Raw genomic sequence first — 252,827 nt, forward strand, 5'->3', positions numbered from 1 at the left:
GACAACTTGGTTACCATATAAACTGTTTAAGGGCTAAGATCGTTGTCTGTTTTTTTCAGGGATGTATCCTAAGTAGCCAGTACTTAGGAAATTCCAAGCCTTAAGTAAATATGTGTTGAATATATAAATGACCTTGTTTAAGACCATTATAGCATCCTGTGATGCACAAAGGAAACTGTAAGTAACTTAAGAAGAAAGGAATTTAATATAAGGGAATAGGTGTTTATAAAACGTTTTAAGATTCTAGAGGAGGGAATTCCATCCTGGATCTCCAGAATGGCACCAACCACTGCTCTACCTGGAAGGTGCGGAGATTTCAGGAGAGGTTGGAACGGAAAGTCAGGACCTAAAGAAATTGGCCACAGTTTCAATGGCCCTTCACATCCCACAGTACTGGGCCTACAATGAAACACCAGCTCAGCCCACCGCTGTTCCTGCCCAGCAAGCTTGTCTGCCCACCCCCAGCAACCGGAAAGCAGGACGGTCTATGGCTTCTGCATTCCTTTGGCCTCCCCAATCTCAGAAACGTGTAGAACCTCACTAACGTCCAGAACTCGTGCTGTGTGGGATCTCAGAACGTGACGTTTCGGCTTTTCGCCTCTACAATAAAGGAAAGCGCTGGAAAAGAGCAATCTGTCGCATCTACCACAAGCCATTCCGCCCGCTTGTTTTTCAGTTAATACAAGTATGTTTCCATGGAAGTGAACGCATAAGACTTTTCACTGTCTTTTTGAAAATGGCATGACAGTTCACCCTACATCTGAACCAGTTGCCCTTCCCCTGCTGAAGGAAATTGCGTTTTACTTGGTCTTCATTTTCTACATTGAACCGTATCCAGCATTCTCCCTAAAAAGAAATCTAGTAAATATTATTTTCTTCACCACCACCCCCGAACTTCAGGGATCCTTTAGTTCCCCATAAAGCTGGGCTAAAAGCAGTAGCTTGAGTGTTTTTTTTTTTTTTAATTCTTTTCCCCCTATCTTTGGCTTTAGGTTTACATTATTAAATGAACTAGAGAGCATTTCATTTTTTTCTGGAGTCCACATTTCTCTGAAAATGTGAGACTAAAGAGAAAGAATACTCTTAAGAAAAATAATACTTTTTAAGTCTATACATTATATATATATTATATATATTTGTATATATTGCTACAATTTTTCTCTTCAAAATATACCAGTTTGCATGACTATCTCACTGGACGATCACCACTACTGCAATGAATCTTGAACATATTCTAAGCTATTTCGAATTATTTAGAACACATAACTTATATAGGATGCAGTGCACAGACTGGTTATACTGTTGGATAAACTTTTCAGAAGGGAACATGCCTGAGCCCACCCCCCAGCTCAAGATATATGATGTTGTCAATGGGACGGAAGCCACCTGCATTTTTCTCTCTGTCCCATCAGTGGCTGGTGTGCCTCCTATCCTTATATTCTCTAAATGAAATCACACGGTCTATATTCTTTTATATCTGCTTCTTTCATTCAGCATTGTCTGCAAGTGTGTCTTGCGGCATTTCTACTGCAAGCATCTTTGCCACAAACATTTTCACCGCAAACATTTTCTGCTAATTGGCCACAAGGCAAATCTGCCATAAAAGATTAAAAAATAACTGGTTGACTATTTGGTTTAATTTTCCATTGACACAGTTCTTCTATTTTTTATGTTATATAAATTTAGCCCTCATAGTGGTCTACACAGTGACATAGAGTTTTAAACCCATACATCCCAAAGAACTTTTGAATGTCTATCAGTGGACATTCTGAGGCATCACGGCCTATCTGATTTCTCATTAGAAAAGTTTTGAGATTTTATTGCATGGAGCACTGGGTGCGGTGCATAAACAATGAGTCTTGGAACACTGAAAAAAAAAATTAAAAAAAAGAAAAATTTGAGATTTTTAGTAAGTATGTTTATGATTGTTTCCTTTTATACACAAAGGCTTCATTCTTAGTTTGAAATTATAAACACTTTGAAAGGTGAAATCAATTTTAAACATAAATCATATGAACAGACACTTCTCCAATGAAGACATACAAATGGCTATAAGACACATGAAAAAATGTTCATCATCACTAGCCATCAGGAAGATTCAAATTAAAACCACATTGAGATACCACCTTATACCAGTTAGAATGGCCAAAATTAGCAAGACAGGAAACAACGTGTGTTGGAGAGGATGTGGAGAAAGGGGAACCCTCTTACACTGTTGGTGGGAATGCAAAAATAGAACTTCCCTAAGACCCTGCAATGGCACTACTGGGTATTTACCCCAAAGATACAGATGTAGTGAAAAAGGCCATCTGTACCCCAATGTTTATAGCAGCAATGGCCACGGTCGCCAAACTGTGGAAAGAACCAAGATGCCCTTCAATGGACGAATGGATAAGGAAGATGTGGTCCATATACACTATGGAGTATGATGCCTCCATCAGAAAGGATGAATATGCAACTTTTGTAGCAACATGGACGGGACTGGAAGAGATTATGTTGAGTGAAATAAGTCAAGCAGAGAGAGCCAATTATCATATGGTTTCACTTACTTGTGGAGCATAACAAATAACATGGAGGACATGGGGAGATGGAGAGAAGGGAGTTGAGGGAAATTGGAGGGGGAGATGAACCATGAGAGACTATGGACTCTAAAAAACAATCTGAGGGTTTTGAAGGGGCGGGGGGTGGGAGATTGGGGGAGCCTGGTGGTGGGTATTAGGGAGGGCACGCATTGCATGGAGCACTGGGTGTGGTGCAAAAACAATGAATTCTGTTACGCTGAAAATAAAAAAAAAATCAATATTTTTAACACATTAAAGACATAGCCCATTTTTCTGCACCATTCTTTCATCTCTGTGTCTCTAACTTTCATGAACTTAATCTAGGATTAGCTCTAAGTCATATTAGTTTTTATAAAATAGTTGAGAATTTAGCTTTTGCTTTTGTTTCAATGTTTAGCATATTTTATCCCTTGTTGAAAACAGCATAATTATTTTTACAGACAATATGGAGACAAGATATTAGTAAGTATTGTCATATTAAAATCAGTTGCAAAGAGAATTTACTAACCACCAGAAAACCTTAGCACCTCCCTGACAGTTCATAAGGCTACCTGGTGCTCAGGGCTCATGGGAAAAGTAGTTTAATAACAAAAGTATTATTACCAACAAAGGCTTATTAAGTGTTGAATCACATGGTTGTGTGCTTTACAGCTTGACTTCAAGGCCTGGGTTGCTAACTCCTCATTATGCTGTTGAAAGTGAATAATTAAGAGATTTCTACAGATAGAAAATGGACTCAACAGCTCATATTTGCATATGTCTGTGCCTGCAGTTTAATTGATGGCTTTCATTGTTTCCATGTGAGCTGATCTAGACAAAACAAGGATGGACAGACTGCAAGACACTGCTTTCTCCAGATACACAAATGACAAGACCCCCTCAATCCCCATGTTGAATTTACATTATTTAAAAGAGTACAACTGCATCTGTATTTTCATCCAAATTGATTGTGAGTTCCAAAGACCTGTCACTAATCATAATAGAGTCTAAAGAAAGCTGTATTACATTAATTCAATAACTTATATAACATGAAATCCTAATTCCTTTTCAAAAAGTCATCAAGTACATTAAGGGGTTAGTATAAATAGTGTCCAATATACTCCCACATTCAGATAGGTTTGGCTGCCACTGTGATGATGAATACATTTTCTAAGCTATTCAACAAATATTTCAAATAAAAATAAGCTTTTAAAGCTGTATATGAAAGCAAATTTAAGCATAAATTGATAAATTCTATCTATATAAAATAGTAGCAAATTGAATTTGGCAGTAAATTAAAATGAATAATAAAACATGAAGGAAGTGTTTATTCCAGACTGGAAGAAATATATCATTACTATTAGAAGGTTATATATATAACTCACTTTATATAATACTAAATGGAAGAAAAAAAATCCCAAATCTTGTCAATATAAGCCCAAAGAGTATTTGAATAAAATTTAAAAATATTTCTAAAAAACTAAAATTTGTAAGTTAGAATTAGATGATACATTCATACAGTCTCTATATTTCATAACCATCATATTTAATGTTAAAATATCATGCATGTTTATAAAATCAGGAAAAAGCCCACGATGCTTGTTTCTAACCCTATTTTTAGTGTTGCTCTTTAAATTATGGCCAAGCCAATGTTATAAAATATTTTTATAAGTTACAAATATTAAAAATATGGGAATAAAAAAATCACCATTCTTTGTAGGAGTATACACAAGCAAATCCCAAGATCGTACGTAAATCGACTAATATGAAACACATTGGGGTCAATCTGGTTATATTCTACAAAATACATACAAAACATGACATTTCTTATAGTCCAGAATTGACGTAAGAAGAACTATAATGAAAAGGAAAGCCAATTAATATTATCCAAAAACTATAAAATATCTAAGAATAAACTGAATAGGAAATTCATAAAAAGAATATGAAGAAGATAAAGAATCTTTTTTGAAGGGAAAGAAAAACCAGACTGCTGTAAAGATTTATCAATGATGTAAGAGCCAAGCTCTAATTCACATAATTTGATGACATCTATATTGATGGGATCATACTGGACTTTCTTTAGGAACACAGAACAATAATCTGGAAAGTTATCTACCTGTATGGGTATAAGAAAAGAGCCAATCGAACTTGAACAAGAAATGTACTGATATCTTCACTCAATGAATTAAAATACAGGAAAGTTACAATATTTAAAACCAAGCAGTATTAGGACAGAAATAACAGAGGAGTTTAAAGAAGGAAAGAAACTCAGAAACATGTCTAAAGAGTCACAGGAATTATAAGTTAGTTGTCCATTGCTAATGAAAATAAACTGATAACACTTTTGTAGAGACAACCTTTGCAGGGCAAATTTATCAGTTAAAAATGTCCGACTTTTGGGGCACCTGGGTGGCTCAGTGGGTTAAAGCCTCTGCCTTCGGCTCAGGTCATGATCCCAGGGTCCTGGGATCATCGAGCCCCGCATGAGGCTCTCTGCTCAGCAGGGAGCCTGCTTCCTCCTCTCTCTCTGCCTGCCTCTGTCTACTTGTGATCTCTGTCTGTCAAATAAATAAATAAAATCTTAAAAAAAAAAAGTCCGACTTTTGACCCAGTATTGCAAAATAAGTAATAATTGAGTACCTGCTAATGTGGACATAGATATCCCCTACTGGTCTTCAGTTAAATGCATTATTCTGTATACATTATAATGTACCCATTAAGAATTATTTTGCAAAAGGAAATTTAATGATTTTATAAAATATCCCCAATGTTTGTGATATTTTCTCTATTTTCCAAAATTTCTACATGAATTCACATCATTCTTATTATCAAACTAAGACTACTAAGCATTGTTTTTAAAAAAAATTAATTACTATTCTTGGCATGCTTTAATTATTTTTTTTAATTGACAATTTTAAGATTTGTGAAAATACATTAGATCTTTTAGGGAATTTTAAGTTTTGTCAGTCGAATAGTTTGGTTGTCTTTGTACAGATTATGTACTAACAAATAGAAATCTAAATATCATATACTTGAAACCAAAACCAAACCTAAGAGAATATTTTATACTTTTTAAGCTTTGTATAATTTAAGCAATGAAGAGAAAAATGTCATTTAACTGAGAAAAGGGAATTTTCTATGGGAACTGTCTCTTCAGAGCAAAATTCTCTGAAAGGCATCGGGATTTCTATTGACTCCTATGAACATAAAACTTCAAATAGCACTGTATGTATGAATAACAGTAAATATTCCAGAGGAGCGAGGGAAAAAATAATGATTATGGTGGAGTGGGAAGAACCTAAAGTCCCATGGGGCTGATCTATACAAATTTCATATAGGGAAATTTTTTTACATGAGCCACTGTAGGAGATGGAATGTGCTTTTCCTCTGTACATAAAAGGTTAAGTTGTTTGTTTAGAGAATTAATAAATGAAAGAATTCACTTGCAGAATGGCCAAGACATGAGAGTGCAAAGTCTCTAGGCAACTGCTTATGAAATCACATTACTAGGCAGCAAAAATGGTACACAGCAGGCAGATCGACCTCGGAAAATATTCCCAAACCACACACTTCAACTTGGAAATAGACCTGGAGTTCATAGGCTTAACTCATCATTTGTTAGTGTACTCCCAATAAAGCCAACATCCAAAAGGATTTCCTCAAAGGACTCAGAATCCGTTTGATTATATGCATGATAGCAACTGTTGGAGGTAACATTAGAAAAGTTAATTCACACAGAATCCTCGAACGTTATAACAGACTGCACAAATATGGATCAAACTCCTTCCTCAGGTATTTGGTGAGAGTTTATTTTTTTTTTAAAGATTTTATTTATTTCTTTGAAAGAGAGGTCACAAGTAGGCAGAGAGGTAGGGAGAGAGAGAGGGGGAAGCAGGCTCCCTGCTGAGCAGAGAGCCCGATGCGGGGCTGGATCCCAGGACCCTGAGATCATGACCTGAGCCGAAGGCACAGGCTTAACCCACTGAGCCACCCAGGTGCCCCTTTGGTGAGTTTAAATATACAATGGATTGCTCTATAATCTCATTGCTTTCTTAAGTCAAAAATAATGAGTTAAATATTTAATACTTCTGCTTTCTCTTGACCTATGGAAGCTCATGAGAAAATAATGATTAGAAATTTTATCCATAAGGAGAAGAAAGGGGTATACAATATTCCCAGAATAATCAATCCTGAAGAACCAATTTCACATATTTTATAAGTGCAGAGAGAGTTGGCAGTGGTGCCTAAGATAGAAGCCTATACCTCTCGTTTGACTTCTGGCCCTGCTTCCTTCCCTGATGACATGTTTAGAATTCTCAGCTAATTTGTACATTGCTTGAGGGATATGGTGTCTTACTATCCTTTACATTTCTCATAGCAGTTAGCACAATGGTTCTCAATATTGCGTAGGACCAAAAGACACAATTTTCATAGATCATTATACTTTTCATCTATAAAAAATCCTATCTAAATGTTTTAAATGGTTTTTGGTCAATTTTACTTTTAATAATTTCAGGGGAAAATAGCCACATAGGTAAAGATGTCATGTCAGCTTTCTTATAAATCATAGAATCTTTTTTCCTATACTCCCAGATCATAATTCCACTTCTCTTTTTACTAATAGACTCAGAAAAATTTTTAGGATGTATTTGAATGTATATCCTTATAGTTATAAGGGGAAATTATGGCATACCGCAGTTAAAAAGCATTCAAGAAAGTGAAGTAGTGCATGTGTAAGGGTTCTACCATATACAAATTAATTCTATCCCGCAAACATAATCTTTTGCCAATAAAATAAATGGGAAAATGCCATAGGAAAAAAATGGCCTCAAACAGCTGGAGTATAACATAACCCCTCCCCCAAAGTATTCCGTATTCAGCATCTGAATTTTATTTTAAATCTTATTCATACAATGCTAAATATACATCAAATCATTGAGATAGCTGACAAAAGTTTGCAAAATCACCAAGGATTCATAGTTGGTTCCTTTATAATGAATATTTTTTAATATCATTTGTACAGAGAGCGTCTTGGCCCTTGTTTTTTTTTTTTTAAGATTTTATGTATTTATTTGATAGACAGAGATCACAAGAAGGCAGAGAGACAGGCAGAGAGGGGGGGGGAAAAGCAGGCTCCCGCTGAGCAAGGAGCCCGATGCGGGGCTCGATCCCAGGACCCTGAGATCATGACCTGAGCGGAAGGCAGAGGCTTAACCCACTGAGCCACCAAGGTGTCCCACATCTTGGCCCTTGTAAAAATTTGATGCTGCAGCAGTTAAAGATACAGGGGATCCAATGTTTGTGGATCTTGCAAAACAGTGAAAAGCACACTTGTGACTATGTTGTGTGAGAAAAGAGAATTAGTCAGCATTTAAGAACCTAGTTCTCAAACAATAAGCATTTTGCCATAATTTTGAAGGGTTTTTTTTTCTAAAAGTGGTTTTTTTTTTCTGAAAATGTTCTTCCTGAAAATATGCTATATATGCAAAAAGGGATGAATCCTAAATCTTGTGTACTTGTGGGAGCTGGCAACTTAAGTTCTTTCTAAATAATAGTAAATAGGCTTGTAAATGATGCCATATATTAAAAATTATATCCAGTTCTAAGAATCCTAGACAGACATCAGATATAATGCCTTTGGTTGCTAAGGTTTATGTGATTTTCCTCTTAGGTCTAAACCAGAGACACTTTGAATACACAGATATGTTAGCTTTGAGAATGGCATGGGTTACCCCCAGTCAGCAACATCCTACAGTATCATAATTACTGCAAAGAAAACAAAAGTGATTTACTGTCCTGTGATTGGGTAACCATTTATATGTTTTCCTGGATCATATCTTTATCTTTTAGTTTGCTTCATATCCAGAAATCGACATGGTCTCAATAAGGGATAGTTTTGTTTTCATTATATGCCCATTTTATTTTTTTTATTTTAATTTTTTAAAGATTTTATTCATTCAATAAGGGATAGTTTTGCTTCATTATATGCCCATTTTATTTTTTTATTTTAATTTTTTAAAGATTTTATTTATTCATTTGATGGAGAGAGACACAGTGAGAGAGGGAACACAGCAGGAGTGGGAAGTGGGAGAGGGAGAAGCAGGCTTTCTGCTAAGCAGGGAGCCTGATGCGGGGCTTGATCCCAGAACCCTGGGATCGTGACCTGAGCCGAAGGCAGACGCTTAATGACTCAGTCATCCAGGCACTCCTATATGCCCATTTTATAGAAAATAGTAGGAGAGATCTGTCAATCAAAGAACTAAACAAAACACAATACTTAAATTACTAAGACATTCCGTATTTATGTGACCAGGCTATTTATGGATTAGGAACTCCTTGTACACAGCAACAATATGTAAGTCTGTAAGTAGACTCAATGAATTGTGTGTATTACCATTAGACTACCTAACTGTCCAAATTTCACCAAAAGAGTATTAGAAATTCACTGCCTGTATATGCTATACTTTCTAAATGAAAGTATCACATGACTAAAAAACTCATAAATATCCTATATGAAATTGCAAATGTATGTTCATTTTCCTTTACTATTGTAGATCTTAGAAGTCACACATAAACTTTAAACAAATATCTTTGCTCAAAGAGCTAAGAAAACTACAAAGTAGAAAAATATTGCTTTAAAAAAGAGCAAAATTCACCATGTCATTGCTTTTTAATTAAATTTTAATATAACCATTAAAGAATCTCTAAAATTTTCATTAACATTCAGTTAAACTTATAGTAATATGTATGATATTAATATCTAATATGTTTTCACACATATTTCTGAAGCCAAAGGTCAACATTCTGAAATTGATTAATTTAAACATATATACTGGGTGCCTGGCTGACTCGGTCAGGTAAGCATCTGACTCTTGATTTCAGCTTGGGTCTTGATCACAGTGTTATGAGTTTGGGCCCTGCATTGGGCACCACACTGGGTGTGGAGCCTACTTACAAAACAAACAAACAAACAAACAACTTGTAAAAATAGATACCGAGCATCTGTCATGTGAACTTCCTGTTGCAATTTTAAGGGGACTAACAATTTTTTTCCCAGTAGTTCAGAGCAGTTGAAGTAGCCAAACAGAAACAGACAGAAATCAACATGTTAGAGAAGGCTCTGAGAGGCTCTGGTTCAGTTTCAGGACAACAGAATTCCTAGTTAGCGTGGAAACACAGAAGCACAGGTGTCCCTTGCACTCAGTGTGTGGGCATGCCCCGTTAGCAGCACCACTGAGAGCCCAGCAGATGGGTGTCCTGCAGGCAGATCAGAGGGGACCGGCAGGCAGGGACTGTGTAAGTCTGCTTCCTGCTGCCAACAATACCCATCAGGTAACTCCCTCCTCTTCTGCAGAAGAAGACACTTAGAAGGAAACATGAAGCAAGGCTAACAAGTTAGTCTAGACCCCGAATTCCAATGTTGCCTTTGAAGGAAAGAATTCAGAATGCAATTCCAAAATCTAGCACTTGGGGGTTTTTAAAAATATCTACCTAACTACTATTCTAATATTTTTAGTGACTTTCTTCTTGCTACTAAAGACATGCTTTACACCATGTTGCCTTGCCTTGGCTTCCGGTGCCAGGCATTAACTTTACGAGGTATTTACAGGAGACAATGAGGAGACTTTGATGGGGTTAGAAAAAGGGGAGTGAGAAACTCTGTTTTACAGCAGGTGATCATATCTTTTAATAACTGGAGCAAATTTCAAACTATTGACTTTTTTCTGTAGAACTATTTGTGTACATGTATCTCTGATTGTAATTTCACTAGATAATTGCTGGGGGGGTGTGGATGAATATGTGTAAAAGAGAAATTGGACAGAAGTAGAACTGAACATATCATTGGCAAATTAACAATGAGAGATAATCAGGTCCATGAAACCACAGTAAGAAAGAGAAGTGATTTTAATTATATATAATTAGAAAATATTTTGCAAACATACTCTTAGGTCTACATACAAGTAACAAAAAGTATGAAAAAATCTGACCTAATCGAAATGAATGATTAAAATCCCATGAAGAATAAATTTTGATAAGAGATATTTTAAATATGACTTGTTACTATTCCTATGGACAGCATTCCTTTTCAAAGTTTTTGCTTCTACATACTTATTTCACATTGTTCTTCTTGAATATTGCTCCATTGACTATAACCAAATATTTGCTTGTTTTTAATGTGTATATCTCACATACACATTACTACACAATAAATCACCTTGAGTTCACTTATCCTTTGAATCAAATTATGAGACTCATGTTCATAGCAAAGCATTTTTCAATATAGCATCATAATCTAGGATGTAAGCGTTACCCTAGTTGCTACTATCAAAATTATTACAGATTCCACACATGTTGTATGTAACTTATTGAAGTGTTTCTGGTTAGGCAATTTTATTTAAAAATTTTTAAAATTTATTTATTTGACAGAGAGAGAGAGCATACGTAGGCAGAGAGGCAGGCAGAGAGAGAGGGGGAAGCAGGCTCCATGTTGAGCAGAGAGCCCGATGTGGCTCTCGATCCCAGGACCCTGAGACCATGACCTGAGCTGAAGGCAGCGGCTTAACCCACTGAGCCACCCAGGTACCCCTAGACAATTTTATTTTAAAAAGAATGATAAAGCTTGTTGCATTCAGAAAATATCATCAATATATTAATTCCTTATGTGCTAAAGGCTGATCTATATTATTAACAAATGTGAAACCATCCAATTCTCTAAAAATCCTGGTACTATTATATCACCAATTAACAGATGAAGACACGGAGGTGAAAATAAGCTACATGTTCCCAAGGGCAAACTGCAAGTATGTGTGGTAAAGAAGGAACTGGAAACCAGGCAGAAAAAATAAAAGTAAACAATACAATCATAAAGATGAAGTTCATACATAGATATTTTTAAAGAATCACACAAGAATAATAATTCTCTCAGCATATCATTTCTCCAAGTTTGGCATGAAATAGTGTTAGTCATTTTTTCCAACAAGATACGGACAAACATTTTTAAAAGAAGAATTATGTTAGATAAAAATATCATGAATATTTATGCTACTTCTAATTTATAGTAGAGTTCTTGTTCCTTATATTTTGATTTATTTCATCTAAAAACAAAGTCCTAGCTATATTCTTCCCGTAGGCAATAAGGGTTATCCAAAGAACTTGATAGATAAAGAAATAAGTGCTCTTTAAAGATTTACTACTAATATTGTATCTCTGTTTACTATTGAAATACAGTCAGACTATGATTACCATAGCCATAAATATGCTAAATATTTCTCATTTGCTAATATATTTTATGAAACTCTCTCATTCTGACAGTTTAAAAGGGACTTAAATTTCTCATTCTCAAATTCAATAAGGAAAATAGCCATGGCTGATGGATTTACATGATGTAAGATTTGCTGAAAAGTAATGAAATTGTATTTCAAGGCTATATAATTTGCTCTTACCAGAATAAATATGCATATGTGAGTTACAAAAGTCTTGGTCAATTAAATAATTTTATAAACACTGATAATGGGGGCTTTAATATTTTTCATGATCATGTACTTCTTACATTGACAGGTAAAAAAGGAAATGTCATTCATCAAAAAACTCTTAACAGACACAAATTAATAATGCAACAAAAAATTGTTATGGTTTACTAATAATAGTTTTTGTCAAACTCTAAGTTGGAGGAAAAAATAAGACCCTGAAATATAACACTAAAAAAGTGAATTTTGTGACACATATTTTATCACTGTATATATTATGGTAATTACAATATTTATTGGTTCAACAAATAGCATTTGGGTATTGTGTACTTAACATTATATCGTTATAAACAAATACAGGAATTGACCTCATAGTGCTAACAGTTGTCAATAGGAAATCAGGGGGGAAGGGGAGACAAGGAACCCAAAACTCTACTCTTACGGAAGAGGAAGAAATACATGGTCTGTCCAGCACTCTATGTGGAGAACAGTCAAGGACACCTGAGCAGGATACTTTCCCAATACCCAGTTCACAGTGCCTGCACAAGACTGGGGCTCAATCAGAACATCAGGTAATAGTTTACTCTCCCATCCCCTCAATGCCACACTAACAAAATACTGGTCAAGCACAGCTGGGACAGCTATAAGGCAAGGTCCCCTTGGGGGCAATGTAAAGGGATCAGCCAAAGTCAAAGATATTGGAGTCAATATCTCCAAGTCAAAGATATTGAGATGAACCTGACATATTAACCACCACCCAAAACACTCAAAATGGGGTTAGATGAACACTAGCTCATCCTCTAAAGGCCTAACAGGAGGAAACCTTGTTCATCTACAGATGTGAAAAACTACTTATGTATTTATTGTGATATATAATTTGCCCAGCTCTCAGCAAAGAATTGGGAGGTATGTAAAAGGGCAAGAAAACAGCCTGGAGAGATAAAGCAATTAACAGGAGGAGGCTGAGTGAGGATGTAGTTGTTGGAACTACCAGAGATCTCCAGTAGACTCAACGTGCATTCACAGAATGAATCATGAACTGTAGGTTATTAGAAACTAACCAAACTGAAATAGAAAAATGGAAAGAAAAGTGAGAAAACAGAACAGAGTATACAAGTGCTGTGGGAAAGTATAAAACAGTGTGAAGCCACACCAGAGCATCAATGGAGACCACGTGATAGCAGTAACAACAAACCCCTCCACCTCTCAGTGGGATGATTCCAGAAGACGCTTAGTGGGGAGCGTGAATTCTGACAGTGATAAGGAGCTTCTCACCCATGTCTGATGACAGAGGCTAATCAGGGAAACTGGACTTTCACCAAAACCTGGAAGTACCAGGTGTTTGTACTCCTTCATCTACTGGGGTGGTGTCAGAGAAAGCCAGATAAAACAAAAGCTTTAAATGAGATCCAGAGTCTCATGGTAACCCAAATGTTCAGAGTTCAGTAGAAAAATCACATATCATACCCAGGACCAGGAAAAGCTCAACCTGAAGGAGAAAAGATAAACTGACTTCAGTACTGGGATGACATAGGTGTTGGAATGATCTGAAAGGATTTTAAAGACACCATCATAAAAATACTTCAACAAGCAATTACAAATGGACTAGAAACATAAAAGAATAGAAACTCTCAGTAAGAAGTACAAGTTCCAAATAAAGAAAAAATATATAAAGAAGAATCCAATAGAAATTTTAGAAGTGAAAAGTACAATAACCAAATTTTTTAAAAAAATGAATGGGGTTGATTAACATAACAGAGGGAACAAAAGGGAATAATTTTACTTGAATACAGGAAATAGAAAGTTTCCAATGAACAAAAGAGAAAATGGAATGAGAAGAAATGAATGGAGTCTCTGGGACTTGCAGGGATGGTACAAAAGTCTAACAGTAACATCATTGGAGGCCTGGAAAGAAGGGGACACAGACATCAGAACTGAAAAAGCACTAGTAGGAACAATGACAACAGTTATAAGCCTACAGATTCAAGAAGGTGAGCAAACAGCAAACAAGATAAATTCAAAGCAATTCAAACAAAGACACATCTTAGTGAATCTTCTGAAAGTTCAAGACAAAGAGAAAATCTTAAAAGCAGCCAGAGTAAATGAGCCCCTACCTATAGGGGAAAAACAATTCAAATGGTAGATTTCATAAGAAACCATCAAAGCTGATAGAATATTGCTTAACATTTTTTAAGTGCTGAAAAAAAAAGAATCATCAACCAGATTATCAAGGAAAAATATCCTTTAGGAATGGAGAATTTATGAAGACATTCTCAGGTAAAAGGAAACCACAAGTCTGTCATCAGGAAACCTATGCTAAATCTTAGAACATCAAGAAAGAAGAAAGCAAAGAAGATGGAAAAGTATGGGTAAATAGCATAGAAGTCCCTTTTTTGAGATTTTTAAAATTGTTTATTAAAGTAAAAATTTTAACACCATCTGAGACTCTCACAATCTACAGAGAAAATATTTACTATGGCTCTCTAAGGGATGTAAAGGGAGAACTCTATACCACTTAAACTGGTTATATGGTGATACCAGGAGACTGATGAACAATGTGATTTTACCATACAGTACCAAATTGTTCTCTAAATGAAGTTGTTCTCATTTTTCTACATTGTCATCATGCTTGTACAATGAGACTTTAAATCTCTCCTGATCTAGTAAATCTGCAAGAGTACTGAATAATTAAGAGGTGCATCTCAATTGACCACTAAGGCTAGGCATCTTTTCCCATGTTGATTATAGAGTTTACTCTCATGAAGATGCCTTTTTAATCATTACACTTTCCAAAACCCAGTATTTCTTACCTGGGTGATAGGCATGATCTGGTTGCTCTAGGATACTAACAGGTAAGTGTGGAATTTCTAAGAATTTGTATAAAGTTCATGTATTTCTGAACACCAGATTATTGTACCTCAAAGCTGCAGTTCCCAGCAGCATCAAAACTTTCCAGATGAAACCAATGCTTATCTCAGGTTACATGCTTTTCTATTGGTTAATGGGCTATTTTTAGTTCTGTGGAAATTATATTACAACCTGTGATTAATGATCCTGAAGAAAATGAATTAATGATCCTGGAGCCCTGAATTGTAGCCACCACTTAAGAACAGGCATGACAAATTTTTTAAGCTTACCAATGAAGAGACAAAGATGGTTATAAAAGCATGCCTCAAACACATGCTGTCTACAAGAAATTTACTTTAAATAGGTTCAAGAAAAGAGGATGGAGAAAGAATGCCATGAAAAAAACTGAGTGAAAGAAAACTAGGGTTAGCTATATTAATTTCATCCACATATGATTGCTATGGACTGAATGTTTCTGCCTCTCTTTTCACACCAAGTTTATATGTTGATGCTCTAATGCCCAATGTCATGGTATTTGGAGGTGAGGCCCTAGGGAAGTGATTAGTGTTAGCTACGGTCATGCCAGGGAAGCCCTTTGTGGTGGAATTAGTAGCTTTATAATAAGAGAAAGAGATCTCTCTCGGGCCACCTAGGTGGCTCAGTGGGTTAAGCGTCTGCCTTTTGCTCAGGTCATGATCTCAGGGTCCTGGGATCGAGTCCTGCATTGGGCTTCTTGCTCAGCAGGGAACCTGCTTCTCCGTTTGCCTGCTGCTCCCCCTGCTTGTGCTCTCTCTCTATCTTCCTCTAACAAATAAAATCTTAGAAAGAGAGAGAGAGAGAGAGATGGATCTTTCTCTCTTTCTCTTTTCTCCTCTTTTTTCTCTGTCTCACTTTCCCACCATCCCTCTATGCCTCTTCACACAAGAACAGAGGAAAAGCTTTGTGGGTCTATGGGATTTTGCTATGACAGCCTGAACTGATTAAGACAATCCTGTAACCACAAATCTTAAATACTAAATTCACAGCCAAGATTCAATGAACAATTGAGAAAAGGCAAACTATATAGAAGCACCAAATTGAAGTATTCAATTGAAAGAAACAAAGCTTAAAAGAACAATGCACAAAACTTTAGATATTATTAATAACCTCAGAGAGATGTAAGAGAAATTTAAACTGAGCTGTTAGAAATTAGGAATTGGTCACTGAGATTAAAATGGTACAATGGTTCAGGAGAATAAGAAAATGGTTATAACTGAAGAGTAAATTTCTTAGCTCAAAAATAAAGTCAAGGAATTACCCAAGAGTGTACTGCAAATAACTATGGAAAGCACAAAGTAAAAAAAAAAAAAAAAAAAAAAAAAAAGGAATTTTAAAAAGGAGAGAGCATATCAAGAACTTTAAGTTTTGCCTGAATGGATTTTTCTAAAGAAGAAACATTCATAGTCATATAATACACAAAGCAATACAGATGGACATTTTCCAGAACTGCAGACATCATTGGTTCTGAAAGAACCCCTCCCCCACCAGATACCAAACTTGATATCTCTGTCACATCACAATATATTTGAAGAAAATAGTCCTCAATGTCTGAAAATCATTAGTAATACCTAAAAGTTCTGGAAGCTATCATCTAGTTTTGAAGTAGGAAAGAGAAGACCTTTCTAGATATACACATTTTATGACTCAGGATGTGAACCCATGTAGTTTATCCAGAAAAAGTAACAAGATTTATTAAAATTAGCACATGCATACATATCCAGCTGGCTTTTGAATAGCCTGGGTTTGAACTGCTCAACCCTACTTACATGTCTGTGTGTTTTCAGTAAGGACTATAAATGTATTTTCTCTTCCTTAATGACACTTCCTTTTCTCTACCTTGTTTTTTGTAAGAATAAAATATGCAAATCCTAGAGAAGAGCATAGACAGTAATCTCTTAGACATCGGCCAGAGCAACTTCTTTCAAGACATGTCTCCAAAGGCAAAGGAAACAAAAGCGAAAATGAACTTTTAGGACTTCATCAAGATCAAATCTTCTGCACAGCAAGGGAAACAGTCAACAAAACAAACAGGCAACCCACGGAATGGGAGAAGATATTCGCAAATGATACTATAGATAAGGGGTTGATATCCAAGATCTATAAAGGACTCCTCAAACTCAACACACACAAAACAGATAATTATGTCCAAAAATGGGCAGAAGACATTAGCAGACACTTCTCCAAAGAAGACAGACAAATAACTAACAGACACGTGAAAAAATGTTCATCATCATTAGCTGTCAGGGAGATTCAAATCAAAACCACATTGAGATACCACCTTATTCCAGTTAGAATGGCCAAAATTAACAAGATAGTAAACAACATGTGTTGGAGAAAGGGGAACCCTCTTACACTGTTGGTGGGAATGCAAGTTGGTGCAGCCACTTTGGAAAACCGTGTGGAGAATCCTTAAGAAGTTAAAAATACTGAGGGTGGCCGAGGAGAGGGGGGTAGGGAGAGGGTAGTTGGGTTATGGACATAGGGGAAGGTATGTGCTATGGTGAGTGCTGTGAAGTGTGTAAACCTGGCAATTCACAGACCTGTACCCCTGGGGCTAATAATACATTATATGTTAATGAAAATAAAAAATTTTAAAAAAAGAAATTAAAAATAGAGCTTCCCTATGACTCTGTAATTGCACTACTGGGTATTTACCCCAAAGATCCAGATGTAGTGAAAAGAAGGGCCATATGTACCCCAATGTTCATAGCAGCAATGGCCACAGTCGCCAAACTGTAGAAAGAACCAAGATGCCCTTCAACAGATGAAGGGATAAAGAAAATACGGTCTATATGTACAGTGGAATATTATGCTTCCATCAGAAAGGATGAATACCCAACTTTTGTATCAACATGGACGGGACTGGAAGAGATTATGCTGAGTGAAATAAGTCAAGCAGAGAGAGTCAATTATCATACGGTTTCACTTACTTGTGGAGCATAAGGAATAACAAGGAGGACATGGGAGATGGAGAGGGGAAGTGAGTTGGGGGAAAACGGAGGGGGAGATAACCCATGAGGGACCGTGGACTCTGAGAAACAAACTGAGGGTTTTCGAGGGGAGGAGAGTAGGGGGATGGGTGAGCCTGGTGGTGGGTATTAAGGAGGGCACAGACTGCATGGAGCACTGGCTGTGGTGCATAAACAATGAATCTTGGAACACTGAAAAAAAAAATTAAGAAAAAAGTATATTGATCTTACAGAGTAAAAACAAAAATTTAATCATACTAGCAGATTAATAACAAATATAATACAAATTTTTTAAAAAGATACAATATGTAATACAATTAACACACAAAATATGTGTTCATTGACTCTCATATTGGTAAGGCTTCTTCTCATATTGGTAGCTTACTGGTGGTTCTTGGGGAGTCAAAAGTTATACACAGATTTTTGATTATGTGGGGGGGTGTTGGTACTCCTAATTCCCATGTTATTTAAGGGCCGACTGTATACATACATATCACAAAGAATTTAAGAGTAAACCTCTGGATACAAAACTGTAGGCAATAGCAAGGAGCCCATGAAAACTTGCAGGTAATATCTTAAGTTGTTAATTACTGAAACATCTGCCAGTTGTTGATTACAAAAATAATCATATTCTCCAAGGAGAATCCCAGATTATCTGAATATGGGAAGTAGCCCAGAACAGATGAGGACAGGGGAGAGGTGGAAGTGAAAGCTATCTTGACAGGCAAGGAATACACTTATTAACATGGGCTAAAATCTATACTTTTAATGTTAATACTTAAAAGTAATCTTTGGTAGAATAGATATAGGATATATAATTTGCCCTTTTGTGGATGGTGTATTTTTCTTACCTTTTTATCTAGGCAATTTACAGGAGCACTCTATATAGCCTATAGGATCTTTTCCCTTATTGACTTTAAAGTTGTCAATACTTTCTCCTAATCTCTGATTTGCCTTTTAAATCTCACTGATGTATTCTTCATTCAACAGAAATCTTTCACTTTTATTCAGAAAAATAGGCCATTTATTTTCTTTTGATTTTTGGTTTTAAGAAGTTCTTCCTTACTGTAAAATCATGAACATATTTTCCTCCTAGATTTTTATAAAACTGTGGTCCTACTATTCATAATAGGTCCATGATAAATTTAAATTTTACCTTTATATATTGTGTGACTTATATTTTTCTCTAAAACACCTCCTACGAATCCTTTCTTCCCCTATGTGAATTACCATCTTTATAATGTATCAAACTTCACATCCGCATGCTCTCTCTCTCTCTCTCTGCTCTTACCTACACTGGTCTTTTTCTCCAGTCATGGCCAGTACCACACTATATGTCAAAGGACAAAAAGCCAATCTCAAAGAAGAGAAACAATAAAGGTTAACACATACTTGGAAAAAAACTCAAATTTACAAGTGATCAGAGATGAAAACTTATATACTAGCTAGAGACATCCAAGGAAGCAATGAGTTGCAAATTCTATTCAGATCTGAAAAGATGCAGAAAAAACTGAAAACAGTGATCAATACTGAAAATGAGAATAGACTGGAAGGTATTATCAACAGTAACTTTTGTTTAGTCTATGTTATTTTTCTTACCACAAGACATGCGTTGTTTGACTTATTTGAATGTAATGAGATTATATTGGTGTCTCCTCCCACCCTCTCCACAATCCTTCTTTCTCTAAACCTCTCAGTCTCTGAGGCCCACACTTATTTTCTCTATATTTACAACAACCTGTCTCCCTGGAGACTCTCCGTAACCTCCTGACTTTGTAAGTGATAAATCACATTCTTCAGATCTTCCAAAGATGGCCAATCTCACAGTAGACTGGGACAATGGGTTTACAGATCCTTTCCCAGCTAGGCTGCAAACTCCCTGAGGATAAGACAAAGTCCCATCCATTGCCAATCCCCACAATGCTAAAGTAGAAAGCCTGATTATATTTATACTCAAAAATGCCACAAGTAGGGGCGCCTGGGTGGCTCAGTTGGTTGGGCGGCTGCCTTCGGCTCAGGTCATGGTCCCAGCGTCCTGGGATCCAGTCCCGCATCGGGCTCCTTGCTCGGCAGGGAGCCTGCTTCTCCCTCTGCCTCTGCCTGCCACTCTGTCTGCCTGTGCTCGCTCGCTCTCTCTCTCTCTCTCTCTCTCTCTGACAAATGAATAGATAAAATCTTTAAAAAAAAAAAAATGCCACAAGTATACCAAGACACAAATGAAAGAGTGAATCAATGAAACAATGCTTTAAAAGACAGTAAAAAAAATTTAGATTCTTCCATGTAACATGAAACAGGGAGTCACAGAAAAAGTCTTCGACTGGGGGAAAAACAAAATTGCTGAGGCCAGTATGGAGGAATCACTGGAAGAAAGCCTAGAGATGGTACCATACAGGGGTTTAAATTACTGATAGGAAAACAATAGAAATTCATTAAGGTGATAGATATCAGTTAAGACATATTCATAAGGAAAATAAACAGGATTTGAACTGTATTTCCCTATTACTTGAACTTAACTCAAGCTCCATGAATGCAATGAGTTCATTAGACTTACTACTATATATACAGTGCCTAGCCTAGGACCAAAACACAAGAGGTCAATATGGACTATCGAACATTGGCAAGAAGAGTGGAGGATGTATGAAATAATTATTGTCAATAAAAATTCAATCAGTTTCTGAAGATAGGCTATATGATATATAGCCTATCTTCAGTAGTAACTAAAATGTTTTAAGTGTAAAGGAAAATATTATTGCAACTGAAAAGCATGATTAGCCTGGAAACAGAATTAAAGAGTGGATGTCATATTGAGGTGTTAGTGAGTCATCCAAGGATAATTCTTGGATAATTGGAGGTAAAGGGTTGTAGCGAGCATGGGAGAACTAGACCAAATACACAGATTTGTAAGTTGCTCAGTAGAATGAAGAACTCAACCCAAGGAGACTCCAGGGAGTAAATGGAGCAAAGCTTTATTTGCTTTTCAAAACTGCATCACAAAACTAATGCAACATGTTGCCTCAACATAATTAAAAGAAACCAAAACAAATAAGAGGATAGACTATATTCTAGAATATATTAGAAAACAACACGATTCTTAGGATGACATTTCTAAATACCAATTTGGCTGCTCTTTGGAAAAGCAAGAATTAGTTCTCCAGGATACATTAGCAAAAACATCTAGTGAAAGAAATGATTATTTTATAAGACATATACTCGATATACAAAAATAATATCTGCAGTAAAATGTTCAGAGACTCTATATCTTATGAAATTTAAAAATAAATTTACAGAGTCCCACAGAGAATGAACATATAAAAGCAGGTAAAATTCTATTAAAATCCATAGAGTAGTATGTTAGCTGGTGTTAAATTATACCCTTTTGGAGAATTCAAATTACCATAATATTCCTATAGAAATGTTATTTTTATATGCACATACACACAACACCACAGGCACAGAATATTCAATATGAAAAAAGCTACTATGTAATTTGTAGAATGAAAAAGTAGAAGATAAATTTCAAAGCCTCCTTATTCATTCTGAGTAACAATTTTGTTGGCAGAAAACCTGGTTATTTTATAGGCACATTCTAACTTTTTATAATAAATGATATCCTAAAATTTCTTATAAATTTAATCACATACTAGGAAAGTACTACTACATAAAATAATATTATTGTACATTTATTTTAGGGAAATGTAATGTTTGTCTTATTACCAAGGAAAAGTGTGAAAATTTTGTAATATCTAAGCTAGAAAATCCTCATGATCTCACATCTAATTTTTTGAAAATGTAAGATCAAATGATACAAATTTTTGTCACCTTTGTTTCCATGTTAATGTGAGTGATTTTTTTATGGAAAACAATTCTGTATAAAAAATAATCCCTTCTTTTATTCTTCAAAATTTGAGAAAATGCCAATTTGCATTTATCATATATATCTATGTGTAGCAATTTAACACATCCCTTTAGTTAACATTAAAATACATTTCTTTTAAAACATTAATAAAGTAGTGATACATGTTTTCTAACATTTCAAACCCAGATTGAAACTTACACATCTTCAAAGACAGTGGGATATTGGTGCTATTGAGGTTTAATTCAGTGAAATGAAATTTGCAAAAGCAAAATGGTTTGTCATCACGTTTTCCTGTATTAATGGAAAATATATCCTTGTGTTCCTATGAAAAGAGAGCAGGTAAGGGTCAGTGTTGAGAAAAATCCAAAGTCAGATAATTCTGTCAAGATCCACGGAGGTCACAATATTCATTACTAAAGGACACAGTATCTTAATATTTCACTCCAAAGAGGTTTCAGGGATTCAATGAAATCCATGAAATTACCCCCCAAACCCTTAAATAATTGAATAATATTTCTATTTTTTACTATATTTAAATATAAAATGTTGGAGTTGGAGACCTAGAAGGAGGTGGAGACCTAGCAACTGAGATCCATATATCCTCTATGGGAAATTCATACATAGAACCTCTTATTTAAAATGATTTGGTAATGGACAATATGTAACACAAAGATACACAGAGATTTCATTATTTTAGTATATGGGAGGCTCATTATACTGGGTCCAAACTTTCAAAATATTTTTCATTGAGTTTAAACATATTTCCCTCATTACTCTTCACATGTACACATCTTCTCAAGTAGTTATGAAAGCATTACAAATCTAGAATTTACACCTCTGGAATACTATCATGGTATAGGAAATGCTAACTATACTTAACTCCATGACATAATAACTAAAATTTACAAAATATTATCTTTTCCAAAGAAATATATGGAAATACCCTTCACTGACTTTCTGTTTTCTGATTTAGAATGGAAATTAACCACTTCTCTGGCACCTTATGCATTTTTCTGAATGTATACAGATTTTACGTATTATGTTTTCCTAAATTGAGGTGTATCTGTGTGGCTATCTTTCCACAGTACCCCAGTTAATTAAATTCATTTAAAAATAATCTTGCCATTTGCAACGACGTGGATGGGACTAGAGGGTATCATGCTTAGTGAAACGTTAATTTTTTTATCAAGTGTTTTAATTCCAGTCTTGTTGACATACAGTGTCATATTAGTTTTGGGTGTATAATACAGTGATCCAACAACTGTGTACATTGCTCAGTGCTCATCATTAATAAGTATATGCTTAATCCCTTTTACCTATCTCACCCAACCCTCTAACTCGCCTCCACTCTGGTAACAAGGGACTTTCCTAATTCTGAATTCAAAGTCTTCTATTATAGACACTGCTTTTCTGATGAAAAAGAAGGGAGAGATATATCGGATGCATTTAAAATTTGTTCTTTCAGGAGGAGTCTTGTCTTATGGGAACAAAAAATTGATCTCAGGTAGAGATTGTGAAAGGCATTCTATGGGGCAACAGAGATATTTTCACAATATTTAAGAAAATATAAAAATTGGAGTCACAAATATTGAAATCCTCATAGATAAGTTATAAAAGCATTCTTTCATCAACATTTGGAAATGCCGAGCTTTAACAAATGGTTAAATGGTAAGGGCAGATGGTAACTGAAGCAAAAAAAAAAAAAAAAAAATGAAGATGTTTAAATTTGAATTCCTTAATTAGAAATGAATTCCAACAACATACATGTATACTTATGAAGATAGCCCAGAGTGTTATCTGCACCCAATGTCTCTTCACAGTGGCATGATGAGTAGAATCCTAACTAGTTTCAGTAGAAAAGATTTAATTCAAATTATTATTTTCCCACTGTGTGAATGTTGTTGGTATAGATCACTTGATATGTCTAACGTCATGTTTTCCTTTTGTAAATCAGGCTGTTAATCATAGTGCTACAGGGTTGCTGCAGATTCATAAATATTAAATTACATAATATGTACAAAATGTTTTGCCACAAAATGTAAAAATTAATAGATGTCTGAAAATGTAATTTTAAGTTTTCCTTCTTCCATGTAAATATTATTTCTGTATTATTGAAATACAAATTAGACTTTTTTTATAGTCCTCATGCCTACAAAAAGAAAATTTGTATTTTAATAATTTTTAAACTGAATAAATGTGAGTGCATATTCCACTGAGAAGTAATTATATTTGATGTTTAGTGCTATAAATATCTAGTGCATTTTCATTACAGAGTTTTCAGACAAGTGAAAAAAGTGAAATAAAGCTTTTAGGGAAGTTCTAGCTTTGTCTGAACAGGTAGTAAGATATTTCCGGAGATGAGCATTTCTTGTTCGTGTTGTGCCATTCCTGTGAAGCAGTGCATTCTGTCAACGCCGTCACTGATGTGGTTGTACTTCAGGGTTATGATGTTTTCGTTTTGAAAATGTACATGAGTAACACTGCAGATATTCAAGAATGCCAGTGATAATGTAATCACAAGTCAGACATTAAAAGTAGCATTTTAATGCCACAAACAGATTCAAATAACACTCCAGAAGTTATGAAATTATTCCAGAAGTCTAAAAATTATCCTAAAATAAAAATTATTCTAAAAAATATTCTAAAAGTTCTAAAAGCCTATTGCTATTTAAAGCTTCATGAACTCTCCGAGGACAACGGTGAGACATAGTCACATGAAAGGAAGATTTCTTCAGGGGTCATCTGCTATTTTTATACTTTATGTGTAAATAATTTTTTTCCTGAGGGAACATTTTTATTTTCACTTAACATATTCCATAACAGCAAATAAATGAATACAAAATAATATGTTTAGACAAAAATAATGGATCCTCTTGGCCTAAGTAGAGCATGTGGAAGATCCAAGAATAAGCTTCCTAATTCGTTCTTTCTTGGGACAGTAACATTGGTCATTTAAATAGGAATCAATTCCTGAATTTAAACATGATCCCCTTTAGCAAAGGCTATTACCCAGTAAATGTAATTCTCCTTCTCCCATATAAAATGATACCCAACTATAACATAGTTTCTCCCATGACATTTATTGGGGATACTAAACTCACATGATTTTACATTTAAATTTGTTAATGTAATGTTAGATTCATTCAAAAGATATGAAGGATACGAAGCATATAATGAAATGATTACCAATGCAAGCAACAACAGATGTAAGAAGTAGAACATTACCAATTCTCTTATGGCTACCTGTATGTCTGCCCCGTATCCCATCTGTCTGCCTCCTACCCAGTGTAAACAATCCTGACTTGTATATTTGTCATCCTTAAGCTTTTCAAAAATGTATTCCATGTATAAATTACACGTTACTAACAACATATTGTTTTGATATTTGTCTTTGATATTTACAAAAATAGAATTATCCTGGATGTGGTACTTTGAGGCATGTTTTTTCACACAGTATTATATTTCTAAGATTCATCAATGTTGCCACATGCAGCTAAAATATACCATTGTGTGTCTGTATCATTATTTTTTCCATTTTATTTAAGTATTTAGGTTGTTTTTATATTTTGCCACTTCACACAATACTTCTGTGCCTTTTTTTTAAAAGATTTTATTTATTTATTTGACAGAGATCACAAGTAGGTGGAAAGGTAGGCAGAGACAGAGAGCGGGAAGCAGGCTCCCTGCTGAGCAGAGATCCCAATGTGGGGCTCCATCCCAGGACCCTGGGATCATGACCTGAGCCGAATGCAGAGGCTTTAACCCACTGAGCCACCCAGGCACCCCAGTACTTCTATGTCTTAAGTCTACATGAACAGGAGTTTTGGTATGGCTTGATGCCTAATGCCCTAATTGTTAATTCATGAGCAATGCACGCTGAAACATAATAATGCAAATTTCTTCCAAAGTGCTTGCTCCACATTAGCCTCCCAACAAAAAATGTCTAACAGTTTTGTTAACACAAATCCCTGATAGCAATTGGAATTACCAAGTTTTATAATTTTTGCCAATGATACTGCATTTCAGTGGGGTTGACCAAGGTTTTACAATTGCCCATTAATTATCTACTGAACTTTGGCTTGAGAAAACTTTATTTCCGCTTCTCTCTAGAATACAGGCCCTAAACTGTGGTTTGTCACCAAGTTTGACCAAGCACTAAAGCCCATCATCCTCCATTTAACAGCTCATTCTGAGAATTTTACTTCTCTCTTGGTTCATTTATTCCAGATATTCACTCAATAATATACTTCTGCTCATTCTTGTCAATGTTTTAACTGGTAACTAATACAATGATAAATGTTTAGAAGGACATTGATGTATAGATCTTAAACTCCACCAAAGAGTTGTAGAGAGGAAAAAACACATCAAAACCACCAAGAAATGACTTTGAAAAAAGCATGTTTTAATCTAAAGAGTGATGGTTGACATTTCTTGACTATAAAGTCAAGCTGTTAAGATGACTGGTAATCGGTAGGTTATGTGTTGATGCACTTAAGATGAATTGGGTGAACTAAATTGCTATTAAGTAGGAAGACACCGATTTCCTATTTTTCTTAACAAACGTGGTTAATTTCCACAGTTAGGGAGAAAAATGCACATTTAATGTCCTCTGTATAAGAGAAGTTCGGGGCAAGCTTATTTTTCAGGGCAAGCTCATTGGTGAGGAGAGGAGGGCTTACAAAAGAATATTTTTTCTTAATACTCTTGCAATTTAAAATTAAAAATTGGATACTTTAAATTGCTGCAAATGACAGGATTAAATATTTGCTTTCCATCTCTATTAAATGATCTCTTCATTCTATAACTAAACTTCAGATTTAGAAGTAAAAATTGGTCCAAGACGCTTAAAGAGAATATTAAAAGCTATTAGGTAACGTGGATCCAACATCTTTATAAAATCTAAATTAAATTATAAAGTACTTTATTTTTTAGAAATTACAATTTAACATGTTCTAAGTATTTATTAGATTGTCACCATTTTGAAGAGTCAAAGTTAGTTGTGATTAATCCCACTTTAAAGAGGGACATAAAAATTGACATCTTTAAATTTATATTATTTGTAAAAATCCTTTCATGACTCAGTGAAAGAGCAGGACTTAAAGCTAAGTTGTTTGCCTCCTAATCTAGTTGATCTATGGTACAGTAATATAACAAAGAAGAATTTTTTAAAGTTTACATACATCTTTGGATACTGGAGGAAAAATTAAAAGGTAAGAATTAGGATCTTCCTCTGGAGAAGAACTAGAATTCCAGTACATTTGTAAAGAAATTTTATGTCCATGTATGCAATGTTGTTCTAAATGAGTAGAAAAATATGTCCATATTGTACACTTGAAACTAATAAGACACTGTATGTTAACTATACTGGAATTAAAAAAAAAAAGGGATGTACCAACCAAAAAGAGAGAGAGAGAAAGGAACAAGTAATATTAGATTAATTTAATCATTTACTAATTGAATTAATTTAAAATAATTAAAAAGTGAATGTAATAGAAAATACCTGTCCATTTTATGGGGGGAAAAAAGAGAAAACAAATATTTAGTTTTAGAATTAGATTGTTGTATAGTCGTCCCTATTTTAAAATATTTTACCCTGTATCAGTGAAATATAGATTTTTGGGTGATGTATTCATTAAGTGGATAAATGAAAATCGGATATTTTTACCAAATTTCATTTCCAAAAATGGACTTTGAGAATCCTCAACTATGACCAAAATCCTTAGTCACCTGATTCCAAACACTCTATCTGAATTCTTGTTTTTGCTTCTTTTCTAATAATGGTTTTTTTTTTCCCCCCCTGGGAGTCCCCTCCCATCATTTTTGTTTATTTAAATTCTATCCATCCCCTAGTCATAGCTAAAAGGGCCTCCTGAACAAATTCTTTCAGCTAATACTCTAGTTGTCTACTCCTTTCCAACTACATTTGAATTCTACAGAATCAGTCTGTCTGGTTAATAATTCCTTGAAAACATTATCACTGTTCCACATTTACTTACATTTCCAGTACTACAAAGAGCATCTCTACATGGCTGAAGAGGATGTTTTTTTTTTCATAATACATTTTATTATGTGAAAGTATAAATAACATGAATTAGCTTATGTCTTATGTCTATAATTTATCATTAGCATGTTTAATTTTCACATAAAAACATGATTAAAAATGACTGTTCTTTTAAGTTTTTAACACATCAGTTCTACAATAAATTGATTCAGAATTTGTTGCTATATTTATAAATACATAAGGTTCATGCAGAACATTCTTAAGAAATTGAAAAGGCTGCAAATTGGGGAATATTTCTTCCTTCACTTCTCCCAACTTAGAAAAAAGAAGTATTTATTAAAAAAAGAGAAGTCTCAATAAAAAAACACAAAGAAGAAATAATAACTGACACCACAGAAATACAAACAATTATAAGAATATTATGAAACATCATATGCTAACAAATTGGACAGCTTAGAAGAAATGGATAAATTCCTAGAAACATAACCCACCAAAACTGAAGAAAAAATAGAAAATTTGAACAGACTTACTATCAGCAAAGAAATCAAATCAATAATCAAAAAACTACCCCAAAACCCAGGACCGGATAGCTTCTGGTGAATTCTACCAAACATTGAAAGAAGAATACCTATTCTTCTCAAACTTTTCCAAAAAAAATAGAAGTAAAACTTCCAAATTTATTCTATAAGGCCAGCATTATCCTGATATCAAAATCAGATAAAAATGCTACGAAAAATAAAACTACAGGCTAATATCTCTGATGAACATAGATGCAAAAATCTTCAACAAAATATTAGTAAACCAAATTCAATGACACATTTTTAAAAATCACTCACCATGATCAAGTATTTATTTCTAGGATGCAACTGTGGTTTAATATTTGCAAATCAATCAATATGTATCACATCAATGAGTATAAAAATGATATGATCATTTCAATAGATGCAGAAAAAGCATTTGGCAAAGTATAACATTGATTCAGATAAAAACCACTGAAAAAGTAGATCTAGAAGGAACATACCACAACATAATAAAGATCTTATATGGAAAACCCATAGCTAACATCATAGCAGTGGGGAGAAATTGAGCACATTTTCTCTAAGATCAGGAAAAAGACAAAGATGTTCACTCTCAGCACTTTTATTCCACATAGTACTGGAATTCCTAGCCATAGCAATCAGAAAACAAAAAGAAATAATAGGCATCCTAATTGGTAAGGAAGCAATAAAACTTTCACTGTTGGCAGATGACATGATACTATATGTAGAAAACCCTAAAGATGCCACCAAAAAACATGAATGAATTCAGTAAAGTTTCAGGATACAAAAGCAATGTACAGAAATCCACTGCTTTTTATACACTATTAATGAATTAGCAGAAAGGGAAATCAAGAAAACAATCCAATTTACAATTGCACTAGACATAAGAAAATACTTAGAAATAAAGTAAACCAGAGGTGAAAGACCTGTATTCTGAAAATTAGAAAACACTGATAAAAGAAACTGAAGATACAAACAAATGGAGAGACATTCCATGGTCATGGATTAGAAGAACAAATAGTGCCAAAATGTCTATACTACCCATGGCATTCTACAGATTTAATGCAATTCTTATCAAAATACTAAAAACATTTTTCACAGAACTAGAACAGATAATCCTCAAAATTTGTAGGGAAGCACAAAAGACCCTGAATAGCCAAAACAGTTTTGAAAAAGAAAACCAACCTGGAGGTATCACAATTCTAGACTTAAAGTTATACAACAAAGCTGTAGTAATCAAAGCAGTATACAGCACTAGCACAAAAATAACCATGTGTATCAACAGAACAGAATAGAAAGCCCAGAAAAGAAACCTACAATTTTATTTTGTCCACAGCAACTTCTTTCAAGATATGTCTCCAAAGGCAAAGGAAACAAAAGCGAAAATGAACTTTTGGGACTTCATCAAGATCAAAAGCTTCTGCACAGCAAAGGAAACAGTCAACAAAACAAAGAGGCAACCCACAGAATGGGAGAAGATACTCATAAATGATACTACAGACAAAGGGCTGATATCCAAGATCTATAAAGAACTCCTCAAACTCAACACACACAAAACAGATAATCATGTCAAAAAATGAGCAGAAGACATGAACAGACACTTCTCCAAAGAAGACAAATGGCTAACAGACACATGAAAAAGTGTTCATCGCCATTAGCCATCAGGGAGATTCAAATCAAAGCCACATTGAGATACCATCTTATAGCAGTTAGAATGGCCAAAATTAACAAGACAGAAAACACCAAGTGTTGGAGAGGATGTGGAGAAAGGGGAACCCTCTTACACTGTTGGTGGGAATGCAAGTTGGTGCAGCCACTTTGGAAAACAGTGTGAAGATTCCTTAAGAAATTAAAAATAGAACTACCCTATGACCTTGCAATTGCACTCTTGGGTATTTAGCCCAAAGATCCAGATGTAGTGAAAAGAAGGGCCATCTGTACCCCAATGTTCATGGTAGCAATGGCCACAGTTGCCAAACTGTGGAAAGAATCAAGATGCCCTTCAACGGACAAATGGATAAAGAAGATATGGTCCATATATACAATGGAGTATTATGCCTTCATCAGAAAGGATTAATACCCAACTTTTGTATCAACATGGACAGGACTGGAGGAGATTGTGCTGAGTGAAATAAGTCAAGCAAAGAGAGTCAATTATCATATGGTTTCACTTATTTGTGGGGCATAAGGAATAACACGAAGGACATTGGGAGATGGAGAGGAGAACTGAGTTGGGGTAAATTGGAGGGGAGACAAACCATAAGAGACTATGGACTTGGAGAAACAAACTTAGGTTTTTGGGGGGTTGGGTGAGCCTGGTGGTGGGTATTATGGAGGGCACATATTGCATGAAGCACTGGGTGTGGTACATCAACAATGAATCTTGGAACACCGAAAAGAAATAAAGTGAAAAAAAAAAGAGACCTACCTTTATATGGTCAATTAATCTTCAACATAAAGGACAAGAATATATGCAATGTGAAAAAAAAATCTCTTCAGCAAATGATGTTAGGGAAACTGGACAGCTACATGCAAAAAAATGAAACCGGACCACTTTCTTACACCATACCTCAAAATAAACTCAAAATGTTTTAAAGACCTATCTGTGAGACCTGAAACCATAAAAATCCTAGAATAGAGCACGGGTAGTAATTTCTCTAACACTGTAGTAAATTCTTTCTAGATATGTCTCCCAAGGCAAGGGAAACAAATGCAAAAATAAACTTTTGGAACTACATCAAAATAAAAAGTTTCTGTACAGTGAAGGCAATGATCAACTAAACTAAAAAACAACCTATTGAATGGGAGAAGGTGTTTGTAAATATTTGCCAATGACATATCTGATAAAGGGTTAGTATCCAAAATATATAAAGAAATCCTACAACTCAAGCTTCCAAAACAAATAATCCAATTAAAAAATGGTTAGAAGACACAAATACATTTCTCTAAAAAAGACACAGAGATGGCCAACAGACACATAAAAAATGTTCAACATCACTCATCGCGAGGGAAATGCAAATCAAAACCACAATGAGCTATCACCTCACACCTCTCAAAATGGCTAAAATCAAAACCTCAAGAAAAAACAAGTGTTGGCAAGAATGTGGAAAACAAGAAACCCCCATGCACTGTTAGTGGGAAAGTGAGCTGGTGCAGCCACCGTGGAAGACAGTACGAGCTTCCTCAAAAACTTAAAAACAGAATTACTCTATGATCCAGTAGTTGCACTACTGGGTATTTACCCAAATATGAAAACACTAATTTGTAAAGATACATACAGCATTATTTATAATAGCCAAATTATGGAAATAGTCCAAGTGTCCATCAATAGATGAGTGGGTAAAGTGGAAGTAAACATATACACTGGAATACTATTCAGTCCTAAAAAAGAATTAATTCTTACCATTTGCAGTAACAGGGATGGATCTACAGAAATAATGCTAAGCAAAGTAAGCCAGTCAGAGAAAGGAAATACTGTAGGATCTGACTTACATGGTGAATTTTAGAAACAAAACAAATGAATTTCAAAAAGAGAGACAAACCAAAAAGCAGACTCTTACCTATAGAGAACAAACAGAGGGTTAACAGAGCAGGGAGGTGGGGGTGGAGGGGGAAATGGGTGAAATAGGTGAGCAGAATTAAGTTAACACTTATAGTAATAAGCACTGAGTAACATATAGAATTGCTGAAGTACTATATTGTACACCTAAAACTAATAAACACTGTATGTTAACTACTGGAATTAAAATTGGGAAAATATTAAAAAATAAAGTCATATTATAAACTTATTAACATATGCATTATATTATATATTTTGTATTTTGTAATTATATATTAATATATAATGTTTTATATTATTATAGTATGAATATTTATATTTCCATTATCATGAATGTCCCCATAGCCTAATAAGCCAACAGGACACAATCTTAGAATAAATAGTAAAAATACCATTTATAGAAAGATAACAGATATTCCAGAAAAGATAAAATTAAAGAGCAAAAGTTTACACAATGTTCTATTATTTCAAATACACTTTTTAAAATCTGACTTACCTAATAGCATATATAATATATATATATAGATAAATATAATATCTAATAGGATATATATAATTTCTTTCACCTATATTTTAAATATTTATGTAAGTTATACCACTCAGTCTCCTGGGTATAATGTAGAAGTTTTGCAGCTTTTCAAATGCTATGAAAATACACAGAAGCCCAGTATAAAAGCCTTGTAGACTAAAGCTTTTAGCACTCGATATTTTGCAATTTACTATTGCTCACCTATTAACATTTCTGCAGACTCAGATGTGTGTACATTTTGAAATACTTGGGTTTGTAAAACTTTCTGTCTACTTCAGATAAAAATATTTTAGAATAAAAATACTGCTAAAGAGTATTCACCAAGTTCTAGTCAACTCAGCCCCCAAAACTAAGGATTATAAGACTATCTCCTATCTCTTGAATAGAAATCAAATAGTTTAAGTAAGCCATATGTAGGTTGTATACTTCTTAGATATATTAATGTAATTATAAATTGATAGAAAAAATAAAAACATTTAAACAATGGGGGAAAAAAACCAATATTCTGGTTAATAGCATTTCTTAGTTTTTGCAACCAGAAATCCTTCCTCTACTTAAACCAAGACTTGGAGTTGGTGTTTAATATAAAACATATGGCTATGCAAATGATGTATTATTTATTAGCCAGGATTTCATACTGGATGCTCTCTCAGAAGTGCAATAGCTATAAGTGGGTATAAACTTGACATTTTGTTTAACATTTAACATTTTGTTTTATTTTATCTTATTTTTAGAACAAGAACATGTTATAATGGGAAATATAGAGCAGACACAGAATAACACGAGGCAAGATTTCTCAGTAGATGGAGATTATATTCTGGAAGGGGAGACTGGCTTCCAGTAGAAGGGTATTGTCACTGTGACAGGAGGTAAAGAAGAGAGAATGGAAGGAATCACATGATAAACTTACGGTGGGGGGGGATGATTAATACATAAGGGATTCTGTTTCTCCTATGAAACCTTAAACAATATTTTGTGCTTGTTGCTCAAATAAATTAAGCATGATCCCACCTTAAATGTTACTATTTGCTACTTCTTCCATGTGAAACCTCCCCTACCTGGGTTTCTGGAAGGACCACTCCCACTCCTCCTCAACCATCAGTGCTTCCCCTAACCATCCTGTCCAAAAGGCCTAATAGTCATTTTCTACTTCTCATAAAGCATTTTTCAATTTCATTGACTTGTTACCACCTAGCATAGTGAATACTCCTTTATTTATGGATCAAAATCTGTATGACAGAACGAATTCTGCCTGTTTTGTTCTCAGTTATACCTAGCACCAAGAGCCATCAGTACCTGGCCAATAAGTGCTCAATAAATATGGATGAAAAGAAAGACATTGATTCTGCTGGTGGCAGTGGGAAGGTAGAGAAGGGACGAGAGGGTAGGCATAGTGGAACTTTCTATGTGTTGAAGAGGTCTGAAGTGGAAAGCTGTACAGAATGCAAACATAACTGGACAAGAGAGGCAGACTCAGTTTTCCAGGCAACTTAAGAACCCATCTGAGGCCACCTGGTGATGCAGCGATCATAGATTTATGGTAGTGCCATATTCCATGTTTCATTAATTTCTTCAGCTATACTTTAATTATTTGGCCCAGCATGGAAAAAGCGATAAATTGAAGAAAGTAACATAAAAACGATAATACAAAAAAGAATATGTTAGATAGTAAGTAAAAGAAAAAGGCAATACCATTGGGCAATAAGCCTTCAGTAAAGCCAGAAGATTGGGTACAATTTCAGCAGTGCCTGGAAGTGCATTTTAGTTATTAGAGAAAAGAGACTGGTATCCTGGGCTTAAGAGGAAAAAATAAAATAAAATAAACTAGTGCAAGACAATTACCTGCATAACAATAATATGCTCTTATTGTAATTTCTAATTTATTTTCATTGTTGCTACCATGAAAACAAATATGCTAACTTCTTGCATATTGTCATGTAGCATTTAAAAAGATAAATTTCTAATTAGTGCATACACACACATACAACTCTAATTAATCAAAAAATAAGTTAAAATGTATCAAGTTCTCCTTCTTTCAGAATGAGAAGTATTTATGGAACTGTAGAATGGAGCTGGGGGGGGGGGGCGGTGCACCAAGGAAATTCATCCATCTTATCTATCTTATCTATTTAAGAAATTTATCTATTTAAGAACAACTAAGACATTAAACCAAAAATTCAATGAAATACTTCAGAAAAGGACAAAAGAATAAATACACACAATGTATGCTAGAGAAGGAGAAAACAAAGTGATTATTTTAGGAAAGCCTGGATTTTAAAAATGCTTTTCCCAGAGCAATCTATACTTTTAATGCCATTCCAATCAAAATTCCACCAGTATTTTTCAAAGAGCTGGAGCAAATAATACTAAAATTTGTATGGAATCAGAAGAGACCCCCGAATTGCTAAGGAAATGTTGAAAAACAAAAATAAAACTGGTGGCATCACGTTACCTGATTTCAAGCTTTACTACAAAGCTGTGATCACCAAGACAGCATGGTACTGGCATAAAAACAGACACATGGACCAGTGGAACAGAGTAGAGAGCCCAGATATGGACCCTCAACTCTATGGTCAAATAATCTTTGACAAAACAGGAAAAAATATCCAGTGGAAAAAAGACAGTCTCTTCAATAAATGGTGCTGGGAAAACTGGACAGCTATATGTAGAAGAATGAAACTTGACCATTCTCTTACACCGTACACAAAGATAAACTCGAAATGGATAAAAGACCTCAACGTGAGACAGGAATCCATCAGAATCCTCGAGGAGAACATAGGGAGTAACCTCTTTGATATCAGCCACAGCAACTTCTTTCAAGATATGTCTCCAAAGGCGAAGGAAACAAAGGCAAAGATGAACTTCTGGGACTTCATCAAGATAAAAAGCTTCTGCACAACAAAAGAAACAGTCATCAAAACAAAGAGGCAACCCACGGAATGGGAGAAGATATTTGCAAATGACAGTACAGATAAAAGGTTGATATCCAGGATCTATAAAGAACTCCTCAAACTCAACACACACAGAACAGATAATCATATTAAAAAATGGGCAGAAGATATGAACAGACACTTCTCCAATGAAGACATACAAATGGCTACCAGACACATGAAAAAATGTTCATCATCACTAGCCATCAGGGAGATTCAAATCAAAACCACATTGAGATACCACCTTACACCAGTTAGAATGGCCAAAATTAGCAAGACAGGAAACAACGTGTGTTGGAGAGGATGTGGAGAAAGGGGAACCCTCTTACACTGTTGGTGGGAATGCAAACTGGTGCAGCCACTTTGGAGAACAGTGTGGAGATTCCTCAGGAAATTAAAAATAGATCTTCCCTATGACCCTGCAATTGCACTGCTGGGTATTTACCCCAAAGATACAGATGTAGTGAAAAGAAGGGCCATCTGTACCCCAATGTTTATAGCAGCAATGGCCACGGTCGCCAAACTGTGGAAAGAACCAAGATGCCCTTCAACGGATGAATGGATAAGGAAGATGTGGTCCATATACACTATGGAGTATTATGCCTCCATCAGAAAGGACGAATACCCAACTTTTGTAGCAACATGGACGGGACTGGAAGAGATTATGCTGAGTGAAATAAGTCAAACAGAGAGAGTCAAGTATCATATGGTTTCACTTATTGGTGGAGCATAACAAATAATATAGAGGACAAGGGTAGATGGAGAGGAGAAGGGAGTTGAGGGAAATTGGAAGGGGAGGTGAACCATGAGAGACTATGGACTCTGAAAAACAACCTGAGGGTTTTGAAGGGGCGGGGTGGGAGGGTGGGGGAACCAGGTGGTGGGTATTAGGGAGGGCAGAGATTGCATGGAGCACTGGGTGTGGTGAAAAAACAATGAATACTGTTACGCTGAAAATAAATAAAAAATTAAAAAAAAAATGCTTTTCCCAGGAGCCAATAGTGACCAAGGTCAACTGTTTTAATATCTATGAATTAGATCAGAAAATGTAGTGGTTTCAGCAATAAAAGGCCATAACAATATCAACATGATAAAGGACAATTCTTAAGGATCCTATCATAGGAACAAAGTGGATGGATAGACTCTCCTGGGAATAAACAAGGACAAATTACTTTACTGCTGTCCTACAGGAGATTTTTCCACAACATTTATGAGGGATACCTTGAGGTTACATTGTAACAGCATGCTTCAGTAACCAACACTATTAAAAGCAGTTTCAATCTATTATCTACTGGAAATCAACAAACTATAAAATCCTGTGCCAACCAGTAAAAACAAAGTCAGGTCAAGTAAACTACTGTTTGTATCAGCGTTTGTTAATTGTGGGATTAAAATTGTTAAGAAACTATCTGTTTTAAATCACAGATATGGGTAGATAAATGAAGATAGTTTTGAAATTTTTTGTTTGCTTATGATAGGCAAATCATATGTACTACATGACCTTGAAAATATTAATTTTGCAATTTGGTTATTTAAATTGATCATTAGATTTATATTAAAATAAACTAGAGCTTACAGTGCAAACTATCCACTGAGTAACTTTTTTTCAAAAAGAAAAGTAAATTTTTTCCCATGGTAAATAAAAAAAAGTGATCATCACTTATTTGTCTATTTATCTAAATCATGTAAACAAATGAACAAACAAGTAAACTTACTTGAGTATCAGGGTTAACGGGGGTAGCTGGGCAAGTGAGTAAGTGTGCATATGTGCGTGTGTGTGCGTGTGGGGGGGTGGGGGGAGAAAGAGAGAGAGAGGGAAAGGGAGAGACGGAGGGGAGAGAAAAAGAAGGAAGTGAGGAGTAGAAGAAAAGGGACGAAAGGAGTAAGAGGAAAAAGAGAAGAGGGAAGGGGAACAGTAGTGCCTAAGGCATGTTTAAAACCAAGGCTTTCTGTACCCAGGCAAATGTCTCTAGCTCTATCAGACATTTGGTGAAACTCGAATCACCAGCAATTACTGGTAATGACTTTTATATATCAGGATGGAGGAGAAAAGGAGAATTCTATTCTCTTTGAGGGCAGTATCATGGGGAAATGTCAGGACCACATGATTTGGAGTCAGAATGGGTGTAAATCTCAATCTGGAACTTGCCTGGTCTGTGACAACGGGCAATTTAGCTGATCTTGCTGGTAATAACATTTCAGATCTGTGAAGTGTGATACAAATACTGATCTCCTAGTTATTATTAATATGACAAATATAGATGATTAGATCTATATAATATATGAATTCAATGACTAGTAATCAGTAAAATCATAGATGAATGGCAACTTTCATTATTGTTTATGACTCAAAATGTCGATTTTCTTCAAATTTTTAAACAAATCTATGTCATGATGTTACAAAAGAAACATCTGTCAATATTATAATTATTTATGTGCAACTGCTCTAGAGGTAGCACGAAAATGAACTCTGACAGTGTAGAAAAAGCCTAGGGCCTAGAAAACTGCCATAATAGGTATTCAATTAAAAAATGTGAAGTGAAAAGTTGAAGGAAAAAAGAACCATAAAATGAGAAAACATTAACAAAATGGCAACAATTACCTATTGATAACTGCTTTAAATGTAATTGGGCTAAATGTTCCAACCAAAACTGGATAGGATGACCGGATAAAAAAAATGAGCCCTCTATATGCTGTGTACAAGAGACTCACATCAGACCTAATACTTATAACAAAGGCTGATATCAAAAGCTATTTCAGATGCCAATATTCAATAAAACAAGATTAAATATACTTAAAACATTATGCCTCTTTGTGCAATTCTTATTTCCTAATTTAAAAGTATTTCCAAGGACGCCTGGGTGGCTCAGTTAAGCATCTGCCTTCTGTTCAGGTGATGATCCCAGTGTCCTGGGATCTAGTTCCACACTGAGCTCCCTGCTTGGTGGGGAGCCTGCTTCTCCCTCTGCCTGCTGTTACCCCTACTTGTACTCTGTGTCTGACAAAATCTTAAAAAAATTTTCTAGATCTCCTTACTTCATATAATATTTCTTGTATTTCTATTTTCCAGAAAGATCATAATTTCCAAAAAATGGAATACTAAAAAATGGTGTTAGAATTTTGATCTGGGAAAAATGGAAACCAAACTATATTATGTTAGAAAGAATGTTGTTGATATGATGACTGAAAAAATATATTTAGTAGGCAAAAAAATGCATTGAAATTGGCAAGCCCACATGTTCAAGTGATTCATTATTTCTCATGGGTTTATGTACATTAATGAAGTGAATCATCTAATACTGCCACTTAATCATAGAATATTAGAAGCCTGCATGTTGAGAGCATTGGGTTAATTTCATTAGAGTTTAATCTGTTGAAAGGAAACATAAAAAATAAGATGAGACATTTCACTTAAATGCAAAAGGAAAATAAAATGAAAAAAATTCATCATTTGTGACCTCTCGTATCTATTCTAAACTTCTAAAATTTATTTTAATCTAGCAGTACCTTCCAGCATTTGATATGTATCTTCTATAGTAAAAACAATGTTTCTCTCCATTAAAAAAACTAAAAAAAACCTTTATTTCACCCATCAACCAGGAACTATGAGTAAAGATGGCAAATTCTTTGGGTTATAAAGCTTCACATTTAGATCTAGCAGGATCAACAAGGTATTACCATCAAGAACAGTGTTTAGCAGAATAGAAACATTGTTTCCCCCTAAATTTATGATAAACTATATGTAAAAAGTCCACTTGAAAAAGTAAAAGAGTATAAATTGCATTTTAAAATCTCTAGAAAGATGCCTAATATGTAACCTTTCCCTTTTTAAAAAAGAACTTAATGGAAATAAAACCCCTGAGATGAGAATAACCAAAGGCAACAACATTCGTTAGGCAGAAACATTTATTTCCTATCTCAGAACTATAATCACAGATGTATCTATATTTACTGGGATGACTTACATTGGTTAATATCCATATATAATAAGCTGACTCAAGTCATTTAAAAAAATGTGAGATATAAATGCAAAAATTTCACTAGTAGATTCTTTCTTTTTGTAATTCCCACATATCACATTATCATGAGAAAGTTTTATTGAAAACTAAAATGAAAGTTTTTAAACAGAAAATATACTTATTTATTTCATATATTTCCTGTAAAATAAAGAATTTAATCTATAACCAGTTACTTCTGGAGAAATGAAGGAAAATATAAAATCTTCAATTACTATTTTATTGAATTCAATAGCCTCTTTAAACGTTTTTAATTCCAGGGGTGCCTGGTTGGCTCAGTGGGTTAAGCCTTTACCTTTGGCTTGGGTCACGACCTCCGGGTCCTGGGATCAAGCCCCGCATCAGGCTCTCTGCTCAGCGGGGAGCCTGCTTGCTTCCCCCTTTCTCTCTGCCAGCCTCTCTGCCTACTTGTGATCTCTGTCTGTCAAATAAATAAATAAAATCTTAAAAAAAAAGTTTTAAATTCCAGTTAACAGTGTTATAGTAGTTTCTGGTGTACAAAATGGTAATTCAACACTTTCATATTTCACCCTGTGCTCATCATGACAAGTGTACTCCTTAATCCCTATTACAGATTAAACTCATCCTCCCATCCACCTCTCCTCTGGTAATCATCAGTTTGCTCTCTATAATTAAGAGTCTGTTCCCTTGATTTGTCTATCATTTTTTGCTCTTTGCTTGTTTCTTAAATGCTACATATAGAGTGAAATTATGTGGTACTCTTTCTCTTACTTACTTTGCCTAGGATTATACTCCCTAGCTCCATCCATGTCCTTGCAAATGGCAAGGTTTCATTCTTTTTTATGGTAGAATAATGGTCCATTGTCTATACACCACATCCTTATCTATTCATCAATCAATGGACAATGGGGCTGCTTCCACATCTGGGCTATTGTAAATAATGATGCAATAAACACAGGGGTGTCTGGATCCCTTTGAGTTAGTGTTCTTGTATTCTTTGGGTAAATACCTAGTAGTGTTGGATCATAAGGTAGTTCTATTTTTAACTTTTTAAGGAACCTCCATACAATTTTCCACAGTGGCTACACCAGTTTGCAATCCCACCAAAAGTACACAAGTGTTCGTTTTTCTCCACAACCTCACCAACACCTGTTGTTTCTTGTGTTTTTGTTTTTAACCATGCTGATAGATGTTAGGTGATATCTCTCCCTTGATTTGCATTTCCCTATTTTCACGTGTTTGTTGTCCATCTGTAGGTCTCCTTTGTAGAAATGTCTGTTCATGTCTTCTGCCCATTTTTTAATTGAATTGGTTTTGGGTGTTGAGTTTTATAAGTTCTTTATAGATTTTGGAGACTAACCCTTTATCAGATATGTCATTTTACAAATATCTTCTCCGTATAGGTTGTTTTTTAGTTTTGTTGATTGTTTCCTTTGTTGTGCAGAAGCTTTTTATTTTGACGTAGTTCCAATTGTTTATTTTTGCTTTTGTTTCTCTTCCCTCAAGAGATATATCTAGAAAGAATTTGCTACAGCTGATGTGAAATTATTGCCTGTGTTCTTTTCTAGAATTTTTATGGTTTCAGGTCTAACAGTTAGATTTTTAATCAATTTTGAGTGTATTGTTGTATATAAGAAAGTAGTCCAGTTTCATTATTTTGCATATTGTTGTTCAATTTTCCCAATACCATTTTTTGAAGAGACTATCTTTTTCCCATTGGATATTCTTTTCTGCTTTGTCAGAGATAACTGACCGTATAATTGTGGGTTTATTTCTGGATTGTCTATTTTGTTCTACTGATCTTCAACAGACTTTAGGAGTATGCTTTATTAGTGTGATATGCATTAAGTATGTGTTATATAAACATATATAATGCTTTTGGCAGTTAAAGTGGTATAAAGTGACTGTATTCTGAATATATTTTGAAGGTAAAGTTGACAAAGTATGGTAATGGATTGGATATATGTATGAGAGAAACCAAGGAGTGAAAGACTGACCTCAAAGACTAGAGAAAAGTTATTTCCATTAACTGAGGTAGGGAATACATACTTTGGTCTATTTTTGGCCATTTCCCACCATATGTTGTACCTAGATCTTAAGACAGTTTAGCATAAAGAGACAATAAATACTGGTTGAATGAACCAAATATGAGACATTTAAAACTTTACATGAGGGGCGACTGGGTGGCTCGGTGGGTTAAGCCTCTGCCTTCGGCTCAGGTCATGATCCCCGGGTCCTGGGATCAAGCCCCGCATTGGGCTCTCTGCTCAGCCCGAAGCCTGCTTCCCCCCTCTCTCTCTGCCTGCTTCTCTGCCTACGTGTGATCTCTGTCTGTCAAATAAATAAAATCTTTAACAAATAAATAAAACTTTACATGAAAATCATCAGTAGACTATGAAATCTATTTGGATAAAGTATTTGCTGGGGGGGAAAAGCACTGCCATTTTCTTATTAATTGCCATCTGACTTCTAGTTACTGAACATTTTATATGTTTTTCATACATGTATAAAAATTATTACCGTCTAGGACAGATATAGGGTAAGATTTTTCCTCAATTAAATGCCGATGTCAAATAAATCTATTTTCTTCAAAGCTGAAAATATGGAGGGTCCCAGAAACCAGAAGTAGGATTGTTAATTTGTGATAATCCATTTTTTTAAAGATTTTATTTGTCAGAGAGAGAGGGAGCACAATCAAGGGGAGTGGCAGACAGAACAGGCAGAGGGAGAAGCAGGCTCCCCACTGAGCAGGAAACCCAATGCAGGACTGGATTCCAGGACCCTGGGATCATGACCTGAGCCGGGGGCAGCCACTTAACTGACTGAGCCACTCAGGGGTCGCTGTGATAATCCATTTTAAATAGCTTCCTGATATAAAGTGATCATATCCATGCTACAATAAAGTTCAAAAAATTGCTGAAGATTTGTATTCCTTATTTAGGAGAGCTATCCAGTTAGTTCAAAGAATTCAAGAAACCTGAATTTATCAATTTTCTAATGATCAAAAAAACAACTGAAATAAAACCTCATTTTCTTAAAGAGAATTTGCCAACGATACTTAATAGGTAAGTCATCTTAATTTAAAACTTACAAATTAAAGTGTCTTCCAAAGTATTTTTCACTACAATAAAACATTTAAATTACTTCTCTACTCTAAGGATAGGTCCTATACAGTTTTTTGCCTGCTGATGAGAATGTGGGCACAGTAGAAATCAGCTGCTTTAGTGACATTATTTTTCTTCAGTAATAACTAATCATAGGTGAAAGGACATTTAGCTAGTGACATCTGAGAAGGATTACTGCCTCACTTAAAAAGAATGCAATTCAGTTATTGTAATACATAAATAGTTCTCTCTGGCTGTCAAATATTCCTTAGAATACATTGATAGTAGGTAGAAATCATATTTTTTTGGATTTTTGCTTGGCTTGTTTCTACTTTTGTTCTCTGGTTAATTTTTTAAAATTCAAATTAAGAAGGTTATGAGTTTCAGTTAGTGGCAATTATCCTAATTACATTATCATATTATAAGAATTACAACACATGAACTTCTACAATTTGATTGCAATAAAGCCTGACACTATTATACAACAAGTCCCCCCCCCCCCCAAAGATTTTATGAGAGAGCGAGCGAGCGAGTGAGCATGAGCTGGGGAAGGGGCAGAAGGGGAAGGACAAGCAGACTCCCTGTTGAGTGGGGGAGTCCATTCAGGGCTTGATCTCAGGACCCTGAGATCATGACCTGAGCCAAAGTCAGATGCTCAAACAACTGAGCCACCCAGGCACCCCTACAACAAGTTTTTAAACTGATACTCAGCTCCACTAATCCATCACTTAATATTCTTCAACAGTCTAAGGAAATTAGAGCTCCACAGTTAACAACTACATACATACTCATCAAGTATTTTGCCCAGACTTTTTTAAATTCATGACTGACTCTCCCAGTATCAGTCCCTGTGGTTTGGTTACATATCCCATCAAGATTATTATCTAAATTTCCAAGAAAGTCAAATGTTACCAAAATGATGTTAAGGTATCTAGAAATGTTTTATAGAGAAAATGAAAATTACAATTATGCTTAAAATTGAGATCATCTGGCCTCCAAAAACCTTGGAAAAAATTATAAAAGGTAAAAATAAATTTATTTCCCTAAATTCAGCTTCAAATTGTAGACAAATTAGCAAGAAACATGAGCTTTTTCTTTGTTAAATACAAGTGGTCAGGTTATGGAGAACAATTCCCAGTGTGGTGAGGTGACCCTTGGAGTCAGCCAGCCTTGGATCCAAATCGGGCTCTCTACTGACAAGCTTTGGGTCATTTATTCTTCCACCTCAATTTTCTCCTTTATAAAATGTAAACAGTAAAAGAATCTCTTCCTCAGATTTTTGGATTAAGTAATACTTTAAAAATTCTTCACATAGAGTGGAGGAGATTATAATCACTCAACATATATCAGAAAAATACAAAATAGAAAGTGAATGTGCACCATAATTACAGCTGAAAATACTGAGATGAATGCTTGTTCAACAAATAAGACTGACTGCTCTCAAAATGCCTAGTGGACATTAAACTAAATTGTGTTATCACTCAGGAGCAGAAAGCAGATTTAGAAAGAGAGGCACCTTTCCGTATCATTGCCAATAAAGTTGAAGAAATTATGTTTTACCCAAGAAGACTCTTCATTTTTATTTTTTTACCAGAAAATTAAGATAGATTTAATAATCTGTGTGTTTCATGGTGAGGTCCAGAACCAAAGTTTCTTCTTTATCATAACAGTATTATTATTTTTTTCCTCCCCAAGCCCCATTACATCAAATTTAATCCTGAACTAAATATTTTTTGAAATGGATAGTTTAGTCTCTAGGAATTTTTTCAGAAGATTGTGTTATGTAAAATGGAATAAACGAGAAAGAAATTCTAATGCAAAGAATCCATTTAAATTGTAAGGATCCAGTTTGCATTGTGAGGTAGTTTTTATCTACAGTTTTCTCCAACATAAGCCATCCCAGCTATATTGTGGTATAAACAATATTGTCACTTGGTGATTGTAAAGAAAAGTACTGCATCTCCATTCAAGATGACTTATCATATGTTTATGCAAATAATCACTCAAAAAGCATTTCTTTAGGGGCACCTGGGTGGCTCAGTTGGTTAAGTGTCCACCTCTTAATTTTAGCTCAGGTCATGATCTCAGGGCCCTGGAACTGAGCCCTGTGTGGGGCTCCACACTCAGAGGGGGAGTCTGCTTGAGGATTTCCTCTCCTTGTGTTACCCCCAACCACACTCTCATGCTCTCTAAAATAAATATTTTTTTAAAAAGGCATTTCGAAAAAAGATATTTATAGATTAATAATATGAGCCACTGTATGTAAGAAATTCATATTTAAATGTCAAATATTGCACAAAAAAGACACAGCAAAAATCCTAGACTAAATTCACAGAAATACTGGTTAATTACATAGTATTAACTCTGAATAAGGAAGAATCCCATAAAAGTGAAATGGACTCACAATTCTCCGTAACTGGCCAGCAATCAACCAACAAGATCTACAGAGCTGGAATCCGAGTTATGTCAGAAGAAGCTGACATGGAGATCCATACATCAAGTCAGCAAACAGTTCAGGAAACACTCACTGAACATACACTCTGATAGGTACACACGTATGAATCAGAATTTAAAGATCACTAGCTGTTCACTAAAACTCGCTTGTGTTCCTGGACACATAGCCAGACTACATTTCCCAGTTTCCCTTGAAGTCAGCTGCAGTCATGTGACTCTATTTTAGCCAACCACTATGGGCAGGAATGTTTCCAACCACTGCCATACTTGGTCATAAAGCCTTTCTATACACACTCTTTGGCTATCATCTTTTGTCAAATGGAAGCAAAAAACAAGAGCAAGTCTCTAGAATAATTTCTCAGCCCTCTTTTCTGTTATTACCTTAGCCAAGACATGGTTTTGGACTTTTTCATAATCCTGAACATAAAATTGTAATACCATGAATACTCTGTGCTATATCTGTTTACATAATGTGGCCCTTGGGAGGACCACAGACTGTTGTAATACTAAAATTGTTGTCACCCCTACCCATTTCACCCTCTCCTTCCCCCACCCCTCAAAAAAACCACCCGACTAATTTTTACCCCTCTTGGATGATATGGTCCATTTTGAGAATACATGCTCTGAGAAATCATGAAATGACAAATGGAAAGTGTCAGGGTCTAATTTAGACAGCTTTATGAACACAATGTAAATTCTAATATGCTGAGCCATTGTATATTTGGGGTCCAATATAACAAATTAGTCTATCCTAAATAATATGAAGGTCTTAAAATGATTCCTACAAAATGCAATAATATACTTTGTCCACTTAGTTAAAGAATCCAACCACTGGCAAAAATTTATAGCAAACAGTAAAATCCCTGCTATACAAAACAAAAAAATAAAGAATTCCACTAGATAATAGTGACCTACTGGTCATTCTAAATACTTAGAATTAACCAGTATTTCTGTGAATTTAGTCTAGGCTTTTGCTGTGTCTTTCTTTGTCCATTATTTTTTGACATTTAAATATGAATTTCTCATATAAAATGGCTCTTATTACTAATCTATAAATATCTTGATATTTCCCTTTGAAAGAGAAGTCTGACCCCAATATCAGACTATTAGTACATCCATTCATTCACAGAACGGCCTTCAAAACAAACATAAGAGGGGCTCAATTACTGCCCCAAACCCTCACTGTCCTCAGAGCTCTCTCTCTAGAAAGCCATTCATTCACAGGATATGCACAGACTAGGTATTCCTTACTTTATACATATCGTACAAAAGGTAGTAGTGAGAACATGCGGCAGTCTGAATAATTCCCTTTGTGTTTCCACAAAAAAGAAAATAATACAGAAACCTATCAATAGGAGATTAATTTAGAATCCTTCAAGTTCACAGTTATTTTGGTTTGGGAATTAAAATTTTTATGTAGATTATATAAATGCAAAATAACAACTATTTTAAAAGTTTAAATTAAGTTGTATGTTATTAGCACAACAAATGCTGCCTGAATACAAATTACCTTCTGACATAATTATGTAATGAAATATTACACAATTCTTATTACTTCCGACAATTAAGTTTTTGTTATTAATGTTTTCCTGCAATTGTTTTACTTTTTCAAACATATAGGCACCTGAAGGCTCAGCTGAAATTCTTTCAACTAATGATAATGTATGGTGTTTTTTTAATCGGAAGAGAGGGTGGCAGATTTCCCAATTCATCCATTATGGCTTCTGAGTGTGAAAAATATTCAGCTTAATAGGATGCCTCACTTAAGGGACCAAATTTATTGTATACAAGTGATCCTTTGATTTCCTGAGTATGCAAAAGTGGCCGCTAAAATAAGCATAAGAAAAATCTGTACCAAAAATTTACATTACGTCTAAGAAAATGGATACTCTTGAAAACAAATTGTAAAACCTACTTTAAATTTTAAGGTGGCTGGATTATTGAAATGTAAAACAAAACAAAACCCTAAATTTATTGATCATGCCTTTGAATGAAAGATGTGGTATAAAGTAAAAATCAGAATAATTGAAAAACTCTCTAACAGTTTCAATAAGCTTTCCAAATAAATCATTAGTTCATTGGGAAAAATGTATGTATCTAATGCGTGTATATAGTTGCTATTGTGATGTTGTGTTTTCTATAGATTTCTTGACATTGTGCCTTATTAATATTTGTTTTTTTAGCCAGACTTTACTAATAGAATGTCCCTAAATTTAACCAAAGAGCCATTTGTGAGGTGGAGAAAATTAAGGTAACCATCCAAAACTGACATTCTGGCAATTTGCAAAGAAAATCCCTCCATCGGTGCTTACACATTTGACCCTTACATTTATAAGATTTGCCAGTTTTGGCAGGTAGCTCACATGCTGCCTTCACATTGATTTAAAAACTTATTCCCCAGTAGATACTGAGCAGACCAGAACCCATGACGTGAAGAACTCAGCACATCTTTAAAATTTCAACCCTACTGTGCCTGGTTTTAGGTGTCCAATCTGCACGCATAACCACATCACTGAATTATTTTCTTGCCATTCATTGAATTATTTTTGTGATATCTACTGTTAATAATATTAAACTATAAGGAGAATGAGATTTGCTTTTACTAGTATCCCGAGAACATCTGTAATAAAGAATAGTCTATAAAAATATCTACATGCACCTTGCATACTTATATACATACAGATGTTAAAGTATGGGTCCTTTATAGATTTCATTGCCTTATCTTTGCTCAAGATCTTTCCCACAAGGTCTGTGCGATTATCAAATTCATCCTAGGAAATTTGGGATGTTAGAGGAGAAATGAAAGAAGAATAAAATGAAAAACCCAAACCCAAACAAAAAACTTCATTTCTAGAAAGCAGCACATTACTGTTTTGATTTGAAGGGCTGTATGGTAATTAGAGTAATAAATTTCATCATAAAAACATTAAATATAGGGTAGATATGGTAATTTTAGGAATGTCTCTCTCTCTCTCTCACACACACACACACACACACACAATTTGTTCATTTTTAGTAGCTACATTATGTCCCATATACTCTACTTGTACTTGGTCTAAAAAAGGCAGGACTCCCCCCCCCAATTTTTTCAAATTATCAGAAATTCATTCTCTGAAATTTTAAATCAAATTAAGTCACTGAGATAAGCCCATTCACTTCTAGAAATATCTAAGGCAGATGGAAAGTAGAATTTAACGCTGAAACACCAACTCTGTTTTTAATGCTTAACAAGCTCAGGTCCCCTGGTGCTTTTCCCTCAGAGGAAAACTGAAGCTTTGGCCAGCCCACCAGCAGGGACTTCAATAAAAGCCACTTTCTTTCCTCAGTAAAACCAATGCAAAGGCAGTCTGTTGGAAAACCGACGCTTTTGTAAAGTGGAAAACTCAGCAGAAGGATGAAATTGTTCCATTTCAGGTAGAAAACTCTTTACACAGCCTTTCCATCCATTTCGTCAAAATTGAAGTTTTTAGTCTTACGAGACACTGAAGGGTGAAATTAAGGCTTTACTAGCTATGAAACCCCTGCTGTGTGGAATTCGAGAGAAAAGGCCTCTATTAGGTCACATTTTCTACTCAAATTATTAGACTTCTGCTCCAATCCCACAAAACTGACAATGAATTTTCAAGGTCTTTCATGTCCTTTATAGGTATGGAAAAATACAAAACCTTTAACTACTCATCTCTAGTTGGGATGATTTAAAATAGATTTGATTAAACCCAAAGAAATCATTGAGCACAAATTTCCTATCTTTAAGCTGAGTTGCTTCTGGCTCCCATGCCACTCCCTACACATAGACCTGTTGGTCACTTGATCATGACCTCCGGCCCATCACCGGAAAATCCCTGCCACTTCTCTTACTATTGAGCTTAAATACCAACAACCATCCTTTCACCTTCTTGCCCTACAATAATCCATAGTTCCTTTCTATCCAAAATCCACCCGCCCAGAATAACATCAGTGTTACTCTCGACAGAAAGAGTCCCTCCAGCATACACGTTATCCTCCTCTCATCTCACTGCCATAGAAGAGGTGACCTATCCCACTGTAGCTAATTCAATCATCTATTCAGAAAAACTGAATCACTGGTAGTCTCCTTTCCAACTCTGCCTCTCTACTCATCTGCATTAAAAAGGCTCAGGTTTTAAAAAAAAATTACTTCACTACCTAATATAACTCTTATTCTACTTGTTTTTTTTTTTAATTTCACAATCAAATATCTCAAAATAGTAATCTAGAATACTTTCATTCATTTCTTCACTTTCCACTCTAATTCTTATTCCAGTCCAATCTAACCCCCCCTTCTCCAATAGATTTTTACAAACCATTAGGGCATTTTCTGTCTTGGTCACTATTGTATCCCCAGAGGCAGAGGGCATACTTAGCATTTCACGTTCAAAAAAAATTTAGTTAACTGATGGATTAACTGTATTAACTACTGAGGTTAAATCATGTGGAATTGAGACACAGAACTACACCATCTCTTGTTGTCAATGTCATTTCTGAGAACCACTAGATCACTTCTGGGCAGGGAAATTGTTTGTGTTCTCATAAACAAGATAAAATAGACCGGTTGTATGAAGACAGGAAACAGGGGAGGTAAAAACTATTAAGCATGAGCATCTAAACTCCATTAGGCAAAGACTACGTCTCTATTACTAACACAGTATCTTTGGTGCCTACCAGAGCGCTGTTGCATTACAGGTGGTTACAGATATTTGTTGAATAAATAAGTAAATGCTTAAATGGAATGGAACTTTCATGAATCACATGTTATCAATTTGTTACATAAATTATTTTAATGCTCTAAATATTTCTAGAAGGACTTTTAATCTGGAATCTGGGACTCGATGAGGTTTAAAAAATCTTATCCAGATTCTGGAACCAATATATGCTCGACTCTGGAGTTCATACTTTTTTTTTTTTTTCTCCTGCACTGTACTGTTATCCATTACACATGCTGACTTCGTTTATCTTAGGCTCAAACAGTTCCAGGTAGTACAAACAATTGAAGTTTCATTCAAACTCTAACCTTTGACTCCTTCATTGTATGAGTTTTGTATAAGCCATTGGCAGAATATTGTTTGACATGTGAAAAGCTTAAAGAACAAGCTGAAATTTAATATTGTCCTGATCCACTTATACTTGATTTTTCAAATTTTGCTTAAGGTAATGATTTGTATTTTTTAATTTAGAAAGAATTGACCGTGCTGCACTTTAATTAATAAATACACTCCATAAAGAAAAGTAATGAACACAAATTAAACTTGAGTAAACCTTGGAAGGAAAATCATCTCAAAAGAGAATTGCATTTTAAAAGAGATATGTAAAAAAGGCAGTGCCACAAAATTAGTCACTACATAATGAAGTTTAATAATAATAATAGTCATTTATGGAAATTACGACAATCATAGTCATTATGGAAATATTTTAATAATACCCTTGGTATTCATGACTTCATGTACATGAAATAACACTCAATTACTAGCTTTAAATCAATTGAACAATTATGTCTATCGGAGTTGTTCTAAAAGAATTATATTATTTCTAGGGGCACCTGGGTGGCTCAGTGGTTTAAGCCTCTGCCTTCGGCTCAGGTCATGGTCTCAGGGTCCTGGGATCGAGCCCCGCATCGGGCTCTCTGCTCAGCAGGAGCCTGCTTCCCCCTCTCTCTGTCTGCCTCTCTGCCTAGCTCTGATTTCTCTCTGTCAAATAAATAAAAATAAAAAAAAAAAAAAAAAAAAAAAAAAAAAAAGAATTATATTATTTCTAGCTCCTATCTCCTTTAAAATTATACTGCTTTATTTATGTTACTAGATATGAAGAGCAAGTCAAAGAAATAATAGAGAATTTCAAATCTATTTTGCCTTCATGCATGTTTTATAAATAATTATAGGTATTTGATCTCATAATCTGATTCATCATGGCTGGTCTAAAGAAATAACAGACACTTTAAAAGCCAGAAGTCCCAATTAACATAAAATTATAAATATTGGTGTCATATTTGATTAAACAGTTTAAAAATTAAAAAAAAGTTTATATTTTCTCTTAGTTTCCTTTCCCAGGTTACATTTTGAAAATTTCACAGTTCTTCCAGATTTAAAAGATAATCTGTATTGTTATAGCCATTATTATAATATCCGATATTCAAGAGAAGATCATGAGGTATTTGTGCATTACCTTTCTCATCAAATGTTAGCAAAGGCCATGATACATGCCCTTGGCTTTCTTTTCATCCTGATTTTTTAAAATCCAGTTTTAACAATATTTTGCTGAATTTTTATTCCCGTCAGAGGAAACTCTACCGTTAATTTATAAATGTAATATCGCTCAGAATATTTCATCTTAAATGGTTTATAGAAAGCAAAGAAATGTTAAGAGGTTGGTATTTTATGCACCGAGTCTCACAGCTTTTGTATTGATAACACGCTACCAAAAAGTGAATTATTAGAACGACATATGCCCACTATAATGCGCGCCCCGATGTAACTGTTCACCCGGGGGCTTCGTGATAGGGGGATGATAACTGGTAGATAAGCTCATGGACCACCGTGCTGTCTTCCAAACATACAGTGGCTCAGAGGGCTAGCCTCCTTCCACTTGTTGAAAAGTCAGCGACCCTCATCTGAATTAGTAACCAAATATCCATAGACATACAAGATGCAATCGTTGAAGCCACGGCCCTGGAACAGGTCCGGAGCTCGCGAAACAAGAAGAGAGCAACGTCCTCACCATCGTCCAACCGAGCAGGCCTCGTGGTCAGAAACCTCAGGACTAAACCCGGAGGAGGCGGCGGCTTCCCTGCTGCCGCATTTCCTGCCGAGCTGCGGTTCCCAGCCCCCAGGGACGGGGGTTCCTCGGGGGGGGGGGGGGGGTGGGAAGGAACTGGAACGAGGGAAAAGCAGCCAGAAGCAGCTCCCCCGAAAAGACGGCTGGACGGAGGAGGAGCCGGGAGCCGGGCTTCCCGGGCTCGGCCGCGCGCCCGCCTGCACGTGCTTCCGGCGCGACCTCCGGGCGTCCCGCGGGCCGCGGCGCTGCGACTGTCGGACTCCAGAACGGCTGAGGGTTGGCCTGGGCAATTCCCGCAGCTAACGAAACCAGTGTAGTCTCAAATACGCAGCGTCGTTTCGCTTCTTTGGCAAGACTGAGTCATCTCACGCTTACGCCTCGTAAGCAAGACTTAAGCGGGTTCCCAAGATGGATGAGAGAACCCCCCCCCCCCCCCGCAATGCCCAGGCACCGAAGGAAACTCTAAGATGGTAACTAATCACCGCGAGGAGCAAACAGTCGCTGCCTCCTCCCCGCGGAAGCTGCTTTACAAAGACAGGCCTCTGACCCTCCGAGCCTCACCCCGGGTTTGCTCTGGGCGCTCCTGGGTCGCCGACGCTGGGTCCGCCGTGCGCCACGAACTCCTACTAACGACCGTGCGGGGGCGTCCCTGGTTTTTCTCCGGCTGTTTCCGAACTTTTGACCTAACGTAGGGTTCCGTCTTCTCCGAGTAGCTATGCACTGAGCAGAGGGGCCCGGTCTCATCCCGAAGTCATTCAGTTGTCATCGTTTAGGGAAACAGCATCTCTAGAAGGTCCATCCCAATGGAATGAACCTCGCCTTGGGAAACCGTGCACGTGTGAGCCAACGTGCTGGGAGGGGGGTGGGGGGGACCGGGAAAGTGCTGGGTGCTTGCAGACTTGGCCCCCTTTTCTCCTTGCGGCTTTACCCCACCCTGGCTGCACATGAGAAGCGTTTCAGGTGGGGGTGAGTTAAACAATATAGCACTGCAACAGGTCAGATGATGCCACTGCGTCTGAGGATCTCCTTTTCCTTTACATTGGCTTCAGGTGTGCACGAGGATTCCAATGCTACACACCAGCCAGTGCTCATCATGGTAAGTGTACTTTTCATCCCTATCACCTGCTTTACCCATCCCCCTACCCACCTCCTCTCTGGTAAGCATCAGTGTGTTCTCTGTAGGTAAAAGGCTGTTGCTTGGTTTGTCTCTTACTTTGTTCCCTTGTTTTGCTTCTTAAATTCCACATATGAATGAAATCATAGGGTATTTTTGTCTTTCTCTGATAGCTGATTTCACCTAGCATTATACTCTCTCAATCCATCCATGTTGTTGCAAATGGCAAGATTTCATTTTTTATTGCTGAATAATATTCCATTGTATATACATACGTGTGTATATATATATATATATATATATATATATCACATCTTCTTTATCCATTTGTCTATTGATGGACACTTGGGCTGCTTCCATAATTTGGCTATTATAAATAATTCTAGGGGCTCCTGGGTGGCTCAGTTGTTAAGCATCTGCCTTTGGTTCAGGTCATGATTACAGGGTTTTGGAGTCAAACCCCGCATCATCGGGCTCCCTGCTGGGTGGGGAATCTGCTGCTACCTGCCCCCCCACTCTCCCTGCTTGTGTTCCCTCTCTTGCTATCTCTCTCTCTGTCAAATACATAAAATCTTTAAAAAAATAATTCTGCAACAAACATAGGGGTGTATATATCTTTTCAAATTAGTGTTTTCATTTTCTTTGGGTAAATACCAAGTAGTTGAATTGTTGGATAATTCTATTTTTAATTTTTTGAGGAACCTCCATACTGCTTTCCACAGTGGCTGCACCAGTTTGCATTCCCGCCAAGAGTGCACACGGGTTCCTTCTCCACATCCTCACCAACATTCGTCGTTTCCTGTGTTGTTGATTTTAGCCATTCTGACAGGTGCGAGGTGATATCTCATTGTGGTTTTGATTTGCATTTCCCTGATGATGAGTGATGTTGAGCATCTTTTTGAATATTTCTTAATAAGCTCTCCAAGTAATTTTATTTATTTTTAATTTATTTCTCTTCAAGCAATTTTAATATGAAGCTAGAGTCAAGAACCAAAGGGATGGCATCAGTTCTCTCAGAAGCTGTAGGATCAACTGGGATAGGGGAACTTAATAGAATGCTTGCCCACAGCGGGATGGGAGAACCATTATGGGGAGCACCGGTTGTTCCTGATTTTTCCATGCTTCTTTTCTGAGTACCTTAGCCTATAGTAGTGGTTTCTAACATGTGATCATCAGACCAGCAGCATCAGGATCACCTGGGAACGTGTTCAAAATGCAATACTTAAGCCCCAACACGGAAATACCCAATCAGTAAATCTGAGGGTGGGGACTAGTTTAACAAGCTTTCTGGGTGCTTCTGGCAACTCACTAAAACTAGAGAAATATTGATATAAATAAGGTGGTAGCATAACCCAGCTAAGTTAAGTGTGATCAAGAGAATGATTTATTTCTTCAGTTCTTGACCAAAGCCTTAAACTGAGGACTAGCGTGGGCTAGTAGGTGCATGGCAGTGGGACTTAAGGCAGGAGAAAAACAGTGGGGGGTGGGGAGAGGGACGATCAGCTGATCTACCTCCTGCTTCCTCTCACGTGGAAACTTTCTTTCCTCTTTGAGAAGCTGGGCATCCAGTATGGATTTTTTTTTTTTTTTAAGATTTTATTTATTTATTTGACAGGGAGAGAGAGAGATCACAAGTAGGCAGAGAGGCAGGCAGAGAGAGCGGGGGAAGCAGGCTCCCCACTGAGCAGAGAGCCCGATGCGGGGCTCGATCCCAGGACCCGGAGGTCGTGACCCAAGCCGAGGGCAGAGGCTTAATCCACTGAGCCCAGGCGCCCCTCCAGTATGTTCTGATGTCCCACGTTTGTTGACATCTCCAACCAGATGAGGAAACACTGAGGAATGAGCCAGTAGAAATAGAAAGATGATGTGATAACTGTTAAAGGGAACGAGGGAGCGAGGCCGTAGACAGGCAGACGCTGGACCAGAGGTTAGAAGACTAATTTTAGTTGAATAGGCAGTTCAATTTTGTCAATCCTAGGAGAGTTCCTCAGTTGATAATGATGCTACTTATAGCAGTAAACATGGAAGAAAACAAGCATTTTGTGAAGGCAGCTCTGGGACAAACAGCAAGTTTTGCTGATGATAGCTAGAGATCCCTTGTCATAGTTAGTAAATTAAAAACATTCCCCTGGGTTTCATATACTCATTATCATGAATCCGTCCCCTGCAAATGCGGACAAATCCAGTCCCACGATGCCCTGTACTCTGTGTTGGTGGTTACTCATGTATGATATTATTTTCCAGGTGATAGACAACAAGCTTAATGCAATTTTGTTACTAAGGTTGCTTCTAATTTTTTAATTTCTGGTTCATGGGAAGGCAACATGATTCTAATAACTTTTTTCTTCACTGCTTTTCTTTCATTTCAAGCCTGGGTTTGAATATAGGCTGCTTTACTTATTAGCTTGTTAATTAACCTCACAGGATTTCAAGTTTCTCAGCCATAATATACTATCATCAGGAGGTGCCTGGGTGACTCAGTCTATTAAGTGTCCAACTCTTGGTTTCTGCTCTGGTCATGATCTCGGGGTCTTGAAATCGAGTCCTACATTGGGCTCCATGCTCAGTATAGAGTCTGCTTGAGATGATCTCCCTCCCTCTCTCTAAAATAAATAAATAAATCTTAAAAAAAATACTATCAGCAGATTTTATATGGTGCCATATTTGTGCTATACCCAACACAAGGTATGGTACATATTCAGTTAGTGCTCAATTAATAGAAGCTGTTTTCTGTATATTATTCCTGTATATTATTTTAAAATTTATCACTGCAGCCTGGTAAAACAATCACCTGGTCCACCTGTGTCAAGCAAGAGTTGCAGCTAGCCATCTGACTCACCGTAGAGTATGTCTTCCCCATTCAGGCCCTCCAGGGAACAGAAAAGCATGTGGGTGTAGCCAGGTAGACTGGGCTTTATGCCACCAACAACTGCTCATAAATGCAGACCACCCTCGTGCATTCACACATAGGCAGAGTGGGACAACTTTGTTTCTTTGGACTGATGCAAATTCATACGCTTCTCCTGGCCCCCAAGTGATTCTGAGTTTTGCTATGCATGGTTATCGAAGCTGCCAATATTTTGTGTCAATGTTCTTGTGGCTTAAACAAACCAATGTAATACTAGTCCAAAGCAAGTTCAACAGCAAATCCCAAACTGGAGTAGCCTATATCCACAGTGAGATAGCACAAACCCTAGATCAGTCACCCTTCTATGGGTTAAAATGAAAAACCCATAAATCCTAGCTGCACAAGGAGAGGTAGGATTGTCAACACTTCTCACTGTGTCTGAAATAATCCTACTATTGGGGTGTAACATGCCATAAGAAAAGAAAAGAAGGTTAAACAGTTATCTGAAATAGACCTACCACTGAGGATGAGATCTGAGGGGCATGCTGAGGTCAGTGGTGCTAGTTGGCCTCATCCTGCTGGTTGGAATTCTGTTGATAAGAGCCCTAACCAAGTGTTGTATGAAAATTGAATGCAACTGGTCTCAGCCTTTATTAGAGTATCAAATCCAAGTGGCAGAGCAGTAGCATCATGGTGGTTCCCCATTGTCATGCAAGAAATTACAACAAATTCACTGGTTTATACAATGCACATATATTCTCTTAGAATTCTGGAGGTCAGAAATCTGACATGGGTCTCACTTGGCTAAAGCCAAGTTGTTTGCAGAGCTGCATTGTTTTCTATAGGTTCCAGGGGGGAACTTATTTAATCAGAGTGTGTTGGCAGAAGTTAGTTCCTTGAGGTTGTGGGATGGACGTCCCTGTTTCCTTGTTGGTTGTCACTGAAAAGACTTTCAGGTTTTAGACACTGACTGCAATCCTCAGCCTGCTATCCTGTGTATCCTTGGCTTATGGCCCCCTTTCTCCATCTTTAAAGATGGCAAGAGTAGGTCAAGTCCCTCATGTTCTACATCTCTCTGATGAATTCTCTTGCCTTACTTTTTCCACACTTAAGGACCCTGGTGATTATTTTGGCTCCCTGGAGATATTCCAGGATATTCTCCCTATTCAATGTCAGCTAATTAGCAGTCTTAATTCCACCTGCAAATTTCCTTCGCCATATAAAACAACACATTCCAAAATTCCGGTGCTCACGTGTGGGTATCTTTGGGGCCATTATTCTATCATCAGCATACAGTTACAAAAATGTAAACCTGCCCAAGAATATGTAGGACCAAGGGGTCAGTTATTGACAGAGGCAGCTGACTATGACCCTGAACACCCCTGCACATTATTGAATGCACCTCTGAAGTAGCTAGTCACATAGGTAACTACGTTGGTGAAGGTGACCACAACATGACTCCTTTACTGCCATTCAGTCTCTAGGAAAGGGCAGCTGGCTCAGCCCTCATGTTGCCGAGGGCATGCGGAGCCACGGCTGGTCCATACGTCCCGCAGTGGAACAGAAACATGGGGAAGCATGCCAGGCAAAGATGGAGGCAGAAATTGGGGGTTGTGTGGCCACAAGTCAAAGAACAGCAGTCACCAGAAGCTGGCTGAGGTGGGCAAGGATTCTCCCCAAGAGCCCTTTGGAGGGAGAGAGGCACAGTTGGTAGCTTCATTTTGATTTTCTAGCCTACGGAACTGTGAGAGAAAAAACTTCTGATGTTTAAGGAACAGGTTCGCGATGATTTGTTATGAAAGCTCTAGTTGTCGCCTTCGGAATCTTGTTATTGCTGGCTCCATGAAACTGATGTTCTTCCTCACAAAGAATACTTACATATTGTATATTGTCATCTCTCTTACTCACTAAAATGCAGTATCCACAAAGACAAGTCTCATTGGTTTGATTTTTGTCCATGGTACCTACAAGAGGAACTGGTGGCTTTTTTAATGTTTAATAATGTGGTTCTTCAGGATAGAGCATCCTTCAGATTCTTGCCAAAATTCAACTAAAATTTTGAAATACCCATAGCATCTTGGTAATCAAGACCTGTTATAAAACAAGAATGCAAGCATATGTACAAAGCTCACCACGGCGAACACTGGAGTTAGTCTCTCACACATCCTGGAACCATAGATCTGAATAAATGACACTTAGCTCAACGCCCTTTTTATTGGATAAACTGTACAAATGATCTCACTTCACATCCACGAATGCAAAGAGAATCGTAACGAGGGCTTAAATAGGAAAAGTTTCCTTTGGCACTAAATTTGCCGCAGAGTTCTACTTCATACTGTGTGTCTCCAGAAGCATAAAAGAATTCTGAGGGGAACACAGTTCCATATGTTGACTCTCCATAAATCCCAGGATACTCGCTACTATAATAAGGGGAATACTTGTTCTAGACACCACAGTGCTCCTCTGAATTTCCAAATTTTTAATAATTAATTACTGAAATACACCTGGTAGTGTTTATGAGGAAGCCAATGTTTTTCAGCATAGTATGGGTAAAAACAGATGACAAAGCTATATTTATTTCTCTCAGGTATTGCCATAAGAGGAGCCAGCACTTCTGCTAATAAGACCGTGACCAATATTAGAAACTTCCAATCCATCTTCTACTCGTGTGTATCCCTTCCAAATAGTTGTGTGTGTGTGTATGTGTGTGTGTATACACACATACTGAATAATCTAGTTTTCATTAGCACTTTATATTAAGTGTTGATAACTAGTAGTTGGGGAAATTATTTAAAATTATGGCATTATAAGTAATAAAAATATATCATGGAATATAACTCTTCAAATAGGAGGCAAATCTACAAAATCTATTAAGGGAATAGTTTTCTCCAACATGGATGTGAAAAAAACATTTATCCATTTTCCATATGTGCTATTCACTTCATCTATGTATCTACGTGTATTCATGCCATTCCCCTTTTGTGTTTATACATAATAGATATAGATACTTGCGAGCTAAAGCTAGATACCATTTGCCTATCCTAATAATGATTAACAAAATTAGAGATTGACTCCCTGTTTTTTTCTTGAGACAAGAGTTTATTTTTTAAACTATATTTCCCTTTAAAAGTTGCCTTTCAAAAAGAATATATTTGCTATTGTTGTTGCAAATGTTTTGATTTATTAGAAAACACATTTATACTTATTGGAATTTATTGGAAACTCAATGCAAATTTTCTTTAACGGAGAGGAAAATTCATGAACACAAGGAACTTAAAATCCCAGGGGTATCTTTTTTTATTATTAGGTTTTTATTTTAATTCCATGTAGTTAACATGCAGTGTTATATTTGTTTCAAGTATACAATATAGTGATTCAACAATTCCAGACAACTCTGGGTGCTCATTGTAAGTGTGTTCCTTAATCCCCATCACATATTTCACCCATCCCCCTCTGGTAACCATCAATTTGTTCTCTATAGGTAAAAGTCTGTTTCTTGGTATATATATACACACACACACATATATGTGTGTATATACACACATATATGTATATGTATATATATATAAAAATATTATGTGTGCGTGTGTGCATATACATATATACATGTGTGTCTGTGTATATATGTGTATATGTATTATACACATATATATATACATACACACCACATCTTCTTTATCCATTCATCAATTGATATACCTTTGAGCTCTTTCCATAATTTGGCTATTGTAAATAATGAAAGCCACAACGAGACATCACCTCGTATCTGTCAGAATGGCTAAAATCAAAACCACAAGAAACAAGTATTGGTGAGGATGTGGAGAAAAAGGAACACTCGTGCACTGTTGGTGGGAATGCAAACTGAGGCAACCCCTGTGGAAAATAGTACAGAAGTACCACAAAAGGTTAAAAATAGAACTACCGTTTGATCCAGTAATCTCACTACTGGGTATTTATTTAAAAAATATAAACACACTAATTCAAAGGGATACATGCACCCCTATGCTTATAGCAGCATTATTTACAGTTCCCAGGGGTATCTTAACCCAGGCTATGGCTTAAGTCAGAGAGGCTCATTATGCCTCCTGGTCAGGCCCCTCTCCATGCCTCAACTCTCTTTCTCATGCAACTCCTAGTGAAAGTATGATGCTTTTATCACCCTCAATCTTTATTTCCTTAGGTTTAATTTTAGCAGCAAGAAAGTGCGTCTCTTCAAGAAGTCTAAGCATCATTACATTTCATTGTCTCTGATGTAGTTACCTGCCCATACTAGCATGTGTGTCCAGAAAACTTACATGTTTTCATTAGATAAACATGAATCACCTGCCCAACCTGAAGGCAGAGGTGGTATTAACCTTAACCAAAGGATGTGGCCTGAAATTTGGGAGTGGAGTTGATCCTAGAGGAAAAACAATGCATGTTAAGTAGAAGCCAGGTGAATACATGTTAGGGTTCCCCAAACAACATCCACCCACTAATGAGACAAAATGAATGTTGAATCTCCAACACATTTACTTTCATGTTTTGCCTTCATAACCTAATTGATTGTCTTTATCCTCTTGGATTTATCAATATTTGGCCTACCACATTGTTATACTTTTCTTATGTATATGTAGCTCTGCGTGTCTGTGTGTGTAATGGGGGGATGTTTTATATATTACATATATATAAAATAGCTATAGATGTAATATATATTATATATCTATATAGGAATTCTATAATATGTATATGGCAAATAAAAGGGCGGGACATATTCTGACATAAGTATCATCCTCTCCATATTCTACTTGAAGATGAGATTCATTTTCAGGTTGTACCCCAATAAAAATAACTCTATTTCTATGGTGAGGTGAACACTGATGATAGTGTACAATGTTTGGAATAAAAAGAGAGAAAGGTAGAGAACAAATTGTAGCCATTCTTAGATAATACTCTTAAGTCATCAACAAGTATTTTGTTGCAGATGCTAACAGAAAACTTCCAAAATAACAATTTGGTACAGGTTTAATCATTAAAGAAACTAAGCTACATCATTAGCGTACACCAAGGATAATCCGAATTTCTGGATAAAGTCCCTAAAACAACAGAGAAAGGTACTTTAATTTCAGCGCAAAAATTTGGTCAGAGACGAACAACAGGATCTAAGGAAAAAGCAACTAGTAAAGGTCGTGACGTGACAATTCTTTTAGCTACACAAACTAAGTATAGCCACCAGTTCCCTTGTGGGGAGTACTTAAAAGTCAATTTAGGAGATCCCATGACTTCTTTTTTTGTGCCTTCCCCACCCTTTCCGCAGCATGTGGACTTTTGCTAGCATCCTTCCTCCCTTCGCTCACCAGCAGTCTTCAGATCAGTCCTTGGAGCTCCATCACCAAGCAAGGGACCTGTGAGACAACAGAGACAGATTTTAGAGCCTCCGAATCTCAGCTTTCTCCCAAGTTTCCAAAGCTGTTTTTCTCCTCTACCCCATATACTTAGAAGAATCTCAGAAAATTAGTAGATTTCACTTGTTTTCCTCAAATTTTACCCAAAGCAAATAAGCCCCTGCACTTAGTCACTGGGTATGGAATGTTCTTACACCAGGCCCCTCTAGGCAATGAACTCCTTTCTCCTTTCTGATCTCATTCTGAATTGTCATTTCCCAGGAAGAAGCAATATAACATAAATCTACTGATTTTCGCATTTAACTCAGTCACCATTATAGACTTCTTTGTTGATGATTTGATTTGACTGTAGGTTTCATGAGGACAGCTGTTACATTGTGTGTCTTGCCACCCTTACATTCGCTATACACACTGTGTGTGTGTTTCTGAAATATAGATTGGCTATTTCAACATCTATGCCAGAGTTCTTCTAGTTTCCCCTCTTGGATTGCTAAATACCCACATTTTCTTGAATCTCTTACAGCTAGAGCTCCAGATAAGCTCTAGATGCTGGAAAATAAATGTGCTCAAGCAAGGCCTGAATTTGGGCTGATCTCAGTGGGGAAGAGTGCTAACAGGAAATTATAGAGCGGCCAAGTCCAGTCATTTGGTGCCTTCTATCCCCATCTTGTAGCTAAGGTAGAGTTACCTTGGGGACAGGGATGAAAGAAAAGATGTCATGGAACTCTGTCTCTTCCTGATACCTTTTCTGAGGAACCCATTCTCTAGTTAGGCCTATTCTGTGGTGGTGAACCAGGGGTCATTCCTGTACATCCAACATGGAGCTTGCCCCCAAGTCCCAAGTCATCAGATTCCTTGTATTATATATATATTTCTGTTATTTATCTGTTTTTGGATACCTACAGCCAAATTCTGAGTTCAGCAATTATTTGTTGAATTAATCAATAACAAAAGAAAGAGTAGATGTCACTTGATTTTAAATGTTTTCTTTTTACAAATAATAGATGAGATACCTTATCTTTTATGAAATTATGTCTTAATATTCTTCTTCTGTTCTTTGAAAATGATATATTACAAACACATGTGAAATAAGTAATGGGATAAATAACACCATTTGAAAATTCATATTGCCTTATCACAGAAAAAACTGAAAACCTTTTTACCTAGTTTTGAAAAAGAAATACTGATACTTCCTTTACAATCATTTAAAATAAAAACAAATGAATTTTATCTTAAAATGGATTACATGGTAATAAGCAAAAAGTGGATAAGACAAATCTAATAAAAAGAATGAAAAAGGCATTCCTCATATGGTACAAGTTAAGCTAATAAGCAGTGACTCATTCAAATATAAAGACTAGAAAACATTAAAACTCAGATAATTATCTGGAGAAAAGGACATATTTGGGTTTTAAAAGTTCATAAATCCAAATTTTCCTTTTTTCCTATTTGTATACAGAGCCAAAGGACATAGTTCTAATTATGAAATGCTCATTAATATGGCTAAAAAACATTCCAGCTATGTCCGCCCAAATCGAGCCAAATAAACAGTTTCTTTGGGAGAAATTGAATTAATTCTATCTGGCTTAAGGTAGGATAATTAATTTTAACTGGCTTAAGGTAAAATTATTCTTGTAATACAGACTTAGCCAGCTAATTATTTCTCCATATGCTACTGTTCCCCCACACCTGCTTCACCTTGGCACAGCAGACCTCTCGCACTTCCCGGCTCTTTCCCCATGTTGTCAAGGACACACCACCAAAACAGCTACCAGTTTGCCTCCAGCACAGAGAACCAGATTTGTAGGCATTAGTGCAGTAGATTGGAAAATAAATTTCATTGGGGATGTTTATTTAAATTAACTATGAAGTATATAAAACATCCTTGAAAGTAATTTGAAATTGTCACTAATGAAAGATATTTACCATATTCACTAAAGTCACACGCGCACACACACACACACACACACACACTCTTCAATAATGCCAAATCAGAAATAACCTAGTCATTTACAGTTGTTATGAAGGGCATTGTAATACATTTTGAAAACACTGTGTGTTGACTTGTGGTTTTCCAAGTTTTAGCGGACATAAACGTCATCTAGATACTTTTTGGGGGGGGGAGGATTTTGGCTAAATCTATCAATTTTTAATTTTTTAAAATGTATTCAAGTTCTAGTTAGTTAACATACACTGTAATATTAGTTTTAGGTGTACAAGACAGTGATTCAGCACTTCCCTATACCACCCGGTGTCATTCCAAGGGCCCTCCTTCATCCTCATCCCCTATTTTACCCACCCTCTCCCCCACCTCCTCTCTGGTGACCATCAGTTTGTTCCCTGTAGTTAAGGATCTGTTTCTTGGTTTGCCTCTCTCTATCTTTTCTTTCCCCTTTGCTCATTTGTTTTGTTTCTTAAATTCCACATATGAGTGAAATCAGATGGTATTTGTCTTTCTGTGGCTGATTTATTACACTTAGCATCATACTTTCTAGCTCCTTCCATATCATTGCAAATGGTAAGATTTCATTCTTTTTATGGCTGAGTAATATTCCATTGTGTATATATACGACATTTTCCTTAACCATTCATCACTGAATGGACATCTAACTACTTTAAAAAATATATGTGTGTGTGTGTGTGTGTGTGTGTATACACATACACACACACACACACATTCCTACTTCCCAAGTTACATGCCTATTAATTTAGAATTTTCATTTTCAGAAACACCCTATTTGGTACAGCAGGACCATAATCCAACTTCAGGAAACATTTCTCCAGGAGATAAGAACATCTAATTCATTTCTAAATTCCTTCTACCATGTGAATTATGCTGGACATACACAGAATAACATGATTTCAGAATGCTAGAAAAGGAGCTGAATGTGAAATATGAATGTGATTTGTAATTATTCTTTCTTGACTCACGTTACACTAAACTAGAACTACGTTCACACACATGCACATGCGCACACACACACACACACACGGAACTATGTAATGGAAAATGAAATTAAAGTTGGTTAAAAAGCAAAGAGATGATTGTTGTTAGTTACTGATATACTGATGCTTCCTTTTGTCTGTTTTCCTAGAATTTAGAGAGAATTAGAAAGCCTGCCAAATGCTGTAGGGATCTAAATACCATTAAATTAAGCAAAATAAAATGACAGGGGAACAGAAAGTGATGGGCAGTAACAGAGAAATATGAAATGAAAAATCTCTCAATTATGTCAACAACCATATTAAATTTAACTGCATGAATTAAAAATAAATAAATCCAGCAAGTGGAAAGAGTACACTAAGCTGTATCAGGAGCCAACAGCTATTTTAGTGAAAAGAAACAGAAATTCTAAAGAAATATTACATTGTCCTCATGAACCCAAATTAGTGATTTTATTTAAACCCAGTAGCTAAATTTTGGAAAACATAATAGGATAGTGGAATTTTGGTGTTGGCAGAATCTCAGGTATTTATTCCAGACTCCTTTCTTAAAAATGAGAAAACTAAAGCACAGAGTATTATTTGGCCAAAATATTGAGCATGGACCAGGATAAGAATTTTATTCTTTCATTCTCTAACCTCCGGTTCCATTTTCCTGTTACAGATTTGCTGAATCACACATTTGGCGGTTACCACTTTCACTGAGTAGGAATGTGGATGCTCTTTGGAGTCTCTCTCGTAAATCCAATAATTCCACTCATGAGAGCTCTGCTGTCAGACCTATGCACCTCCCCAAACACCACCTCCAAATACCATCACCTTTGCAATATGGTTTCAACATTGGAACTTTGGAGGGACAGACACATGTAGCAGTTCTCAGTATTCCCAAAAGTCACCCATAGATTCAATGAAATCCCTATCCAAAGCGCTATTGCTGCTGCTGCTGCTGCTGCTTTTTTTTTTTTTTTGCAGAAATGGAAAAGCTGGATCTTCAAATTCATATGGAATTTTAATTGGCTCCAAATATCCAAAATGATAATGAAAAAGAAGAAGGTTAGAGGGGTCATATTTCTTGATTTCAAAATTTATTACAAAGGTGCAGTAATTGAAACAATGTGGTACTGGCATAATGATAACCATGTGGACCGATGGAATGAAACTGAGCCTTCAGAAATAAGCGCATACATCTGTAAACTACGGATTTGCGACAAAGGTACCAGCACCGCTGAATTGAAGAAATATAAAAGTCTCTTCAACAAATGGTGCTGAAGCAATTGGGTAGCCATATGTAAAATAATGAAGTTGGATTCCTATCTTACACTGTATGTGTATAAGTTAACTCAAAAGAGGTCAATGACTTAAATATAACAGGTTAAACTATAAAAGTCTTAGAAGAAAACATAGGAGTTAAATCTTCACAACCTTGGATTTAGCAGAAATGAAACTTTAAGAGAACAAACAACAACAAAAATAGATATGCTGGATTTTATCAAAATTAAAAACTGCATACATCAGAAGACATTCCCAAGAAAGTGAAAAGACAACTGAAGAATGGTAGAAAATGCTGGGAAATCAAATATCTGATAAGACTTAATATCCAGAATACATAAAGAACTCTTACAACTCAGCAACAGAAAGGCAAACAATCTCATGTTTAAAAAAAGGGGTAGGAGTGCCTGGGTGGCTCAGTGGGTTAAGCCTCTGCCTTTGGCTCAGGTCATGATCTCAGGGTCTTGGGATCGAGTCCCGCATTGGGCTCTCTGGTCAGCCAGCGAGCCTGCTTCCTCCTCTCTCTAGCCTGCTTCTCTGCCTATTTGTGATCTCTCTCTGTCAAATAAATAAATAAAATCTTTAAAAAGGGTTGGGGGGAGAGGAGTGCCTGTGTGGCTCAGTCATTAAGCCGCTGCCTTCTGCTGAGGTCATGATCCTAGTACCCTGGGATTGAGCCCTGCATCGGGCTCCCTGCTCAGTGGGGAGTCTGCTTCTCTTCCCTGCTTGTATTCCCTTTGGCGCTCTCGCTCTCTCTCTCTCTCTCTCTCTCTCTGTCAAATAAATAAATAAATAAATAAAATCTTTTTAAAAAGGAGGGTGGGGGTAAAGAGCTTGAATAGACATTTCTCCAAAAAAGAAGGATTTTTAAAAATCGTTAGTCATGAGGAAAATGCAAATCAAAACCACCATAAGGTACCACACTATAAACCCAGTAGGATGAGTATAGTTTTAAAAACACAAATCAAAAAACAAAAAAGAACAAGTGTTTCTGAGGATATGAGGAGCTAGGAACTCTTAGACATTGTGATAGGAAGGTAACGGTTCAGCCACTGGGGGAAAAAACTCATTGGCTTCCTCAAACATTAAATATAGAACTACGATATGACCCTGAAATTTTACTTCTAGTTAAGTACCTAAAATAAATGAAAGCAGGTATTCAAATTAAGGCATGTACCTGTGTGTTTATAATAGCACCATTTGAAAAACCCAAATGATGAAAATAACCTAAGTGCCCACTGGCACATAAATGAATGAACAAATTGTTGAATAAACACAGAATTAAATACTATGCAACCAAAAGGAAAACGAAGTACTGATGTACACACGAACCTTGAACACTCCATATGTAAGTTAAAGAAGCCAGACACAGAAATTTACAGGTTGTATGATCCTGTTCATATGAAATATCCAGAACAGGTAAATCCGGCTCGACAGAGAGCAGGCTTGCGGTTGCTGGAGGTTCAGGGGAGCGAGGCTTGGGGAGCTGCTATGTAATGCCTACGGAGTTTCCCGTGGGGATGATGAAAATGCTCTGGCATCAATTAAGGCAGTAGTTGTACAACATCTTGAATGTGCTGAATGCCACTAGGTTATTCATTTTAAAATGTTTAATTTCATGTAAAGTAATTTCACTTTAAGAAAAATGAAAAGGAAAAGAAAAACAAAATAGTGAATGTCTCAGACCTATGGGTTTTCCCCTCATCTTATAGTTTTATTTTTAATTTGAATTTTAGCTTAAGTTTTAAAGAAGCATTAGAACCATAGTGTTTTGCCATTTTAAATAAGAAACTAAATATTATTTTTTATCAGTGCTTTAACTCAAGCTAATATAAATCCACCGATAACAGTTATGTGAACTGCCAATCACTTTGTAATAATATAGTGGATTATTAGTAGTCCACCAGACATGTCAAACACAAAATGATATAATTTCATATCTGAGTGTCACAATTTATACTATAAAATTTCATGAAGTTCTAAATCTGCAAAATATAAGTGACCTAAGTGTTAAAATTTGCATCTTGATTTTAACTGGCTATCGGATAAAATATCATTGATCTAACATACAAGAAAGAGATTTTGAAGCCTCCAACAACTTTATAGACCTCATTGCCCTCTAACATAGAATAAAAAGGAAAGTAGAATTAAAGATAAATCAAAATATACAATGAAATTTAAATAATGAAAATGGGACATAAATTTACTTATTCATTTGATAACACATTTAAAAGGTGTGCCGAACACTGTAGTAGGGGTTGGGATTTACTATTCATAATTTTAATTTAATTAGCTATGACAGCATTTTGCTTATAAGAAAAAGTGAAATCCACCCAGTGATAATATATTCCTAGAAACAAGGTTTCATACATACAAAATCCTATCTGTGTACCTATTCCCCAGGGGAGAATCACAAAACAGAAAGAAAAAATAAAACTCCTATTTTAGAGTTTATTTATAAAAATCAATTTGTTGTATGTGTGTGCATGTGCATTTTGTGTGCAGCATGCCTGTGTGTATTTAAGGATGAGTGAGGGCAGTCATATTATATTAGAGAAAATGTCACCCTATTGTGTAGTATATTGATTTATTCCAATCCAGTGGGAACTTTCAGTAGATACCTCCTTATGACATTCATAAATAGTACTTAAGAATCTATCTCTGGTAACCTCAGAAATTCTTGGGAAAAGAACATTGTTGGGCTCAACCACACAATCCCATTGACTTTTGTTAAAATGTACACAAAATCATGGATGTGTTTCTAAGTTTTATGAAATAACTCAATTATCAATTCATAAAAGACATCCAATGTAGCTTAATGTTTTGCTACAAAGAAGACATTTTTCAAAATGAATTATTTTTATTTTTATATATAAAATATATCCCACCTATGAAACGGTTAAAAATTTCCATATATCCAAAAGTCTCTATAGTAATACACTGTTTTCCTAATCACTATATTAAAAATTAAAATTTCTAATGTAGCTCAGGAAGCAAAGCTATGTAAGGATAGTTAAAGAAAAACATGAAATGACCCTATCTAATAACATCATATTATGTTATTCTATATTTAAATTATTATTTTATAACATTTTAAGGATATTTTTATTCTTAAATTATTCAATAATATGAGCAAAGGTTTCGAAAGAGAAATCGTGAATGAGGAAAAGTTAAATTTTTGCTAGACCTCTGAATGAAAATAAAATATTTCTGAGGGTAAAGTTACTAAATAAAATAAATGTCATTCCGACTCAAGGAATAGACACCATCAGAAAAGTAAATTCATTAGGAATTGACTTTGATGGCCTTTGCACTCTTAGACTAATTCATCATTTTCCTAAGACACATCAATTACCACTCTGTCACATTAACTTTCTGAAAATGACCCAGAGTGTGACCTGAAGGAAGGGATTCAGTTGCCAGAATGATTTAAGAAAACAAGCCTCCAAAAAGCTTCATGAGAGGCATGTTGACTGGTTTATGGGGCTTTACCCAGTAGAATATTGACCACTTTTTCCAATAACTTTTCACTTTAAGAAGTATTATTTGGCATGGAGAATACATATACTGCGTATCAACAGAATTGAGGCTTTCCAGGTAAAAAATCAGTCTCACTTCAATAAAGTAAAAAAATAAATCAGCATTTACAGGATAGGAATCATATTTAGGAAAATGGTTGGGAATTACAATTCTACTTTTCTCTATTATAGCAAAATCAGGACATAGTTTGATAAATATTAGCTTATATGTGTCCGTTTCCATCTTGGTTATTTTGTTATGTCTTCTCCCTTTAGAGTGGACACACACCACTTTTCCCTTCTCTGTCCCTCATTTGTCTTCTCCTTTCCTCTTCTCTCTGTCCCAAAAGTCCCTGGAAGGGAACAAAGGGAGGAGGGGAGGTGGAAGCAAAAGCTCAGAAGAGAGTAGAATCCTTGAAGTCCTTAAAGCTTCCTTTTCCTTTCACCGTTGAAGATGCACTTTTCTTAATCACGTGATTTACCAGTTGTCTTGATACTTCCTTCTGTCTGTGTCTCTCCTAGGCACAGTCCCACCTCTCAAATGTTTGTACTGATCAGTAAGTTTCCAGTCTATTCATTAAAAGTTCAGGTGGGGGCACCTGGGTGGCTCAGTGGGTTAAGCCTCTGCCTTCAGCTCAGGTCATGATCCCAGGGTCCTGGGATCGAGCCCCGCATCGGGCTCTCTGCTCGGCAGGGAGCCTGCTTCCCCCTCTCTCTCTCTGCCTGCCTCTCCGCCTACTTGTGACCTCTCTCTCTGCCAAAAAAAAAAAAAAAAAAAAGTTCAGGTGTACTGGTTTTTTTTAATTGTAAAAGATTGATGTGCACAGAGCCTCAACATAGGACATTAAAAACAACCACCAGATGGAGGTTTATGTGATGGGATCATTTGTATTAAGGAGAATCTTTGTCCTTAAATTAACAGTGCGACTTACTTTATTTTTTTTTAAAGATTTTTACTTATTTGTGAGAACGAGAGAGTGTACATGGGGGGAGGGCAGGCAGAGAAGCAGAGTCTGCAGGGAGCCCGATGTGGGGCTCGATCCCAGGACCCCAAGATCATGACCTGAGCCAAAAGTTGACGCTTAACCCACTGACCCAACCAGGCGCCCCAACAGTGCCATTTAAAATGAAAAGATACTTACTTTAAAAATTTATTCCCTATAATACTAAGGCCAAAAAAATGTAAAAATGTATGCAAAATATAGCACTGTATATTTCAAATATATATGTGAAATTCTTCCCTTCTTGTATAAGCAAGAATTTATAAAAAAAATTCACTGAACAATGAGAATGTTAAAAGTTCAAGAAATTAACACAATATATTGATTTGGCGATTTCTGTGAAAAGCAGGCAGTTTTGTGTCTGTCACAGACACTTGTTAAATGTGATTAGATATAAAGATAACATAATAAGACTTTACAACTCTTTCAGAGAGTGACAATTGACTGGTTACTGTTTTGTTACATGTCAGCACCTATTTCCAGTGTCACTTATATATAGAAATTATATTCACATAGATATATGCTGCTTCTACATGGTAATTACATACCTATGTACACAGGGTACCCTTACGTGATACTTAAATGCCTAATTTATATGCATATAAATTAGTTTTTATCAAAATAATGTTAAAATTACAATTTGACTTCATGTTATAATAAAGTCTATAGTATTCTCTGGACTTAGGCATGTTTTATATGCAGCTTGGTTCATCTGGCATTTGGGGACATTTAAATCTTGATCCTAGAGGGGATCTCTGTGGCACCAAGGATTCTGACCTACAGCTGCTCTATGCTAAGTAATTATTTTGGTCCAAGTAGTGAGTCTGAATTCTTAATGAAGAGCATAAGAATAATCAACACCTCTTCCTGGTCATCAAGATAATATATACTTAAGGAAGAGTTTTCTAACTGATGAACATACCCATTGGTTTGGTTAGACCTTCCGGAATCTTCAGTTTCCAAGTTCTGTCTATTCCTAAGATGAAGATCTACACTTGTCCCAAAGAGCCCAGGTCTGGACTCTGTGCCCTGTCAACTGGACATGCCAACTGACATATGTCAGTTCCAAACAGTCCCCAGTCAGCCCTCATATTTCCTGACATGCTTTATAGTATCACATTTTGATGTAACTAGATAGGAATCAAAATGAACTAGAATGAATTGCTTCCTCTGTATTCCCATTTTACTTTATTATCAATCAACATGTTATACTACTGATAATAATTTATGTGTTTATCTCCCTATATAGACTTTAAGCCCAGGCTGGGCAGGGATAACAATTCATTAATCTTCATATCACTCAGCTTCTACAGCAGTGACCAGACACAGAGTATAATATAAAGGCTTGTTCTGTTCAAGTGAGTCAAACACAAGCAGGTATTTTGATGATCAAAACTTGTTTCATAATTGAAATAATTCTGTACTTTCACAAGTAGAAATCTGCACAAAAACAGATTTATCAGTTGTATATGTCAGAACCAAATACACTATTATGGCTGGTTTCTGAATACATATAATGAGAATTATGATTACTGACTATAATATTTCACTTCAGATATCGGTACTGCCAAGTCACGGAATTCTAATGTGATTTAATCTTGCATTTGCAATTAATCCCTCGAATAGCAAAGAATAAGGAAAAGTGATATGGGATTCACTTTTTCTGGCCATTTAGGTGTTAGAGCTCCTATGAGTATGAACTACTTATATAATTAAAAAATATGAACTTATCAAACTCACTTTTAATTCACTGTTAAAGAGATTGAGTGAAATAACAGAATTGTGCATTAAGATACTATAGGTACTTTAATGGAAGAAATAGAAACAAGATGTAAATGTTTTCCAGCATGTTGACCCAAAAACACACAAATTGCAACTGCCATTAAGAAACTATTTTTTAAATCTAAAAACTATTTATTTTTAAAAACCCTATCTATAGCAGGAATTATGTCTATTGGCTTTAGGATAAAACAATTCCAAAAACCTGAAGTTCTCAAAATCAGATGGTGAATTTAATTCTAGTTTTAATATTTACATTATAGCCTATAAAAGTTATTTGCCAAATGATGCACTGAATTGACTAAAAAATAATTTCTCTGAAACTAAAAGAGAACCAGAAGAGAGTAAACTTCAGCTAAATTGAAATGTTTATGCAGATAGTATCACTACTGACAAATGCTTAGCCCACAGCTGCTCAAACTAATGGAGAAATTTACTTATTGAGAAATAGGATCTGTTGCTTGAAAAATACTGAGACAAAAGTATAAAAGGAAACAAAAAACACAAAGATGACTTTGGTTTTTTCTTCCTTTTGGAAAAGACTGAAACAGTCAGATTTGTCCTATTCTAACATTTTCATACAAAATGTGTGACACTCTGTGTTCATATTCATGAACAATGTTATTCTACCTTACAATGACAGAGAGAGCAAGTGATCAGATGTTAAGTAACACAAAAGAAAATATTCAGATTGGGAGGTGGGTAAAAGGGAGGCAGCAGCTACCAAGCATCAGGGGCATGTGTAGTGAGTGAGAACATTGCTTCCCGGGGGGAACCCATACCTTGCTTTGCTCCTGCAGATCAATTTGTGATGTCTTGAAATCAGAACTTTGAGAGTTTGCACTGAATCTGTTTTTCCCATCCAGGAGCTCTTCCATTTCTTTCACCTGAGCCTTGAGTTTTCTATTTTCTTTTTCCAGTCCTTGCTTTTCTGTTTCAAGTATTTCCCTCTTGTCCCACTCCGAGATATTTTCAGCCTGCAATCTCTCTAGCTAAACACAGAAAACACAAAGAGACAACATGTAGCACTTGTAATTGCCAAAAGGCAAGGCACAGAGCAAAAAAGCCCCCACTAACAAAGGTTCACAGATACGTTAAGTAAAATTTTTAAAAGGAAACCATATTTGTCTGAAAAGTTGTGAACAACACAAAGGTCCTAAGACCATGCCATGCCCTAGATCAATAGAGCCAGCAGGAAGGCTCTATGTCTATAACCATACAGACCGTATTTGTCAAGTAAATATGTCAGGTAAAAAACTATGGTATCCTGCCAACAACCTCCACTTAAATGGTGAACATTTATTGATTGAGAAGGTGCAAAATAATTTCTTGGGCAATTCTGGTTGCACAGATATAGCTCACATATTCATTCAGTCATTTATTTATTTATTTCCTATACCTTTCAAGTTCCACATATTATGCTGGTCATGGAGAGCAAAGAAAAATGAAGGTAATAGAATAGTATAAATTCCACAATTAGAGTACTGTAAAATAAAGTCAAACACACGGAATCAGTGGTTAATTGGATTTCTAGGGAAGAGAGGTTGGCAACCACGGCCAGGTGGCCAAATCTGACCCATTCATTTCAGTATATTCCATAATGGTTTTCTTTTTGAAAAAAAAATTTAAGTACTATTTCAGACACATTAACATTATATAAAATTCAAATTTCAGTGTCATAAACACAGCTGTATTGTAATGCAACCACATTCATTGGTTGCTTATGATTGTTTTCACACTAACAATGGCAGAGTTGAGCTGTTGGGATAGAGACTATATGACCAGCAAAGCCTCGATTATTTACTATCTGGCCCCTTACAGAAAAAGTTTGCTTACCTCTGCTTTCACCCCATGGTGCCCAACCAAGGCTGCACATGAGATTCTCCTAGAGAAATGTTTACAGTTGCCAATGACCAGAACCTACCTCTAGAAGTTTTGATTTAATGGATTTAGGGTAATTTTAATATCTCCCTTGGTCAGTTTTTATTTTAACATTTTTTAAATTTAGACTTTAAAGACACAATATCAAATGTGTTAGTTTTATGTAGTCTTATTATGTTAAAAAGTTGCTCATTATTAGAATGTGGTTGAATTATGTTTGCTTGTAATGATTTTTTTTCTTGTGCTGGATGTTTTAAGTAGAAATGATTAGTAATTCTTTCAGCTCTAAAGTCTAATTCTGAGCACTGAATTCTAATCCTGATTTACCACTGATTCCGTGGGTAAGGTTAATCTGTTAACTTCAGATCCCCAATATGGTCAATTTATTCCCCAATGTGACAGGGTTTGTGGAAAGTAAAATTAATTAAATAGAGAGGAAAACATTTTACATAGCAATATTCTACTTAGAGAAGAAATTGTGGTATTATAATTTGGGAAAATAATTATACAGTTATTTCTTCCATAAATTTGGGCATACGTATATCCAAATGTCAAAGTAATTTCATGGCATAAATCTAATGGTGAAGCCATTCTTCACAGTAGAAAAACAACTGGAACATAGTCCTGATTCTGTCACTTTCTCATTGGCTGAATCTGATATATGTTTCTTCTTTCTGTTCCTGTTTTTAAATAAAATTAAGACAAGGACACCAGATTCATCGAATTTGTGGAATTATAAGGACTGAAAGAAATCAATTATTTGAAATGCCTTCTGAACCATGTAACATGATTAAAATAGGAGACATTTTTACATTGTTAAGAATAAAAATTGGAAATTATTTATTTTTACCTTGTTAGTTCCAAATGGCTTGACTGAAGAGTATTGATTAGTATCAGACTATTATAAAATATTTTTCATGACATTATAAATTCTAAAAGACAAGTCAACTTAATAAAAATCAACTTAAAAATGTCAGACTTTTTAAAAAAGAAGAAAAATGTTAGACTTGAAAACATCTTTGGAAATGGATTTGGTTAAAAACTCTCTAAAGTCTGCTTTTTCATATACATAAAATTGTACCATTATTGTAGAAAATGTTCTGTTCCCAAATCTAAGAGAAGCTCTGGCTTCTAAAAAGCAGGAAACAAAAAATTACATTCTTGGGACTAGACCTTGTTTATCAATTACATACAATAAACTAAGGGATCAAATTTTATTTTATTTTATTTTATTTTTAAAGATTTATTTGAGAGACAGAGTGTGAGCCTATGCATTCAAGTTGGGGAGGAGGGGCAGAGGGAGAGAGATTGGATCTCTGCTGAGTGAGGAGTCTGACGCCAGCTTGATCCCAGGACCCGGAGAGATCATGACCCAAGCCGAAATCAAGTCAGACACTCAACCCACTGAACTACCCAGGCGCCCCAGGGATCAATTTAGGATGATGTGGTTTAACATGTAGGGGATCTATTTGGGAATACGAGATGAAAACAGTATTTCAAAATCCAATTACCAACATGTCATTTTTTTAATTATTAAGAATAATGCTTAAACTTTTTGATATTATCACATCACTTATGAGAATGAAAATAATAAAGCTATGACAAAAAGTCATTAACTTGGTGATGAAAAATTAATTTTGGGAAAACATATGTATTTCTGGCCAAGGACAAATATGTCATGTCAATGTTTTGTGAAACCGTAGGCATTTAAAAGAAATTCCTGTCAATTTTGTACCTGATAGCAGATTACAGGTAGAACTCAGGTTTTATATAAGTAACAGATGGTTTGAATGAATAAACTCTAAATCTTAAAAATAATAATTGAAGGAAGGAATGATTTTATCAGTTGTAACAACAAATCTTAAATAATGATATCTGATTATTTGCTATTTGCAAGTTATTGACAGAGCAATTATTTCATAAATTTATGTATACAACACACAGCAAAAAGGTAAAGGTTATGTAGAAATTGGAACATCATAAATACTATAAACAGTTTTATTTCTGTTTTCATTTTACAAAATTTTTTCTTATCCGATTATTCTTTTCTAAGAATCATATGAAAATCTATTAACATTAAAAAACCCATTCAACTGAGGGGAGCCTGGGTGGCTCAGTCAGTTAAGCCTCAGACTCCTGATTTCCTTGATTCTGGCTCAAGTCATGACTCAGGGCTGTGAGCTCTAGCCCACCTTGGGCTTTGCCCTCAGTGGGGAGTCTGCTCCATATGCTCTCTCCCTCTGCACTGCCCTCTGGCTTGTGCTCTCTCTCTCTCTCTCCAAAATAAATAAATCTTAAAAGACATTCAACTGAATGCAAGATGAAAAGAAAGTAAAAATCAGGTACTATTTTAAGCTTTCAGAATTTATTGTAAGCAATTCTAATAATCATATCAAATTGAAATGGAATTCCATTTATTTGCTTTTAGTGATCAAGAAAAAAATCCTAAAATATTTTCATTCTAATATACTATGAATTTTCACTAATAGTGGGTACTATTGTTAAATAAATTTCAGGTAATATGGGAGTCATTGAAAAAATGTTTTCTAGAATTTTTAATGTGAAAATATATTATCTAAGGAGTAACTGGTAAAATACTTTTTTATTTAATGATTCCAATGTTATGCATATTAAACATTGAGAATAGGGGAACCTGGGTGGCTCAATCAGTTAAGTCTGCCTTTGGCTCAGGTCATGATCTCAGGGTCCTGGGATCAAGCCCTACATTGGGCTTCCTGCTCAATGGGGAGCCTGCTTCTCCCTCTCCCTCTGCCTGTGCACGCTCGCTCGCTCTCTCTCTCTCTCTCTCTCTCTGTGTCAAATAAATAAATAAAGTATTAACAAAATAAACATTGATAAAAATATGTAAACACCCAAACAACTATTCAAGTGTTTAACAAATACTATTTAGTATCTCTTACATAAGAGGCACCAAATATTCTATTGACAAAATACAAATATAGGCATAAATTGGGCATAAACTCATATGAGGGATGAAATCCCCTGAGTGCTATAAGAAAGGCCTGAAATAAATGAGGCAATCAGAGGTTATTTGAAGGGGTAATATGCAAGCTTGGAATCTGAAGTTTAAGAAGTCAAAGAGGCAGATTCAAGGCAAGAATGTTTCAATAAAAGAAGCAGGAAATAGGTTTGAACATTACAAGAGCCAAGAGTTCTATCATGAAATATTAGGTGTAGGGTAGAGTATGATATGAAATCTAGACAAGCAGGCAGTGGTTCCTGAAAGTAAATGTGAATATAAGAATTATCTGAGTCGCTTGTGGAAAATGTAATATTGCGATTATTCCCAAAGATAGAACTATGGGGTCATTTCTAAACATTTTCATCTCACTCAATGTTATTGCTGCTTAATGCTATTGAAAGAACATCAAAGATTCTAATCAACACAATAACTAGAATGTAAGTTTATGAACCCAGAACCATGTCATTTTGTTCATCAGTCTGGACCTGACACATGCTATTTAAATAATCTATAAGTTCTGTTGGAGGAAGGAGAAGTACACAATGGTAGTCTCTAGGAAAGAGCCTTCCTAGGTTTCAATTACAACACTGAGACACAAAGCAAAATTAAGAAAGCATCCTGGAAGAGTCAGTTATTTAGCTTATCGTACGCAACATTGGTAGGATTTCTTAGATTTACTCTTAACTCATTGCTCTTGGCATATCTCCACTGCATTCTGTGGCAGGTAAATGCACTGATGTAGACAGAAGACTTCCAGTAGAATGACCTATAGTTGAGTCCCAATCCTCTTTATCTTGAAAGCCTCCATTTTTTTTTTATAAAATATGAAAAATATTTCCTACAGCCTAGTCTTATAAAGCAGAAATTATTTTATTTAGGGGAAATATTTATTCCAAACTCAAATATTTCATGTGATTTTCTCTTTCTAAAGAAAAAAAAAAAAACAGGGACACCTAGGTGGCTCAGTCAGCTGAGCATCTGCCTTCTGCTCAGGTCATGATCTCTGAGTCCTGGGATCAGGCCCCACGTCAGGTTTCCTGCTCAGTAGGGAGTCTGCTTCTCTCTCTCCCTCTCCCTCTGTCCCTCCCCATTGCTCATTCTCTCCCTTTATCTCAAACAAATAAATAAAATATTTAAAAATTAAAAAATAAAGAAAAAAAATCATCAGCCAAATCAAATAATGACAGATGACAATAGTATCTTAATTTTTTATATTTTATCAAGATGACAATCGTTTTGCAAATGGACATTGTTAACTGAGAAAAACTCCAACAGAATGTACTATGTAGCATTCTGCAGGCTAGTGAGGAGTCACCTAAAGCCATGTGGATATTCCAATAATATATTTGCAAATATTCAGAATTTTCATTTCAGAAAAGTCAGCCATAAAATCACATTACAAACTGTGATTTTGGAAGTAAGAGGCAAAAGGCAGGAAGCTTGCTATTTTCTAGCAATATGAGATTATTACTGAGGGTAATATATTTTTCTTGTAAAGCTATATATGTTATTTCTTATCCTTACAATAATCCTGTAAATTTGTACTTCCTGCCATGAGGAAACTGGGGTCCTTAAGAGTAGAAGTAATTCTCAAGGAAGGCAAACAGTCGAAGCTATGGTTCACTTACAGTTCCTCCCTGGTTCCAGTCCTGAGCTCATTATACCCATACCATGCTAACAAATTAGCTGTTAATATATCTATATCCCTTTGCAGTTGTACCCACCATATTTTGAAACCATTGTACTACATTACAGCAAAAGTATGTTTTCCTTTGATATATTTTGGGGTTTTGATCTTGTTTCATCTTTCTCTACCAAGAGACTAATTCAAAAGAAAAACAATTCTGTGGACTCACATTAAAAAGTCTGGCAACTCGGAGGAGTCAAGATGACGGAGAAGTAGCAGGCTGAGACGACATCGGGTAGCAGGAGATCAGCTAGATAGCTTATCTAACCATTGTGAACACCTATAAATCCAACGGGAAATCGAAGACAAGAAGAGCAACAATCCCAGAAAGATCAGAAAGAAACAGAAACAATACACAGTAACAATCATCTTACAGGCAATACAATGGCACTAAATTCATATCTCTCAATAGTTACCCTGAATGTTAATGGGCTAAATGCCCCAATCAAAAGACACAGGGTATCAGAATGGATAAAAAAACAAAACCCATCTATATGCTGCCTACAAGAAACTCATTTTAGACCCGAAGACACCTCCAGATTTAAAGTGAGGGGGTGGAAAACAATGTACCATGCTAATGGACATCAGAAGAAAGCTGGGGTGGCAATCCTTATATCAGATCAATTAGATTTTAAGCCAAAGACTATAATAAGAGATGAGGAAGGACACTATATCATACTCAAAGGGTCTGTCCAACAAGATCTAACAATCTTAAATATCTATGCCCCTAACATGGGAGCAGCCAACTATATAAACCAATTAATAACAAAATCAAAGAAATACATCGACAGTAATACAATAATAGCAGGGGACTTTAACACTCCCCTCACTGAAATGGACAGATCATCTAAGCAAAAGATCAACAAGGAAATAAAGGCCTTAAATGACACACTGGACCAGATGGACATCACAGATATATTCAGAACATTCCATCCCAAAGCAACAGAATATACATTCTTCTCTAGTGCACATGGAACATTCTCCAGAATAGACCACATCCTGGGTCATAAATCAGGTCTCAATCGGTACCAAAAGATCGAGATCATTCCCTGCATATTTTCAGACCACAATGCTCTGAAGCTCGAACTCAATCACAAGAGGAAATTTGGAAAGAACGCAAATACATGGAGACTAAACAGCATCCTTCTAAAAAATGAATGGGTCAACCAGGAAATTAAAGAAGAATTGAAAAAATTCATGGAAACAAATGATAATGAAAACACAACAGTTCAAAATCTGTGGGACACAACAAAGGCAGTCCTGAAAGGAAAATATATAGCAGTGCAAGCCTTTCTCAAGAAACAAGAAAGGTCTCAAATACACAACCTAACCCTACACCTAAAGGAGCTGGAGAGAGAACAACAAAGAAAGCCTAAACCCAGCAGGAGAAGAGAAATCATAAAGATCAGAGCAGAAATCAATGAAATAGAAACTAAAAAAACAATAGAACAAATCAACAAAACTAGGAGCTGGTTCTTTGAAAGAATTAATAAGATTGATAAGCCCCTGGCCAGACTTATCAAAAAGAAAAGAGAAAGGACGCAAATAAATAAAATCATGAATGAAAGAGGAGAGATCACAACCAACACCAAAGAAATACAAACAATTATAAGAACATACTACGAGCAACTCTATGGCAACAAATTTGACAACCTGGAAGAAATGGATACATTTCTAGAGATGTATAAACTACCACAACTGAACCAGGAAGAAATAGATAACCTGAACAGACCCATAACCAGTAAGGAGATTGAAACAGTCATCAAAAATCTCCAAACAAACAAAAGTCCAGGACCAGATGGCTTCCCAGGGGAATTCTACCAAACATTTAAAGAAGAATTAATTCCTATTCTCCTGAAACTGTTCCAAAAAATAGAAATGGAAGGAAAACTTCCAAACTCATTCTATGAGGCCAGCATCACCTTGATCCCAAAACCAGACAAGGATCCCACCAAAAAAGAGAATTACAGACCAATATCCTTGATGAACACAGATGCGAAAATTCTCACCAAAATACTGGCCAATAGGATCCAACAGTACATTAAAAGGATTATTCACCACGACCAAGTGGGATTTATTCCAGGGCTGCAAGGTTGGTTCAACATCCGCAAATCCATCAATGTGATACAATACATTAATAAAAGAAAGAGTAAGAACCATATGATACTCTCAATAGATGCTGAAAAAGCGTTTGACAAAGTGCAGCATCCCTTCCTGATTAAAACTCTTCAAAGTGTAGGGATAGAAGGCACATACCTCAACATTATCAAAGCCATCTATGAAAAACCCACCGCAAATATCATTCTCAATGGAGAAAAACTGAAAGCTTTTCCGCTAAGGTCAGGAACACGGCAGGGATGTCCGTTATCACCACTGCTGTTCAATATAGTACTAGAAGTCCTAGCCTCAGCAATCAGACAACAAAAAGAAATTAAAGGCATCCAAATCGGCAAAGAAGAAGTCAAACTATCACTCTTTGCAGATGATATGATACTATATGTGGAAAACCCAAAAGGCTCCACTCCAAAACTGCTAGAACTTATACAGGAATTCAGTAAAGTGTCAGGATATAAAGTCAATGCACAGAAATCAGTCGCATTTCTTTACACTAACAACAAGACAGAAGAAAGAGAAATTGAGGAGTCAGTCCCATTTACAATCGTACCCAAAACCATAAGATACCTAGGAATAAATCTAACCAAAGAGGTAAAGAATCTATACTCAGAAAACTATAAAGTACTCATGAAAGAAATTGAGGAAGACACAAAGAAATGGAAAAATATTCCATGCTCATGGATTGGAAGAACAAATATTGTGAAAATGTCTATTTTACCTAAAGCAATCTACACATTTAATGCAATCCCTATCAAAATCCCATCCATTTTTTTTAAAGAAATAGAACAAATAATCCTAAAATTTATACGGAACCAGAAAAGACCTCGAATAGCCAAAGGAATATTGAAAAAGAAAGCCAAAGTCGGTGGTATCACAATTCCAGACTTCAAGCTCTATTACAAAGCTGTCATCATCAAGACAGTATGGTACTGGCACAAAAACAGACATATAGACCAATGGAACAGAATAGAGAGCCCAGAAATAGACCCTCAACTCTATGGTCAACTAATCTTCGACAAAGCAGGAAAGAATATCCAATGGAAAAAAGACAGCCTCTTCAACAAATGGTGCTGGGAAAATTGGACAGCCACATGCAGAAAAATGAAATTGGACTATTTCCTTACACCACACACGAAAATAGACTCAAAGTGGATGAAGGACCTCAATGTGCGAAAGGAATCTATCAAAATCCTTGAGGACAATGCAGGCAGCAACCTCTTTGACCTCCACCGCAGCAACTTCTTCCTAGGAACATCGCCAAAGGCAACAGAAGCAAGGGCAAAAATGAACTATTGGGATTTCATCAAGATCAAAAGCTTTTGCACAGCAAAGGAAACAGTTAACAAAACCAAAAGACAACTGACAGAATGGGAGAAGATATTTGCAAACGACATATCAGATAAAGGGCTCGTATCCAAAATCTATAAAGAGCTTATCAAACTCAATACCCAAAGAACAAATAATCCAGTCAAGAAATGGGCAGAGGACATGAACAGACATTTCTGCAAGGAAGACATCCAGATGGCCAACAGACACATGAAAAAATGCTCCACATCACTCGGCATCAGGGAAATACAAATCAAAACCACAATGAGATACCACCTCACACCAGTCAGAATGGCTAAAATTAACAAGTCAAGAAATGACAGATGCTGGCGAGGATGCGGAGAGAGGGGAACCCTCCTACACTGTTGGTGGGAATGCAAGCTGGTGCAACCACTCTGGAAAACAGTGTGGAGGTTCCTCAAAAAACTGAAAATAGAGCTACCCTACGACCCAGCAATTGCACTCCTGGGTATATATCCTAAAGATACAAACGTAGTGCTCCGAAGGGGCACATGCACCCGAATGTTTATAGCAGCAATGTCCACAATAGCCAAACTGTGGAAAGCGCCTAGATGTCCATCAACAGATGAATGGATAAAGAAGATGTGGTATATATACACAATGGAATACTATGCAGCCATCAAAAGACATGAAATCTTGCCATTTGCGACGACGTGGATGGAACTAGAGGGTATCATGCTTAGCGAAATAAGTCAATCGGAGAAATATAACTATCATATGATCTCTTTGATATGAGGAAGTGGAGATGCAAGGTGGGGGGGTTTGGGGGGAGGTAGGAAAAGAAAAAATGAAAAGATGGGATTGGGAGGGAGACAAACCATAAAAGACTCAATCTCAAGAAACAGACTGAGGGTTGCGGGGGGGAAGGGGGATGGGAGAGGGTGGTGGGGAAATGGACATTGGGGAGGGTATGTGCTATGATGAGTGCTGTGAAATGTGTAAACCAGACGATTCACAGACCTGTACCCCTGGGGATAAAAATACATTATATGTTTATTAAAATAAAAAAATTAAAAAAAAAAAAAAAAAGTCTGGCAACTCAAACCTAATGCAGTGTGCATATTACTGATGTCATCCCACCCCAGGGTCTTTTAACATTCTTTCTCTAAGTCTTAAAATCACAAATAAGAATTGCATAAACTCTCTCCTAAATTAAAGTCTACTTCCCACCTGCCCACAGTTAAATACAGCTCAGTGATAGCTCACACCCTCTTTTACCAGAAGTCAAGAGAACAATAAATGATTTTAGTAAGGGGCAATGTCACATGTATTTTAGTTACTTTAATTCATTTTAAATCTTTGGAGAATTTCAAAAATTAAAGAGCCATCCCCAGAACTAACTTGAAATCAAATGTGTGCCAAAGTTAAATAAAAGAAGAGGGAACCACATGCAAAAGAAATAATCTAGATACAGACACTACACCCTTAAAAAATTAACTCAAAATGGATCACAAATCAGATGTAAAACACAAAAATGCAAAACTACTCAGAAAATATATAGCACAGGAGAAAATTTAGATGACCATGGATTTGGTGATGGCTTTTTAGATACATAGCTAAAGGCGTGATTCATGAAAGAAATAGTTGATAAATTAGACCATGAAAATTAAAAATTTCTACTCTGTGAAAAACAGTGTCAAGATAAGCCTAAGACTGAAAGAAAATATTTGCAAAAAACATATCTGACAAAGGACCGTTATCCAAAGTACAGAAAGAATTCTTTAAATTTAACAACAGAAAAAAACCCATTTGAAAATGGGCCCGAGATCTACAGATAACAGACATCTTTCTAAGAAGATATACAGATGTAAAATAATATATGAAAAGACGTTTCACATCATACATCATCAGGAAAATGCATATTAAAACAAGGGGATGACACTACACACCTATTAGAACGGTGAAAATCCAGAACACTGATACCACCAAGTGCTGGTGAGACTTTGGAGCCACAGGAACGCCTTGCATTGCTGGTGGGAATGCAGAAGAACATGGCCACTTTGAAAGAGAGTTTTGTGGCTTCTTACAAAACTAAACATGTTCTTATCATACTATCTAGTGATCATGCACCTTGGTATTTGCCCAATGGAACTAAAAACTACGTCTGCACAGAAAGCTGCACAAGAAATAAAAAAATAAAATAACAATATAAAAAATAAGCCTAAAAAGCCACACTAGACTGTCTACTGCAGCCTTATTTATAATTGCCAAAACTTGAAGCAAACAAGGTGCCCTTCAGTAGGTGAAGGGATAAACTGAAGGATGTCCAGACAAGGGAATATAATGAAGCCCCGAAAAGAAATGAGCAATCAAACCATAAAAAGGTGTGAAGGAATCTTAAATGTGTATTATTACAAAGCCAATTTGAAGAGGCTTCATACTGTAGGATTCCAACTATATGGCATTCTGGAAAAAGAAAAATTGGAGACACCGAAAAATATTAGTGTTTTTTAGAAGTTGTAGGGGGTAAAAGGAGAGGTTGAAGATAGGGAAGAATAAGCAGATGGAGCACAGAGATTGTTAGAGCAGTGAAAATATTGTATATGATACCGTAATGATAGATACCTTATATAATTGTTCAAATCCATATAATGTATAACATCAATACTGAACCTTAATGTAAACTATGGACTTCGGGTGATAATGCCGTGACAGTGTAGTTCTTCAGTTGTTACAATGTGCCACTCTGTGATAGATTTGATAATGGGGGAGGCTATGCATGTCTGGGGTAGGAAGTATAAATCTCTATTATTTTACCCTCAATTTTGTGGTAACCCTAAAACGTCTTCAAAAAATAAAGCTGAATAAAAATTTTTTAAAAAAGGGACCTTTTCATATTTTGGACATTCATCCTTTACCAGATATATGTTTTACAAATATGTCTTTTTTTTTTTTTTTGACAGAGAGAGATCACAAGTAAGCAGAGAGGCAGGCAGAGAGAGAGGAGGAAGCAGGCTCCCTGCTGAGAAGAGAGTCCGATGCGGGGCTCGATCCCAGGACCCTGGGACCATGACCTGAGCCGAAAGCAGAGGCTTTAACCCACTAAGACACCCAGGCACCCCTGTTTTACAGATATGTCTTACTAATCTTTGACTTGTGTTTTAATTATCTTAATAGTGTCTTTATAGCAAAAGTTATAAATTTTAGTGAAGTACAAATTAACTTTTTTTTTTTCCAAAGGAGGATAGCCAGAGGGAAAGAAAACTTCACGCACTCTGGTGAGAATGCAAACTGGTGAAGACACTGGAAAACACTAAGGAGACTCCTCAAGAAATTAAAGATAGAATTACCATATTACCCAATAATTCCACTACTGGGTATTTACCCTAAGGAAATGAAAATACTAATTTGAGGGGGCCTGGTTGGCTCAGTGGGTTAAAGCCTCTGCCTTCGGCTCAGGTCATGATCCCAGCGTCCTGGGATCGAGCCCCACATCGGGCTCTCTGCTCAGTGTTGAGTCTGCTTCCCCCTCTCTCTCTGCCTGCCTCGCTGCCTTCTTGTAATCTCTGTCAAATAAACAAATAAAATCTTTAAAAAAAGAAAATACTAATTTGAAAAGATATATGCATACCTATGTTTATTGGAAGATTATTTACATAACTAAAATACAACAGCAACCCAAATGTCCATCAATAGATGAATAGATAGAGAAGATGTGATATACAACCCCCGCACTGGAATATTACTCAGCCATAAAGGTGAATGAGATCTTGACATTTGCAACAACATGGATAGAGCTAGATGGTATCATGCTGAGTAAAACAAGTCATCCAAAGAAAGATAAATATCATGTGATTTCACTCATGTGTGGAATTTAAGAAACAGATCAAATGAAATAACAAGGGAAAAAGAGACCAAAAAATACAGATTCTTAAATATAGAGAATAAACAGGTGGTTGCCAGAGGGGAGGTTGGTGGGGGAGGGGTGAAATAGATAAAGGGGATTAAGAGTACACTGACTGTGATGAGCACTGAGTAATGTATACAATTGTTGAATCATTATATTGTACATCTGACACTAAAACAATATAAGTTAATTATACTTCAATAAAAAAGGAGGCAAAAATACATATCCTGGATTGAACATGAATCAAAAGCAATGTAAGCTAATTACACAAGAACACAGTATCTATGTATAAATAAGTCAATATATGTTAGAATGACAAGGAAAATACATGTATAAAGACTTTACTTATACTCTGGCAGAGAAAGCTTACAGATTTCACAAGTAAAAACTCTAAATGGGTATTTTGGACCCCTGATTTTGCAACAGCCAGGCAGTCTAAAAAATTCTTACTGGTGTTACAGAATTTCACATACAAATATTTTCTCCATTTCACTGTAGAATCATTGAAAAATGATGTAGATATGTAATAATCACCTCTGTTAAGATTTAAAAATATGAATAATCACATTTATGTTAAACATAGAAAATTGTTTTATGAGAATGTCCCAGAAAAGCCAGAGAAAAGCCATAATCTAAAAACAAAATAGTGAAAAGATGCTTTTCTGCCACTCTCCTGCCAAGCTTTGCTCTGCTGCAGTGGATTTCTTACAAACTTGATCAGGCATGAACTTTACAGAAGCAGGACTTCCAGAACCTGAGATGTGAAACACAGCAGAGGGTTTAAAATGTGGATCTTGTTCCAGTGAGAACAGGAACCAGAGGTTTATATAAGGTGTTTAATGGGACTTAATTTTGCCATGGGTTAACTGCATCCTCACGTGGCTCTATTACTAAGAAAACCTATGTAAACACACAATCCTTAGCAAGATATCTGCATTAGGAAAATAAATACATTATAAGAAAGATGAAATTAAGCAAACTATGAAAGGTAGACTTTCTTTATCTTCAAAATATCGCCTAAAAGTAAATGTAGACAAACAGGGCGCCTGGGTGGCACAGTTGGTTGAGTGTCCAACTCTTGGTTTTGGCTGAGGTCATGATCTCAGCGTGGTGAGACTGGACCCTCCACTGGGCTCCATGCTGAGCGTGAAACTTGCCTGAGATTGTCTCTCTCCTTCCCCCTCTGCCTCTCCAACCCAGATCTTGCTCTCTCTCCCTAAAAAAAATTGCCAACAGGTCTTCTCAGAGATTTTGATAGTTCTCAGTATCATTTTACTAGAAGGTATACTGATTAATTGTATGTACTCTGATAGTTCAGATAAAAGAGAAAGTTAACTTTAATTATTAACAGTGAGCTATGAAGGAAAAAAAGTGTATATATAATTTATAGGAGAAAACGGTAGAAAAGTACAACGATGTAAAAATGAAACAGTGTCACGTATTTACAAGCATCCCTACATGACCACTTTACATCAAGAATGACTTGGTATAACACATTCATGTTTTAAATATGCTTGCTGCTTTTTGATATCTGATTTGGGGGGAAATTTGACAAAAGAGATACATTGATGAATTCTTTAAAAAAAATCGTGAAGAATAAAAATTAGTCTTATTGATCAAGCCAGAATTACACCATCTTTTTTTCACATTAAAATTAGAGTGTTCATTTAAAAGATTAATTTTATAATGAGGCAAGTTAATCCCTTCCATTCATCTTTAATCTGAAGCCAGCACTTTTTACTGACTCCTCCATTCATTAATGGCATGCAATGACAAATCTGTTGACAGATCAACTGTCCATATGTGTGTGGCTCTGATTCAGGTCTCTTATTCGATTAGTCTATCAATCATTGCACAAATACTGCTCTATTTATTATGTATTATATACAAATATTACGTATATAAATTTTTGTTGGTGTATATATACTTAATTGATTTTATACCCAGCAGTATCTTTAAACTCTCATGAATTATGTTTTGTAGACTACTTTGTATTTTCTAAATAGAGAATTATATCATCTGTGATTATTATAATTTTATATCTTTCCAATTCTTATAATTTTATTAATTTTTCTTCTTTTGTTGAACTGCCTGGCATCTGGAGGAGAATCTTAAATTAAGAAAGTGATACCATTGGGGTGCCTGGGTGGCTCAGTGGGTTAAAACCTCTGCCTTCGGCTCAGGTCATGATCCCGGGATCCTGGGATCGAGCCCCACATCGGGCTCTCTGCTCGGTGGGGAGCCTGCTTCCCTCTCTCTCTCTGCCTGCCTCTCTGCCTACTTGTGATCTCTATCTGTCAAATAAATAAATAAACTCTTAAAAAAAAAAAAAGAAAGTGATATCAGGGTATGCCTGGATGGCTCAATGGGTTAAGCGTCCAATTCTTGATTTCAGTTCAGGTCATGATCTTAGGGTTGTGAGACTGAGCCCTGCATTGGCTCCATGGTGGGCATGAGCCTGCCAAAGTTTCCCTCTGCCCCTTCCCACGCAGGCCCCAGAGCTCTCACACTCCCTCCCTCTCTCCCTAAAAAAATAAAGATGATACTCCATCATTAAATATTTGCTCTAAAATTTTGCTATTCTATCAAGTTGCAAAAATCCACTTTGATTCCCAGTGTGCTAAAATGTTTTTCCGTAAAATCATGAAATAAGTTGTAGTAACTGTTTTTATGTGAATTTTGAAATAACCACATAATTTTTTCTTTTAGAATGTTTAATGTGCTGATTTATATAATAGATGATCTAATGTTAAAATACACCTTTTATTCCTGTGACAAACCAAATTGTTTTCACTCACTATCAGATTAAGACTACTTCTATTTGGTTAATATTTTTGCCACTATATTTATGTGTGAGAATGACTGTCATATCCCTTTCTTGTATCATTCCTGTCTAGATGCAATATTAACATTAAACTAACACAGTGGATAAAGTTGGAAAATTTTTCCCCTTTTTCCTCCTGGAATATGTTCTATAAAATTGGAATTATTTACTTTGAATGGTAGAACTTAACCATCAAGTGTCCTGATACTGGAATTTTATTGTAGGAAGAGTCTTAATTTATTAATTTTTAATTTCCTTTATATGATGTTATAAATCCATTTAGGCTTTCTATTTGCATAAGAGTCATACTGGGTAAAGCTGTATTTTTCTGGTCAATAACTTATTTCTTGTAAGATTTTATTTTTTTAGTGTCATGCCTTCCTAGTGTTTCCCTTTCTTTGTGAATCTCTGCTCTACCTAAAGCTGTGTCCTTTTTTTGTTACTATTATTTTCTAATTAAAGCTCTTGATTAATTTTACTTAAATTTCATTTTAGTTTCTTTTTTCTTTTTTTTGAAGAACCAACTTCTGGCTTTGTTTACTGTCTCTATTACACTTTCTAAATATATTATTAATTCCTAATACCATCTTTCCTTCTTTCCACGCCCATTTTTATTTTTATTTTTTATTTTTATTTTTTTAAAGATTTTATTTATTTATTTGACAGACAGAGATCGCAAGTAGGCAGAGAGGCAGGCAGAGAGAGAGGAACGGAAGCAGGCTCCCCGCTGAGCGGAGAGCCCGACGCGGGGCCCGATCCCAGGACCTTGGGATCATGACCCGGGCCGAAGGCAGAGGCCCTAACCCACTGAGCCACCCAGGCGCCCCCCATTTTTATTTTTTGTGCTACAAATTAGCTTGTTAATTTTTTTGGTCATTGTTATTTTGTTACCCTAGGTACTCCCCAAGAAGCAGCTATACAATGGGATTAAAAAAGCCATGACTTTATTAGGAGGAATTAGTATGAGAGAAAATGAGAGGGAGCCAGGAGAGTCAGGGGGCAGCTGGACTACAATCAGTACTGACTTAGATATGGAGGTGGAAGGAAGGTTGGATGAAATCATCTTAGATGTCAGCGAGGTCCAAGGAGAATTGGGTGAGGCCATGGAGGAGCTGTTAAGTCAAAGTCACTAGTGAGGAGGTCACATCTCCCCAAAACAAGGAGACTGCCCTCTACCTGAGTAGCCTGTGGGAAGTGGGATCTTAACTGCCTGATTTCAGAGTACAGCAGCTGGAGTTCTGGGTTAATTACGTTCCCTGTAATTGAGATCTGAGAGTCACCATCCCATGGTAGACATAACTGTTTCCTAATATAGTCCTTGATGTTATAAATATCCCTAAATTTTGCAGCATCCCTCAAGATTTCAGGGCTTTTATCTTTCAGTCTTATATTCTGTTAAATATCTTTCTTTGGCCTATGAGTTATTTAGATATCTGTTTTCCAATATCCAAACAGTAAGTTTCTTAAAGTTATTTTCTGTAATCAATGCTATAATAAATGACCACCCATGGTCAAACAATAGTGTCTTTTGGAATCACAGTTTAGAGCATGACCACATGCTAAATCCCTATCTCTCCACACAGCCTCCAAAAATCAGCAGTGGGAAAAAATAAAATCAGTCATTCTGCAAATAGAATTAAGAGACTTAGTTTAATAGAAACCCTGACTCACAAGAGTTAAAATATATATCCGAGAACTGCAAAGTCCTCTCTGGAGACAATACAGGAGCAGAGTTAGAGGGGAATTATGCAGAAGAGGGAACACCAGCTAGGGAGGACTCCCAGCAGGGAACATCACATCACCCTTCAGAGGGAGATACTAAGAGAGATACCAAGAGGAAATCTCAGACCTGGAGGACCAGAATACTAGCTACTGTAAGAAATGTAAGAAAGGAGCTTAGAAAGTATGAAAGATAATAGCTTTCAGTCCTGAGGTGGGACCACTTATGGGGGAACTATACCCTTGAAAGTAGGGTTTTCATTTGGATATTTCTAGGTAAAGAAAAATTGGAAAGCAAGAAGTTGCTATTAAGTCCCCTATCAAAGAATCAGAGTACAGATTAATCTGCAGTCCTCTACCTAAAATCTTTAGTTAAAAGCAAACAAACAAACTCAGTCCTTTCAGTGTATCAACCAAAGGAAATACTCTAGAACTAAGAAATTAAGTACATATCCCACACACACTCTTCATTATTGCACCATTTCCATAAAACCACCTATCGTTATTTATTCTTGCTTGCCTAGGAAAATCCTACCCACTTTGTCACAAACAGAAAAAAGGAATGCAGTATCCATGCAAAACTATTAAAATAGAAAATAAAATAAGAATCAGAATTTTTCAACTGCTAAAAAGCAAATAATCCAGTTTAAAAAATGGCAGAAGATGTAAACAGAAATTTCTCCAAAGAAGACATCCAGATGGCCAATAGACACATGAAAAGATGCTCAACATCACTCATCATGAGGGAAACGCAAATCAAAACCACAATGAGCTATCACCTCACACCTGTCAGAATGGCTAAAAACAAAACAAAAACAATATTCACAAGAAACAAGAGGTGTTGGTGAGGATGTGGGGAAAGAAGGAACCTTCATGCACTATTGGTACAGACACTGTGGAAAACAGTATGGAGGTTCCTCAAAAAATTAAAAATAGAGCTACCCTATGATTTAGTAGTTGCACTACTGGGTATTTACCCAAAGAATATGAAAACGGTAATTCAAAAGGATATTTGCACCCCTATGTTTACTGCAGCATTATTTACAATAGCTAAACTATGGAAGTAGTCCAAGTGTCCATCAATAGATGAATAAATAAAGTGGTGGTATATACATAAAATGGAACTTTGAATTGCTGAAAAATACTCCTTATAAAACCACCATCATGACAAAGAAAAACTATAATAATACCACACTCCGACATGAACTATATCAAAGCAAAAAGAGAAAAATATGTAAAACCATAATATGGGATTCATGTAAACTAACAACCTGTGTATCATATTGATTATATAACCCAGAATATAGTCTATTAAGTGATTTTGAACACAAAACTCTCATTCACTATCCAGTGGGATATATCTTCAGAACAGTAAGGACTGCGTGGAAATCTTAAACAACATTCAAGAGGATTATTATGGGTCATAGTGATGTTGTGAGTTTTTAACAACTTTGCTTATGTTGTAAGACAAAGCAAATAACTTTTTATATTAACCCTATAAAAAAGAAACAAAATTTTAAAAAGAGATAAATAAAAAATTAAGAAAATGAGACATTTACATTGGAAACTGGTAGTTTTCTAAAAAATTAGTTTTATACCTACACAATGAACCAGCAATTCCACTCCAGGTGAAATAAATTCCACTCCCAAGATTAATAAAAACATGACCACAAAACATAAATAAATTAAAATATATTAAAAGTTGTATTCATTATGGTCAAAATCTGGGAAAAAAAAGTGTTCAGCAACAGGAGAATAGATAAATAATTTCCAGTCTGTTCATACAATGGGATATTACTAAATGAAAAGGAAAAAACTACTGATACATGAAACACCACATATGAAACAGCATATGAGGCGGCTGGTACAGTCAGTATATATGGTATGTTTCCACCTATATGAAGTTCTAGAATGCACAAAATTTTATGGCACCTCTAAGGTGGGAAATTGACCGGGAAGGGGCATTAGTAAACTTGAAAACTTCTCAGGGTGACAGAAATATTCCATATCTTGTAAAGAGTGTGCTTTATAAAGATGCTTGCATATTTCATGATGCATTGATCAGTATCACTCAATATCTGTTCTTTAAATTGTGTGTAAATTTTATCTCAGCAGAAAAGGTCAGCAATAAATACTTAATGCTAAATTTAAATGAAAAATTTGAAATATGAATGTGAAGGCAGTTTTCTATCTCCCTCTACTGAAAGGGCGTGGGAGCAATTATACTGCAAGGGAAACTAACATGTTCAGCACCCAGATCGTTCCAGTAAGGTAAACCATGGCTCTTTGAGAAATCCCTAACTCTAATCCCAAAGCTAGGAAAGTACAAGATGAACCCAAAACATAACTGTGTCTGAAAACAGTTAATCACTGAGTGATTAATGGAAAAATGTCATTAGGACACCAGCTTAAAAGAACTCCTAGTGGCTAAATCTGGGACAATTTGAACATCAAAAATGAAAACAATATTAATGCACAACAAGTGGAATAAAAATAAACATAAGTCATTAATATAACCCAAAGAAGGATAAACAAAGTGGGAAAATTTTTAAAACTCTTTTTTTCTTTTTTGCAGAAGAATGTCAGCTAATAACCATAGAAAGATAGCCAGAATTAGAACTTTTAAAACTATGAATTATAATAATTATAGCCAGTTCAGATAAAGATCATCAATGGGTGCCAAAAGCATTAGATAAAGGTACTTAGAGAACAGGGTATTTTTAGGATATCAGAGACTTTTCTGAAAGATCATTTACTAATTTCAAAATGAGTATTGGAGAGAGCTGGATGTCCACATCCTAATCAAGGAATCATGCTCAGCATCACTAATAGTAGAACAAGATGGCACCATGTTTCTCTTTATGTGAATCATAAGAAATACATGTATTTCTTATGAAGTACATGTTATTCTTGCTAAAGAATGTTTAACCTGACTGTAAACTATCCTGTAAATCGGTGGTTCTCAACCAGGGTGGTTTTACCCAAAGGTGACATTTGGCAAAGTCTGAAGACATTTTTGGTTGCTATGTGTGAAGAGCTGCTGCTGGCATTTGGTGGGTAGAGGCCAGGAATCCTGCTAAATGTCCTCTAACACAGAGGACAACACCCCACAGCATATCAGTAGTGTTGAGGTTGACAAAATCCTGCTCTCTACCTACTTTCCTCCTCACAGGTAATACGGGAAATGGAATAACAAATACCATTAGCAAACAGTTAGGCAACTCCAGAATATGGTATATTCTGCCATAGGACTACTATGATTTTTAAAAATAGTAATGTATGAGGAAATAATGGGAGAAGCTGTTCTAGAATAAAAAGATGACTAAATAAGATAACCCCTTATGCATTAATAAACTCAATTGCATTTAGACAAACAGAAAGAAAACAAATCCTTGAACAAATAGAGGGAATTTAATATGAACCAGATATTTTTACATCATAGTTAATAATTTCTTAGGATTGATAATTGTGGTCATGTAGGAAAACACCCCTATTCTAGGGTGATACATGTTAAAGAATTTGAGAAGAGTATTACGATGAGTACAACTTGTGTTCAAATAGTACACAAATGACAGAAATTAATCTCAAAAGATAGTGTTCAATTTAAAAATTAACAAACAGAATCAAGTATATGATAACATCATTTATAAAAGCTTATAGTGTACATTTTTCAAGAACATATACATATTGCAGTAAATGCCTATGGAGGGAAGGGGTGTGGGAGGGGGGTATACAGATAATAATAAATGAATGAATGAATGCAAAGAAGAGAGGGACTTTGCAGAGATCCAGGGTGACAACATGCCATGAGCCAAGGAATACTGCATAAAACAATTCTCTGTCTTTAAGTACAAAAATAAATCCAAGCATCCAAATATAAATATTAGTGTATGCATGGGTCCCAAAACATAATTTTTTAAAAAAGATTTTATTTATTTATTTGAAAGAGATCAGAAGCAGGCAGAGAAGCAGGCAGAGAGAAAGAGAGGGAAGCAGGTTCCCCGCTGAGCAGAGAGCCTGATGCGGGGCTCGATCCCAGGACCCTGAGATCATGACCTGAGCCGAAGGCAGAGGCCTTAACCCACTGAGCCACCCAGGTGCCCCCAAAACATAATTTAAAGAGATAATTATATTTTTTAAAAAGAAACTGATAAATAGGGTTGATTTTAGTGAAGAAATGGAAAGGTAGAGAGGATGAAAATATATCTATTTTCTTGAAAGATTCAAATTAAGAAAGTTGTCCTAATAGTGGCCCCGAAACACAGACCTTCTGGATGTGATTGTGGTAATGGAGTGCTTACTAGAGGACTGCTGCAAGGACCCTAGCGGGTGGTAGCAGGATACGAACTATGAATCTCACCTGTGGATTTGGAGAAGGTGAGGGGAGGCATAGATTTAAAGAGGAAACATTGTATATAGTCACTTAAGAGTTAAATAAGATAGAAGGAATGGTAATTATCTGGATTTTGAACTTGGCCAGATTTTGTTCAATGACTTGGAAGCCATAAAGAAAATAACTGACAGGCTCAGGTCAGCCAATTTTTAAATCAGCGTATGTTTTTAAAGTCTGAATTTGTCCCTGACAGTGTTTAAAGAAGCTCTTATCTCCTGAATCCGGCGGGTAGACTGAGTGTCTCCAGGCCCAGGAGTTAATCTTACATGGAAGAGCTGCATGGGAGGCAGAACACTCAGTCTTGACAGTTCTCTTGTGCTAAATCAGGGCCCTAAGAGGGAAGCAGTGGGACTTTGGAACCTGAAAAGAGCTTATTTGAGTAGATGCACTTGAACACCTTGAAGCAGTATCTCATCCCAGTGGAACTGCTCAAAGGAATGCCTCAAAGAGCGTGTAGACACAATCAACCTGCAGGGCCCTCAGAAACAGCAGATGAATGGTGAGTGAGGACAGACAACCAAATGTAATCAAGCGGTAACCCAATCTCATATTTTCTTTCTGGATGTCGTATCTTTGATGGAACTCAGATGAGCTTGGTGTCCTTCAGAACGTGTCACCGGTCCATTCTATTAAATATATCATTATCATGCTAATTACATCTGACGGACAAGAAATGGTTAAGTATTAGGGGTGCCCTAGTAACTCACAGGCATGTCAGAGAATAGGAAGTTCATCCACATAGATGAAGGGTCCTACCACTCCAATGAAATGTTTAGGGACCTAGTTTTCTGGACCATGCAGAATCGTCACCTCTAAAATAAGGGAAAAGTTATAGCACTAAGAGAGAGGCAGAATGGTTGGCCTTGGAGCCTGGAGATATTGCACTTGGAAGTAAGGTTATGACCCATTTATGGGGTGACTTAAAGCATGGCATTTTTTAATGGGACCGAGCACAAGAAAGGGAGCAGCAGTTCCAAGATGTCGTGCAGGCTTCCCTGCCATTCATTCCACTTGGCCATGCAAATCCAATAGTGTGTCAGAGAAAAGGATACAGTATGGAGACTCTGTCAGACCCCAATCGAGGAGTCTCAGAACAGATCTCTAGGGTTCCCAAATAAGGCAATGCCATCTCCAGAGGTGGACTAGTTCTTTTTTGAAAACTAGCTCCTCATATGCAAAAACCAGTTCCTAGTAGAGCATGAGTCCTGACCATGGGAGTCTGGAGCTGCCCTTCATGGTCTGGGTATTATCACACCCATTAATCGATAAAATCAGGCAGCCTCAAGAGCAATCCTTCCTATAATGAAAATAATATATTGAGGTTCAGGCCCAACAGGTGCAGAGGACAGCAGTAATTTACACAGACAGATGGACCTAACCTTCAAGTTACCTATCTATATGACATGGATGTCTCCCTCTTAGCTCACACATATGACTTCATGGGTGGTATCTTCCAGTAAGCTAATGTAGAAGGACAAGAAATCAGGTATGATCCGTGAGTACATCTTCTTGATAGGTCAGCAGGAGATAAAAATGGAAAGTATTTGAGCACCTACCTACTTAGCAGTGGCCCTGAAGGACAGTGGTGAGAAAAAAAATCCTCCCAATACTTGGAGAAATACATTGTCATCAATGTTGAATGAGGGGACAAGTGACTAAAGGTAAGGATAAACACACCTGACTGGAAAGTGGTGAATCACATGGTCTCTTGGCTGGAGGCCTCGATACAAAGCAAAACTGAAAGACTAAAGACAAAGACATCTATGCAAGAGGCACAGGGATGGACATATGGATGTGGACATAAAAAGCGTGATTTTTTTTTTTTTTGACTCCCATATCCTATCTGCCAAAATTTTTTTTTTCCTTTAAACCACAGAAGAGACATGTTAGCAACCAGATGGGAAGGATGGTGGCATCCAGTCAACATCAGTCACTCTCAATCCTCCACCAGCCCAGTGCTTGAATAATGGGTGATAAATAGAGCTGTAATAGCAGGGTTCAAGGTGATTCCTGGGTCCAGTGGAATGGGCTTCCTATCAGCAGGGTGATCCAGCTGTTCCCTGACCGAATGTGTGATCTGTGAGCCTCAGAGAACAGCCATTTAGTGACAATATCCCAGACCCTTCCTGCAAGGGGCAATGTATAGTTTTCACTGGAATTGAAAAGTACTTTAAGTTTGTCTTTTCTCTTGTCTGCCAGCACCATGATCTAAAGACTTCATAGAAAGTGGTTTAGCAACACAGATTCCTGTTGTTCCTGAAACATCACCTAAAAGCTTGGGTACATTTAACAAAGGAGAAAAAAAAATGGATGTATTACCAAGGGATGCACCAGCCCTCCAAATACCAATCACAAATCAACAGCAAGCCTAAAAAGGTGAGAATGGTTTGTTAAATGACATCTATGTTTTCCAACTTGAGAGAGAAACTCTATAAGGCAGGATACAGTCCCCTATTTGTGACATATACAGTAGACTAATGGCCAACATATGAGGCTGTGTCCCAGGTACACTGAATATATACATCCAGAAACCAATGCATGAAAGTAAGAATGGTTTTTCTCACTTTTATTCATAGTGTCTCCCCATTATTCTCAATATTTGCAGAATTTTATTTATACTCTGGCAGGGATAGATAAAACATCTATGTAAAACGTGCTTTTCCACTGTGCACTATAAATATATTATGACTTTGAGATTTTTTCAATGTTTTTAGTCACTTGGTAAGGTTAAAAGTTTGAGCCTGACAAAATATTGTTTTGAGTTTTGATAGCAACATTAGAGGTATATGTAAGTGCAGCTTTACATCTGTAGTTTAAATTTTTTGTTTTAGAAAAGGAAAAAATATTTCTCAAGTGTAAGTCAGTTAAAAAAATCAATTACTCAAATATGTCAGTGAGCTAAAGTCCAACACGAACATTTGTCCAAATTCAAAAACAAATGTCAATGCCTATGGATCGATTACATGAGAATCTTCAACTCACCTGACCTTTTTACTGAAAAATTCTTAGACATTTATGGTAGAGGAAAGATATCCCCAACAGATTTGATAAAGGTCAAAGCATAGACTTGAGTATTATTTGAAATTTAGTTTCCAATAATTATTTATGACCTGAATTCAAAATCACTTGTAAGGAAAATTTTAAATGGCTCTCATCTAGAATCAGGCAAATTTCTTTTGCGTTTCTTAATGTACTTGTTTTTTATTTCAGCTCCCTCCCAATACTTCCACATCTCCTCACCTCCACAAAGTAAAACAGACCGAGAAGGACCTTCTTCCTCCCCATATAGGGGTAGTCAAAGTACCCAATTTAAGGAGTTTTGAATAACATTGGTTTCTACTTAACTTGGATTAACAGATAAATCTTAGTGGAGGCAAGGATATGACACAGAAGAAGAGAAAATGTAGAACAGGAGCAGAAATTTTTAAAGACCCAGGAGCTAAACAAACAAACAAAAAATAGTGGTCAGGATTGTGGGATCTCCTTATAAAAGTCAGTAATGGCCTAATGAATAATATTTCCCATTTTATTTCTCTGTGCTACGGGGCACGAATTTTCAGTGTTTGACTGGTAATAATTGTCTTGTTTGTTTACATTCTTACCCAAATGGCTCAGATTCAAATTTTCTAAAGTGCAGCAAGGCAAAGCCTGCTTTTGTATCGCACATAATCACTCCTTTTTTAAGGATGCTTGATGATTTTTTAAGACTGGTGGATTGATAATCATGGTTAAAACATATTTTTAATATATTAAAAAATCAAGTGTTCCTGTAATCACATATTATATCATTATTTAGCTGCATCATATAGCCGGGGTTTGCTTGCTTTGTATATTTGTATGTGACACTGTAACATAGGAGGCTTATGTTCCAAAAATATTTAAAAAAATAGGTTCAAAACAGTAAGAAGAAAAATACTTAAATATTTAGTTGATTTATGAGGGTGTGAGGTTTAATTCTAATTCTGCCATGTACTAGCTGTGAAGCCTGGGGCACATTCTCTAAACTTTCTGAGTCTGCTTTCTCATCTGTAAAAAGAAAAACCAGAATAGTGCTTCTCTTATAGGGTTGATGTGTTGATGAAATGAAATCACATATGTTAAGGGCTTATAAAGCACATGGGACCTACAAAGCATTCATAAGTATTAGCTGTAAATACTTAATGATACTCAGTCTGAAAGAAAACAGAAACATGTATTTTAATAGATATATGTGTACCTTCCATTACTTTTTAATATTTAAGGCAAAGATGCAGAGATTAAGTGATTTTCTTCTTCCTTTCTCTTTTGGCCTTTTTAATTCTATCCATGCTCACCTCCAGATGACACCCTCCACTTTTTGTAAGACATATTCTCTTTGGTTGATAGAATACTTTGTAAAGAGACACCTGGGTGGCTCAGGTGGTTAATCCTCTGCCTTTGGTTCAGGTCAAAATCCCAGGGTCCTGGTAACCTGGAACAAAGTCCCACATTGGGTTCCCTGCTCAGCGAGGAGTCTGCTTCTCCCTCTGCTCCTCCCCCTGCTCATGCTTCTGTGCTCCCTTATTCTATCTCTTTCTCTCCCCTCTCTTCCTGAAATAAATACATAAAATTTTTAAAAAAATACTTTGTTAAGAATAATTATCTTTTCGGGGCACTTGGGTGGCTCAGTGGGTTAAAGCCTCTGCCGTCAGCTCAGGTCATGGTCTCAGGGTCCTGGGATCCTGCCCCGCATCGGGCTCTCTGCTCAGCAGGAAGCCTGCTTCCTCCATTCTCCCTGCCTGCCTCTCTGACTACTTGTAAACTCTATCAAATAAATAAATAAAATCTTAAAAAAAAAGAATAATTATCTTACCACTTGTTTATTTCTTTAGTACAATAATTATTATTGTGTGATTATTAGAAAGCTTAAAGTCATAGACTCAAATACAGACCTTGGAAAATTTTTCTTTTTCCAGGGTACTTCAACCTGTGGTAAAAACATACAAAAAGGCCTCAGTCTATAAAACTCAAATAATTCCAGAACAACTGTTTTGAACTTAAGCAGATCAATACTGAAAAGAAAAGCTAGTATGATTCATTGCTGTTAAAATAATAATTCCAGTACAAGCCTATTTCAAGAAGTGAGGTAAGTCTCAAATAAACAGCTTAACACTATACCCAAGGAAGCAATAAAGAACAAAGAAAACCCAAAACCTTCAGGAAGAAGAAAATAATAAAGTAATAGCAGAAATAAATGATATAGAAACTAAAACAAACAAGCAAATAGAACAGATCAAGCACATCAATAAAACCAGGAGCTGGTTCTTTGAAAAGATAACAAAATTGATAAACCTCTAGCCAGACTCATCAAAAAGAGAGAGAGAGAGAGAGAGAGAAACTCAGACAAAATCAGAAATCAAAAAGCAGAAATAACAGCCAACACCACAGAAATACAACGTAAAAGAATATCATGTGAAAAATGATATGCTAACAAATTGGACAACCTAGAAAAAATGGGTAAATTCTAGAAATACATAACCTACCAAAACTGAATCAGAAAGAAGTAGAAAATCTGAACAGACTAATTATCAGCAATGAAATTGAATCAATAATAAAAAAATTTCCAACAAACAAAAGTCCAGGACATGACAGCTTCATAGGTGAATTCTACCAAACATTAAATAGAGACTTAATACCTATTCCTCTCAAAATTTTCCAAAAAATAGAAGTGGAAGGTAAACTTCCAAATTTGTTCTTTGAGACAAACATTACCCTGATATCAAAACCAGTTAAAAACACTAGATAAAAAGAGAATTACAGGGCAATATCTGTAATAAACATAGATGCAAAAATCATCAACAAATTTTTGCATACCAAGCCAAAGAATACATTAAAAAAAATCATTCACCATGAGCAAGTGGGATTTATTCCTGGGATGCAAGGGTGGTTCAATATTTGCAAATCAAATAACATGATACATCACATCAATAAGAGAAAGGATAAAAATCATATGGTATCTCAACAGATGCAGAAAAAGTACTTCATAAAGTACAACATCCATTCATGATAAAAACCCTCAACAAAGTAGGTTTAGAAGGAACATACCTCAACATAATAAAGGTCACATATGAAAAACTCAAAGCTCACATTACACTCGATGGTGAAGAGTTTACAGGCTTCCCCCTAACATCAGGATAAGACAAGGGTGTCCACTCTAACTACTTTTATTAAACTTAGTACCAGAAGTCCTAGCCAGAGCAATCAGACCAGGAACAAAAGGAACAAAAGGCACCCAGACTGGTAAGGAAGAAGAAAAACTTTCACTATTTGCAGATGACATGATACCATATATAGAAAACCCTAAAGATTACATCAAAAACCTACGAGAAGTGATAAATGAATTCAGTAAAGTTAAAGGATACAAAATCAATGTAGAGAAATCTGTTTCAACCCTTTACACCAATAATGGAGCAACAGGAAACGAAATTAAGAAAGCAATCCCAGCAATCCCTGTGCACCTGAGTGCCACAGTTAGCTAAGTGTCTCTTTAAAAAAAAAAAAGAAAGAAAGAAAATATTTTACTTAGGACTCCTGCAGGGCTCAGTAGGTTAAGCATCTGCCTTTGGTTCAGGTCATGATCTTTGGGGTCCCAGGATGGAGCCTTGCATTGGGCTTCCTGCTCACCGGGGAGTCTGCTTCTCTCTCTCTCTCTCTCTCTCCCTCTGCTCCTCCCCACCACTCGTTCTCGCTCTCAAATAAGTCATACATTTTTTTTTTCAGATTTTTAATTTTATTTATCTATTTGACACAGAGAGAAAGAGCAGGCACACGAGCAGGGGGAGCAGCCATATGAAAAAAGTTTTTCAGTTTTCCCAGAATATTATTTTTCTCTAATATAAAATACATATAAAACATATATTTTATATAAAATACCTCTTTAGAGATTGTTTCCTGAGTTCTGTCAATATAAACCCAAAATGTGCCAGAATTCTTAAGTCCATATCACTAACAGACTTCTAAATATATATATGTACATATATATTTATAATATTCATATATATATGAATATTCAGTCATAAAAAAGAATGAAACTTTGCCACTTGCAACAACATGGATGGAGTTAGAGAGTATAATGGCAAGCAAAATAAGTCAGTGAGAGAGAGACAAATACCATTTGGTTTCACTCATATGTGGAAGTTAAGAAACAAACAAAGGGGCAGAAAAAAGAGACAAACCAAAAAACGGACACTTAACTACAGAGAACAGAGGTTTATCAGAGGGGAGGGGGGTGGAGGGATGCAAGAAAGAGGTGATGGGGATTAAGAGTGCACATGTCATGATGAGCACTGGATAATGTATAGAATTGTTGAATCACTATATTATACATCTGAAACTAATGTACCACTGTAAGTTAACTATAATGGAATTAAAATTTTTTAAATGATAAAAAATAATTATTCAAATAGCCATCCATGCTTACCAGGGTTATACATATTAGGAACAAAGTTTTAAATTTATATATTTATAAAGGTTATCTAACTAATAGCATATTCTATTGCTTAAATATTTTAAACATAGTTGAATTTCTAAAAATTGAGAGAAACATCCTACCCGACTAGGAAATACATGAATTTAATAAGAAGTTTAGAGGGTACTGAATTTCTTCAATTAAACCCAGAAGGTAGAGTATAACATGAAAATTGGGCTTATCTTTAGAGCTTAGGTGACCAGCCACTGGTTTCTTGATACGCTTGTCCTTTAAAACATTACATTCACCAAGCTCTATCAGCGGGCACACATGAAATCATTGTGTTGGGAACATATCGAATACAGTCAAATATAAAACACATCAAATCATATTCTGAGTGAGTATGGACATAAAGTCATGCCCTCCCTCCATTTTGATTTTTTTTTTTTTCTTTCAACCTCACAAAAGGTCAAAATAGAAAGCCCTCTTCTTTTTGATATGTACTTTATCCCTCCCCACATCCATTCCATCACAGCCCTTTGCTGGGCATCTACCATGAGGCAAGCACTATTGCAGAATGAAGCTGAGCTCTCCCATCAAACTGACAGTCCCTTATGTCACATTCATATTAACCTGGGATTTCGACAGAAGAGAAGTGCGACTGTTCAATGAGCTCATATGAAAACGTGCTCTCTAAGGGAAACATTCTGAGGATGATAATGGGAAAGTTCTAAATCAAATACCACTAATCTAAAATAGAATTAATTCTCTTTATTGGATATTTGAACCCTTGTTAAACATGCAACTGTACTCTAACAGTTTAAGTAAAAGTTTTGAGTTTGAAGCCGTGAGAGTAATAATCAATGAGATTATACAATGTAAATAAGCATGCCAATATGAATTTGCCAAGCCCACTTGCCGCCCTTACGGAAAACAGTAAGCTGGATCTTGAAATAAATGCACAGAAATGAAGGGCCAAGGGGCCCAGGAAAGTCCCAAATACATGTGTCTACACCCAAAAGAGGACAGGACCTGGAAGGCATCAGATCAGAAGCTGTAGGCAGGTCATCAAGAAAGCACTAGGTGATGGGGGTTGGCAGGTTTCCTTACTGCAGTCTCTTCCATTCCCACACAGACTGCTTTCTATCCAATAGAATACAATAAGGACCTTATAAGTAAGAAAAAAATCTCAGATTGTAATTAAATCATCAATCTAATTTATCTAACAAGCTTTCTGAACACCTGGCCACCAGGAAACTACTGCTGATGGGGAATGTGCACAAAGGAATTTTAAATTCTTCAGCCCACTCTACAAAATTCTAAACCTTTTTTGGAAAAAAAAAAATCTATCATTCAAGGCACCTAATACTTCCTGGGTAAATCATTACAGGCTTTCATCTGTTATTCAATTTTTATATTTATCAGTTTTCTGTAAGCGCAAGACAAGTGACAGTTTGGTCTTAGATAATTGGACTATTTAGACTTATATTTGTCTAAATAACCAGAATGCATATCCATGCGTGAAAGTTTAATTTTCAGTTTTTCCAGAATATTATTTTTCTCTAATGGCTTACTCATATAAAATATCTCTTTAGAGATTCTGTTTCCTGAGTTCTGTCAATACAAACCCAAAATGTGTCAGAATGCTTAAATCCATGTCATTAACAGGCTTCTAAATTAACTTGCTTACAGCCATCAATATCCTGTTTCAAAATTATGCAATTTTTTCTGATACCTTAAGAGTATTCTCAGTAATCTAACTCACTTTATTACAACATGTAAAGTCAGAGGCATGAGATACAAGAGATTTAAATCAATTTAGATTAACATCTTTTGTGGCGATCTCAGAAAATTAAATTCTGATGGAATTGGATTTCTAATTATATAACTCCCTTCCAGTCAAAGATAATACTATTTAACTGTCAATAAATAAAATCCCAGGCATCTCTTCATTTAAAATTTATAACTAGGTCAACTTTCCCAGCATCATGCAAATCTGCTACATAGATCCCATATATTTGAAAACATGCACTTAACTGTAATTTTTTAAGAATCCTATATCCCTCACTAAAGGCGGTTCTCTCTCTTCAGAGAGTATCCCTCTCTAAGGGCAGGTCCATTTCTATATCACACACCACTGAATTACTAGATCCTAGTACAGTATGTAGCACACAATATATACAGAATGAAAGTCTGAATTAGAATTTAAGAAATCACATTGAAAATAATTTTTTCCTTTTTTTAACATAGAACAAAACCATTTTTCTGCCCTCTGTATTTTCCCCTACTTAACCACACAAAATCTGGCCACGACCTGTTCCTATTAGACTATGTTAGTTACTCACCTAGGGATTAAAATATTGTCCCAAATCTGCATAATTCCTGATATTTATTGCTATGTAAGAGGGAAAGGAGGAATTTTTTGCTTCACTGTTAACACGTCAGTATTTTTTTAAAAAATGTTTCAATATATTCCTCTACGCAAAAGAGAAGTTCTGAATTTTCTACAGATCAGATCACCCTTTTTATTACATTATTTCCTGCTAATGCTGTAGTCATCACTGTCTCACCTGATTCTCCCCCTCCCACCAGCGCTCATCACTCGGCGAGCTGTCACTCCTATTGCACATCTCGTTCTGGACATCTTTTCTATGTACTTACACAGGTCACTATATTTCACCTACTGACATACAGAACACACCGTACTTCAATGTCTGGGGTGTTGGTTTTTTTCCCACTGTGGCCATCACTGGGTCCATTGCTCTCTCAGACCCTTAGTGCCAAGCACACTGGAGATGGCTGATCAATACTTGTTGGTAAATGGAAAAGATAATGAACAATGAGCATGGGGACTATTTGTGTTATCTTGTTTTGTTTTCTGCTTCTCTGTTCCAGAGAACAGAGAACAGAGAACAGAGAGAACAGAGAACAGAGACTCTGCTTGATGTTCACATCGAGAAAATTTTCCTTTGAAACCCCAATCAATAAGATAATATCTGGGTATGAAAATTTTATGATACAAAATGTTTATGTTTTGCCTTGCATAAGCAAAATAAGGAGGGCTACTTACATAATCACTAGTTAAATTTAACATGTTACCCATTTGGGTCTTTTTTCCTCAGTTAGGACGCAGCATTTTAAAAGTGAATAAATGAAGACATTCTAGGGGCACCTGAGTGGCTCAGTCGGTTAAGCGTCTAACTCCTGGTTTTGGCTCAGGCTGTGAGCTCAGAATCCTGAGATCAGGCCTGCAAGGGGCTCTGTGCTCAGTGTGGAGTCCACTTGAGATTCTCCCTGTCCCTCTCCCTCTGCTCCCCCATTCATGCTCCCGCACATGCACATACATGTGCTTTCTCTCTCTCTCAAAATAAGTAAAATCTTTTTTTTTTTTAAATAAGACACTCCAAAAGAGAGAGAAATAAAAACAAGTGAATATATTTGGTCCCTTCAGTTTATATTATGCTGCATTCAATTAGGATTATGAAGAAAAACCATTTTCAGAGCATTTTTTGATACTGTAGAGAAAGATTTAAACCCTAATGAAGTATCAGAAAATACATGTCAACAGCAGAGCCCTAAGCTAGAGCTGGCAGAGCCTACTGTGGACGATTCGCAAGTACCAGAACGGGAGACATAAAGTGAGGGACCAGAATAGATTTTCAGAGTTTTTAGTTGTACTTATTAGGCTAAATAGGGAAAAGCATGTTGACTTCATCTTTCCAAAGTGCAACAGAAACTGGATGTAAATGTGTGGATAGGTGAGAAAAGAACAATTCACAAATAAGAAACAAGAAAATAAGAAACCAAAATTCCAAAAAGTTTGAAACTGAAGTGTTGGCAATATGTTTTTTAGAATAATACAAGATAAAACAGTTATTTTCCCTTGGATGAATGTGTATCCCAAAAATGTTGGCCTAAAAAAAAAAAAAATAAAAAAAAAAAGATGTGTTTCCTGATTATGAGTTTGGTTTTAAGCAACAACCAGACAGTAGAAAGAAGTCATGATTTCTTGACTCAGAATGCCAATTAATTTCCATTCTAAACAAACTTTTCATTTCCAGTTTGAAGGGCCTTGGTCTTAAATATGGAAAACAGATGAGATGTTTGTGTTACACATATGCATACACCAAGACACAGCCATTCACCCAGCGACTTGGTGAGCAGAGAATTCACCTCCTCACACATGCGCTAGAAGAGCCAATTGTGTAACTACTACGGGGCCTTTCTGTCAATGCTGCATTTCAAATTTCTTTGACCAAATTTCTACAATGAGAAGCTTACTTCGCAAAAATAAATGAGGCAGATTAAGAAATAAGGAGAACACACTAGTCAAGTGAAAACAATACTATTATCAAATTGGAGAGTATTAGTAACAGTTTTAAAAGTTGTTCATCATAAATGGGGATCATCAATGTTAAAAAAATTGTGATGTTTGATATTAAAATACCATTTTTTTCCAATTCAAGAAATATTGCTGGACATTCATTACATTTCTTCAATAAACTCACAAGGTGATAGACCAGGTCGTCAATGTCAGGGATGGACTGCCGGACCCATTTGACTTCCGGATTCAAATTCATTAGCTACGTGGCCTTGGTAAGTGGCCTAACCTGAATCCGAGGGTGTGCTCTGGAAAACTAGAACTAAAGGACAATATAGGTGAGAAAATATTTTAACAACGTTTGAGGTTATTTTGTAACCTTGAGCAAAGTCAATTCTCAAAGGCTCTTTCCTTTCAAAGTAGACAAAAATATATACAGATCATAAAACAAAAAAAGTAACAAAAAGAAGTGTGTTAACTATGCTGGAATTAAAATAAAAAACTTAATAAAAATAAAAACAAAATTAAAAAAGAATATATAGCTCGTAAAAGTGTTAAGATATTAAATGAGAGCTTATATTTCAATGGCCCAGCACTATAAATGTGACATATTTGTAGTTATCAGTAACTGGTAGCTATTTTAATAAACATTATATCAGTAAAAATGAACAAACAACTAGAAATTTTTGTATAGATAAGTAAAATACAAATTAAAATGACCTTCTTGTCTATCAGTTAGCAAAGCATTAAAAATAATCATATATACTGCTAGCTATAGAATAATGAAATGAAAATGTTTATACAGGCGTGAGAATGTTTATTGCAGGCAAGTGAGAATGTAAATTGATATAATTTTTTTAAAGGACAATTTGGTGATGTGTATAAAAAATTTAAAAAATAAACATTTTCTTGACCAAGCCATACTATTTCTAGGAATTTACCCTAAGCCATTTTAAATATCCAAAGATGAATGTGCACACACAAACTGCAATACTGATTATATATCTTAAAAAAACCCCAATTTTTATTTTTTATATTTTAAGATTTTATTTATTTATTTGAGGGAGAGAGAGAGAACAGAACCAGGGGGAGGGGCAGAGGGAGAGGGAGAAGCAGACTCCTTGCTGAGCAGGGAGCCAAAGCCAGGGCTCAATCCCAGGACCTTGGGATCATGACCTGAGCTGAAGACAGATGCTTAACCGACTGAGTTGCCCAGGCACCCCAAAAACCTGATTTTTAAAAATAGGTTATATTTTAATTAAGATATAGCACAATAACACAATGGCTTTTATGAAAACATATTACACATTATGATATGATTTTAGAGACCCAAACATAGCAAGTGTAAAAAATAAAATAATGCCAGCAAAGGGTGGTTATCTGTCTTCTTTTCTAAGGAAAAAAAAAAAAATAGCTTCTATACTAACTTAAAACTGAAATGAACCATATGCTCACATATATAACACACACATATACACACACAAGCTCATTGTTTCTATTTAGAATCTGTCTCAATATTTTATTTAATATTTTATTTATTTTCTTTTGAACAAAGCTTTCCTTCTTCAATTTAATTCAACTGAATATACCCCTTAAGTGTACATAGTTAGACATAGCCAATTCATGTCTTTCATTTGCTTTCAGCTTTCAGTGCTCTATTAAGAATTTTTAAATCATAAAACCATATATCATAGTACTTGAGTGTTTTGTGGGAGATTATCTTTAGGTGGTAAAAGGTCTGTATCCTAACACAGAAACACAGTTGAGTTATATCGATATGAAACACTTAACGCAAGGCCATATAATTAATAAATGGGTCTCCAAACTTTTTACTAAATCAAACTAAAAAAGAGATCCTATGTTGCTATGGCTCCCAGTGCATCTGAAAATGATGATATAAGATTACGTCCTTGGCTTTCGAGGAGAGTTATAATATATAGCCAGATGCGTCTTTCTCTGTTTTTGTATCTAACTGCTAAGTAAGCTTTTATACATGTTGTGCAAAACTTAATCTAAGATGTTCTCAGATCTCAGGACCAAGAAAAAATGGCGCCTCTCCTGATGGTTTGATTTCTTTAAGAAAATAGTCATCACACAAACCACCATTTTCCTTTTTGACCTAACTGGTAGAAAGAATTGTTTTCAACACATCAGCCTTTCTCATCACGGATCTCTCATATGCCTTCCCTCACCCACCACCTCTTTCTTTACATGATTCATGGAAGAGGTGGCAAAGAATGACGCTGATTCAATCAAGAAAAGCTATTTCTCCCTAACAACTTCGTGTAACTCCCAAATCAAGGCATGCTGCCTCCGACCACTTTCCCACTGCAGCGTGTGATCATTTCAAAAATCAAAAATTCAAAAGTGATGACTTTTATTATTCTTACTTCCATTATTTCAATCAATCTATATACTGAGACTTAGGTATAAGGAGTTGACCAGTATAAAGTAATCAGTAATGGAGCTGCTTCTGGCTCCAAAATCTTTGTTTTCTGCATTTTCCACTGCACTATGTTCGTCTGACATAAAATATACTGTGGTGTGAGTTCAGTCTTTATGGACCTTTAGAAAGAAGAAAGCATCTAATACAACTCTCCTTCCTCCCACCCTATACTTCCTGAATTGTTGCTACACATTGATATCCAAGACATTCTTCCAGAATTATGATACAAAATAAGTAATTTATGATTTTTCACTTTTAGGGTACTAACACTATTTACTATGTAGTACAAATAATTCCATATCATATCTATTGGAACAATAATCTATCTATAAGAACAATAATTCCTCTTTTATTAACATGATGGAGAAAACAGAGTTTAAAATCTGTGAAAATTCTTTAGGTGGTGATGGTGGTAGAAGTGTTAAAAATAAATGTTCCCACCATTTTACTTATCATACCTAAGAAATGAACTAAGAGTGAAGTTACCCTGTCTTGTCTCTCACTGTTGGTAGCTGCCAACAGCCATGTTAATTCCGCCAGAAACTACATGTAACACATTTGTCAATCATTGGTCCTGATGATAACCTAACATATTAGATCCAGCAGCCAACTGACCTTTAAAAAAGTATTTACTCACAGTTAGAATTGTATTGGCTATAGGTTGTTTTTTTTTTCATCAAATATTTTGTCTTTATAATAGTCAGGTAATTCCAATCTAGTGATGAGTCAGTATCATCCCACAGCGTTTTAAGTCCTATACAAACTGCTTATATTTATTATTTTTTATTTTCGGCAGCATCCTTCTTCATAGAGTAACCAACAATGCCTCTATGATACTCCTTAAAATAGTATATCACTTAATAACCTTCAGGTATGCTTTGGTGTTACAATCTTTATCCACTATCTTACCTCAGCTCTTAACTCAAAGATCACTCTATCCTTGCTCTTTTGAGATTTTGATTCTTCCTTTATATCTCCTGATATTTCTTCCATTTCATTTTCATGCTGACCAGGAATAATGTTAAACTGAAAAAAAGGAAAAGTTAAAATTATAATCACATAATGCTCCAGTGTCTGGCTCCAGGATAATTCATACTAGTCTTTCATTTTGCTTTTAGTTTAGTTTTTTTGTTCGTTTCTTTTTTATGTGGATTCTGGCAGGCTTTATCATTGCTGTGGTAATTAATGTAGTTAAACCATTTATTTCTTATATTTGAAAAATTCTTGGTTGTTAGAAAACAAATCAGCAATCTCCATAAATCCAAACTCACCAATTGAAAAAATTGGGCAAAACTTGGTTACCACACAGAATCCTGGTAACTGACCAACTGAATTCTAAAGAAATCTAATTAATACTGATCTTATAGTCTTGAATATTTATAATACAGGACTCTTTGTAATCCTACTTAATATCTATTTTTTATGAAGTCCAAAGAGTATATAGATTATAATAGAGGCAAACTTGGGCAATGGGAAAAAAAATCATCTATACAATGCTAGAACTGGTAAAAATATGTTTATAAAAGGTGCCAATGAATTAGCAGGAAAATGGGATAAATAAACTATGGCATATCCAGATAATGGAATATTATTCAGCCCTAAAAAGCCATGAAAAGACACAGAGAAAACTTATATACTATATATATATACACACACACACACACACTATATATACTTATATATAAGCATATATATGTACTTATATATATTATATATATACTGATATATATTATATATATACTTATTATACACATACTTATATATATATTAAATATATATTACTAAGTGAAAGAAGTCAATCTGAAAAGGCTACTTACTGTATAACTCTAATTTTTGACACGCTGGAAAAGGCGAGACCATGGGGACAATATAAAATCAGTGCTTTTCAAGGTCTCGGGGAGGAAGGGATGAGTAGGTGGCACACAGAGATTTTCAGGGCAGTGAAACTATTTGGTGTAACACTAGTGGATATATGTCATTATATATTTGTCTAAACCCAGAGAATGCACAACACCAAGAGTATACTCTAAGGTAAACTATGGACTGTGATGTGTCAATGTAGGCTCATCATTTGTAACAAGTGTATCACTCTGGTGGAGGATACTGATAACAGAAGGCTGTGCTTAAGTGCAGACAGGGAGCACCTGGGAAATGTATGTATCTCTCACTCAATTTTGCTGCAAATCAAAAACTGCTCTAAAAAATAGTCTATAAAAAGAAACATAGGAACATGAGAAAAATCCTGGAAATGCAAAAATCCTGGTAATTTTTCCTCCTAACTGTTCTTATAGTTTTCAGCAGAAACACAAAATTTGATAAACCTACAAAATGCGTAAGACATACACATATAATATTTTGTTTTGTTAACTTATATTTTTCCCTAAAATATGTTGGTAAATATTTTCAGAATTTATATAATTTGTAAGGAATCCCACAATAAATTAGAAAATAAAAGCAAACATTATACTACCTATTTATAATTAAAATGATATTACTCATAACATTATCATTGTTAATAGTAATATTGAGTATGTAATAGTCTCTAGGAACTGGACTTGATATGTGTTTCCTGAGTTAAAGGTAGAGTAATCCTATGTGTTAGGTATATAGTACCATCCTTACCTTAAAGAAAAATAAGCCGTAGTTTTACTAGGCTTAAGCAAGTTCCCCAAATTTGCAAAGCTAGTAACTGGAAGAGCACATTTTAAGAATGTTTTTGTCAAATTCATTACCTGAGTTCTTAATTATAAACTGGTAGCTACACCTGTAATTATAAAGCTAAAAGCCTTTGTACAGTTTACTGAAAGGCAAAAGACACAGCCACATGCTTGAAACGAACTACAATGGTGTTAGGGTGCCGACGTGCCAAGTACAGAGAGGCTCCTTACTCAGAGTTAGTAACCTGGAGAACATGCCATGGAAAGCAAGTGTGGAACCGGATACAATGAGATGAAGTTCAAAGTCTGTCCATGCATGTCTCACCCTACTTCATGTAAATAGACAATGTGGCATTCACCTCTGCCTAAACTAAACTAAACTAAACTAAACTAAACTAAACTAAAAGTCACTTTGCTAAAGAAAATAATGAATTACAAGAGTAAAATCAAAGAAATCAAAGCATCAGGTTTTGGTTTGAGTTCACCAAAGTAAAACCCAACTCATTCTGGTAATTGAATGCCCTTAGTTTTACTTCTAAAATCTTGACCATTAATTCTCAGGGAATTAGATCAATCAATAAGCTCTCTCACTGTTAACAGGACTGCAGTCAATGTTACCACTCAAAGGAGAGAAGAGGTAAGAAAATAACTTTTCATACAGTATGGGAAATCCACACCAGTTATCTAAAATAATTCCATTTTCACTGACAGTGGAAAATCAAGGATCTTTGGACTTATGAAGAAACCAAGAACATGAATAAAATAGCCAAGATTTGAAATCACAATGTCTGATAGAGGGGGAAAAAAGGACAGAGATAAATAGTATAATTTAAGATATGAAAGAAAATGTTATTAAAAATATAATCACTGGGAAAAAATGAATTGCACTCATAAATTAAGGACAGAAAAATTTCAAAATTTCAAAGAACAATAAAGGAAAAATTTTTAAATGTGTCTAGTAATCCTTTCCTTTGGAAAAATTCACTAGAAACATTGGAAAATAGAGTCAGAGGTTAAAGTGTCTTGAAGCTCTGTTCTTGGAACTGTTTGCTTGATGCATTCACTCCTTTGGAAAGCTGATGTGCACCCACAGCACTGCATACTAATTGAAATTCTGACAATCTCCAAACGTCTAGTTCTATCTTGTAGGTCTCCTTTGAACTTTGGACCCACATGTCCAACTCCTTGTCACTTCTTTAGGTATCTAAAATTTAACGCATTGCAAAGACAAATTAAGAATTCCCCTAAACTTGTTTCTCTGCCAATCTCTGCCATTTCAGTTAAGTATCAACTCTATCCTTCCCTTTAATCAGACCAAGGATTTTGGATTTATTTTTAACTTCTTTCTTTCTCTCACACATCATCTCCAAACCAAAATCAAAATAATTCAATGTTGCCTTCAAACTATATATAGTAAATCCAACTATTTCTCTACCTATACTACTACTGCCTTGATCAAAGGCCACCATGTTCTCTCACATCAGTTATTTTAATAGCCGCCACAATCTCTGCTTCTCCATGTAGCTCGGTAGTCCCTTTCCCAAAACAGCAGTCAATAAAGCATTTTTAAAGTAAATCAAATCATGTAATTCTGCTGCTCAAATCTTTCCAGTGGCTTTCCAACCCATTCAGAGTGTAAGTCAAAGTCCTTACCATCTGCCTGGTCCTGGATCCCCTCAGTGCTCTTCTCCTACTCCTACCTCTTATTCTGTTAGTCACTCTGGCCTTCTCACTGTTCCTACATACTCCAGGCAGGAAACAGCAAAAAAATAAAATAAAAACAGTAAATGAAATATTGTACAGTGAAGGCACTTAAAACACTGTAACAGGAGAAAAAAAAAAAAAACCCACCCTGATGGCCAGATTAATAAAACAACTATACTTTTCCCTATGAAAATTTGAGTTATTTCGATTATTTTAAAATTATACTTTGGACTCAAAATCACCTTAATTTTGCTACTTACCCTATTAAACTTCAGGTTCAGATTAATGGAGTTATAATTAAAATCTAATTAGTAGCTGAAAAGTTGAAAGCTACAGATGTGTAGATGTTAAGGATTATTTTAGCAGAATTATGAATGTCATCCACAAATGATATATCACATTACTTAAATTTAAAGTGACAGAAATAGAAGGTACCTGAGAAAGTGAATGAATCAGCATTAGAAAGCATTTTCCATGTTCAGGTCCTTTTATTTAATAGTTAAATTTAAGTATAGTCTCTTATAAGACTTCTTTTTCTGAAATTGCATCATAATATAATTCTAAAGTTCCTTTTTAAAATTTCTCTTTTCAAACGCAGTATTTGTGAAAGGTTAAACCAGGCAACTTTTCACATCTCTGACTTCAGAAATATCTACCATAATTTGCTTCTGGAAAATTAGCAATGCTATATGTAAATATTAATTCTCCTACATTCAAATTAGCATGGAATGAAAGTCTTTTTGAAGATGATTCTGGAAAACAAAAATATTGTGTAACTTACAAATAAAAATATTTTCTTACTTATTCAGATCAAATAGGAAAAGAACATTTCAAAAACGGCACAAAAATATAAGCTAACATACCCTGTTATTTTGACTTTGCCTCACATTTTATCCTTCAAAATAATCTAAAATGATTAGGTGGTTATTGCTTATCCCAAAGATCTGGCTTTTGTGAAATATTGTGTTCAATATTTATGTCAATGTTATTAATAATACAACAAAATTCAATCTCCTCAAACACTAAACCCATAATTTCTCCCATAACTCTCAACAAATGATCTTGCAGCGTCATTCATGGAAAAGCGGAAAAGCTATATAAAGGAAAGATCTTCAACTTCTTGTAACATAATCTACAGATTTTCAACCATTTATACAAATCTTTCCTTCTTTCCTCTTGTTAAAGAACATAAAATAGCCTTCTCCTAGAGTCAAACGCTAATCATTTCATTTGTAGTTAGGATTTGGTACCTTCGGGGTACTCGGTTAATTCATCCTAAGAATTGTTCGCCTGCTGGATTTTCAAGATCTCTTGGTTTCTCCCTCATCAACACTTAGTTGCTTGATAGTTTCCATTTAGGTTGTAAAGCAAAGTATGAGAGATCAAGTACAGAAGATCCTCTCCTTTTCTTTCTCTCTCTCTCTCTCTCCCACCTCTGGAAAAAACACCTCTTTTCCAGTTTTGGAGGTTTCCACTCCAGCTCTGTTTCCTCTCACTTTCAAGTGCCTTGGAAGAGTTGCTCACATTCACATTTTCCCCATGCTCCCCTTTCACTCATTCCTACATTGGCTGTTGCTACACCCATTCCTAATATTTCCCAACACACAATATTCAACCTTGTCCTTAACTTGAATCCACGGCAGAATCTGATTACTGTTAACAATGCCTTTGCTCAAGCACTCTTTTCTTCCGGTTCATGGGGAGGAAAGGTTTTCTTTCTCTGCAGTTTCTCTTTCTCTGTCTGCCTTGCCTGGTACTAATCCTCCAAACCGTCTTTTGTTTCCTTCAGTATACCAACACGGGGGTGGGGGTGGGGGCAGGATCCCATTTACTCCCATGCTTCCACCACCATCTCATGGCTCATTGTTCACATTTCTTTCTTACACTCATAAATTCCAAATCCCACCAAACATTCCTACCTCAAGCTCAGTATACTCAATATTGAATACATGATCATTTCCCCTCAAGTTTCTCTTCCTCATGATGTGCCTTCTTTGGTGCAAGGCAACTCCATAGATAAGGTCAGAAATCCAAAACCTCTTCTCTCTAACACCCTAGTATCCCTGTACATTTCCAACATTCACTGAATCACCAAGCATCACAATGTTTTTCACTTGTATATTTCTCAACTCTCCACATCCTCCAACCAAACTTAGGACACCTGATTGTTTCTTTCTGGATTACCAACAGACTCACAGAACTTTCCTCATCACCTGTACCCCCGAAATCTCTTCTTCACACTGAAAGTTGAGTCATTTTTTTTTCAGTGATGTAATCAAACTGACGCTGGTTAACACAATGCAATGGCTTTTCCCATTGACCTCATGTTGATGCATACATTTATAATTTGGCTTTGGAATAAGTATTGAATATCAAATAGTACAAAGTCTAAGACCAAGTTTTTAGCAATTGGGTAGGTACTGGTGGTGATACCATATTCTTACGAAAAGTAAGGAAAGGAGGAAATGTGCCCAAATAGAAAATGACCCAAATGCAGTGGACCCAGGGATAGCTAACAACAAGGTAAAGGTTCCAAATGATTTTAATAACTCTAAGTGCATGGAGAAGCCTCCAAAATTTAACATAACTGCAAAAATTTTAGCCAAAATTATTTAAACTAATCTTCACCTAATTCCCTCCCTCAATCTTAAAGAATGTTAGTAAAGAATAAAACAATGCTTAACTATGCTTGCAGCAAATTTTCTTCTATTCTTTAAGTCAAAATAAAACACTAAATAGCTAATCTTAGTGGTATTTAAACTGTTTTGCTCTCATGCTAATGTATCCTTTACTTTTTTTGAAGACTTGACTAAATAGTATATTGATTTAGATACAAAAATGAATTTCCTGCTGAATTTTAAATATTTTAAATAAAATGGTTGCATCATATCTTACAGAATGTTAACATCTAAAACCCACAGAACTGTAATGCTATCATCTATTCAAAAAATTGTAATAATTTTATTTCTTGAATTTTTATTTCTATTTCACCTTCCCCAGATCATCATACTGTAACATGTTTATATTTGAAAATGTTTTTACTCAATAAAATGCAATAAAAATACATATATAAAATTTGTATGTATATATTGTGGCTGTAAGATTCCAAATGTTAAAAAATTTCTTTGGATTGAATTATCTCTACAATTATTATGGGTACATGGTTGCTTAAAAATAAGACAAGATAGCACATATTGTGATAAGTAATTATTAAATATAAACTGATCATTTGCTGGAAATGCATTTCTTAATGAGGTAGATAGATACATTTTTTCAATTAGTTTGTGTATCCATGGATGAAATTACTTATTGATAGAATGAAATAAGAATTATCATCAGTTTTCTCTATTCTTTTTTAAACATAGGCACTGAGAAAATTGATCACATGCTAATAGAAATGGAAGATGTTTTGTTATAGCAAAGGCATTGCTTGTGTTTTTTTTTAAATATCTTTCTAAGTAAATGACAAAGCTACTTCTGATCTTATAACAAAATTAATTTTTTATTATTTGTAAACTGACAAATCCATTAGGTCCCATTCCAGTATTTTTATGAAAAAGAAATGAGAAAACCACTTGAAATGACAAAAGTTTTGTGATCCACTGATTAGCTGGTTTCTCAAAACAAATATTTCAAAATATCTCTATGTTTAGTACTTCTACATTTTCCCCACTGGCAAAATGTTCTAAAACCACACTTGGGTTGGGAGACAAGCATGACTTTCATTTGAAAAGTAGATGGAGGATAATGTGGGAAAAGAGAACTCACTTGAGAAGTACAAACTTCTTTAGGCAAATGGATTTTTGAAGGCCGCATATGAAAGTTTGGGAATCTGAAGTTGAAATCCACATAACTATCCCATAGGGACCTGTGAGAAGATGGTAGTGGTGCAGTGGTGGTAGTCCTTTTAGGGTATGCAAATCTCTGCATGAAAATAGGCAGAGCAATGACAATAACAAAATTAAAACCCATGGAAGCCTATAGCAAAATGAGGTGGGAAGTTTTCCCTAAAATCCTAAGATAACAGGTGTGTTAAGACAATCTACTCAGCTTGAAGAACTCCAGAATACCAGCATCTGTTTGAGAAAATAAAATGGAAGGAACAACATACCCTGAGAACAGGAAAACCTCAAAACTGACAGGATACCTCCCCTGAAAATGTATCAGGTTGATGTGAAAACAGTAGATGAAACTAAGGGAGTTTTACACATTGAGGGCAAGAGGCCCACAATGAAATCCGAAGTACAACAATCTATATCCTGTATATTCTCAAAAACCAAAACAGATAAAACTTCCTTTAAAAACACATCCTAGAGGCATCTGGGTGGCTCAGTTGGTTAAGCATCTGACTCTTGATTTCAGCTCAGATCATGAGCTCAGGGTCATGGGATCAAGCCTTCATTGGGTTCCATGCTCAGCATGGAGTCCACTTGAGATTCTCTCTCTCTGTGTCTCTCTCTCTCTCTCTGCTCCTGCTCTCTTTCTCTCTCTCCCAAATAAATAAATACAATCTTAAAAAACAAAACAAACAAACAAAAAAAAAACGCCCTGCACTAAAGTGGGAAATGCTGAAAATGGAATCGATATGAAAGGAACAATGGCAACAAAGGCAGAGTGATCCAGAGAAATCAGTTAGGGAACAGAGTCAGCGAGTTTTGGAAAGGATAAGACAAAGTCATAAATTTAGGGCACTTTACACAAATACTGAGTAGTGAGCTCTAGAAAACACTTTTCCTCCACTCTCTTTCTATGTAAGAGTGAGTAACAAAAAGGATCATAGTTGAATCATGTTATGTTATTATAACAATGAAAGAATGAAGAAAGGAATGATGCTCTTATAAAGAAAGTATGCTATAGATAATAAGAACATTCTAGAGTATGCTATATATGTAGAATATAGAATACAGAGAGAGTATTCTAGAGTATGCTATAGATAATTCTAGAGTATGCTATAGATAATAAGAACATTCTAGAAATACATGCCCACTAGAGAAAAAAAAAAAAAAACAACAAATTTTTCATTGTGACCTAAACAAAAATAATAAAATTATACATAATATGAAGGAGCAACACACCCTAGAATTAGAGAAACTCAGAAGTGTTATAGTACTAGGAAAAGAACTAGAAATAAAAGAAAAAGTATTTCAGAATAAACTATAAGGAACATAAGAGCAAGTAAATGAAACAGAGAATGTCTTAAGAGATAAGGTAAAAAGAAATAAGATGCTAAAAATCCAAAAGTAATCAAGATAAAATATTTAAAAAGATATCAGAAACTGTGACGGAGTAGAGTGACAAGGATTTAGCATATTTATACATTTCCCAATTTTTCCTCTAAAATGGCCTGAAATAGTGACCATAATTGCAGCAACATACTCATCCATGCATACTGTGGTCTTAAGGTACTTCCTATTATAAGAACCCAGGACTCTTTGAAAATGAGTCATGCCATTGAGTGTATATCTTGTCATACCACAAAGTAAACTATAAAAGAGTACTATGATTGGGGCACCTGGGTGGCTCAGTGGGCTAAAGCCTCTGCCTTCAGCTCAGGTCATGATCCCAGGGTCCTGGGATTGAGCCCCGCATCGGGCTCTCTGCCCAGCAGGGAGCCTGCTTCCCATCTCTCTCTCTCTGCCTGCCTCTCTGCCTACTTGTGATTTCTGTCTGTCAAATACATAAATAAAATCTTAAAAAAAAAAAAAAAGAGTACTATGATTTCATTGAATGTTTGCAGTTGCTAATATAAAAAAGGTTTTGCTCTTTTGAATATCATAAGGATGATAAGTACAGGTACTATGGAAAACATCCAATAAGTTTAAATTCATGAATTTATAATACTACTTTAGAAACCTAATTTAATACTGGGGAATGCTAGTGATCCAATTCATTTAAAGAAAGGGAAAGTAACCTACCCTGTATCCCAACTATGTCTAAATGAACAAAATACTGTATGGAAGGAAGTTCTTGATCTTGGGGTTGTGAGTTTGAGCACCACATTGGGTTAGAGATTACTTAAAAAAAATATATATATATATTATATGGTATATTATATATATATATATAAAATATAGAGATTACTTTAAAAATATATCTGTATATTTACATATATAATATATATAAATTGGGTTAGAAATTACTTTATATATATATATAACTTTATATATAAATATATACAAAGTAATTTCTAAAGCAATGTGGTGCTCAAACTCACAACCCCAAGATCAAGAATTGCATGCTCCACCAATAGAGCCAGCCAGGTGCACCAGAGAGGAAGTTCTTTTTTTTTTAAGATTTATTTATTTATTTATTTATTTGACAGACAGAGGTTACAAGCAGGCAGAGAGGCAGGCAGAGAGAGAGAGAGAGGAGGAAGCAGGCTCCCTGCTGAGCAGAGAGCCCGATGCGGGGCTCGATCCCAGGACCCTGGGATCATGACCTGAGCCCAAGGCAGAGGCTTGAACCCACTGAGCCACCCAGGTGCCCCGAGGAAGTTCTTTTTATTTAAATGATCCAGAAAGGGGTGCCCAGGTGACTCAGTTGGTTAGGCGTCCATGTCTTGAGCCCTCCCTCCTCAGCAGGGAGCCTGCTTCTCCCATTCTCTCTGCCTGCCACTCTCCCAACTTGTGCTCGCTCTCTCTGCCTCAAAAAACTAAACAAAATCTTTAAAAAAAAAAAAATTCCAAATAATAACTTCTGAAGAAATAATACAATCAGAATATGATTTTGCAACTCCTAATTAATAGAATGAGCATCATCAGCACCACCAAGAAACAAACAAATATCATGTGCTTCCTAATGAAGAACACATTATCTAGGAGACAGTCTTGAAACTGAATCAAATCATACCTTCTGATCGAACTAACATTTAATAGGAAATACAGAAGACAGAGTAACATATTAAACCATAGAGTGTATAAATGCAATCTATAAAATTCAGAATAGAATCCTAAAGGATAAATAACCTATTTAAAAAAAAAAAAGCAAATTTTAAGAAGGACAAAAAGAAAAAGCTGCATAAAGAGAAAACCTACATATTAAAATGCACTTAAAAAGACATCCAATTAGGTTGGAGGACCCAAGATGGCAGAGGAGTAGGAGACTGAGATATCATTAGGTCCCAGGAGTTCAGCTAGATAGTTACCAAAACTTACCTAAAAACTCAACAGGAGATCAAAGAGAAGGAGAGCAGCAATTCTAGGAACAGAGAATCGAACACTTTCTGGAAGGTAGGACATGCAGAGAAGTGAATGCAAAGCGACAGGATGATAGACTGTTGGGGGAGGAGCCACCTCCTGGCAAGTGGTGGAGCAGTGGCACACAAAATTGGAACTTTCAGAAGTCTAATTCACTGAGGGACATTGCTCCAGAGGCTAAGTGGAGGTGGAGCCCTCATGAGGACAGTGTAGTCTCAGGACCCACAGGGTCACAGAAAGACCAGGGGGTGTCTGAGTGTGGCAGAGCTGCCAGGTATCAGAGCAGGGAAACCAACTCCAGAGATGAAGCCAAGAAGTGAGCTCTCAGCTCCGGGTTACCTTAAACCATGATCCAAGGCACAGTTGGATCACTGCTCTTTGAGCAGGGATCCCACAAATGGCAGATCTGGAGAGATCCCCTCATTCCTCCCCCAGGAGGAGCAGCATGGGAGAGCGCAACGTGAGTCTACTGGGTTTGGAGACGCCAAATGGGGACATGCGCCAGAGATAGAAATACTCAGTCACAGGCCAGGTGAGCACTTAGTGTGGCTGGAGACCAGGGAGGCAGGAATGATTGACTGTTTTTCTCGGAGGGTGCACTGAGGAGTGGGGCCTCGAGCTCTCGGCTCCTCCGGGCCAGAGATTGGGAGGCCACCATCTTCATTTTCATCCTCCAAAAATGTATGGAAAGCATTCAGGGAACAAAAGCTACCTAGAGGGAACCCAAGCAGATTACTGAGCCTGGCTCCTGGCAAGGGCAGTGCGATTCCACCACAGGTAAAGACATTTCAGAATCATGGCAACAGGCCCCTCCCCCAGAAGATCAGCAAGAACAGACAGCCAAGACCAAGTACACCGATTAATGAGAACTATGGATCTCCAGAGCAATGAGAAAGCAACACATAGAATTCATGGCTTTTCTCCCCATTATCCTTTAGCCTTGCAAAGTTAAATGTCTTTAATTTTATTTTTTTCTTGTTCTATTTTTTTAACTTTTCCACTTTCCTCTTTTAACATTTTTTAACTATTCTGTCTTAACAATATCTTTTTTTTAAAAGATTTTATTTATTTATTTGACAGAGAGAGTGATCACAAGCAGGCAGAGAGGAAGGCAGAGACAGAGAGGGAAGCAGGCTCCCTGCCAAGCAGAGAGTCCGATGTGGGGTTCAATCCCAGAACCCTGAGATCATGACCTGAGCCAAAGGCAGACGCTTTAACCCACTGAGCCACCCAGGCACCCCTTAACAATATCTTTTTTTTTTTTAATCTTTTAAATTTTTTTAAAATCTTTTAAATTTTTCATTGTTATAGTCATATAATATCCCTTCATTGTAGCTACCTTATTTTTTGTATACATACAGGTTTTTTTTTCTTTAAAATTTTGGGATACAATTTCAAAATATACCCTAAATCTAGTGCATGGCTCTGTTCTAGTCTGCAGCTTGATCACATTCTCTCCCCGTTTTTTTTTTTTTCTTTTTTTCTTTTCCAAACCAACTTATCTTATCAGTTCCTTTTTTAGAATATTTTTAAATTTTCAACTTTACAGTCATATTCCATCCCTTCATTATGTTTATCCTTATTTTTGTATATATATGTTTTTCTTTCTTTAAGATTTTGGGATGTAGTTTCTTCTAACAGATCAGAATACACCCCAAATCAAGTGGGTGGCTCTGTTCTATTCACCAGCTATATATATATATATATATATATATATATATATATATATATTCCCCCTCCCTTCTTCTCCCCACCCCCCCAGTTTTGGGGCACTTCTGATTTGGCCTGTGTATATTTTTCTGAGGTATTTGCCACCCTTTTTGTATTTTATTCTCTCACTCATACATTCTTATCTGGATAAAATAACAAGGCGGAAAAACTCACCATAAAAAAGAGAGCAAGAGGTAATACTGATGGCTAGGGACCTAATCAATATGAACATTGATAATATGTAAGAACTAGAGTTCAAAATGACGATTATTAAGGTAATAGCTGGGCTCAAAAAGGCATGGAGGATATTAGAGAATCCCTTCCTGGAAAAATAAAATCCCTTTCTGGAGAAATAAAAGAACTAAAATCTAACCAAGTTGAAATAAAAAAAGCTATTAATGAGGTGGCAATAAAAAGTGGAGGCTCTATCTGTTAGGATAAATGAGGCAGAAGAGAGAATTAGTGATATAGAAGAACAAATAATGGAGAATAAAGAAGCTGAGCAAAAGAGAGACAAGCTACTACCGGACCATGAGGGGAAATTTCAAGACATAAATGATACCATAAGATGAAACATTATTAGAATAATTGGGATCCCAGAAGAAGAAGAAAGAGAGAGAGGGGCAGAAGGTATACTGGAGCAAATTACTGTAGATAATTTCCCTAATAAGGCAAAGGGAACAAGCATCAAAATCAGGGAGGCACAGAGAAACACCCTCAAAATCAATAAAAATAGGTCCATACCCCCTCATCTAATAGTAAGACTTACAAGTCTTAGTAATAAAGAGAAAATCCTGAAAGCAGCTTGGGAAAAGAGGTCTGTAACATATAATGGTAGAAATATTAGATTGGCAGCAGACCTATCCACAGAGACCTGGCAGGCCAGAAACGGTTGACATGATATATTCAGAGCATTGAATGAGAAAAATAAGCAGGCAAGAACACTATATCCAGCTAGCCTGTCATTAAAAATAGAAGGAGGGACAAACAGTTTCCAGGACAAACAAAAATTAAAAGAATTTGCAAACATCAAACCAGCCCCACAGGAAATATTGAAAGGGGTCCTCTAAGCAAAGAGAGAGACTAAGAGTAGTAGACCAGAAAGGAACAAAGACAACATGCAGCAACAGTCACCTTACAGGCAATACAATGGCACTAAAGTAGTATCTTTCAATAGTTACCATGAGTGTAAATAAGCTAAATGCCCCAATCAAAAGACACAGGGTATCAGAATGGAAAACCAAAACCCATCAATATGCTGTCTACAAGAAACTCATTGAAGACCCCAAAACACCTCCAGATTTAAAGTGAGGGGGTGGAAAACAATTAACCATGCTAATGGACATTGAAAGAAAGCTGGGGTGGCAATCCTTATATCAGATCGATTAGATTTTAAACCAAAGACTATAATGAGAGATGAGGAAGGACACTATATCATACTCAAAGGGTCTGTCCAATAAGAAGATCTAACAATTTAAAAAATCTATACCCCTAACATGGGAGCAGCCAATTATATAAACCAATTAATAACAAAATCAAAGAAACACATTGACAACAATACAACAATAGTAGGGGACTTTAACACCCCCCCTCACTGAAATGGACAGATCATCTAAGCAAAAGATCAACAAGGAAATAAAGGTTTAAATGACACACTGGACCAGATGGACATCACAGATATATTTAGAACATTCCATCCCAAAGCAACAGAATACACATTCTTCTCTAGGAAACATGGAACATTCTCCAGAATAGATCACATCCTTGGTCACAAATTAGGTCTCAACCAACCATAAGATTGGGATCATTCCCTGCATATTTTCAGACCACAATGCTCTGAAGCTAGAACTCAATCACAAGAGGAAAGTTGGAAAGAACTCAAATACATGGAGGCTAAAGAGCATCCTACTAAGGAATAAATGGGGCAATCTGTAAATTAAAGAAGAATTGAAAAAATTCATGGAAACAAATGAAAATAAAAACACAACTGTTCAAAATCTTTGGGACACAGCAAAGGTAGTCCTGAGAGGAAAGTATATAGCATTACAAGACTTTTTTAGAAACAAGAAAGGTCTCAAGTACACAACCTAACCCTACACCTAAAGGACCTGGAGAGAGAACAGCAAAGAAAGCCTAAACCCAGCAGGATAAGAGAAATAATAAAAACTAGAGCAGAAATCAATGAAATAGAAACCAAAAGAATAGCAGAACAAATCAATAAAACTAACAGCTGACTCTTTGAAAGAATTAATAAGATTGAGAAACCCCTGGCCAGACTTATCAAAAAGAAAAGAGAAAGGACCCAAATTAATAAAATCATGAATAGAAGAGAAGAGTTCACAACCAACACCAAATAAATACAAATAATTATAAGACCATATTATGAGCAACTATACATCAGCAAATTTGACAATCTGAAAGAAATGGATACATATCTAGAGACATATAAACTATCAAAACTGAACCAGGACAAAACAAAAAAACCTGAACAGACCCATAACCAGTAAGGAGATTGAAGCAGTCATCAAAAATCTCCCAACAAATAAGAGTCCAGGGCCAGATGACTTCCCAAGGGAAGCATACCAAATATTTAAAGAAGAATTAATACCCACTCTCCTGAAATTGTTCAAAAACAGAAATGGAAGGAAAACTTCTAAACTCATTTTATGATGCCAGCATTACCTTGATCCCAAAACCAGACAAAGATCAAAAAGGAGAATTACAGACCAATATCCTTGATGAACACAGATGCAAAAATTCTCACCAAAATACTAGCCAATAGGATCCAACACTACATTAAAAGGGTTATTCATCATGACCAAGTGGGATTTATTCCCGAGCTGCAAGATTGGTTCAACATCCATGAATCAATCAATGTGTATAATACATTAATAGAAGAAAGAACAAGAACCATATGATACTTTCAATAGATGCTGAAAAAGCATTTGACAAAGTACTGCATCCTTTTTTGATCAAAACTCTTCAAAGTGTAGGGATAGAGGGTCCATACCTCAATATCATCAAAGCCATCTATGAAAAACCCACAGTGAATATCATTCTCAAGGAGGAAAAACTGAGAGCTTTTCCCCTAAGGTCAGGAACACAGCAGGGATGTGCACTATCACCACTGCTACTCAACATAGTACTAGGAATCCTAGCCTCAGCAATCAGATAATAAAAAGAAATTAAAGGCATTTGAATTGGCATAGAAGCCAAACTCTCACTCTTTGCAGATGATATGATACTATATGTGGAAAATCCAAAAGGCCCCACTTCAAAACTGCAAGAACTCATACAGAAATTCAGTAGTGTCAGGATATAAAACCAATGCACAGAAATCAGTTGCATTTCTATACATCAACAGCAAGACATTAGAATGAGAAATTAAGGAGTCAATCCCATTTATAATTGAACCCAAACCATAAGATACCTAGGAATAAACCTAACCAAAGAGGCAAAGAATCTGTACTCAGAAAACTATACTCATGAAAGAAGTTGAGAAAGACACAAAGAAATGGACAAATGCCCCATGCTCATGGATTGGAAGATCAAATATTGTGAAAATGTCTATGCTACCTAAAGCAGCCTACACATTTAATGCAATCCCTATCAAAATACCACTGATTTTTTCGAGGAAATGGAACAAATAATCCTAAAATCTGTATGGAACCAGAAAATACCCCAAATAGCCAGAGGAATGTTGAAAAAGAAAGCCAAAGTTGGTGGCATCACAATTCCAGACTTCAAGCTCTATTACAAAGCTGTAATCATCAAGACAGTATGGTACTGGCATAAAAACAGACATATAGATCAATGGAACAGAATAGAGAGCCCAGAAAGAGACCCTCAACTCAATGGTCAACTAATCTTTGACAAAGCAGGAAAGAATGTCTAATGGCAAAAAGACAGTCTCTTCAACAAATGATGCTGGGAAAATTGGACAGCCACATGCAGAAGAATGAAACTGGACCATTTCCTTACACCACACACAAAAATAGACTCAAAATGGATGAAAGACCTCAATGTGAGACAGGAATCCATCAAAATCCTTGAGAAGAACACAGGCAGCAATGTTTTTAACCTCAGCTGCAGCAGCTTCTTCCTAGAAACATCACCAAAGGTGATGTTTGAGAAGCAAACACAAAAATGAACTACCAGGGCTTCATCAAGATCAAAAGCTTTTGCACAGCAAAGGAAACAGTCAACAAAACCAAAAGACAACTGACAGAATGGGAGAAGATATTTGCAAATGACATATGAGATAAAGGGCTAGTATCCAAAATCTATAAAGAACTAACCAAACTCAATATCCAAAGAACAAATAATCCAATCAGGATAATCCAATCGGGAAATGGACAGAAGACAGGAATAGACATTTCTGCAAAGACATCCAGGTGGCTAATAGACATATGAAAAAGTGCTCTCCATCACTCAGCATCAGGGAAAGAAAAATCAAAACTACAATGAGATACCACCTCACATTAATCAGAAAAGCTAAAATTAACAAGTCAGGAAACAACAGATGTTTGCAAGGATGTGGAGAAAGGGGAACCCTCTTACACTGTTGGTGGGAATGCAAGATGGTGCAGCCACTCTGGAAAACAGCATGGAGGCTCTCAAAAAGTTGAAAATAGAGCTACCCTACATCCCAGGAATCATACTACTGTGTATTTTCCTAAAGATACAAATGTAGTGATCTGAAGGGGTACGTGTGCCCAAATGTTTATAGCAGCAATGTCCACAACAGCGAAACTATGAAAGAACCTAGAAGTCCATCAACAGATGGATGGATGAAGATGTGGTATATATATACCACATCTTCATCGGGTACGTGTGCCCGAATGTTTATAGCAGCAATGTCCACAACAGCGAAACTATGGAAAGAACCTAGAAGTCTATCAATAGATGGATGGATGAAGATGTGGTATGTGTAAATATATATATATATATATATTTACACATACCACATCTTCATCCACATATATATATATATATGTGGTATATATATATATGGTAATACTATGCAGCCATCAAAATAAATGAAATCTTGCCATTTGCAATGACGTGGACGGAACTAGAGGGTATTATGCCGAATCAATCAGAGAATAATAAAGAAGAGAATAATAAAAAATAAAAATAAAAATAAAAAATAAAAAATAAAAAAATAAAATAAAATATAAATAAATAAATAAATAAATAAAATATAAAAAATAAAAAATCAGAGAATAATAAAGAAGTCAATCAGAGAAAGACAATTATCATATGATCCCTCTGATATGAGAAATTTGACAGGCAGGGCAGGGGATTGTGGGTGGTAGGGAAGGAGAAAATGAAACAAGATTGGATCGGAAGGGAGACACACTAACAGACTCTTAATCTCACAAAACAAACTGAGGGTTGCTGGGTGGAGGGGGGGAGGGAGAGAGTGGCTGGGTTATGGACATTGGGAGGGTATGTGCTATGGTGAGTGATGTGAAATGTGTAAGCCTGATGAGTCACAGACCTGTACCCCTGGGGCAAATAATAATTATATGTCAATAAAAATAAATTTTAAAAAAGACATCCAATTAGAATGCCTAAGCTTTATTTGATTTTGATTCAAATAAGTAAACTGTGAAAATAAAATTGGTATTTCTTAGAAAATTGGAAATTTTATCACCATATATTTGATATTAGCAAATTAATGTTATTATTTTAGGTTTCAAAATGGAATTTCTATGTTTAATAATAGTTGTTACATTTTGAGATACATACAGAAATAGGCCCAGATAGAATAATCCAAGGCTGTAATGTGAATGGATTTGGTATGGCTTAAAATGATTAGCCAAGAGACAATCATTATTAAATATAGCTGATGGATAAATTGGGGTTCATGATAGTATATTATTTCTGTTTTTGTTTATAGTTGAGATTTTCTATTATAAAAAGCTTAAAAAATAATGGTCCCCTGCTTGTAAAATCTCTTATTCCTGTGCATGAACATACTTGGAAAGCTGCCCAACTGCTTATCTTAAAGTTTAGGATCCATTAATCTACAGTCTTTGTTCTGTTAGTAATTGAGGTTCAGAATCTGTATTAAAGACATGATTAGATTTTCATATAGAAACCACATAATATACATGTTATAGCAGGTGGCTTTTATCTTCTGTATGTGGTTGTGGGAGTGCAGATGAATACGAACAGTAGTTTGTCTAAGAGTTAATCAAGTCACAAGATTAGAAATCAGGAGTATGAAAAATAACACATTTCTATTGTGTCCAGTGGAAAGTGTGCATTCTGAATACCACTGTTATACCACCTGACTTCCAGCTGCATTCAAGTGCAGGCTCAGTAGTTGCCTCAATAATCCAAGTTTATATATTTTACCGATAGCTGATTTCTGTCCACAGAATCACTCAAAGGCCAGGGGAAAGCCAATTACAGTCTCAAAGAATAATTTATTATTCTTAACAGATTTATCCAGAAGGTTATCAAAGAGGATCACACCGATCAATGGAGAATTAATCATGACTTGTGGAGAATGTTCATCTGAGAAATTTAATTTGCATTTTGCCAAGAAGTTAACTAGTATGTATTTTAGATTAAAAAAAAATCTAATAAGAGAATACATAGGGGTGCAGTTCTTTGTGTGGATGTTTGTCAAGAGATGTTTATACAAACTTTTTTTACCAATAGAAAGAAGTTATTTTGCATAATACTGATGAACAGGGAAATCAATCACTTTCCTTTATTCCATGTTGAATCTAAAGATATTGCTTTTTTTCCCTCTTAACTTTTGATTTATCCATTTCTAACAGCTTCAGGTACTAAATCACAACAACAACAAAAGTTGTATTGCTTGGTCACAGACTCCCAATAAAATTTCTACAATCTTTATAAAAGAGTAATAGCAGAGTAGTCAAAAGACTACTAGAAAAACATCAGGAAGACTGTGTTCTAAATCTGGTCTGACTAAAGCTCTTCTCTGCCTTGGACAACCAGACCTTTAGGCCTCAAATTATTCTGCTTTTCATAAAAGGAGTAAGATAAGCTAGAGTTTATTCTATGTAATTTTCCAGTGTGAATATTATGTGAAAGTGAGAGATTGAAATTATATACCTTGACAAATTAGCAAAAGGAAGAATGATAAACAGGTTAGAAATTATGTAAAAAAAATAAAAGGTTACCTAGAATAAGGTAATAACTTCTGTACTTTTTTAATCCAGAAAAGAAGAAAATACATTTAATGCTATTTTAAAACAAGTTATCATATAAAAAAATGGGCAGAAGACATGAACAGACACTTCTCCAGTGAAGACATACAAATGGCTATCAGACACATGAAAAAATGTTCATCATCACTAGCCAACAGGGAGTTTCAAATTAAAACCACATTGAGATACTACCTTATACCAGTTAGAATGGCCAAAATTAGCAAGACAGGAAACAACATGTGTTGGAGAGGATGTGGAGAAAGGGGAACCCTCTTACACTGTTGGTGGGAATGCAAGTTGGTGCAGCCACTTTGGAGAACAGTGTGGAGATTCCTCAAGAAGTTAAAAATAGAGCTTCCCTATGACCCTGCAATGGCACTACTGGGTATTTACCCCAAAGATACAGATGTAGTGAAAAGAAGGGCCATCTGTACCCCAATGTTTATAGCAGTAATGGCCACGGTCGCCAAACTGTGGAAAGAACCAAGATGCCCTTCAACGGACGAATGGATAAGGAAGATGTGGTCCATATACACTATGGAGTATTATGCCTCCATCAGAAAGGACGAATACCCAACTTTTGTAGCAACATGGACAGGACTGGAAGAGATTATGCTGAGTGATATAAGTCAAGCAGAGAGAGTCAATTATCATATGGTTTCACTTATTTGTGGAGCATAACAAATAACAAGGAGGACATGGGGAGATGGAGAGGAGAAGGGAGTTGAGGGAAATTGGAAGGGGAGGTGAACCATGAGAGACTATGGACTTTGAAAAACAATCTGAGGGTTTTGAAGGGGCGGGGGGGGGTGGGAGGTTGGGGGAACCAGGTGGTGGGTATTAAGGAGGGCACGGATTGCATGGAGCACTGGGTGTGGTGCAAAAACAATGAATACTGTTATGCTGAAAAGAAATAAAAAATTAAATAAATAAATAATAATTAAAAAAAAAAAAAAAAAGTTATCATGGGGTGCCTGGGTGGCTCAGTGGGTTAAAGCCTCTGCCTTCAGCTCAGGTCATGATCTCAGGGTCCTGGGATTGAGCCCCACATTGGGCTCTCTGCTCAGCAGGAAGCCTGCCTCCCTCCCCCACCCCCGTCTGCCTCTCTGCCTGCTTGTGATCTCTGTCTGTCAAATAAAAGATGAATCTTTAAGGAAAAATAAAAAACAAAAACAAGTTATCATGACTAACCAAAACATTCACAAAACATACGTAAAACATATTCTAACTAAAAACTGACCGCTTTTTTTCAAAGCCACATGTAAGGGAAACAGGATGGAAAACCATACTTCTAATACATGGTCAAAACAATAGTGACTACAGATCAGGATGGAGTAGGAGAAACCAAATCTGGCAACCTGAAACTATTAAAATAGCAAGAAAAATAGATCAAACAACTGTTATAAAAACACTGATTATCAGGCAATTCTGGAGACATGGAAAACAAAGAAAAATAGCCCCCACATTGCTCATTTACTGCCTGGAGGAAATGTTCAGCTCATAGATTAGGAAAGAAAAGCAAGGTGGTCTCCCTGAGTTGAGGTGAAGCTGGGAACAAGGTGAGCTGAGGCTTAGTGTGGGCAAGAGTTCCAGAAGGGTACCTAGTACAGGGAGAACACTGGAGGTCTACCGAGTACTCACCAGGGTGGTGACCAGAGCATAACTTTGAGAAAAGTTACCCCCAAAAGGATTAAAAGAAATAATCCCTACAACTGAAATAAGGCCAGCAATAAGAATTCTTAATTCCAACTGCTCGAGATAAACCTCACAATTCATGCCCCATTAGGTGAAGTACTCAGAATGGTTTTGCCTCTGGACTCAGTAGGAAAAATAACCATAGAGTAAATGATACTCTGCTCTCACCTAACCAGTCTTAAAAGCTTCACAGCAAAAAAGATAAAAATGTCTCCAAGTAATAGAACTAGGTCACAGAAAAAAGCTCAAAAATATTTTTTTAAATATAAAAATATTCACCACCCATTCAACAAGATAAAATTCCTAATAACAGGAGTCCAATCAAAAATTACATGTCATGCAAACAAATACAAACACATGACCCATAACAAGTAGCAAAATCAATCAACTGAAACTTGCTCAGAAATAATAAAAATGATAGCATTAAAAATGACCAAGAAGGCCTTAGTGTTCCCCTCAGCTTCATTAAAATTTAGACAGGTTTATCTGTGATGACATGCTCTTTAATTTTCATTTTCTTCATGTTTCTTTTGAAAACAACACCCATCAACTACAAATTCCTTCTCAACCTCTTTGAAGTATAAATCTTCCCCCAGCCTTCTGCCAGCTTTATAACCCAGGCATGTCTTTCTCTAGGGGCTGGGAACCATCTCTTTGAAGCGTACCCATGAAGGAGGTAGCACTCTTTGCCCAATCTCTATGGGAGGGTAGAGACCTAGCTTCCATTGTGCCATTTAGCAAACTCTGCTAACCTAATCATAGAGAAGACCATCTGAAAACTCAGGAACAATCAAGGTGCTGGATATAGCCCCCTAACCAAACTTCCTCTCTCAAAGCCCTCCGGTATATTTCCATTAGCTCACCACAATAGCACTACAATGGGTGCTAATTAGCAAGCTCCAAGACAACTTCAAGTGGCTGGATGTAATTGGAGTCCCTGAGAAAGGGTTGGGGACAAATATTTTTAAAAAATAATGATCAAAAAGTTTCCAAATTTAAAAAAAAAAAAACCTAGATACACAGATTCAAGAAATTCCACAAACTCAAGGGCAAAGATATATAAAGATTATCTCAACACATATCAAAATCAAATTCAAAGTCAGTAGTGAAGAAAAAGTCTTTTTCTCCCCCATCATTTACAACTATCGAATGTCTTTTAAAAATCTTTAAAAATCTATAAATAAAAAAAAAAAAGATTTATTGGAGCGAGAGGAGAGATGAGAACTAGGGTGGAGAGGGCAGAGGGAGAGAGAAACTTAAGCAGGCTCCACACTGAATGCAAGCCTGATGCACAACTTGATCTCACGACCCTGAGATCACAACCTGAGTCAAACCCAAGTGTCTGACACTTAACTGGGTCACCCAGGCTCCTGTAAAGATCTTTTTAGAAAAATGTTGTCTAGCTTAGACACAATTGACATACAACACTGTATAAGTTTAAGGTATACAATGTGATGATTTGATACTCCTACATTGTGAAACATTTACCACAATGGAGTTAGTTAATATACCCTTCACCTCATACAATTATCACATTGCTGTTATTGTTGTCCTTGTGAAAATATTAAAGCTCTATTCTTACAGCACCTTGTAAGTATACAGCACGGCATTGCTAACTAGGGTCACCATTCTGCTTTCCTACCAGCAATGAATGAGATTTCCTGTTGTTCGACATCCTTGGCAGCATTTGGTGGTGTCAGTCTTGTGGATATTGGCCATTCTCACAGGTGTGCAGTGGTATCTCATTCTTGTTTTAATTTTCATCTTCCTCATGATATAGTATGTGGAGCATCTTTCCATATGTCTATTTGCCATATGTGTATCTTCTTTAGTGAGGTGTCTAAGTTCTTGACCATTTTTAAATCAGGTTGCTTGTGTTCTTACTGTTGGGTTTTAAGAGTTCTCTGTATATTTTGGATAATTAGACCTTTTAATTTTTTTAAAATGAGGTTTCCATAAAAAAAAGATCAGCATAATGTTTATGTCTTTATTGAGTTGTGGCAGGAATAGTGGCTGAGATAGCAGAATACAGAAACGCATTAAAAAACCAACATAAAGTGGAAGAAGCCAGTCAAAATTCCATTTATGGGAAATGTCCAGAATTGGCAATTCTACGGTGTTCAATTGGATTAGTGATTACCTCAACCCGTGGTGCTTGGAGGGCCATGCTAATGGACAGAGGCTTCTTTTCGGACTGATGAAATACATATTTTAAAGCTGATTGTGGTGATGGCAACACAAGTTTGTGAATACAGTGGCAGCTGAACTGTGCTCTAAGAGGATGAGTTGTACAGCCCGTGAATTATATCACCATAAAGCTGTTAAAAATATGTAAAGAGCAAAGATTGCTTCATTGAAAGAATCACAGCAATTATGCCATCTCCTTTAATTTTAAATCACAAAGAGCTTTTGTTAGGAGCGTTCTTAATGAAACTACCTGAAGCACAAAATGAGCTTTCACCTCTTAATTTGTCTCATTGGCATCCCTATCTGAGGAAGAATTAAAAAGCCTACTCACCCCTTGCTCTGTGTATTTCATTACTTACCATTGAGACGGGGGTGAATTAGATACTTCCCAAACTCTGTCAATATTAAAATAGAACTTAAACTTATGATTTAAGTCTAAAATGCATACAATGCTCTTTACTTTTTATGCAAAAAAATTACTCTTGGAAACATTCCATCTTATATAATTTTCCACTAATTTGGTGACTTGAAGTTGGTTAATGCATTCCTCCTCTCCCCTAACATATGGCATTTTTGAAATTTTTGGAGCTAGGAGCCTGACCTGTGCAAATCCTTCCCATGACCAAATAGCTGACAATCCACTTTTCTTCTTTGGGACTTAATGTCTTTTTGTGTAACCAAGGCTATATGTACAATCAGCAAAAGCCATCTATACAGTGGGGGTGGGAGGGGTGGGGGTGGAAGCCAGAACAATGGAAAATAGACCAAAAGCAAGGGGTTGGAATCCTCCTGCAACTCTCCTTTCCTTGACCTAAAACATTTACCTACCCTTATTAAGTCCATTCCAAGTGTCTTTTGACCACTTCTCACTGAGTCAGACTCAGGTAATGGAAGGTGTCTCAGCCCTGAAGGTGATTTTTGTCTAGCTGAAGAGATAAAAAGCAAGCAGGCACTTGTAATAAGTAGTAAAATAACAGCATGGACACCAGAAAATCACACTATGCAGAAAAAAGCATCTGCTGAAATTTCGGAGGTTGAGCTAAGGGAAAGCAGAGGAACACGAGTAAATTCAGGTTTTATAGAGGCTGATTTTTTTTTTTTACAACTGGGACAAAGCACAATTAGGAATGAAAATAAATAGTTATTTCGAATGAGGAAACAACATTCACAATATTTGGAAAGCCGACATATACTGTAATAGATCACAAAATCCTGAAAAATCATATAAAGGTCTAGGAATAACTACTAAGTAACAACTAAAAATTTTTCCTAGCCTTTTGACTGTCATCAGCCTCTATTATGATAGTGACTATGTAACATCATTTTTAATAGAGAGGGTTTAGTCTTTCTTCCAGACTAGCTGGTCAGTTTTTTGTGAATTAGGTTTGGATAAATAAGCTCACAAGATAACACACAAGCCCATTTGCTGTTGGGAATATTTACTTTTTGAAACTTGTGCCCCACAAATATAGGTATCCTAAAAATTATCTTTTCTATGATTTTTTCATTTAAAAGTATCAACCATGTTTCTGAGAGGAGAGAACTTCCATACTGACTAGGTATACAAGACAAACACTTTCAAAAATATATTCTACTGGATACAAACTTTGTGTATCCTTAATCCAATTTCAACTTGGTAAGACCCCAGATATTTCTATGGCTACTTCATGTCCAAGACAGAAGAGGACAAGAGTGTTGGGGGAAAATTCAAAGTGGAAAGAGGGAGAGGTTTAAACAAGTGTGTATCAATTATCTTATTTTTGCAAATTACATATCTTTTGCAAATACGTCTTGCTAGTATGGCTGCCGAGGTCCAGGAAAGGGTCCATGTCAGGGACATGGAACTGAAACTTCTTCAGCTTGTCTGTACAGTGGCCTTTGCAGAGAAGGAACCATGTTTGTTTTCCTCTGGAGATCTGAAAGTAGTGTATGTAGTTCAAAACACTAAATCATCAAGTAACAAGTATCTTTCTTTTAGTACAGTATTTTCTCTATAATACATAAAGAAATTACTTTTAATTCAATCTACCAGTCATTATGAAAAATAAGGAAAGTTAAGTATACATTCCATTTCATAATTTATATTACCAACTAGGAATACATGTAACTTTTTCAGTTGCGTGTATCAGATCATCAGATCAGAAAGAAACCAGGACTTGCAATGAATAGATCTGGTTAAGCTGCAGGTTTTTCAGTAAGGCTGGTGTACTGGTTAGGGTTCATAGACAAACAGACAAATAGAAGATATATATCATCCTTATTTTGCTTTATATTACACTGTAATCTTTCCGTATATTTTTAAATTTTACTTTTTCCCATAAAGATACTTATCATAAGGAACTGGCTCACATGATTTATGGAGGCTGACAAGTCCCCAATTTCTGCAGTCCTGCAGCTGGCAAGCTGAAGAGACCAAGGAGAGCCAGTGGTGAACGTTCCAGGCCAAGTTAAAGACCTAAGAACCAGAGCAGCCCTTGGTAGAGGTCCAGTCTGAGTCGCACAGGCTTGAGATCTAGGAAGAGCTGATGTTTCAGTTCAAGTTTGAAATCAAGAAAAAACTGATATCCTAGCTGGAAGACAATCAGGGAGGTGGAGTTATCTTTTAGTTGCAGGAGGGTCAGTTTTTTTTTTTTTCTTTTTGACCTACTTTTATCATTATGCTCAAACTATTAGTTTCTACAATTAAATATCAACAGATTCCTTTGTGTTAGGTTTTAATTTTTAAAATGGTATTGTTTAACTTAAATAGATGTTAAAACATCTGATTTCAACCTTTTTCTTTATATATAGCTTCAGGTATATCTATACCATCTATATCTTTATATCCACAAGCAAAGTGGTTTCTGAATAGCCTAATTTTCTTTTGTAATTCTTATAATAGCCTTTGAGTCAAGTAAGTCATCACGGTGTTCTGAGCGTTACCTTGGCAATATCTATAAATTATCCACTAGTAGTTCTATTAATTCTGACTTATGTAATTTAGTGCTTATATTATTCTTAATTAGGTTTGTTTAAAAAGGTCTTGGAGGCACTTATATTGGCAAACTGGTGTCCCATAATGCTTCATTGTTCTTATACATTTATAGAATTCTAACACGGTATTTTATCAGCCTCATTCCTTGGCCTGATAAGCTAATTTATGTCTTGCAAAGAACAAACTGAAGAGATTTTCATGACAGATAGGCTATTAGGGGTGAAGGTTCACTCTAATGCCCTGGAAAATCTAAAATCCTCAGTAAAGTAGAAGAGTAGCCTCATCAGGCCAATAAAAGACAAGTCTAGGATTTCCACTACCCTCCTTACACTATAGCTGCAGTGGTCATTCAGAAATATAAGCATATAGAGCCAGAGAATAAAAGGGTTGGTCACCACAAATTATAAAACCATTTGTTCAGCACTGCCTAGAGGGAGATGAATAAAACAGACATGACATATATTATCATGACGCTGACAGTTCGAAAGGAAACACAAAAATACACATTTTGAGACGGTCTTTTAAAATCTTGTATATTTCTTTGAAGTGAAATAGTAAAGGAAGCATTTTGTGGCTGAAACCATTCCTCTTTATAAAGCATATGTAAACTGAGGTTAATGATAAGATGTGACTGGCTGGGAGGAGGCAAAAGCATTTTGTGTGACTGTTCTAGACCGAGAAAACAGCATGGACCAAAAGGTACCAGTGAAAAAGAAAGAATATTAAAGAATATAAATATAAAGAAAAAGAATATAAATATAAAGAAAGAAAAAGAACATAAGAAAAAAGAAAGAATATAAAGAAAGAAAAAGAATATAAATATAAATATAAAGAGTATAAATATAAACACACACACACACACACACACACACACAGATAAGACACAGAGAAAGAGATACAGTTATTACAGGAACTGACTCATGTAATTATGGAGACCAAGAGGTTCCAGGATCTGCAGTCTGTACACTGGAAAACCAAGAGAGCCAGTAAAGTAAATTCTAGTGCAAGCCCAAAGACCTGAGAATTGGGAACCAAAGTTATAATCCCTAGTCCAAGTCTGAGAGCCCAAGAACCAGCTGTGGTGATGTCTGGGGCAGGAGGAGATGGAATTAACCATCCCAAGTACACAATGTGTCAATCTGGCATCCATACGCATCTTTTAAAACCACACTCAGTCTTCTCATTAAGACAAAAACAAGGTCTTAATTCTATCTAACATGATAAAACTTTTCTGCATAGAACTGAAAATGTACTAATTCTTCTCCAGAAGAGGCAGTAAAGTCCTTGGGTAATGTTTACTCTTCTGATGTCCTTAAGTTAAATACTCTGAAGTTAAATTAATAATGCTTAATTACTGACATAAAAGCAATACATCTTATGTGAATGATAGGGAATCAGAGAGGAAAGAAAAAGATATAAAAAGATAAGCATTGTTGGTTGCTGCTGCTGGCAGACAGAGGGATAGGGAGAGAGACAGGCATACTCAAAACAAAATAAGGAACAAACGCTCATGACACTTCCAGTCCTCATTTCTATCACTGGCCACCTGGTTGTAGCTCCTTCAACCATTCATTTTGTGTTCCCTTTGTCTTCAGCGAGCACCTAGATGGTCATGATTCATCACCCGGTAGAATGACCCAAACCTTCATTGCTGAAGTCTCAGGGCCATTAGTAATCCTGCGTGCATTGGATTGTTGTAGTTTTCCATCAACCATAATCATAGGGTAATACTAAGACTCCCTGAGGGATCTCCTGCATTCCTGACACAACCTTCCTCAGCTCCATGGGGGAGTAGTGCCAGTCCAAATTTCCCCTGGTAGGCAGGCTCAATCACCCCAGCCAGCATAGGAACACATATCCACCAGTTGATTTAAAAAACTAAAATGAGATGAAATCATGTAGACTATAGTAAATAGAAAAAGGGAGGGGAGCTTTTGTCTCTACTTAAAGTATCCATCCCTGTGGACAGCAAGCTACTGGCCTACAACTCCAGGAGACCCTCGGTCTGTTACTCTTTTGTTCCCAGGAGGAGGAGAAGTGATCTCACTGGTGAAGTTAAAGGAAAAACTGGTCACCTGTAGCTCCACTCTTTCCTTTCCCATTCTTTAGGTAAGAGAGATCTGCAAGAAATACACCTTCTACAATCTTTCTCAAACACAAAGGATGAAGAGTGAAAGGGTCTCATATGAAAAATAGCTTTCACCAGTCCAGCTCATCTGTGGGGATATAAGTCAAGCTTTTTCATTTGGATTTTAGGATTAGGAAGCTCACTTTTCAAATATAAGTCTTATCAGCAACAATTAAGGCAATATATTAAATATATTTATTAATAGCATATCAGTTAATGTTACTAATTATGTAATATGTTGATTCCTGCAGCAGAAACTGGTTAGATGGTTACAAAATTCATTTTCTCTTTCTTTTTAAGTATATGGCTTGAATACATTTCCCAACATTCCTTACAATTAGGTGTCACTATGCAAATGGATTCTTGCCTGTGGGTTATAAGTGGAAATAAGGTATATTACCCCCAAGCCTAGAGCACAAAGCATCCCCACATGATTCCCATTCTCTTTCTTTCTAATCTTGACCAGATGCAGAGTGTCAGCTGCATGACCCCTGAGAGCCCAAGGCACGGAGTCACTGCACAGAAAGAGAAGGCCACCCTCCAAACACGTGTAGGGGGTACATGTGAGTCAAAAATTATCCTCTATTGGGTCCTATCTACTGAAATTTGAGGCACTGCTCATTAGAGCAGCTGAGGATAGAAAAGAGTGGTATCATTATCAGACATCCTTTGAATCGTCAACACCTGGTGGTTTAATCAGGTGGAATTAGATTTCCTTAGACTTCCAATTACTTGGAGGGCAACTACACTTTAAGTAAAAGGGAAGTCCCTGAAATGTTTGAAACAAGGTTGTAATATGATCCAGTTTTTGTTTTTAAAAATATCACTCTGGTTGCTGGATGAGAAAATAAAAAGGTCAACAGTGATGGATAAAAAACTTGGCAGGAGGGAGCAAAGTTGGAGATGTGATGGTTAGGACTGAGAAAGTGGCAGAGATGGAAAGCAATAATAGGAGCTACAGTTTCCGAGTTAGAATTCATAAGATATATTCGCAATTTTGGTCATTTCTATGGAGCAATTTCTTTAAGTGACAAAAATATCAAAATCAGACAATTTTCAAATAAGTTTTGAACTCACGGAAGTACTAACACTCCACCATCCACCTATTTCAAATAAGTATCTTCGAGGACACTTTCCTTATGCGTGCAGAATAGCTTTCATATTGGCAAGGGAAAGAAAAGCAAAAATAAACTATTGGGACTACATTAAAATAAAAAGCTTCTGCACAGCAAAGGTAACAATCAACAAAACTAAAAGACAACCTCCTGAATGGGAGAAGATATTTGCAAACAACATATCTGATAAAGACTTACTATCCAAAATAAAGAACTCATACAATCAACACCAAAAAACCCCCAAATAATCCAATTAAAAATGGTCAGAAAACATGAACAGACATTTCTCCAAAGAAGATGTACAGATGGCCAACAGACACATGAAATGATGCTCTATATCACTCATCACCAGGAAAATGCAAATCAAAGCCACAATGAGATAAACGTCATACCTGTAAGAACGGTTAAAATAAAAAAGACAAGAAATAACCAGTGTTGGCAAGGATGTGGGGGAAAAGGAACCCTCGTGGACTGTTGGTGGAAATGTAATTTGGCACAGGCACTGTGGAAAACAGTATGGAGTTTCCCCCCAAAAAATTAAAAATAAAAATACTGTATGACACAATAATTACACTACTGGATATTTTCCCCCCCAAAATGAAACACTAATTCACAAAGATATATATAGCCTTATATCTCTTGCAGCATTATTTACAATCACCAAATTATGGAAGCAACCTAAGTGTCCACTGGCATACTCTTTTAAGAAGTGAATGTATTTTCAACCAAACTTCAAGTAAAAAATTTTAAAAAGAAAAATTTAGAAAAAATCTTATTTCTGAAAAATTAATGGTGTTAGTGTAGAATTTTAGCTACATATAATCCTAATTCTAACCTTCTATTTCCCCAAAATTTGTTTTGAGGTATTTCAGAGAAGGCTTTATTGACAGCCCTTACTGCCATATATAGTCCCACAAAGCCTGTCTCTGTAAGTATTTAACATAAATATTTATAAAAGAACACTGTAAATTATAAATTACTAGAAACATTGTTATTATCACGGAAAGAGAGAAGACTCCTTGATAAAATCCTTAAAAAAATACCAATAAAAGTACAAAATTGTCAAAGGCAAATTATACTTCATTTTTCAGTTTGAGACCAATTTTAAAATGTTAGCAGTATTCTCCACCTATGGTAAGATCTCTTCTATTATGGAAAGAATCGGAGTCATTCATTGTTAAAGCAAAAGTACCATAATTGTTTGTAATCAATGTTACTTCCATGAATATTTGATTCTCTAAATCATGAGATTTCATGAAAATGACCATTTCAAAAAACTGGAATTCATAATCTAGTTCCAAATCAATACTTACAGATGTGCAAAGGAAAAGCTGAATAAGTATTAAATTCAGCACGGGAACAGCATGTGGAATATAATCATTTCTACCACTCATTGTCTTGGTTGCATTTTAAATACGTATTAGATTTTACAATTAAGTTCTTATATTTACTCTTCACTAAATGTCAGTGATTTAAGAATGATTTCCCTCTAAAGATGCCAGATTTTCAAATACATTTTTAAAAACACTGGTCTATTAAGCACATGGGTTTCCATCTCTAAAAATTGCTAATCTTTGTATCAGCAGTTCCTATTTGCTTGTAACAGTTTCAGGCATCTGAAACAGAATTACACTTGTATTCAAAAGGTTTTTATAGATGAAGAACTACAGTAAAATGAAGGTCATTTATCATAATTTTTGAGGACTGGAGTAAAAAGGAGTATTTACATGAAGTCCCAAAGTATTCACATGAAGTACACATCATGACACATTTCTAGACTGCCATTCAACTGAACAGAAACTTTGAATATTTTACACTTATAATTACTCTGCAACACCATTTCTAAATGTACCATAAAATTCTTCTTGTTCTAATCTATTATAAAACAATTAAACAAAGTATACATAAAAATTAGGTGACAACATATTTTTATTCAGTTTTTAAATATTTTCAAATATTCCACAATATTTTTAAAAATAATTTAAACATATGTGCATACCACATCTCTTCAAAAAGGCCTCCAGTTTTAGGGAGTAGAGAGATTTTAAAAAGTAATCTCATATAAATAATTCAAACAATGTTTTTCTTTATCTCTGTTAAAATGAACTTTCCATCATCTACTATAAAACTTTTTTTATTCATTGTCACTTCCACTCAATGTTCAAATTTGTAGTTCATTGAACTGAAACATGTGCTCAAAGTTTAAATAGTTGAACAAGTTTCTCACAATGTTGAGGTTTTCCCTGTTCCAAAATCCCTATAATTTTATCTAGTAAAAGGATTACATATGTACTAATATATATTTCTGTATGGGTTTTTTACATTAAATTGTAATTCTATGGGTTTTTTACATTAAAATGTAAACTCATTTTATACTGTAAAATAAAATACATTGGTTTTATTTTTTTCTCATCTATAAAGCTTTGTTAAAGTAGACTTGTTCCCACTTAATGTCCAAAATATCATCTTTGAATATAAAACATTAAACATTTTAAAATATACATATCCTTTTGTAAACCAACTCAAAACCACGCGCCTTTTCAAAAACAGTTGCTACATAACTGTTAAATTGCTTGAATAAAAAGCATTAAGAAACTAACGTTATCAAGTCTGCACTGTCCACTAGTGGCAAAAGATAGTAAATGCACATTTATTTTAAAATTATAATTAAAACCCATTCTATCATCAGTACTAGCTTTCTCAAATTTAGAGCCCAATACATTATAAGGGCCAATACACATACACTCTAAACCTAAATGATTTTTGTATTCTGAACTATTTTTCCTGTATAACAATAATTTACTGTCCTTGTTCACATCAGTTCAGTTAGGTGCCTGTGAATATAAATACTATGAATCCATACATAAATGCAGGTATATGTGTACACACACATACATTGTGTATATATACCTAAAGCTTGAGCTAGAAACAAAACAACTCTGACAATCTAACACGAAACTACAAAGGAGAGGTAAACTTGATGTGGCTTGTTCGCTTTAATAGTTTAATTTACCCCTCACTGAGAGATGTTCTCAAACTAACGGTCTGTGGCTCTCACTGAAATTACTTTTTGTTAATAAATGATTTTTAAGCAGGAGATATTTGCTTAATAGTATTAAGCAAAGCTCTCCCTCATTTGCAATCTCAGGGGTCCACTGTGTTCACAGAGCTGACTATCTTAGAGCCAGTGCGCGATCATCACCGCACTCCACGGACGTCAGGACGCCTGCGACTGACTCAGAAGGCAGGTGTGCGCCGGCAACTAAGGTTCCCCATGTGATTTCAGCAAACTTAAGTTAATGACTCTAAACGTCACCACTTGCTGGAAACAAACCTGAAGCAACATTAATATGGGATTTCACAAAGAGAAATATTGCTTACCACTTTTTTTTTTAACAGATGGAATAATGCTTCTGATCGAGGCACAATTACATACAGAATTTAGATACTCACCTTCTCTAGACGGCTGGTCAGCATATACATGCTTTGTAGACATAGATATACATGTGTGTATAAACACACAATATATGATGTATAATATATAATTAATATAAACACACATATATACACACCCAAATAAATATTGACTCATTTGAAGCATTTGGCTTGTCATCATTTTGTCAGGATTTTTCTTTTCTTTGCTCATTATTCTACCCCACCTGCTTACCTGGAACGATGCTTTGGTATACACAAGATGGGCAATTAATATTGTTTTAACAATGATTAATAAATCATTGAGATGGGAAAGGTTCAGACAGCATTTTAGCGATGAAAATGCAAAGGAAAATTATAAAGGCAAGTGGCTGATCCTGAGTAACCCATAAAGCCAATATGAAAAGAACCTAGGTGCACTTGAGATATATTGATATTTTCAGACTGCTACATGAAAGATAAAATTGTTTACTGCAAGTGCTATGATATAATGACGTCCTTAGCAGTCCCCTTACACGTGCCTGGAATGGATAGTTAAATGGTGTCACATTGATCATTCAAAATATGTGTTCTTTAGAAAAAGATTCCTTATGGGTTGAGTTTGACTGAGTTCACATGGACTGGGAGTGAAAATATCCCCTTTACGGAGGAAATTCAATTTTTTAACTTTTCCTCGTCTATGGAGCTTTCTGCCCACTAGGTAACACATCCGCACAAGACAACAGTCAGTTTCATTTCTCCGTTTACACTGCGTGCCTCCATACCTCTTTCAGATTTTTTGGCTTTGATTCTTTCAGTTCTTCATATTTCCATTTCCATACAGACAAAGCTGACTCCAGTCGTTCTATTTCTTTTTCCAAAGATGAGCGCATTCTAAACAAAGAATTAAAAGTAAAATAGACTTACAATTTAAAAATAATTTTAGGAACACATTCAATGTTTGATTTCCTATTTTCCTTATTTTTATACTTGTATATGGCCATTGTAATCACAGGAAAACTTTTCTAGCTTATTAAAAATTATAAATATTGAATAAAACTTGGTTTAATTTGTTATTCTAACAATTAGCATTAGAGTAAGTTAAACATATTTAATTTCGCTTTGCTAGTATCAAAATATTTGACTTTCTGCCTGCTTCCTCCTGTATTTTTCATGTATTTCTCTCATTCTCTTATTCATATTGTTTCCTTATATAGGAGGATATATAAATATCTCTAATTTTAACCTGGCTTTTATCCAACTTCATATTCTGACTATATATGAATAAAGAATCCTTTGATATGAAAGAGAATGCCAAAGACTACACAAAATAATTTAAGAAATCATTTACTGGAGATATAAAAATACTTTTTAAAAAATATTTGCAATTTTGTTTTAATGAAGCTATTTCACTGGCATCTTTATTTAAAATAATTGAAATTAATTTATCCATTTGTACAACAAATGACAAGTTAGGATTGAAATGTGCTCCTTTAATATCTCAATTATTGACTTTTTTTGTATGGCCATATGTCTGTCAGAATGACTCACTGAAAATAATTGTTTACTTCTGGTGGTAATTAGCATATATCGACCCTTGCAGATGGCCAATCCTCATCTGTGTGTGGTGCACCAGATTAGTGTTAAAAAATGCTCAATCTCTTTTCTCTACCTCGATGGACAGAGTTGCTTTCCCCAATCCTTGTTTCTAGGCTTTGACAATGGGATATTAGCAGATATGACAGACCCAGATGTTTGTAAAGAATCTGTGTGGTTGGGCTTCTTCTCTTAATGTGTCAGCCATCACTTTGAAAAGTTTCCCCAAGGAATTGCTGTCCCCAAACAAAAACATAAAGCAGATCTAGCCCAACCTTACTATGGTAACAAGCTGATCTGGCTCGCCTTTTTTTGTATCCATATGGGCTAAAATAAAAAATCATTGTTTTAGGCCACTGAATTTCATGGGGGCTGTGTGTGTGTGTGTGTGTGTGTGTGTGTGTGCGCGCGCACGCGCGCACGTTGTTCTTTTGTGTTTTTCCTGCAGCAAAAGATAACTGACATAGAAAATGATACTTAAAAGGGGGATGCTACAGGAAAAAATGGTGATAAAACATAAGCAGCTGGGAAAATGGTGATAATGATAAGTGATGATGAAATCATCACTTACAGTGTTTTGGAAAATGGAAAAGGTGCCTGACTTCACCAGTGGAATGCTAGTGGGCACCATGAGGCTGAGCCTTCAAAGTGTTTACGCAACTGGTTTTACCTTCTTGTATTTTGGCCATAGCAAAGAGAAGTATGTGGCAATGCAGACTCACTGCTCCCCAGGGGAGTATGAGAACGGGATCATAACCAGTCTTTCCTGCAGAGCCCAGTCTAGATCAGTCAGCATTTAGTTGGCTCACAGAGTCCAGCTGAGTAAAGTCTCATTGTTGTATACCACTGAGATTCTGTGGTTGTTAGTTAAACTTTATTGTAATTATAATTAACCAATACACACACTTGGCTCTATTTTAGTTTAACGTCATTAGAAGGATCTTAGAAACATATTCACAGATCTAGAAGATGTACCCAGAATCAAAACAGAATTTCATTTACATATTTATGAGAAATATGAATCTTCCAGTTAGTAATACTATGAAAATAATTTAAAATAGAATTAGGTCATAAATATATTAATTTAATCCAATCAATAAACATCTTATTAAAAAGTTACATAAGTATATTTGCATGAACCAAGCCACAGAACTTAAGAGAACATGTGAGAATGTTAGGGTTTAACCTCAGAAGACTCAGGCTGCAAAAACACCAGCACCATTTATGACTATAATTTTAAATACTTTATTAACAGCAAACATATTAAAACTAACAAACCAAAGGGCTTGATATAAAAGTATGTCCTATGAATACTGCCTATGAATGTCCACAACTACAGATTAACAATCTCAGTCCAAAATCCTGATAGATAAGCAGACCCAGCCAATGACCCCAACTTACTTACCAAGATTTTATTTATTATTTATTTATTTATATTACTTATTTATTTTAAGATTTTATTTATTTATTTGACAGAGAGAGAGACACAGAGAGAGAGAGAGAGAACACAAGCAGGCGAGTGGGGGAGGGAGAAGCAGGCTTCCCGCTATGCAGGGATCCTAATGCGGGGCTGGATCTCAGGACCCTGGGATCATAACCTGAGCCGAAGGCAGACTCTTAATGACTGAGCCACCCAGATGCCCCCCCAAGATATTATTTTTATTCTTTGTGACTATGTTTGGGATTTCAAGAAGGGGATTTGGTATAGAAATAATGAACAAACTGCCAAATACTAATATTTGGTGTCACACTTAAATGGAACATGTAAAAATCACTGTACATTAAAATATGTTCTATATTTGGCATTTGGATAATAAGGTTTTTGGATGATTAGGCATATCTGAATATTAAAAGAAACTGAGTATTGACTTAGACTTGTAAATTTGTTTCAAAATATAAGAAAATTTCACTAAATTTGTAACTTCATTGGAATGTTTAAGAATCACCATATTTAGAACTTTAATTTACTAGAGTTGCATGAAAAGAACGTGGGAATCTTTTTTCTGTCAGGGATTGAAAATTTTAAAAAGGAAAAGGAATATAGTAAATTAATAAATTCACTTCACTAAAGGATATTAATTAACTACATTTGTGTAATAAGCACACATTGATAAATTTTCTCAAAATTTATCAGTAAAATAATATAAAAATTTACTTGAGAAAAGTCTACATTTTAAAATTTCCAAATTCAAGATCATACATGTTCAGAAATCACTATCAGTTTTTTAACGTAACACTTTAATAAATCAAATGATAATGTTAGCAAAAAACTCATATTAAGATAAAAATGATTTCTTATTACTGCAGAATCAATGTTAATTCTCAAAAAATGTCATCAAAAAGTACTGGGATAGGGGACCTGGGTGGCTCAGTGGGTTAAAGCCTCTGCTTTCAGCTCAGGTCATGGTCTCAGGGTCCTGGGATCAAGCCCCGCATCAGGCTCTCTGCTCAGTGGGGAGCCTGCTTCCTCCTCTCTCTCTGCCTGCCTCTCTGACTACTTGTGATCTCTATCAAATAAATAAACAAAATATATATTTTTTAAAGTACTGGGATAAATATTCTTTCAAGAATTTTATAAGAGGCTCAAGAAGACCACTTCAAACTATGTATTAATTAAACTTTTAATCTAGTTATAGAGAAACATAGGTGTATCCTAAAGATATAATTACATCTAAATTACACCTAGACTTAGAATAGTCAAAGCCAATTCATGAAATAAAAATAATAGAATTTTGCCCAACTGTATTAAAATGAAATAGATTCCTATTCCTTATTTAAGGTAAATTAGTAATGTTTAAAACAGAGTAATTATATATCTCTTAATGCAATCTTATCTTAAATGCAATAACTAATATTTATTAGTTTACTGAAATTAAATTATGTATTTTTATTACATAAAATGGTAAAATTTAGTCAGGGAAGTGAAAGGACAGGCAATTCATAAACACGTATTTAGTGGTAATGTGATGCTTGGATATTTTTGTTTTTAGTATGCCTTCATGAAAAAAATTTTGTGAAAAAAAAAAAAAAAAAAATTTTGTGACTCTATGCAAGCAAACATTGAGGACATAAGGACATTGCACACTTAAATTTATGCAGCAGAGGGCACTCTTCAAATTCTTAATTTCTGGCCTAATCAATTTATTTTATATTTTGGAGGGATTTTCAAAATTGATTAATTTTACAGGTAAATTTGTAACTGAAATTTAAATTATCATCATATCACTAGAACTACAACAAGGTGACAGAAAAAAACTAATTTTACTCTAAAGAGTATTGCATATTTTATGCACTTCTTTTAAAAAATAACAAGGTCCAGCAAAAATGGAGTATTTTTAATATGATGATATAAACTTTTAAAGATCTACTTGCTAAAATATATAACATTTGCAGAACTAAAAGACAAGGTGTGAACCAAAATGATTTTTACGGAAAGATATATTTCTATGTAATCTTTTGATACTTTGTTAACTATCATGATCCCATAATAATTGAAGATAAAGGGGTACCTTGGTGGCTCAGTTGTTAAGCATCTGCTCAGGTCATGATCCCAGGGTCCTGGGATGGAGCCCTGCATCAGGCTCCCTGCTCAGCGGGAAGACTGTTTCTCCCTTTCTGACCCCCCCTGCTTGTGTTCCCTCTCTCATTCTCTCTCTGTCAAATAAATAAATAAAATCTTTAAAAAAAATTGAACATAAAATTTGGACATATATATATATATATATAGACAGGAAAATAAACCAAAATATTTTTCAGCGATGAAAATTTCTGAAACATTAATATTTGGGGATAGAATTAATCATTCTTGAACTGTTTCATTGTAAAATATCTAATAAGTATTTTCTTAAAGGTCTATTAATATCAAATGCTTTTGCCAGACAAAAACAAATCAACTTGTAATAACATCTAGATATCAATTTTTCTATTAGTTCAAATCATAGAGTTAGTATTGTTATGCCCGAGTTTTCGCGTCCGAGAGACCACCAAGGAGCCAAGCACCAATGCAATCACACGAGGGTTTATTTGACAAGCTTAAGCTTGGGCCCAAGTATACCCGACGCAGTGGAGTAGGGACTTGGACCCCGAACCAGATTACAGTCAGAGTTTTTAAAGGCAGAGTAGGGGTGGACTCGGCGGTAGATGAGGACAAAGGGGATTATGGATGATGTTAAGTCTCCAAGGATTTTTGGAAGCAAGGTCTCCAGGACCTTGAGGGGCTAGCTATTGTTGGGAGAAAGGTTATTTATTACCAATAATAAAAATCTTCTCGTGAGACCCTTTAGATGTATATCAGTGGGCCATATACTTGGGAATGATTCTCGACACTATCTTGGAGGTTTAGAGATAAAGGAATTGTCAAACTATAAAGAATAAAAAGTTTATAAATATGTTTTTAATCAGCAGTGTTTGTCATTTTGTGATTCTATTCTCAAGTAGTTACAATTACATCTTTGAGCATTTGCAACATCTTTCAGCGAACAGCCAAAGCCATATATAGTTAATTTAATTAGAAAAGAGATGAATTTATAGACTACTATAAAGATCAGAGATGTTTGGAAGGATCAGAGACTGAGACTCAGAGGCGATCCAGCCAGGAACAAAGGACTACTCTCATGCCACAGAGCTGATCCTATGAAGACCCCACTGCCTGTTGCCTATGCACTTTCTTAGTTATCTATTGAGTGTCTGACAAGTAAATATTTCAAATTAGCCAATTTAAGTAGTAAAGGATATTAACAGCTCAAAGAATCTTTTTGAGGCAATTCTGGGAAGATCCAGAGAAGCAAATGGGGAACCTGCACAGCCAGGGGTACCAAAGAGGATGCCACAGCTATCTTCCCATCAGTGTTTCAATGCAGCCACCATTTAGGGACAGACAGCACAGCATGGCCTCAACACCACCAACTCCAGACATGGTGAGAGCGTCACTAGAGACCAGAGCCCACTGCTGCCTCTGGGATCAAGATGTAGCTACTGCCACAGCCTTTCTCCTCACTGCGATGGATTCTGGGTGCTCGCTGCTTCTTGGGGCATTAGCTTCTACTGTAAAGTCTGGGTGGCTACCCCTGAAGAGATGCTCCTATGTCAAGTTTCTGCCCCTTAACTACCAGGGAAACTCACGTTGAGACTTGCTAGCAACTGTGTAGTCTATGCAGAGAAAGAGAGTCCATCTCCCTAGGTAGGGGACTGCCCAAACAAAAAAGATACTAGAGAGTGAAAAACAATTGCAAAAGTACACAAAAAGTGACTTGAAATGGACTAAATATAAGACTGAAACTGTAAAACTCCTAGAAGAAAACTTAAGGGACAAATTCCTGGGTATTGGTATTTGGCAGTACTTTCTCGGATTTGGCACCGAAAGCACAGGCACCAAAAGCAAACATAAATAAGTGGAAGTACATCAAGCTAAGAAGCTTCTGCCCAGGAAAAGAAATAATCAACAAAATGAAAAGGCAACCGACGGAATGGAGAAAATATTTGGAAACCGTGTATTTGATAAGAGGTTAATGTCCAAATTATATAAGGAACTCACACAGCTCAAAAGCAAAAACAAAACAAAACAAAAACAAAAACACCCCCAAACAAACCAAAACCAAGAATGAGCAAGGCAGAGTGGACAGTTTTCCAAGAAGACATACAAATGGCCAAGTAAATGAATAGATGCTTAACATCACTCATCAGCAGGGAAAAGCAAACCAAAACCTCAGTGAGGTATCACCTCACCATTTTGGAACAGCTGTTATCAAAAAGACAAGCAGTAACAAGTGAGGCTAAGAGTAGAGTTAAAATGCCATTGTTGAGGAAAATGTAAATTGGTGTAGCCACTATGGAAAAAGATATGCGGGTTCCTCAAAAAATTAAAAACAGGACTGTCATATGATATAGCAATCCCATTTCGAGGTATACAACCCAAGGAAAGGAAATCAGTACCTCGAACAGACTTTGGTGCACACTGCAGCATTATTCACAAAAGCCAAGGTACAGAAGCAATCTGCTTGTCCATCTACACATGCAAGATACAGAAAATGTGAGGGGTGTGTGTGTACGTCCATATGTAGGACGTTACACTGAGTGAAATAAGCCGGACACAGAATGACAAATACTATGCCCTTTCATTTATACGCACAATCTTAAGAAGTTGAACTCACAGTAACAGAGAGTAGAATGGTGAGCGCCAGGGGCTGGGAAGTGGGGAGAGTTAGAAGACGTCAGTCAAACGGCACAAACTTTCGAACTTACTTATGGAGTAAGTTCTGGGAATCTAATGTGCGACACAGTGACTGCAGCTAACGATAGCACGTTGTACACCAGAGACTTGCTGAGAGGGTAGCGCGTGAGCGGTTTCACCACACACACGAATTATTAATGGCATTAAGTGATAGATGTATTAACTAGCGGGACTGTGGTGATCATTTCATAGTGCTACCAGAACATCATGTGTGCTTGTCGGGATGAGCGCAGGTGACACATGAAACTGCTGATTCACTACATCGTACAACAGCAACTGACGGGATGTTGCGTGTTAACTGGAATTAAAATAGGAACTCGAAGAAAACCCACCCAAAACCCATCCTGTTGTACAACTTAAATATACACAAATTTTGTTTCTCAGTTATACTTCCATGAAGCTAGAAAAATAAATACATATGTATAAAGGAATACAAGCCATAAATCACTTTTTTAAAAAGGCAAAGGTTTACCGCATACCCTGTTAGTAATAATGAATAAGTAAGTAGGCCTGTCTAGTCTTTAATATTATTACATTAAATAGCATTAACTAGGCTTGCATGCCAATTTGTTGTGTTCACCGAGGAATTCTCAACAAGATTTTAAGTCTCATTTTATTGAGGAAAGAACACACCATTTAATGAAGCAAAGCAAAATGATTGAAGCATATTACCTTTCTGCTATCGAAAATAAACCAAGAAATAAACTTGAGAGCAGAGGACTGAAGCAGTGCTGAAATGACACGGAGCAAACATGTTCTAAGGGATACAGGTGCCATCTGCAGTTCAATCTGAGAACTGGTTCTAAATGGTAAAATATTTTACCTCATCGTCACCTTTACTTACGATCTGACGTCGCCAAAGTTCCTCTCCCTCAACGTCTAGTTACACCTGGCTCTCTCTCTAGGTGGATCAGATCCCCTCCTCCACCTCACCTTTTCCGCCTGGGAAGTCTTTATCTAAGAGATCAAAAATGTATAAATTCTAATACATGAGGAACTTCTAGATACTGGATAATTATTTTCATAAAACTGAGTAGTGCTCAGAATGCAAATAATATGATAAAGTTTATTGTTTCTGATAAGGAGGTTCTCATCAAGTGACAATGGTGGGAAGGATCCCCTGAGTTCTCTTGGCTGATTCCTGCACTCCAGTAAAGAGAATTTTCCCACTAGCTGGAAACATAGAAAAGATTACATTCACATGTTCTCAACTCTGGCCCATCCACTTGCTGAGATTCCAGGAGGAAAACTTTAAAAAGTTAGACAGATTTATGGCAACAGCATATACTATATCCTTGGGAAACATTCTCTTGTGATAGAAAAAAAGGCTTTGTGATTGCCTCGTATGGACGGCATGCTGACGCTGACTCCTGACACCTAACACCCACGGGCCTGTTCATGAGAGAGAAGAGTGAGGAGACCAAGTGGACTCAGAGGTCTTCTTTCCTCATTTTCTGGCCTGACTATGGTTTATACATTGAAGTCCCAGCAAACTGGAGAATTTACTTACTACAGGGATTATTAATTTATCCCCAGGGAGTCAAACATAATGTATGTGTGTGTATGTGTGTCTGAGTGGGAGTGTAGAGATACACATGTGTATCATTAAAGCTGGCACCTCAGGCAGTTCACATGTGGGAAGGAGCAGCTTCCTATGGTCCTCCTACATTCTGTCAGGGAAGTAACACTGAGAGTGGGTGTGAGAGAAGTCTATAACCACTAAAAAGTTAAATCCTTCAAGAAATAAAACACAGAGGTCAGAACTTGACAGCAACTTACCATTCCAGATGAAATGAACTTTTAACATGGGTACAGGCCTAAAAATTAATTCAATTTTTTCTCCTTCCTACTAATGTCAATTACCTCTATTTGGAATTTATAGCTGATGGTAGAATAACAAATATTTATTCCATACACAGGAATACTATTACAATCTATTGTATTATGATTGTATTATCACAATCGATTCATATGGTGAGGTACAGACAAAGCATCTGAAAAAGGGAATTAGTGGTGGGACCAAATTTCAGAGGGACTAATGAGAAATTTCCGGCTAACAGATGCAGAATGACATATAAATGGCTTATACTACCTGTGAAAGGTTTGTGGGCATGTTATCATTATTCCAATCCATTTAAACAAGGAAAATTGAAACCATAATATAATATATATTTATATTCATATTTATTTATATTCATAATTATTTCTCCCATTTTTTCCTACCCATTAAGAGTCTTATAAGTAAAGAGACAGAAAAATAATGATTTTCAGATTTGGGGACTGTATTTGACAGTGTATCAACTATTCCACACAATGCTAGTAATTGTCTAAGGTGATCATGAATAAATAACAACAACAAAAAAAATCATACTGAGAGTAATTCACACTAGTAGTTACCTTCCCACACATAATTCATGTTTGATCCTCACAAGAATTCAGTGAAGAGGGCAGAAGTGATGCTATATGACTTTGAGACAAGGTCATTAAAACGCCATATATTTCTCTTTGTATCAAGACGTTCACTTTCGACCAAGCCACTACACTCTGAGGAATCAAAGTGGCCACATGGATAGTCCTGCATGTCTCAAATGATACCTCAAAATGATAGTCTCAAATATGAGAGCAAAGTCAGGAGGCTTCAGATAATTCTGGCCCCCAGCCTTCAAGTCATCTCCAGCCTTGAGCCATCCAGCTGAATCCACATATAGTGAAAGATGAGTTGTCCACACAAAGCTATGCTCAAGCTTCATGAACAGAATAAATGGTGATTGTTGTTTCAACACTAACCACTGTGTGCGAAATTTTATTATAAAACAACATATAAGGGGCACCTGAGTGGCTCAGCGGGTTAAAGCCTCTGCCTTCAGCTCAGGTCATGATCTCAGGGTCCTGGGATGGAGTCCCGCATCGGGCTCTCTGCTCGGCGGGGAGCCTGCTTCCTCCCTCTCTCTGCCTGCCACTCTGCCTACTTGTGATCTCTGTCTGTCAAATAAATTAAACACACACACACATGCATATAACTGGAATATAGGTACCACTATCCATATTTTTACAAAGGAGACAACAGCACAGTCTTGGCTAACCCACTATCATGTAGCTGAATATGTCAGAACCAAGGAGAATATCCAGGTCATTTAATCTCAAATCTAGTGCTCACAAATGATCAATGAATAAAGCATGTTTTTCTGCAATCAATAACTCACAAATTGTGAACTGTCCCTTACAAATACTAACATATTTTTCATTTTTATTGACTTGCTGATGTCTACTAATGCTGTAAAAATTAGAAAACCTACTGGCTATTCTAGCCCTATACATTACTGATTCAAACACAATTAAGGTGAATCTGCCAAAGATGATGAGAACAAGGTTATAATAAAAGAATGATAGAAACTAAAAACGAACAAGTTATAAATTCGTCTTCAAAATTCAAAAATTGACTTCTTTGTCATTGTTTCTGGAGATTTCCTCTGATCCTTTCTTGTCTTTTGGTCTTTCCTTTATAATCAAGAGTTCCCTTTAATATTTCTTGCAGGGCTGGTTTAGTTGTCATGAGCTTCTTTTTGTCTGGGAAACTCTTTATCTTTCCCTACATTCTGAATGTCAGCCTTGCTGGATGGAGTATTCTTGGCTGCGGATTCTTCCCATTTAGCCCTTGAATATATCATGCCCTCCCTTCTGGCTCACCAAGTTTGTTGGGAAATCTCTAGCTAGCCTTATGGGTTTTCCCTTTTAAGTGAAGAACTTCTTTTGTCTTGTTGCTTTTCATATTTTTGCATCGTTATATCTTGCAAATATAATTACAATATGCGTCGGTGTTGGCCTGCTTTTGTTGATTCTCATGGGCGTTCTCTGTGCCTCCTGGATCTGGAAGACTATTTCCTTCCTCAGGTTAGGGAAATTTTCTGCTATTATTTCTTAAAATATATTTTCTGCTCCATTTTCTTTCTCTTCTTCTGGGACTCCAATAACATGAATATTACTACATTTGATAGAGTCACTGATTCTCCAAGTCTATTCTCATGTTGTATAATTCTTTCTTTTGTTCTGCCTCATTATTTTCCATTATTTTGTCTTCTAGGTCACTAATTCATTCCTCTGCTTTTTCCAGCCTGTAGTTCCTTGCATCAAGCCTGTTGCCAATCTCATTTATTGCATTCTTCATCGCTGATTGATTCTTTTTAAACTCTTTTATCTTTGTTGTAAGGGTCCAAATGACAATAAATACATATCTATCAATAATAACTTTCAATGTAAAGGAATAAATGCTCCAATCAAAAGACACAGGGTGTCAGAATAGATTTAAAAAATTATATGCTACCTATAAGAGATTCATTTTAGACCTAATGACACCTGCAGATTGAAAGTGAGGGGATGGAGAAATATTTATCATGCAAATGGATATCAATAGAAAGTCAGAGGAGTGATGCTTATATTAGACTAAATATATAGACTAAAACTAGAATTTTTTGTTCTTGTATTGTTTCTGTCCTGCTTTGGTAGCAGGGTAGTAATGGTCTCATGGAATGACTTTGAATATATTTCCTCTATTCCATTATTTGTAAGATTTTGATAAAATTGTCATTAATTATTTTTTTTAATGTTTGATAGAATTCACCAATGAAACCATGTGGTCTTGAGCTTTTCTGTGTTGGAATATTTTTGATTCCTAATTCAACTTTAATTCTTGTTATTGGTCTAAGAAGATTTCCCATTTCTTGGATTCAAGATTCATGATTCAATCTTGGTAATTTGTTTTTAGAAATCATCTGTTTTTTTTTTTTTCTAAGTTTGTTTATGGTAGCATCATACTCTATATTTCTGTGGATATCTATTGTATTATTTTCTCCTCCATTCATCATTTTGGTTTTTGAGTCTTCTCTCTTTTTTCTTGGTTAATGTAGTTAAAGCATTGCCAATTTTGTTTATTATTATTATTATTATTTTTTAAACTGGTCACTACTTTAATGTTAAGTTTTTGTTTATTCTGGTCTCTTTTTTATTTAATTCTGATTTTTTTTTGTTATTTTCCTCCTCTACTAAATTTTAGCTAAGTCCTTTTTTTTTTCTAGTTCCTCGTGGTATAATGTTATTTATTTGAACTTTTTTTCTTAACACAAGCATTTTTAGCATAAATTTCACTCTAACATCTGCTCTTGCTGTATCCCACAGATTTTAGAATATTGCGTTTTCTTTTTCTTATGTTTTGAAACATGCTGATTTGCTGTTGTATTTCCTATTTGGCCCACTGCCTGTGTAGTAGTGTGTTATTAATATTTACATATTAAATATTTAATATTTTAAAAATTCAAAAAATGAATATACATCAAACTCATTTTTAAAATATTAATACTTCATGGCTAATCATAGGTCAAATACATTATCAAATGGCCTGCTTGCTAGACTTAACTTCAATAAGTTTGAAAATCAGGCTTGGTTAAGGGAAAAAATGATTAGCACTTACTCTCTTTCTTTCCATAAAATTTTCTGGAACTCATCCAGATGCACCTGCAAAGCTGAAATTTCAGGCACTTTACTCTCCAAAGGCAGGTTTATTGCTTGCAGTCTTAATGCAGATTTCAGTGTGCAGTTTTCAGAACCACCATTTTTGAATGAATTAGGACAGTCAAGATTGAGTTTCATCTCCTCATTTAATCTTAACTGGTCAATAATCAAACCTTCTTCCTGAAAAGAAAAAAAAAACATATAAAACAATTATTGTTATTTTTTAAATCTGGTGTAGAAAAATCATGAAGAAAACATATTTTTGGAAGGAAATAAATGTTATGGTTCAGCATGAAATTCCTATTTTCATTTCTTTATCAGTCTATAAGAGGTATATGGTTGAACTTTAACTTGCATTCCTCAAGTTTTTTTTTTTCTTCTATATCCTACATTACAGTGAAATATATTTCAGTCTTTGAAAAATTTTCATTTCAATGGAATCTAGGTTATAGCTATCATAAATCTCATGCATCATAGAAAAGCTTAAAATTTTAGATGGAATTATAGAAGAGCAAGATATTATGATTTATATTTTTAGAGGTGGAATTAAGTAGAAAGGAATAACAATATAAACTGATATTATTTTTAAAGAGATAAAATGAATTCCTAAAGTTTCTGCAAGTATGGTCCATAGGTTGTTAATAGTAATTTCCAGGTTAAAAAAATGGATAAAAAAGGTTATGAACTGTTATATAAAATAAATTTTTAAAGTTTATTGTGTGCAGAATTCTCAAAAACTTCAAGATTTCAAGAATACCAAGAAATTCCCAGAGTGGATAATGTGAAGCATTCTATAAAGATATTTCCCTATGGTACCTATTTTAAAGGAATTAATTGTGAGGCTAAAGTCCCAAACCTCGGGAAATGTTTCAACTACTGTAAGAATAATTTATTATTATTGTCACAATTAGGGTAAAGAGAGAAGTCTCTCTAAATATTTAATTTTCACATAAAAAATGCTGAGTTAATTTTTCTTAAAACTATAACTAAGATCAGTAATATGGGCTACTGAATTGTGTCTCATTCAAAAACTTATATGTTGAAGTCTTACCCTGCCCCCAGGACCTTGGAATGACACTGTATTTGGTATAGGGTCTTTAAAGAGGTCATTAAGTTAAAATGAGGTCATGATGGTGTGCCTGGAGACAGTTTCTTTATGAGGAAATTTGGAGATAAACACACACAGAGAAAAGATGATCTAAAGACGCAGGGAGAAGATGGCCATCTGTAAGCCAAGGAGAGGTCTCTCAAGAAACCAAACCTGTCTACACCTTGATCTCACACATCTACCCGCTAGAACTATGAGAAAATTTAAATTTCTGTTGCTGAAGCCACCCAGTCTGTGGTACCTGGTTACGGCAGGTACCAAGCAAATAAATATAGTCACCACTGGGGTTGTCATTTTCCCTTTCCCCCCGATTACTGTATACAGCATTTGAATATGCTCATAATCTCTGAATTCATCTACTGAGTTCTTTTCTTACCTTACTATCTGTGTTGTCCTTTGTAGGAAATTCTCTTTTCACCAGACGTTCTCTGATAGACTCACATGTTTGTGAACCAATTGGAAATCGTTCTCCTCGTGCAGAGGGCACTTCTGTAAAACCAGGATGCTTCAGGTCCTGGGTAATTTCTAACACCTTTTGATGTGGCGAACTTTGTTTCTTTTTCAATGCACTCAATTCTTTCATTGTCATCTCTAATTTTATTCTGAGCTGTCTTCCCTCCTCCCTGGCGCTGTTCCTTTCAGCCCGAACTTTGCTCCACTTTTCTCTCCAGTTGGCAGTGCAGTCTGACCACCACCGCATGGTCTTCTCCATCTGGGCAGCTCTGGCCTTGACTTCTTCAAGTTCCCGCAGGCGAAGCTCTTCACAGATATTCCACTCACTGGTGTTGCATGAGTGTGAACAGACATTGTGAGCAGAATGTGACTGCAGCCCCTGAAGTGGCAAACAGTAATGACAAGTGTCCCTGGGCAGGGAAGCAGGTGCTACCATGTCACAAGGTGGTTTTGTTGATGACTGTTGCATCTGGAAGATTTGTGTTTCCTCAATTAACCGATGGATGGAATCTAAATTCATATTTATCTTTTCAGGTCTAAGAAAAGACAGAGAACATAATATTTGAGTTTCCCTTGCAATTACAAGAGCAAGACCTACATTTAAAAAAGAAGGTTTATGAAAACAATGTATCTTTCAATATTGCATATTTTCCTTTCCACTGTAACTAAAAATATGGAAAAACTCATGCATTTATAATTATCCTCAAAAAACCAGAAATTGCTCATATTACATTTTGCCAAATGAGTAAAAATAAAAATATAATGATGCAATTGGGGGTAGCATATGACATGAATAATTCATTTTAAGAAATCCAATTCTTTTCAGGTAATATTTACTGTAATATATGTTGTCCACTAACTACTCAGTGATCTGCTTTTCCCTGCTAATTCAAGCACAACCTGTTTAAGTGGAAGGCAGAATCTATTGATTTCTGGGAGGATAAACATCTATTTTAATCCCAGGGGCTAAATCCTAACTGGTCTCTTCCACGATGGCCTCCATTTCACTGAGCATTCACTAGTCTCAGGTCAGCACAGGAACTAGTCCAGGCTGAGATTTCAGGGGAAATCTGCAGGGAAAAGTTTCCCACCTAAAAAACACGGAAAAAGAAATCACAAAATGAAAAACTCTTTTCTTCTGCTTCTTTCTGCCTAAACCAAGACATGATTCTGGAAGAAGGCAAGTGTAACAGCCACCTTATAGTATTTAAAATGGTAGAACAGAAAGAGGAAAAGCACTTGATTTAATGATTTTACTGCAGCATGAAAGCTAGAATGTGTACCTGTGGTTTTCTTGCCGTGTGAGAATGATTACCTAATTTTATTTAAGGTGTGATTGTTGAGTTTTCTGTCACTTGCAGTCAAAATGGCATCAGACTGATACATGAATTATTTTCATCCCATGGTTAATATAATGATAAATTCTAAAAAAAATATATATATACTGAATAAGACATGGTGTTTGTCTTAAAGATTTTGTAGTTCAGTGGGTGAGCCAGGCACATAAAAATTTAAAAAATAAATATTTGCATGGTAAAATATATTTATTATTCCATCAATTTTTTATTTAGTACATATTGTGTGTCAAGCTGGTACTAGGTTGCTAGGGTATGTAGGAGGTGCTCAGGAAATGTATGTAGGAGCACCGCTCAGGAAAGTGATGAAACGTCTCCTACAAATGAAGAGGCTTCCTGGCACAGGAAACACTGAAGGGTCTTAGCAATTTCAAAGCTTTATAAAGGAATTGCAGACCACTTTCCATATAAATAACAAAGACAAATTAATTGGTAAAAGCAGACCTACTTATCAGTATGTATATCCATTACTTTATTCAATATGGCAACATAGCTATATTGATGACAGCAAGTAGAACCTTTCCTTTAAACCAAACACTTAAAACATGCAAGTTAATCTACAAATTAATAAACTTCTGTAGTTATATGAGATTGCCCATTTTTACTATCAAATAAGATATATTGGTATAAATAACATTTAATGTACATGACATTAACTCCTCTCATTTTTTGCTTTTATACAGTTACAGATCATAAGCTGTCTCCTTACAAACCATCCACTTCATCAACTGAAGGGGTTTCATAATACTAACAACCTAGAAAATAAGTTTTTTCTTTTTTTTTAAAGATTTTTTTTTTTTTTTTAAGAGGGAAATAGAGCATGAGCGGGGTGGGGGCAGGGAAAGAGGGACAGAGAGAATCCTCAAGCAGACTGCCCTCTGAGCGTGGAGCCTGGTGTGGGGCTCAATCCCAGAACCCTGATATCATGACCTGAGTCAAAATCAAGAGTCGGCTGCTTAACTGACTGAGCTACCCAGGTGCCCCCAGAATAAATCTTTATATGCTGACTTACAAAATAAGTCTTTATTGAAAAAAAATATTAAATATATACCACTCTCAAGTTAAAAGAAAAAAACCCATTTTAACAAGTGTTCTGTAGAGGTGCCAAACCAATTCACTCCTTATTATAACACTTAGAATAATACAGATTCATGGTTGTAATTATTTTTGTTAGCATTGGTACATGTCCAAGCACATTTGAATTAGTGCTGATTTGGAATAATTGTTCCCTACATTTACTGCAATTCAGAGGGCAATGATAATAAAGCTGACCAAATTTCTTGGACCGTTAGTAAACTGAGACCAATATTAAAAATGAAAATAAGGAACTCTTAGAAGCACACCACATAGTTTATGTATATGTCCACATACCATACAAATACATATATTTGTGTGTGTGTGTGTGTGCAAATATATATATATATTCATTATTCACTACTTAACGATACTTCCAATATTTCCCTTGGCTGGAATTCCAAAATAAAAACAGAAAACTTATTTTAGCATATTAAATTTAAATTTATCCTTGCCATTTTTCAAAGTAAATCAGTATCATGAAATTATAATGTCCTTAAAAATTCTCATTAACTTTTATTTCACTATTGTTTTGAAAATTCTATAATTGGATTCTGGTACATGGAGACCTTTCCTACCAATTAACTATGTATTTTTTCACATCTGACTAAACAAAATTGAGTTGGGTTTAATCATTCAGTCCTTGAACTTGAATAGTTTTTCCTGTTCTAAAGTGTTTCTCAAGCAAGTGTAAATGACATATTGAATCCTTATGTGTATCTATTAAGGCACTCATTTTCCCTATACATATGTGCATGTTCCTTATGTTTTACTTCAATGACTGTGGAAGTATTTGTCAGTGGCTGTAGCACAAAGTCTTTGGTGCATGAGAAAATATTTTAATGCTATTGACTATTGGGTTTCTTACACTAAATTTTGCATTGTCCTTACCATAAAAAGGAGGGAGGGGGCACAAAGAAACTTGAAGGTGGTGGATATGCTTATTACTTTGATTATGGCAATGGGCTCACAGGTGCATGTCAATGTCCTAATTCATCAAATCATATATGTTAAATATGTGCAATATTTTGTATCAACTACACCTCAATAAAACTATTAAAAAATGTTCATATAATCAGGCTACCCTGAAGACTAACAGTATTTTTAATGTAGTACATAACCAAATAAATTAAATATGATGGGCCTACTCTGTATAAATAATACTATTAAACATTATATTTCACTAAAGAGAAGTTTAATGTATAAGACATTGAGTTCCAGATTACATTGATTCAAGCTCTGATTCTGTCATTCCCATATAAATGATCTTGGACAAATTATATAAATTGCCTTTGTCTCATTATCCTTATCTATAAGGGGAGACAGAAATATCATTGTACTTCAGTGAGTTCTTGTGACGTGACCATTAAATGAAAAACACCACAGACCATCCGGTCCAGGCTGTCTCTTAGGCAAGGTGACAGTTTTCCCCAGTGCTATACAAGTCACCAAATATGTTAGTTTGGACTACTGTATCATTTTTTTTCAGTTTCTTTTCTCTTTTGGAAAGAGAGATGTTATACTTTAAAAACAAGGACAGCGAAGGATAAATGAGATTTACCAAAAAGCTCCTAAATTCATGTAATAAAGGTAAAATCAATTTCTATATCATATTCATATTATCAGTGAAATATTCAGCCCTACTATTACCTGCATCCTAGAGACGAAGAAACCAGGACTTAGGGATCTAATGTAACCAACTCAAGTCACATACTTAGAACGGGCCAACCCAGTTCAGGAATTAAGAAATTTGAATCCAGAGTCATTGCCTCCCCATATCAAAAGCCTACAACTTCAAAATACTATGTTCACAATAATGAGATCATCTTTTAGGTTATTTCGGAAATATAGCTGGCAGATTTCCATTTTGGCTATGTTTATTTCCCAGTATCTCCCACTAAATCATACCACAATTAGTCAACTGACCCTGACACTGAGCTTTGAGTGAATTTCATCTCATCAGAGCTTAAAGGAACTGCAAGTTTAGGGCCCGTAAATCCCTGCAGCCTTGTCTCTGTCATTTTGCTTCTGTGCCCCGTGCTTCATTTACCCTGATGTGTCCATTCCCTGCGCAAAACTCCCCTCGACTTTCTCCTTTGATCAGTCAGATTGCTATGCAGGAGACTCTCTCCTCTCTCCACAGGCTCACCTCCCCTTGGTTTCTCATCCTTCAGGTATCAGTCAGTGAGACCCATGCTTGACTCTCCTCCATCCCTTACAGGCCCGACATCTGAGCAGAAGCTTGACTTTGAGCTTCCTCTGGGGTAGTGAACAAAATACACATGGATTCTGCCATCCTGGGACCTTGTTAATAACCAAAAGCAATAAATCAAGCTACAATCACAAATTTTAACACTCTTTGAGAGAAACAAACAGTGTGTTGTGATTCAACACATACCTTACACTTAAGGAAGTCTCTCCGAAGTGACAGATGTCTTACGTATTATCTGAAGAATGAGGTGGGCCAGAAATAAAAGCATTTTTGGCAGAAGTTATACTACCAGGGCAGAATCAAATAGGGTCCAAAGGGATTTTTGCTTTATTGTTTGTACTTATTGCTTTCCATTAACCTATAGGAAATGAATTCTAAATGAAACCCTTCTTGGACTTTTTTTTCCCCTAAGAAGTACAGGACCGCTAATGCATACACAATAATGTTAATAAAAGCCATAATCGAAGAGTAAATAGATTAATACAGATTCAGAACATAACACTAAGGAACAGTTGTTACTTTAGGTATGATGCCATACACTCTGATAAAAAGCAAAAAAGAAAAATCAGTTTTTAATATTCAGGAAAGTAAAACACCATACTGTTATTTTAAAGTGTGGCCCGTCAAACATACGCATGTGATTAGTATAATAAAAATGTGTATACTGTATGGGTTTAAAGCAGAAAAAAATATTTTTAGGAAAGTTCTGCAAGAGAACACTAAATATGAAATATGAGACTCCAGCTGTAACAGGAAGGGAGGTGAACAATTACAGGGAATGGCGAGATCACGCCACTACAGGAAAGCTCAGCTTCTGCCCATGGTAAGTATTATATTCTAAAAATCCATACACTGTGGCAAATTATACAGTTATAGTCTATATTTGTTGTTGTGAATGTGAGATTTTTGGAGCCAACAGAAGAAGGAAATACTTGCACAAAAAGGCAATTACTAATATAGAATAAATTAATATGTTATTTAAAGCTTGGATACTTTTTTTCCCCAAAAGCCTTGTAGTAAAAGCATAAATGAAAACACTTTAAAACACATATATTTATGTTTCCTAACAGTCATTATCAAACTGTAAATTGCATTATCTGATCAATTAGAAATTAACTTTAAAGAATTGGCATGGAATTCATATAAGCCCTGCCCCTTTCTTAGCAGACTCTTCTTCCCTGCTTCCTAAGTCTTTTAACCTCTTCCTCTTCCCCAGTGTTGTTGAAGACATGTGTGATGCCTTATTTTAGTCTAGATTTTCATTAAAAAATTATTTGAGAAAAATAATATATTTCTTAGATAATGCTCAATGATAAAAAAAATTAACTCCATTTCTTTAAAAAATCTATTTCAGAATAATCTCTCCACACCATATCTTGATGTCATTACTACCATTCCCAGACAAGAGCAATGTCTCCTCTGCTTAAAGAAGAAAACAAAAACAAAAACAAACAAAACCCATAAAAAAAGACTACATTTATAATAAACACCTTATAGATCAGACATAGAAAGTGATCAGACTTATTTCTTTGGAATATGAATAGAGGAATAAAGAAAGATCCAAAATCCACAATCCATTTCCATTTTATAAAAGCCAATGTATCATTTGTAATGAAGCTTGGAAAACAAAAATTTCTTTTTTCTGGCAAGCTGATCATCTTGAAGCTCTTATAATGCTTTGCCTGCCAATTACCAATTTAGGCTCAGATCATTTAGAATTTCTTGGAGGATATAACATAATTTAACTATTCTTATGTAGAACTTGGGGTATCAATCAGGTTCAAGCAAGTTCTGTTTTAAAATATTCCTGAAATATCTCACCAGTGCACAAATATTGCGACATAAAGATATTTTATCTAAGATTTGAGTTTATAGCTTAAATATGTTTCTTCTAACAATAAATACAAAACCTACGTTACTTATTACCTATTTGCATGGAAGCCTGACACTTGTTAAATTCCTTGGCATTTCCTAATATTTATGTTTAAATTTCAAGGTTTCGGTGAACAAAACCACAAATGATCCCAATTTTCTCATGCAATCTAATCCAACTTAATAGCGGCAAATAAACGAAAAAAATCTGTTGATAACTACGCCAAGAATAAAATTAGTTTTAGCTGTGGAACTATAAAGCCCTGTTGAATCTGATTTTCATATAAGAATAATCTTGCTACTATTTCCAGGTGGCCAACAATCAGAGTGCACGTCCTATTGAAAAGAGCACTGGGGCGCCTGGGTGGCTCAGTGGGTTAAAGCCTCGCCTTCGGCTCAGGTCATGATCCCGGGGTCCTGGGATCGAGCCCCGCATCGGGCTCTCGCTCCGCGGAGAGCCTGCTTCCTCCTCTCTCTCTGCCTGCCTCTCTGCCTACTTGTGATCTCTGTCAAATAAATAAAAATCTTAAAAAAAAAAAAAAAAAAGAAAAGAGCACTGAAAAAAATGTGGTCATGTCGAAGATCCTACCACTTTCCAAAGTTCAACAGGTGACCCTGAATCTGGAATATGCATCACTATGTAAGTATCATTGTGTATAATTTCATAAAAATTAATGAATGAGAGGAAAATGTAACTTTGCTCATAAATATTAGTTAAAAATAAAAATAAAGTTCCAAAGAGCAAATAGCCAATAGCAAATCATGATTATTATTAATTTATAATGTGAAAGTGAATTACCCTATAAAATAATTCCTATCACAGTTCCACAACAAACCAGGCAGTGCTAAAAGAGTGGGGTTATGCTTTCTTTTGTTATTTAAAAACTATTTATTTGTTAAAATTATAGATTTTCTTTAATATTGGATCCATCAACATTTTCTAATATTTCTGTCCATTTCAGGGTTTGAAACCACAAACTATTCCAGTTTTCCTATGCATTTCCTAAGCAAAATTCCTACATCATTTATCCCATTCACACTTGCTCCTAAAGAATGTATGAGGCAAAGTCAGAAATTCTTCATAGATCTGGTTACACTTTGCACTGAACAAGAGAAAGCCCTTTCCTGTCAATATGATTCAGTAATACTTTCTCACACCCATTTGATGGAATGTGCATAGCTGCCAACTACTCTGTGTTAGCTGACTGGAAAGTTTTCACAGGCTTAGTAATGAAGTTTGGAGAATACAGTCCAACTGATTGTCATGTTTACTGCTGAAATGCAGTTATAAAATTTTTTAATAAAAAAAACTATTCTTAAAGTCTGTTTCATTTCCCCAATTGTACATTCTTTACATTAATAATCCAAATTGGCTAAAATGTATCTCACATCAAAAGGCTAACAGAAAAAACTGGAATCAGGAGCAGAAATGTTATAATGTATGTAGACTTTTACGAGCCGTACCTATGCAAAATATTTCTGAATACTTAGCTTCATTCACTCTACTTCTGACTAAAGCAAACCAATATTCATATAAAATCACGCAAGATAGTATTTGTTAAGCTTTATTTCTTAATGTATGATTTGGAATTTAATTTTCAGGGTAAAGAGCTACGACCGTATTGGGTGGCAGAGATTAAAATTCATCCCTTGAATTATAAATCAAAGAAGTCTTTAAAAAGCTTAACTCCCCCAAATCACAAGACTGCTGATTCATCGGGGTGTCTGGGTGGCTCAGTGGGTTAAAGCCTCTGCTTTCGGCTCAGGTCATGATCCCAGGGTCCTGGGATCGAACCCCGCATCGGGCTCTCTGCTCAGCAGGGAGCCTGCTTCCTCCTCTCTCTCTCTGCCTGCCTCTCTGCCTACTTGTGATCTCTGTCTGTCAAATAAATAAATAAAATCTTAAAAAAAAAAAAAAAAGACTGCTGATTCATCAAAAGTTATAGAGAACATCAAGAAGAGATAGGGCAAGGTAATTTTTTTCTCTGATAAGACCACATTTTAGAAACCCAGGCTCCAGAGTTTAAGAGGCAATTTGGAAGCCCTCAGATTTGTAGCTACTCCCTATCAAGGGCTACTGAGGGCCTAACATCCAAAATATTTGCCAGAGTCATCTTCAGAAGTTTCAAATACACCCCCACCCAAGAAGTTGTGTAAAACTGTCATCCTTGTCTTTTTTTTTTAAAGATTTTATTTATTTATTTGAGAGAGAGTGCGCGCACAAGAGCAGGGCTGGGAGGCGTAGCATGAGGGGTTGATTCAGGGCTGGATCCCAGGACCCGAGCTGAAGGCAGCCACTTAACCAGCTTGAGCCACCCAGCTGTCTTGTCATCCTTGTCTTGATGGTCAAGTAAAGCAATGTTTTAAATATAGAAATTAGGGGCGCCTGGGTGGCTCAGTGGGTTAAGCCTCTGCCTTCGGCTCAGGTCATGATCTCAGGGTCCTGGGATCAAGTCCCGCATCGGGCTCTCTGCTCAGCAGGGAGCCCGCTTCCCCCCCTTCTCTCTCTCTGCCTGCCTCTCTGCCTACTTGTGATCTCTCTCTGTCAAATAAATAAAATCTTTAAAAATAAATAAATAAATAAATAAATAAATATAGAAATTAGTATTTGTTTATTCAGTTTAATCATTAGACAGCGCCATGATAAAACACATATAACTTGCACTAAGGAGCAACAGACAATTCTGCAAATAGTTAACTAACATAGTAAAGGTGGTAGATTAGTTTCCCATTGCTGCTGTAGCAAACTATCACAAACTTAATGGCCTAAAGCAACACAGATTTATTATCTCACACTTCTGAAGTTCAGATGCTCAAAACAAATCTCTAAAATCAAAGTGTGGGCAGGGCTGGTTTCTTCTAAGGTCTCTAAGGGGAGGATCATTTCCTGGCCCTTTTCAGCTCCTAGAGGCCCCTTACTTTCCTTGGCTCAAGGTCCCTTCATCAGACCACTCCAACTCTTTATTCCCATCATCATATCCCCTATAGCCAATGCTGATTTTCTTCTCTTCTCCTGTAAGGACCTTTGTAATTATATTGACCCCATCCCGATAATTCAGGATAATCTCCCCATCTCAGAAGGCTTACTTTAGCCACACCTGTAAAATCTCTTCTACCATATGAGGTAACAGATTACAGGTTCCAGATATTAAGATGTGGACATCTCTGGGCGCCAAGTGGCCTTGTTCAGCCTACATCAGTGATATAGTGGAAAAGAGACTGGATTTTGAAACCACATAAATATGACATCAAGTTCTTTCCATAATTTGCCTATTTCTTGCTTTGTGATTTACCATCTTGTGGCCTTAGAAACTTAATTTATGTGAAAGTTTCTTCATCTATAAAATGGGGATATTAATAGCTTTGTCATGGTTGTTCCAAGGGCACCTCATGAATTTTCCCTCTGTATGGGTCATTTCCCTCAGTATACCCTCAGCAACTAACTGCATCATCACCACCTTCTCCATGAAGTAACGCCCCCATTTCTCTGCTCCTATGACAAAAGAGACAGTTTATCTCACCTGTTGTTTATTTTCACTGCTTTCATTTCCTCACATCCCATTCTTTCATCCACCCATTTTAACTGGAAATCTGTACCTTCCCTCCACAGAAATCCCACTTGTCAAGATCACAGATGACTTTAAGAGTGACAAATTGGATATTCATTTTTTACCCTTGCCTAATGTGACCTCAACCATGTTCACAACCACTGAAAATTCCTTGCTCTTTAAACACATTTGTCACATTTTTTCCTTATCACCACATGCTTCTCATTATTCTGTTACCTCCTCCTTCTTGGCCTCCTTTGTTTCTCCCTGCTGCTCCTCTCTAAACACCGGAGAGTCCAAAACTTGCTAAGATGAAATAGAACGTCTTTGCCATTGAATGCCAAGTTGTTATCTCCAGTCCCTTCACCTCTCCTGAGCTTCAGACACACAGTGACTCTGTACTTCCACTTGGACATCTAAGAAATCTCCATGTCAACCTAACATACAAAATTGAACTTCTGCTCCCCAGCCTGCGGCAGATTTGTTTTCTTTCCATGGTTAACATCCCAGCAAGTGGTACCACCATCCATCTAACAGCTGAAGTAAAACCCCTAGTTTCTCTATGACTCACATTTTGTCAGCAAGTTCTATTGCCTCATTTCTTCAAATAACTTCCTAGATCCGTGTACTTCTTTCCACCTTCACCGTTTCTATCCTGTGGAAATCACTAGCACCCCTTCCAGCATTACTACTTCTGAAATGCCTACTAATACTTCTGTCCAGTTACTATGCAGAAGTCTAAAATTTTTTAAAAATTTAATAAAATTACATTACTGTGTCATCACAACTTGCTAACACTTCTATTACAATTAGAAAAAAAGTGAAAACACTGAATCACAGTCTGTTCCACATGATCTGCCAGCAACCTTACTCCCTGGCCTTGATTCCTATCTCCCATCCTTTTCTTACCTTCCCTTTTTCCTCCAGTCATGCTGATTTTCCTCCTGTTCTTTAAAGAGATCATGTTCATTCCTGCCTTAGGATCCTGTGGGTGGAATGCTCTTCCCTCCGATCTTTGGATTCAGGTATGTTCCCCTTTCTGAATATTTAAATTTTGAGAGGCACTGAAGGTTCAAATGAAGAGGATGAAATGCCACCCGTATAATTAAAGCACAGCCTCCAGCTATAGTAACTCTACATTTATAGAATGTATCTACTTTTAAAACACTTTTAGTGTACATTTTGCATGATGCTTATTGAAATTCTATTAGGTAGGTATGGGTGCCTGCACCAAGGTTAGAATACATGACTAATAAGTGGCAGAGACGGGACTTGATTCAGAAATTTCATCTCAAAATTCAGAGCTATTGCCACTATACCAATTTGTTTCTTTTACAAATGTTCAGGATAAACATCAGTATCCTGACAGAAACACAGCAAAGTGTGTGATCTCAATGCCCCTTGATTTATGGAGAGTGAGAGTCAAGGAGAATAATTTAGTTTCAAACCATCAAACCATCCAGAGGACTACGGAATTTAGTAGCCAATGCCACCTACTTGTGTTTCTTATAAAAGGAAAATCCAAAGGCCAGGAGGACTGGATGCAGAGGAAAATAGTGGTACCAGCACTCCATGTTGGTTCTAATGTTCTTAGCCTCAGAACAAGAGACTCTTTTGGAGTCTATGGACAAACATTAAATTCCTTGCTCTATGGACAAACATTAAATTCCTTGCTCAAAAGAGGGAAATTTTTAAAAAAAAAGCCTCAGTACCCTTAATGCGCCTTCCCAAGTCACCTCAAAAAACATATACCATTCATGTATGCGTGTATGTATATACAAATACTTATAAATATATACACACAGTACACATATATATTTTAATTAGGTTGCATATGATTTTAATATTATTATTTAGCAGACTGAGCTAAACTTTTGTGTATATTTAGGAAAGTCAGCAGTACTTGCAGAAAATAATTCCTCCATGTCAAATCACTTTTCTTTAAATAATTTTTTTTTAAGATTTTATTTATTTGACAGAAAGAGACACAGCGAGAGAGGGAACACAAGCAGGAGGAGTGGGAGAGGGAGAAGTAGGCTTCCTGCTGAGCAGAGAGCCTGATGCGGGGCTCAATCCCAGGACCCTGGTATCATGACCTCAGCCGAAGGGAGACATTTAATGACTGAGCCACCCAGGCACCCTCACTTTCTGTTAAATCCATTTTCACTACAATTATATACAGCAAATGAAGACTTGAGACAAAATCATAGTTATTCTCCATGTATTGTGAATATGAACTTCTATGTTCCATTATTGTTCCAAGGATCATGTCATATGCTTATATAGTCTTTTTTAGATTTCAAAAAATATGTGTTCATAGATTATCAAGTTCTCAGACCAGAGATAATGTATTTCTACATTATATTTACAATCGTACATGCATGGTTATGCTAAGACAGAAAAAAAGCACCACCTATATTTAAAGACTAGACATTTAAAAACTGACAGATATGGTTGAGTATATGAAGATATGCAGTTAAAATATTGTTCAATGAAAATTCACCCTCGTTAGGTAGTAAATAGTAAAATAAATAAATTTTAAAGAATTATTAAGAATATTAATGCTTTTCCCACATAAAGTACTATTTAAGAATAAGAAAATTTATTGACTATGAGTTAATATTAACTAGAATTATTTATCATGTCTTTTAGTGTCATTTTAGGGACACAGAGTAATCAACTCTGTATTTTTTATGTTTAGAATCAAAATGAGAAAACATCTTGGTATTGTTCAGAACCTACACATTATGGATGTATGTTGAATTCCAAACTTAAATTTTTGGTTTGTGACTTAGTCTAATCTTGCCAAAAGATCCCTGAAAGAAGTAGCTCAAGAGAATTCTTGGACATTAAATATAAAAAAGCAAAGAAAAAACCAGTCTAACATATTAAATTATAAACATATGGATGGAATTTCCTTTAAATTACACTTGAGTCTAAACCTTAAGGGTAAAGAATTTAACAAAATACATTTGAGGTTTCCATAATACAAAACATTTGAGAAGTTAGGGAATTCAACTACCCCAAAAACAGATGAGATTTTCACTCTAATATTGAGTAAACAGAACCTTCTCTCCTATTTTGGAATACTTTACTCTAAAACTAAAATATCAATCTTTACTAAGCATCTTTGTAATAAATAGTAATGAATCCATATATTGGATAGCTAAGATTTTTTTTTTAAATCTGTTTTTATACTCTGGAGCTAGAAAAGGAGAAATCAAGAGAAAAGCAAAATTAAAAAGGTATATATTTAAAAACAGTAATTTTCCCATAATTTGTCCTATCCTTTCTCACCTAACCTAGAGCAATCTTTTTCAGATGATTATGCTTTTGACTGTTAAGTATCTTATGGTATGTGAGTACCTAGAAACAGCAAAGATTTAAATATTACAAAGGAAATCAGGTACTTTTTATTATCCTCAAAAAAACCATATTTTTAAAAATAATTGCCTAACAATGTATATAAAATGGTAACAATTTTCAATGTTGAAAATATAGATATTAAGGTAGCAAAAGCTGCATAGAAAGAATATTTTCATTTAATTTTAAAGCAGTTATGATTGCAATAAAATACATAAACTTTTAAGAGTGATTTTATCTAGATTATGTGATTATACTTTTCTTGTTTATAATGCTTTCTAATATATACAGCATAGTTTTCCATATATGCAAATATGCATATATATATATATATATATCACTCAAATGACAATTCAATAATACACACAACAGAGATTTTGAATTAAATTCTAAATTTAAATATATTTGCATCCAAATGGCTCAACAGATGGCAGAGCTGGAGCACACTGGAAAAACCATCAGAAGGACCATAAATAATAGAGACTGTGTAGATTTTAGATACTGTAAGGTAATGATGCATCGCAGGTATATTCGGTGACAAGAAAACATACTACAATGTATGGAATGAATACTGCAGAAATAAAAAGACACTAAGTCAAAAATAAATCTGCTCTAATTCCTAAATTCTCTTTTGGGATTAGAACATTCTACTAGAGTACTTACCATGAACCCAGTACTGGTTAAGACACTGAGGTGGAGGCAATGTCTTAAGTATGGTTATGTGTGTATGTGTCAGTATTTCAGACATTCACAGCATGTGTGGATTTCCAACCTCACCATTGAGAACTTTACGGAGACCACACATTCATTTTTGCTTCATTAATAGTAGCCATTTTATTTCCTAATCATGACCAGCCGATTCTCTTTTTCTCTCTCCATTCTTCTCAATCTCTTGGTATCTCCCCCCTCCCCCATACAATTACACTGGGAGGCTTTAATTCATTTCAATAGCAAGACTAACACTTGTGAGAATCTAAATTTCTTGTTTAGAGCTGAATTCATTATTGAGAAAATTACAGATTCACATGCAGTTGTAGGAAAGAATGCCAAAATATCCCATGTATTCTTCAGCCAGTTTCCCCCAATAATAACATTTTCCAAAACTATAACAGAATGTCCCAAACAGGATATTGAAATCAATAAAGTTCACTGACCTTAATCATATATTCCCAATTTAACATGGACTTGTTTGGTTTGTCCATTTTGTTCCATACAATTTTACAATATATATAGTTTCATGTATCTACCACCACAGTCAAGACAGAACACATAATCGTCATGTTCCCCCGCCCTGTCTCCAGTCCCTGGAAACCATTAGATCGTCTCCATGTCTAAAAGTTTCTCTTTTCTAAAATATTATAGAAATTGAATAATTCACCATGTAATCTTTGGGGACTGGCTCTTTCATTCACTCAGCATAGCATTCTGGAGATCATCCAAGTTGTTGCACATATGAACAGTCTACTTTTCGGTTTTTGTTTTTATCGCTGAGAAGACTCCCACCACATTGTCTGCTTAACCTGCTAACCTGTGGAAGGACATCTGAGCTGTTTTCAGGTTGTGGCTATTATTTAAAAAAAAAAAAAGCTATAAACATTGGTATATGTGTTCTTGCGTGAACATAAGTTTTCACTTCTCTAGAATAAATGTCCATGAGTTTTACTGCTGAGTCCTATAGTAATTGCATATTTAGTTTTATACGCAACTGCCAACCTGTTTTCCAGAAAAAAACCATACTATTTTACTTTCTCATCTTCTCCAGCATTTAGTGTTGTCACTTAAAAAAAAAAAAATTCAGACATTCTGATAAGGACACAGCTCATTGTGGTTCTAATTTGCATTTTCCTGATAGCTAAGAATACCTTTGTCATGTGTTTACATACTCCATATATACTTCAGTGAAATGACTTTTCATGTCTTTGACCATTTTCTAAATGTACTTTTTGTTTTTATTGTTTGGTTTTCAGAGACACAGTCTTTTGTCAGAAATGTGGTTTGCAAATATTTACTCTCAATATGTATCTTTTCTTTCCATTCCCTTAACATGGTCTTTCACATACCAACAGTTTCTTTAATTTAGAAACTATCCAATTTATCATTATGTCTTTATGGATTTTGCTTTAGTGTCCAATCTAAGAATTCCTCACCTAGACCTAGATCCTGAAGATTTTCTCCTAAATTTTCGTTTCAAAAGTTGTATAGTGTAATGTTTTATCATTAAGTCAATGACTCATTTTGAGTGTCTTTTTGTATCACCATGTAGGGCTTAAGACATGATTGTTTCCTGTGTATAGAGGTCCAACTGCTCCAACACCTTCTGTTGACAGGCTATCCTTCCTTTACTGAATTTCTTTTATATCTTTGTTAAAAATGACATAAGTCTATTTATCTAGGTCTGTTTCTGAACTGTCCACTCTGTTTCATTAACCTATGTGCTATTACAACCCTTCTGCAAGTATCAGAATATCTTGATTACTGCTCTCTCTATATAGTAAGACTTACTATCAGGTGAAGCAATTCCTCCCATTTTATTCTTCTTTGTCAAGATTGCCTTAGCTATTCTAGAGCTTGTGCATTTCTCTATAAATTTTAGAATAAGCTCATCTATGTGCATACATAAAAATTATTGTGGTTTCAATAGGAATTGAATATAACCTATATGTCAATTTGGGGAGATACAGTGTATTTACATGAACACAGTATGTTTGCCCTATTTAGTTCCTCCTTGAATTCTTCCATCAGCATTTTGCAATTATTAGCATATAAGGCTTGTACAGGTTTGGTTAAGTTGCATTTTCTTTGGAGTGAATATAATGATTTTTTTCTTCTTTTCTATGTACTGATGTGAGTGTACAGAAATAAAATTGATTTTTTGTGTGTGGTGCTCTTATATCCTGCGACCTTGCTGAACTCATTAATTCTTGGAGTTTTATTTTGTTGGAAGATTCCTTGGGATTTTTCTATGTAGATGTTCATGTCATCTATAAATGGGGAGAGTTGTATAATTTCCTTTTTGATCTAAGTGCTCATTATTTATTTTTCTTGCATTATGGCAGTGGTTGGCACTTCCAATAATGTTAAATAAGAATGGTGAAAACAGACATTCTTGTCATGTTCCCCATCTTAGGGGAAAATAGTCTTTCCATATTAAGTATGATGATAACTGCATTTTTTTCCCCAGATGATTTATTGCCAGTTGAGGCATTCCTCTCCATTCCTAGCTTGCTGAGAGTTTTTATCATGAATGAGTGCTGAAACTGTACCAAGTGCTTTTTTAATATCAATTCATGTGATTAAATGACTTTTATTCTTTCTCTTGTTGAGTGAGATTACATTGATTTATCCTCAAACATTGAACCAGCCTTGTATACCTGAAATAAGTTCCTCTTTGTCATGGTGTATAGTTGTTTATATTTTAAATTTGTCATGTTAAGATTCTGTTGAAGATTAAACTTACAGATTTACGCAAGTTCATGCAAGATATTGGTCTGTAGTTGTCTTTTTTTTAGCACTGTCTTTGTTAGTAATAACAGCTTCATAAAACAAACTGGGAAATATGCCATCTTTAATTTTTAGGAAGAGTATGTTAATACTTAAAATACTTAGTAGTGCTATGGTCTGAATGTTTGTGATTACCTCCCAATCTCTCATTGCCCAAATAACATATGTTGAAAACCTAATGCCTGATATGATGGTATTAAGAAGTGGAGCCTTTGCAGGGTGCTTTGGTGATGAAGATGGAACCTCATGAATGGGATTAGTGACTTTCTAAAAGAGGCCCTGGAGAGCGTGCCTGTCCCTCCCACATGTGAGGACACAGTGAGAAGATACAAGCTATGAACCAGGAAGAAGGCCCTTGCCAAAATGTGACCACACTGGTACCCTGTTCATGGACTTCCCAGACTCCAAAACTATGAGAAATAGGTTTCTGTTGTTTATTACCTACCCATTTTGTGACATTTTGTTACAGCAGCCTGAATAGATTAAAACAGATAGAATCCTCCAGTGAAGCCAAATGGGTCTGGCAATTTCATTTTTGTAAGAGTTTTAATTATAAATTTAAATTTCTTTAATATTTGTAAGACAATTTACTGTTTCATTTTGGTTGATTTTGATAGCTATGTTTTCAAGTAATTGGTCCATTTCTCCTAGACTGCTAATTTATGATCATAAAGATGTTCATAATATTCACCTGTTTTCCTAGTAGCTGCAAGATTTATAGTGCTTTCTCTGTTATAATCCTGACATCACCATTGGTGATTTATGTCTACTCTCTTTTTCTATATCTAATGAATAGATATTAATTAACTATTCTTTTTTGAAGAATCAACTTTGTTTTCACTGATTTTTCTCTACTATTTTCCAGTTTTGAATTTCACTAATCTCTGCTCTTATCTTTATTATTTCCTTCCTTCTTTTTTTTTTTTAGATTTTATTTATTTATTCGACAGAGAGAGACACAGTGAGAGAGAGAGACAGAGAGTACAAGCAGGGGCAGTGGAAGAGGGAGAAGCAGGCTCCCCACTGAGCAGAGAGCCTGACACAGGACTTGATCCCAGGACCCTGGGATCATGACCCAAGCCAAAGGCAGAAGCTTAATGACTGAGCAGCCACCCAAGGTGCCTCATCCTTCCTTTTTCTTTATTTGGGTATATTTTGTCTTCTTTTCCTAATTTCTTAAAGTAAGACTTTACTGTTTTCAGACTTTTTCTTGTTTCTAATGTAAGAATTTAGTGCTACAGATTTTGTTCTTTGCATTCCTTTAGTTGTCTCCTAAATATTTGATATGCTATACTTTTATTTCATTCAGTTATGTATAATTTTTATTTCCTTTGAGAATTCTTCATTGACCCAGGCATTATTTAGACATGTGCTGTCTAATTTTCTACTTCTTTAGAAATACTGCTATTATTGATTTCTGGTTGATTCTATTATGGTAAGAGAACATACCCTGCATAATTTTCATTGTTTTGGTATTAAAGGTTGTTTTGGCCTAGGACACAGTTTATCTTGGCACAGATTCCATGGCACTTGAAAACACATGTATTCTACAGTTTGGGGGTAGAATGTTCCATATATAACAATTAGATCATTTTGGTTGATTGCATTATTCAGATCTCTATCTTCACAGAGTTTTGGTCTTGTTTCCTAGACTCATTAGTTAGCTTATAAGTTGCTGTGAGGAGTTGTTGAAGTTCCCAGCTATAATTTCACCTTTCAGCTCCATCAGGTTTTGCTTCATGCAATTAAAAATTGTGTTACTTTGTTGTGTACTCATTTAGGATCATTACACGTTCCTTGTGGATTGACCTTTTTATCTTTTTATCATGAAATGTCTTTGTCTGTAAATCTGTGATGTTTTTGTTTTGTTTCACTCTAAGTAACTTCTCTGATATTAATATAGCCACTCTAGCTTTTATTTTAACAAATCAGAGAGGGAGATGAACCATGAGAGACTATGGATCCCGGGAAACAAACAGGGTTTCAGAGGGGAGGGGGTGGGGGGATTGAGTAACAAGGTGATGGGTACTAAGGAGAGAATGTGTTGTGATGAGCACTGGGTGTTATATACAACTACTGAATCACTGAACATCACATCAAAAACTAATGATGTAGTAGCTAACGGAATATAATTTTTAAAAAATGCTTGCATGGTGTATTTTTTTCGATTTTTAAATTTCAACTTCTGTATGTCATTGAGTTTGAAATGACTTTCTTGTTAATTGCACATAGTTTGCTCATTTTTAAAAATTTTTTTTAAATTTTTTATTATTCAAGTTTTTATTTAAATTCTAGTTGGTTAACAATACAGTGTAATATTAGTTTCAGGAGTAGAATTTAGTGATTTATCATTCGCATACAACACCTGGTGCTCATCACAAGTGCACTCCTTAATAGCCATCACCCATTTAACCCATCCCCCACCTGCCTCCTCTCCAGCCACCCTCAGTTTGTTCTCTATAGTTAAGGGCTCCTTTATGGTTTTCTACCTCTCTAGTTTTTGTTTGTTATTTTGTTTTATCCACCCTGCTAATCTCTGTCTTTTAATTGGTGAAATTATGCCATTTACATTTAAGATAATTATTGATATGCTAAAGCTTATATTGGCCATATTATTATGTGTTTTCTATTTCCCTTATTTCATTCATGTTTGTCACACTTTTTTTTCGATCACTTGAACATTTTTAAAGATCTGCTTGATACACTTAAAAGAGTTTTTTGTGTATCACTTTGTATAGTTTTCAAACTTGTTGCCCTGGGAATTAAAATATACAAATGTGACATCAGAGTCAGGTGAAATCAATATTTCACCACTTTGAGTAAAATGAGGAAAACTTACTTCCTTTTAGGTGCTTGTACCTCCTCCATTCTTAAATATCACTTTCTTTAATATAAGATAGTCCTGTGATTCTTCTTTCAATTATCAAATGTGATTTATAAAATTTATGAGGATAAAGATATTCTATTATATGTAACCATATTTGTGGCATTTGATTGTCCTTGTATTCTGGTGTACCAAGATTCCTTCTTTTACCATATTATTTATGTTTGAAGAACTTCCTTTAAGGGTAGTTTCTCTTCAACTGATATCTATATTTCCCTTTATTTCCTGAAGAATCATTTCACCAGATACAAGATTTTTAGTTCTTTTCTTTCACCACTTGAAAATGTGCCACATCCTTGTGGAAATAACGTGAACATTATAGCATATAATTTTTTCATTTTAACTCTTTTCCTTAAATTTCAAATATAGATAGTGGCTAAGTAATGATGTGATCATTTCGGGTATTGCTAATAAAAAATAAATGCCAATAAAAAGCAAGATTAGGGCCATGACTTCAAGCCACATAACTATGTTTTGTTCTATGGCTTCAAATGCTTCCTAAACCCCAGGAAATTAGATAAAACGGTAAAGAAAAACAGAATGTTTCCTCCCAATGTACATATCAAGTTTTTATATTACTATAAAAAGAGTATAGTGGGCACATCTCTACAATGTCCTCCAGTTATCCCCAACTTTTAGTAGTCACAACCTTGTGTAATTCCCTCCTGTTCACTGAGGCTGGCCCTAGTGATCCGCTTCTAGTGAATATAACATTGCCAGAATGAAAAACATCATTTCTGAAGTTAGGTTACGAAAAGAGTGTGACTTCCATCTTGGCAGCACTCTGTCAACTGCCCTTTTGGTGATCACTCTGATGAAGCCAAGAGCCATTTCATAAGCTGTCCTGTAGAGAGGCTCAGGAACTGAGGCAAGAAACTGACTAACAGCTTATAAAAAATTAAATCCTGCCCACACTATTCTGAGGAAACTTGGAAGCAGATCCACTCCAAGTTTAGCCTAAAGATCACTGTAGCCCTGGTTGACACTTTCATTACATCCCCTTCAGAGACCCAACTAAGCTACATCTGGATTCCTAACCCACAGAAACTGTGAGACAATAAATGCTGTTTTAAACCACTAAATATCCGTATAATTTGTTGTGCAGCAAAACAGAAAGGCAGTATATGACTACAAAAAAACACTTCCTCAAATTATCAATTATCATTGCTATCCATCACATTTACTCTAACCTCAAGCCAAAGTGTCAATACTTAAGAAATAAATTGTCAAAACTGACCAATTAAAGTCAGGCTAACTGGAAAGTTAAGGGATATAAAATGAGGGAATCAGAAACAGTAAATCTCAATCCAAAATGCCAATCATAGGATTAAAGTAAGTCAATTTTATGGTGTAGCTTCAGATGATCTTAAAATGTAAAGAGCACATGGCACTAAAGATACATTCTATTCAGGGAATCAAATGTATGAAATATTACATTATCTTTTTTAAATTACATGTGTTGACATAAGGTAAAACTGGCTCCTCTTTTTGAATCTTATCACAAAGGACAGGTACTCACGCCATTAGTCTACAGGAAGAACATTATGTGACTAATCCAAAAAGGAAGAAAGGCATCCCAGACCAAGCAAACAAGATGTGTAATCAGGAGGATGGCCACAAATGAACATAATTACCTTTTATTGTTTTTGCTTATTTTATTTAAGCTAACTGAAATCCCAAAACAATTTTAGAGTCTACAGACAGCTTCCATTTATTCCATTTATTAGTCAATCCTCTAAAATTCTATTGGTTTGACAGCAGAGAAAAGTTTCTTTACAAATTACTTTAAAATAAGTAAAAAACTGAAGTTTTCACCAAAAAAAGTGTTAATTTTCAGAAAAATCTATTTTTTGCCTCTGCTGATATCTGGGAAATCAAAAACCAACAAGGGAAAAATACTGTGGGTTTTCACCGGGATAAGTTGGCCCTTTGAAGAGGTAATAGTATCAGGAAATATAAACTGACATGAAACAATGCTTAAAAAGGAAATAGTGTACAGATTTACTTTCCTAAAATGTTTCTCAAGAGCACATGACTACTTATAATTAGGTGACTCAACAAATATGATTTTTCTCTATAGCTATATATAAAAATGGGCACGCTCATTTGTATATTTTGACATTCTAATAAATGCATTTATTAAAAAGACATTTTACAATTAAAATCAAGATACTGTTTTGCTTTTGAAAAATGAATATTGTCTACAAGTTATTTAGACTTCTTCTTTCCCATTTTTCAATGCAAATTACAATAGTATGAGGAAAGCTGTCCATACAAACGGCACCTTATTTAAGTTTAGTAGTGCTTATTTTGAACACATAAAGTGGCATTAAAATCTGCTTTTTAGTTTTATCAATTGAAATCAATTTGAGGATAACATGTATTTTCAGTGCTTAACAACTAATATATTTTGTAACATTTATCATTTTTGATGTAAGAATAATTTCTGCAAATCAGATGATGATAAACTGAAGAGTTTGGTATCTACAGTGAAATCCAGAGACAGAGTAAGAGAAATTATCAAACATTTTCTTAAGCATTTCACATATTTGAGTCTTTTCACTTTTCACCATAACCTAAATAGTATATTTGATTGTATTTATCTTTCTATGCCTATTTTCTACTTATTCTGAGTGCAGATGTAGATGTGTGAGAGTAGGTATATGTATGACACAAATTCCTCAGAAAAAACTGTTCCAACTTTTCATTATTATAGATAAATTGTATTAATTGCAACTGCACAGTATCTGGTCTAACAGAAAAGATTTCCAAATATTTATCATACCACTTTAGTCTGGCTCTTCTGTATTATTCAATTGATGATGTGCACATGCTAGTATTTTCATTTTCCTAGCTACTGTTCTTTCACTTAAATCTATTTCAGGAATGTAATTAGAAATCATATTTTAAAATTCCTTATTTCAAACAAAGATATCAATTTGATACGTTAAACATTAATCCATTTGCATCTGTAAAATTTCTGTTTTAAACAATAAAAAATTCCATTGTTGTTGGAAAACTTCCAAAGCAATTCCTGTGATATTTAAAATGGGCTCTGATTTCATAGTTTTACAAGTTACTAGTTTAAAGTGAAACTTGACAGTGTATTCAACAAAACCTCCAAATTCATTTATGTTACAAAAAGAATAATACAAATCTTGCAACTATTTGGCAGTTGTCTCCTAAGGGAATTTTGAAATTATTTTTAGATATTTTATTTTATTTTATTTTTTTAAATTTATTTATTTTCAGTGTAACAGTATTCATTGTTTTTTCACCACACCCAGTGCTCCATGCAATCTGTGCCCTCCCTAATACCAACGACCTGGTTCCCCCAACCTCCCACCCCCCCACCCCCACCCCTTCAAAACCCTCAGGTTGTTTTTCAGAGTCCATAGTCTCTCATGGTTCACCTCCCCTTCCAATTTCCCTCAACTCCCTTCTCCTCTCCATCTCCCCATGTCCTCCTTGTTATTTGTTATGCTCCACAAATAAGTGAAACCATCTGATAATTGACTCTCTCTGCTTGACTTATTTCACTCAGCATAATCTCTTCCAGTCCTGTCCATGTTGCTACAAAAGTTGGGTATTCGTCCTTTCTGATGGAGGCATAATACTCCATAGTGTATATGGACCACATCTTCCTTATCCATTCGTCCGTTGAAGGGCATGTTGGTTCTTTCCACAGTTTGGCGACCGTGGCCATTGCTGCTATAAACATTGGGGTACAGATGGCCCTTCTTTTCACTACATCTGTATCTTTGGGGTAAATACCCAGTAGTGCAATTGCAGGGTCATAGGGAAGCTCTATTTTTAACTTCTTGAGGAATCTCCACACTGTTCTCCATATTTTTACTTAAAGTTACATTACATGATATTTATATTCTTTATTCAAAATGATATACTGGGTATTTTAAATTTTTTTAAATTAATTTAACTTACTATTTAACTACTACTGATATTTTCCCTAAGAAATAATTTTTAAATAAAGAACTATGCTCAAAAACTAATGATGACTAACATAACATAATAAAATTTTAGTAACATAATAAATAACATAATAAAAATTAAAAAAAATAAAAGTGGGAGTTAAAAAAATAAAAACAAAAGTAAAAAAGGTAAATTATGCATAAAAAGAGGTCTGGGGTAAATATTAGCAAAATATTGTAAGTGGTTTCTGGGTGGTAGAAAAATGGGTCATTCCTTTTAGTTCATCTGCATTTCCTGCATTTTCTACAATAAACACATATGATATTAAAAAAAAAAAAAAGAACTTTGTGGGGTGCTGGGTAACTCAAGTTGGTTAAGCAGCCGATTCTTGATTTCTGCTAGGTCATGATCTCAGGGTCCTGGGATTGAGCCCCAGGATGGGCTCTGGTGCTCCGTGCGGAGTCTGCTTCAGGATTCCCCCTTTCCCCCATCCCTGATATTCTCTCTTTTTAAAATAAATAAATAAATCTTTAAAAAAAAAAAAAAAAGACCTTTCCAACAAATTGTGCATGTCATCTTGTTGCCTGTTTGGCATGCCTTTGTATTGCATTAGCTAACTTCCAGGTAATCACAGTTAATATAACATATAATTACCATATTTAGGAAATTTAAGACAGAAAAAAGTATACAAAATGCAACTACCTAGAAAATGCAAACACTGATATATTTGAAAACAAAAAAAGGTAGGAGAAATGACTACACTGAATTTAAGAAAGGCAGCAAGTATTTATTTTAGTCATTGCTATTAAGAGCCCAGTGAGGCTCATTTATTGTCAGTGTTTTCCTTTCTTGACTTAAATATGCAGTTTTTGTGCCAGATATTCAGTTAGAGTGAAGGACATGAATTTGCTCCCGGTTACCAAACTCCTTTACTTTGGGAAATCTGCTACAAAACGTGGAAAATAAAGCACACTGGACCAACAGTTATTCTCAGTAGCAGCATTCTAACCACAAGAATTAGATGTCAGTTCAAATAAGAGAAGGTGAATTAACTGATCAATTTCTGACTGTTAGCTTCCTTAGGAAGCCTCCATAAGCCTCCACTCACTGCGAATTCTGAACTTGTACCCTTTCTTCAGAAATGTTTAACAGAATTTGGTCCATGTTTTAAAATTACTTGATTACTCTCTGTATTTCCCACTAAGCTGTGAGCTCAGTGTGAGTAAGGACCATGTTTGTTTTCACTCATCATTCCATCCCCAGGGGCGAGGTCAGTGTGTGAGTTAAAGTAAACATTAAGTAAATATTTGTGGTTGAATGAAAGAGTAAATGAATGAGAGATATTTAAGAGAAAAGTGTCTCTAGAATCCAGCAAAGATTATTTATAAAGAATTTATAAAGATGATATTTTCATATATGGAAATCATACCAATTTTCACACTTCTAGATAAAAGACAATGAGCGAACACACCCCAATGAATTTTGTGAAGTCAAAACAACCGTCATACCAAGACATGACACGAACTTTATGACAAATATCTCCCACTAACATCAATATAAAAACATGCAGAGAAACATTAGCAAGAAAAACCTAGTGATTAAAAAGATTAATATATCATAAAGAAGTTGAATATATTCAAGGGACATAACTTTGGTTTAGCATCTGCTTATCAACTACTGCAATTTATTTAATAAACCATGCTAATAAAATGGAGAAGAATTTCAATAAATAAAAGCATTTGATAAAATTCAAAGCAGTTTATGATTTAAAAACCTAGCAAATCAAATACAAAAAGGAAAGTATATCATATGATAATAGTTATCTGCAGAAAACCTAAAGCAATAATCCTTAATACTGTATTATTGAAAACTTCCCCCCCAAATGGAAAACAGGAAAGGGGTACCTGCTATCACTGTCCCTCAGTATTTTACAGCAAGTGAAAAGAAAATTAAACAGGAATAGAAAGGAAGAAATAAAACTATACTGTAAAATGCTTGTAGTATGTAGTAAAAATTCAAATCAATTCACCAACTATTAGAACCAGTAAGTGAAATTAGTAACATTATTCGATATAAAGTCAATATACACAATCACATGTATTTCTATGTTCTAGAAACAAATATATATCAAATATAAAATTTTTTAAAACAATACCATTTTATAATTGCATTAAATATATCAAAATGGCTAGGGATATCACAGAAGATAGGTAAACATATGTTCTATAATCCATAATACATTACTAAAAGAAACTAAAGAATATCTAAATAAACGAAGGGCTATGTCATAATTATGGATTGGAAAGCTTAAGATTGAAAGATGACACTTTTCCCCAAATCAACCTACAGATTCAGTGTAATCCCACTCAAAAACCAAGAAGGTTAATTTTATGGAAACTGGAAAGTTGATTCTAACATTCATTTGTAAATGTCAATAGTGAAAAATGCCAAGAAAATGTTAAAGAAGAACAAAGAGGAATTATATGACTGGATATGAAAACAATATAAAGCTACAATAATTAAAACAATGAAGTTTTGGTACAAGGAGAGACAAATAGACTAATGCAAGAGAACACAGCCCAAATACAGACCCTCATGTCAGTGGTACCTGATTTATGACAGTTCAGTATGAGAAATTATTTTTCATTTTTTCAACAAAGGGTGCTCATCAAACCATATATCCATATGGAACTAACTGCTATATCACACCATATAAAAAGATCACTTCCATTAGAGAACTGACAAAAAAAAAGTTAATTAAGAAAAATCTCTCATTAGCTTGTAGAAAGCAAACAGGATAGCAAGCATTAGGGTGAATGTTTGTACACTGACCTTTATTAATAAACTAAGAATTTCTGTTCATGAGAAGATATTGTTCCCAGAATGTAAATGCAAACAACTGCATGGGAGAAGATCCTGGCCATATGTATACCCACTAAGGATTCAAATTTAGAATGTATAAAGAATTGTATACCCACTAAGGATTCAAATCTAGAATGTATAAAGAATTATCAGAAATTTTCAAGAAAAATCTAACATGATTTTTTAAAAACATACCAGATATGTTTAAATATACTTCATGAAAGGTGATATTCAAACAGTAACTAAACATATAAAATGTTCTTACATCATCAGTTATCAAGGGAATTCAGTGTAAAGCCACTACCCCTAAGAATTTTCATAGTAGCATTATTCCTAATAGCTCAAAACTGTCCATTTTCCATAAACTAAAAATGGATACAGAAAGGTCATTATAGTCATAGATAGAAAACTGTATAACAATAAAAATGGGTGCTCTGGTGCTACAGAGTGATACATCTCATATACAGAACAACAAGTGAAAGAAGCTGGTACAAAATGATACCTTTTGGAAGATCCCATTTATAACAAGTTCAAAAAGAGGCCAAGCTGCTCCTCCTGACAGAGATTGATAGTGTTTACCTTTAGTTAGAATAGCCATGACTGGGAGAAGGCCTGAAGGAGGCTTCTAGAATGCTAACAAGGGTCTATTATTTGATCTGGGTGGTGGCTACATAGGTGTGTCCTTTTTAAAAATTCATTGAGCGGCATATGTTCACAAGTTGCTCACTTTACATGAAGCCAACACCGATGAGCCTCATCATTTAGATAATAAGAAAACAGCCAGTTGCCAGGCTATCTTTACAAATACTACGTCTACCCAGATTTCTAGCCATCAAGAAGCTTTCAGATTAGGTGGCAGAATACACACGATACAGGGAATATTATCACAATATATTGTAGTGTGTGCTCTAATGGAAGCACAGGGACAGCATAGAAGAGAGGAAATTATCCCTCTGCGGTATAGAAAAATCTATCAGTGTCTTTGGTCACAGGATGGGGAGAAGAACACTGTGACAGGACTAGTTCATGTAGCTCACAGTTGTCAGCAAACTGTAGATCAGCTCTGCTTGAAAGGAAATGTGTTCCCTGAAAGGACAATACCTCACTTAAACGAAACGATTCCCAATTAGTTGTACTGAAATAGTTTGCCTTATGATGCGGATTTTGAATGGGCATAAAACATAAAAATTTCTAGTAAATTCACTGTTTAATTCAACAAAAAGCTTGATGAAATTTGTTCATATAATAAACGAGTAAAATGGTTTCTTTCTCTAATCATGTCTCTTTAATGCATGGAAACATAACATAATATACTATTTGATTCATGCTTTACTTATGCAATCACCCATATTAAATTCTCAGGATGTTTCCTTGTTACATGAAATCAAAGCTTATTAAAAGAGTTACGTTTGGGTTATCAGAATTTCATGACCAAATATCTCTCCTCTTAATGGAAATGAAGGCTTGAGTCTCAGCAAACAAATGGTTTGTAAGGCCCTTAACAAGTTTCATGACAAAACAGCCAATTGTCCTGTTTCCCTTAAACACGCACACACACAAAAACTATGATCATATGCTTGATAATGTCTCCACTCACCATTATCTTTCTTGCATTTGTAAAAATGTTTAATTTAGATAGATAACCAACAAGATTATCCGGGCTTGCTTCAAAATAATGAGCATTAAAACAAATTGTAGTGGGGGTGGGCGTGGTAGAAGACAAACCCAACCACTTCTAACTTCTTTGAACATATTTCCATTTTCAAAAATTTGGGACACATAAAAAAAGAATAAAGAAAATTATTTTGCTCTTCAAATGCTTAAATTAAAATGGAAAAAAGAAAAAAGAAAGTAACTTGATACTCTGGAAGACTAGACTCAAATGTTCAATTCTACTTATTCATTATGTTTACAAAAGCCAGATCTACTTTTAAATTTCTAACCATCTTTGGCAGCATAAAAGATCTGACCTCAGAGTCTCAAGTCTCCCACTAAGTTCTATTGCATAAAATCTAGAAAATAAACCCACATTCAAATTTCTACTATGCTTTAAAGTAATCTGTACAACTCAGAAGAACTCTCAAATATCATGTCAATTAAACATTTCATAAAATAAAAAACCTGAAATTTAAAAAAAAAGTGACATTTTAAAACAGCAGATATTCCTACAAGTTAAAAAAAAATTCCTACTGTTTTTTCCCTAAACAGTGAATAAGAAAGTATTCTGATTACTTTGGGACTGTTCTGGCTTAAATAAGGTAAAATAACAGAGCAGGCAAGCACATCTTGTTACTAATAACAGAAGTTAACTTGAATACAAAAACATTTTCTTTCCCATGTTGTTATGCCTCAACGTTAGTCAAACATCTCTTTAACTATTTACTGCTGCTTTTAGCCATTATTCCTGATTTTACAATAGCTATTAGCTTTTTGAAGAAAACTTCTGTACTTTCTCTTGTTACTCCAAAAAGTGAGAAGGAACTTGGAAGGAGTGTATCCTGCAAAGGAGGGTGATATAACCTCCCACCAGGTGTGAGATCTTGGAGAAGTCAACTTTTCCAGATAAGTTTTAACAATAAACATGGAGTGATGAGACCTACTTCATCAGTTTGCTTTGAGACTGCAATGCTGTAATACGTGAAGAGATCCAGGCACAGTGCTGACATTCAGTAGGGTAACTACTATTTTATGACTTTTTACTGTATAAGATTCCCTTTCTGCATATCCTGAATTTATGACTAAGACTAAAATATAGAGTATAAAACCAATGTTCACACTTTTCTTATTACCAGTACCAAGTTTTCAGAGAAGATAGCAGATAATATCCTGACAATCAGCTCTTTAAACAGTTTATTCTATTTTCTATCCCTCCTTTGGGCAATAAAATATCTGCTAAAATGAAATCGAGAAAAAATGAGATTAATACAATTTAGAAATCAAAGCACTTAAGGAAAAAACGAAGAAGAAGATAGAGGAATGTAAACAAACCCACTTCCAAATTATCTGAAGCTATGGGAATGATGAAATGATACACTGAAATAAACAACTCAAACTGATGTTTCCTTGGTTCCTGGCCAAGCAGGATGCACAATTCACATATAAAGGGCTCACATACATTAAAAGCTTTTCTATTACCCTACTCTGGTCCTGTCATCAACTCTTAGCTTACACTTATAATATATGAGCTACATAGTCTTAAAAAGAACAGATCTTGTGCCTATAAAAGGATGTTGGTGTAGAAACTATTTGAAAACCCAAATACAGTTCAGTTTGGTAATGTGTGTGTGTGTGTGTACGCACGCACGCACACGCATGTGTGGGGCTGTGTGTGGTGTTTGAGCATGTAATGGGGGTGGGGGGGGAGGATGGCTAGCAGTGAGAAAAATGATGTGTCTAAACTAAGTTTCCTGCTCAGTTTGCTCCTTTTTTTTTCTGTGGCCCCATGCTCTGGTTAATTATCTTATTCTGGATTTATGACATCACATAGTAATTTTAATAATCGTTTCTACCATCAGGCTCTGAGCTTCTATGAGCTTCTGCAACTTGCTTTTTATCTTTGTGTTCCCAGTGACTAGAATATAGAAGATACTCAATTAACGAACCTAGAGTGAACTAGAAGATAGAAGATACTCAATTAATGAATCTAGAGGAAACCAACTGAACCATTCAATTAAAAGAGCTTACAACTGCCAAAATCTATGTGCATGCAATTATGTTTATGCATGTCCACTGGGCCTTAACAAATTAATCTTATTTTATTCATGTGGAATCCTCAGGTCTGTCGGAAATGCAAAGAGCTATTTGCTGTGTGTGTTTGTGTTTATGTGGAAACAGAAAACATGAATTTTGCTGCTTCAGGGAGTTTAGGGAAGGCCTCTATTTCTTACTCTTGTGAAGATTAACCGGCTTTCCTCCATTTTTCCCCATTAATCAACATCACCACCATCCTCTCAGTTTGTGTAAGCCAAAAATTTAGACTTCCCTCACTGATCCTTCTTCATCATCCCCTATTTCCAATTAATTACCAGTTCCTGTTCATTTCACCGTCAAGGAAGTTTCTAATCTACGGTTACTCTTCTCCTTCTCAGCCCCCTGAGTCCAAACATAGCCCCCTCCCGCAGGTTACTAGAGAAGAGTACCAGCAGTTCTCCCGTCCAATACTGTTCACCACTCACCAACTGCAGAGATATTTTTGTATTTTTAATCTGATTATTTCTTCTTTGCTGAAAACCTCAATTTGCTTTCCTGCTATTCTCAGGATTAAATTCAGAATCCTTACTGGAGCGACACCAGCCTTACCTGCTGGTCTCCCTTCTTCTTTCCACTCCAGCCTCTCCAAGCTTCCTGTCTTGCATACCTGGAGACCGCACTTCTTATTCTAGCCAAGCTTTTAGTTTTGCATTACCCAAATAACTCAGCTTCCTTTGGGTATCAAGGCTCATTCCTTACATTAATTCTTCAGAGAGAATATTTCTTTCATAAAAAATGTAGACATTCCAATTCGAACTACATATGTATGTTCTGCATTTTAAAAATAGATAATTCTTAAATATTCACTAAATTCTAGATTTCTTTTTCTTCCTCTTGATTAATTCAAAGTATCAACCTACTCAATTAATACTCAACATGTAACAGATATAATTTACGTTATACATATATTTAACCCTAACATACAAAGGAGCTACTCAAATTCATTACTATGTTTTTTCAAATGCTTTCCTATTACTTAAAATGAACCACCACAGACAGTTGTCTTCTACTGCTTTATAACGTCCATCATCAAGACATCACATAGAGCCACAATTTCTACATGATTATAAAGCTCAGAGGACCGAAAAGGGAAATATCGTCTGAAATAAATCATTTGGTTAACATTTAAATTTTTGTCAAAAATACATTTTTTTTAAAAACTTAACACGTTTCATAAAGTAGAACAAAGACTACTTGACATATTAATGTGATGTGGATTTTGAATCTTTTTAAATAAAATGATTCAAATATATTTTATTATTAAAATACTGAAACTTCCTGGAGTGCCTGGGTGGATCAGTCAGTTGGGTGGCCAACTCTTGATTTTGGCTCAAGTCATGATCCCATGACCTGACACCCCTGTGGGACTGAGACCCTAGTGGGGCTCTGCGCTCAGCAGGGAGTCTGTTTGAGGATTCTCTCCCTTTCCCTCTGCCCCTCCCCCAGCTTGCATGCTTATTCTCTTTCTCTCTAAATAAATACATAAATCTTAAAAATAAATAAATAAATAAAATACTGGAACTTCCTAACAGAGATATGAAAAGCTGATTTTCAAAAAAAAAAAAAAAAAAGAAAAGCTGATTTTCTTCTTTAACCAGGACTTACAACGTTTGCAATCTCCTTATTTGCAACAATAGAGTGTTTAACAATAAAAGATGAAGCACTGATAATGCAATAATGAAAATCTAACACTCTAAGTATATTTATGCTTCTACTTCATGGGAGTTCTACCGCATTCTGTGTCAGCAGGAAAATCTACTGTATTTCCAACACGGGTAACAAAAGATACCCACATTTGGTGACTGTATCATCTTCCGATTTAAGTGAACATGCTCAGTGCTTTAAATCCGAAGTCAGTCTGGTATTTGTCTCCTCTAGCTCCAGAGAGTCACTCTTTTAACTCAGCTTTTCTTCTTCCCATGAGAGGCAGATTGCTGTCCTTCATGCTTCACAGAACACCAAGATCATCACCTGTCATCCCTGCTATCTCTCCTGTTCCAACCTTCCACAAAGCCTTCTACCTTTCAATCACGTAATCACCTTGCTATCCCTTTCAAATCTCCTGTGCCTCCCTAAATCACTAAGTTTCTTAAAGTTTGCATTGTACCAATTCTAGTAAGAAAACTGTTTTCTTGAAATTTTCCACGGAAGTTCTGTATGATTTTATATTTAGACTTCCTAATTAAGAAAATTCTTCAAAATAGAGTCCCTCTCTCAAAAAAAAAAAAAAAAAAGAAAGAAAGAAAGAAAGAAAACAATGAATCTTGGAACACTGAAAAAAATAAAATTAAATTAAGACATTAAAAAAAAAGAAAAGAAGAGAAGAGAAAAATCACTAAATTTACCAATACCCAGAGAAAACCCTGCATTCAGGAAGCATTCAAAAGCAATGTGGACTGCGAAACTAACAGTAAAGACTTTTTTTGTTAAGATTGTTTAGGCAGATTGGGAGAAATTTTTTTTTCTGACATTCTAGAACTGCGAAACAAATACTTGGGGTTTTTTGTTATTGCATTTTTATTTATTTATTTTTTAAAGATTTTATTTATCTATTTGACAAAGAAAGAGACAGGGAGCACAAGCAAGGGGAGGAGCCGAGGGAGGGGGAGAATCATGCTCTCCCCTGAGCAGTAAACCCAACTCAGGGTTCCATCCCAGGGCGTGAGCAGAAGGCAGAAGTTTAACAGACTGAGTCACGCAGGTGCCCCTGCATTTTTATTTTAATCAGATGGAAGTCATATGTGTGATGCATAGTGACATTGTGAATGGGGGCTTACCACCCGCTGAGTGTGTTTATGCAGATGACTGTCTATTTATGAAAGTTCTTCACTGAGGTTTACAAATAACTTCCTTGGTTGATAAAACAAAGGTAGAGCTAAGAAATCCATGTGAAAAACACTGCTTACTATCTCTTTACAAATTTTTGGCCCTATTGGGTTTTTTTGTTATTGTTTAAACCAGCATCCCTTTACATAATGCCCCCTATTCAAAGATGAACACTCTTGCAAACCTCCCTGTCACTCTACAATTGGCTGAAAAATCGTTATACAAACTCAAATTCACATAATCAAAAGCAAGCAGTGGGTAATTATACAAGTTTAAAAGATAAACTGGGGCATATTAAACATTTTAAGAATTTGAAAAAAACTTGACTCAAATTGGGACAGCTCTAAACTAGAAGTGGTTTGGAGCTCTTTACGCATAGGAGCTCAGAGAGAGGCTTTTGCAGATAAAAAGGCAGAAGCAATGTAAGGAAATTAATGATTGATTATAGCTTAAAGCCTAGTCGGCTGTTTGTGATTGGCTGACCTTTGGTTTCAATCTCTTTAACCTTACAGCTTAGATTTTGGTTTGTTTATGTAGGTCACCATAGCATTAGAGTGACATCAGTCTAATGACCTCTTTGTTTAATTAATTTAAAAAGAGTAGTTTTAATTGTTTAAAAGTACCCATATTTATTTCAATTCTCAGCCACTTTAGGGTTTTAAAATCTTTTCAGCAACTCATGTGAAACAAAGACAAAATAAAAGACAAAACCAGGAAATGCATATATAACAGTGTATTTTGATAATCACTTTATTAAAACAACACATATGTGTATATAATAATGTCTATTCATTTCTGCATGCTCCTAAGGTAGACTAAGGATAAACATTTCTTAGCTTTTGAGCTTGGATGCATTCCATGAACAAATATTTACTGAATTTCTCCTGTGTGTCAGGCACACTGTTCTAGGGCTCTGAAGGTACATTAGGAAATAAATGGATTTAAATGTCTGTTCTCAGGGTGCCTGAGTGGCTCTATCCGTTAAGCATCCAACTCTTGATTTTGGCTCAGGTCATTATCTCAGGGTCATCAAGCCCTGTGGTGGGCGCTGTGCTGAGCTTGGAGCCTGCCTAAGATACTCTCTCCTTCTCCCTCTGCCCCTCTCTGCTAGCGCTCTCTCTCTTTAAACAAAAAATAAATAAAATCTTTAAAAATAAATAAAGAAATGTTCTCGTGGAACTTAGATTGTGATTATACGTGAAATCTGACTCACAGAAACTCAAGCGTATATTCGGTTTCTTCCTCCAAAGATTCACTTGCAGCAAATTATCAAGATGTTTTCACATCTTAAAATGGAACCAAAATTTTGCTATGAAAGAATCCAAACAAATTATTTTGAACATGTTGGAAGAACTGGATATAACAGAACTGCATAAACTCTAACACAAACTAACCCAGTTTTTGGAGTTTAATCACATATTCCTGATTAATCTTCCAAATATAAATATTTACACATGTTCAACTCTTCTTTTATGAAGGAACTCTGGGCTGAGAATGAACTGAACTTTCTAAAAGTTCTCAAAAATATTTTAAACAGGAAACCAGCTGCCTCCACCCACCCATGGCAATGTGTTCAAAGTGTCATACCGTGGGAGCTCATTTAAGTCCTTGAATTCTCCAAATTTCTGCAGGTCAGACTTAGTCCTTGAATTATAAGTCATTATGAATGCGATTGCAGAGCAAGTTGAGAAAATAAAATTATTAGTGAATATGGACCTACCCAAGGTTCATAATCATGTTTTTTCTTAAAATACATGATTAATCTATTTTGAAATCACAAGGCTATCTACCTCTGAATAGGAATAGCATATGTTCCAGAAAGTATATCGTATCTCTTGTGACATAAATGGAAAAAATACAAAACAGATATGTAAAGTTGATTTTGTATGTAATTAAAACATAGTCATTTACAGTACTACCTTCCCATAAAAAGTATTATAAAGATACTAAACCAATTATTTTCTCTTGGTAAGGAAGATACTAATACTCAGAAAAAATGAAATAATATAAAAAAGCAAAGGAGAAACAATGGAATTGTTTGAAACTGAATGCTTTTTTGTTATAACAAAAAGAGAAATAGTAATATATACATATATATGACCACAAATTATCAGAACAGCAATTGATAATACATTGGTGTTTAGAGAAAAGGTTGACTTTTTATCCTAGTTACTAGCATGAGATTATAGTCTTGTTACATTTCTATGGACTTTCCTAAGATTAAATTGATATCAATCATATATTTTGTAAAATAAAACAAGTAATTAGCTTTAGATATATTATTTGGAGGAAAATACCTTCTCCAGAAAAAAAAAAAAAAAATCTGGTGGTTGTATAATACTTAAGTTACCTCTTAAACTAATGAAATCCAAAATCTTGATTTCACTGGGAAAATTTCATGTGTTATCTTAAAACATGAATATCAAAAAGTGTTAATGTTAGATTTTGATTTGAAGAACAGTTACTATAACAGTTACTATACATGCTAATGAGACATTTTCCTGTTCATGCGTTCTCCATTTTAGTCAAAATGTCTTTGTACTCTGTTTAGATATAGAGTCTCCAATCATCTTTTTTTTTTTTTTTTAAGATTTTATTTATTTTGGGGGGCACCTGGGTGGCTCAGTCCATTAAGCATCTGCCTTTGGCTCAGGTTATGATCCCAAATGCCTAGGATCAAGTCCTGCATCGGGATCCTTACTCAATAGGGAGTATGCTTTTCCCTCTGCTCCTCCCCCCAGCTTGTGTGCTCTCTCTTTCTCTAATAAATAAAAATTTTTTAAAGATTTTTTTTTGAGAGAGAGAGAGAGAGAGAGCATGAGCAGTGGGGAGAAACAGAGGGAGAGGGAGAAGCAGACTCCCTGCTGAGCAGGGAGCCTGATGTGGGACTTAATCCAGGGACCCTGGGATCATGACCTGAACCAAAAGCAGGCGCTTAACTGACTGGGTCACCCAGGCGCTCCACCAATCATCTTTTTAAGTGTTGATATTTGGGTTTTTGTCCTTTGGCATGAAAGAAAGTAACCCTAAAGAGAAAAGCAATTTAAGTATAAAGCAGAATTCTTTCCCAGCAAATTGCTAATGGATCTGAAATCAGTTTTCACCTCTTTGTAATGTAGGCATAGTGTTTTACTCCCTTAGTAAAGACCAGAAACTGGATTAAAAATGTCAAAACAACAGGAAGTGAAGAGCCAGTGTTTACATTTCTCAAGAGATCTGAATTTCCAGTCCCTAAAATAGAAAATGTAAGACATGTGCAAGGAGAACTGCAAAAAGCTGAAGACCAGATTAAACTCCTATATTTCTGAAAAGTTGCTATTTTTTTATTTACCCTCCCAGTCATATAAATATTTCAACTCTTTCTCAAATAATCCCTATAATGCCACAGTTTGAAATCTTCCTCTGAACCTCTATTTTTACTTTTTTCTATCTCTCTGCTCTACCAGATTTGGATCTTTCATTTAATTTGTTTAAAAAAGAAAAAAAAAATCTAAGAAATGTGTGGAATCCTAGAATTGGGTTGATCATTTTCATTACTGCTTACTTTTCACACTAATTATATTTTCTTAAATTATAGCAAAGGGAGAATATATTCATACCAGTAATTTCCAGATGTCACCATATTTTACATACTGCTCAGAATTAATATAACATAAACACATCAACATAACCGTCCTCAGAATGGTAGAGCGGAAATCAGAGAACACTGGATTCAGAATCAGAAAACCTGGAGTAAATCTGCTCCTTAGAATGGTCACTTGAACACATATCTTCATTTACAACGAGGAGATAAATCTAATGCCTTCAACATGACCTACACTTGCTGAGAGAGCACTGAGCAATTATTTCTATTCGGAAGTACTATAGCCTGTGCTGTCTAATAGGTCAGTCACAAGCCTGATGGATCGAGCAAACTTTTGAAGTGAAGGTGGTCTGAACTGAGATGCACTATAAGTCTAAATTAGGGATAGTGTGGAAAATAAAAATGTAGACTATCTCATTAATTTTATATTGATAATATTTTAAGATTTTAATAAAGATACTGAGCTAAGTAAAAAATATTCAAATCAATGTCACATTTATTTTTTTTTCTTTCTCCTGAAGATTTTATTCATTTATTTGACAGAGAGAGAGAGATCACAAGTAGACAGAGAGGCAGGCAGAGACAGAGGGGGAAGAGCAGGCTCCCCGCTGAGCAGAGTCCAATGCTGGGCTCCTTCCCAGGACCCTGAGATCATGACCTAAGCCAAAACCAGAGGCTTAACCCACTGAGCCACCCAGGCACCCCAATTTTTTAATTTTTAAAATGTAACTTTAAATTGCAAATGTTGCCTGAGTTCTATTTCTGTTGGACACCTCTACTCTAGAACATCCAAAAAGTGTTTTTCTTTTTCATAGAGAATTTTACAGAAATAGAAAACGTTGTTTTGATTTTTCCGAACATGTGTTCAGTGTGTTCTCACCAAATTCCTCCCTATCTTAGAGAGGCTTCCTATCTATGCTTCAAATGAAGATGACTGCTAATAACTTTACAAATATATGTTTAAAAAATGCATTCTATTGATAATTTAAACACACATCAGAGCTATGGCTGCCATTCAAATACAAATGAACAGGACATTTTCATTCTCTGCCACTTGGTCACATAATGAAGAAGCTGCAGTAGTCACATCCAAGTAAAATGGGCATCATTTGAAACACTGGGTAGGACTGTTCAACATTCTTATCTAAGCTTTAAAAGAAACCCCATTTGTTTGAAGCTGTTTAGACAGCAAGGGCTTTTAGACAAAAATAATTATTACATACTAAAATATATATAGTTGCTAAAATATCAATTTTATTATGAACTAAAGCCCAAGAATAATATTATTGATTCAGGTTTCTGAACATCATTAATAACTATAACTAAATTTTTATCTAAAACATTGGCAAAATAATAAATATCTAGAAAAATCATGAGTTTACAATTTGTTAGATGTAAAAAACTCTATGTCTATGCCTTATCCTTTCCTGAAGATTCTTCTATCATACAGTACTCTGTAAGACCAACCAAAACATCATTAAAAATAGCAAGGACAACATAGGGGATATAATCAATAATACTGTAATACACTTATCATGGTGAGCATTTCAAAAGGTATAGAATTGTTGAATCAGTATGTTCCGTACCTGAACCTAATTTAATATTATATGTCAACTATGCTTTAGTTAAAAAATTTTAAGTTGGTAACTGTATGAGGTGACGGATATGTTAAAAAAATAGCAAGAAGGTAAGTGGATGAAATTATTAACAAAATTAGAGTCTCAGTATGGGAATGGGTATGAAAATTAGTGTTTAGTTGTGGATATTTATCTTCGGCCATAATAAAATCCATACATAAAATAGTGTTTTTCCATCTATTTTATAACGGGAGTAGTTTCTCACACTTAAGTAAATTTTTAAAAAATTATTAATAAAAAATAAGATGTATCTAGTAAAACCAATTATGGTACTAGTTGGTTAGGTAATGGAATGTTTTCAGGGACGAAAAGCTAATTTAATGTCCAAAATATTTTCACATGCAGTATCCTTATAATATTCTCATCTCTCAGTTCCTATTAATTCCAATAGTTTTACCTCACCCACTAGCATTTCTTCCCATTTCAATGTTAAGCACCTTTCTGATTACCTTCTCCTATTGTCCCTAAAATTCTCTTCTTTGACTCAACTTGGATGTCCTATTAATTGACCCCATTACTTTCTATTTACCACCTACTTCATATCGACACTGCCCTCCCTTTTCCAAGCCCCATTATTAACAAATTACCCTCAGCTAGAATGGTATTCTCTTAACCTTACTTGTCTAGAACATTCCAATTCTGGTTGGCATCCAACTATCTGCCTGCTCTACAAATGCATCTGAGCACCTGCTAATAGTTCGAGAAAACACTGCTCGGTTTCAGGTCTCACTTCAATTCTTGACTCTGAATATCAAATAAGCCCTTAGTACTGCCAACTCAACCCTACTACATTTCCCCTATCAATTGACTTTACCCTTCTCATCTGTGCCCATAAGGCCAAACTTCCCATTTGTATGTGCCATCTGAATCCCCTCTAACTGACTAAGAGACTTTGCTCCTACAAATATAGTCCTCTCTGTTCTACCTAACCAAATTAAACCTCCCTCCTAAATCATTCTCATCAGCAAATGGGCATGCTATAATATCTATGACCTGAAAAACAGAAATCATCTTGATCCCCAACCAGGGGCCATCACTTTTATCTGGCATTTTTTTAAGTAAAAATCTTTAGAAGATATTTTCACTCACCTCATTCTCTCTTGAACTCATTCTATCAGTTTTCAAGCCTAGATCTCTACAAAAACAGGAAATCAATGACTTCTGTATTGCAAAATCTAATTAACAGTTAAGTCCTATTTTCCTTGATCAATCAGCAGCATATTATGTAACTGACCATTTCATCTTTCCAGAATGACTCATTTACTTAGCTTCTGGAAGACTCCTCTCTCCCGGTTCCCTCCTACCTCACTGAGTACTGCTCCTCATTCTGCCCTGGTGGGTCTGCCCCTGATGTGGAAGTACTCTAGCACTACTATTTTTTTTTGGGGGGGGGCTTAATTCTTCAAATTGAAGAGACAAGGAGTATAAGATACCATTTGTAAGCTCTGCAATGAACATGTTTTTTACTCAAAAGGGATCTTCTATTTTCAGCTACCAAAAATTGCTTCTATCAGTTTTTAACATCAAATATCTTTTCATCTTTTCTATATATATATATAGAAATATATATAACAGTAACTCTTAGCAAATATATATATATAAAAAACAGTAACTTTTAGCAAATATCTCTATATATAGCAGTAACTCTTAGCAAATATCATATAACAGTAACTCTTAGCAAATATCATCATACATAAATCACCCAGATATTTACTTATATGAAAATACCAGTAATCTGCAAAGCTATGACTTTAATGGAATGGCATTGAGCACAACCCACCTTTTCTTTGATGGGCTGCTTCCCTCCAATAAGATGCCCAGTTTCCCTTTAGCACATTCGATAACAATTGTGCATCTACAGCTGACCAGGGCACTGAGGACCAAACTGAGGACCAGGCCCTGAGTATGCAAAAGGCCATCTATACAATATAATCATGGAATACAGCCTAGACCTGTTTAATTAAAATGAAATGTCTTAAAGTCAGTGATGACAGTATTTGAACTGACAAAGGTACTTATTGTTTTAGTAATGATAATTTAAAGGAATGGATCTTTACATTTCAACTATCTTCATCTGTTTGGGCATATGGCAAAAAGGCCAGTAAAACCTACTTAAATGACAATAAACCTGTAAAATAGTAGACAGTACATTTGTAAAATGATAGCATAGACACTATTTATATATATATACATGTATATAATTATAATATATATTTTTTATAAAACACCTGTTTAGAGAAAAGTAAAATATGTTTAAGGTTAGATATAGATATGTTAAATGGGGTTTATTCTTTTTACTACAAACATACCGCACTCTACATTATCTATTAGCAACATAAATTTTATATATGTTCTTCACCCATTCAAATAAAACTTACATGATACTTTTCTTTGATAACAGTTGAGTCTTTCCATAATTTTAAGAAGGTGTGGTCACTAAGCGTTCATTCATATCACACATCAAAAAGAAATGAAAGAATCCCAATGTGTTCCCAATATCAATTCCAGTGACCACATGCATTTTTTTATGAATACGTGATATCTGATGAAAATCAGTGATTAAATTTCCTCTGAGAAATCAAAAGACGTCTTTGAAAACAACGTTCAAGAAAATAAAAGAGAGGAAAGCATGAATTGAATGTGAGAACAGCCAATTTAAATATAAAACTGCTTATTTTCGGTATCAATTTCTTCATTCTATTCCCAAAGGTAAGAATGGATCACCTGAGAGAACTGGGATTAGCTCGGGTTTACAATGTTGCCTCACCGCCTCTTCCCTGTACTCTATTACCCCAATGCCATCCCAAACCACTCTGTTTAACTTCTGCCAGACTTACATTCCTAAAATACCAGTGGAGTGGAGTGGAAATAGCTCTGGAGCCAGAAAGACATTATTTGGAATCTTTGCTCCAGAACTTAGTCTATCTGTGGCTTTAGAGAAATCATTTAACATTTCTGAACATCAAATTTCTTAATGTGTAAAATGAAGATATATAAAATGAAGTTCATTCTATTATGCAACTATCAAAATTATAGATAAGTATGTAAATTATCTTAAACATAGGAAATGCTATTATTTGCTGGCAGTGCAGTGGTGGTGATGATAATGATGACGACAACGACAAAGCAAAGAGGAATAAATACTCCCCATCGCTTCAGAAATGCCCAATTGCCCCCATTGTACAATATGTAGGGACAAAATTACTCTGAGTATTCAGAGTATATAGTTTTGCACCTCACAACTTTTGTCTCACTCTTGAGCACAATGTCTGCTACTCACAGTGGCGCATTTCTTTTCTTCTCCAGTGAGGCTCACCCCTCACCTTCCTTGTTTCGTATTAATTCATGCCTCAAAACTCTGCTTCAACTATTACTGCAAAGTAGAATGGTCTTTTTGCTTTTCAACAACTATCTAAATTCTACTGATTTTTAAAGACTCAGCTCAGGAAGCTGGACTTTTCTTTCAAGGCTTCTATGAAATCTTGCTAAAAAGAGGATTTTTGAAGGTTTTGCCATTATAGAAAATTTCAATTAACCTTGCAGTATCAGCCCAGGAGAAATGGTACTACTCCAAAGAGAAGTTGTCCTTATATCATTTTTAATTTTAAAGAATCACTGTCATTATATTTATGGCTCTAATAATTAGAGGAAACCCTCATAAATTTCAAGGACACAACTGTAGCAAAGCACCAGGAAGCTATGTCCCAGTGATCAAGCAATTACTGAATCCAACAAAAACATGAAAAATGCAAAAGAGAGACCATTATATGATCTGTCATTTTACAAGAAAACTATTTTTTTTTTAAGTTTTGGGGGGAAAAGCAATTCACATAAAGCATTTTTCTGACTGTCATGCAAATAGATTTATTGATACCTTAAATCAGTGATTTAAGGTATTCGGTGATTGCAAAATCACCGAAAAATTACACAGATATTGTATCTCTAGCCTTTTCAATCTAATGGTTATGTAAAAATGTGGATAAATGTCAGAATTCAGGAATATTTAATGCATATGCAAGGATATTCAACAAAAAATGACTAAAAACAAGGCATTTAATCAACAGTTTTAACAAAACCCAATTCCACAAAAGTATTAGCAAAAGTATATTTGCATGATTTCAGGAAACAGAGAACTAGTCTTGATATAAATGAGCATATCAAGAAGTATCACTGTGTATTTCAACTGCATATGTTACTTACATGTGTCCGTTTTTAAATATCTTCATCATATTTCTATTCAATAGACATACCCACTCAACATTCATTTTGTAATTTATCTTTGTGGAAAACATTAACAAATATTTCCCAATGGTTTCCAAAGATCTTTTTTTCCCTTTTATTCTATAATTACTTTCCATATAAAGATCCATTTCTTTTTTATTATCTACAGGATTTTATTATTTGATTCTATGTCCCTATTTCCTCCATACTACCCAGGTAACTTATATAAGGAAATCAATATTAGTTCTAAGTTCGAAGTATACTTTTTTGTTAACAATAACAGGAATTCAGCATGAGGACTGTCCATCAAAATGAAAGTAACTCTGAATGCATGAGACATAAACATGAGGGTTCGCATAACAGTTTTATATTTTTTAAAAATTCTAAGGATATAGATTATTTCAAACATATTGACTAACTCGTATTCACTTGGAACTACAAAACAAAGTTCTAATATCAACATAATCTATGAATGTCTAAATTTAGAGTTGAAATTCTTACCTGAGTTTTGCTTAGTATAGTTATTTTTTAAAAACAGGAGAAGTATGGCAAGCTGTCAGGATAAATAATACCCACAGTGGAAAATGGAGGAAAGAGGGAAGGGATCAAGTCCACTTTAAGAAGAAACTCCAAATCCCTCTGTTTCCCAGACCTACAGTAGTTTTGTTCTGCATCTTATAAGCAACTGTCTTTTTCTTTGCTCCGAGAATACCACATGCTCTGCTCCAGCAGGAAAATATAATAATTAAATAGAAAACCACAAGGTTATTAGGCATCTTACCCTCTGGGCTTGCTGGGCTGCTCCAGCGGCTCAGTGTTACAGACACATGTGTAAACAACAGAATTTCCTGCATCCTTTTCTCATCTGTATAGCTCTGGGGTCCTGGCCAACAGGATTATTTCCAGCATTAAGGCCACTCCACACTAACTCAAAAAAGATTCCCATTGGTTGTGAGGTTTTATCAAAACCAATACCACAACACCCTCTTTGGATCACAAGTGAGTGAACCAAAATGAAATCACTTTAATGTTCCCTCACTAAGTACCGCTATACAAAGCTTTCTACCCAACGCCAATGATTTGAAACCATGTACTGTGAGTGAAAAAGGAAGAAAATACCCACCCCTTCATCCACAAGTATTTAACATATAAATTTAATAGCAATAGGTGTAACTTGTAATAGTAACGGAAAAAACTCAAATAGTGAAGGAAAAAAAACTAATAAAGTATCTATCTGCAAGACTGAGAAATTATACTACAGATCACAGGAGCAGTAGGAAATACCATTAGTTCAATGTGATTTTTAGTAGATTGGCAAAAAAAGAATACTTAATACAATATTTGAGTAAACAAATCATGATACAAAAACTGAATGCCAAAACCCTGGATTTCAGTATTCAGGCAGGAATTGGGAGCTGCATCTCCAGAGGGGCCCTGCCTCCCCACTGGCCCCTGGGATGAGGGAGGAAGGGAGTGACCTTCAAGGACAGGACACAGCTGTCAGGAAGCTCTGACGAAGGGGTGACGGAAGACCATATAAAAGAGAGCTTCTCTGGTTGATACCACCAGCACTGAATGTCCAAAGAAAGAGGCAAGGACAGAAGAAACACAATCAGCATGTTTCTTCTAAACAGCATGAACACAGCATTTGGAAGTTAGAGTTAACGTCTGCAAGTCATTTTACTCTTCCTCTCTCCTTAATATGGATGATCATTCTTAGCTGAATAACATATTCAGCTTAACATATTCAGAATAACATATCTACTTCCAATTAACAGCATCCTCTTCCTCTTACCTCCCAAAGCAACAGAAAGGAGACCATTCTCCCACAGAATGGGAACCAACCCGCTGAGCTCAGGTTTCCCTTCCCAGGTTTTTTTGGGGGGGGGGGGAGATATGCTCAATCACCATTCTCTCTCCTCTTCCTCTGAACTCTCTGTTCTGTCTGGAATTCCCCATTGGATTTTAAACATTGTCAAGGCTTTAGTCAATTTCACTTATGTCTGTGTATTTCCCTATCAATTCGGTCATTTTCATTTGTAGGTACAATTCGCCTCCATTTCACAGTCAGGTGACTGAAAGATTTCTTTCCAACCAAAAACTCCATTTAACTTGCCATCTATTCCTTTTAAAGCACAAAAATGACTCTCTGCAAACACATGTGCTTGCGCATGCACACACACACACACACGGACTCACACAACATGCATATTTTGGTTTCTCAAAAGTTTATATACTCCTCTAAGCTCTCGTTCTGCGTGTCATCGCACCCACTGATGCCGCTGCTCACAGCCCTGGGACACGGAGGCTCTCTTCTCTATCTTGGCACGACACTCTCCTGGTCTTCCTCTTGACCTTTCCTGCTGGTGCTCCCCAGTCTCTCTGGTGGTGCTTCCTTTCTCCTCCATCCCTCCCTGTACAACAGGTATACTCCCTAGTAGATCAACTATCTCTCTGGATAATGTCATCCATTCTCATGGTTTGAATTACCATCTTTCTTTTCAGAAAACTTCCACATAGCTACTTTTTGATTTAATCCCCTTTTGAGTCTCTGACACTAATATGCATCAACACACTAGACCCCGCCACTAGAAGATATGACAGATATGTCATCAACATATTTAAAACTGAAATCATCTTCTCTCCATGGATTCACTGCATTGTTTCTCTCAATAACGCCAATTCGGTCTTGCAGTTTGCTAAAGAAAAACCCTGGAAGTCATCTCTGACTCCTATTCTATTTCCAACCCAGTACCAGTTCCTTTTGACTTTACCTCAGTAATATCCCCTCCTTTCCACAGCCACATCCTGGGTCAAGCAGCCATCATAATCTGTCTGGATTGCTACAAGTGTCCTACATTATTCATCTGTTCCCAAACTTGTTCCTCTCCATATTCAGCACGAGTTACAGTCGTCTATTTTTAGTACTCATACTACTTGAAATCTTGAAAGACTTTTAACCCTCTTATCAAATCTGTACAACACGTTTGTCAAAGTGAGACTTTTCTGGATGACTTTTTCTGTCTTGTTGACTATACCATGTCTTTATACCCTCCCTCCCTTTATTAGCTTACTCTTCTTTTAAGGTGGAGTACTTCCAAGGATTACCACTGGTCCTATTCTCATTCCACATCCTCTGTCTGGGTGATCACATCTGTTTTTGTGGCTTCTTTGGCTACATGTATCATTGTGGGGTGAATTGCGTCCTCTGAAAAGATATGTTGAATGAAGTCCTCTCCCCCGGCCCCTGTGAATGTGACCTTATTTGTAAATAGGGTCTTTGCAGATGTAATCAACCTAAAATGAGGTCAAGTGAATGAGGGTGGGCCCTAGTCCAATGAATGACTGGTGTCCTTATAAAGAGAGATGAATTTAGATACAGGCACTCAGGGGCAAACTCCATGAGAAGACACTGGCGGAGACCAGAGTGATGCTCCTACAAGCCAAGGATTATTGGCAACTACCAGAATCTAGAAAGAGGCAAGGAAGGACTCTCCCCGAGAGCCTTTAGAGAGAGTATGGCTTTGCTGACACCTGGGTTTTGTACTTTTATCATCCAGAACTGGGAGATAATAAATATCTATTGCTTTAAGCCACCAGGTTTTGTTATGGTAGCCCTAGAAACGATACTAATACACATTTAATTCCAAAATACATATGGTCAGTCCATAACCATTCATCAAGCTTGAGATCTAGATTTCTTACAGTCTAATGAGAACAGGCACTAAGGGCCATTTAAATCCCTCAGTAATTCCCAAACAGCAAATCTCTCATATTTCTTCCAAACCTCTCCTGTGTCTTGTATTCTCAATCTTAAATAATGATGCTGCCACCCATGCAGTCTGTCAAGCTAGAAACCCTTTTATTATTCCCAAGATGTTATACCGCTCCACCCCGACACATAGTAACTACTCTTAGAGTAAATCCTGAAAGAACTGTCCATTTCTGTCTCCATTTCATCTGTTTCCCTCTCTTCTGAGCCCACACCAATCAGATTTTTGATTCCCCACAGCAGGTTTTACTCTCAAGTTTATGAACTACTAGTAGATCAGTAAAATCTAACTATATATGTAAAGCATCTTCTCATTTGAAACTTTGTCAAGTGAAAGCTCATTTTCCCACACAACCTCACTTCTCCTGGAAAGAAAGTTCATACTTTGTGCTTATTACCAAGTCTGGCTCACAAATGCTTTGTTGACAGACAGGACCTACTAGCATGACGGGAACAAAATTATCTAAGTCCCCATCTTATTTCAAATGGTACACTGCAACCATGGCTTACACACAACACACACACACATACACATACACACACACACACACATACACGAGTGCACGAGCATCTTCATTATCTCAATACACCATATCCCATAACAAGCAAGGGGAGCATAAGATAAAAGGAGGAGAAAATTCAGCCTTGGAATTTTCATAATTTCTTGGCAAGTTCACAATATCTTATGGCACTCAACACACTTCAGTGAAAGCTGATTTTTTTGTATGTGTGGATTCTAATTTTATTTTATATATTAGGTCCTCCCTGTCAAAAGTCTGCTATTTACCTACCTAGCATTATTTCTCTGTTTCCTCCCTATAGTCAAAAAAAAAAAAAAAAAAAGCTTATGTTACCAAGACTCCCATTACAGACATACTTAGCTATGTGGTCCAGTTTGGCAGTAAAACAGAAGTGGAGGCCTGATAAGAATTTTTGAAAAGTTTTGTCTTCCTTATATGGATGCCTCTCCATTTCACTTCTTTCTTTATCCTTACTTGAACAAGGACAGGAAGCTGGAGATGGAGAAGCATGAGCTGATCTTAAGGTCATGAAGTCATAATTCAGAGGAAAGTCACATCAAGAATGGCAGAAGCAGCCAGAACCATGACTAGCCTCATGCAGGCTTTTGGTGATGGGAAGAAAAGAGAACTTACCTGGTTAAGTCACTGTCATCAGTCTCCTCCTGTGGCCTTATTATTAAATTGGGAACTATAAGCCCATAGAAAGTTATAACACTATCTAACTGGAGAAACAATGGGGACTATATTAATCAAAACTGATTTTACTCAGGATCTCTATCAGCTAATTGGGGGAGTTCAGAAGAAACCCGAAGCTTGAAAACTCTCACAGTAACCTTTACCTAATTTCAGAGCTATTTCTCATGATCTCTCTGAGGCTTCTCCTGATTCCCACAGGAAGTTAATGTTACAATCAATGGCAATATTCATGTACTTATTTACTTGTTTCCTCAGAGAACTATAAATTTTTAAGGATACAATATTGTATTTGTCTTTTAATTTTTGGCAGATAAGCAAATAAATGGATAAGTGAATGAAGGTACAAATGCATAAATGATGGGTGAATGGGTGTTCTGAAAAAGCAATGAAGGAAACAAAAATCTGAAAGATACACTTCTAAAACAATACGTATATGGTGATTTTTAAATTTCTCCTACTATTAGGTTTTTTTCTTACTTTCATATGCTGAAAGAATTAATAGTGGCAACATCACACATATGTACCTCTCACTGACAAAGTAGGATAGAGAAATACTGGAAAGTAAGACAAACAAAATATCTTCTGTGGACCTTAGTCACTACTTAAATTCAGCTATACTGTTAAATCTTAATTGCTACAATTTTAATGGCTTTAAAAATATTTGTAGGATTATTCAAAAGCATCGTTAACTGTTAAAGTAACTGGAAATGTCTTGCACGGAAGCAGTTTGGTTCTGAAGTTGTGATTTTGTTCTGGCATCAACACTTAGGCTCTGACAAAACCAACTAGACTTTTTACTTAAGTTTATAATAAGCATATGAAAAATTCATCTTTGTGAGACTGTGAAATTATAATGAATTTATCTTTGCAACTGACATTTCAGGAACTCTCCTTGGGAATACCTACTTATGAGAAAATGGCCCAGAGACAAATACTTTCTTCTTAAATAAGGAAAATATATATGTGTATATATGACATAATAAGGATTAAAAATTAGTCATTAGATTTTGATCAAGCTCATAGCAGAAGTAAATGGTTAACTGTTCTTTCCTTGGTTAATAATGGTTTGTGATTTACATCATGTTTTGGAGGGATTTCTCAAGCTCAGCTCTATTGACATTTGGAACCAAAAACATTTCCAGACATTGCCAAACATTCCCTGAGGGGCAAAACTGCTATCAAGTTGAGCTCCATAGTTCAGAGTGATGGAGTAGTGAAAGGTGAGGCTAAGACATAGCTCAGCTCTGCTAGTAACCAGTTGTCAGCTGTGGACTTGGGGAAAGGGACCCCACCTCCCAAGCCTTGTTTTCCCCATATACATATTGTCAGGAAATTAGACTAGATAACCGCAAAGGCTTATCTTACTAAAACTTGAGTGCCTTAATATCTACCCCATCACCACCCCTGCCCCCCCCCCCCCGCCCACTGCCACTCTACTCACACCCGTCAAACACAGTCACTCAAGCAGTCTGTATGCATTAAGGTATCAAATGCTAGGAGGTGAAAACAAAAATGTCACAACCCATGTATAACATAGGAAACCATCTCTAACTTGGTTTTACAGAATTATCATTAACGCTTCTTAGTTAATTGAGCTCGAGGAACACTATCTACAAAGAAACAAAAATTCTTCTCCTTAATACATCTAAACTGCTAAGGCCAAACATCTTGTATTTCCCTCAAAAGAATACAACTAAACATTTACTGTATGAATGGAAAGTACTTTTTCTACTCAGGAACTATGTTAAATTATAATTTAACTTGTTGACCAAATGGAGGAAAGATGATCCACAAAGAGAAAAATTAATTTTACTAAACTGATTTAGAAAATCTATTTAATTTCTGAATCCTTAAACTATAATCACTGGACAACCTTGCTAAATCATCTCATTCAAGACAGAACTAATCCTCCTCAATGCATAATTGTTCTGATTAATGTTAATAAACATTCTGGGAAGCAGTAAACTACTATTTGCTAATAGTTTATGAAATCATTTTCTCCACATAACATGAGTTTCCTTTAACTATTTCCAAAATTCATTGTTTTCTGCTAATCTGTCCTTTTGAATTCTTGTAAAAAAAGAATTACCTGAACTCTGAAAGGAAAAAAATAAGTTATTTCCTTATATTGTAAGGTATTTCCATTTTTTGGTAATATATTCCAGCTATGATCAAAATGCAATAAAAAAAAATACCAAAACAGTAATGCTTCCTAGCACAATCTACTGTTTTAAAGAAACTGTGAGTCACGTCTTAAGAAATATGGGTTTGTTCTCAACCCCAGTATGTTGCCTATGTTAGATCCTGTACTTAACGTCACTGAAGGAAAATCTGGGAAATAAAAACATATATATGTATAGAAAATTATCATTTATCTTATGTTATAAGGATCTCTATAAGTGGTAAAACATTCTAATAAAAACATCAAGTCTCATAATCATGAAGCATGAATTTTTAAAGTACTATATTCAATTAACCTTAATCTTTTTGTAACATGCATTATTATTACACTATTAACCAGGCTTGAAATCTCTTAATAAATATTTAAAACAGACTATATCGGAGATAAACCAAAGCTATTCAAAAAATGAAAGAAATCTTATGAGATAGTAGAAAACAACACAATGATCAAAGCACCATTAGTGGGGTGCCTGGGTGGCTCAGTAGGTTAAAGCCTCTGCCTTCAGCTCAGGTCATGATCCCAGGGTTCTGGGATTGAGCCCCCGCATCAGGCTCTCTGCTTAGCAGAAAGGGGAGGAGGCCCTCGTACCTGCCTCTCTGCCTACTTGCGATCTCTGTCTGTCAAATAAACAAATAAAATCTTAAAAAAAAAAAAGGGCACCATTAGTATAGTTATAAAATTTCTTTTCAAGAAAGAGCAAAACATGAAGCACAGTCTTGAGTATCAGTTTTTAAGCCTGAGATGAGATACTTAACAAAACTCGTTTATGGTATCAGGAGACTTTAATAATAATGGACTCCAAATACATGTTTTCCTTGCCTCACATGCTGTATCCCACTGACATGACAAAAATGTAGCTGTTGTTGAATTAAAAATAAACCCATAACAGTACTGAAATTAAGAGAAAGAGGGCTTACATCGGACAAGACATTTCTGGAAATTTCTAAACATCAAAAGCATACTGGATCTGATGATAGGGAAACCAATGTGGGGGAAACTACAAAATACAACAACAAAAGAGAAAGCTGCCGCAAGGTAAAAGTCAATCTTGCCAGAGTGTCTGGAGGAATCCAAGAGCAGCATAAACCCAAACCTATGGGGTATTTATCACCAAGATCATCCCTGCGCTACCTGCCTGACCACAGGCCGCTGGGACCTAGTTTCTCCTTCTCACACACAAAACAGCTGCTTAAGGACAGAAAAATGTCTGGAGAAATGTCTTAATTTTTTTTATTAAGTATAATTAACATACAGTGTTATATTAGTTTCAGGTATATAATAGAATGATTCAACAATTCTATACATTTGTCAGTGCTCATCACAGTAAACGGGTAAATGTACTCTTAATCCCTTTTATCTATTTCCTCCCATCTCCCACCCTGTAGCCTCTGGCAACCATCTGTTTGCTCTCCATAGTTAAGAGTCTGTTTTTGTTTGTCTGTTTCTCTCATTGTTTTCCTTTGTTTTTTTGGTTTCTTAAATTCCACTTGTGAATGAAATCACATGTTATTTGTCTTTCTCTGACTGACTTCATTCACTGAGCATCATTCCTTCTAGGTCCACCCATTTGAAGAAATGCTATTAAATAAAGTAGATAATCTCCCTGAGGAGGGTTCCAAGCATGAGCACCCAGGACGGGAAGAGAAGGAGAACAAAGTTTCAGGAAAATTCAAGACTACAAAAGCCACTGAAGAATAAAGAAAAGAGCCCCCACTGCTAGTGAAACATACTAAAGAAACCCAGTGAAAAATGAGATATTTTTAAAAAGATTGTGGATGTCTAGAGTTTGCTCACCTGCTCTCCACCCACACACCATAGTGGGAAATCCTTCTGGAAACAGGCTTTATCTCCTTCACAAGTCCCTCATCAGGGGTCCTTTCAGAGAGAGGTCTGCTGGGTAAACAAATGTACCCACTTCACCAACCTGTCCTGAGCATCTGTCACTTCATCTGCAAAAACTGGCCAATATGTTGTTATAAGGATTATTCTAAACTTGCAAAATAATATCCAGAGTCTGGCACATTGTAAGCACTAAAAAAAAAAAAAAGAAAAAAAAAGTGTAATGATAATAATAGTAACAATAATAATAATGTAAGATTCAATTATGCAATATAAAAAAATGAATGATATTCTTTTTATTCTAAACACTTAAAAAGAGTAAACGTCCCTCAGGATTTTATTGAATTCTGGTCAAATTGATACTGATGAATTCAAATTTCTTTTATGTCCAACTATTGAAAGTAAGAGAGTTGAAGTTTTGCAAAAGCAAAAGACATACAAAGCATCCTTTTAATTTAGATAATAATAAAATATATATTACAATTAGCTATTTAAATAAAGGCCCTAGAGTTCTCATTATATATCTGCCATTACCCAGGCATGTCTTCTGACTTCAAAATACTGTGGGAAAGAAAAAAGAAAAGAAATTGAGGTTCATGTTTTTTAAAAATATATTTTTGAAAGGCAATCTTATTTTGGTATATGCCTATACAATAAGGTCATAAAAATGTGTATGTTGACTTTTTTCATGATTTTAAAATGTCTCAAATCAATAAAAATGAAAACTTTTATGGTAATGATCCAAAGAAAAAAGTATAATTTCACCTAAATCTTAGATGTATGAAAATAAAAGTATTAAAATTAGGCTTATATTACCAAACATATTTCCCAAATGTGTTTGGTAGTATAACAACAGGACCATATTTTTTTTTCTTCAAATAGAAATTGCATTCCTCATTTGTTATGATGAACACTGTGTATTACACGTAAGAGATGAATCACTAAATTCTACCCCTGTAACAAATATTACACTATATGTTAATGAATGAGAATTTAAGTAAAACTTTGGAGAAAAAAATTGCATTCTTATTGGTTCGAACTAGTAAAAATTTACCTTTCTCGCTAAGTGATAGAAATTAACACAAGACAATTATAATAAGGTACCTTCTGTGTTTACAATTTTATCTGTTCATTCTAGAAACCTTGAAAACTACCTCAAAGACAACTGTCTTATTTATAAGTATCCTATTTAGAATATCTCTGAGATCTTAAAACTTGAAACTAATGCATATTACTACTTTAATTAGAATAATCTACATGGGCTCAGCAACATATGTTATTATTAAAAGTTTTAAAATACCCATAACCCAATGCATTTGTCTTCTATTTATTCCCCACATCACTGTTCAAGCCAAGCTCAGATGATATTCTAGGTAATTGGAAAAATAACAAAATAATAATTATATTTTAATATTTTGACAGAAGTAAATTATTTTCACATTAGCTTTCAAAAGGTTTTTAAAGTAATGGAGTTCATTCTTTTAAAAATTAAAAATATATATATATGTATATATTACACAGAAGTCATGTATATCAAAAGTGGAGCTTTTCCCATTAATTCTTGGAGGAGGACTTGGAAACCTGCCCACTTGGAAACCCTCCTCCCATCTAATTTCCTCCAACAATAGCCCTTGGAGGTCATCCACAAACTCCCCAGACTCTAAGGAGCACTTTGGAAAACAACTAATATAATCAAATCATTATTTTACAGATAAAGAATCTTGATTTCAGCTTGGGAAGAATTACATTTCCAAATTTTTTTCTGCCTACCCACTCATTCTTATTAATTTTATGAGAATTTAAATGTTTTTGTTAAAAAATAATACTTAAAACATAATAAATACTTATTTTAAAGAGACCAGAAAATATAAATAAGCACAAATAAGACTATTATCCACAAACCCCATGAACAAATAAGTAACCTAGTTATGTACCATTCACAACATTGCTAGCTAATTACTACAAATGACAAAAAGATCAGTTATGCTTCCTTTATCATGGTGGGAGATGCAAGATATACTAACCTGAATGTGTTATCCTATATGCTAAAAGTTTACTAATGTGGTAGAATTTTTCCTTCACTCCTGGTAGGGCATGCACTTAGAAAAGCCTTCAACATACTAGTCACTTCTTACTCATCTAGTGTGATTAGCCTTATGTCATTGTTCTAACAGTGGCCCAGGTCTTTTTAGACCTTATCATGACAGAGGCTGGAAAAGTTAACAGAGACCTATGAAAAGACCTATGTCCATTCCAAATGAATGCAAAATGTTTCTGAACCAAAGAACATCAGCAAAAACAGTGGAATAGGCAACTCTGGAGCTCAGAAATTGAAAACTTGCTAAAACTGTCAGAATCGACCTACTGGAACTCTGCAAGATGAGCACAGGTTTAGAGCAACCAGATACTTTACCAGGAAAAAGTCCTCTGAAACAAAGTAGGAGGTTTTTGTGGCTCAAATCAATAAATTAATTTTATTCTTTAAGAAACTATATTAAAGGGCACCTGGGTGGCTCAGTGGTTTAAAACCTCTGCCTTCGGCTCAGGTCATGATCCCAGGGTCCTGGTATCAAGCCCCACATCGGGATCTCTGCTCCACGGGGAGCCTGCTTCCTCCTCTCTCTCTGTCTGCCTCTCCTCCTACTTGTAATCTCTGTCTGTCAAATAAATAAATAAAATCTTTAAAAAAAAACTATATTAAAAGAAAAAAAAAAACTAAACCTAAAACTAGCAGAAAGAAGAAACTAAGATTTGAGCAGAGATAAATATAGAGAATGAAAAAAACAATAGAGAGACAAAGTTTTTTTTTTCTTTAAAAGATCAACAAAACTGAAGCCTTTAAAAGTAGAATAATGAGAAGAGAAAAGACAAGAATTGTATTAATAAAATAGAAATGCAAGTAGGGATATTTCTACCAATGTTAGAGAAATAAAGAAGAGATTATAACAGAATACTATGAGCTACTGAATGCCAAAAAAACAGATCACCTAGATGAAATGGACAGATTCCTAGAGATGTAGAAACTACCAAAACTGACTCGAAGTCAACAGAAAATCTCATAGACCTGTAACAAGTAAAGAAAAATGAGTAATCCCAAATGTAAAACCCATGACCAGAAGACAGTTTAACTACTGAATTCCAAATTAATTAATTAATTAATTAATACCAATTCTTCTCAAACTCTTCCAAAAACAGAACAGGAGGTAAACACTTCCTAATTCAATGAGGGTAGCATTATCCTGCTACCAAAACCAAAGATATCACAAGAAAACTACATACCAACATCCCTTATAAATATGATTGTAAAAACCCTCGCAATATTATAGAAAATATAATAGCATTTTAATAGGATTATACATCACAAAGGAGTAGGATATATTCCAGGAATGCAAAGGTGTTTCAACATATAAAAATCAATGTAACCAAACACTATAATAGAAGATCGGGAAAAAACCACAGGAGATCATGTCAATAGATAAAGAAAAAGCAATTTTCAGAATCTGACAACCTGCTGATAGTCATACTCAGTAAACCAGATGTAGAAAGGAATGTCCTCAACATGATAAAAGGTACATATGAAAAACCCACAGCTAATACAAAACTCAATTATAAAACACTGAAACCTTTCTCAACTCTCTAATTTATCAACAGTAAGAATGTCCACTTTCACATCACTTTTATTTGACATTTTACTGGAAGTCCTAACCAAAGTAATTAGGCAAGAAAAAGATATAAAGGCATCTAAATTAGATACAAACTATCTCTGCTCACAGGTGGAATGATCTCATATGTAGAAAACCCTAAAGATCCCATATAAAATCTGTTAGAGGTCATAGACAAATTCTGCAAAATTGTAGATTACAAGAACAACACAGGGGCGCCTGGGTGGCTCAGTGGGTTAAAGCCTCTGCCTTCGCCCTAGGCCATGATCCCAGGGTCCTGGGATCGAGCCCACATCGGGCTCTCTGCTTAGTGGGGAGCCTGCTTCCTCCTCTCTCTCTGCCTGCCTCTCTGCCTACTTGTGATCTCTGTCTGTCAAATAAATAAATAAAATTAAAAGAAAATAAAAGATTTAAGAACAACACAAGGATCAGGTGTATTTCAGTACAGTAGCAACAAACAAGATGAAAGGATATTTTTAAAAAATTCCGTTTACAATACTACCCAAAGGAATAAAATACCTAGTAATAAATTTACACAAGAAAGTACAAGTGTTGTACACTGAAAACCACAAAACATTGCTGAAAGATGAAGAATACATAAATAAATAAAGGCATGCTATTCTCAAAAGATTAGAAGACTTAATATTGTTAAATGGCAATAGTTCTCAAAACTCCACTGATTCAATGCAGGGACTATCAGAATCACAATACCCTTTTCTTATGGAAGTGAAAAATTCAACTTTAAAATTCATATGTAAATGCAATCTGCCCAAACAGCCAAATAATCTTGAAAAATTAGAGCAAATTAGAGAATGTACACTTTCCAATTTCAAAATTTACTACAAAGCCACTCCTATAAAAACAGTATGGTAGAAGAATAAACTTATAGATCAATGAAATGGAATTGAGAGTCCAGAAATAAACCTACACATGTATGGCCAACTGATTTTGAACAAGATTGCGAAGACAATTAAATGGATTAAAAAAAAAAGTCTGTTCAACCAATGATGCTGGGATAACTGGATTCCACATCACTGAAACTTTACCTCACACACCACACACACGCACATACACACACACACACACAAACTTAAAATAGATCAAAGATCTAAATTTGAGAGTTAAAACTATAAAACCTTAGAAGTAAACATAAGGACAAATCTTCATTACCTGGATCTTAGCAGTGGTTGCTTTTTAAAAATTTTTATTTTACTTATTTATTTTTATTATTTATTTATTAAAATTTATTTATTTGAGAGAGAGAGAGCAAGAGGGGGAAGGGACAAAAGGAGAGGGAGAAAGAGAATCTTAAGCAGGTTCTACAACCAGTGCAGAGCCCAACACAGGGCTCAATCTCACAACCCTGAGATTCTGACCGGAGTTGAAATCAAGAGTCAGACACTTAACCAACTGAGCCACCCAGGTGCCCATTGGCAGTGATTTCTTGAATGTGACATCAAAAGCACAAGCAACAACAAAAATGAATAAATAAATTGAACTTAATCAGGATGCATGAAAGAAAACCATAAAGAAAATCAAAAGACAGTATGAGAGAAAATGTTTGCAAATCACATATGTGGCAATGGCCTAGTATCCAGCATATAGAAAGAACCCTTGCAAGTCAACAACGAAAAGATAAACAACCCAATTTATAAATATCCAAAGGACTTGAATATACATATCTTCAAAAGAGATATACAAATGGCTAACAAACAGATGAAAGAGGTTCAGCATCTTAGTCATTAGGAAACGCAAATTGAAGCCACAATGCAGTATTTCTTTATACTCATTAGGATGGCTAAAATAAAAAAGACATATAATAACAAATGTTGACACAAAGGATATGGAAGAAATAGATCCTACCCTATAAAATGGTACAGCGGCTTTGGAAAATAGTCTGGTAGTTCCTCGAAATGTTAAACATAGAGTTTCCATGTGACCCAGTGACTGATTCCACTCCGAGCTGCAGATGCAACTGAAAAAAACCTTACACCTACATAAAAACTTGTACTCAAATGCTTATAACAGTATTATTCACAACAGCCAAAATATGGGAGAAAAACCCAATGCCCACTGACTGATAAATGTGGTATATCTACATATTGGCATATTATTTGGCAGTGAAAAAGAAAATGGAGTACTGATACATGCTATAACATTGAGGAAGTTTGAAAACATTACACTAAGTAAAAGAAGCCAGAAAAAGACAACTTATTCTATGATTCCATTTATATGAAATGTGCAGGATGGGATAATATAGAAAGAGAGAAAGTAGATTATTGTTTGTGTACTGCTGAGGTTTAAGGGAAATGGGAAGTGACTGCGAAAGGCTGCAGGGTTCTTGTTTCTTTTCCCTCTTGGGTGATAATAATGTTCTAAAACTGACTGTGATATGGTTGCACAGCTCTGTGAATATACTAAAGCCACCAAATTATATGCTTTAAATGGGTGAACTGTAGCTGTGAACTATACCTCAATAAAGCTGTTTCATAACAAAACAACAGCCTTTGTGAGAGGGAGAAAGTTTGCCTGTTATCAAAGCTCCCTTTAATCCTTACAAGCTCTGTAGAATTACTAATATAACTCAGCTCTGCAGTTGGCTATTTTTTAAACTGCCTTTTCCCCTCCCTCACTGCATGATTTTCTGCTTCTCTACTTAGTAGTCTCCAAACATTTTTGATTATGCAATCATCAGCAAGTTATATTCAGTATGAACTCATATATAAAAGTACACATATTCATTTATATAATATGTTCGTGTACTATTGTGTCACTATGTGATATGTTCTTAAAGAGTTATGAAAATACACATTTACAGGGGCGCCTGGGTGACTCAGTGGCTTAAAGCCTCTGCCTTCGGCTCAGGTCATGATCCCAGGGTCCTGGGATCGAGCCCCACCTGGGGCTCTCTGCTCAGCAGGGAGCCTGCTTCCTCCTCTCTCTCTCTGCCTGCCTCTCTGCCTACTTGTGATCTCTGTCTGTCAAGTAAATAAAATCTTAAAAAAAAAAAAAAAAAGAACATACACATTTACAAATAGAGTTTTAAAATGTAAATAACTTGTTATTATTCTTTATACTTTTAAATTGTGTTATGCAACCCACCCACATAGTATGTAAAAATGGTAGAATTCCCAGCATGCACTGCTAGGTTTCCTGTCATCATACTTCCTTGTAATTCTTTTTGGAAGAGAACTATACTTTTCCTAATTTCTGCTACATTGCCAGCTCACACACCTATAGAAAGATGCAAACACATGTGTTGCACAAAAATTTCATGCCGGAGTAAATTTTTGGCATTTGGATTCCTTGTTTACTGGGGGATGAAAGCTAGGGATTTAGGAACATCTGTCAACCTCATAGAAACACACTTGAGAGTGAAAGTCCAGTTCTCTAGGAGGTTGGTATATGTCATTAAAAAGGAACACAAAAAGCATCTTTGTGTTATTATTCAGAATGACCTCTATCAAAATTTAGGATAAGTCAGATGCTGATAATCACTTTTTCACATACCCACCCTATAACTGTCTACAATTCTTCAAAAGTCTGGCACAAGGTTTTTTCAGTTCTTGTTTTGTTCTGGTGTTTGAATTTTCTCCTTTTTCATCTTTGCAGTGATAAATGTGGAAAGGATGCATTGAAAGCTATTATGAGAATTATTTTGACCAAAAGTCATAACTATTTCTTTATAGTTGTACTGCTCCAACTCTGTGAATTCCTTCAGAGCAGTTCCCATGCCTTATTCACCTTTTATCCTCAGTTTTCAGCACACTGGCTTGATAAGTACCAGGTTTATAGTAAACGCTATGACTTGCTCAATCAGTGATACATCAAGAATTTGGATAGGGTTTTTTTTTTGTAACATAAACATATCTTAATTGAATGACTTTGGGGAAAGTTTCATAAATCACTGCGCGTTGTTCTTTTTTTCACTTTTTTTTTTTAAAAAGGATTTGGCTTGATGATATCCAAAATTCTGTTCATCCCTGATCTGGTCATATCTGGTGAGATAGCAAACTAAGATGGTACATCTCGGAGCGCCTGGCTGGCTCAGTCATAAAGTATTTGCCTTCGGCTAAGGTCATGATCTCAGGGTGCTGGGATTGAGTACTTCATCGGGCTCCCTGCTCAGCTGAAAGCCTGCTTCTCCCTCTCCCACTCCCCCTGCTTGTATGCCCTCTCTCACTGTGTCTCTCTCTGTCAAATAAATAAATAAAATCTTTAAAAATAAAATAAAATAAAATGCTACATCTCACACCAAATCATAGCAGCTACCCAACTATGAATACAGTATTGTCAGAGATAAAGGAAGGCATTCTTGGCAATCAGATTCATACAAAATTGGTAGATAAATCAACATGAACTCATCAAGAGTAAATCTGTTGATGAAAATGAAATGACAAAACTTAGATAAAACCAGATGATGTTTTATTTGGCATATTGATCTAGAAAATCCATTTGCTGGCAAATAATAACTTTGGACCCAGTAACCAGTAACTTTTGTCATTAATTAAAAGAAATATGCAAAGACAGGCATATGGAGAGAGAAAAATGTTGATTATCTCAAGATCCCCAAGCACATCAAAGTGTTATAAAGTTGTGTTTCTACTATTAGATTGTAGGTGCAAACACCTTGAGTTATATCTCTCATTCCCTTGCCAGAAAGTTACCTCTCTTGTTAAACTTTTGGATCAGTGGTTTAATTAACCCTTCACACAAGCCCCATCATTTCTAGTTTCTAATCTACTAAATCCAACGTGCCAGCAAATGTAACTTAGTAACTATAATTTTCCTTTAGAAAATTAAACATTTCCATTTAATTCATTGCAATGTGCTTGTCAACCTTAAAACTTTATTTTGCCCCTTGATAATCAAACAATTGCAGTAACTGTTTGATGTATTTAGGAAACTGTTCATATTTTTTTGGTTGTCTGTTTTACAGTCCAGGCAAGGGAACTCTTAGAGTTACTCTTTTTTTTTTTTTTCTCTTAGAGTTACTCTTAAACCTGTTTAACTTGAGACACATGACATTGAGTCCTTTGGTTTGGACAGTTTACCACTTCTATTAACTTTAAAATTCTATACACCATGAAACAGTTTTCCCTTTCTGGCAGCATAATGATCTAAATAACCCTTAAAACTCTACCTATGATAAGATTTTTAAATAGCTGGTATAAAAGAGAAATGATGCTTTGCTGAACTGTAAAGAAACTGAGAAATATCAGGCTAAATGTAAAGTGAAATTAAGAAATCAAGGAGGAAGAGTGCTAAAGTCAACTTTCATTGTAAGGGTATTTTCCTAAATTCAGGAACCTTACACCTCCATTCTGAGGACATCTTAGGGCACAGGAGATGTGAAAGCCTAGAACCAACAGCATAGATCCTCACATTGAACTAATGTGATACTTATCACCTCACAATAAAAGTAAATGATGAATTAGCCTGCTGTGTGGGATATAAATGATCAATTAATTTCTGCCTGTCTTGAGCTTGATCAAATGTTAACAGTAGAAATATTCCCCGAAAATATGGAACTATAAGCTGGACCTGCATGAGTTTGCAGGTCGACTTGAAAATAGGAGATTCAGATCACTTCCATGACCTTGACTAATCTTGAAATTCTCAGCAAATTTATTTTAAAATGGTTCTGAATCGAAAGTACTCCCAAGACTTCAAAAATTCTCCCAGATAAAGTCCCCCTGCAAATGATCTGCACATAAACATATATACACACATACACACAGCACAGCCCAACAAATATATGAGTACATGTGATATGGTAAGTGAAACCAGGAAGAAAAAATAGAATACATTAAAAAACCAGGAAGACTTCATGTATTAGAGTTGCACAGACCAAAAGCAAGTAAGTTCAATGTGTGTCAATGTCTTAAAAGTATAAGAAAAATCAAAAGGTTATGAAAGTTGTCCAAGTAGTTCTTAAACAAAGCAACACTGTAAATATAAAAATTAAATGATTAAAATTTTAAAATTCACTGGAAGTGGCTAACCAGTAGATAGCCAAGCTGAGATGATTAGCCAGCAGTCAGACCAAGCTGAAGTGACAATAAGTGAACTTGAAAATAGAAGCAAAGGAAAAATCTAGAATACAGTCCGGAAATGAAAGACTTGGAGAATATGAAATGGAGATTACAGAATATGAAGGATCATGTAGAGATAAAAAAAATACATCTAATCATAGTTCCAGAAAGAGAACACAAAAAGGATGGGGGAAAAGAAATAATCAGCTATATTACAATAGACTTAGAATATCATCATTTTGTGTATCACTAATTACTAAGGAATGCAAGATCTAGTCATCAGTGGCTACCAACATCATGTCACACAAGGAGAGCCATCCAGTTACCACGTGTCTTCTAAAGGAAGTACCCAACACTTCTCGTACAGAAGTTTTGGACACTTATTGCCAAAATCAAATCAAACCTCAAAATATAGCTTTAGTTTATAAGAAATACAGGGAAGACAAGAAAATGAAATTCTACATGTGGTTACATCAATAAATAAATCTGAAGGGAAAAAGAAAGAACAGGGACTCATAGATTAAGAGATTTAAAATATGTATCAACCAAATGCAAAGTATGGATCATATCTAGATCTAATTATGAAGGAAAATATAAAAGAAGTTCATATATCATAAAAATTGGCACTGTTTAGCAAAATTAAATATATCTTTTACCATTTCATGCAATAGCAATACTCTTTGTAGAAATATATACCAAAGACAAACTGGTGAACACACAAAAAGACTCATACCCAATACCATTAATTGCAAGAATAACTGAAAAAGCATAGATTGGAAATAGCATAAATATTTGTCAACATTGGAATGGATGAATTAGTAGCATATTAACACAACAAAATCTATCCAGTTATAAAAAAGAATGAAGATATTTCTGTTACATGACCATAGAGTGATGTCTAGAATATAGTATTAAAAATAATATAGTATTAAAAAGAACAGCACAGAGATTATCATCAATGGTATTATAATAGTTTATGGTGACAGATGGCAGCTATGCTTGCAGTGAGCATAGCATAACAGACAGACTTGGCGAACATATAGACTTGAAGACCTGAAACTAATGTAACATTGTGTGTCAACTATACTTTAAAAAAAGTGTATAACATGCTACAATTTACCTAGGAAAGACATGACTAGATACACATATATTTAATATATCACATGCACATATATTTAATATATGACATATTAAAAATAAATGAGTAAACTATAAAACTGACAACATCTGGGGTTACTGGGTGGAGATAACAGGACAGAAGTTAAACTTCTTTCAGTGTATTTTGCTTAGTATATTCAACTTTGGGATCATGCAGAATTAAAAAGCAATCAATCTGTAAAACTTCAAAATAAAAGGAAACAAATGAACTTACATGTATATCTAGTTAGTGGCATAACTACACAGTGATTAAATATTTCAAGTTATTAAATCATGATAATTTGACAAAAAAAAAAAAAAACCCTGCAAACAAATTTAAACTATTTTCAGTAATCATTTTCTTGGAGGAGGTGTTGGTACTGTTATTCTGAGACTGCTATGTGTATATTGTGGATAAAGCAAATGAGAAATTATGTGAGCTGTGATATACTGGTGTTATAATTCCTGGTGTATGTGTGTTATATATACATTTGTATAAATATATATCATATATAATTATATATAAATTATATACATAACCATATAAAGGGATATATAAAACTATGTTCTTTAGAAAACTATACATGGTTTATATGTATATGTAAAATAAACATATATATTTATGTTAACTTTGTTGAATTAAAGAGCCTAGGAATAATGGCAACAACTTCCCATTCAAAGGAACTAGAAGTAAAAAATGGCATGATGTAAGCATCAGTAAAAATAACTTCAGTGTTGCCTTTTGGAGTATGCTAGTAAATTATCTGCCTAATTTTAAATTGTATTTTAGTGCCCTTTTTTTATCAGATATTACAATAATGTTATGGTCATTCCTACTTGGCCATTTAACAAATAATGAGTACCATTTAAAGACAAGGTACTCATATCTGCAAAAATGTTTTTTCTCTTAAATACAAGCAAAATTACAGTCATGGGCAAAATTCATACCTGAATTAATAGATGTAGTATTTGATTAGAATATTTATGGTATTATTATTGTTTTTATTGTTCAAAGAAGGGAATGGGTGTTTGGAGAAGATAATAGCCAAAATTAAGTGCTAATGTGAAAATCAGTCATGCCATCTTAGTTTTCCACACAAATATCTTAATACCAGTCAACAACAAACATGTTTATATTTCTGATAACTATCTTTAAAGTGAGAAAAAGCTTTTACATCTCTCAAAATCTTCACCCTTAATGACAGCCAATAAATAATATGGTATACACCAGAAAAATATAGTTTTATTAGTGACAATTATATTCAATTTTATAAAATCATTTAAACAAAGCTGATGAAAAGTAATAGTTTTATATGAGTTTTTTATTAAGATAAATTTATATTAGGATGTATGCAGCAAAAGTTTCTAGTCACTTAATTTTTTACAAGTTCCAGTAGATACATTTATACAGAAATAGTATGGAAAAAATTGGGATATAGAAGATTAATTTTGAAAACTTTTTTTGGTTACATTTTATCTCTCTTTACCACATAGGAAGTGAACTAACTTCTTGGATACTACAGGACATATCAAATTAACCTTCCCTTTCTCCCTGGCTCCTCTCCAGTATTACTAGTATTTCACTCAGCCTCATTCTTGTAACTTTTGGAGTGTAAATTGTTTACAGCTGTAGACATCCTCTAACATTGAAAGCAATGACCAGGTTCAAAATTTAAGGGAGAAACTCAATCCAACTCCTTTGTCTTGACGTTTTTTTCTAGTTGTAAACAGAACACTTCCAAAAACAAAAAATTGTATTATTCTGGAAGAAGTTCTTATAGCTAATGACATAGTTTTTGAATGTATGGTGATATTGATTCAGTCCTTCCCTTCACTTTGTACCATTTCTTTTAGATTCCACCTTTTATGGTCCATGCCCCAGGAATCAGAACTCTGTAACATTCAATTGCCCTTTTCCACTTACCAAAAAGCTTTAACTCCCTTTCCAGACTCATACCAGTTTGGTCTCTCTCTTAATTTTTTTTTAATGTATTTTGCATCTCTTTTCTATTCCTTCTTTCAGAAATTTTCCTGTTAAAACTATCCAGCTCTCTGAGAATGTGTACCAGCTAGTTCTCCCAAAGAAAATATTAAACCTACTCTTTTAATTAGTCTATTTAGAATGACCAAGAAAAATCTTGCTATACTCCAGTGCTAACATTCCTTCTTTCCTTGGACTAGACAAATTATTTTTAAATCTCAATTTCTAAATACACATAAAATTAATATTTTGATTATTTAAACCATTTTTCAAGAGACAGTATATCTCAACAAATAATAAATGACTTGCTAAATAGTTTTGTTTTATTTTACCAAATTAAGAACAAAACTACTCAGTTTCTTAGCCATTTAGATTTTGCCCAAGCTTGTAAAGTACAAATCAAAATGGAAAGTTGGCCATAATGCCTATGGAGAGAGCCAAATCAGACAGTTCACGTCAAAAAGTAAAATTTTACCCATTGCTTAAATATTAGAAGTTATTCACAGATGCATATAATTTGTACTTTACAAATTCTAAGAATATGGTGCTGAGTATGGTTTTGTCCTAATTATCTGGTTTGGCTGCTAATCCTGACCAGCTTTTCAGGCATATTGCAAACTGCACTTCACCTTGTGCTGGCAACAAAAAAACAGCAAAATAAATCTATCTGAGTGAACAAATCTTCATGCTGTTGAATGGTATTACATTGTGTACAAGGCTCCGGTGAGCTATGACTTTGATAGTCAAGTCAATATGTTCAAATTTGCAGTCAAGAACTCTTGGAACTTTGGCTGAAACCATCATAGAAGAATTTGATTCTGCTCATTACATTTTATTGTATTTTGCTCCATCAATCTCTAACCTAGCAAATCAAAACAACTGCATGGTAAAACAATAATTCTACAACATTATAAAACAGAACAGACCTATGTACCTTAAGAGACTCTGACCAGACGTTTAAGAACTAAACATCTTGAGAACTCTTATTTCAAAATGATATGTATGATTACATTTCAGACTAAAAACTCATATGGGCACAAATGTAAATTTTCCACTTTCTTATGATTTCAGTTCAACTTCTGGGTGACCTCAATTTTGGCCCCTATTTCCAATGAAGACAGAAGGCTCTGATTTTTCCCAATTCAAGGTAACAGTCACTTTCAAGTTGAAAATTTATTCTGTTGGTAGCTATCCAAATTTATTCATGGCTACATATCTACAGAGCCCCAAAGCTCAAACCCCTCTGACCATACCACATTGTTTTGCAAAGAAAGTACTCCCATCACCCTGTTTTATGAGCTTGCCCCATATGACACAAGCATTTTAAAAAATATATTCAAGATTTCTCCAAGCCTCCTTCTCCTTTACTTTTTTATATGAGTTAGCTCCCAGGGAGCAAGAGGTAAAGAGGTGGTCATAAAGGGCATGTGACTTGCATTTATCTGGATGGAGAGGTGAACACCTAACCCCTGAACCATCTTTAATCATTGCTATCTTGTGCACTGATATACTACATCCATGATGACTTTAGGTGTTTAGAAGTGGCTCCTGTCACAGGTATCATTAGTCCCATCCTGACTTGTCATACATTCTACCTTTTCTCATTCTGACCCAAGGTGTCTTCTAAAGACTTCTTCCCTTTACAAGGCTTGGGAACTCATGGCTACTTTGAACACACCACCTTGGAGTATATCAAATTCTATAAGACTAACTTCAGGCCCATTTGCCAAAACACCATCCCTCAGCAATTGATAATTTCAACAGACATTATGTTTTGCCTCTTGCAATCTGGAAGGCCAGCCACAAAATCCCCAGTATGTGAATTCCCCAAATGTATCACTTTCCTACTTTGATTTCTTAACCTATCAGCACTGAATGCCAATTAGGTCTCTCCAGAACCATCCTTTCTAACCTACTGACTGAACTTTTCTTTCATTTGTGGTAAAACAATAAGTATTTTACAGTATCAAATATTTTTCCTTTGGTAGCGTAGAACTATGTTCAGTACTCTGGGCTTGGTTCTTAATTTTTAAAACTGTTTTTTGTTTTTTTTTTAAATCACAGAAAATCCTTTCTGCTTTCTACAAAGCCTGGCTCTTATGAATCGAAATATATTTGGTCTTCCAAATGTAATTACAACTTTTCATATGAGAAAAACCTTACAAAATTACACAGAGTTTCTTATAAAAAAGTTATCATCTTTTAAAAGCAAGGTACACATAAAGGAACTAATTCTGACTAAGTGGTAGGGGAAATATTGGTGTGAAAGGAATTATCAAAGAGCTTCCAGGTTTTTTTGGGCAGCATATGATCTAGTTCGGTTTTTGCAACAGGTTGAATTATTAGCCACAATTCTCCCCTTCTCTAAAGTAGTATTCATCCCCAACCCTGTGCTGGCCTCCTGGAGGCAGAGTACACTTCTCCAATTTCCTGTATTGGTCTTCACCATGCAACTTACTTTGTCCAATAGAATATGGGAAGAAGTAGCATTCTGCCAGTTCTAAGCCTAAGAAGTATGAGTTATTTTCTTGAGTTCTGTTACTGCCATGGAAAGGGCTTTCCCTAGGTAGCTGCTGCAACTGGAGGTTAGATCCCAGAATTACTCCTGTATCTTCCTAAGCCCAGGACCGGGACGGGGGGGCGCGGTGGGCGTCCAAGCCCAGCCAGACTTGTACCTCGAAGCAGAAACTACAGCATAGCCTAGCCTGGACCGGCTGACCCCAGCTGATTTTGTGTTGAGTGTCACTGAGATATCCTGCCATCTGTAAAGCAGACAGCTACCATTTGGAATGGGGAAATATGGGAATTGTTTTCCTTGTATTGTATTGAATAGATTTAAAATTTAAAAAAAAATTTAAGGAAATCATGTTTTTTAACATGACCTTTTTCTCTCCTTTTGGTAAAATAATCAGACAGTTGTTCAAAGGAGTATTCAGAGGAACCACTATACTCAACTGGTCAAGTCTTCCATTAAATACAGAAATGTTCTTTTGAAAATTCCAAGCAAGTTCCCGTGGTCTTTGCTTTCAGCCTCCTAGTCCAAACTCTCACCTGTTCTCACCTGGACCAATGCAACAGCCTCAAAACCCATCTTCCGACACTTGCTTTTATCACCATCTACCCCTTTCTAGTCTGTTCCTCATGCTAATAGGTTCAGTGCAAATATAACCTTATTGCTCCACGGCTTAAAATATGCCAATGTTTTCCCATTTGCTTTAGGAGGAAGACCAAACTATTCAACATATTCTGTGGGGACCAGCATAATTTCTCCCCAGTCTACTTCTTCAGCCTCAACTCTTGATCTTAGCCATGTCCCACACACTGCAGACACAACAGCTCCTGTCAGTTCCTGAACAGAACTTGCCTCTTTTTGACTCGCAGGCTTCACTTACCATTAGCCACAGTCTTCTTGCCTATTGACAGTGAGTTCCTCGATGCCATCCTTGGTGTCTGCATTCCAATGCTAACTCCTTAGTCTGGGTTTCTAGTGAAAAGAGTCTAAGACAAAAGTTTGGGGACAGTTAGGTTGTCTGGGGATAATTCTAGGAGCAAGCATGGGGCACAGTGGTGGGTGGGGGGGATAAGAGGTACTATGGACTAAATTCATCCCTCAAAAATCATATGTGGAAGCCCTAACCCCCAGTGTAATATTTAGAAGTGGAGGTAATCGGATTTAGATGATATCATGAAGGTGGGACCCTTATGATGGGATTAGTACCCTTATAAGAAAGACACCAGGAACTTGCTTCCTCACTCTCTCTAACCTGTAAGGACATGGCAAGAAAGCGGCCATCTGCAAGCCACAATGAGGGTCCTCACTGGGAAACTGAATCAGCCTGCACCTTTATTTATGCACTTTCCAGCCTTTAAGAACTGTGAAAACTAAATGCTTGCTTAAGTCACTACTGGGCTGACTTACACAGGGTGCCATCAAATTTTTAATTATTGAAAATCTGGTAGGTTTTTAATATGAATATATTTATCAATATTCTCTTTTTAATTGGAGGTTTTATTTTCTATCTTTAAAATTTTTTTAAAGATTTGTTTATCTGAGAGAGAGAGAGAGAGAGAGAGAGAGAGAGAAAGAGAAAACGAAAGCATGAGCAGGAACAGGGGAAGAAGGAAAGAATCTCAAGCAGACTCCCCGTGCAGCTCAGCACAGAGCTGGATGCGGGGTGATCCCATGACCCTGAGATCATGACCTGGGCCAAAATCAAGAGTCAGACACTTAACTGACTAAGCCACTCAGGTGCCCCTTGATTAGAGATTTTAATGCCTTATTTAAGAAATCCTACCTTGTGGTGCAGATACATTACCTACCTACTAAAAGTTTCTTAGCCTGGCTTTTTTTTTTTTTTTTTTTTGGCTTTTTTATGAATGCCAGTAATCTACCTGGAATATTTTTTAAGCTGAGATAAGAGCCCAATTTCATTTTTTCCCTTTAGTGAGTATTGAACTCACTCTGGTACCAAACCCAACAAATTCATTTATATACTGCTCTACAGCAATTTAGTTATAATGTAAGTCTTTCCAGGTTGTTCTCTTGTTTAAAAACCTTCAGTGGTTCTCCATTATTTATCAAGTAAAGCCCAAGCTCCTCGACATGTCACATATGGTGACAGCCACCACCATATTCTTCCAATAACTTGTGCTCTAAGGACACTTAATTACTTAATATCCCAAGTGGAAGACATATTCTTTTCTCAGTGAGCTTATTGACTCATCTTCATTTCTAACATATAGTTTGTCTTGTGTATGGTATTCTCTGTGTGACATTAAAACACATCAAACTTTGTACACCCTTTGCCTTGGATTATTCTCTCCCCAAACTACCATACCTTTCATCCACTTCTGTGTGTATGAAAAACATACTTATCAAGTCCATCTTTAAATTTTATCTAACTTCTCTTTACCCCAATTAAAATTATGCCTTTTTAATCACCTCTATTGCATGTTATGGTGTTATAATGAATTCTTTATACACATTTCCCTTTTACGCTGAAAACTACTTGAGAATGATAACACTCTATCTCATATATTCACTGTACACTAATACAATGAATATTAATTAAGCCAGAAATGAATGTTAATATACATAATCCTATTCACTGATCCTAAGAGTACAGATAATATGACATTTTTAGGCAGGAAAAATAAATTGCTTGAACACATTTACCTTGCATTTAATAAAAACACCAAGCCTCCCTTCATTGAACTTTTATGTTTTTTGTTGGCTAAGTTCTTTCATTCATATTTTTATTTAGTAGTGACCTGCCAAATAATTTACGTGTCCAAAGGAGAGTATTCAGTGACAAAAGAGAATGTAACACCAATAAGGTATTCAGTTTCCTGACTCTGGATAAGAGACAAGAGAATAATGCCATGATTGTACATGTTTAGGGATAGGGAAACTACCTTAAGTGATCTTTGCTAGCTGTTCTTCCCTTCTAGAAAGGGGAGCATGAGTTTTGCGAGACCAAAAGTGAATTCTCTAGTTGAATAACCTCTGTAAAAAGCAGTCATCAGGGGAACAACTACTGTCCCTGTGATAATAAAACCCATCTTTGCTGGCTTAAGAATAGTCCTTGAAGCAAGAAATTGGGCCCATTGCACAAAATCAACAACTTCATTCTTTAAAGTCTTTCTTCTCAGATTATAAATCACTGGAGAAGCCCAATAAAGTATGGATTTGTAATGCTATCACTGTGATTATTACTTATAAAAATTAGCTGATAGTTTAAATTGCATATTGATAATTAGCAAATTACAAAAAGATTCAGAAAGATGTCAATCTCCCCAAATCAGTGCTTATATAAGTACCACAATTTTAATTTTCATTTATTATTAAAATTATAAACAAGTATAATAATGACAACTTGAAATCTCAAATGTAATTCTCAACTGAATATACTAGGAGAGGGGAGGAAGCAAAGTGGTGGAGGAGTAGCAGACTGAAACGACATCAGATCCCAGGAGTTCAGCTACATAGGTATCAAACCATTCCAAACATACAAACTCAACAGGAGATAGAAGAGAAGAAGAGCAGCAATTCTAGGAACAGAAAAATCAACCACTTTCTGGAAGATAGTATGTGTGGAGAAGTGAATCCAAAACAACAGGAAGATAGACCATGAGGGGAGGGACCAGGCTCCCAGCAAGCAGTGGAGCAGAGGAGCACAATATCAGAACATTTAGAAGTCTGCTCCACTGAGGGACATCGCTCCAGAGGCTAAGTGGGGGTGGAGACTTCTTGAGGACACTGTAGTCTCAGGTCCCGCAGGGTCACAGAAAGAACCGGGGGTGTCTGAGTGTGGCAGAGCTGAGTGTATCCGAGCAGGGAAGCTGGGTGCAGAAACAGAGCCCAGGCGTGAGCTCTCAGCTCAGAGTTACCTTAAACTGTGATCCAAGGCACAGTCGGATCACTGCTCTTCGAGCAGGGACCCCACAAGTGGCAGATTCAGAGAGACCCCTTCCTTCCTCCTCTAGGAGGAGCGGGAGGAATCTGCTGGGTTTGAAGACGCCAAACAGGGCTCTGCACCAGAGACAGAAATGCTTAGTCACAGGCCAGGTGAGCACAGAGTGCAGCCAGAGACTAGGGAAATGGGAGGGATGGACTGCTTTTCTCTGAGGGTGCACTGAGGAGTGGGGCCCTGAGCTCTCAGCTCCTCTGGGCTGGAGATTGGGAGGCTGCCACTTTCATTCCCATCCTCCAAAGCTGTATGGAAAGCGTTCAGGGAACAAAAGCTACTTAGATGGAACCCAAGCAGATTACTGAGCCTGGCCCCTGGCAAGGGCGGTACAATTCTGCCTCCGGCAAAGACATTTGAGAATCACTGCAACAGGCCTCTCCCACAGAAGATCAGCAAGAACATCCAGCCAAGACCAAGTTCACTGATCAAGAACTGCGAAGTCCAGAGCTAGGGGAAAGCAACATATAGAATTCATGGCTTTTTCCCCATGATCCTTTCTAGCAAAGTTACAAAAAATTTTTTTTCTTAATCTATTTTTTTAACTTTTCCTCTTTCCTCTTTTAACCTTTTTTAACTAGTTTATCTTAACAATACCTTTTTAAAAAATCTTTTTAAATCTTCATTGTTGTAGTTATATTTTAACCATTCATTGTATTTAACCTTATTTTTCATATACATATAAGGTTTTTTTCTTTAAAAATTTGGGATACAATTTCTTCTACTAGATCAAAATATACCCTAAATCTAGCACGTGGCTTTGTTCTAGTCTCCAGCCTGATCACATTTTTTCCTTTTTTTTTTTCTATTCCTTTTTCCAACCCACCTTATCAATTCCTTTTTTAGAAACATTTAAGAATTTAAAAAAGAATTAATACCTACTCTCCTGAAACTGTTCAAAAAACAGAAATGGAAGGAAAACTTCCAAACTCATTTTATGAGGCCAGCATTACCTTGATCCCCAAACCAAAAACCCCAACAAAAAGGAGAATTACAGACCAATATCCTTGATGGACACGGATGCAAAACTTCTCACCAAAATACTAGCCAATAGGATCCAACAGTACATTAAAAGGATGATTCACCACAACCAAGTGGGATTTACTTCTAGGTTGCAAGTTTAGTTCAACATCCACAAATCAATCAATGTGATAAAATGATTAATAAAAGAAAGAACAAGATCCATATGATACTTTCAATAGATGCTGAAAAAGCATTTGACAAAGTACAGCATCCTTTCTTGATCAAAATTCTTCAAAGTGTAGAGATAGAGAGTACATACCTCAATATCATCAAAGCCATCCATGAAAAACCCACACCAACTATCATTTTCAATGGAGAAAAACTGAGAGCTTTTCCGCTAAGGTCAGGAACATGGCAGGGATGTCCATTATCACCGCTGCTATTCAACATAGTACTATAAGTCCTAGCCTCAGCAATCAGACAACAAAAAGAAATTAAAGGCATCCACATCGACAAAGAAGTCAAACTATCATTCCTCACAGATGATATGATACTTTATGTGGAAAACCCAAAAGACTCCACTCCAAATCTGCTAAAACTTGTACAGGAATTCACTAAAGTGTCAGGATATAAAATCAATGCACAGAAATTAGTTGCATTTCTATACACCAACAACAAGACAGAAGAAAGAGAAATTAAGGAGTCGATCCCATTTACATCTGTACCCAAAACCATAAGATACCTAGGAATAAACCTAACCAAAGAGGCAAGAAATCTGTATTCAGAAAACTATAAAGTTCTTGTGAAAGAAACTGAGGAAGAGACAAAGAAATGGACAAGCGGTCCATGTTCATGGATTGGAAGATCAAATATTGTGAAAATGTCTATGCTACCTAAAGCAACCTACACATTTAATTCAATCCCTATCAAAACACTATCAATTTTTTTCAAAGAAATGGAACAAATAATCCTAAAATTTATATGGAACCAGAAAAGACCCCAAATAGCCAGAGGAATGTTGAAAAAGAAAGCCAAAGTTGGTGGCATCACAATTCCAGACTTCAAGCTCTATTACAAAGCTGTAATCATCAAAACAGTATGGTACTGGCACAAAAAGAGACACATAGATCAAAAGAACAGAATAGAAAGCCCAGAAATGGACCCTCAACTCTATGGTCAACTAATCTTCAACAAAGCAGGAAAGAATGTCCAATGGCAAAAAGACAGTCTCTTCAACAAATTGTTTTGGGAAAAGTGGACAGCCCCATACCGAAGAATGAAACTGGACCATTTCCTTATACCACACACAAAAATAGACTCAAAATGGAAGAAAGACCACAATGTGAGACAGGAATCCATCAAAATCCTTGAGGAAAACATAGGCAGCAGCCTTTTCAACATCAGCCGCAGCAACGTCTTCCTAGGAACATCACCAAAGGTGATGTTTAGGTAGCAAATGCAAAAATGAACTATTGGGACTTCATCAAGAAGATACAAAGATACAAAGATACAAAGGTAGTGATCTGAAGGGACACGTGCACCCAAATGTTTTTAGTGGCAATGTCCACAATGGCCAAACTATGGTAAGAACCTAGATGTCCATCAACAGGCAAATAAAGATGATGTGGGGTGTGCGTGTGTGTGTGTGTGTGTATACATATATACATATACATATATATATACACATATATATGTGTGTGTGTGTGTGTATATATATATATTCTACTGTGTGTGTATATATACACACACACAGTGGAATACTACGCAGCCATCAAAAGAAATGAAATCTTGTCATTTGCAATGACGTGGATGGAACTAGAGGGTATTATGCTGAGCAAAATAAGTCAAGCAGAGAAAGACAATTATCATATGCTCTCTCTGATATGAGGAATTTGAGAGTCAGGGCTGGGGGACTGGAGGGCAGGGAAGGAAAAAATCAAACAAGGTGGGATCAGGAGGGAGACAAACCATAATAGACACTTAATCTCACAAAACAAACTGAGGGGGAGGAAGAGGGTGGCTGGGTTATGGACATTGAGGAGGGTAGGTGATATGGTGAGTGCTGTGAAATGGGTAAGCCTGATGATTCACAGACCTGTGCCCCTGGGGCAAATAGTACATTATATGTTAATAAAAATAATTAATTAAAAAAATTTTTAAAAAGGTCTGAAGGTGAAAAAAATATATATTAGGATAAAGATGCTTGCATATCTTTTATTGGAATTAATTTCTCTTTACTAAAATGTATTTTGTGAAAATAAATTTGAGTTCATTTAGTACTAATTTTGCTCATTTTGTTGAAAATTTTAAATGACTGTAAACAACCATTACTATTACCTTATTCTTTGAAAATCTTATACAAAGATTAGAATGACCTTTTCAAAGCCTTACTATAATCTTTTAATGCGTTAATACAATACTGTGAATGTATTCAATGTCACTGAATTGTACATTTGAAAATGGTTAAAATGGTGAATATAATGACATGCATATTTTCCCACGATAAAAAAAAAATTACATTCTGTTCCTTGGGTGATGGATTACTCTTTTTAATTCTTCTATAAATACTGTTATAATGGTTTAATAATTCTCTCTTCTCACTTCTTCTAGAAGTTCAAGCACCCATTATTCCATGCTTCATACTTCCTTGGATCTGCTTCAGGTTTTTTTTACCTTCTTAGGACTATGCGTACATAGTTCTGGAGTTCACTAATTCTTTTTTCAACTGTGTCTAATCTGCTATCTGATCTGTTCACTGAGCTTTTATCTCAACAGGTGCTTAATTTTCATTTTTAAAGGTCTACTTGAATGTTCTTTTTCAAACTTATCTGTACAAATCCCTCACTGTATAAGTACAGTTTTAAATGCATCCTTTATTCCTTTAAATACTTTATATGCGTTTTTCTTGTATTATGTATATGACAGTTCCAACACCTAGAGTTCTCTTGTGATTAAACCTGTATTTCTTGTTACTGTTTAATGCATGACTTATGCCATTGTTTTCCCTGCCTAGCTCCTGTTAACTGTCTTGGCCTTCAACAAGGACACACTTAGTGGAAAGGAAACCTGGGAGGTGTGTGTGTATGTGTGTGTACACGTGTATGTGTGTGCATGTGTATGTGTGTGTTTCCAGCACACAGAGCCCCAAAACAACAAAAAAGGAATTATATTAGCAAGGAAGAAGGTAATTGTCTCTGCCACAATGTTCCTGAAAAACTCCACACTACTTAAGGTTTCTGAATACCTACATATGTTCTTCAACCACCTGGAGTATAATTCTCCACATGCTTCATATGGGTAAGTCCCACTTCAACCTCCCAGGTCCATCACAGGCATATCCTCCAGAAAGCCTTTCCTGGTGCTCCATCCACTCCTCCAAAGTACTGCTGAACACTTCATACCTACTTTTATTAAAAAAAAAAAAAAAAAAAAAAAACTTGTTTTTTTTAAAAAAAAGATTTATTTCCTTGAATAATTTTGTTTTTTGTATTCTAACTCCCTCACTAAACTACAGAATCCCTGAACACGTATACTGTCTTTTCCTCCTGATTCATGGCCCTATCGCATGTTAGGTACTGAATAAATGTTTGCGGAGTAAAAGACTGGATACAGTGAAAATCTGGAAAGCTGAAAAATGAATTTTTCTACTGGTACCTTTGATAATCATGTTAGATATTTCCCCTTCTCCCTTCCCCTTTCTCCATTCTACCTGCTCTGTGCCCCAGGAAACTGAAATTTATGGGCTACATCAAACTCACTTGCTCTCTGGCTTGCTGTTGGGGTCATTCAATGACAAACATGGGCTGGAGCTGGGAAGCCAGACCCCATTTTTGTCCCCAGTTTCCACCATCGGAGTTACCACGTGTTGGCTATACAACCTTTCACCAATGAGCATAGCTCCTTTCATGAAGTCTTCTCCACTAAGCTATTTTTCTTTAGTTTCTGTGTAAGCCCTCCCTTTCCTCCATCTAAACCATAACTGGGAATGCCACTCCACTGTGGCCCACTCTAGAATCTCACATTATCTCTTCTTTGGGACATTATACTGATAGGTCCCCCAATAATGGGTCCGTGATCAAAGGAGCAAGACTGATACAAAGCGAAGGTCAAGCAAAGCTTTATTTCACGCTAAGTATCGAGAATCAAACCGACTGGTCAGGGCCGTCTCTTACAAAGAGGTGACCCCTCCCAGCCTCACAGACTAACCTTTATAGAGCAAAGGCCACGTGGTTGAGCCTGGCCACACACAGGTGGCCAATGAGATTGCAACACACAGAGAAAACTGCACAGTCATGCTAGGTCACACACGGGGGGCCAATTGAATTTCAATTTACCCTAGTAGATATTTGAAATAGCCTATCACCTTGGTCAGAATTGGTGCCCAAAAGGTGGGGCCCACTCTCCTTGGTAGCTAGGGAGACAGTATGCACGCCCCACTGATTGGATGTCTCCACCTGGCCTGACCCGCCCTTGTATCTGGCCTTTGCTACCTGGGACTGGTTTCCAAGTAAGTTCCTCTGGGAGGGGCAGGATCAATTCAAGTTTACTGCATAAACAACAAAATGGTTCCCTCTGGCTAAGCAGGCCCTTACAATACCTTGCCAAAACCTTTGCAACATTCCCTTTAAACTCTTCAAATTGTCCAATTTGAAGACTGCTGGCACTTGACCGATAACAATAATTTGACACTGCAGAACTGATTGTGGTGGTGGGGGGGATCTAGCATAGCTTATGAAAGACAACACAACCCAAGAATAATTTTTAAAATGTAGTAAATAAAATTTAAATAAAATGTTCAAAACAACAAGGACATTATGCTAAGTGACAAAAGCCTGTCACAGGAGGACAAGTACTGCAGGATCCTACTTAAATGAGGTATCTAAAATAGTCAAACTCAGAGAAGCAAAGAACAGAATGGCAGTTTCCAGGGGGTGGGGGCTGGGAGAACTGGGGAGCTCCTGTTCAATGGATAGAGTTGTAGTTATGCAAGATGAATGAGCTCTAAAGATCTGTTGTACGTAATGACCAGAGTTGGCAATGTAGTATTGTGCACTCCAAAATGTGTTAAGAGGTCAGATCTCATCTTAAGTGTCCTTACCAACAGATGAAGAAACAAACAAAGGTGGGGGGGGGGGGCGGCGTGGTATGGAGAAAGACACAAGGACACTGGGAGGTAAGGATATGTCTATTACTCAAATCATGGTGAGGGTATCATGGGCCTTTGGATATGTGCAAACTCATCCAATTGTGCACATTAAATATGTTCAGTTCTTTTTAATACATCAATTATTCCTCAGTAAAGTCGACGTAAATTATTTAACGCTTAACTTTAAGGGAGAACCAAGTACAACATTAACTGATTATTTTAAAAAATTGAAAACCTTGTAATGGTATAGATTCCATGGGGCTAAAGAGAAAAAAAATGAGCAGCTAGTTTAAGGGCTGATATTGGTGGGACAAGAATACAAAACCAAAAACTCAGAAAAAGAATTTCAGAGGTAAATTTCTGCCTACAGAACTAAAAGTTTCAAGACTGTATTTTTCTTAAGATCAAAGAAGATATTGAGCTATTACTCCTTCTGAAGCCATACCATCACTGTTCCTCAGTAATTCTATGACCAGGGACTTTGTCATTCCTTTGTGCAATCCCAGTATGGTTTGGATTAGAAAACAGCATATCACAATGTGTAAGATTCTTTTCTGAGAAAAAAGTTAATAAATCTTCCAACAGCCCTTTGAAATTTCTCTTTGATAGAATGGGATTCCCAGATGAAAACACTTGAAGTATCTTTTTAGTCACTTCTAAATGTCTTATCACTTCTTCAGATGGTGAATTATATTCAGAAATAGTTAAAGTAAGGGTAATTCTAAGGGTCCAGAAATTATGCGAAGTTCAGTTCTTTTGAAAAACACTCTTAGTATGGCAGTAATATACTGAGACAGACTGGTTTGCAAGCATACATCTGGACTCCATTTATAAGGATTAGGACAAGATGTCATACACTGTATATATTTTTTTAACTTGCTATAAGTTAGTGAAAACATTAAAGGTCTACTTTGTCCTGTGTTAGTTCACATGACAGTATAAATAATAGGACCGATTATATGATATAAACACAGAGGAACTGTCTTAGCATTTGAAGAAAGCCTAATAAGTGGCACCCCTCACCCCTACCCATGTAGTGAATAACAATTAAGTTAGGAATAAGGCCTTTGGGGGACAAAACATCATCTTTATTATTCAAAAAAGTAAGTGGTAGGAGATAGCACACAGGAGGGGGTAAAATAAGCTATGTGACCTGCAGACTTATTCCAGCCACAGAAGAAGCTAGAGCACCACACGCTTTCCTTACAAGAGGTGGCAACCCAAGGTATGACACAGTCAAAGGACAGAGAATGCGCGCTGCCTGTGGTCAGGCCGGCTCCCAAAGAGGAAAGCCGAGGATCTGAGCTGAACCAAACACAGCCCATTTCTTCTCAAATTTCCAACAAGAACATCATTCCTTCCCACCCCTAAGAGAGTAAATGAAAAGGTGGAAGTACGGAGAGTGTTGATGGCATCTCTCCTCCCGGCTCCAGAAGTGGAGAAGGACAGGTCGGCCCCAACTTTGCTCTGTTTTTCATTCCTTTTGCCCACTGGGCCAGCCCCATGGACAACTGGGTGTTGACTCTTCTTCTCAAGGAAAATAAGCCAAATGTCAATCAGGATGTCTTGCTTCAGTTTTATTTAGATTGTATCCCCAATGCCAACCACTGCTCCATTGTTAGACATCTGATTTGACATGCTGGTTATAGCTGTTGCACAGCTAACCTCTCAAAACTCAGAGATAAACACCAATAATTTTTCTGTGCTTACAGAATGATGCAGTGCGAGTGTCCCGTTCCTGCTCCAGTCTCTCTGGGGCTTTGACTAGAGCCACTTGACAGCTGGGGGTAACAGGATAGGTGGAGAATCATCTGGAGGCATCTTTGCACACACGTCTGACAACTGATATTAGGCAGTTGAAGCTAATAGATGGGACCTCTTCCGGTGCTACTGGCTGGAGCATTATACACTGCCAATCCATATGGTCTGGGCTTCTTCACATCTTGGAGACCTCAATTTGGATGGACTTCTTACACAGTTGCTCAAGGCTCCAAAACAAGTGTCCTGAGAGAACCAGATGGAAGCTATATGGCTTTTTCTGATCTAGACCCAGAATTCAGGCACTTCATTTCTGTTGCATTCTACTCTTTACACGCAAGTAACTAAAAAGGTCCAGATTTAAGAGGAGGGAACATAAACCCCCAACTCTCATGAGAGAATTTCAAAATATTTTCAGACATGTTACAAAACCCTCATAGTCCAACAGATGTTAGTGTTGATTATGTCTCATAAGAATCTAGGCAGATTAGGCAGAAGATATTAACTCCGAGATGAGTCTGCCACCAAGATTGAAAATTAACTCTGTTATATTTCCTACATAAATAGTGTCTAGTTAAGTAATTCAATAGAGCATGTCATAAGACCTTCAAGGAGATTAAACAGCATCAATAAGATACTCCAAAAATAAGTTGCATAAAGATACTGTAGTAATAAAACCCCAACAATATAGAAATGTTCCACATGTTGAATATAGTTTCTCTTTGATAAAATTCCCAGAAGAAATCAAATGCAACTTCTAACTAAAAGTTTTCAAGGTCGGAGCGCCTGGGTGGCTCAGTGGGTTAAAGCCTCTGCTTTCGGCTCAGGTCATGATCCCAGGGTCCTATATGATCGAGCCCCTCATCGGGCTCTCTGCTCAGCGGGGAGCCTGTTTCCCTCTCTCTCTCTCTTTGCCTGCCTCTCTGCCTACTTGTGATCTCTGTCTGTCAAATAAATAAATAAAATCTTAAAAAAAACATAAAAATAATAAAAGTTTTCAAGATCAAAGACTTCTAATCCAAAACAAAAATCTAAAATAAAAATCTCTTGCACTTATAAGGTAAACGTTCAAAGAAATTAATTCCACCCCAATTTTGTTTTCTGCTCAATCTCAGCTAAAAAAGATATAAACTGCAGCAGGGGCTGTCATTCATCCCTTACTCTTCTCTTAAAGTTATATCAGAAAATGGAAACAACTAGAATCCTGGAGAATCAGAGCCTGTATTGCAAGAACTCAGCGTGAGAAGCAAATGATGTGAGCAGTGCTAGGGACTACGGTCAATACTTTGGTGGATGCCTAGATCCTCTTCATGGCGGGAACACCCATCCCCCAGACAGCAAAACTCACAGATGACACCTTCTCCTAAGAATTACTCCCAGCCGAATAGGAGCTACTGCACCATCCAGGCTACTCATTCCAGTTCTCTAAGGGCATCTTATAGCCCATAAGGGACTGAAATGGAGTTATAAAATTTGACTCCTTTGGCACAAGGTAGGGCAAACTTTTGTGCAACTGATGCTCTACAGCTGTGCTGTTGAATACGTGGTGTGACTAGTGGCTACAGGAGAGCTGAAATGAGATAATGCTGCTTACATACTGGATTTCGAAGATTTGGTATGAAAAAAGAACGTAAGAAATCTCATCAATGCTAATATTGATATATGCTGAAATGACAATATTTTGGATGTATCGGTTTAAACAGAATGTGTTAAGCCATCCGTTTCTTTTTACCTTTTTAAATGTAGTTACTAGATAGTTTAAAATTATTTATGTGGCAGGTAACATATTTAATATATTTCTTTTGGATGACATTGCTCTAGAGCTTTCCTCTGGGATCAGTCAAGTCTTCAGCTAAGACCACAGTCTTGCTGATCTGGATTCTCCTTTTCCGTCCTGATTCGCCCAATGCTTTCCTCTGGAGAACTCTTCCTCACTAAATCCCCCAAACAGAATCCTACCTCAGTCTCTTTTAGGAACCAAACCGAAAACACTTGATGTTTTGATAAGTTTGGTCTTCAATGTTCTATAAACAACTAGATATAATTTAAATCAAAATCAAAATATCTGAAGAAAACACTGCAATTATGTAACTATAGCACTATGCCATCAAGAGAAGGTTCTATAAGAACAATATGCTTAACTCATAACCTTGACACAAAGCTAAGGGTACGCCTGGTACAACAACATTAAGAATGGTTTTGAACAGAATGCTAAAAAAAAAAAAAAACAAACAAACAAAAAACAAACCCACAATTTAAATCATACAGGTCTTATGTTATCTCATATTCAGTTAATGTTAACTCAGTCAACTCACTCAAAGCTGGGAAGAGATCTTCATGTTCTACAGATGCTATTACATGGCTACAGATGCTATTACATGGTATTTAAGACTATTATCACTGCTTCTGATAAGCAAGTAAAAATTTACAGTTCTTTAAAAATGCAGGAACCTACAAGGTAAGATGTGATTAGCTTTCAAAATTGAAATAAACTTCAGATCTTCTCAAAAATGACATCCACTGGGAAGTTTGATTTTGCTAGGACAGCGTTTCACTCATATGTGGAATTTAAGAAACAAATGAGCAAAGGGAAAAAAAAAAAAAAAGTGGGGGGCCAAACCAAAAAACAGACTCTTAACTATAGAGAACAACCAACCAGAGGGAAGTGGGTGGGGGATGGGTGAAACAGGTGATGGGGATCCCCAGGTGTTGTATGGAAATGCTGAATCTCTAAATTGTACACCTGAAACTAGCACTACACTGTATGTTAACTAACTGGAATTCAAATTAAAAAAAAAAAAAATTAAAGGAAAAAAATAGCATTGTTACTCTGAATACTTATTTAAAAACATATCTTTTAAAATCCTGAAGATCCCCAACCAATTCAGCTTTATTATACAGTGATAAAATATTGATTTAGTATAAAAGAGTATGGTATTTTGCATAAAATAGCTGTTAGAGAAAGTGTATCCTGTCCCTGAAGAGTTGACCTCATTTATCAAACAACCAATCTTGCTAACAAGCCTTGCCTGCATAACCTCACTCTACCACATGATGTCACTGTAACACAAGTTTTTAAAAAGGAAAAAATTAAATTGTCGAAAGACAATCTTTGCTCAGAAAATGTTCAGTTAGAATTATTGTAAGCAACACAAATCTTACAACATCAGGTGTCTCTAATTGGTGAGTTTATACTGAATCTCCTATCTCACTTATCAAAAAAAGAGTCCTGGACGTACGCAATCTGCTCAGATCTCCCTTCAGGCCAAATAGAAAACATTAGAGAACAAAAATTTACAGTTACAGCAGGTTAAAAGTTACAGCAGATCTCCTGTAAAGGAACAAGGATCAGAACATAGTACATCACAAGAATGGATACAAGAAAACAAGAAGTAGTATGGTTTTCAGTCTTTAAGAAAAGAATTTCAGATGTAAAATTATATATACAAGCAAATATCCTCTTAAATACATTGCTATAAAATATATTTCAACAGCAGACTTCTGAAATTTTTCTACCTAAAGAAAACATAAATATTCACAAATGAAATATTCAAGTCAGACATCATGAAGAATTGTGCGGTCTAAAACACCAAGTTCCAACAAAATGCAAAAGAAAGAAGATCCATAAACACTCTGTTCTCAAGTCTAGAAAATTCAGTAGGTTCAGGAGAAAGAAGATCAACCACTCCTACATTTCATGCACTCTTTGTCCTGACAACTTGCAGAAAGAAAATGACTAGAGAATGGTTAAAATGATCAAGCATTTCTTTCAGAAAAGGTACTTAAATGATTGTGATCTTTGGCCTGAAAAAATATCTGAAAAGGCTGACATTTAGAAAAGTCTGAAAGGAATATATGGGGGGAACTTGTTTTCAGAGTATTGAATTAGGAGGTATTGCTTTAAATCTAAAATAGACTTAACATTGAGACATTTGAGTCACTACACATAAAACCCTTGGCATTTACAGATTCCAATTTGAGGTTTAAATATATGTGATGCATTAAAATCTCTCCTTAAGCAAGGTGATGACAGTAATCTCTTGCTATTGTCAGCCTGTGGCGTTGGAAACATACTGCCTGGCACTGGCTACAAAATGCCCTTTGGACTTTAATGCATATATCAGTACCCTGCTGTTTTGGCAAATTTCTAGGCCTCTGATGCAACAGCCTCATGTAATAAACACGCTTACAGACACTTCTTCAGCTGTTTGTCTTTTCACAGCTTGGTTTCTCCTGTCCCACAGAGCCTCTCTTAATGAGCCCTGAAACCAACTTCCCTGGGGGCAGGTAACTATTCTTTTCTGTTCTTCCTGGAGGACAGGCTTGCTTTTGCTACTATGGCAACCACTGCAAAGTGCTTTCTCTCTGACTTTTTCAGCTTCTGAGTACCTTCTCTGCAAAGATGTTCTAGAAGCTTTTCAGTCTTTCAAAATCTTGTCTTAAAGAACTTATCTCTGTCCATGATAAATTTTTATTATAAATAAAGCGCGGACTCTATTACTTCTCCATTTCAGGTGTACCTGTAACCTCTACTAGGAAATAAAGACAGGACTTGGGTCAAATTAGTGAGTTAGTTGCTCAGACCCAGCTCTCTTGATGCTGAAGCACAGGGTTCCAGCAGATGGCGCCATTCTCTGTGCTAGAAAAATTCAGACCTAAATACCCTTCCAGGCTGATGGAAACAATCTTGGCTCCTATGAGGGAAATATAAAGTGGAAGGAATAAACACATGCCATCAAGTGTAAATTCATTTTCCTTCTTTCTTCCTTTCTTTCTTTCTCTCTTTCTTTCTTAGAGAGAGGTTGAGAGAGTGGGAGGGGAGTAGTAGAGGGAGAGGGAGGGAGAGAATCCTATGCAGGCTCCACGCCCACTATGCGCTGCATCTCACAACTCGGAGATGGTGACCTGAGCCATCGGGTGCCCCAAATTTCATTTCTTAGTAGCTGAACTTCTAGAAGTAATTGGGTGGAAGACCTCTTTAGGTAAGTTCTGATTTTATTGGTAGTTTATTTCCTAAATCTCAGTATGTGTTGTATATTACTCCCCTCTCCTTTATTCACTTTTTCATGTGTTTCTTAGTAAACAACACTTACGTTGAAGTCTGAGTCTGTTCTTATCTTCCAGGACCAAGACAGACTACATGAGAGGCAGGTCTACTGGTCTTCCTTTCCAAGCCGTCTCCTCCTTTCCCGTTTGCTATCCGGGGAGGACCTGGGTGGCTCTGGCACATTTCTGAACTGTTTTAGTTCAGGAAGACCTGAGAATTCGCGTAAGGATGGTAAACTGAGTCTGTTTCGTTTCTGTGTAAGTAACCCTTTCCCCAGTTCTTACATCTCCATGAAGTTCTCCTTATAAACTGGACATGCTTCTTTCTGTCCCTCAGCTAGATCACGCCACATGGCGTTCTCAGTCCAAGGACCAGGAAGCCTCCTCCCCCACAGTGAACTTGTTGCATGGATGTTGTTATATCGTTATGGTTGCTAGTCTGTAAATTTGTGATACGCATGGCAGGGATGACTCAAAGTTAGTTTTCTATCAGTGGTTCTGGGAGCCATAATATGCTGTAACATTTAGGGGAAAACTGGAAAACTTCAACCCTGAATAGATGTTATCTGTGGGCCAGTTAGAACTACAACAGTTGATAACATGAGACATTCCTTTGAAAGGCCCTCGAGAAAATGCCAAATAGGGGCACCTGGGTGGTGCAGTCAGTTAGGTGTCCCACTCTTGGTTTTGGCTCAGGCCATGATCTCAGGGTCATGGGATGGAGCCCCACGTCAGCCTCTATGCTCAGCTGGGAGACTGCTTGAGGTTCTCTCTCCCTCTGCCCCTCCCCCCAATGCACACACACAAACACACACACACAGACACACACACTCTCATATATTCTCTCAAATAAAAAGTAAATAAATCTTAAAAAAAAAAAAAAAGTAAAGAAAGAAAGAAAATGCCAAACACCCATTTAAAGGAATATGACCGCAAGGTTTGATTACTATTTCCTCAGCATTCTTTGGGTCCACCCTAGAAAGACTTAAAATACACAAAGTATTCCCACAGAAGCCTCATAGCCTAGTATACTCTATCTGGCCCACATAAAAAAGATTCAAGATTCCTCCCCTGAAGCAGTATATTTTATCGAAATCAACTCTTCCACTCTCTGAACTTTAACAGTTGAGTAAAATGAATATATATCAAAATGGAGAAAGTTCCTTAGAGGAATAAAATATTAAAGTCAAGGATTGAGAAATTATTTGAAAGAAAAATAGCAAGAAATATTTAGTAGACACTAAAATTTAAATCTGGAAAACTATCAATTCTCCTTAGGTGAGATCTAATCACAGGTTTATTTTAAAAAATTGTTTCCTCCAAAAAAAGAATGGACTACACAGATTCATTTAATTTTCTGAACTTCTACTAATGTGGAAATGGTATTCAGATATTTCAGAATCTTAAGAACAATTTTCTATTTGAAGAGTTTCCCTCCAAATGAATTTGACAACTGATACAGACCTGAACTGACCTTGCTTTTGTAGCATATTACACAACAGATACATATGTCCACATACCATTGGCCCTTGAACAATGCAGGGGTTAGGGATACCAACCCCCATGCAGTCAAAAATCTGCATATAACTTTTGACTATCCAAAACCTTAACTAATAATAACCTGTTGACCATAAGCCTTACCCATATATAAACAGTTGGTTAACATGCATTTTGTGTGTTATATTACATACTGCATTTTTATAATAAAGCTAGAAAAAAGAAAATGTTTTTAAGAAAATTATAAGGAAAACATTTACAGTGTTGTATTGCAGTTATTAAAAAAAAAATCCCTAAGTGAACCTGTGCAGTTCAAACACATGCTGTTCAAGGGTCAACTGTACACATATAATATATATGTAATTATTAAGGAGATTGTTTCTCCCTCAGCCTACTGAACTGGCCTAGTGTCAGTGGAGTCTCAGGCGGGACCAAACTAATATGTGAATGGGAAACCCAGACTATAGTTTCTAAAATTGATTTTCTGTGAAAAGGAGCCAGGGTTTTTGGAAGGATAATGATTCCATGACTGGGGAAGGAAGGTGTAAGAGATATAGAACTTCTTTATCAGGAGGCAAGGTGTCATTCCAATTTTAGTGAAATCAGATCAAATAGACACAGGAACCAAAATTATAGAGGTTTGATTATGACAATATGAGCATCGAACATAGAATAGTGATTATAGTTAATTAAAATATACTAAATCTGGGGCGCCTGGGTGGCTCAGTGGGTTAAGCTGCTGCCTTCAGCTTGGGTCATGATCTCAGGGTCCTGGGATCGAGTCCCACATCAGGCTCTCTGCTCAGCAGGGAACCTGCTTCCTCCTCTCTCTCTGCCTGCATCTCTGCCTACTTGTGATCTCTGTCAAATAAATAAATAAAATCTTAAAAAAAATAAAATAAAATATACTAAATCTATCAAAGTCCTGAGTCCTTATACACAAACATAAATATTACCTTAAATACACCAAAGAGAATCAGGAGATCGGAATATATTCCTACTGGATCTTATTAGTCAGTTCTTTTAGTACAGTTGACACACTTACATATTGATGAACGACACAGATTCTAGCAAGTATTATATACATCATTTAGAAGACACCTTCTGACTCAGGAATGGCCTCATCTGTGTAACATCAAGTCAGATGAAGATCTATAACATCCATAATCAATCTGCTATCATTAAAATCAGTAAGATTATCATGCTTTTAAGAATACAAATGAACTGGGGCACCTGGGTGGCTCAGTGGTTAAAGCCTCTGCCTTCGGCTCAGGTCATGATCCCAGTGTCCTGGGATCGAGACCCCGCACAGGGCTCTCTCTCAGCAGGGAGCCTGCTTCCCTTCCTCTTTCTCTGCCTGCCTCTCTGCCTACTTGTGATCTCTGTCCGTCAAATAAATAAATAATCTTTAAAAAAAAAAAAAAGAATATGAATGAACTAAGATTGCATTAATGTTTTAAAGTCTTTAAAATTCAGGGTAAAAGATATTTACAGATATAAATGTTCGATTCAGCTGCTTATCCGAGGTGAAGCTGCAGACTTCTATAAGAAGACAGAATTATCACTTGAGTAACTCCTGTGCTAAAAATTATGAAAAAAAAATGGCATAATAATTAAAAATAAGATTCAAGTGTTTTTTCAGGGTCATAGACAAGAATCCAAGTTATTCTCCAGGGATAACTCTCTAGAGGTGAGTAACCTAATTAACTAGAGTATTAACTGACTTCCATAATTAGGTTAGCACCTTTTAACCCGAGGGAAACGTAGAAATAAATATAGATACATTTATGAAAAAGAAAACAGAGCATTAATATTTTTTGTATTTCTATATCTGTAATGGGTAAGAACATCTGACCTATTATAATGGTAGCCTGGAATCCAGTCCTAAATATGTCATTCAAGGAATTAATTTAGATGAAATCTCACATTTATATATACTATTAGAACGTCTAAGAAAAACTTAGGTGGATGGCATTCACAAGTATAAATTTTACTCAGATCAACAGTGTTTGAGAATTCCCAGTGTTTCACAACCACACACAAAATGAAAGTCGAATGGTCTATCAGTGAGGTCTTATTTTGAATTTCACACAATTTAATGAAGTACAGCATCTTCTATTGATATTTGTGTCTTCTCTTCTGTAAAATGTCTGAAGACTATGTTTTACTTATTGTTATGTTATGTGCTTTATATTTTTTCTCATTTTTAAAATATTACTCTTTTAGTTGTGTATGTTGCTCATAATAGATCCAGCTCTCTATGGCATTTTTCAACAAATAAATCAATCCTTTCCTTTTGACCAGTAAGTTTTGTGTTACGAAATTTTTTTCTACACCAAAGTATTGAAGATATTCTCCTATATTTATTTTGCTTTTTCATTCGTCTTCTTTCTCACTGGAATTGATTTTTGTCAGTGGTGTAAGACTTGGATCCAAATCAATTGCTTCATCTTTATATTATTGTCTCAGTGCAATATATTGTCTTCTCCAGTGTGACCACTGTCACATGTCAAGTTTTCATTTACGCATGAGTCTGCCTCTGAGCTGCCCATCTGAGTCCATTGGTCAATACGCCTATCCCTTAGACAATACCATATCATCCTCATATTATGGCTTTAAGTTTTGATGTCCAGCAGAATAGATTTCTCTTCTTACTCTTTTTCTGTATGAATGTTTGGATATACTTGGGTGTTTGCTTTTCTATATGAATTTTTATTAGCATGTCAAACTTCTTAGGATTTCTAATAACATGTCTTTGAGTCCAAAAGCAACCTAGGAGGTGAGATATCTGTGTGATACTGAGTTTTCTATCCCTTTAAAGTGTTTTCTCTCTCCATGTATTGGTGTCTTTTTCAGTTGAATTAAGTAATGTTTATAATGCATATGGTTGTCACATATCCTTAGTTTATTAGAAGGAATATTAGTTTATTAGAAGTTTATTAGTTTATTAGAAGATATATTTTGTTATTAATATTAATGACCTGTCTTTTTTTTTTTATTTTTTTTCAGTGTTCCAAGACTCATTATTTATGCACACCCAGTGTTCAATGCTATACGTGCCCTCCTTAATACCCACCACCAGGCTCACTGTTTTTAAAGCGTGTGTTTTCTCTGGAGCACCTGGATGGCTCAGTAGATGAAGCGTCCGAGTGTTGGTTTTGGCTCAGGTCATGATCTCAGGGTTGTGATATTAAGCCCCGTGTCAAGCTCTGAGCTCAGTATGGAGTGGGCTTGAGATTCTCTACCTTTCCCTCCCACTCTGCCCCTCTGTCCACTCATGCGCATGTTCTCTCTCTCTCTCGAACAAATTAATAAAATCTTTAAAAAAGATAAAATAAAATAAAATATATTTTTCTATTGTTCTTTTAAAGAAATGCAGTTGCATTTTGTATAATGATCTTATACCTACAAACTTTGGTAAACCGTTACTAGTGCTAATAATTTACATGAATTTTTTTAAATTTTTCAATATAAATAGTCTTATCTATGATTAATGATGGCTTCCTTTTCTTCCCATCCTTCTGCTATCCCTTTTTCTTCATTATTTTACTACCCAAGCCAGGATTTTCAGTGCAATACTTAATAGGTATGTTAATAAATTTTTCATCTGATTCCTAGTATTGAAGGAAATCCTTCCTTTTTTTTTTTAAGCCCTTAACAATAATGTTTGATATAGAGGCACCTGAGTGGTACAATCGGTTAAGCATCTGACTCTTGATTTCAGCTCGGATTGTGATCTCAGGGTGGTGAGATCAAGCCCAACGTCAGCTTCTGCCCTTGGCATGGAGTCTGCTTGAGTTTCTCATTCCCTCTTCCCCCCATACTTTCTCTCTCTCAAAAATAAATAAATATATCTTCAAAAGGAAACAACTATGTTTGATCTAAGTTATTGATCCTTTTACGTGTCCTAGTATTTCCCAGCTCTTTGAGCATAGTAAAGCCCATAGAAGTTGATCATGTTTTTAAGACCCTTTGATGTAAATTAATGAGCCTGCTCAAGGCAGGAGGCAAGAGGCGAGCTTGGTCTGCCTACTCCAAGCCACACCCGCTGCACCTAAGCCTGGGGGGATAACACAGTAGCACAGCTGCAACACAGTGTTGGTGCAACAGGTGTAAAGCTATACCTTGACCTTAAGACTGTAACTGGGAGGACCAAACAGGCTGAATAGTTTTGCTTCTGTCGTTCAACCCTCAGGTAGTAGCAGCAAGCAAATATACAGAGCCAAATCAAGAATATGTCTCATGCCCGTACATTCCATTCCAGTCCTCTTGAAGGAATAGGGAAAGCATGCTATGTGCAGGTCCTTCTCTCTTAGGAATAATTCCCAGAAGCAACTACAAATGTTGCCCTTCCTGTTGTGAACAGCACTAAAGACTGGAGCTTCAGCTGAGACCGGTGGTATCAGCCTATCTTCATGGCTGGAATTCCAGCATGTCCTTACATGGCCCCACTTAGCCACTTCAACAGATAGAACTGAAGCAAATATCAATTTGATTCCAGTCACATACAGAAACTAGGAGATCCTTGAGAAGTGTGAGTTGGTTCTACTTTGATTTTCACTCAGAATTGCCACAGTGATTTCCACAGAGTGGTACCTGACTGACACAGGGGTCTCCTTACCATCCAGTTACTCATGGCCCAGTAACCAGACCAAATTGCAAGTCATAAACAACAGTCCAAGCGCTGTATGCACCCAACTGTGGGAATTTCATTTGTGAGGAACAGAACCTTAACTCAGTCCACTGGGCTGCTAACTTGCTTTTGCTTCCTTCCGTGAAGAGTTTACTAGCTGCTGGGCACAGAACAGCTACTTTCCCCATGGAGCCATGACATGCCATTCTGGAACTGCCATCTGTGAATCAGGTCGGTTCCTATACATCCTTGAGAAATTGGTGGAAGTTGAGATGCATCAATAATAACAACAGACAAGTCTTCAGTTAGCTTTTCAGTGGCTCTAGTGGAAAATAGGCTACTTGCTCGTGAATATGTTGAGTCCCACTGTGCTCCATGGCGGAATGCCTCTTATAATATTTTGATTTTATGATGGAACTTCTTTTGACTTTCTCTCCTTGTTGGGATGCTTTTTGACCTTACCCATCACAAGATGGGTAATTCAGGAGTTGATACAATGTTGTCCTTCACTTAATGGGGCTGTCTTGGTAAATGCCCAACAACTAGCCAATAACTGTCTTTCAAAGAAATTTACCAGACAGTAGTATCAGATAAATTGTCACTGTTAACTATAATTATGGGCTTTTGCCAAAGACGTGAGTCTTCATGAAGGCAGGTGGCTGACATTTTGAGTATCATTTCAACATTAACACCTACTTGGGTCAGCTGAGGCTATTATAACAAAATACCACAGAGTGGATGGCTTAAACAACAGACATTAATTTCTCACAGTTATGTAGGCTAGAAGTCTGAGATCAGGGTGACAGCATGGTTGGGATCTTTCTGGCTTACAGAAAGCTGCCTTCTTTCTGTGTTCATACATGGATCAGAAGAGAGAGCTCTCAGATCTCTTTCACTTCTTATATGGGCACTAATCCCATCATGGGGGCCCCATTCCCCATGACCTCATTTAAATCCAATTACATTCCAAAGGCCCCATCTCCAAACACCATCAAACTAGGAGTTAGGGCTTCAACATTTGAATTTGGCAGGGGCGGGGGGTGTGGTGTGTGTGGTGGTGTACAATTGAGTTCATAGCAGTAATGTAAGTTCCAAACAGGATAGCTTGGATTACAGCATCTCTCCTTCCAAGAAGGTGTTCAGGCTTCCAATCAAATATGAACTTTTCCTAGGTGATTTCAATGGACTGAGCCTGTCGGTCTCCTTAAATGAGAGATATGATTTCTCCAAAAGCCAAATAAGCCAATTAGGTGTTAGGACGCTTGTTTAGTCTGTAGGGCAGGGAGCAAGAATATTCGTGGTCTGCAGTGTAACACAAGACACTCTAGTCCATGCACTCCTTCCAAACTTTAGAGTCCATACAAGATCCTGGATCTTTTTCAGGGTTCCTCGATTCATCCTTGATCAATCACATGACTTATGATTACAACGAAGTTGTTATTAGCTTGATTCTCAGTTTCAGAAAATAATCATGATATCATCAATAAAGTTCAATGGAACACTGTAGGGTTGTAATACACTAGATCTGCCTCAGTGGTTTTGAGAGCACACAGGGGAGTTCAAACATCCTGGAAGGAAATGTATATTGGACACCATTCCCCACAAATACACATTGCTGTTGATGTTCCCCCGCCAGTAATATTGAAGAAAAAGCATTTGCCAGGTCAACTACAGAGAACTGCACAGTTACTTTTTCTCCACCAACACTTGTTTCTTGTGTTTTTGATTTGAGCCATTCTGACAGGTGTGAGGTGATATCTTGAGGTTTTGATTTGCATTTCCATGATGAATGATGTTGAGCATCTTTTCATATGTCTGTTGGCCAGCTGGAGATCTTCTTCGAAGAAATATCTGTTAAAGTCTTGAGCCCCACATGAGGCTGCCTACTCAGTGAGGAGCCTGCTTCTCCCTCTGCTTCTCCCCTGCTTGTGTTGTCTCTGTCTCTCTCCCTCTCTCAAATAAATAAATAATATCTTTTTTAAAAGAAAGAGAGGAAACTGGTGAAGTGTCCACTAAAACATTGGTAGACTTTTAAAAGAAGCCAATAAAACACAATTATCTCTCTTGATGTCTTCTGCTTATTTAATTGGATTATTTGTGGGGTTTTTGGTGGTGAGTTGCAGAAGTTCTTTATTCCTATCCTTTTCTCACCTCGATTTCCTTTCCTTTGTAAAACTTTAACCTTTGTAATTAACCTGAAGTCTCATCGGAAGAAGCTGGGACAGGAAACCCAAAAACTGCCTCTTTTACATCCTCTGAGGTCTAAGACCCGTGTCACATATGGTGTCCACGGTGGTAGGGCTCCTTTTATCATAATGTGAGTGAGAGGCATCCCTTGTGGGGCTGATTTCAGTGTCCTATAGCCTGTCCAGCACAGCATAGCATTTCCACGGTGTGAATAGATACCCAGAGGACTTACTATTCTCTAGTAGCTCCCTGCCTTAATCCATTCAAATCAGCAAAGACTTTTCCTGGAACTCTCCCCAGGAAGATAGCAGCCAGAGGAGGATCCAGGATGAGTACAAACCAACCTCTCCAGTATTCAGAACCAGAGTCACTGCCATTTGATCTAAAACTCTCAGTAACCATCTCAGTAAAAATCATCAGGACAATGCTTACGACAGGCTTACAGTCTGTAAGAGGCCTCCACTGTGTTACCGAAGAATCCCTTACTTGATTGCTTTCCTCTATCATCAACTGTCTTTCTTGAATTACCTTCTTAGTTGTAGTGGTTTTCACAGGCTTCACCAACCCATCAGAAGTTATAGTGCACACGTTCCTTTGGTTGGAGCTCTGTTTGCTAGGGAGAAAGGTTGAAGCTCAACCCAGGAGACGCTGGACTCTCACTTTAGCTCATGCTGAAAATGGCAACTAGGAATTGATTTAGCCAACCTGCCCTCTAATTCTGCTAGCTCCTGGAATTCAAACTGTCATTTCTGTTACAGAAAGACTTACTCTCTGTAAGTTTGTGCTACTTTGAACCACGAGCAGCTGGACAACCACCTCCGCATCAATGCTTCCTTCCCATCCTTTTTAATCAGAATCCTTTTTTCTTTCTAAATAATGCTTCAGCCATATTTGTAGCAAAGAATGAGTCAGAAGTCTTCCAAGCAATCCCATCTCTAATGCCAACTATACTAATACAGGGTTCATGTAAGAAGGCTGTTTGACCCCAAATAGCAATACTTAAATCTATTACTCATTAGAGAAAATGGATACAACACAACAACAATGTTGATGTAAGAATTTGGATCACTGCCAAAGGCTGGCTGGCTGCAAGAGTTGGTGCAGACCTGGTACAAGTTTCTGTCTTCTACTTTCTATAATGGTCATGACTGTAAGCACTTTCTCTCTCCTATAAGCCCCCCCCCCAACACATGCATAAGACATTTTGCAAAAAGAGAGTCCAAGAGTCTCCCTGGGTTTTCTAATATTTTGCTGGTTAATATGCAAATTCCTGGTACAAAAGCAGCCTCAACAGCAGAGCCCTCTCTGAAGGGGCTCTCACCAAGACCAGATACAAGTCATCAATCTCACTCTTAGCAATAAACAATGTTGACGGGCTGTTAAAAACCACCATAAAACTCTTTGGGTCCAAGGTTACAAAAGCAACATTATTAGTAGTCATGTGCTTGTGTGTTTCAGGTACTGCAAACAGAGGTTAGTGCCAGAGGGAAACTTTTAGAGCAAAACAGCTCAGGTTGATTCCAGGACTGCTAGAAATTAACCTGAACAGAGCACTATGCTAAGGAATTGTTCCTCTAGTCCTCATTTACTATTATGATGGAAGGTTGATATGTATCAAATTCAAATTATTCTACTGCATTTATTTAAATGTTACATAAATTTCATCTTTTATCAGGTACTGTGGAAAATTTACACAAAGTTTTCCCCCTAATGTTAATCCACACTTGGTTTTTCTGGGAAGAGAAAGCCTAATTTAACCTTTTTTTGGCACATTGCTAGATCTGGTTGGTAACATTGTATTTGGAATTTTTTGCATTTTTGTTCATAAATGAATTGACCTGTATAATTCCTTTCTCACAAATGCTCCTCTGGTTTTGAAACCAAGTTTATACTAGCCTTAGATTGAGGAGTGTTTTCTATATATATGTTTTATTCTCTGGAAGAGTTTTTAAAAGATTTTTTTTTTTCATAAAAGTTAGATACCAACTTTTATGAGACACTTTCAAACTTCTGATTTGATTTCCTTCATGGTTATCCTGTTACCCTTCTAGTTCTTCAAATGATCTTGGTAAATTTATATTTTCTTAACTTTTTTTTTTTTTTTTTTTTTTTTTTTTTTTTTTTTTTTTTAATTTTTTATTTGACAGAGAGAGAAATCACAAGTAGGCAGAGAGGCAGGCAGATAGGAAGGGAGAAGCAGGCTCCCTGCTGAGCAGAGAGCCCGATGTGGGGCTCGATCCCAGGACCCTGGGATCATGACCTGAGCCGAAGGCAGAGGCTTAACCCACTGAGCCACCCAGGTGCCCCTTAACTTTTTAAAAATAACATTTTGTTTATAATTTCTTTGATTTTGTTTAATTTTTTGTCTATACTGTGTTAAAGTTGCTTATCTCTTTAGCCTCTAATATCTGTATCTATGTCCATGCTTTGGTCCTAATATTAACGCAATTACACTGAAAAAACAAAACGGCAACATAATCTTTATACATTTCACAGTGTGGGTATTCTTCCCCTGTGCCTGGATGAAAATTCTAGCAACCCCATCTGGATAAAAGATCTAATTAAGTTGAGAACACAGCTCAATTATTTGCATACTTAGTCCTAGTATTAACAAAATTCTGAACTAGATTTACCTTCAAAAAAGTTTCCCTTTCTCCTCCTGAGATTGTTTTAGGCTAGAAAGTTGCAGTGGGACTGGGGGTCTTGATTCACTTTCTTTTTTGCCTTTCCAAGTGAGTGAACTGGGGCTTTATGCTTCAAGGGTCAGTATATAGAAAGGGAACAGGAGATGTGTACAGGCATTCTCTTACCTGAATCGGTTCCCCTCGAATTGGCTTCCCCTCTTCTGGGCTTGAAGGTTGATTCAGCCTGGCTCTCGGAAGGTGGCCCCGATTTCTGGATGTTTTAGGTGTTTTCTCATTTCCTCATTCTTTCTCATGTGCTCTTTCAAGATTCATTAAAACAAGAAATTTGTCCATTTTATTGCTTGCTTCAAAAACACACTTTGGGACCTCTTCTGAGGCTACTATAACTTTTTCTTTTTCCCTCTCTGAATGAGTTAACATATAAAGCATTTAGAACACCACCTAATTCAATATATAAATCTTATAAGTGGTTAACTCTTACAACCTACTAGGAAGTAAACTGTACCAGGGTCCCTTTTGTCCATGCTATGTTCTCAGTGCAGTTTTTGGCAAATAAAATGAACATCTCTGTGTATCTTTTGTGCCATTCTTCTTCTAAAGTCTTTTCATCTACTTCTTAAAGAGAACAGTTAACTAATTTTCATTTCTTTCTTTCTAAAATAAGATATTTACATCTATAAATTTCTCTACACAGATTTTGCTGCATCCTATAATTTTAATAGACCTTTTTTTTGGTTCA

General features: G+C 35.8%; 1 protein-coding gene across 1 annotated transcript; it reads right to left on the minus strand.

Annotated features, from left to right (window-relative positions):
* Positions 1–60,853: 60,853 nt before the first annotated feature.
* On the minus strand, positions 60,854–200,775 carry CCDC102B (coiled-coil domain containing 102B; the record flags this gene model as incomplete). The annotated part of the gene is given in 8 exon segments (XM_080821576.1): positions 60,854–60,943; positions 72,236–72,445; positions 109,352–109,468; positions 143,198–143,306; positions 155,702–155,922; positions 157,227–157,839; positions 200,703–200,746; positions 200,749–200,775. Coding segments are annotated over 8 exon segments (1,380 nt in total). The 3' UTR covers positions 60,854–60,904.
* Positions 200,776–252,827: the final 52,052 nt, after the last annotated feature.

This window comes from Martes martes (genome assembly GCF_963455335.1).
Source record: "Martes martes genome assembly, chromosome: 13".
Taxonomy (NCBI): Eukaryota; Metazoa; Chordata; class Mammalia; order Carnivora; family Mustelidae; genus Martes; species Martes martes.